This window comes from Bombus terrestris, chromosome 2 (assembly GCF_910591885.1).
Source record: "Bombus terrestris chromosome 2, iyBomTerr1.2, whole genome shotgun sequence".
In the NCBI taxonomy this organism is placed as follows: domain Eukaryota; kingdom Metazoa; phylum Arthropoda; class Insecta; order Hymenoptera; family Apidae; genus Bombus; species Bombus terrestris.
This window is the reverse complement of record NC_063270.1, coordinates 1,895,590-2,165,399: the sequence shown is the minus strand read 5'-3', so window position 1 is coordinate 2,165,399 and position 269,810 is coordinate 1,895,590. Positions and strand designations below refer to the sequence as shown.

At 32.6% G+C, this 269,810-nt stretch overlaps 29 protein-coding genes and 8 long non-coding RNA genes across 75 annotated transcripts; 14 read left to right on the top strand and 23 right to left on the bottom strand.

Annotated features, from left to right (window-relative positions):
* Positions 1-25,503: 25,503 nt before the first annotated feature.
* On the bottom strand, positions 25,504-28,561 carry LOC105666389 (odorant receptor Or2-like). The gene is made up of 6 exons (XM_048411039.1): positions 28,136-28,561; positions 27,444-27,850; positions 27,035-27,134; positions 26,863-26,964; positions 26,639-26,797; positions 25,504-26,577 (listed from the first exon to the last, which is right to left on the bottom strand). Exons 1-6 carry the CDS (start codon positions 28,445-28,447, stop codon positions 26,509-26,511), a joined length of 1,149 nt encoding a protein of 382 aa, XP_048266996.1. The 5' UTR covers positions 28,448-28,561; the 3' UTR covers positions 25,504-26,508.
* Positions 28,562-33,240: 4,679 nt separating this feature from the next.
* On the bottom strand, positions 33,241-42,168 carry LOC100642395 (protein trapped in endoderm-1). 5 transcript variants are annotated; one of them, XM_048410329.1, is made up of 7 exons: positions 41,659-42,168; positions 36,669-38,157; positions 36,372-36,420; positions 36,195-36,257; positions 35,836-36,041; positions 34,829-35,075; positions 33,241-34,049 (listed from the first exon to the last, which is right to left on the bottom strand). In XM_048410329.1, exons 5-7 carry the CDS (start codon positions 35,966-35,968, stop codon positions 33,401-33,403), a joined length of 1,029 nt encoding a protein of 342 aa, XP_048266286.1. In that variant the 5' UTR covers positions 35,969-36,041; positions 36,195-36,257; positions 36,372-36,420; positions 36,669-38,157; positions 41,659-42,168; the 3' UTR covers positions 33,241-33,400. The 5 variants fall into 5 exon arrangements, with proteins under 5 accessions (XP_048266286.1, XP_048266281.1, XP_048266270.1 ...); XM_048410324.1 differs by having other exon boundaries at positions 36,372-38,157; XM_048410313.1 differs by having other exon boundaries at positions 33,242-34,049; positions 36,195-36,422.
* Positions 42,169-45,292: 3,124 nt separating this feature from the next.
* LOC110119827 lies at positions 45,293-46,090 on the top strand. Of its 2 annotated transcripts, none has more exons than XR_002308325.2 (2): positions 45,293-45,541; positions 45,765-46,090. It is a non-coding gene; the product is annotated as an uncharacterized LOC110119827 (long non-coding RNA). The 2 variants fall into 2 exon arrangements; XR_007227715.1 differs by having other exon boundaries at positions 45,293-45,549.
* Positions 46,091-46,337: 247 nt separating this feature from the next.
* Positions 46,338-58,858, bottom strand: LOC100642555 (laminin subunit beta-1). Its single transcript, XM_012314789.3, has 13 exons — positions 58,538-58,858; positions 56,928-57,054; positions 55,627-55,674; positions 55,200-55,286; positions 54,394-54,619; positions 53,894-54,193; positions 52,380-52,942; positions 52,025-52,204; positions 51,553-51,878; positions 50,373-51,426; positions 49,659-50,166; positions 48,474-49,557; positions 46,338-48,377 (listed from the first exon to the last, which is right to left on the bottom strand). The coding sequence occupies exons 2-13, from the start codon at positions 56,989-56,991 to the stop codon at positions 47,406-47,408; spliced, it is 5,412 nt and encodes a 1,803-aa protein (XP_012170179.1). The 5' UTR covers positions 56,992-57,054; positions 58,538-58,858; the 3' UTR covers positions 46,338-47,405.
* A 237-nt stretch (positions 58,859-59,095) lies between these two features.
* On the top strand, positions 59,096-59,649 carry LOC105666337. The gene is made up of 2 exons (XR_001099218.3): positions 59,096-59,216; positions 59,390-59,649. It is a non-coding gene; the product is annotated as an uncharacterized LOC105666337 (long non-coding RNA).
* Positions 59,650-60,592: 943 nt separating this feature from the next.
* On the bottom strand, positions 60,593-62,082 carry LOC100642950. Its single transcript, XM_003393526.3, has 3 exons — positions 61,644-62,082; positions 61,006-61,239; positions 60,593-60,931 (listed from the first exon to the last, which is right to left on the bottom strand). Exons 1-3 carry the CDS (start codon positions 61,800-61,802, stop codon positions 60,743-60,745), a joined length of 582 nt encoding a protein of 193 aa, XP_003393574.2. The 5' UTR covers positions 61,803-62,082; the 3' UTR covers positions 60,593-60,742.
* Positions 62,083-62,297: 215 nt separating this feature from the next.
* LOC125387167 lies at positions 62,298-64,166 on the top strand. The gene is made up of 2 exons (XR_007227716.1): positions 62,298-62,536; positions 64,023-64,166. It is a non-coding gene; the product is annotated as an uncharacterized LOC125387167 (long non-coding RNA).
* Positions 62,595-77,433, bottom strand: LOC100643188 (glycine receptor subunit alpha-3). Of its 4 annotated transcripts, none has more exons than XM_020868322.2 (11): positions 77,416-77,433; positions 75,879-75,924; positions 75,628-75,790; positions 70,312-70,456; positions 69,950-70,032; positions 69,664-69,807; positions 69,403-69,485; positions 68,688-68,822; positions 68,326-68,426; positions 67,637-67,951; positions 62,595-66,693 (listed from the first exon to the last, which is right to left on the bottom strand). In XM_020868322.2, exons 1-11 carry the CDS (start codon positions 77,416-77,418, stop codon positions 66,508-66,510), a joined length of 1,404 nt encoding a protein of 467 aa, XP_020723981.2. In that variant the 5' UTR covers positions 77,419-77,433; the 3' UTR covers positions 62,595-66,507. The 4 variants fall into 4 exon arrangements, with proteins under 4 accessions (XP_020723981.2, XP_048270314.1, XP_003393576.1 ...); XM_048414357.1 differs by having other exon boundaries at positions 62,595-66,660; XM_003393528.4 differs by lacking the exons at positions 75,628-75,790; positions 75,879-75,924; positions 77,416-77,433 and adding an exon at positions 71,823-72,229.
* Positions 77,434-77,798: 365 nt separating this feature from the next.
* LOC110120282 lies at positions 77,799-78,412 on the top strand. Its single transcript, XR_002308917.2, has 2 exons — positions 77,799-77,844; positions 78,199-78,412. It is a non-coding gene; the product is annotated as an uncharacterized LOC110120282 (long non-coding RNA).
* Positions 78,413-89,390: 10,978 nt separating this feature from the next.
* Positions 89,391-108,893, bottom strand: LOC100643069. 4 transcript variants are annotated; one of them, XM_003393527.4, is made up of 11 exons: positions 108,763-108,893; positions 107,579-107,730; positions 107,353-107,511; positions 106,368-106,780; positions 105,811-106,288; positions 105,387-105,727; positions 105,113-105,321; positions 104,742-105,027; positions 104,522-104,661; positions 104,248-104,397; positions 89,391-103,134 (listed from the first exon to the last, which is right to left on the bottom strand). In XM_003393527.4, exons 2-11 carry the CDS (start codon positions 107,699-107,701, stop codon positions 100,022-100,024), a joined length of 5,412 nt encoding a protein of 1,803 aa, XP_003393575.2. In that variant the 5' UTR covers positions 107,702-107,730; positions 108,763-108,893; the 3' UTR covers positions 89,391-100,021. The 4 variants fall into 4 exon arrangements, with proteins under 4 accessions (XP_003393575.2, XP_012170262.2, XP_020723964.2 ...); XM_012314872.3 differs by having other exon boundaries at positions 105,113-105,318; XM_020868305.2 differs by lacking the exon at positions 108,763-108,893 and adding an exon at positions 108,598-108,724.
* LOC100643601 lies at positions 108,879-114,687 on the top strand. 9 transcript variants are annotated; one of them, XM_048410152.1, is made up of 13 exons: positions 109,094-109,369; positions 109,482-109,719; positions 109,808-109,881; positions 112,041-112,155; positions 112,239-112,342; positions 112,411-112,482; positions 112,542-112,642; positions 112,736-112,839; positions 113,145-113,386; positions 113,457-113,632; positions 113,764-113,902; positions 113,966-114,165; positions 114,228-114,687. In XM_048410152.1, exons 4-13 carry the CDS (start codon positions 112,065-112,067, stop codon positions 114,448-114,450), a joined length of 1,452 nt encoding a protein of 483 aa, XP_048266109.1. In that variant the 5' UTR covers positions 109,094-109,369; positions 109,482-109,719; positions 109,808-109,881; positions 112,041-112,064; the 3' UTR covers positions 114,451-114,687. The 9 variants fall into 9 exon arrangements, with proteins under 9 accessions (XP_020723972.2, XP_048266109.1, XP_048266114.1 ...); XM_048410157.1 differs by lacking the exon at positions 109,808-109,881 and having other exon boundaries at positions 109,482-109,638; XM_020868313.2 differs by lacking the exons at positions 109,094-109,369; positions 109,482-109,719; positions 109,808-109,881 and adding an exon at positions 108,879-109,015.
* Positions 109,959-111,056, bottom strand: LOC125385969. The gene is made up of 2 exons (XR_007225770.1): positions 110,793-111,056; positions 109,959-110,534 (listed from the first exon to the last, which is right to left on the bottom strand). It is a non-coding gene; the product is annotated as an uncharacterized LOC125385969 (long non-coding RNA).
* On the bottom strand, positions 114,550-116,101 carry LOC105666342 (60S ribosomal protein L18). The gene is made up of 4 exons (XM_012314832.2): positions 116,021-116,101; positions 115,796-115,882; positions 115,070-115,276; positions 114,550-114,956 (listed from the first exon to the last, which is right to left on the bottom strand). The coding sequence occupies exons 1-4, from the start codon at positions 116,021-116,023 to the stop codon at positions 114,687-114,689; spliced, it is 567 nt and encodes a 188-aa protein (XP_012170222.1). The 5' UTR covers positions 116,024-116,101; the 3' UTR covers positions 114,550-114,686.
* Positions 116,102-117,516: 1,415 nt separating this feature from the next.
* Positions 117,517-140,774, top strand: LOC100643842 (sphingosine kinase 2). 2 transcript variants are annotated; one of them, XM_012314881.3, is made up of 7 exons: positions 117,517-118,607; positions 130,552-130,903; positions 134,455-134,823; positions 135,673-135,923; positions 136,206-136,298; positions 136,919-137,058; positions 137,836-140,774. In XM_012314881.3, exons 1-7 carry the CDS (start codon positions 118,052-118,054, stop codon positions 138,022-138,024), a joined length of 1,950 nt encoding a protein of 649 aa, XP_012170271.2. In that variant the 5' UTR covers positions 117,517-118,051; the 3' UTR covers positions 138,025-140,774. The 2 variants fall into 2 exon arrangements, with proteins under 2 accessions (XP_012170271.2, XP_012170276.2); XM_012314886.3 differs by lacking the exon at positions 134,455-134,823.
* On the bottom strand, positions 135,746-136,277 carry LOC125385970. Its single transcript, XR_007225771.1, has 2 exons — positions 136,172-136,277; positions 135,746-136,079 (listed from the first exon to the last, which is right to left on the bottom strand). It is a non-coding gene; the product is annotated as an uncharacterized LOC125385970 (long non-coding RNA).
* On the bottom strand, positions 139,513-145,544 carry LOC100643724 (ankyrin repeat domain-containing protein 54). Its single transcript, XM_012314900.3, has 4 exons — positions 145,127-145,544; positions 144,745-144,817; positions 144,343-144,562; positions 139,513-144,260 (listed from the first exon to the last, which is right to left on the bottom strand). Exons 1-4 carry the CDS (start codon positions 145,406-145,408, stop codon positions 143,828-143,830), a joined length of 1,008 nt encoding a protein of 335 aa, XP_012170290.1. The 5' UTR covers positions 145,409-145,544; the 3' UTR covers positions 139,513-143,827.
* An 892-nt stretch (positions 145,545-146,436) lies between these two features.
* LOC100644203 (39S ribosomal protein L52, mitochondrial) lies at positions 146,437-147,344 on the top strand. 2 transcript variants are annotated; one of them, XM_003393535.4, is made up of 4 exons: positions 146,437-146,593; positions 146,781-146,850; positions 146,932-147,064; positions 147,140-147,344. In XM_003393535.4, exons 1-4 carry the CDS (start codon positions 146,545-146,547, stop codon positions 147,281-147,283), a joined length of 396 nt encoding a protein of 131 aa, XP_003393583.1. In that variant the 5' UTR covers positions 146,437-146,544; the 3' UTR covers positions 147,284-147,344. The 2 variants fall into 2 exon arrangements, with proteins under 2 accessions (XP_003393583.1, XP_048266161.1); XM_048410204.1 differs by having other exon boundaries at positions 146,469-146,625.
* Positions 147,341-148,500, bottom strand: LOC100643965 (39S ribosomal protein L13, mitochondrial). Its single transcript, XM_003393533.4, has 4 exons — positions 148,332-148,500; positions 148,034-148,157; positions 147,789-147,943; positions 147,341-147,698 (listed from the first exon to the last, which is right to left on the bottom strand). Exons 1-4 carry the CDS (start codon positions 148,353-148,355, stop codon positions 147,465-147,467), a joined length of 537 nt encoding a protein of 178 aa, XP_003393581.1. The 5' UTR covers positions 148,356-148,500; the 3' UTR covers positions 147,341-147,464.
* A 1,180-nt stretch (positions 148,501-149,680) lies between these two features.
* LOC100644321 (rho guanine nucleotide exchange factor 11) lies at positions 149,681-186,030 on the bottom strand. 5 transcript variants are annotated; one of them, XM_003393536.4, is made up of 27 exons: positions 185,536-186,028; positions 181,137-181,372; positions 179,989-180,038; positions 179,709-179,766; positions 175,053-175,291; positions 174,722-174,943; positions 173,846-174,094; positions 172,898-173,179; positions 172,735-172,824; positions 172,525-172,638; positions 172,338-172,436; positions 172,166-172,258; positions 171,900-172,093; positions 171,519-171,808; positions 171,228-171,404; positions 171,011-171,064; positions 164,471-164,606; positions 163,975-164,056; positions 163,697-163,749; positions 155,649-155,920; positions 153,982-155,277; positions 153,746-153,856; positions 153,465-153,641; positions 153,108-153,328; positions 152,668-152,818; positions 152,365-152,411; positions 149,681-152,270 (listed from the first exon to the last, which is right to left on the bottom strand). In XM_003393536.4, exons 2-27 carry the CDS (start codon positions 181,306-181,308, stop codon positions 152,172-152,174), a joined length of 5,028 nt encoding a protein of 1,675 aa, XP_003393584.1. In that variant the 5' UTR covers positions 181,309-181,372; positions 185,536-186,028; the 3' UTR covers positions 149,681-152,171. The 5 variants fall into 5 exon arrangements, 4 of the variants coding, with proteins under 4 accessions (XP_003393584.1, XP_012170319.1, XP_012170334.1 ...); XM_012314929.3 differs by having other exon boundaries at positions 155,649-155,908; XR_007225715.1 differs by having other exon boundaries at positions 152,091-152,270; positions 152,636-152,818; positions 185,536-186,030.
* On the bottom strand, positions 158,019-162,445 carry LOC125385966. Its single transcript, XR_007225766.1, has 3 exons — positions 161,736-162,445; positions 159,453-159,958; positions 158,019-158,336 (listed from the first exon to the last, which is right to left on the bottom strand). It is a non-coding gene; the product is annotated as an uncharacterized LOC125385966 (long non-coding RNA).
* LOC125385965 lies at positions 166,511-168,869 on the bottom strand. Its single transcript, XM_048410215.1, has 2 exons — positions 168,572-168,869; positions 166,511-168,016 (listed from the first exon to the last, which is right to left on the bottom strand). The coding sequence occupies exons 1-2, from the start codon at positions 168,732-168,734 to the stop codon at positions 167,634-167,636; spliced, it is 546 nt and encodes a 181-aa protein (XP_048266172.1). The 5' UTR covers positions 168,735-168,869; the 3' UTR covers positions 166,511-167,633.
* Positions 186,031-187,139: 1,109 nt separating the features above from the next.
* LOC100644431 (tectonic-1) lies at positions 187,140-190,909 on the bottom strand. Its single transcript, XM_048411035.1, has 8 exons — positions 190,496-190,909; positions 190,159-190,419; positions 189,907-190,082; positions 189,463-189,828; positions 189,139-189,372; positions 188,902-189,061; positions 188,613-188,809; positions 187,140-188,531 (listed from the first exon to the last, which is right to left on the bottom strand). Exons 1-8 carry the CDS (start codon positions 190,581-190,583, stop codon positions 187,446-187,448), a joined length of 2,568 nt encoding a protein of 855 aa, XP_048266992.1. The 5' UTR covers positions 190,584-190,909; the 3' UTR covers positions 187,140-187,445.
* A 338-nt stretch (positions 190,910-191,247) lies between these two features.
* LOC100644549 (trafficking protein particle complex subunit 13) lies at positions 191,248-195,242 on the top strand. The gene is made up of 10 exons (XM_003393538.4): positions 191,248-191,525; positions 191,673-191,841; positions 192,049-192,133; positions 192,236-192,363; positions 192,432-192,555; positions 192,631-192,727; positions 192,800-193,026; positions 193,089-193,189; positions 193,291-193,438; positions 194,262-195,242. Exons 1-10 carry the CDS (start codon positions 191,483-191,485, stop codon positions 194,352-194,354), a joined length of 1,215 nt encoding a protein of 404 aa, XP_003393586.1. The 5' UTR covers positions 191,248-191,482; the 3' UTR covers positions 194,355-195,242.
* Positions 194,495-196,480, bottom strand: LOC100644672 (GPN-loop GTPase 2). 2 transcript variants are annotated; one of them, XM_020868395.2, is made up of 8 exons: positions 196,341-196,480; positions 196,181-196,259; positions 195,947-196,054; positions 195,572-195,870; positions 195,288-195,493; positions 195,099-195,213; positions 194,824-195,019; positions 194,495-194,736 (listed from the first exon to the last, which is right to left on the bottom strand). In XM_020868395.2, the coding sequence occupies exons 4-8, from the start codon at positions 195,696-195,698 to the stop codon at positions 194,499-194,501; spliced, it is 882 nt and encodes a 293-aa protein (XP_020724054.2). In that variant the 5' UTR covers positions 195,699-195,870; positions 195,947-196,054; positions 196,181-196,259; positions 196,341-196,480; the 3' UTR covers positions 194,495-194,498. The 2 variants fall into 2 exon arrangements, with proteins under 2 accessions (XP_020724054.2, XP_003393587.2); XM_003393539.4 differs by having other exon boundaries at positions 195,578-195,870.
* On the bottom strand, positions 195,708-196,245 carry LOC105666392 (proteasome assembly chaperone 3). Its single transcript, XM_012315403.2, has 3 exons — positions 196,181-196,245; positions 195,947-196,054; positions 195,708-195,870 (listed from the first exon to the last, which is right to left on the bottom strand). The coding sequence occupies exons 1-3, from the start codon at positions 196,243-196,245 to the stop codon at positions 195,708-195,710; spliced, it is 336 nt and encodes a 111-aa protein (XP_012170793.1).
* Positions 196,481-196,499: 19 nt separating the features above from the next.
* On the top strand, positions 196,500-202,761 carry LOC100644794 (PAX3- and PAX7-binding protein 1). Of its 2 annotated transcripts, XM_048410124.1 has the most exons (17): positions 196,500-196,632; positions 196,944-197,147; positions 197,443-197,621; positions 198,159-198,318; positions 198,440-198,539; positions 198,638-198,795; positions 198,870-198,952; positions 199,021-199,220; positions 199,337-199,526; positions 200,477-200,600; positions 200,723-200,911; positions 201,055-201,254; positions 201,352-201,502; positions 201,581-201,776; positions 201,861-202,059; positions 202,162-202,280; positions 202,509-202,761. In XM_048410124.1, the coding sequence occupies exons 2-17, from the start codon at positions 196,961-196,963 to the stop codon at positions 202,558-202,560; spliced, it is 2,487 nt and encodes an 828-aa protein (XP_048266081.1). In that variant the 5' UTR covers positions 196,500-196,632; positions 196,944-196,960; the 3' UTR covers positions 202,561-202,761. The 2 variants fall into 2 exon arrangements, with proteins under 2 accessions (XP_048266081.1, XP_003393588.2); XM_003393540.4 differs by lacking the exon at positions 196,500-196,632 and having other exon boundaries at positions 196,716-197,147.
* A 426-nt stretch (positions 202,762-203,187) lies between these two features.
* LOC100644917 lies at positions 203,188-209,743 on the top strand. 2 transcript variants are annotated; one of them, XM_012315001.3, is made up of 22 exons: positions 203,192-203,474; positions 203,763-203,998; positions 204,144-204,389; positions 204,480-204,638; positions 204,711-204,853; positions 204,940-205,087; positions 205,158-205,342; positions 205,430-205,749; positions 205,832-206,007; positions 206,077-206,294; positions 206,380-206,596; positions 206,677-206,878; positions 206,968-207,184; positions 207,255-207,412; positions 207,482-207,624; positions 207,699-207,832; positions 207,926-208,052; positions 208,127-208,309; positions 208,379-208,708; positions 208,796-209,051; positions 209,165-209,444; positions 209,552-209,743. In XM_012315001.3, the coding sequence occupies exons 1-22, from the start codon at positions 203,462-203,464 to the stop codon at positions 209,721-209,723; spliced, it is 4,263 nt and encodes a 1,420-aa protein (XP_012170391.2). In that variant the 5' UTR covers positions 203,192-203,461; the 3' UTR covers positions 209,724-209,743. The 2 variants fall into 2 exon arrangements, with proteins under 2 accessions (XP_012170381.2, XP_012170391.2); XM_012314991.3 differs by lacking the exon at positions 209,552-209,743 and having other exon boundaries at positions 203,188-203,474; positions 209,132-209,300.
* A 407-nt stretch (positions 209,744-210,150) lies between these two features.
* Positions 210,151-213,323, bottom strand: LOC100650068 (DNA-dependent metalloprotease dvc-1). 2 transcript variants are annotated; one of them, XM_012315019.2, is made up of 6 exons: positions 213,234-213,323; positions 212,515-212,681; positions 212,257-212,417; positions 212,066-212,174; positions 211,860-211,979; positions 210,151-211,773 (listed from the first exon to the last, which is right to left on the bottom strand). In XM_012315019.2, the coding sequence occupies exons 2-6, from the start codon at positions 212,614-212,616 to the stop codon at positions 210,304-210,306; spliced, it is 1,962 nt and encodes a 653-aa protein (XP_012170409.1). In that variant the 5' UTR covers positions 212,617-212,681; positions 213,234-213,323; the 3' UTR covers positions 210,151-210,303. The 2 variants fall into 2 exon arrangements, with proteins under 2 accessions (XP_012170409.1, XP_003393551.1); XM_003393503.4 differs by lacking the exon at positions 213,234-213,323 and having other exon boundaries at positions 212,515-213,131.
* Positions 213,279-216,401, top strand: LOC100645041 (coatomer subunit delta). Its single transcript, XM_003393541.4, has 8 exons — positions 213,279-213,433; positions 213,615-213,654; positions 214,129-214,352; positions 214,468-214,856; positions 214,935-215,105; positions 215,184-215,497; positions 215,599-215,915; positions 216,020-216,401. Exons 1-8 carry the CDS (start codon positions 213,431-213,433, stop codon positions 216,107-216,109), a joined length of 1,548 nt encoding a protein of 515 aa, XP_003393589.1. The 5' UTR covers positions 213,279-213,430; the 3' UTR covers positions 216,110-216,401.
* Positions 216,402-217,005: 604 nt separating this feature from the next.
* On the bottom strand, positions 217,006-218,285 carry LOC100646134 (DNA-binding protein RFXANK). Its single transcript, XM_003393471.4, has 5 exons — positions 218,010-218,285; positions 217,789-217,921; positions 217,496-217,716; positions 217,274-217,421; positions 217,006-217,193 (listed from the first exon to the last, which is right to left on the bottom strand). Exons 1-5 carry the CDS (start codon positions 218,283-218,285, stop codon positions 217,126-217,128), a joined length of 846 nt encoding a protein of 281 aa, XP_003393519.1. The 3' UTR covers positions 217,006-217,125.
* Positions 218,261-221,325, top strand: LOC100646371 (probable arginine--tRNA ligase, mitochondrial). Of its 4 annotated transcripts, none has more exons than XM_048410137.1 (6): positions 218,261-218,351; positions 218,943-218,979; positions 219,334-220,489; positions 220,599-220,726; positions 220,819-221,042; positions 221,142-221,325. In XM_048410137.1, exons 2-6 carry the CDS (start codon positions 218,944-218,946, stop codon positions 221,290-221,292), a joined length of 1,695 nt encoding a protein of 564 aa, XP_048266094.1. In that variant the 5' UTR covers positions 218,261-218,351; position 218,943; the 3' UTR covers positions 221,293-221,325. The 4 variants fall into 4 exon arrangements, with proteins under 4 accessions (XP_048266094.1, XP_048266099.1, XP_012170429.1 ...); XM_048410142.1 differs by lacking the exon at positions 218,261-218,351 and having other exon boundaries at positions 218,588-218,979; positions 219,334-219,562; positions 219,809-220,489; XM_048410139.1 differs by lacking the exon at positions 218,261-218,351 and adding an exon at positions 218,604-218,646.
* Positions 221,326-221,425: 100 nt separating this feature from the next.
* On the bottom strand, positions 221,426-239,391 carry LOC100646251 (28S ribosomal protein S9, mitochondrial). 5 transcript variants are annotated; one of them, XM_048410103.1, is made up of 11 exons: positions 239,071-239,389; positions 238,821-238,947; positions 238,634-238,737; positions 238,227-238,400; positions 238,060-238,145; positions 237,961-237,964; positions 237,691-237,816; positions 237,573-237,615; positions 237,307-237,422; positions 222,725-222,887; positions 221,426-221,682 (listed from the first exon to the last, which is right to left on the bottom strand). In XM_048410103.1, the coding sequence occupies exons 1-11, from the start codon at positions 239,170-239,172 to the stop codon at positions 221,591-221,593; spliced, it is 1,137 nt and encodes a 378-aa protein (XP_048266060.1). In that variant the 5' UTR covers positions 239,173-239,389; the 3' UTR covers positions 221,426-221,590. The 5 variants fall into 5 exon arrangements, with proteins under 5 accessions (XP_048266060.1, XP_012170475.1, XP_048266064.1 ...); XM_012315085.3 differs by having other exon boundaries at positions 237,889-237,964; positions 239,071-239,387; XM_048410107.1 differs by lacking the exon at positions 237,691-237,816.
* LOC100646494 (transient receptor potential channel pyrexia) lies at positions 230,795-234,089 on the bottom strand. Its single transcript, XM_012315062.3, has one exon. The coding sequence runs from the start codon at positions 234,087-234,089 to the stop codon at positions 231,177-231,179; it is 2,913 nt and encodes a 970-aa protein (XP_012170452.2). The 3' UTR covers positions 230,795-231,176.
* LOC125385968 lies at positions 234,111-235,557 on the top strand. The gene is made up of 3 exons (XR_007225768.1): positions 234,111-234,286; positions 234,680-234,735; positions 235,079-235,557. It is a non-coding gene; the product is annotated as an uncharacterized LOC125385968 (long non-coding RNA).
* A 427-nt stretch (positions 239,392-239,818) lies between the features above and the next one.
* On the bottom strand, positions 239,819-243,364 carry LOC100646733 (angiopoietin-1 receptor). The gene is made up of 4 exons (XM_003393476.4): positions 242,786-243,364; positions 242,529-242,683; positions 240,717-242,455; positions 239,819-240,628 (listed from the first exon to the last, which is right to left on the bottom strand). The coding sequence occupies exons 1-4, from the start codon at positions 242,950-242,952 to the stop codon at positions 240,560-240,562; spliced, it is 2,130 nt and encodes a 709-aa protein (XP_003393524.1). The 5' UTR covers positions 242,953-243,364; the 3' UTR covers positions 239,819-240,559.
* An 801-nt stretch (positions 243,365-244,165) lies between these two features.
* On the bottom strand, positions 244,166-249,363 carry LOC100646855 (serine/threonine-protein kinase VRK1). Of its 2 annotated transcripts, XR_001099230.3 has the most exons (11): positions 249,073-249,363; positions 247,846-248,016; positions 247,562-247,687; positions 247,297-247,493; positions 246,976-247,219; positions 246,691-246,891; positions 246,282-246,505; positions 245,960-246,210; positions 245,768-245,901; positions 245,395-245,670; positions 244,166-245,324 (listed from the first exon to the last, which is right to left on the bottom strand). XR_001099230.3 is itself a non-coding variant. In XM_012315106.3 (10 exons), the coding sequence occupies exons 2-10, from the start codon at positions 248,009-248,011 to the stop codon at positions 245,603-245,605; spliced, it is 1,611 nt and encodes a 536-aa protein (XP_012170496.2). In that variant the 5' UTR covers positions 248,012-248,016; positions 249,073-249,363; the 3' UTR covers positions 244,166-245,602. The 2 variants fall into 2 exon arrangements, 1 of the variants encoding a protein (XP_012170496.2); XM_012315106.3 differs by having other exon boundaries at positions 244,166-245,670.
* Positions 249,364-250,220: 857 nt separating this feature from the next.
* LOC100646974 (RNA-binding protein 25) lies at positions 250,221-259,771 on the top strand. 2 transcript variants are annotated; one of them, XM_012315123.3, is made up of 12 exons: positions 250,221-250,428; positions 250,944-251,086; positions 251,986-252,310; positions 252,392-252,586; positions 252,667-252,782; positions 256,661-256,872; positions 256,964-257,582; positions 257,720-258,137; positions 258,211-258,432; positions 258,976-259,151; positions 259,218-259,364; positions 259,453-259,771. In XM_012315123.3, exons 2-12 carry the CDS (start codon positions 250,979-250,981, stop codon positions 259,543-259,545), a joined length of 2,631 nt encoding a protein of 876 aa, XP_012170513.1. In that variant the 5' UTR covers positions 250,221-250,428; positions 250,944-250,978; the 3' UTR covers positions 259,546-259,771. The 2 variants fall into 2 exon arrangements, with proteins under 2 accessions (XP_012170513.1, XP_003393526.1); XM_003393478.4 differs by having other exon boundaries at positions 251,956-252,310.
* The last annotated feature ends 10,039 nt before the right edge of the window (positions 259,772-269,810 follow it).

The following is a 269,810-nucleotide window of genomic DNA, read 5'->3' as shown; positions in this document are numbered from 1 at the left end:
CCAACGATCCGCTTGAAGGTATCCTGCGGAGATGCAAGGAAAGGATTCGTTGAAAAGGGAAAATTATTGATACAAAGATGCAAGATACAAGGAAAAAGTTATTTTACATAGAAAAATTTGAAGAGTAATTTGAATAATAGTCAAACAAATACAGGTAATTTTGAATGAATTCTTTACGGAAGGGGAATGAGACAGAAATTGAAACGTTGAAGACGAGATATTGGCACAAGAGGTAAGGGAAGATAGTGATAAGAGTGGTAAAATTAATAAGGAGAAGAAGTGGGAGGTACGAAAGTGAAATATGGGACCACCGTGAAAGACGGATAAAAGAAAAAGCAGCATAAATAAGAGATGATATTCAAAAGATAGAACACTGTAGAAAATTAAAAAATATGACAATGACAGAGAAATTATGGAGAGGTGAATATTTTTTTACACTAACAATGGAACAAGAAGATAATTAATGAAATAACAATTGTAGAAGGGTAGAAAATACAAATATATAAGAAATAAAAATTTAAAGAACGATAAGACAACTTCTAACTTTGTCAAACTAATTAATTACGAGAAAATTTTCAAAAGCTTAGAAAGACCAGTAAAACGCAAAGGAAAGAGAAGGAAAGGAAGTCTAGATGAAGTGTAGGTGTACGGGAAAACCGAGAGCGAAAGGTACGAAGTGACTGAAAAAGAGAACGAAGAAGAACGAAGAGAGAAGGAGAGTACGGAAAGAAGGGGAGGAAAGAGAGAGGCAGAGCAAAAGTATGGTCTGTATAGCATAGAATTTATTGCAGGGACCGGGTTGGATCTCGTTGAGGAGCAACACAGAGAAAAGGATACTCGTACCAGAGCGCATAATTTATGCTCTCATTATGCGACAACCAAGATTCATTACGGCCAACAAGCATTGTCGCGCCAATTCGGAGATCGATCGTGGCTCGGTAAGTAAATGCACGAACGATGATCGGACACTGGTATTATTTTGCGTAAAGCAATCTGATAGTACAAATCGAAAAAAAACGAACCAAGAATATTATGTCCTTGGAAATAGAAAACCGATGAAACGTATCAAAATTCCAACATTTCCCGGAGAGTTAACAGTATAGTAAAAGTAACAAAACTATTAAAATTGTATTTGCAAGACGTGAAACAAAAATTAGAGTAATCAAGAAATTAGTAGAAATGCGAAAGCGAATATTGAATTAATCGATCGATAGCAATTGGTTATTAGATTAATATAAAAAAGAAGACAAAGATGCTTAATTTGTCCGGATTATATCAAAATTGTTAAAAGTGGACCATGTGTATCGAAGTGTATAAAACGTTGAACTCGAGTGAACTTGCGGCGAAAGAAAAAGGACCTCCGTACCACCGAACCGCAATTATCGCCTTTCTTTGGATTATCCATCGGCCTTGAAACGTACACTGCGCTCTTTATAGAAGTGTACATTAGCAATTTACTTGGCCGTTGAAGCGCGGTTAATAAATTATAACTTTACGAGTAATATTTTGGAGTCGAAATATTCATCTGCATAAATTTTTTCTCATTCTCGTGTAATGTGCATGTCAGCACTGGCAATCAGCAAGCTTTTACATTTACAGCATTAGCCCCCACTTGCTCCTCTATAAAAAGAAACTTTTGTCAATCGTAACTTACGTTCTTATAATCGAAGAAAAATTTGTGCAAGGTTAAAGTTGCGACAAATGGATTTTCTCACTTACGACTGCACTTAATCCTTTGTAAAATCGAAATAAACTTAAACTGCCTCGGCCGCCGTTATCTAAAAAAACGAAGCTATGCAATATGCACTGAATCAAGAGATCCCCGATATGTTCCAGCAATGATTAAATGATTTTTCTAAGTTGCTTTTGTCCATTTTCGCGTAATGATATCTCAGAGATGCGTACAATGCAGCGGACGACCTATCGGAACCACGATTTTCACTTATCCTTGCATTCCACCGGCACGCGTATCTGATTTATCTGCGTCTGCTCAGTGTCCCCGTTGGCCACGGAAAGAGATATTCAATTTATCCACGACCGAATCGCGAGAAGTATTCAATTATCGACTCTGAACGATCACCGTGTGTTCAACGTTTTATCTCGATGCCCGTGTGCGACCTCGGAAACGGGTCTGACGTCAGTTCGATATTGTTCCCGGTCCTCATATTCGTAAATCGATCTCGCGAAAAATACGCGGGTTACCTCCATTTAATCCGAAAGAGAAACGATTGGATTTGCGAATTTAACTTTTGTCGTCGCTGTTCAAGGATCATGTATCCAGGCATCTGCTTTCGTTTCGTTCGATATCGTAAATGATCGTCCCGCTAGTCGGCGCTAATTATTGTTAATCCTCTGATGATGACTTCTTACAGGTTTACCATTACCAATGTGTTGTCCTGATTGTGATAATTTGATCAAAAATTATTCACGGGAAATTATTTGTTTAATAGGCTGCAGTTATGATGGGAATGTATAAGATTCGTTTTCGCAAAGAGAAACAGTTTCGAGAATTGAGCTTGCCGCAAAAATCTAACGACAGAAAATATTTCACCCATTGAAAACCTATAATACATTTACAGATTAGCAAGGATATTGAGGTGGTATGTCGCGATAGGTGCAGAAGGAATACTCCGATGTTCAACAAAAAGTTTATTACTTTTAACAATCAACGAGACAACAATTCGTACGATTCACACTTATGATTAACCATCGAGAGTTTATAATCGCGTATCTCGGCTTGTGTTTGCTTCACTATGATACTGAACCTTTCGCTCTTCGCGACTTGAGGCAGAATCACTCTTTGTTCGAAACCAAACGGATTCTTTCCTTAGTTGCCCTTCGATATCCCTACTACACACGCGTTTATTAGATGTACCTCGGCGGTTGCCGCGCGTGCATTCTTCCAAACATTCGGCGGAAGAACCATAGGAATATCGGTGGCAAATTAGGCGCGTCGACCTTACGCTTTGAAGATATAGCACTGTGTGTCGCGAAGCCGTTGGAAAGTTCCGTGCTCGTGTGCCGCCACAATATTAAAAAAGAAACGTTCAAAGTAAATAATTTAGCAGGATAAAAGTGAGAATGATAAATATTAAATGATGACCGGCATCAACAGCGAGTCGAGGCACTAAAACGTAGACATTGATTGAGCAATTATTAATCGAACAACGTGCCAGGGGGAGGTATTAATAATAAAATATTGTTGCGCGCACATTTCATAATATTCCAAACGAGTTTCTGCTTTCAAGATGATTATCGTAATCGTAATCATCTACAGAATGACCGAGCGACGAAGAGGGGAAGAGGGTGGTGTTGAATCGCGGAGTCGTTCATATATGTACGTATTCAAGACAGAAGGTAACCTCGCGCGTTTGATAGCTGCCGATAGCAAAGCCATCCGAGACGATTAATCTCCTTCGTCTTTATCCATCTCGCGATCCCGTATATCTCATCTTTCTATCGAAAGAAGGTTAATTTTCTCTCCTTGTTTCTGTCGAGATTCCCACTTATCGTCTTAACCTTTAACCTCCTCTTTAATTCTTCCTGTATCGATGCTTTAGCTTTGTTTTTCCCTCGTTTCTCACTCGTTACATCCATCGTGCCAAAAAATTGTGGAAAATATCTGCAGACGATTATCCAGGTTTTAAAATATTTCGTTTAGGGTGAAAGAAAGTATAATTGAAACTGAGAGTTCATTGATAAACTCAAAATGATCTTTCTAATTGGTCGAGGATTGAATAATTTTGGTGCTTAGAATGTTATTTTATCCATACGTCAACGTTGTTACGTATTATTGTGTTATTATATTTTATGAACATATCGTTATATCGAACGGTTCATTCGTAGCAATTATATTAACTTCAAAACTTTACTACGAACGTTGTGTCATAAAATCAAAGAAAACCCGCAGTATTAACAAGTTTCGCGAACACCTTCAACGCGTAGTCTTAACGCGCGAAGTTCGTTTATTCTGTATTCTTGAGTTTCCTTTTACATATTATTACCTCGACATAGACACGTTCACCGGTCTTTCTCCTGCCCTTTCCAACAACCTTGTCCTGCAAGAATGTAATCGGTCCCAAGGATGCGGCGGAACCGAAGAGGAAGAGGTCGATTGGTTAAAGGGGTTAAGAAAGATAGAATTAATTGCTCACCGAGTAATATCTCAAAGAAATACACATGATGACGAGGGACAAATAAAAATCACCAAGCTCGTTTATCCAGAGTCATTTAATTAGAGACTCGAGAAATATTAATTCAATCTCGTTCGCCGTCCTTTAATCGATGCTTTAATATCCGCTCTATAATGACTAAGCCTTTCAACGCACCTGGAGCAAATTATTTAATTCTGGAAGTCTGCATATACGTGACATTACACGCGCTCTTTTCTATCGTAATCTATGTTAAAATATGTCTCGTAAAGTTTGTTCGATTGAGTTCCATTTTTATAGAAAATGTTTTTACTAAAAATTGCAATTTATAAGATATTCTTGGATATCCGAATGGTTTACGACTCAAAATATATAGTGTCATATCGCAGATCAAACCGATGCAGTGGAAGTTATTTGGCAACTTGAGATCTATAAAGGACGATGTATCAGAAATCATCAGCTATTTAGAGGACTACACGCGAAAAGAATCGATATCTTATCGCGAAATGAGATTTACGGCTGTGATTCGTTGGTTTCGGAGCACCTTTTACGCGAATTAGTAAAATTAGTGAATTAACAATGCAAATTGAACGGCTACTGTAATCGATGTGTCATTTTTAAAAATAGTATTAGGATAAAAGTTGACGTTCGTAGCATTCCTGATATATTTCGTAATAATTTTTAAATTTTTCAAAACGTATCCACCTATGATCAAAATTATAGTGTGACATTCTGTAGAAAGTAAAAATGATTCTCTCAATAAGCTCCTGCTTAAAGAGAAACAATTAATATGATAATTTAACACATTACTAATTTATCACGAGAATAATAATTAGCAATTTAGAGAATAAAATACTTGTTTACATGATAAATTAATGTATGCATGTAGAAAGTATCAGAAGCTTGGAATTTGGCAAAAACCATTTGGCAAAAAAAAAAATTTCATCAAAATTTATATTATATTTGCACGTTTGAAATTCAACGATCATCAAATGATTTCAGCAGTTAAAATCAATTAATACACGCTTTTCAAATTCGCTTCAAATTCGCTTCCACTCCTATTACTGCAATTATTGCAATACTAACCAGAGCATTGTAGACAGACAAAAATAGCTATGACACAATTAAGAGTCCTTAATCAGGTAATAAATTCCAAAGAACCCAATAAACACTGACGAGATGAAAAGAAAAACCCATTGCTCATAAAATTTCTTCGGCTATTTTCAAGACAAACCATCGTCTACGACTTTTTGCAATTTCTTCCACTTTTAAAATGATACTGTTGTCACGTAAAATAAAAAGCAGGGGGCTCGAACGAAAAGAAAAAATTAAGGTAACAAAAAAAAACAAGAGAATTTATTTCCTGTATTCTGAATTTACACTGACTGCGATTTTGTTCTGAGCTCCAGCCGTGACTTTTCAAGACTGAAGCTCTTACAATTTGACTTTCGGTAACATCTGTTTCTTCTTTGTTTGTCATCCCTCAATATCCCCACTACCCTGTAGGCGTACGTGACCGTTGTCACACTTTTAGGACATTCGGTGGAAGGACCGTTAGGATACAGATGACTCATTAGGCACTTCGGCGATATACATTGTCGCCAAGGCCGCCACATCTCTATCTCCATCATCGGTCCATCGAATTTGAAGTATGCCGGTCGTGACACTGTCCTAAATCGATGTTTTAACGCTGGAACATCAATGTCGAGAATCGGAAAAAGAAGGGTATGCTTATTCCCCGTGTTACGTTTGGTCACTCTACATAAATCGGAATCCATCCCACGGTCTAGACGGCCACTAGCTGTGCAAATATAATTAGTCGGTCCGCGATAATTCTAAGAAACTATCATAAAACTAAGCATTTTTATTTTTCAGGGCCCTTAAATTAATTGTTACAAAGCATCTACGAATCGAGGCGTTCCTTGGGGTTATTATTCAATCAGGTAAAAGATGGAATGGTCAGATTTTTCCCATGTTCAACGGTCATTTCTACCCGCAAGCGACTAACATCCATTAGTAATTTTCCTTTGTGACAACATCATCGCCGAATTTCACTGATTTTCAATCCATTGATCAGGCAATATCTTGACTGGTTCTCCATCCTTAGATCAGTCACCATCTATTGATTGGTTTTCCGTTCATTGATCAGTCATGAGTTTAACTTACTATTTACACTTCGCTGAGAATACATCTACACGCACCACGCATAACTACTTATATTTAGAAAGTTGTTGGAATAAAGTGCATGTATTAATTTGTTAACCAAGTGTTATCATCAGCCTTATTAATCAGTGTTATTAACCACCTTTATTATGCGAACCGAAATAGAGGATCGACCGACTCGTGGCATCGATTATCAAATCGTAACGGTAATTTGCGATTCTCGTTGGCGCGTTTCTTCGTGATCGCGTCCCTCCCAAACGGTCAAACATCCCGAATAAAGAAAGAAATTTGCTTTACTGTAGTATCGTGGACAAAAGGCCTAAGATATCGGCCGAACCGTAAATAATGTCGCGAGAACCGCGGCATCGTCGGGTACATCAATGTGTCGTCGGTCCTTTCAAGTGGATAGTTTCGTGGAAAGGGCCTGCGTGACTCTGGCCATGGGCGTTTTCGGGACACGTGTCCGATAGGGCGGGAAAAGACAAAAGAGACGCTAAAGGCAGTGTTAGTTGAGACGCCGGCGAGAACAAATGCAAAAGGCGTACAGTGTGAGTTGAGAAGCGAGAGCGTGCGAGTGCAGAAGCCGAAGACTAGAGTTGTAGAGTTGTAGAGTTGCTAGCGTTGTAGAGAGATCGAGTTGTTAGAGTTATAGAGTTGCGAGAGTGATTTGAGTGGAATAAGACTTTTGTGTTTTAGTTCAAGTTGAACATTTATCGTTCTCTGTCCAATTAATCTCTGTTATTTTTATTTATCTTAAATAAATAGTATTAGGAGAATTTTACAAATCTAAATTATCCTAATCCTATCCTTTTTCCGATACTACATTACCTTTTTTCACTAACAATGTCCACACAAGGTAAATTGTGTATTGCAAGATATTGGTACTTGGTTTTTTAATCCCCATAATAGTCGATCTCCTTCTTTTTCTAACTTGTGACGTAGTCAGAGTCAAAACGAAAGGTCAATGCGTGCACGACTGTGAAACTGTTTCAAGCGCTACGATACCAACAATGTTCTGCTTCATTTTGTTTCGCTAATTACAGGAAAAAAATTGTTTATCTCGCAAAAGTCCGGGTCATTATTGACATTTTCTTTATTTTTTGAAACTTTTGTATTTCATATTATAGTTAAGAGAGCATTATAGTTGGGCTAGTTTGTTTAAAAACATGATTTGAGAAATTCTAAGAGCTTTTTGATTGAAGGGGCCGCTGCAAATCTTTCAATTACCCTGCATTTCGATTAAACGATCCAATTCATCACGACACTGATCAACATCCATAGAGCAGATGTTACAAATACAACAAACTTTGAAATCAGAATCTAACCCAAACAAATTCTATCCAACTCCACGTCCACGGAAGACTATCCTCATTCCCTTGTGGAACAATTTAATGGAAATGATCTCGTCAACCATGCTGATTGCAGCAACGACAACCCGCGGAAAAGACGAGAACCGAAGGGGTGGAAGGTGCAAACCGCCGAGTTCGTCCAAGGGGAGCTCTATCGCGGAAACTATCGGTCGTCGTTGGACGATGCCTGTAATCTACGGCCGTAACAACTTGCTCTCGGAAGAGACGGGGGAAGAGGGAAGGGAGCAAAAAACCGGCAGAAAATGAAATACGGATTACAGTGGTTGGCCGAGCCACGATAATGACGGGTAATGACGACCTCGGCCAGTACCCTCGCTACCACGCCGCTGTCCGGATCAGATTTGCCATTTTTTCGCGCCCGCCCCCGCTCTCAACTTTATCTCTCTCCCTGTCTCTCTCTCTTGCGTGCCATTCTGTCATCGACGGATAAGCAATTTTCGTACAGGGTTACCACCCCTTGTCGTCGATGAGTCTCGATCCACCGATATAAGGTTACCATTTGTCCTCGTCGTCGATTTAATGCACATTTTCGCGCTGAATTACCCGTCGCTTAGCGATCCTACTCGATTCTCTCTTTCTCGGCTGTTCAGCTTGCTTGTTGGGTTACGTGTAAGATTTTCGTATAAGGGTTTCCTTTTTATCTCGTTTCTCTTTCCTTTTTTCTTTCCTTTTTGAGAGAGAGAGAGAGAGGGAGACAGACAGACAGAGATTATTTTGAAATATGTCCAGATTGGGGTTAGGTTAGGTTGGGGTTAGGTTAGGTTGGATAAATTGGGAGATTTAATTACTTTGGATTTGCGTTTCGCTAGTACTATGGTATAATGATAGAAATAATAGAGAACAAATTTGATTTGATGTAGCGATCGAAATGACACAAATTGTTTAACAAAGTCGATGGAAAGCTTGAGGAAGCGCATCGAATAGCTGTGATTGTATATTTTCTATTAACAAGAAAAACACGCTTAAGTTAGGTTTCTTATTTATCGCGAGACGCCCACCACGCTACAAAATACAACGCAAATAAGAATGTAGCATTTCAAACAATTAAACTTTTAACTTACTTCATATTTTTATACGTATTTTTATATGGAATAGTAGATTTTCTTGTTGCACGAACGCAATTCACATCCTGATGAATTCAATGATCATAGTTAAACAGGGCCAATGAAGGCCATGTAACATGGATAAAGATAAAGAGAAAGTAATAATATTTCTTTAGATGTTGAAATCATTTTGAGCGATTGAATTTATTTGAATAATGAATATAGCGAATATACGGATACAAAATAGAAAAAGTGTTAATTTTGAAATTTCTGAAACTTTCATTGCAAGGAACAATAAGAATTTTAACTTGGTCTATCAATATTTTTCCATAGTCATGAAAAATAGTGAAAAGGAATCTGTCGCGTAATGATAAAAAATTATGTTTAAGACAATTTTCGAACAATATTAAAACCAAATAAATCGTCGCTCGTCCAACATTCTCTCGAACTGGTTCTATGCTCTTGCTCTATCGTAACATCACGATCGAGAGACGATTCAGAGAAATTTCTACTAGAAGTGAAAAAAAGCGTTCGATCGGAGATTCTGTCGGTAGTGGCGCGAACGGTCGAGCGACGGGGCCACGACGTGCGAATGCGAACATAAATCCAAATTAGCGGCAACATAACGCAACCATGCGCTTCTATCGGTATTACGATTCAGAGGGGAAGAAGCTCCTCTATCTATCTGGAAGCCGGTGTTCGCGCGAATGACAGTAAATCGTATCGCGATATCGGAACGCTTGATCGCTCTGACTAGTTTCGCGGATGCCACCCTGCTGCTCTTTAAACTACCGTGAAAACCGCCTTGATACCGCCGTGATCTCCTCGTGTTCCGCCGATTTCTGATTCTTCCTGGTTTGCCAGGCCCAGATATATTAGACTTCGCTCGTCGTTGATCGGACGAGTCGAGTATACTTCTGGCGAAGATGTCAATATATCTATTTGATAAGACTGCGTCAATGAAAATTTGTACAAGTTTGCTTTTGTTTTTTTCGTTTTATTTATGAGATACAATTTGAATATGATTCTCTAAGAGGTCGTAAAATTGAACGTGCATCAAGTACGTGTTTCCAATGAAATCACCTATTCCCCTTTCACTTTCTTTTCCTCTCTTATTAACACAGCCGTGTTGCTTTTACCCTATGTGACGTTGAGTCAGCAATGCTGATTCCTGTATATATTAATTACAAGTATACATAAGTATACCAGATAGCCCACCCGAGACATCTAACTGACCTACAGCGAACTGGATGGAATTGCGATTCTTTGTATCTTACCAACAGTCGAGGACTTCGAAGGAATTATTTACCTCGTCGATGATTCTATTAAAACATTGATTACATACGGAATTTACCTGACATTATATCATTCATTAAGGACAGGATAAACGTTACATTAAATGGGACTTCGTGTATCACGTTCTGATATACCGACTTCGAAAAAGATCAGTGTTTCCAGCGCCCCCTACAGCGTATAACATCGCAACGATTATGATCACGTAGTGCTCCGTTTATTTATATAAAACTTTACTCACTGTTTGATTAAATAAACTTCTGCTCGTTGAATTCATTTATGTGAACGTGAACTACTATTATATGAACGAGGAATATTAAGAACATAAGTATTTGTCGTACGACGGGTTCAAATAAATGGAATGCTGCAGTATATTAAATATAGATTTCAGACGTTATTAAATGATATAACCTAAATAAGTGAATTAATAATCCAACTAAAACGACACTTTAACATAACCTTAGATTTATATATCTAATAGTTAATTGTTGAACAACGTTGTATGTTTAGAATTAAGCTAAGAAAGTGTATAAATCGCTGTAAAACATTATGGTGAATTGTAAAAGTTAAATATCTTATAAAAGAATTTCGAAAAACTTGTAATTATTAAAAATTAGAATATTATATAAACTTCTTTCCGTTTGGAATGGGTGATTATTCTTAACCACTGGTCATATTTGGCTGTATAGTATAATCATTTTTGTCACAAGTGGCATTTAATGTAAATTAATACTTTTTTAAACTAATTCTAAATAAAAAAACAAGTATCACAGAAGTGTGAATTTAATTTTAGCTTATAAAAAATATAGAAATTATAAGAATAATTATTGTAACAAATTGGTGAAGACTTCAATTTACAATAAAAATTATTAATTAAATTTGATTGTGTTATAATGGAAAAACTTTTCATGACCTTGTCGACGGTATGACAACATCTGATACATATCTGATGCTGATACATACTGACAAAAATGTATATAAAGAACATCAGACTCGCGCGCGAGATTATATAGAATTGAAGCTTTGTACAGTGCTAATCGAAAAAGAAATGTAGCGTTAATATAAAAGACTTATACCACTAATTTAAAACAATTTTATTGCTAACCCTTTGAGTGCTGACTACTCGCGGCCTATGTCGTCCGTACGGACGGCGCGCGTCTAGCGCTGACGAGCGCTGTGGACGGAATACTTTTTCGTTAGACTGAACTCTGTTGATTGACTATTTAAAGCACAAATCGTAATAAGTTATAGTAATTCTTTTGCACGAGATTAAATGATTCAAGAGCGTTATTTTTTAGTTATTTTTAATTATTTATTATAAACATTGAAATTTACAGTTAACTAGAATTTGGGTAATAAACTAGAAAACAATAAACTAGAAAACTAAATTTAGTAAATATAACACAAGTTAATAATTTAGTTGTGTGTGAAAAATTCAGTGCTCGAGAAAACTAAAAAAACCAGATGTAGAGTTTTCTTACAAGTGGTGACCACTTGAACAATAACGAGGCACTATTGGCATTTGTTTACTGCCGTAAGGAATGCATTTATATTTATTTCACACAAACGTAATAGTATTACTTCTGCGTAGGTGTTGGGAAAAATTGAAAAACCCGTACATGCGTCCTTAGTCCATGCCGGGCACTTACAGAAAACGCATATATATGTCTTTAGTCCACACCGATAGCTTTCGCCAGACACCTATATGCGCCCACAGCACTCAAAGGGTTAATTTACAATAATATATCATTAACTAAAAATAATTACGCTGTTAATGTGTGACAATTATGCCCTTAATTTAAAACAATTAACAATTAATAGCGTAATAATAAACAACCGTAATAATACGATCAATCCGTAACAATTAAATTAATGAGTTATTTTATTTTGTGTAATATTAACTGAACCTTTGAAATCCTTCTTGAAATGTTATTTTATTTGAACTTGGTTTTAGATACAATACTTAATTTTTCATTTATATAAAAAAAATTAATATATATATAATTTATAATATAATATAATTTATAATATAATATAATATAATTTCATATTCATTCATATAAAATCAGTGCTAATGCAAAGTGTAACTGTTGACTGACTATGGATGGAATTAAACTCTTCTGTGTCTGCTCAGAGCCAAGGAATCAAACCGTGTTCAGGGATTTAAGAAACAAAATGCAATCAGATCAAAGGCAACAAGATGTAGTCGTCCAATACTGCATGTTACGATTGGTAAAACCTATGATTTAGTTGCTTTAGTGATGAATTCAATGTCCAAATATGATTATTTGAACTGAGTAAGAGATTAACTCCCACAAGTTCTACCATATTCGTGCATACTTCAGTCTACTTCAGTCTGCGTACTAATAATATTCAATATACTTTTATTCGACGGTATTTGCAGAAATATCTCTGCGCCTTTCACGTATAAACCTGACAGAGTCATTTTTAAATTTTATTTTTGTCTTAATGAATGCCAACTTATCGTAATTTATAGTACTCTCCGGTTTCGAAAATTTATAAAATTATCTGAGAATCAAATATAATTTAATTGAATTATGTTTGGATTGAATTATCTTTAACAACTTCCCACGTGCTGTATCTTTAACAAATTAGGTATTAAATTACAATTAATAATAAGATATGATGTTGCGTATGAAGGACACATATTTTACGAATAAATAACACTAACTTGCACACTTATTTTGCTAATAACTTGTACTCTTGTGCGCATGTAAATAAAATCATTGTAAATTCGAGCAATCGCGGGGAGACGTGGTCGCGAGAAAACGCGTCAACGGGAGTCGTAAACTCCTGTTACGATTGTAATAATCGACACCACGAATAGTTCGATCCCCTTATTTCGGTTAGGATAATAGTGGTGGTTGTTGTAGTATAACACTGTGATTCACAGGGTTATAAAAATGTATATTTCCAACACTTTGTACAATCACACAAATTAGTAACGCCGTTGATTAAGATACAGGTGATGAAGAAAAGGATTATTCGTAGATGAGAGAATCCGTGTATATGTTGACTGTTCGTTGGTTATGAGAACCGGTAATGTTGACCCTCCTGATGGCGTAGAAGTAGTAGAAGAAGTAGGAGCAGTCGGAGCAGTAGGAACAGTATGAGCCGTAGAAACTGTGAGAGCCGTAGGAACTGTGAGAGCCATAGGAACTCTCGGACCTGTGAGCACTGTGTGAGCTGTAGGAACTCTCGGACCTGTAGACACTTTAAGAGCTGTAGGGTCTCTGAAGATCGTTCTGGTGCGATTACGGAGGAAAACTCGGTATGGATGTGCCCTTTGAACAAAGAACGCGGATTCGTTGCTTACATTTTTAGTTAGGAAAGTGAGGGCAATGATCCGCGATGCCGATTAGTTATGACCAATGTTGGGAATGAAGATAGGAGAAAGAAGCCTCCTACCAACGTGGTACATGGGCGACATTGTTTATAGGGAAACCCATTTAAAAATCCCATTGTTTATGGGATTTTCCGTTAGACAAATCTCCGCTTTTTGCGTTAGGCCACTACTCGCTTTCTCCGTAATTCTTAAGAGCGCCTAATAAACCCAAGGACCTTTCTAAGAACCAGCCGAAAACACTTCTATGATTAGAAAGTATTTTCGGGCAAACAGATTGACTTAAACCATATGTGCGAACAATGCAATTAGGAGTTCAAGTTTATGGTGGCTCCTTGGGGCTATTGAGGGTTCGAGGGACGGCACGTAGACCGTTGGCTGTCAAGCCGCGCGGGATGGACGTAACAATCATGTTAAAATCAAATATTACAAATATACAACGGTGGATTACAAACCTTCTCAGTACCTTTAGACCTTCACTAATAAATTTAAGTTCTCACTATTTTTTTACTACCACGTAATTTTACAGTATCTGCTCCTAATAACATAAGTAGCGATTACTGGTAAACCATGAACCATAATAGAAACACAAACATTCTACGTAATCTATCCAATTCATTCTCCCCAATTATGCATTACTTTTAAAGCAAACAAAACTTAATATAACGTAAAATGGATATTTTATCGATAAACGTCTTCGTGCTGGGACCTAATAATTGGTATCGTTCTCCAAATTAGTAGCTTGGAATACTGTTGTAAATATTATTATAAATTAAATTTTAATATCAGAAATATGTTATCTACTACTTGTAAAAAAATCCACACATCAGTATTTCTGAGCATGTATTGTTATTCAAAAAATGATAACAGCCTAAGAAATACAAAGTCAAATATAGATCATCCAGAATCTTCTTCGGAATCTTTTGGTGATCTAGAATGCATAGCATGCCAGTGCCGAGTCCGGAGGCATCGGCGCTCGAAGCACCGCGTCGTACGCGATGTTCCGCAGCAACGGACCCAACACAGAACCCTGCGATACTCCACGGTACACCGCTCTCTCAGTCATCCCGCCGCCCCGAGTGATGTAGACGATGCTCCGGTCTAGGAACAACGCCCAAACCACACCCGACAGGTACGCGGGTATCCAATGAAATTCGAGGGCCCGGCATATCCTGTCCCAGGGGATGCTGTTGAAGGCGTTGACCACTTCCAGCGGCACGGCCAACGTCACGCAACCACGGCGCTCGGCCCCCTCGACCAGAGAGCGGACACGGGCGACAGCGTCGGCCATAGACCGTCCCCTCCGGAAGTTAAACTGGCTGTCGTGCAGTCCGGAATCATTCCGGGACAAATGCGACTCGAGGCGGGCCGCCACCACTTTCTCTAGTAGCTTGCCGGCCTCGTCCAAAAGGCTGAAAGGTGGAAGGCGAGTCCGGAGAGCGTCTCGGCATCAGCAGCAGGATCATTCGTCCCTCCTTTCACAAAACGAGGAATTCGTCCCGAGACAGGCATCTGTCGAACAAACGTATTAATCTCTGGACCAAGGTTTTACAGGCGGGCCGGGATTCCGTCGGGACCCGGGGCTTTACGCGCTCCAATCCTCCCGACAGTCTCGGCCAATTTTTCCTTAGTGTCCAAACTCCAACTTCCCGCGGTGTCAGATGTCTCTTCCTTCGGCGGTTGAGACTCCTACTCCTGCTCATCGGCAAACCTGCCATCTTCCTCGTTTGCCGCTCCCGGGAACACAGTACTGACAACCTCCTCTAGGAACCGAGGGTCCATGCTCTCTGTTGCGGGAGGTGCCCATGGGCGGAGTCTGTTCAATACTATCTTGTAAGGGCGCCACCAGGGATCGGAGTCGAGGCTGACCAGAAACTCGTCCCAAGCCCGCCTCTTCGCCTCCTTGATGGCTCGTTGCAGGGGTCTCCGCGCTTCGCGGTAGGCCTTGTACAGACGAGCTACCGTAGCTTCGTCCACCCGCCGCTAACGGCGGGTTCTGGTGTACCGGCGCCGAGCGCGGATACACGCCTCGAGGACACGAGCGATCTCCTCGGACCACCAGTACACCACACGAGCGCGGAGCGGGTCTGCGGGCCGCGGCATACACGAATCGCAGATCGCGTACATGTCGCACCTCAGCCGGATCGCTCCCGCCTCCGCGTCTTCGTCGGTCCGGGACCAGGACCCAGGAGGTGTATAGGAGGGCTATAGCGGTCCCCGCCCACCGCGGGAATCTTCTTCTCCTTCCCGGTGGGCCGATGGGCCCGCGCACACTGAATGAACGGTCGCCCATGGCACCCCCAACCGCCACCTCCATCAAGATGTAGAAGTGGTCCGAGAGGGTCTCTTCCGGGGACATGTCCCAACTGGAAACACGGCGGTATGCGGCAGGGTTTGTCCACGTGAGGTCCACTGTGGACTCGCTCCGCCGCCACGCACGTGCTGGACGAACCCCGGTTCATAAGCCAGAGGTCGGGTGCGGCCGCCCAGTCCTACACGTCGCGCCCCCTTCCGTTCGTCTTGAGAGTGCCTCACGCTGTTGTGTGAGCGTTGAAATCTCAGAGCACCAGTGAGGGACAGGCGCCCAAACGCCTTGCGCAAGCCGCGAGTCCGTCCAGGAAGAAGGCGTATTCCGTCCGGCTGATGTTGAGCGACACGTAGACGGCCACCACGGCCAGCCGGCCTTATTTGACGGCCACGAAGCCCTGTCCCCGCTCGATCACCGAGCAAGAGGGGTTTCGCGCGATTCCGTTCCAGAATATGGCGACCAAGCCTATCAGATCTCTGGCGCACCGTGACGCGTCGAGAATGCTGGTGCCGGTAACCCCGGAGTCCTCAAGATGGCGGCAGGCAGAACGTGCACGTCGCTCCGTAGTCTATAACCGATAAAACCGGGTTAATTAAAGAATTCGGGCGAAAAAAGTACACGGAAGTGAAGTTCTAGTGCTCAAGAACGAATGAGAATATAAAGAATAGTGGAGCTCGCTGAAATAAAAGCGAGAAAAGCGAAAGAAAGTACTGTGTATGAAAAGTGAGGTTAGGGACAGAGTGGCAGTCATCTTGTATCGCGCGACCGAAGCGCCACCGCGCGGGCAACTTGGGAAACCAAGAGAGTGACAGAGAACGCCGCCAGACGGGAAACTTGAAGTGAATTTGAATTGTGAAGTGCAATGCGGGCAAAAGCGGCCATCTTGTGCCGCAATTACGGCGCCGGTTGCTTTCACAAAGCAATACGCCGCGGTAGACTCAGTGTCTGTGCGCGATTCGAATTATTATAGAGAAGTGCGGGCGAAAGCCCGCTCCGTCAAGCTCGCGAATTAAAACAATACGCCGCTGGACTTAGTGCGGGAGTGTTTGTGTAAATAAGCCACCAAACTTAGATTCTGCGCGGAAGAAAGCAATACCCCGCTGGAGAATGCCGGCAGGCGGATCGCCGCTGACAGGCAAAATGACGTCACGAGGACAGACCACACCCACCACAAAGGCAAGGGTGGTCCTGCAGCCTCTCAAGGCACAGAAGTCAGAAGGCTCACTGCAGGGTAAGAGCCCAGAGATGAAGAAGGGGAAAAGGGAGGAGGAGGAGAGAGACAACGAGAAAGAACCCAAGGACGAAACAAGATCGGCACCTGACACAACTCGGCCGATACCCGATATAAGAGTACAAGCCGGGGACGTCGAAAAGAAGATTTTAACCTTCTGCCTTGACCCCAGCAAAAAGGTTAACAAGGAGCAGACCGCGACTATCATGCGGTATTTTAAGGACATGAGAGGAATAGTAGAGGAGCTCCTACTCCACAATAGATACCTGACCGGGAAACTGGAGCAGTGTACAGGCTCGGTCAAGGGCACACAGATACTAAGTGCAGTGAACAAGTCACTGCAAGTCAGCAAGCGTCTGGAAAAAGCCGTAAAGAAAACCGCGAGGGCCGAACAGGAGCAGTCCACGTACGCGGAAAAAGTACGAGTGACCAACACCAGGATCGGACAAATGGCGGTGAAGCCGCCGAGAAATGTTGTTATAATACGCCCCGAGGACAAAGAGGGAGAGATAAAAACCAGCGAAAACGCGAAGGAAGCGGTCTTCACGCTGGTAAACCCGCGCAAGAAGGGTATACAAGTTACCGCAGTAAGGAAGATCGGCGGTAACGGCCTAGTCGTGGAGACAGCGAACCGGGAGGGCATAAAGGCCTTCACGGAGAACGCAAAACTGAAGCAGGCTGGCCAAAAAACCAGCACCCCACAGAGGAGACTCCCTTGGATGATTCTCTACGACGTCCCGAGGGAAATCCCGGAAAAGGAAATATCGGCCTGTATGAGGAAACAAAACCAGGATAGGCTCAACAAAGAAGACATCGCAGCCATCAAGTTCTGCTTCAGGACGGGTCGCAAGGACGCCGAAGAGACCAACTGGATACTGGAAGTACCCCTCCCCTCCAAATAAGAGGAAAGCTCCTAACAGGGAAAGTATTTATGGCATGGCACGCATGCAAGGTGAGGGACTTCGTAACAGTTAGTCGCTGCTACAAATGTCAAGGCTATGGGCACGTGGCAAAATATTGCCGCGTTAACTACGAAATCTGGGCGCACTGCGCAGAGAGTGGGCACAGCACAAAAGAGTGCACAAACAAAAGTGGACACGTCAGCTACGTAAACTGCAGGAAGGCAGGGAAGAAGGGCGATCACGCAGCCTTCAGCGTGAACTGCCCGATGCACACGAAAGCCTTGGAGGCTCTAGTATCAAGAACGCAATATGAGTAACGCGCGATACAGCGACAGAAGAGGACATGGGAGGAAAAGGGAAATAAGTCCAATTTTCAACGAAGAAAGGCAAGAATTCCGGAATGCATTGGGAGAGCTCCATCTGCGCTAGCCGCAGTGGCCAGTGGGAGTTCGTAACAAAGGACGTATACCCCCACTTCCGCCAGTTCACAAGGAAAGTACTCCAAATGAAGGAACAGAAGAGAAGGAGCGCCCTACGAGAGATGGGAGGTGCACCGCAGCCAGGACTACCGCCAGAAAGAAGATCGACGCAACTAGAGGGGTAGACAGGCCGGCCTCCAAGACGAAGTCCAAGGCTGGCCCAGCGAGTGCCCGAACAACGAAGGGAAGAAGAAGAAGAAAATAACGCAGAAGGACCCACCACAATAGCGACACCCGAAAGGGAGGAGGTAATCAACAACAACAGCAAAGGAAACAGTAGCAGCAATAGCAATAGTGACAACCACAACAAAAACAACAACGAAGAAGAAGACGGAGACACCCAATAGAAGAGGAGAAGGAAGGACCCAAGACAGGACAATACACAAAAGTACTGGGAACGGAAATGAAAACTAGGAAAGAGAGGACAAGAAAACCAGTACGTCAAATGAGTGCCGTGACGGTGCAGGGACAATCGGCTGCAAAGCCAACCTGCTGGGACCGCGCTATATGTTGGCAGCTCCGCCTCCTCGTGGCCCCCGCTGGTAACGGAGCTGTGCGATGCATGCATCGCGCGGCGCCGGCTAAGCGAGTTGCCGCCCGAAAGGGTAGGTTCAACTTGTCCAATGACCCGAAAGAAGAGGGCAGGGTTTTTCCAAGTTGCGCGTCGACCACCTACGCGCGCCGTTCCCCGGGCATTGGACGTTAGAAAGTACGATATAATTAACATCTGATTGCGAAGCCAGTATGAGTGCTATACTCCAGGAATGGCGTGGTCGGCCCAAATGGTCGAGCCCTAACCGCTCAAACTACCTGCCGGTGATCCCATACGGTTCGACGCGGGCAGTCCCAGGTTCGTGCACACCGGACACTGATACTCGCGCCGATCAGTCGCAGGCGCGATGTCCTTCCGCCCCGCACCGATAGCAGCGCTCAGATCGGTCGACCTTCGACGTGTAGTTCTTGCGCACGTGTCCCGACTCCATACACCTGAAGCATTGGAGTCGGCGCGCTGAGAGAGAGAAAACCCTCGCCGCTGACCAACCTATATTAATCTTGCCTCCTAGTCGGGCGTCCTCTCTTCCGTTGATTTCCCTGGCCGCTGTCAGCGGGCAGCGTAGCCACATCGACCCAAGGCACCGAGGAGCGGATCGTATGACTCTCACGTTGACCTCGTCGGCGCGGCAACCCTCAGCCTCGGCAACGGCGGCCGCCACCTCCTCCGAGGTAATAGTATTGTCTTTTGGTAACGGGTGCTTTCCTCGGATATAATTCCACACAGTACCCGGGCCCCCTAGGACCATAGGGATTGAGATTACGCCCAAACATCGCACAAGGCACCCAGTACCTTGCTCCCTGGATTAGCTAAGCCTGCAGGGGCTGTCGCTCGTCTCAGGTCGAACGGGGCACATTCTAAGCCCTCCCGTCTCACCAGGACGGTTCCGGAACAGGTGGGACGCTGCTCACCCGCCGAAGGCCATTCGATGAAGCCATCACCTTAAATCGGCCCTCTTGCCAGCATCTTGGCCATCAACCACTGCCACCACGAGTCCATACCCATTAATTGGCCGAGCAGAGGGGTCGCTACTCCCTCCGGGCTGTAACTCGACCGCCCGTGGTACCAACCTTATCGTTGGTGGGACTATCGTATGGATGTACGGCTACGTCACTGCCGGCCGGCGACCTACTAACCGAGCTCGGCAGTTCCAGATGGGACTCACGTAAGCGTGGGCCTCAAGGTACTTTTGTACCCGGAAACTTATCCCGACGGTTCCATCCTTGGCATCAGGATCGTGGGTGCGCTACTACTCAAGGCCACGTAGAGAGAGTCTAACCGTAATTAAACGCCTTACACCCCCGGCGACCTTCCCTGCGGAGTACATAGGGACTCACGTAAGCGGGACGCTTGTCCCGACGGTCCCCCTGGCTTCGGAAACGTGGGTGTGCCAGCCCCCATAGGCTCACATAAGCGAGCCCTCCCTGCGGGAACCGGACCCAGGACAGATTGTCGCAGCCAGCGCAGACTGAATAACTGCGGTAACCAATCCACCTGCACAAAACGTCGGAGCAAGCGATCCTTTGGCCACCGCCATTAACGTGTTGAGCGAACAGATGACGCAAATGCAAGCACAAATAAACGTGCTGAACATCAATAACCGTCCACGATCACGATCACGATCACGCTTGCGTTCAAGATATCGCCGCCGTTCGAGTTCGACTCGCCGGGGCATGACGAACTGTGATTCTACCACGCAATGTTCCGAGAAGGAGCGAGGAATTGTCGCTCCCCATGCATTCCCCAAGTCGGGAAACGGGACCAGCCGTCTATAAACGCGGCAAACGACGACGGCTTAGTATCCCGCCGCATTTTCGTGACAGACTGGAACTCGAGATTCTTCTATCTAGTAGATACCAGCGCCGATATTTGCGTATATCCGCGCAACAAAGTACACGGATCCGCGAACAGAAGCGAGTACGAACTGTTCGCGGCCAACGGGATACGGATCGCAACATACGGCACTATTGCGATTAATCTAAACCTGTCCCTACGACGAGCCTTTAAATGGTATTTTATTGTAGCTGACATCTAAACTCCCATCATCGGCATGGTTTTTTTTGAGCTATTATGGGTTGCTCATGGACCCGCGAAACAAAAGACACCTGAACACGACAACCCAATTGTCAACAATGGAATACGCTGCCATAGCCAATGAACTATTGGTAAAAACCATTATGGGCGAATCAGCATACCACCAACTTTTAGCGGAATTTCCGGACCTAACCCGTCCACCGACTTTCGGAAGAGAGAAGACTCGACACGGTGTGGTACACCACATCGAAACCACATCCGGCCCTCCCCTCTACAGCAAACCCCGCCCCCTCGCATTTGATCGACTTAAAAAGGTTAAGTCGGAGTTTGAACTGATGATCGAGCAAAGCATGATGCGACCATCGAAAAGCCCGTGGACATCACCCCTGCACATTACCGAAGAAGAACAGAAACCTACAACCATGTGGCGACTATCGTGCTTGAACGCTCACACAGTACTCGACACATCGAAGACTTCGCACACCACCTACACGGTAAGAACACCTTTTCCAAAATCGATCTTGTTCGCGCATATCATCAAATACCGATAGCACCCGAAGACATCGAGAAAACAGCGATAAAGACACCTTTCGGACTTCTCAGCAGCAAACATGATGTTTGGACTTCGAAACGCCGCACAAACGTGTCAGCGATTTGTCAACGAAATCACATGTGGTCTCGATTTTGTCTACGCGTACATTGATGACTTTCACATCGCAAACATTTGCTAATATTGTTCAACCGTCTCAACGATTACGGCATAGAACGGAATGATGCTAGCGCATCCGATACAAGGTGCATTGACTCGACGGTAATAATTATTAATTTCATTATGCATCAACGTCTAACACGCTATTAGACAGCACCAAAGGAAGGTTATTACGCTCAATATTCGTGTAGCAAGACTCTTGAAAATGTGAGGTTACATATGTGCATGAAGCTACCTCTTCGAGGTCTCATACAGCAGGGCACTCACAACAAAAAAAAAAAAACGATAAGTAGAACAAAAAACCAAATGTTAATATGATCGCTTAGAACATTTATCGATCTGTGTTTCTTTGACAATTTCAATTTCCTCCCGAGGATATTACTTACTGATAAGGCAATATTTAATAAATGTGTAATAACAAATATGCGTAACGAACATTTCTGGGCACGTGAAACCCATACGCATTAAGAGAAGGTCCATGCACGATTCTACTAACGCAGTGCAGGAACACTTGACCTTGCTGTTTCAAAACAGGTGGAATCTCTGCTTTGGCCTGCTCGGTCCCCAGATTTAAATCCCTTCGACTTTTACTTCTGAGGACACATGAAGACACAAAAGGTGCCAAAGGTACGGTCACACGCAGAAATATTGCAATCATAATTTCCGCTGCGTTAAATGTGCAGATACACACCCCACTGATCAGTGCACTAAATCACCAGAAACCCCTGCGAAGTGCATCCACTGTCAAGGAGACCATCCTGCGAACTACAAAGGTTGCTCAGCCTACAAAACCTTGTACACAAATAAGTATCCTAAACCCAGAGCCAAAGAGATAACCAACCAAGTACCCAGTCCTCAAAAATTCATTACTACTTCAATCTCCTATACCCAAGCAGTCCAAGAAAATTAAAATAATCCGAAAATCCGTAGGGACCATCCTCAAAATAGTATTCCCAGTCCACAAAACACGGGCAACTTCTCTAGACTCGAAAAATTAATCGAAAAACAATCAGAACAAATTAATAACTTACTATCATTATTAACACTTATCATGGATAAATTAATACGCCCCGACGCAAAATGAAATCAAGATGCATAGCTCTTTGGAATGCCAACGGTCTAGCTCAACACAAATTCGAACTAGAACTCTTAAAATAACAGCAAATCGACGTAATGCTCATATCTCAAACTCACTTCAAAAATTATCTGAAAATAAACAGTTATAACTTCTACCATACCCAACATCCCAGTGGAAAGGCTCACGGCGGCATCGGAATTATTATCATAGCCAGCATTAAGCATTATCCAAGCTAAAAACGTAGCAATAGGAGACTGCCATGGTACAATCACCACTTCAGCAATATATTGTCGTCCTAGACACTCCATTTCTAAAGAAGACTTTAATAACTTCCTTGATGATCTGGGCAATAGATTCATAACTGGAGAAGACTATAACGCCAATGGAGCAGCTTATCATAGTAAAAGGCAAGATCTCTTGAATAGCATAAACACCAACAATCTCAACTACCTCACCACATATGAACCCACTTACTGGCCCACTGACACTAACAAAATACCTGATTTACTTGCCTTCTTTATAACTAAAAATATCTCGTCAAGATATGTCTAAAGCAACTCCTCGGCGGAACTCTCTTCAAACCATTCCCGCGTTATAGCAACAATTAGCTCAACAATTATCGAAAATCCACCTAATGGCTTTATTCATAACCAACTCACCAACTGGCAGCTCTTTAGAAGAGTCTTTAATCACTCAACATCAGCCTTAATTTCCTTAAAAATAAATGAAGATATCGAAACAGCCACGGAATACTTAAACACGAGCATAATAAACACTATCCGCTCCTCCACACCTACTAAGGCTTCTATCAGCAAACATGAATATCCCCATCACATATTAAAAAAAATCGCAACAAACACAAACTAAACAACGCAACTAGGAAGTTAACCAAAATCATCAAAAACTATAAAAATGACTGTATTCAAAAATATCTCGCCAATTTGTCCCCCACAGCTGACTCCAACTACTCACTATGGAAGGCTTCCAGGAAACTCACGCGTCCCCTGCAAATAATCCCTCCAATCCGCCATCCGCCAGGTGGATGGGCTCGTAGGCCTATAGAAAAAGCCAACCTGTTTGCCATCCATCTATCTAACGTATTTAAACCTCACTCCTCCAAAATTGCCGCGGAAATAACGGAATACCTGCACTTTTCCTTCCAAATGTCTCCTCCTATTGAACTCTTCACTTCTGTAGAAGTTATAGAATTAATCCATCCCCTAAATCCCAGGAAAACATCGGGGCATGACCAAATATGTAATAAAGCAATCAAGGAACTTCCCATAAAAGGGATTGCACTCATCACATCAATTTTTAACGCAATTCTTCGCCTTGAATACTATCCTAAGTCCTGGAAAATATCACTGATTACTCTCATCCCTAAACCCGGTAAACCAATACACGAAACTAGCTCCTATCGCCCAATTAGTCTTCTACTTACTTTGTCAAAACTATTCGAGAAGATGCTAACGAATCGACTCCTTCCACTCCTAGAGGATTTGAAAACACTCTCAGATCATCAATTCGGTTTTCGGAAGCAACATTCTACGATAGAGCATATCCATCGCATAACACATAATATTAGCCAAAACTTAGAAAAGAAAAAATATTGCTCAGCGGTATTCCTAGACATTCAATAGGCATTGGACAAAGTATAGCATGAAGGGCTTCTATACAAACTTAAGAAAATCCTACCACACGCCTACTACTCCATCCTAAGGTCCTACCTAACCAATAGACAGTTCATGGTTAAATACTTAGACGCCACAACCACAACATTTCCAATAGAAGCTGGCATACCCCAAGGTAGTGTCCTCGGACCCCTGCTGTTCTCTATGTACACTGCCGATTTACCAATATCAACAGATATAACTATAGCGACATTTGCTGACGACACAGCGCTATTAGCTTCCCACGCAGACCCGATAATTGCATCATCCACTCTCCAGCGATGTCTCGACTCTATGGGAAAGTGGTTTCATAAATGGGGCTACAAAATTAACGAAAACAAATCCACACATGTAACCTTCATGCTGCGAAAACAAACCTACCCTCAGGTGACCATTAACAATATAACAATTCCTAACAAGGATTCAGTCAGATACCTGGGCATGACTCTGGACAGGAGATCAACATGGAAACAACACATCATAGATAAATTGAAGCAACTCAAGGATAAACTTAAAAAATTGTACTGGCTCACTAACCGACGTTCCAACCTAAGCACGTAGAACAAAATTACATTCTATAAGACCGTAATAAAACCTATCTGGACCTACGGAATCCAACTATGAGGAATAGCAAGTAATTCCAACATTGAAATACTTCAACGCTTCCAATCAAAAACGCTAAGATCCCCAATAAATGCACCCTGGTATGTTACCAACAAAGTAATACATCGCGACCTCAAGATACCCACAGTCAAAGAAGAAATAACAAAATGTAGCAATAGATATATCAAAAGAGTCAACAAACATCGAAACCCCCTAATTATTAAATTACTTAATACGTCGGACCAGATCCGCAGGCTAAGAAAACACTATCCGTTAGACCTAAGCACTAGATTCAACTAGATATTTCTAGTAACTAATATTTACTTATTTATAACTATAACCATAACATGGTTAATTATTTATAATAAGTTAATAAACTTATTAACTTATTAAGTTAATAAGTCACGTCAAGTCATGTCACTGCGCCACGCCAGAGAAACTTACTCAAAATTCTCAATGCGAGAATTGATTGTAAAATACTTGTAAATAAAAAAAAAAAAAGAAACATGAAGACACAATACGACAAAATTTTAAAAGAAGAGTCAGGCTCTGTTTACAAGAAAACGGAGAACATATCGAACATCTATTGTATTTTATTGTATTTTTTGTGGACACTCGCTGCCGCGATAATCACGGTGCGTGTGTAATCTTACTGAAGACACTCGCGGGCGGAACAATTGCAGTTTACGTCTTGCAGGGGTATTTTGGCTGACTTTGAATTGTCAATAACTAAAAGACAAAGCCGAAAAGGCAATTTTTTTATTTTTGATTTCCGTCTTATTTTAGATTCAAAAATCACCCCTTAAATTTCCTGACACCTATACCCGAACACTCTATATGTGGTTTAGACCACATGGTTTTGTGTTTTATGCGTTTAGACCCTCACTACTAAAATTCCAGTAAAATTAGAAAATGATAGTGCAAACGGGCATTCGTACAGCGTTCGGCGAAAAAATAAGCGAATTATTTCATGGTACATTCTTGCACCTTACACATGTTTAGTTAAGTTTAAATGACAGTTTCGATCACAGCCGTTTCCTTTAAATGACAGTTTTGTTCGTCGCAAAGGCATAACCGCACTTTCATTTTATCAAATTTCTCTAGAGTTGCAGAATAGCGAACATTCGCCCGGTTGATCTAATATCTAAAAGTCTAAGACTAAACACACCATTATCATAATGCAAATGAAATATCACACACTCAATTAAGATACATGTTTGAAATTATTCTATAAATGTCTAGTTACGGCGCATAATATATATTTGTTGAATTCGAGCATTGAGTATCGACTCTACAGACAACTGAATCTAGAAGAAAGCTTAATTCCAAAAGACAACGAGCCCGAACATCGTGGTAACATAATCATGTTTGTATAAAATAAAAGAAGAAACCTCCATTGCTGCAGTAAATTGGCCATCCGAATCTTCGTACGTCACATAACTTCTTCATATATGTATATTGTTTATACGAAAGACAAATTTTCACGAAGATTCTGATAGATACAATTTGCGATTACTTCTATGGATATCTTTCGTAATATATTTTCCTCCATAGAGCTTAAAGTGGAGATGGATCTCCGACCATAATACGCAGTGCGTTAAAGTACGATAAAGATGTGTATAGATACTAGAAAAGATAAGAAAATAATTAGTACCTAATCATGAATGCAAGAATACAACAAACGTACCTTCGCGTAATGAGACAGCGAAAGTTGCGGTACAATACCGCTAATCCCGATAGTTTCAAGTTTTTGAGATCTCAAAATAATGCGCAATACTTTCCTTTGCACGCTGATATCTCTGTTATACCAAGCCGTGCCGTAAACGCTTGTAGCAGTTCTCTCACTCTACGATAATGAAATTCAACGTTTCACACTGTTAATTGAAATATGCACTGTGATTATTTCATTACCATACGCATCATCCCATCGGCTGGCCAAGCGTACATGAAAAGTTCCACGCTGGCACTGAACACTACGGTAGCGTATAGTGTCTTCAAAATTAACGGTTGATTCTATATAAAATTTCGAAGCCATCAGTTATATATTCAACTATCGTACTTAAAGTGAGAAACGTTTACTTACTGCGATTAAGTTTAAGCTACCAAAAATCACTGCGGTAGTAGTTGTTGCGATTGTCGCCAGAACTAGATACTTGATAGATAGGCGGATTTCTTTCGTATACCTAAATATGTATATCGAAGTTGTCCAAATTATGCATTATTACACACAATATTTTCAATTAACACAAAAAATGTGCTACTGACAAAAAGTAAATAATGGTCAAATAATTTGGTCTTAATAATTACAAAGTACACGAAAATCAATTAACTCGAATTGAAGATCAAGTTACTTGCCCAAATTCGAGAAACTTGATTAATCTAAACGGGGCTTTATAGATATAATTGAATGATTGTTCTAACGCGTAACAGACGCATCGTATAGTATTATATTCGGCAGTCATTTCAACATAAAATAGCTTGTAATATTATACCTTAAAAGATCAATATGTTTCTGTATGCAGACATTGAACTCACTGTTGGTCTTCGCGTTGCGTAATTGAATTCCTAAAAGCTCGAACCTGGCAGTTGCGTATCGTAAAAGAAGAGCAACTTGAGTATCGATGCCCATACCTGACGATGCTTGGAAACCAACCAACGATTGATGAAAGAAAATTAGACTATTATACGGTTGGTGCTTCACTGAAAACGGATATATCGCATGCGTGGGAAACGTTTGAGACGAGTATAATGGGCCACATATGACGAAAGCCGTGGTTATGAAAGACCATAGTATGTAAATGCAATGGAAATATTTATATTTATGCACGTATCGCTCCAGGACCATTCTTTCCGTTTTTGTGGCATGCTTGCAGAAATTTTCCATATCGAAGTACAACATCTGAAATTATTTTACCGACAACGCTTAATTAAAATATTTTAATCGGTCCTCTATTTATTATTATTATATATCATTATATATTATTAGGAATTACGATTACACGATTACATTTCTCTTACTTCGATTTGAAAGTTGGAAACCAATAATTGCTACGAATAAATAATAAAATAGAATGATATGGCGATATGCGAGTAAAATAAAATTCAAAGAATATAAATACACAGGAATGTCATACTCAAACAGCTACGGAAAATAAAATATTTTATTTGTGCTTTATCCGAGAAAGAATAATCGACTTACTTGAAAACGTCTCTGCTGCAAACGGCATATTATCATTTTGATTACCACTTGGGCAACAGCCGAGGCAAGACTCACTGTTTTTCCAAGAATAATAGGACTTTTGTAGTACTCGTAAATCGCGGCCAACAATGGTAAAAATAACGCCACAGAACTAGCAAACGCCGTACACCATAATGCATTAAATAACAGAAGCCGATTTTTAGTTGCTAAAGGAGAAGGCGGCCAGGAACACGTCAAAGCGACGCTGAGTTTCGTGAATAAAATCGCCCTCTCTAACTGTGCAACTCGTTTTCCCATCTTGTTTTTACGTCGACTACGTGTATATTAAAAAGACGTTAGTACGATACGTTAGGTGTTCTATTCTAGCTCTATCGTCTAGGTATTCTATTATTTTTCACGTTGAGACTAGTAATTCACGAAGGGTAAGAATGTAATGCGAACGGTACTTTGCAATCAAAGTACATACACACATACACAAATAGGTACTTGTACCATAAAAGCTTGCTGTATTTTTTAATACTTTGATTAATGATCGAATATGATTTCGATCGATACTTGCAAAATATAAAGTATTATCGGTTGATGATGTTCAATGTTACTATCGGTTTAGAATGATACCGTACTTTTCTTCGTATTCCATCAAACGGGACATTAATAATGCGCGATAAATAACTCGCAGCTTGTATACCATGTAATCAAGATTCGTCGATGGGTGTAATTATTTTACTGCTTCGTAAAAATACAACGTGTACTTCGAATATGTAGAATCAACGAAATAATAACTGTTTCTTAGACGATGCCTATTTCCAGTTATCAAAGAGAAGCTACAGACAAGTATGCATGGAAAGTGTTCTGCATTGTACTACAAACCATACGAGTTAAGTGATAGATATGTAACGATAGCTAGTAGTAATGAAAGAGTTTAATGTCTTGTAGACTTACATCTTGGTAGGAGTTTGCTTGGATATAGATTGTAAAAAGATCCCGAAAAGTCTATGATTAGTACAGATTCAAATAACACTGATAAACAAATTTGAATATTTTTCCGATTTTGTAACCTTTGATACACGATTCTTCTAAATATTTGTGAGTCAAATACAGATTTTTTCAAATTGCAAATTTTCAAGTTTGAAAATGTTTTGTGCTTTTACTGTAGCTCCTATTCGATTGCTATTGAAACGAAAAAATGTTGTGGGCTTTGTGGAATAAAATGGTATACATTAGAAAAATTTGTGTTCCAAATGATATTAGAAAGTGCAATCATGTTTTGTTTCTAATATTAAAGCCAAATAGTTTGACAAAATATGCGGTGACGGCGACAGTGATACTCAATGTTGGCGACTAACAATCGCATACGTATAAAGCGGTTCCGTCGTGCCGAGCGGAAGACAAAGCATATAGTATCACTAACTGAAAAGTGAAAATCGTTTTATTGCAACGTATTCTACTCATCACGAAGAACAAAAGTATTAAACCAACCATAGGTCGTAAATAGGTCGTACCTCGTTTTCTGGAAGAAAATGCTACAGTTTTAATAATTTTCAAACTGGCTTTATTCACAATGTATTTACATTTATATTTACATTTAATAAGAAAGTAGCATGCTATTTACAAAGCAACAAGAAATCATAGATTCGTGAAATCAAGAATATCAGAATATGAGAATAATGAGAGATCTCTGAGTTCACAAGATATTCCGTGATAATGCAATTTTCAGCGGCTAAGTTAACAACTAGGTGATCAGGAATTAGTGTTGTATACAAAAAACTGTGCATTCAACGAAAATTTTGCCGTTGAGTGCTACATAAGTTGCAATGGATTCTGCACTTTTTATAACGTGTATTATTTACGGATGAAAGTTTACGGACGAAATGCCTAGATTTGAACTTAAAGAAATTTACATGCAATGATGGATTTAACCACGAATGATTCGCCATAAACGTATGGGCAGGAATTATTGGATATTATATTATTGGCTGTATCTTTTTACTTACATCAATTACAAGTGCAATATATTTGTGACTTTTACTCTCATATTTAACTGAATTATGCGAAATTATACCACGCCAGAGTTGTCATTTCATCCATTTTATGCACTCTGGTATACGCCTTCATCTCACTATAGCCGATCGGTACGACAATTTTTAAACAAAATGTTTGGATAAGACTCAAACCTGCTCCTCACATGCGGACTCCTGGATCATGAGATTTGACAGCAATGGATTTTTTTTTTCTTTTAGAGAAAAATTTATTTATTTAACTTTATAAAGTTTATAGATCCAGTAAACAAGTTACATACGTTAAATGATTACTTCAGTTGATTGAATGTTGTTTTTACTGAACAAAATGAATACGTAATCTTACAAAGGAACTTGGCGAAATGACAAAGGAAAGGAAGATATGGGATATACAATGGCAGATCTTTCTTTTTCTTTTTTTCTTTTTTTTTCGTGGAAGAAACTTCATAGGCGTCCCGCGCCCTTCGAGAAGAGAGCGTCGGGTAGTGCCAGATTCGTACCGGTTAAAACCTCCACGGCGGCTGTACTTGGCGCATGGCGGAAAGGGCCCTAGAAACGCTCATTAGCATGTCATCACGAGCACCCTCCGCGCTGAGTTCACCTCGAGTTATGCGAACCTAGCTACCGGCACGATGCGCGGCCGCCGTGCAAGACCTCCTGGTTCCCCGACCAGGCGATTTGACGGCACCGTGGCGCCGAAGGAGCCGGCACCTAAGACCCACCTGACGACGAAGCCGTCCGAGCTCACCTGGAAGTGGCGTATCCATGATACAATGGCGGATCTAGGGCGATAATATCTACGTGCAAATAAATCTACGTTCTGACTGCAAAATATAAACGCATTGTGAATAAAGCCATTTAAAAATTGTTAAAACTTTAACATTCTTTTCCGTGATAAATAGAATATATTGCAATAAAAAAAATGCTGACCTTGAAAATCATGCTCAAAATCATTTTTGCACGAACCTTTTTTACCAATTTCTATCAATCCAGAGGTGTAGAATTACGCTACGATGGTTTTTACATTTCATTTCTACATAACCTGTATAAGAATCGGTTATTGAGTTTTGAACTGAGAGTGTGATATTAAAGATTGCTTATAATTGAGAATTTATATCTTAGATGGGTAAATGAAAGGTTAGGTAGGTACGTGAAAGGCATATGGGTAAAATGTGGTTAAAGTGGGTCTCCATACGCAGCAACCTCCACGTGGTGAGACCTGGGCAATCGATATTATTTGATGTTTAATTACTATTTTCATCACAGGTGATGCAATTTTAAATTATATAGCAAGTGATACGATCTGATTGGCTGCGAGCGCGATTACGTTTTTATCCAACTTTAATTCTAATCACCAGAAATGGAATTGAACATCTAAGGTTTTGTACTCCGTCGGTGGTTGAATCTCATCCTGCGCTCAATCGGTAATGTTGGAAATGACACAAAATAGTAGAGTAGGATAAAAAGATTTATTAGGTAATACATCTATGCTATATCTAGTTTTTCGTGTAGACATTATCTAAAAATAATAAATCATTATCGATAGATAAAATGAATTGAACACTTGAATTTTAAAATGAATTAAAATGAATGGAATTATACAAAGTTTTATTATTAAACTTTAAAATCGAACAAGAAGTAGAGAAAATATTATAATATTGAAATTTCTATATTACTTAATGTGTATGTATAAAATTTATTGGTTTTCGCTTTATTTCATAGATCAGACTTTAGAGAAATTGTTATAACTAGAAAATACGACACGTAATGTATTTCATTCTAAATAATATTATTATTTATCATAACTTATTTCCTATAATATATTTACACAGAATATTAGTGTAAGATTTTATGCTTTGTACATGTGCTTCTCAGTATCGCGTACACAGAAATCTTGTAAATGAAAAAATTATAATTTAACGTTACTACGCTAATTAGTTTCACAACAATTAATCTAGCAAATATAATACTTGTATCATGTTTTTCAATCTTTATATTACTTTTGTTATTATATAATATATATAAGCATATATTATATAATATATTATATATTATATTATATATTATATAATATATATAAGCATAAAGAAGCAATATTAATATTAATGTACAGTTTCAATTGTTTGCAATATGAAGTCAAGTTACAAAAATCATTATTTAAATTTATCCTAATAAATGCCCAAAGATCTAAAACTAGCTGAATTATTTGTAATAATTACGTACACTTATTGCTCCTCGCAAGGATTTGTTTATCCGCATTCCTCAAAAGATTATAGATTAATCGAGAAAAGTTTCACTATGGATAATTAAAACATAAAGTTCTTTTTTAATAAAATATACAACTTTGGTCAAAGTATTTATTCTACTACTCTTACTGTCTACTCTAAAATTTTTAAACATCTTCCACTTGTTTCGCTTCTATCATTAACCATTTTAGATAATTTAGATGTCATATGAAAATACCTTTAGAATATTTTTATTACGCAAATTTCGAATAACTTTCAATATACCTATGTCGTGATATTTATTAACCCTTTGAGTACTGTGGGCGCATATAGGTGTATGGTGAAAGCTATCGGTGTGGACTAAGGACATATATATATGCGCTTTCTGTAAGTGCCCGGCATGGGCTAAGGACGCATGTATGGGTTTTTCAATTTTTCCCAACACCTACGCAGAAGTAATACTATTACGTTTGTGTGAAATAAATATAAATGCATTCCTTACGGCAGTAAACAAATGCCAATAGTGCCTCGTTATTGTTCAACTGGTCACCACTTGTAAGAAAACTCTACATCTGGTTTTTTTAGTTTTCTCGAGCACTGAATTTTTCACACACAACTAAATTATTAACTTGTGTTATATTTACTAAATTTAGTTTTCTAGTTTATTGTTTTCTAGTTTATTACCCAAATTCTAGTTAACTGTAAATTTCAATGTTTATAATAAATAATTAAAAATAACTAAAAAATAACGCTCTTGAATCATTTAATCTCGTGCAAAAGAATTACTATAACTTATTACGATTTGCGCTTTGAATAGTCAATCAACACAGTTCAGTCTAACGAAAAAATATTCCGTCCACAGCGATCGTCAGCGCTGGACGCGCGCCGTCCGTACGGACGACATAGGCCGCGAGTATTCAGCACTCAAAGGGTTAATACCCAAGTAGATAAAAAAAAGTCTTTCAAACAACAATAAACCGTCGATTGGAATATAAAGTTATTGAATTTTAAGTGGCTTGAGGTGACGATACTTTACTCGAATGCGAATGCGTCGGTTTCGGTCCAGTGGTCGGTAGTTTGCTAGAAACTGGACACAAAACTTGCTTATAGGCCTCTCTGTACAGCTTGTTAGTGCCAGCATAGATGAAAGGATTAATTACAGAGGAGGCCCACGCAAGTACAGAACCTATCACATGAAAAACCGGGACTTTTATTTTGTCATCGATCACATTGACCAGCATCAATGGCATGAAACACAAAAGGAAACACAAAAATATGGTCAACATCAATCTGGTCACTCTGGAATCCTCTCTTCGTTGAAATCCTCCAGTTTTCCTCCTGGAGACTCCAGTATGAGCCTCAAGATTCTTTCTGCTCTTTCTTACACGCCAATAAATGCAAAGATAAGATACGCTTATTACCACGCAAGGCACGACAAATCCTAGAACGAACAAGAATTTCTTTGGACTCGCACCATTCTTCTTTAGAATCGTACAGGAAAATGTAGATGGTTCTAAGCCGAGTGTCCCCCAAAAACCGAGTAATGGCGGCAAAAGTAGGGAGAAACTCAGCGTCCAAATGGCGATCAGCATTAGAATGATCCGTTGCGTAGTGTATAATTGAGCGTATATCTCTGATCTCGAGATTAGTATATACCTGAAATTTATCGATTAATCAGTTTTATATTTAGGGTTCCTTACCCAATAATGTATTATTTATTTATTTGAGCTATTGCGATTGTTACTAGAAGCGGATTTATTCTAACACTTTGGCAATATACTAAAGTCCCTTATATTTATAGAAAAAAGAATATCGATGTTAATGCAGTTAATGTCTGTTCATAATTTGGCGGTCTAAAAATCACAGTGATGTAAGTGATAATTTTGATTTTCATTTCATTTTTCATCTCAATTCTTAAGAGTATCGTTCCTTTAGTTTCATAATTACTTACGAATTTAGAACTTTATTTTCTACTTCTACTTTATTTCATACGTTTCCATGCTTTAGAAGAAATATGATGAATTTTATATTATAGTAGATGCGAAACATTATTTTGCAAAAAATATCAGCAAACAGACTTGTGAGTCTTTAAAACATTTTTTCAACCTACAGTTGTAATTTTTTAATAAGGGTATCGATGTAAATTCAATGAGGCTGATAATTTAATACAATATCAGGAGCAGCTGTTGGTATTGGATTTATCATGCGTACATTTGATCCTATTCGGATGAGCAATAAACGATTAAGTTTCATAGAAGTATGCTGACTTTGTAAAATCAATAGTATAATTCGTCAGCATATCTCAAAATAAACTGAACCAAACACTTTGTCGAGACCAGGTGTCTCGTTATACGCTAAAGTATTAGAAACAATAGAATAATTCTTAATATGCTCTAAGTCTATAACGAATATGATTAAAGCTATTTTATACAAACCGATTGATCGTAATCGCCACCATACTGAGCAGAGACACTGCTACATTCCCATAAAAGAAGAGCGGAAATATTTTGCATAGGGTTTCACCCAGTACCCACGCCTCGTTTAAATATCTGCTCGCAGTTAATGGTAAATTTACGGCAGAGAAAATCAAGTCTGAAATACTAAGACTTATCACGAATGCGGTCGTGGCATGCCGTCTCAGTCTTGTATATTTTAACAGTGCTATCACCGTTACCAAATTACCTGAAATGTAAGAAAATGTTTAAGAAATGTAAAAAGAGTAAAGTGGAAGCTTTAAGTATTCATTTTTAAGAATTTCATTCGGAGATTAATGATTAATTATTCGAATTTTAGTGCAACGCTATGTCATTCTCAAACACGTGAATAGTATTGTGTTTAAAAGGATATACAGAGAAATTAACAACGAATTTCTGAAAGTATTTCTTCAAAACAATTCTCGTGATTGCAACTGAAACATTGCCATCATAAAGAGAGCGCAGAAGCAAGTGAACAATTGAAAAAGGAGATATTAATCGGTCTAATTCCTGACACTCTCTGGCATAAATTAGAGGCGTTAATAAGTCTTAAACCGAGAAATGCCACCCATGGGTCAACGAGAACTTAACCATAGAATTTAAACGTCCAATTAAGGGTTTATCCATTATGAACTTACATCTGTAGGCTATTTTCTTCGTATACTATAACAAATATCTCTGGAACTTCTTCCAACAATAGAATCTCTAAAATAAATTTTTCAAACTTTTACGAACGTTATGATCAAATTTACTCTTTGCTCTGAGTCGTATTTCGTAAACTTATGAATGACTTAATTTTCTGTATCTTCCATATTTGATTAATTAATTTTGTAATTTCGTTGCAGCTTTTCTATTTATAGTTTGTGACAAAGGGTAATGTGTACGCAATTACGATAAGGTAATTTTTAAAGAACCTCATTCATAATCACACATATTACAAGCGTAAAGTTGAAGAAACTGGATTTTACCCGCAACTCCGACGATGCTAAAAATTATCGCACAAATCGCAGCTGCGATAGTAACTGATCGTGGAAAATGCTTGAGGCTCTCATCTCCGGATACGAAATCGAAAATTGTGCCGTTTGTTAGAGAATCGTCCATTTTGTATCGTGTTCATATGCTCCTTCGTTGTGACATGTTTTCGATAAGTAAAATGCAAGACGGAATGAACACGCTTTAAAAAAAGGAAATGATGTCATTAAAGAACACTTGCGCTTAATAATGGCAAGATATTTACAATATATTCTGACCGTTGTATAAGACGTATATGTATATATAAAATTCTAAGTAATTGTTTAGTTTTGAGTTAAGTATATATCGTACTTACGTGTCGGTATCAATATTAGTCATCGTATCTTCACGTAAAATCACAAGGTCCCGATTCTCTTCTCTTTAAAATTCATAATCCAATTATATACTTCGAAATTTTTTTACGAGATTCCATTTACGTGGTACTCAATATTTTCAGCATCGCTGCATAAAAATATGTAAAACAAATATTTACCAGTCAAGAATTTTCCAATGGTTTCCATTGACTCCATAAAAAGTACCTCCTCTAAAACAGAAGCAACCACGTACGGTGATTAAATTTATTATCGATAATTAATAGAAAATTTCCATTTATTAATCAAGATCAATAGCAAGAAATTTTTGATCGAATCATTTTCAAGCGAATAGCACTTTTCATAACTCCAAAACTTTCCTTCGTTACAACGTCAATCCTTTCCTTATCTTTATACACGAATGAAAAAGAACCATACGGTATGAGAAAACGAATTAGTTTCATTTATTTAAAACATACTAGCGTTACGTTTCCACGAACAAGATTCCTTTATCCAGCAATTCGGAAACGGAAAACGAAATCTGAAAATCCAACGATCCGATTAGCCACAACATCTCTTATTATTCGAACGACACACAAGTGCCACTCTCGATTTGCATATGCATTCGACGATACAGTCGTTGCTCCGACGACCCTCGACAGTGTCTGGAACGATAAAACGCACGAGGGTTCCTTATCCGAGGCAAACCATTCAAATATGATTCTCTCTACGCGTTTCGTCTTCTTTTTGCTCGTTAGTTAGCAGCTTCGTTAACTCGTTCTATTCGTATCGTTCGTCGATTTTCTTGCCATCTCTGTGGCGACGTCAAAAAAACGGGACGAGAGAATCCTTTAGACGTTGACCTCGAGGAAAGAATTTCCTCTTATAGCCCTTTCGTCTCTCAGGCGGGATTTCAAGTTGTTGCGACAGCCGCCTTCTACTCCGAACTATCAGAGTCCGATGAACTTCGACCTTGTCTTATTGAAAATAATTGATTTTCGCCGCTTTCTCGGAAATACTGTCGACGCGTTTCCTCTGATACGATACGTTCGTATTCGTTGATAATCACTTTCTTCTTGGTCTTGAGAAACGCTTTCGTAATCTCGAAAAGCAGTCGGTGAACGTATTGAAAATCTTGGATCGTTCTTAATTTTCAATTTGTCCTGATAGTCTTACAAATTCAGAATTAAGTATTTTTAAATGAATTAATATCGTAATAGCGACTTGCCGATTCCTTCCTTCAACAACAACATCGCTTTCACGATTCTAGCTTGATTAAGCAAATCCAATCGTGATTGAAAAGATAATCGCTCAAAGATAGCTATTTTAGAATATTTTCAGCCATCTATGTAGTTTGAATTACTCATTCCTTCCTTCCCTTTTTATATCAAATCACTATCGATAACGCTTTACAAAGGGTCGCATTCAGTTCAAATGCCTGTTGTTCAGTAACACACTATTTCACTATTCCATCATTCACTACCAAAACAGCTTCAATGTACGCGATAACGCGTTATCCTAATTCTATAACCTTCATTTGCTCGACCAATCGTAACTCGACTATTTATATCATCTTCGTCAATTGTTCACAAAAAGTAAAAAGAACTGTCGTTTAGAATTAACAAAAAGGGAAACTATTTGTCATATATAGTATCGATACTATTTTATGAAATTCTAAGGCACACTTTGTCCATAAAAACAACCTTGTACAATTATAATTTACTGCAATTTTCCGGCAGTTCTTCGAGACAAGAACACTTGTTGAGTCTTGTAGTCTGGCTGGCACAACGAACATTCGTCGACTGACCAACTTGGTCGACGTATTACTCCCCTTTTACACGAGGAATACACGAGGTCTCCTTATCTGCCACTTCTTTCACTTAACTCTCTCGCTTCCTCCGCCGCTGCCTTTTTTCAGCTGTTTCGTATTCCGCTCTCTGAACCCTTGCCTCTTTCACTCGAGCACCACTGCCGCCAAGGAATCATAATTAATTAATCTCTCTTTGGAGATCATTGTTAAGTACAAGCATCGTTCAAGTACAATCGAGCAAAATGATACTACTCCTCGAGCTATGCCGGCCGTCGCGTCGTGTCGTGAGAATTCTCGGATCCTTATTCTGTACCTTTCAAACGATTTCTCTTTTATAGCAACAGAATTCTTCCGATTTGCATATCCCACATTCTATTACTTTTTATTACGATAGTAAAGCTTCGCATACTTTATTATTAGACAGCGAATCCGTATGCAAATTCATATTCTCATTAACACATCTAAAAGCTAGAACAAATTTGTTTCACCTACTAAATATTATAACGAGTGTTATATTGAATATTTTATATATTTCTGTGTATTATGTACATTCTATGCTATCTACGAATTCTCCATAGATGCATAAAAGTCCGCTATCTATTTGTTATTCATTCTCTCCGTTTACTTTTTTCTTTTTAGGGGGGGGGGGGTTGAGGAGGAATTATATGTGAAATTTAAAGATATGCTTATAATGGATCAGAACTAAATTTAATATAAATAATGAATATTTAAATTATAAAATATAGGAACTTTTCAATTTTCTCATTAGCTATAATAAACACTGTTATTTCTATGCTAATGAAACAAAGCATTCAATTTGATCTTCATCATATACAATGTGAAGGTAAAAATTGTGAATGAACATACTATATTATGCAGAGGTAGAAAAATTACTACCTACGAGTAGACATTTCACGTGTTCTATCTAATCTGCTAAAATCGCTTCCTTAGGAGTCTGCGTAGATTGCGTAGGCTTAATAGTCTACTAAAATTAGCATATTGTCTGATAGAAAATAATAACTTCGAAATCAAATTTGCATAGAATTTAAGACATTCGTAAGATCCTATTTATATAATATAATATGATCGATACGAAATTCCGGACATTCTTCCTTTCTATAAAATTTTTATTTTACAAGAATTTTTTTCGTGTATAGATAAATATATAATGTTAAAAACATTAGAACAACAAACGTCATAGTAAAATTTCATGTTCCAATTTATTTCTTTTCTGTTGCCATCGCCGATGCACGAAAACATGACACGATGACTACATTATTATGTAATTAATAAAAAATAATGTAAAATTACAAAGTGAATCATTTAAATGTTTCGACTGTTCGTGTTGAAGGAAAACAAGAATATTTTAGCTGTATAAAATAAATGTGGATCTTTTTTTAAAAATCAATACTACGTACGAACATTACGTAAAAAGATAATACGTAAATAGCTAAAAAGGGAATGATATTCATAAATTTAGAGAAGTTTCTTTATAAAAAAAAAAAAAACTTTAACGTCACGAGGGTAGATAACAGCGATATGAATTTCTCTCTTTTACTTGATGAATATATGCTGGTGAAATCAATTTCTTTAATTTTGCTCTGCTATCCATTCTACATTCATCTTCTTTAGTATTATCTACACCTCATGATTGAAATTTCATATATGATTTAAACCACATCTTCCTTTACTTTGCAGTACTTCCGCTTTGAATAGCAGCAAAACTCTGAACACTCAACACATACACTCCTCGCCAAAAAGATAGCCCAGGTGTACTATCTTTAATTTCTCAATGACGCGTGTAAAGTTTTTCGTCTGTAACGTATAATATTAAAACATTATGAGCTCAGAATATGCGGTTCGTTGAAAATAATTAAAAATATTATGAGATTTAGTGTGTAACAAAAAAAAAATCGTTTTACTTTAAGAACGAAATGATAGCACATGTACAGTAAGAAAATAATAATCAACATAAATTGTAACTAACGATAATTACTTATCAAACATATATACTTATTTAATAATGGGTACATCCCCCTTTATTTTCTATTACTTTTATTGTACGATTTGGTATCGATTTATATAGTTTCTGGATATAATTTTGACTTAATTACTTACAATTGCATTTTTTAATTCTTATACGTGTTGATACTACTTTCCATTCGCGTATACGCCGTGAATAAGTTCTGCCTAGCAATTTTCAATAATATTAAGGTCCAGGGAACGTGCAGGCCACGGCAAAATAGATATATTATTTTCATTAAAATATGATTGGACCAATCTTGATGTGTATACAGATACATTATCTTGTTGAAAGATGTAATCAGGTCCAGAAATGCGTTCTGCATGATTATTTACTTGTTCTTTGATTAAATTTATGTATCGGACACTATTCATTCTCTCATTGATGAACTTGATACTTGTCTTGCCGAAATAAGGGATGCCGGTCCAAACGATCACGCTGCGTGCTCCCATTTGTCGTCGAATTGCTGATATTGTTCCTTTTCTTACATCATGAAAATAATATTGGAACTCATCAGGACCATTCAAGTTGAATTTTTTTCGTCTGAAAATAGTACCCTTCTCTGTTTCTTTTTCCAATGCACTCTTTCTTTTGCAAAGCGTAAACGTTCTACTTTGTGTTTCGTTGTTAACGAAGGTTTCTTTTTCAATTTTAGCCTCTTAATATTTTTGCAGGATAATAGAACTCGACGAACACTTGAAACACTGGCACTAACACTAGATTTTTCCATTATTTGTTTCGTTGTTAACTGCGAGTTGGAAGCTACACCCAAAATTGCTCGCTTATCACGATCGGATAACGATGACGGCCGACCAGTACTTTCCTTTTTACCATAATCTTCAACATTTTTAAAGAAATGCGTATCACTTTACTACTTCTTCTCATTACTTTCGATATTTTTGCTACTGATAACTGTTGCTGTTTTAGTTCAAGAATTTACTTTCTTCGGACTCGTTTAATTTTTCCGCGTCCCATACTTACAAATTTATACAATATTGTACTGTAATCTTTACTCGTTGATAGATCGTGGAGTACTGAGCAATTTCTAAACATATTAACAAAGTGTGCTATCAATGCGACCTTAGTATGGAACAGTTTTTCTTTATTGTGTACAAACTTCTACGACACTGTGACTTATTCCCAGCAAGCCGCATATTCTAAGCTCATAATGTTTTGATATTATACGTTACAGATGAAAAACTTTACACGCGTCATTGAGAAATTAAAGATAACATCTGGGCTATCTTTTTGGCGAGGGGGTAAGAAATCCAGTTTAGAAAAGGTAAACTGTGAAAAAATGAGACATGAAAATTATCTCCAGCATCTACAACGTACATTCAGATCAAACAATATTTAAATAAATTGTTTCCTATTCGTTTATTTATACGAATAAATGATAAAAAATTATTTAGATTTAAGAAATGTTTTACGTCTCTCAAATGAAAAATTGCTATATAAATGTAAATTAAAAATTGTATGTAGTGAAAAGTAATTATTTTTTTTTATAAAAATATTTTTTATGTTGCCAATGAATATACTACTTTTTACAAATAGTCTAAAGAAAACTATTACGTAAATTACGATTCTCAACATAACAAATATTGCGACAATATATTTATAAATCTTCGGCATTTACCTCAAATCAGAATCACCAATTCTTCAATAGCATTTTCCTCGATTACAATCCGTCCTTCGATAACCACAAAACGAAAGTGCACGTTTAATTTTTCGAAATTAAGATCTTTCTACTATATCTAATACTACTTTAATTGAATAATTAAATAATAATTAATTACTACTTAAACTAAATCCTACTTCAATTAATCGAAACACAACTGCATTCTTTTTCACATAGAACTACGAGTCACGTCACATTCACATTTCTCTTTCTCCATGAATCAATTTACTTCAACGTAAAGGAAGAAACATGTAACATAATTGCAATGACAAAAATCGGAAGGGAATTATTTCTTTGAATTATTAAAGTCTTGCTTTTTAACTGTTATTAATGCGTTGAAAGTTTCACCCTTCAAACGACTCGTCTGAAAACACGATCTCTAACGTTCCAAGCTTTACGGTTGGTTCGTTCCTCGCGGCACGCGTTTCACATACTGACGGTTGTTCCTTATAGTGAGATCGGACTGATGGTGAAAATAGTCGAGGGATCGGTGGTCGAGACACGATTGGCACGCGCTGGAATTAACGTGGTCAACCGACTGCAAGAGGGTGGCGATGAATGGCAACGTTTGCACATTTTTCCTCCTGCACGGGCCATTAATTCTTCCATTAATTTAGTGTATCGATTGAACATTATTGGCGCAAAGTATCGAGTAATAACTTATTTATATTGTTATCAGCCGATTATCCGATGAAAATGTAATAACTCAATTGGAAAACAAGTAATATACTTGATATTTGAAGAACGAATCGTATAAAAATCATTGAACTTTCGATGGAGATTAATTAATTGATTCTTCATTGGATACTCAATAGTCGGAAAATTAAGTTACTTCAATTTGTTTAAACTTTTCCAAACTTATTCTCAATCGAGAATTATTTTAAATATTCAATTAATATATTGTTGCACTACTCGATCATTTTGTTTGAGTCTTTAAACAGTAATCAGTTGTTAGGATTCAATTAATATATGGAGCATGAACTACACCCATACACAGACGAAATATGAAATATTTTAATAATATTCTGATTATTATTTACATACTACGATAAAAAATAATCGTATAATTTTTACTAGAGTTAGGACAATGCAGTATTATTATATTATTATTTTATCGTACCTTTTTATTCACAGCATGAGTCCCATCAAGCGTAGTAAAGGTAATTATGCGTCGACTTTCTCATGAAAAATTTCAGTGCAACTTAACTCCCCATTGATGTTAAAAGATAGCTCTATAAGGACGACTTACTAGCCCGGAGGCCAGCTGTTGGCGGACTCGGTACAAAGCCAGAGCTTAACAATCGAAAGGAACGGTCCAACAAACAAAACTTACTCTCCGCGTCCCTTTCAACCCCTCGATAAGTTTCACCTGGTCCTCTACCCTGTGATTAAAAGTGAACTTGGAAAATTCTCGTTGGCCTGTCGATCCTAAATCTGAGAACCGTTAATTCGCAAAAACTAAGAGAAATACATATTTGTTGTTTTTATCCCAACTTTTATTATTACCTTTTTTTTTGTTTCTACATTTGTTAATCTACATAGAAAATCTAATTAAACCAATGTGTAGCAAAAATACAATTTAGTCTCAAAACGATGTAAAAAATAATATTAGGACTGATTAACAGCGCATCAAATTTTAAAATTGCTCTTCCATAACAAACGGAAGATTTGGCTTGTCGCATTTAAAGTATAAAAGCTTGAAGAAAGTATAATATAAATCGTTAACATCAAATTCTATAGAATTTATTTCCGAACCTTAAAGCTAGACACGTGTCTCATATCTTTTTGTTATAGAATATTCTACTAATTCCACTAATTCTTCTTTTTATTTCTTTCGTCTTCCTAAACATCTATACATTCTAATGCAATGCTTTTCTTCCATTCCTTTGTCAGGAAAATTCCATATGAATTCGTTCTTTTCTCCAAAGTAACACGAAAATACCAGAAAATCGCCTCACCTTCCAAACCGAAGCTGTTTTGCATAACCAACCCCGATTGGACCGGTTCACGTAACCTGCCTAGTAAAGGAATGCACCGTGAGAAGAACAGTATTCTTATAGCCGTTTTCAGGACAACGAAGGCTAAACTTTTAAACTTAGGGCGAAAGGTTCGTGTAATCAGACTGTGCATACAATGGACATTTTACCTAAACCTTCGCTATCGTTACGACAATATTTTATCTTTGAGAAGAAAACGAATTCATCTCGTTATTCTTCCTTTCGTCCTTTCGGAAATAATTTTCAATTTACATAGCATGTTGTTTTATTATTACAGGAAGGTTTTTGCGTCTATAAACTAGCTAGATTTTACATCATTGGCAAATATTCTTGGGAATAAAATTGAAATTGTGTAACTAATTCGAAAGGATTTTTTCGCTGAAAATATCTCTTAGGACAAATTATATATCGTAAATATGTGTCTGAACCATAGAAAATTTTTCAATTGCATTTATTATCGATTTTTATCGATTTATTATTTATTTCTTATCGATTTTTTGGTTGTGTTCCAAATATTTGAGGCAAATGTATAGATAATGCTAGTGTAAAAACGCCGGAATTCCGTCGTCTATATTTATTACCGATAAGCTATCTACGATAAAGCATCCAAAAGCAGGCTCGTCTTATATGCATTCACACTTTCACACTGATTAATTTTTTTCTACTCAATTAACAGTGGTGCTTTTAAGCTTTAATATTGAAATTTTACTATTTTACTTGAACACACGCTATAATATAATATTCGAATCATACACTACGAGTAAATTTAATAAACAATTATTTGAAAAAATGATAAATTTCGTCTATAATTCGTGTTAAACCGGTACAGTTCCATTATTTTTATAATTTCCGTGTCCATTTAGCGCTTTTCAATTATTCGATAAAATATAGATATAAATATCGATAATATAAATACGATAAAAATATTAGGTCGTCCCATAAGTTCGTTCCGTTTTTCGAGCCGTTATATATGTTAAGATCGTTTACATACCTTTCAGTTTCATGAAAAAATGTAATCCCTCTCTCGTTCTACAACTTCTTCCCATTTTTCAAGCGCATTGGTCCCTTATCGCCGTATGTTTATAAATCGACGCATGAAATGTATACACAAAAGTTGGCACGAACTTATGGGATGACCTAATATTAGGACGAAACAGAATAAAATAATCAACAGCGAAAATGGCCACGTTAATATTTACAATGGTTTCCATATATACTTATAAGAAAGTTATTTTACTGTCTACGAAGTATAATTAACGATTTCTTTACGGCAACCGATTGTAACTTTATACTTTACATCCTGACCGGAAAGACTAAGAATCTGACCGTACATAATGCTTACTAATATATATGCATTTGCAGATAGTCATAATCTTCGTCCAATAAAAGTAATCGGTTTTATAAGTTTCACGAGGCATCAATGATAAAGGTCGTGAAATGTACATTGAAAAACTCTTTGTTAATGATGAATCACCATTAGACTGAGATACTTTCCTCTATATCACGAATCAAGCTTACACATTTTCATCAATTTCCATTAAACGATTTTCACATGCGTACGTAAATGATCATTTTTTTAAATATATATACTTGCTTGAAGTTGTTTACAATTTCAAAATTCTGTTTCTAACAGTAATGTCGGACAACCACTGGTGCGCGTTCTGAATGAACTCATTATGCATAGTACCACGAGCCCATACACCATTTCAATTCAACAGTGCTGTCTATTCACGAAATACTACAGCGTCTGAAGTCGATTCTAAAAGCCAAAAGGCTTAAGCACGAATAGGTGCGCCGAAATAATGAATAAAAGGATTCATCTGCAAGAAGAGAAGTCTTCGACGGTAGATATGTAAATGCTTTTTAAAACATAACCAATTTTTTCATCGTCATAAAAGTTTTATCTTGACGCGTGCGTTCTTTATATTTGGTTTCTGACGAAATGGCAATAATTTCAGATATATATTTATAATTCTTAATTCGTTTATTTAATTGTTTCTAAGCTTCTAAAAAATAAAAAGAATAGTAAAATCATGTGCAAACTGATTAAATGAGAACCTCTGTTAGATTCGACACGAATTGAGGAAGTTCAAATGCAGACAGACGGGACACGATGTCAAGATTTTTGACAGAGGCACTAAACAGCGGGGTGCACGTGTAGATCGAAACCAGACTCCGCGATAATAAACTACAAATACTATTTTTATAAAGAAGTCGTTACACATGTATCAACCGAACTGAAATATGCTGGGAACTTTCCTGACAACCTATCCTAATTTTCTCTTATAGAAAGAACTAATAATGCTTCGCTTTAATATGCTGTATGATTAATAATATGCTTACGACATAGAGTAAATTCAAATAATACAGAACATAACAGGTACATACTTTAACACGGGATCTTTATTTAAAATAAAATCCTAACCACGAAAATATTTTATCACCGCGGTTCCACGTTTCCGACAAGTCCTTCCGTCTTTTAACAGCGACACAGTCATACGTTAAGGAAATATCATTATCACGTCGAAATCCACGATGTTTCGTGTTATCGTGCTATCGTCAGATAAGATTTTCTTTGTGTTTTTTCTCACAAATTCAAAATAACTTTAAATATAACTTTTTAATAAATGAAATTAAAAATTGCGTTTTTTCAATATTATTTATTTCTTTAACCTGTATTTCTCTCTCGTTGTACAAACGTAGCTGTTCATTAAATACAATTAAAAATCGTTTGGTTCGTTTAAAGCTTTGCTTCATTTCTCGCCCGAACAAAAACTGATATGCAATAATGGCCGTTACTGACAATATCAATAGTTCGGTTGTTACTCTAAAACATAGATTTATAAATAACTATAATGTTTTTTTTATCGAGGAATTCTCTTTTATAACTTCCTCGACGCGTATTATTCGTACATTTCAAATCTCGTGGCTTCAACGTAACCATAACATAACACATTTATTTATTATTTCAAATCTCGTGGCCATAACATAACACATTTATACAACTGCCTAATATTCTACAATAATTTATCGAAATATTCATTAAAAATATGTAATCAATGAAAAAATGCAGTTTTGCGAAAAGGCGTAATAATATATTTACAAACTATTGATAAAAATTTTATCTATCTATTGCACCCGTGTCTTATTACAAATGCAATGTATATAACAAATACAACATATTTTATATAAGTACAAATCTTATCTTGAGATGTATAGAACAATAACATTTATTGTGAATCAGGAATCGATATTGATACTTTAATTTGTATTATATATTAACTAGCTCAATCTTTTTCTCGAATAGTAGACGGTTTATGCGGTGTTCGGTTCATTTTAAAATGTTTAGTCCATGATAATAAATGCAATGAAAAAATTCGATTTTCGTTTATTTGAAAAACGATTTAAAGGATTCTCTATTATTAAATTTTCGAAAAGTTACGTACGAATGCGTGTATAAAATACGTAATATGTCTACGAATGAATGGCCCCTTCGTTTACCGCTATGGCACTGGAAAAATTATTTCCTTCGTTTCTTTAGAATCAATATACTTTATTATAGAATCCGAATAACTCTTAGAAAAGTAAGTCTCGGTTTAAGATTTCACGATCCTCTCTTTAAAGTGACCTATATATATATTTCTTTATATTCACATTGATTCGGTCATAGTAATGTATACTACTTCTTTACGTTTTAATTACAGTCACTCAAGGAGTACAATGCTTGTACCGTTGGGCTTTTTGTTCGATTTCCGCCAAATATTTCTCCATCTCTCCATTTAAAGAATCAACCTCCGCCATCAAATCGGATAGCATTCTTTCGTTATCTCTGTAAACACTCTCCATACCGTCCAAGTCCTTCAATTTCGTCGATGTATCGGCTGTCAACTCGGAGGCTTTTTGTAAGAGCTTCTTTGCCCTCAATATATTCCCTTTGCTCTTGTTTGCCCTCGAATTCAATGCTTCGTCTGCTTTTCTGTATTCCATAGCGAGTTCCTTCGTCTTAGCATCTACCTTTTGCGCTTCATCAGCTACTTTCCGCGCCTCGACTCTGATTTCTTCATTCAAAACAAAATCGTTTCTGACCGATTGCGTTTGTAATTGTTTCAAGCGAGCGTCCAAAGAGTCGACCGTCTGAGTGGTGCTGTTTGCCTGCATCTGAGCTCCCCTGGTCACCTCGGCTATCTCTTCCAAGTCATTTTCGAATCTCCTGACATCGCGTTCAGCTTGATCGATCGCTGCTTGAGCTCGATCTTGAGCCCTCTGAGCATCACTCAATAAAATTACCACTTTGTTGGCTAGATTTTGTTTCGCGATTGCTTCCTCTTTTGCTCTGTCAGCATCGTTCTTTAACTTTTCGGCCAACTGAAGGTCATCCCTAGTATCCGCGAGGATTTTCTCGGAATCGGTCAAGGAACCGACGATACTCTTAATACGATCGGCTAATATTTTGATCTCGTCGGGCTTTAGTTTGATGTTTTTAGCCAATACTTCGTTGGCCAAGTCTCTGACCATAGCTGGTGTGGGCTGGTCTTCCTCCAAGATGTTACGGACTCGCTTGTTTATGTCAGCGAGATCTTTGCTCAAGGTATCGGTTAAATTACGAGCTCTTAAGGCGTAGTTGAAGGCATCTTGAGCATTCGATCTGGCTGCTGTTGCATCGCGTTTCACTTGAACCATCTGAACAAACAAAATTTGGATCAACATAGAAAACTTCGAAATAAAAGGTTTTAGCAAATTTATGAAATGAAATTGAAAAAATATGTCAGAACTTACATTACGAAGTAACTGTTCAGCCTCGTCCTTGTGGTTCTTGATCTCAGCAGCCTGTTTCTTAGCTACGTCCAGAGCTTGATTAGCCTTGGTCACAGCACCCGCATCGCAAGATAGTCCACCACAGAAACCACAGCCAGCGCCACCACAGACGCTGCTGCAATCCGTCACGTTATCTCCACACATTTCGAGATTTAATCCTGGCATAATTCCATCAAAGTTCTTCAATTCCTCATTTATTTTATTCAATGACTCCTGGTTTCTCTCCTGTGCCTCTATCACGAAAGCACGATTCTTAGCTAACAAGCTCTCAGTATGCTTGCGGAATCTTTCAGCGTCGGCTAGAACATTGCTAGTGTCATTGGCCATTTTTTCCGCTTGTCTAGACTGTTCCGCCATTTGCTGAGTAACGTTAAGAGCGCCTAGAACATTCTCTTCCTGCAATCTAGTCGCATTTTCTTTGAGATCAGCAGCAGCTTGGTGCAAGTTGTTCGTTCTATTCTTCAAATTTTTAAGAGCAGCATCCCCTAGATTTACTCTTTGACTGACATTCTCCAAAAGATTGTTCACTTCTTCTAATTTCTTGGTGGATTCTAATTTCTTATTATTTAAATCTATAGCCAAGTCATTTAATTCGTCCAAATCTTGACTTCTAATGGAAGCGTTACTGATCAATGCTTGAACTTGATCCAGAGATTCGACCATGTCGTCGAATTCTTGACTGTAGACACCGGTCGTTCCAACCTTTTGAATTCTCGATGCCTCTTCGATCACAAGATTCGTCTTGTTTCTCAAACCAGTCAGCGTCAAGTCCCAATTGTCGAAACACTCTCCGCAAGGGTTGCATTGAGGCGCATTTCCATAGTAGCCACGATCGCACTGATCACATTTTTCGCCACCGATTCCCTTGTGACAGACGCACATTCCTGTTTCTCTGTCGCACTGCTGACTAGCAGAACCGGTTAAATCGCAATCACACGGATAACATTCGACATTAGGGTTTCCCCAGTAGTTGGTTTGGCACTCGTTACAACGTCTTCCTCCGAAGCCTGGTCTGCACTCGCAAGTACCGTCGTACGGGTTACATCTATCGACAAAAATAGTAAAAGGTACATTTTAAAAATCGAGGCATTTTAGGCAGATTTGTTTGAAAATATTTAAATATTTAATAAAAATTGGCATACGGACCTGTCGGAAACGCTCCCAACCGCGTCACATTCGCAAGGATCGCAACCTTGGCCACTGGCGATTCTCCAATGATTCTCTTCACAAGAATCGCAGAGTAAACCGATAACGTGAGGCAAGCATGAACACTGTCCAGTTCGGTGGTCACAAGGACCAGCGTTTCTATCTGTACCCAAAACGTCGCACATGCAATCCTCGCAATCCTGTTCCAGAGCATTTCCGTAAAATCCTGCCTTACAAATCTGACAATTGGCTCCATCAGTGTTGTAGAGACATTGAAGACAACGTCCAGTTTCAGGATCGCAATTTCCGGGTCGACGTAAGTCCGTGTTATTGTTGCAATTACACGACTCACAGCTACCACCGGGAACTTCAGGATTACCGAAATAGTTCTCGGCGCAGCTTTCACAACGCGGACCGGTGTATCCATCGAAACATTCGCAAATCACGTCGTGAGTCACCGGGTCTAGCGAACAACTCTCGGCGTACGAATGTCCAGAGTCTATGGTTCCTGTAAATTTGTGAAAAATTGGCGAATGAATAACGCTTTAGTAAATAAAAATTATGCATGTGGGATCTATACAAAATAACCGACAAGATACCATGAAAATTTTATATCCATATATAGTATATATATATATATATAGTATATACAGATATAAGTATACAGTATAAATATATATATATATATTTCATTACTAATCTAATTCAACTTACCCGGACAAGGGCACGCTCTACATGGAATATCCACACCGATCCTAGGATCACCGTAATACGTCTCGATGCATCTATCGCAATTGTGTCCGGTCGTGTAGTCCCGACAATTTATACAGGCGCCAGTTTTGGAATCACAACTTTCAGCATGACCATTACACTCGCACCGTTGACAATGAGGGAAATTCCAGAAGCCAGGCTCGCATTGACCGCAAGTTCTACCATAAGTATTTGGTCGACACTTGCATCGACCTGTTTCAATGTCGCAAAAATTATCCAGCGCCCCTACACCGTCGCAATCACAGGGAATGCAACCCTCCGGACTAAATCCGTAAGTACCAGGCGCGCAACGATCGCAACGCCTGCCAACAACATTTTGTTTACAAGGACACGTGCCTCCGTAATTTTCACACAGCAAACTGTGCGATCCAGTCGGATTACACTCGCAAGAATGTGCTCCGTCATAAACGTAGTAACCGATACTATTTTGATACTTCTTGCAAACTTCTGGGATATTATTCGTTATGGCGTTAAAATCGTTATAGAAATCACTACAATGATATATTTCGTATTCCTGCCGACGAAGTTCGCCAACTACAGGCGTTTTAAAGAAAGGAATGGAGTCTATTTTCGGTCTCAGAACGATAGAGTCGACCAAAATGGACGCGGACGGTGTATCCATGTGATTATTGAATTTACGGAATTGTAACAGAATATTGTATCGTTTCCCTGCTTCCAAACAAACGGATGGTTGTACAACGACGCTTCTCGATCTTAAAGGAAGTTGCGCGTATAGTTGATCGTACTCGGGTCTCCATTCGGCACAAGGACCATTCGGATCCACTGGACTTTCTCTCTCGATGATTATTTGAACGTTCTCCCAAGATCCAGCCTGAACTGGTTCATATCGTACGATGATATCGTACCACAAACTTTTACGTATATCGTCGATCGTGAAATTCAACACTGAACCTTCGAGCGCTCTCATAAAACCAGTTCCGGTCCACGTACTATTTCTTCCGTCACGATAGGGCTCTCTTATCACCACTTGGCAATTCTAAAATAGATTGCATTACAAACAAAGTTATAGAAATATTCGCAAAAAGAAATTGTGTTTTATATTTCGGTAATCTATAAGTTGACCTTTTAATTATTTTTAACCAGAAAAAAATTGAATAGTTACATCGCTGGCTCTGGATAATTCACCCTCGTAAATGAGAAAGTCTAACGATCCAGTGTAGTAGCTTTGTTCAGGTTGGTTACAAGTTCTGCCGCTGACGTGAGGTCTACAGCGGCACTGGCCAGTGACTACGTCGCAAGAATTCTCGTAGGAACCACCAGGATCGCAATCGCAAGGCTTGCAACCGTCTGGATCTTCCGAAAGTCCCCAATATTCTGGGAGACATTGGTTACAATCGCGAGCAGTAACGTAACGCTTGCAAGTACACTCGCCAGTCACCATATTACATCCACGATTGTCGATGGTACCCAGGATGTTGCAGGTGCAAGCTAAACAGAACAATTTATTTTCACTTCTTTTTTTAATTTTGGAAATTTATATCACCTACTGCTTGAAAAATCTGGAGAAAAATTTAACCAGACGTATCCTAAATTGTGAAAGAAAAATCCGTGCTGAACCGTTTACGAATCAATACCTTGACATCCCTCGGGATTTTCAGGATCGAAGTTCCAGAAACCATTTTTACAACGATCGCAACGACGACCTTCGACATTTGCTTTACAGTTACAGCGGCCAGATTCGCCTCCGGTGAGAGGATTGGTTATCGAATCGCATATACCGTCGTCCAAGGAACCACCTAGGTCGCAGTCACAAGCTACGAACAGATAAAAAAAAACAAAGTTTAAAATTCCACCTGTCATGAAGTACGCTATGAAGAGAAATTCGGAGTATCTTTAAATTTCCCATAGATGTATAAAAATCTGAAGTCTTCTAATGGAACAGAATCTACCAAAGATGTGATTGATAGTAGTAATAGATAAGCAACTTACGCAAACATGCTTCAGGATGAGTAATATCTTTGGTCACGTCGTGATAGAAGAATGGTTTGCAGAGTTCGCAGTTCTTTCCCATAGTATTGTGTTGACAGTCATCGCAAACACCGCCAGATACTCTTCCAGAATTTTCATAAACAGCTTCGTCGAAATGGCAAGAGTTCGTGTGATTGTTACAAATACAAGGTCTACAAGCGTTCGTTTGCTTTCCAACAGCTGGTTTCCACGGAAGATCATTGTAGAAGTCTTGACATTTTTCGCAATTCAATCCCGTAGTATTATGAGTACACTCGCATCTGCCGTGCACCATGTTTTCCTCATCAGGGACTCCAGGAAGCGGAAGGCATCTAGACGCGTGACCGTAACAGGAACAAGATCCGCGAATCACTATGTTTTGAATGGCATAGTAATATTTCTCTCGAATCTCTGCGCGGTCGTCGAGAAGATCGTCTCCTAGAGTGTGCAATCTAGTCATATTTATGCGAAGGTTCGTTATTTTCAGTTGGTTCTGCACTTCCTTGGAGTAGGGGTTGTCTATCTCCAAATTCTGAGGCAATACTCTGGAAACAATGAAAAATTTATTCAATTGTTATTCGGATAAGTAATTGTGTTTAACACTTAGCCAACCGCGCGCGCCACAGCGAGCTATACGTTACTCACCGCGCTTGGACAAGCCAACCTATACGCTGTTCACCGCGCATTTTTCCAAGTATCGAGGACTAATGTTCACTACTTAAAAAACAAAGAAGTCTAAAAATTATTTAAGCGGTCAATTATATTTTGTGGTAATGATCTTATTTAAAGATTTCACATATTGTTTATACAAAACGTGAAATCAAAAGTATATATTAAAAGTATAAAAGATATAGGTAAAATTAAAAACATTAAAGATGATTAAAGATAAATAACACAACTTGAACATGAAATTAAAAATTCATAATGCATTTTAATATTTTTTTACAATGTGGTATCGTTCGATTGTAACTTTATTTATTCACAATTGATAATGTAACTTTCTAATTAATTTTAATACCATTAAATTGGTGTATTTTATCATATACTGTATTTTATAAAAGCAGAAAAAGTGGCGCAATTAATTGGAAACAATTCCAGGTAAGCAATAACTGATAATAACAAAAAAGAAGAAAACGCGTTGCAAAAGTCAAAAAGGGAGATCTCTCCGTTCGGTCACGCAGCGATGTATTTTACAGAGGGGAGATTTCCCTATTCAGTTGGCTAAGTGTTAATCCATTGAGAACCAAATTATTTATCATAATTTAAAAAATGTAAATTTTTATCTGTCACACTTTCTTTATACAACAACGATTCTTAATTATTTTCCATCAAAATAATCATATACATAAAATCATATCTCGAATTACAAGACACGTACTCTGTAAATTAATCACTGAAAGATGTAATCACTAGAAATGTCAGTTACATGCAACGTATCTAAACGCAGCGTTGTGCTATTAAAGTTAAATGATCCCTGGTTATCGTTATTTACATACCTAAAGATAACATCACCTCCAGACGATGGCGCCACAGCGGAATACCTCGTCTCGCAGATAACATCCGTCAGTCTCTGAGGTTGTTCCGTAGACACTCCAGGAAAGTACTTTTCGCAATTGTGCGCGAAGTATCGATACACTTGCCACGTTTTACCAAAATCGGACGATCGTTCAATCAACATCTTCGCTGGTCTAAACGTTTTGAAACGGATGATGCTGTGGGTGAAATGGAACTCAGCTTCCAGATCGAAGCGTATCGTTACGTTCTCCACGCCATTTTCCGCTTGCCACCAATTTTTACTGTTGGATTAAACGAGTAAAATTACGACGCCATTGTGTAAGAATGATATAAATATAATTAATAGCACCAAAGTAAAAATTTTATTTTTCTTATTCGAGATAAGTGTTTGAATAGAAGTGATGAAAGATATTTTTGTAAAAAAAAAAAAAAAAAAGGAAGAATTGAAAAACATAAACGTATAATTTAATGGATTACTTACTCGGTAACTACATTTTCGATGTTATGTTGCTTGTTGGGCGACGATGCGTCGCAAAAAAAGCACTTCTTCCGCTCCTTTAAATGCGAAACGATGCAGTACCTTTCAGGTTTTGTAAGACCGCAAGTAGATGATGCGGCCAATCGATTTTTTCGACCGATTAATAAATTTCCTGTAGAGGGGTAACACGAGCTCTGCTCGCAGGGGTGCTTCCTCTTTATTTGTGCGCCTAAAGAGAACATAATCGAATTTTAACAAATTTCTTCACGAAAGGAGAATCGAGTTAGCTATTATTTTAGTAATTTATCTCCATCCCCTTCAGCCAGTTCAAGTATCCTTACATCGTCAATTGGTAATTACGTTAATCAACTGTTTGTTATTTACACTGGGTTAACGAGATTCCCAGATACCAGAAGTTAGTGATCAAAAATATAGTGTCCAGATATAATTGCCTCAACCAAATTAAGAAGATACAAGGAAAGAAATGTAGCATTACTCGCTGATCTTTTTGACCTTCTGCTTCGAAAGATGAAACGTGAATGTAAGTCATCGACTTGCATAAGACAGGGAAGATCTATGTTATATCATTCGAACGATGTAGCAAAAATTATTTTAATCAACAAGAAGTACTGTCGATATTAATCATGTACACCTGTGATAGTTTAATCATAGAACATGTCATTCCATGTAGACAATAGATTAAGCAACGTTATCATTATAACGATAATAGAGCAGCTCTATCATGCTGGTTTTAATTGTCTGTAAACAATGAGTAACGTGAGTTTTTGAAACCAGCGAGAACGGACTACCTCTTGGACTGTGAATGATCTGCCTTGGCCAATAATGGCGATCTTCGCTCACCTCCGTAGGTGACATATCTCCTCTCTGGATTGATCCTATAACACCCCGCTTTTATCTCCAATGCTCACTGCTATCTAATTCTACGTATTTTTGCAAAAAATTTCTTAACGGTTGTTCCAAACTTTATTTTGATATAAATTCTTTGAAATGAAACCTTTATTTTAGTGTATATTTTGGAGATCCAAAATATTTCCTATATATTATGTCCTGTATATATGTATATAAAAACTATGTATGTATTGTAATTTATATGAGAAATGCTGATGTTCTCAAATTGAAATGAAATATTGATCATTGAGTTGCATTCACAGTTTGCCGATTCTTTTTATCGTTTTTTTGTTATTTTAAAGTAATCGAAAAGATATTGAAGCTCACCTCTGGCTGGAATAACCCTTTCCCTGCCATATAGAGGCTCTGCGATATCTGAAAGCGGAAATGATCCGGTTAAAAAACTATTTTGTAGACTTTAATATCTCTGTACATGTTTTATCATTCGTCGTTTAAACCGATAAACAGACTATCTTACATAAAATAATCAACATGAATTCCTTTAGTACTAAAAATTTCTTCGAAAATACGGGAAATCTTTTAACACTTTTCTTTTAAATCTACAAATCTAAAGAATACTGTTCACTTTTTGAAGACACTGGACATGGATAATAAATATAGGATGAAAATTAATAACTATGATTTTTCGGAGAAAAGTTTAAACGAAGATAGAATTATTCAGTTATCACGTAGAGTTCTACTACCGGTTGAAGCTATCGCAAGTAACAACCGGATGTTTATGATGTAGCTTCTCTAGAGACCGTTAAAAATGAATGAAAATTCTCCAAAACTCATAAATAATTATATTTTATTGATTTTAAATTTCTGATAACTCTATTATATTATATTATTCGCTAATAAGAATTCTAACTTTCTCTAAATTCTTACGTTATCGTGCATAAATATTTCAATATAATTTGCATAGAATATTTCATCGTAAAATTATTTTGTTCCATAACAGTTATAATTTTTAAAAAAATAAAATGCTACTAGATATCTTCCCATATTTTCTTAAAATATTTAAATTGTAAATGTTGGGATAAAATGGAAGATTTAAACGAGCAAATGCTTTGCAAGAACATTTTTTAAGGATCTATTGATGCCTTATGATCTTATTACTTGAGATTTCTGGAGCGCTTAGATTTTGGAGACTGAAATAAACTTGAGAAATTCAGAAGAAAGGCAGGTCGAGGGGTCGAATCGCTATCTAATCGTGTGGATAAAGTGTCTTCCAGGCCACATTAAGAATAATAACCGGATAGCACGTTAAAATCAAGACGAATTTCAACTATACTGTTTTAACCTAATTTTTTTTTCTTCTTGTTCAACCAGAAGCACATATCGACAGTTGAAATATTCAAAGTAAATTTTAGGAAGCTTCAATTTTCTTTAATCAATCTTTATGAAAGAAAACTTCGTAATTTTACAAATATATCAAGTTGACACCGGGAAATTTTTATTCCAATTTTTTCGAAATAATTATTATCTTATAATCTGATTCTATCTTACAAAATTTTATTAAAGTCATGTATACAAATAATATAATGCTCGATAAGTATAAATGCGAAAAAATTAATGATAACTGCGGCTGATAACTTGAATTAAACGTATTAATAAATAATACTTACCCGACACAATAGTTATTGCAAGTAATAGTATTGCAAAAATTGCCTGAGAAAATGCTCGAGCCATTTTTGCTCCTCCCCCCTATCGTTTAAATTTCTTGAACAGAATTTAAGCCATCGGCATTATATTCTGGAAACAAAAAACATTTGCTTTTTACAAATAAAATTTATTTCGTCTTTGAACAACAACGACATAATGATACTAAAAGCGAACATAGCTGAAATTTTTCTTTGAACGTTCGATGAATAACCAAACTTATCTCAAGGTAAGGCCATTCCAGAAAGATTTGAAATCTTGGAATTCTTATTTTCTTGGAATTCTATAGAGAAAATTTCCTTTGAACGCTCTAGATTTTACAATGTGTTTCTGTCAGTCATAAGTCTTTTCAGTATCTAATATTTACTATTTTTTTTGAACAAGTAATGAATCACCACGGTTGTAGATACCCAGTAAAATTTTAGTTTCAATGTGTATTTTGTGTTATAAGAGCTTCCCAAAAAACTGGAATTCAAATTTCGTCAGTTTTATATCAATAATATTAGTTGCTTTCACATAAATTTATAAACCTAGTAAACAAACATAAAGCTCGTATATTAAACAATTTGAGCAATAAATAATTGCAGGATTTATCTACAATGTATTAAGAATCACGATGTTTGCCATACATATTTCGAATCGTCAATGATGCACTTTCGATACAGAGAATCACATTAGCTATTGCTACATTTTTATAAACGATAATATATATAAAACTTTTTAGTCTTTCGATTATATAATATTGCCGTATAAAAAGAATTATTACTAATGAACTCCAGTTTTGTAAATGTTTATCGCGCATAGTTCAATGACCAAACGCTTTCGTAGATCTGGAACGTCTGATAAGTTGTTAATGTTCACGTTCAACGAATATCTTTTTTTTTTTAATGTTTCAGATTCGAATATTTTAAGTAATGTAATTAAGATCGTCCTAATTCATTATTTTCTCGCATATAAAAAAGTATCCTATATTCAAGACAACTTTATATTGAATGTAATAATCACAAATATTGTCTTTGTTATATTATATTCAAAATATACTACCTCTAATATACTGTACTTTATTTTATTCCAACTTCCTTATTCCGAAAAGTTTTACACATTTCCATATAAATAATTATTTCTTATCAAACCTATATCTTAAATTTAAAATTACAAAACTTTCAATCTGCAATTCTAAAATTTGAAGAAAACTTCTAAATCAATTTACACTTTACATATCAACAATTTTTGGTCATTCGATATTTCTATTCCGAAATGGTACCTATTGTTAGACGTCAAATTCCTTCATGCAATTATTCAGAAGGTCAATGTCAACAACTAATATTTGCACAATTTGTAAACCGCGTCTAATTAAAATCACACGTACGCATTCACATACATATATGCACATAAGCTTTCTTCCGTATCGGTCAGATTTTTAATACATCATTACTCGACAAAAAAAAGCAGTAAGCCGTTATTTCTAAAATGATGAAGCTTACAGACAAGTAAACGATCCTGATACGGTGGAGAGCGAAGCAGCGTCGAATGAGGAAATGAGAATAGCAAGAACAAACTGCGAGAAACGTCTTACCTAACTCGGTGTATCGTGTATCTCCCTGGAGAGAGTGTCTCGTGTTGTGAACTGGCAGACGCCTCGATAGATCCGCGACGAAAATCGAACGACACAAGTAAACTGATTGAAAAGCCAATGATCCAGAGTGCACTCGATCCCCGCGATACACCGTTCCGATCAATGAGATGAGGAATGGACGAGAGACAAAGTCGTTGTGAACGCCTCTGGTGACGCGTCTCTCTCACGGTGTTTCTCGGTTAAGGAGAGCCTCCGACAGTGGCCAGTGCCGTACGTAGAATGAGGTTCCTTCTTTGCCGGCTCGTGACGAGGGTGCTGACACAGGCTGAGGGGCAAAGCGAAATTTCTTAGAACGATACCGGAGTAGGGGAACGAATGCGGGGGCGTCTATCAAGGAAAGGTTTACTTAGGGATTAACCGCTTGCAATAATTTTATCTGCAAACGAGGAGACTCCTTTTGTTTCTCTTTGTTTATTTGATAGATTAAAGGATCCTAAACGAGATTAAACGAAAAGTTGAATTGAGAAAGATGGACGTAGTGATTCACCGGTTATTATAGTTGGCTTAGACTTAGTGATAAGTCAAAACAGTTGTGTATTTATTAGTTTCGAGGATTCCATTCGTGGGAATTGATGTATTAAGTTTTTAATTAGAGATCTGAGAAATTGTTTTGTGAAAGGTATTTAAAAATTCTTTAAAAATTTGTATACTTACATTTGTGTATATTTTAGATATTTTATATGTATATTTATTTTATATTATACCTTGAAAATATTAAAATTAATAGAATCTTTAACAATAAAGCAATATAATCTTTAAAATACCATAATTACTGTAAATTATCAATTTCAGACTACGTACATATGTATATTGAACAAGCTTCTGGTAAACTATTGTGTTCCGGTTAGCCCATCATGCACTAAGAGAAACAGCTTAATTTATGGCACCCTCAAATGTCTTCTCTTTTTCTTCTTAAAATCGAGGGTGACAAAAGTTAGACAATCGCTCCAAGCTTCAAGGCTTTTTTACATATATATACATACATATATGTATGCATGTTAAAAGGTGGAGGTGAGTTATTGTTATTTTAAGATTGAAAAACTAGATTGTCTCTGTGTAACAAAAATTATATTCGGGCATTAGTAATATGTAAAAAGTTATCATGTAACAATGCAAAATTATTACTGATATAGTAGTATATGTACATACATAAAAGGTACATAATACATAAAAGATTGCTGTCCTGTGATATTCACAAGGCGTTGTGTCGCGCTGCGGTGTCCATTACATCAACCAGTTGGCTACAGTTCACATGTGCAGCACACTTGTATTCGGTTTCCTTTATTTCTTTTCGCTTCGGTTTATAGCTGGCACACCAAACTATTTAGACTGACTGACTGACCAGTATCTCGGTTGTTGGCTATAATCGGAGGTCTTTTCTACAAAAACTACTTAGTGCAATCGTTTGAGAAAGTCCCCTCCTTCTTTTGAATTTAGATAGAATTACAAATATCTACGATTCTTATAACATTAAAATTAATTAAAATATTATACAAGTAGTATTGATAAATCTTTGGTATTTGCTGTCCATGGTTATATAATCTTGTAATTTAAAATTGTTTAAAATTGTATCTTTTTAATCTGCTATATTTTGAAATATCGACTAATTTTGTTTTAAGTTCAAAATGGAACAAGAGTACAATGACCTTTATAACAGAAGTGCAGTAATGAAGTAGAACTCGTACACGCGAAATGTGACAAACGAATGTGATCATCGAAAAGGAAGGAAGAGTAGTGTGGGTTGTTTTATCACTATAACGTATCCCGGTTATGATAGTAACGTACGATTGTCTCCCCGTTCTTGCCTTTTCTCTTTTACATGTCTTTCCTATTTTTTTCTTTTTTTTTTTTTTTTTTAACTAACACACCGACACAGAATCAACGACTAATAAATCACCTATACATTCGATAATTAATTTTTAAAAGAATTCTCTGAAATATTTATAATTGATATAGCAATTCTTTGAAAACTGTTCAAACGTACAAATGACATTCTTAAATAAAATTATTATTTTAATTGGCACCAAAACAAATGTAACATCTTTATTTCGTAAAATGAAAATTAAATTTTGTTTGTGTTATACATTTTTTTAATAATCATACAGAATATAACAATAACATTAATGTATAAAAAATATAATTTTATTACAACTGTTCGAATTCATTAGTAGATTCATTAGCAGATTCATTAGCAGATTCATTAATAGATACATCAAGTAGTAGATCTACATAGGCATTTGCTATCAAATCTTCATGTTTTATATCTAATTTAGACATTAAGTCCTGAGCAATCTTCTCACCAGTTTCTATATCCTGTTCATCAGTCAAGACTACCTAAAATAATGACACTACTATATTATTTTACAGGTGAAAATGTGTAATGATCCATTCCTTGTGGTTCTACGAACCTCTAATTCCAAAAAAGTTCCTAAACCTTCAACATCATCAATATGTACACGAGTTTGACCAATCATATACAATTTTCTAGTCTTTTTTACAATGCCTAGACAACCATTTGATGCACTTAAAATATTTGCAATACAATTACAAGCAGATTTGTTTAGGGTTACTTTTTCATAATCGGAAAGCTTTGGACCAAACTTAGTAGATCTTTTGTAGTAAATTAATTCTCCTGACTCATCCTATGTGAGAAAAATACTTATCTTATTACATAATTAGGTGATTGTTAAGATCAATAGTAATAGTTATTCTCTCATATTTTACTGTGTCATTGAAAGCATGGTCATTGCTTTTTGACTGGTTTTATCTCTTGCATCAGGTTCTAATATATATTTCTATCGAATTGATAATTACTGTTATATGAAGAGGAGAGGAAATAGAAACAGGAATTAAAAAATGTATAACTATTTATTCTTTGAAATCTTGTATAATAAACACTGTTATTTATATGTATATAGATTTTATATATAGTAACATATATGTGTATATATATATATATATATATATATATATATATATATATATATATACATATATAAAAATAAGAAAGTAACAATCCTATATAAAAACGTAATTAATTTCTTACTTGGAATTTTCGTAATTTTAATCTTCCTTCCCTGACTTTAAAAAAAGTATCATGTTGTTTCATGACTTTCATGATACCGCTGTGCTTTGTTAATTGTAAAACTCGAAAGATCTTATGGTCTGGATCATCAATTTTTGCTTTTATTTCGATATTACGCATTGTTAATGATTTATAATAATAATAATTATTGTATTTTGATATAAATCACTCACGAATACTGCTTTTGTGTACTACTTTTGTAATCGATACTTAAACTACCATAGATGAAGCATAAGATAGATCTATCATTCAACAGCTCAACACGTACATTGCGTCACATGATTCAAAGCTAGGCAAACTGTTACCATTTTCATATCACTTCCAACATTACCGATCTAACGCAGAGTAAGTTTAATTTATCACAGAAAAGATATCTTTTAATATAAATGACATAAAATGATATTTATTCATTTTACCAATTTCAGTGGTTGGATATATACATATATATGATTATCTATATAAATATAATTATATATATAATATACATAATATATATATATAATTTGTTAAATGTAAATTTGTCACATGGTCGGTGTTTTGGTTTCCATGATATCAAATTATACAAGATGCTAGATCTATGCAGTACATCGTCTATGATTAAAACCTAACCAATATTTCTCTACCAGCATAAACTTAGCTAAACAATTTGAAGATTTGAATTAAGACGAGATAAAATATGAATTTAAGTTTGAAAATTTAAAAATTTGAGTGGGAGTTTGTAATCAACGTATTAATCTTCTCCTTCTGACTTCTAAACATTTAATCCGAAATAGAATAAATGAATCGCATCGCTGTAAATGGAATAAACTAAACTAAATGAACTAATTAACAAAATCAACACATACCAAATTAAGGTAAAAGTAAAATATTAAAAGAAAATAGAAAAGTAAAGATCAACAACCACAAAATTGATACAGTTATCATTATCAATTTAATATGTAATAGGCGACGTTATTCTTATATTAAATATTATGTAATATACAATGGTGTGCTTGAAAATGATTTTGCTCTAAAGGAGACGTAATGTTAAAGCAATCTTTTACATTTGCTAATAGATCTTATTGTTTCTTTCTTTCCGCTTAAATCAGCGGACGAACTCCTTTTAAATTCAATAATTATATGTATTATAGGTATTAGTTTAAAGTTTTATATTTTTCGTGCCTTTAAAAAACTAGCAAATAATTAATAGCATAATATATATAGATTGCTTGGATCTCTATATTCTACAATAGATCGTTTGAAGTTTTGGTTAAAATTTTATTTCATTCAAAGTGCGAAAACAATCGTATTAACGTCCTTAATTTTTTATCGAAAGTATGCAATCGTTAAAATAAATATCGTATCGAGAAAACTAAAACATCGATTTTAATCGATCGTGGGGAGTATTCAAAACGATATCATATATCGTTTCTATCAATTAATTTTTTAATGAAATGAAATGGTAGTAATATTAAATTAAAAATGGTAGAAATTACCACAGCGTATATTGTTTTCTCTTAAATATAGAACAGGGATGTCTATTTGCTCGTCACCTTTTAACTCTTTGAGGTGGTCGTATTTTAGCGAGAGATAAAAGAGCGGAAAAAATGCATTCTCAAAATCCTTGAAAACATAGAAGACTGATCCTCAACAGCAACGCAATTTTTAATATTTAGGACATCCTTCAATGTATTTTAAACATAGAATAAATAACGAACTTTTGTTCGAATTAAAATATAATAACGACAATCCGATAATCGCAAAGAAATTTAAAAATTAATAAAACAAATATATTTTAATAAAAATTGATTCGTAAATTTTTTCGTAATTTGAATTATGAGATTTTTTATTTTTATATTTATATTTTTCCGAATTTGTTACGCGTTATAAGTTTAAATAAAGGAATGCATCTTGAATGTTTCTCAATCTATTGATTTTTACAGTATTACACATACTATCAATCATAAGTTCGATACCACCTCTTAAGGAATTAGTTTACAGAAATTTAACAATTCACGCGCAGATCTATCTGTTACTTAAAGAGGAAAAATTGTTCCTACTACTATTAAAACGACCACTTTTAACTGTGTAATTCCTAATCTACATACACTTCAAACGTACCTAACTTTGAATTCTAGTGCAATATTATTATGTTTCTCATTGCTCAAAATAATAATTAAATCGAATCAAACTATACTGCATATGTATACTGCATGCAGGTAAATGACAATTACTTGTGATTTGTAAATATAGCTGTTTACTTACTATCCTTCAAATTGTAATACTGAAAAAGATAGTGTTAATTCTAAATTACCAATATGTATAATTAACTTATATTTAGGTTAATTTTATATTTTCCAGGGCCCCCTCCGCAACGCATTTGGTACGACTATCGTGCGGTTTTAGTCGATAAGTCCGACATTACCACGCGGTCCATGAGGATTTCCCCGCGTAAAAAAAAAGTTGATTTTATAGTTGTGTGTGCAACTAAAACAAGAACTTTAAGAAAAATCACGAAATGTCTAAAATATTATGTAATATAATATACACTTTAGAAAATATAACAACTTTTATGATAATAGGTAAAGGTGGTAATCGGAAATAGAACTTATGATCCATAGTATAGATAAACAGTAAAAAATTCAAATATAGAGCTGCATAAAGTTTACGACAGTCAGAAATGAATTTGGGCACCCCTTGTACGAAAGACCAAAAAGAGAAAATCAGTATGACACATTTACGAGTAAGCGCCATCATATTTCGGCCGGATTCGTAAATATAGTATTGTACCAGTTTTCTCAAACGAAACAAGTGTTCTGCTACGTCTATTTGCTGTACAAGTGCGTTCAACGCATAGCGTTAATTAAAAGTCTTCGAACCAGAATTATGTAAAAACCTGTAAATACTGGAGATTTGAATTAGATTAAATGACGTACTAGAAATCCACAATTCTACAATTTTTCGATATTTATGCATAACTGATTCGAATCTTTCTATTCGAAACGTTTAATTTAAATCCATTTTACGTTACGTCTCATTCAATGTTTCCCGTATTTTTGTGAGCGTTTTTAGCACTGCATTCTCTTTTCTTTCTTCTTCTTCTGTTTAATATCGTGACTACATTATACATATATATATATTATATATATTTATATTTATATTATATATAAATATAAATATAAATATATATATATTATATTGTATATCTAGATTATTTATGTATATAGATATGTATCTATAAATGTAGACTCTATATATATATATATATATATAATCTACATTTTTTTATTCATTCGTGCCGCCGCGATAAAATTTCGCTAAGAAAGATTTAGAGTTTAGAATTTTATTCTAGAACAATTTTGATATTTTTTCATCGAAGTTTCTGGAACGACATGTGTTTCACTTAAATTCCATATTTTGCAATTACTTTGATATCGTAGCACTGTGACGTACGCGGTAAACATGTTACAAATAATCTCGGAAGCAAAAATTTCAAAAATTACAACGAGACGATCAAGCTTTCTCGGAACAAGGATACTCATTACAGAAACGTTTTAGCTGTAAAGATGTGAGAATAATCTTGAGTAATATCTTCTCGTATTTGATAATCATTGTTAAGAAACGGAAAGACAGCGAGCAGAATGTAACGATCTTGTTACAACACCTGTCCACTGTTAATTTACCAGTTAGTTTAATTAGATTTACGTTAACAATTGTACAGTTATCAATTATCAACAATTAATTCAGCGACATTTATCACCAATGAGTAAGTTCTTACAACAAAACACGTATTATCTTTTAACAATAGTATAGTTATAAATTTAAAACAACTTAATAGTAGGCTCTCGAATATTTTAATATGCTTTCTCAATATTTCACTTTTTGTAATCTAATGTGAAACGATCGTGAAATTATTGAACAGGTCAAACGGTGCATTCAAACAGTTCCATATTCCACTTATCACGAACGAATATATATGCAAATTCTTCGATACAGTCATACAGCTTTTAATATTCACTCAGACGCATCGATCACCGTTAACTACTGTTTCATGTATCTTTTTTCCCTTTTTTTTCCTTTCGTTCGCTCGTAATGAAAAGGATAAAACAGCGTATTAATCGATGCCTTTAGAAGAATACAATTAACGATCGCTTATTTTCTCCTATCACTTTTCTGTCGTTATTTTGTTCTCATTTTCCTTTGAGTTACGATTCGATAAATGAACGCACAGTTTATATTTGTAATCAATGGATTTTATTATACGAAGTATATATCACGTGTATTCATTAAGTAGAGTGGGTTGAAAATAACGGTGCAATGGAGAAGAAAGTCAATTTTTGTCCACAAAGAAAGAGTTAAGTTTGATACATTTTACTTCCATTCAAACATAAACTCTATAAAATTATATATACAAGAGCTCAACAATTTTTCCGATTTTTAGATTTTTCAAAATACTTTGAGCAACGTTCCTTTTTTATAAGAAGAGAACGCTTTTGTTTATTTCTTCTACACGTTCTTCTTCATTGTACCAAGATTCTTCCATCTACTCTATGCAACTTGAAACCCTCGATCTCTACCACTGTTCTATCAATTAGAGCAACGACCTGAACAAAAACAAGATTATCAATGAAGATTCACTTTCAGAATCGACTTTCGATCTGTAACACTTTCTCAATCAAAACATTGTATTCAACCGTATCCTTGAAGAATATAGCTACGATCAGGATTCGTTTCAGCATCTTCTCCCAGCATCGTCTCTTCCTTTTCGTCTGATATCTCGTTTCTCAACATCGACGTTTCCGTTCCTATTTGTTCGAGCTCGTTGCAATCGGTTTCCACGGATAGCTTAAATGTACTCGGCGAACATTATCCAGTAAGTTACATTTAATACGGCGAATAAGAAAGGGAAGAAGACACGCGAGACTCGATCGATGTTGAGGGCACGCATTCGCGCCCTTTGGGCAGGTGTAGGGCCTGGCGGTGGACCGGTTGTCGATTTCTGTGATCGGCCGGATAACAATATTGCGTTCTCCTGCGTGATAACGATCGCAACTTGAACTGCCGCTGTGCAGACAACGCTTCTGTGCCTCGGAGCCGCGGAGAGATGAACGCGTGGTCGATAACGCGGTGAAATAATTTTCGTACCTTCTATCGAAGAACCTTCTAATTTCTTTCTCTTCTTTCTCTTCTTCACCGCGCCGATAGATTTTGGGCCAAGTTAACTTCGATATACTTGTAAACTCCCTGGAGTTCAAGGATGATAGGGACTTTCTCTGTTTCACGGACAGCACGACTTTCTTCGTTTTGCGAACAGACATTTTGAGAGACGCTCATTTCCCAAACGGACGGGCAAAGAGCAACATCAGAGATAGACAAGACCATAGAAGAAAGAGTAATTACTTAAATCATTGAAGATTGACGGAAAAAGATCGGTAGCTCAGGACGTTGAAAATCGATTCTCGATTTTCAGACTTCAGAATCGATCACCTGAATTACCACGTGATTGACGATCTTACGTACTTCTTTTTCAAAGTTGCAGATGTTAACATAAAATTGCTCAAATGTCTCTTTCGTAAAAGTACGATCAAGTAAAAAATATCATTACGTCTACATTTTATGATTCTTAAAGAAGATGACCGTGTTTTAGCTACCGATTTGAATCAAAGTTTATTTAATTTCAAAGTTTTTGCAAAGTAACAAGCTTCTTCGAATAATTGTAAAACTACTTACGTTAGAATTATCTTTAAAAATATCCGGCAACTATCTGTTTGGGATGTTATTTAAGACACGATAAAAAGGTATCAACATTCGTCGTAAAAGACGATGCGAAGGACGTAAAACGTTATAAATTTGGATAAATCAACTTTCTTTAAGCCAATCATATTTTCTACGCAATTTTCAGAAACGAACTTTTATCGTCCTTCTCCGAGGCACAGAAGCTGTCTGAGTCATTTAGATGTTCATCCAGGCGTTACCTTAGTAGCGATGTCGAAAATTTTATCAAGCTTTGCGGCATCGGTGCCGCTGGAAGATGGCGGCTGAGGCGGAGACGCCGGTTTCGGAGGCGTATCCGAGTCGCCGAGGACGATGTTGACCAAACAATACTCCATCAACGCCATGAACACGAAGACCGTGCAAACCGACATGAACGCATCCACGGCCTTTAGGTACGAAACAGGAGGCAAAGAAGCTTGACTCTTCGCGTGTTGCGTCGAAAGGGTCAGCAAGGAAGTTACACCTAGCGTTACCCTGGCTGGCGCCGCTTCCGGTTTTATCCAAAAGGAAACCCACTACACAAGATATAAGTAACTGATTTCGAAATAAAGGTAACGTTATAAATGTTACAAAATTAATAGGAAAAGTATTAAAATGAATGGCTGATAAATTGTCTTCGTAAGAGTTAGAAGTTAAATGAAGTATGATTAAGATCGGATCAAAAGTTTGAAATATGAAGAAAGAGATTATATCTCTAAGAAAAAGATCGATTAGTCTATATTTAAATACGACAAAGTAAGATTGCAGGATTGTAGAAATGGAATAAAAATCAGATTAATCATTACAGAAAAAATATCTAGGATGTTAGCAATTTTAAAAGCATAGTGTGTTCTATGATAACAGAAAAATAAGACATCTTTTATTATCCGTATTTCAACCTCGGACTTACCGACATGATAACAATTAGACAGGTAGGAACGTAAGTATGAAACAAGTAATAGCCAAGTCTACGTTTCAAGACGAACACTACCTCGAGGCAAGTGAAGTTACCTGAACATTAAAAAGTTTCAATTAATTCTATTAATTCATGTACGCTCGACTCTGAACCTTTCTTAACTTAATAACGCGAAGACACGTCAGACATCAACATTTATCCACGAACAACACCATTCACGCGAAAGTCACTTTCAAGCGAAACTGATTCTTGGTTGACGTTCCTCTTCGATTTCGATTTAAAACAGTTAATTAGGAAGAAAAAGAGCGTTCTTTCTTCCATGGCTAAAAACGACGTCGACGCGGAGCGTCACTTACCAGTAGAGTAGACTTGCGTGCAATCGGCCGTGTAATTCTTAACCAGTTGCAGCTGTGGCAGCTCAATGTTTTCATCGACGACGAGTGGCACGTCAGGATCCCATTGGAAGATCATTTCATCCGTCGTGTGCGATACTGTTGACCGAGTTGTTTTGTCCTTGTGAAATGACACGGCATTCACTCCGTAAAATTAAAGGAATATTCATGCAGGTCTACGGTACCGTTCCGAAATGAAACACGATTGTCCGATCTCCTTTGACTCAACTCGATTGTCGCTAATATTGGACCTCTTTCGAGGACTTTTTTACACTATATCAGCGACACCGCATTTTCTATCGATATCTATCGATCGTTTTCCATCTTTGATACTTCAAAGACGTGACTATGTTTCAAGGAATCGTTGGGAATTGGATGGAAAATTGGAACGCAGATAAAAATGTATTATCGAAAAGTGGAGATAAAGTAGACTGTGTGATAATAATAGAAGGAAATCGTAAAAATTCCTGAAAATTGTGCATGGAAGAAACTGTAATGAATTAAATGGTAAGATTAGAGCGTAGATGATGCAGATGAATCGTTGTGAAGTGGGGATAAAATAAAGTGTATGGTAACGATGGAAGATATATGAGGAAGTTGCGCTAACATTCTATTTTACTACAGATAAAATATAAAGTGAAGGATTTAGAAGTTGATATAGAGGGAAAGCGTCACTCACAGCTTTCCATTTGTAATTTACACTCTTGCGTATCGTGAGGATAGATCAGGAAGTTCATGGCACAGGATAACTTCAGCGTTAATCTGAAACATCGTACAAAATTTTGTTTCTTTAACGAAGAAAAAGGAGAGACAGAGGTGAGAAATAAAAGCTTTCTAATCAGGAGCTAAAACAAACTATACTACTTATTACTACCACTGTAAAAGTAGAATAAAAATGATCGACAATAGTATTGAGAATTTTGGAGCTTTCTTTTCTTACTTCACCATGTATAAAATAGTCTTGTCTTTGTACAACCATAAGTAATGATTCGGTATAGTCATCGTTTGAAAAGTCACCGATTTGGCATTCTTGAAGAACGAATCCGGTCGCCACATATTCTTCAACCAATCGACTTCCAGCAATCTTGAACGATACATTTGATAATTTTTCAGGTATATTTATAAAACAAAAAGAAATAGTATAAAGAATACCATGCCTAAAAATATTTTCCTTTAATTGGAATTTTCGACTAAGAAAACAACATTTTTTAAATTAAATCACATACCTGTATTCAGATGTCATATTTTCTGGCAACCGTAGTCTGTTATCTTTCCAAGTTTGAGCGAAGAATATATCAGCTGCGTAGGTCTGCAAAAGTAAATCACAAAAATCGACATATCAAAGTTTAATATCAATTACCCATTAAAGCTTAAGTACTCTAATTTCTTTTGTGAAACAGAATATAACAGAATTTATGATTAAAGTAAACATTTCGAAATCATTTCAGCGATGTAAAAATTAACACGGAAGTTAGGAGAATCTCTTTGAACTTGAGGTCATATCCACGTTAAGGCCATAAGCAGTTTAAGAACGATGTAATGGCTAGTGAATTTAAAAAAGCCTTTTAATTTAAAAATTCCACCTTACCATTGAATTTTCATCTATGGAATCAAGACCCATAACAGTAACATGGAAATAAACGATAGTCGCCTGTCCATCTTTCTTTGGCGGTCGCATTTTATCGTACAGTTTAGGATCCTCCGGCAGCAGATCGAAGAACTCCAAACTCCTCCTGAAATTTCGGGTTGCAATTTCAAACAAGTTCAGACATTTTGTTAATCGAACCATATAATCTATGTATAAATTTCCACATAAATATTTTGTGTTAATAATAATCCATAAATCAGAATTATTATCATATCTTGTTAGCACCAAAATTTTATAACGAAACAAAATCTTAAACGATTAAAACATAGAGGTAATTTGCGCAAAATTTTTCTCAGATTCACTTCCAGAAATTTGTTTCACTCTAGCGTTTCACTCTTTTCTAACTTGCAGTTTTCTACCGTCGCGAGAGAAAAATGAGATTTCACTGTATGTTTCAATGTTTCTTAACACACTGTGTACGAAACACACGAAGCAAAAAATTACGACTGAAATTCATAAAAGCTCAGAACTGCTTCTCCACACTCTCTCGCGTTCGTTTATTTTGCATCGTTGACCATCTTTTTACTGTTTTTAACACGTTGCTTTGCCACACTTAATATCATACACATATTTGCACAACTACTTGGAATTATCGTAGGTATTATCAAATTGTTTTGACATGAGCAACAGTTTTATTACACGATACACACTGCGCTTTATCGACTTCACTGCAATTTTCTTTAATACTTTAAACTTTTACTTCCGAATTTCTTCGAAAGTATTTCAAATTCTTCATGGTGATTTCGTCGAGTTTGGAATCCTCTGCTTGCGGTGTTCTGAAGATTTCATATACCAACTAAATATAATATTTTATTCAAATTTGAGAAAACGTTTAGATGCATGCATTAATCATTTTTACGTACGTATTATTGCTGTTTTTTCATTGGAAAATGAATAATTGAAAACATGATATAACTAAAGGGAAATTCATTAGAAGTAATCAAAAAATATCTATATGTTACAATTTCCTGAATATTATTCTGAATATGAAAAAATTGATATTTTGGTAGTAAACAAAAAGTATTACAATTTTGTTCCAGATTGTCTATCCAATGAAACCGTTTTAGAAGTAAAATTTTACTCAAGGAAATAACAAAAAATTCTACTTAAAAAACCAACAAACTCTAAGACAAAAAATATAACTACAAAAACAACGGTATTCGATATAGTTATTGCAATATCTTTGCATCAGAGAATCCTACATTCGTGGGGAACATTTCTTACCGACAATTATTTTTTATGAATAAATTACTCGTAAAACAAGAAAATTCTACAATTAAGTCCCTTCAACGAGATATGTCGTTAAGATGTTGGAATTCCCGAGAATGTTGGTACGAAGATATAAACCGAAGGAGAGGACTGGCCTTGCGGAAGAGCTTAAGATGGCCGGCAATGTCGATTGAAAAGAGGAAGAGGAAGAGGAAGAGGCCATCTACGGAGAAGAATCTTACTGAGCGTCTGCGGTGCGTCCGAGCAGGAGAAGAAGCACGATCGAGGAAAGGATTGCGGAAACCATGCTGCCTCCATGCGTCTCGTCCATCGACATTCTTCGTCGATCAGCTCTCAACGCATCTTCCTCGTGGCAGAAGCGGAACGAACCAACAGCGAAGCGGAGAACAGCGAAAAAGCGTTCCGGACAGGGAAGACGACAGACGAACGACGAGGAAGAAGGCGAGACGGAAGAGAAAGGAGAAAAGAACGTTGTTTGCGGCAGCCCTTGGCTAGAAGATAAGGCGGTTCTCAGTTGGTGACAGTGACTGCGATTCCTTTGCTTCTTTCTTCTCTCTTCCCCCGACCGCTATTCCCCGAATCGCGAGGACGTACAACCGTCGACTGACTTCTTCAAACGACTTTGCCGAAGCTGCAGAATCCTCATCGTTGCTTCGTAGAGAGGCAGAGGTGGAGGTGGATGCTCGATGGTAGCGCGGTGGTGGTAGCGATGGAGGTGGTGGACCAGCAAGTACCACCGGAGGTACATCCCAATATACCTCGCCGCCACCCCGCCGTTTCTTCCTCTTAACTCGATACAGAGGGATGAAGAAAGGAGAAAGAAGGGGTAACTCTCTCTCGCGAGCTTGGTGACGTGTACAGAAAACGAAGACAGGGGTTGGAAAGGGTTGAGAAAGAGAGAGTACCGCGCGAGGACCGACGTGTTGAAAGAAGTGGTGGTAATCCCCGGTGGGTCCCTAAAGCGTTACGAGATGGTTCCAACGACACGAATTTACCCCAATGCGGCATGTCCGTGACATCCTCCGCTTTAGATAGGTGCCGTAATCGGGCACAACTCGCAACACACTCCACCGCCGCATGCTAATTGCCACGATGAATACTACGAGGTAAGAATAACGCATCGATGAATAAGGGACCATGCGGAATTCGCATATGTTTCGTTCACCCGCGTCGCGTCGTTACATCATGATGTCATTACGTATTTTTCTTCTCAGCAGACTTGTTTCCTGGAATTTTAAAGCGCACTTGGGATTTAATGTTGTTTACAGAAATTATTAAGCCGTTGATAGAATAGCATAAATTAATTTCTCATGCTCACTTTCTATTCTATTCTATTCTCTGTTCACAAGAACATCATACTTAAAAGCAACACGACAGAGGTGTCAGTGGAACGGTTAAATTGTTTTTCATTGCCGGAGATTCATTAGCAGAATTCATTCCGCACGATGAAAGCGTGTCTATTCGCTAGGTTTAGAATACTCCACGGAGAAGCGCGTAACGAGTGGCGAAGAACAGAATATGAAGGGACAGCTTTCTTTGATGTGGTTGCAACCTAAGGACGTGTACAAGCCAAAACCACCTTTCGTTTTCTTACGTTTTCTGATAAGATCTCTAAGAAGAAGAAAGGAAGAAGACGTTTAATGTAATTAACGAAAAATAATTTTTATTTGATATTTTGAAATTTCATATACAAAATATTAACGAAACTAACCAAATATATTAGAAATATTATAAAAGTATCGAGATACTCAATCTTCGAATTTCAAAGAAGATTTAACTACGACACATATTTTTCTTTAAAATAAAAAAGTAATTACAGACTTCGTTCAAAGGCCAGGATCGTGAATTTTGCTTGATGCATACATGCATCCTTAATTTCAAAGTAATTAGAAAATGACAGATTTCCATAATTGATACTTCAAACACTCCAAAACAACTGCTACGCGATCATCAAAAAATCAAAGATCTGATAATCGACGAAACGAACCCAATGAAAAATTGAAAGACCAATCGAAATTACGATGAAAACAGGAAGAAGAAGAGAAGACTGGAGAGGAAACGCGTCACCGTTGACGAGAGGAAGAGAAAGCAGAAGAATCGAGGTGGAAAGGAAAGGAATGGGTCCTGCAATCTCTCCTCTCGCTCTCGCCACCCTTCTTAAGGGTGACTCTCAGAGACGTTAACTACCGTGCTATTTGAAGACATTGTCGTCGACCAACGGGACATGCCGCTCGATATATCGATCCTCGAAAATTGTGCCGCGAATAGAATGCTACGTGTTCGCGTCGCTCGTGCATCGTGAAGTGGCCGCTCTTCGAGAAGATATATAGACACGCATGAGCACTCTCGCGCGCGCACACGTACATATGTTCACTCACTTTCCCGAAATTATGTATACAATCCCGTCTATAGTCACCGGACACTTACGAACTTTAAATATAAACTTCCCTAAATCAGACTTATCATATAGAATATTCGAAGTATAATATATTTTCTATAATACACAGGCTTAATGAGTTTAATAATTGAGGGATTCAGATGGAAAATAATACAACTGAGGAAATCCGTAGTTTAAGAAAATGCTAAAATTCAACTTTGGAAGGAAGTTAAATAATTAACTTGCTAAAAAGTATTACAGACTTATGGACACTAACATATATATCATATATATAAGTGCGTGGTCTTTTCGACACCTGCTGTGGAATATATTTTCATAACGATGTCTCTATTGGTCGTTAACAATGGGATTTAGAAATTTATTGGAAGCCTGAAGTATTAACAATAGAGTATTACCTTTTAGGATCCTCTTATGTAAAAGATAAAATAGGAAGCGGGAAATATTAAGTGACGAGAAAGAGATAGGCGATAGAGGAGATAGAGCCACCTGCGGTATATCTCAGTATAGAAATGCACTTCTCTGCAGGGGTGGCTCGACATCAAAAGTGGCCCCGATCGTTATCAATGATTCCCAGAAACTTTGCATTGTTATCAATAGCCTAAAGCACGCTCGTCGTTGTCCTTATCCCGAAGTCATCACTTTATGTTCACCTTTTTAAGAACAAGGTCGTTATTTTTCCTACACAACATTCAAAAAGTGCATCTATTCTGCCTTTTATATGAAACGTTTGAAATATAATAGTTTTAAAATAAGGGAGGAGGGAGATATTATTTCTATCGAAAGACTGTTACTTAAAGTAGAGAATTTAATATGCATATTGGAAATAATTGGAACCACCGATATAAAATACACTTATTCATCAACGATACATCTCCGTATTTCCGGAAATGTTTTTCATTCGAAGTATTAAATCGTTCTTGTTTCTCGGCTTATAGTCAAATAACCATTACATATAACTATTCTCATTAAACAAATGATGAGGATAATCAAGATCAATGTTCTACCTTAAAATGACACTTCTTTACCACGTGACACGCGAGGGAGAAGCTGTGTTCGCCCTCATTAGTATATACCACCACAATTAACGACATAAGTTTCCTCAGAAATTTTAATACTCTTCGTCTACTTGGAATCGTAATTCATGTTACGATAATGTTTACGAAAATTCCTGCCGATCGAATTTTCTTGATTTACGTATACATACATTTAATAGGGTAATGTGTAACGTGCATCTTTAAAAATTAATTATTTAATTTTGGTGTAATAAAGCGTTATACGTGTTTTCAACAACGTACGAAGAATTGTTCGTATTTCTTTGTGTATAAAACTTTTCTTTCATTTTAGGAATACGAAATAGCTAAAAAGATAAAGGAAGAAAGAAATTTTACGAGGGGCTGCAAATCATAAGATCATTGATCTTTTTATAAATGCCTTGAAATTATTAATTAAAGATTACAAACAGATTGTGAACATCCAAAATTAAACGCTTTAAGAGAAATTTGATCAAAGAATGTGTATAAAACATGAAATCGCGAAGAAATGTAGAAATTTAGTATCGTCGTATAATTAATGAATAATACTTAGTCAGGGCGAGTATATTTACTTCTACCTTGACCTCGTGACATTACCTTGAAAATGATAAGAACGAATTCCTTTTCCCTTCACTGATTCTAAGTCGTAGTATCGACCAGCCTCTTTGAAAGACGCGTTTCCACAATGCCTTTCTAATTGTTGAGTGCTGTATGCGATATGGCAACACATTGGCGCAGACGTTGCTACGTCTGGATTCCTCTAAGAATGAAAATTATCAAGAAAAATAAAAAATTCAATGTTGCTTCTACATTTGGGTAGTATGATAAATATCTCTTGAAATCGGTACCATTGTCTTTAAAGATGAGTTTGCATTCTTCCTCCAAAGAGAAACGCTGAAATTGATTTGATTATCATTTGATGATGTGATATTGATTATAAGATTTGCTTTAGTCGTGTCTTTTATATTCGAAAATTAAAAAATATTCGGCCATTAGAGTTAGCAGCCTCAAAAAAATAAATTTTATTTGTTGGAAATATTTTGCTTTGTTTCCGGTTGTGTGGTAGTGTTTCATTAACATTTAACATTGAGGGCCAACGATAAAACAAGGTTTTATTTGTAATCTTTTCCAATCATCTCATTTATGATAAAAAGGTGGTTGTACAATGTAGAAATAGTAAATTCTAAAGTGAATTTCACAGAATAATGTTAATAACATCATCGTTTTTTTTTTTTTTTTTACTTTTCATTCTATGGTGTTGAAGTGGTCACCACTTCTATGAAAACTCCACATCTGGTTTTTTTGGCTTCGTTTTTTTTAGTTATAAGGTAACACTGCTAACGTGCGGATCTGGACCAGCTCAAATTGTATTTCTACTTATTATTACACTTCTCTATTAAATTATATATATGTATTTTGTACCTTACACTTTATCCACGCGTTTTCTCTCTTTATACATCCAATAACCTCAACATATGGTATTGATAAGTATGATTTATATATGATTGGTAAAGAGCAATGAAATACACCGCACTTTCGAATTCCCCATAAATGTATAATCATCCTAATTACTGATTAAAAAATATAAATAACCAATTAAATAGCAACCAGATGTACAAGTATTCCCAAAGAGATACTTTCTTTTTGTATATCTTGGAAAACTTCCTTATTTCGCTAGAATAAAACCGATATTGATCGATATTGTTAGGTTCACGGCAATACGATGACAAACATACATGACACATGCCAAAATCAGATATATATTTCGATGCGTCTGGTGACGTCATTTTTCGTAGTACTGACGTCGATACTGCAGCTGGCTGTCGTTAGAAAGGAAAGAGCCGAGAAATGGATTGCTGAAGGAGCGATTCGAGTGGTTCACGGCATTCTGCTATTCCCAGTGGTGTTGCAGGCCCAATGACCTGATTGTCGAGGTAAAAAGAAGCTGCTCTCGATGGTTCGTTACCACGAACCGCCCCTCTCCGTCCCCCGACAGCAGGATCATGTCTGCGGCATTTCCACCAGTGAAAAGTGTCTCGCCGTCTATTGCCACCACTTTCAGATTCATTTTTTCTATTCCTTCGAGACCGTTCCATTCGTGTAACTCGCTCGCCACTTCTAACAAATTGAGTCGACGAGCATGAATTGGAAATCTTGCACGATACTCGATGATACATGATTAAGGCAGCTTGGACGATTGATTAAAGGATATGTGTAACGTTTCAGAAGCACACGATACAGCTTTCTTCGGTAGGTGATTTTGTATCATTGGAAAATACAATGGAATAGTTTGTAAAGTATTATCCTTAAATTTCAGTTTATGAGTATGATAAAATTTTAAGAGTGGGTGTAATCTTAGTTCTGATTTTCGGGAAAATTTCTTACCATGGAAAAGAGAAACGTTATCCGACGCAAATTATTCTTGAAATCTGAATTCTCTTAGCTAAGAAGTATTATGAGGACTGTTGTTGAAGTAATTACTTCAAGAAAAAGTTTACACTTTTTCTTTTGTATATCCGTGACCTGGAGATCGCTGTTACAAAGAGAATAGAATTTAGTGAAACAAAAAATTCGAAATAAGCAGAGGTCCATATTATTGTGCCCTTGAATATAAATTTTATTTTGGCTTACAAGGTCTAGAAACAAAAGAGCTATAAATAGATTTCTGTTGCTGTTTCTTGTAGCCTTCAGTCAGAGCTACAAGGTTACCTTTTTGGTAATGTCCTTTTTGCTATAAATATATGCTATTGTAGCTTCTTTTATTGTATTGTAACACTGTAAGAGTGGGGATCTGGATCAGCATACACTATATCTGTACGTATATCTATACCTATACTTATACTTATACCTATACTTATTTCAATATATTTTTCTATTACAAATTCATCCACTCGTTCCTCTATCAGTCAACCTCAACAAGTATTATCTCAAACTTTCAAGCTCATTCTCATATACGAGCTATTAGGAAGCAACATTGATCAACTTCGTTAATTGTAAAGTATAAAAATGTCATATTTCTATGGTTGAATGCCTTCTTTGAGCAGAATTGAGAATTGAATATTAATCGTGTATTTATATAATGAAACTAAAAATCTATTTTAATATTCCAAAGATAGCAACTTTGTCGTTTCTTCGGCATGCTGTTAAACACTTTTTCTTTTGGCGAAGGTTTCCCGATAAGAGGAAGCGATTATCGGAACAAGATCATCCTATTATCGAATTTAAAGATCTATATTTGACTCGCTCGAGGATGAACGCGGGGATGAACGTTTAAAAAATCGAACTCGTCTCAAGTGGTCGAGGTGTTGCCAGCTTCTCTTCGATCACCAACGGCGAAGCATTTACGTCAAAGACTGTATGACGTCACCCAATGAGCTAGAATGTCAGTTAAAAACGTTAAATGTTTAATATTTTTTTTTTTTCTGCAAATAAAAGTCATTTGCCTTCAAAGAAAAGAAAAATCGGTGTTGAAATGTTTTGCGTTCTAAAACCTTTCCTTTACAGAGAAAACATAGAGCTGCCCTTTTCTGTTGGTCGTTTTCAATCTTACTACAAAGCTGTCTACGAAGAAGTTCGCATCAAGGGAACGTTGAATAATATCTTCCAAATATCAAGATGTAGAGAAAATTTTAAGATTACACGTACTATATTCCCTCGAATGATTAAAAGTATAAGTGCCCTAATTATTTTCACAATTAGACATTTTTCATTTTATAGTGGCAAATGACAATACTTATCAAAGTAAACATAAATTTCATTCTACCACAGTTTTCCTATTTTCATTTATATTGAAAGTTATACCTTGCATCTCCTTATAGAAATATATTTTCTATAAAATTTTATAAATTAGACATTATCTGTCTTCTAAACGTAGAATGACAGGTTCTTACAACGTAATTGTATGAAAAAAGCGCCTGTAAAACCAATGATATCTATCGATTATTAAAATCAACAGACAACGTTTGTCATTGACGTCGATGGTTGAGTGCTGACTACGTTTCGTCGTGATATCACACTTTGAGAAATACCTGCTCATAAGACATTGTAACTGTGACACGTACCACTAATTATAAAACTCATAGAACGAGAGCATCGTAATATCTCCGAAAATATAAAGTTTGTCTTCGCCTATAAATAGACAACTAGTACTTAGTGGATTAAGCATCGTGTTTTCAGCTATCCGATCAATAGATCTCTTATGTAATTCATTCTGTTTTCACGATCGTACCATTTTTCTCTTTTAATTATGCACTGCTCAAGTATATCAACTGCGTTGTAATTAATAAATCAAGTATCATTGGAGTCTCTTTAATTGTCAGTCTTTGAATTAACAAGGGTCAATTTCGTAATATTTCCCTGAAATATTAAGGCGTGATCTTCTCATTCTACGGTCGAAGCTCGATCTTGAGGAAAGTAATGAATACATATCCTAACGTGCCACGAACGCGAAATCGCTTCTGTCAGTCGACAGCATAAAATAAATATGTATATACTTCTTCGTGTAAGACGTACGTTTTCGTAATACATTTATACAACTTCATTTCATTTTTATATCAAAAGTGATATCTCAAAATCAGCCAAATGTTTAGAGATTACACGATGCCGATGAACGAAACAACGAGCATTATTATATCGGAAAGAGCTTTATCCTTTTAATCAATTAAAGTTTGATCGAATTGGTGAACAATAATCCAGATGAATATTTATAGATGAATGGACAAATCATTACAAGGTAAACACTAATAGCAGCGCCTCGTTCGTGTTCCGTTGGATCTAACAACAATACTACGGACGCAGCTCATACCGAAATCAAGCCTCGAGTTTGAAAATTGAACGATCATTGATGTAACAACGATCGATCGACGTTACGATATTTAACGAAGCAAATATTATCGATGAACGTTGACACACAGCATGGTCAAAGAAGATTAGAGAGAATGGGTTGGAAGATCCTGCGGTCGAGTGTAAGTACACGATGACACACGTCGTGCCATCGGTAGTGTTTTTGCGATGTCAGCTGAGGTACTCTTGGCCAAGGCACATCGAGAAGTACGGTCGGATGTGGAGGGACACCGGTCGGGCTTAGCTTGCCGTTGGAGAAGCGTTTCGAGGCAGCTGGAGACGATGCACGATAAGCACGCCCGTTCCTCTTTCTTCTGACCTCACGCCGTTTTTCATCCCCCTCCGTCACCCCGCCGAGCCGAAACTCTACCCCACCGACCGCCTGTCTATTATTTTCGACCGATTGCCAATTGTCGTGCAACTGCCGACGTAGCTGCTCCTGCTGGAGAATTCTGGTTCGCCGGAGAAAGGTAACAGGACTCCTGGAACTATCGTTGCCACTCGATCCTCCAATTTTCGCTTTTCGTCGCTCAATCTTCTACCTTCTTTCTTCTCTCTCTCTCTCTCTCTCTCTCTCTCTTTGATTTCATTCAGTGACGTACCTGAAGTGGATTTTAGAAGAGATAGATCTATACAGTGGCTATAAAAAGTATCTTTTCACCATCATATTTTTTATATATTTTAGCATTTACATACTAATTGATTAAACCGTCTACCAAATTTCATATCGATAGTACTCTTATGACTACGAAAATTTATGCATTACGAAAGTATACAAAACTCGATAAAAAAATAATGCTTCACGAAATCAACGTATATGTAAATACTTTTTGTAGCTACTGCATTTTTAAGAGAATAGGTCTTTCGATGATGGTGTATGGGTACAATTATTAGGCGTGTGATAGAGATAACGTTATGAGATTGCATGGTTGATACGAAGTATCGTAATCGCTTTGTTTCGTTCTATGTGTAATATGTTGAATATTCTGTTGATCTGTTCCCTATGGATTGCTTTGCGACTATATCTCTATCTTTATACAGAACATGCCTTCTTTGCCAAAATTAAGGTACTATAAGTCATTGGTGACACTGAAATACAAGACTGATCGTGGTAATTTACTAGAGAATTATGGCATACCAATTATCGGAACTACTTAAAGGAAGGCATTTCGGAGAAAAGCAATAATTGATCGACGATCGAATTAATAATCGGCGGTGGCCGATGACGCGCAAGATCACCCCGTTTTCTCGAGATTTCGAGGTCGATCACGTCCTCGTCCCAGAAACCCAGGGATGAGGATGCACTCTCCGTTTATCCCACGGAAAATGGCATACTCGGCTACTTGAATTAATTATTTCGGTGCGTCAAACATTTGACATTTTTCTAAGTGCTTACGCTTGTGAGCTTACATAATCAACAGAAACAATCTCGTAATAGTGATTCAACTTTTTCTATCATAATCTGTCTGTGCTTAAATCTTTCGAATTTGTTGGTTATGCTATTATTTTTCATTTATTTTATTTCCCGTTTAAGCACATCAAAATATATTTTCGTCAAATTTATATTTCAGAATGAAATAGTAAGTATCCTATCAATCATGCAACACGATAAAAATGATAAAAATTGAGATCACGCGTTAAATTTTTTTAACCATTTTTTATTACCTGTAACCATGTTCTCGGGTGTCTTCGCGATATAAACTTCCTGAAAAGACGTGTTTCAAAAATGGAAAGTTCGTGCTTATCGTAAGTTCTATAAAGAAAGAAGAAATGCTTGATAATAGTAAATGCTTTAATACATACTTATCTTAAATAAAGTATTCGTATCTGAAATTGAACGAGAGCACTTAGTGTAAAGACCTGGAAATAGTGACACGAAATAAACAGACAATAAAGTCCAAGCACGCGACAACCCTGTTCAGCCTTGAGGTTTTATAAAACACAATTTGCGCGCAATACAATCAGATCATCCGACAAATTTATCGTGGAATTTCGGTAATATTAACATCCAGAAAAAATAACAGAAATAAAAAGAATCTACACTTGCTTCTTTTCTGTCTTCATTTTTAAATATTTTTAACGCGATTCGATTCAGACTCGATCTTCCGAATGTGCTTGTACAATTAGGAAAAAGATCGATGAATTCGTAAAAATTGTCCTCGTACAAATAATCTCACGTGTTTGATTAAGCAGCCAACTGCTCTCTGAAACGAAATTACGAATGTTTGTCCGTGACATCCATTCTTCTTCCACTATTTCTATCTCATTGTAACGAACTATCTCAGTTCGCTATACCGAAAGATAAATATTTCCACGAACATCGAGTGTGATTGTGTCTTACGCAATTGTACCATTAAAAAAGTGTACGTGACCCTTCCAGATTTGAAAAACCTGATCAACATCGATACATCGAGGGAATATCGTTCAAAAATTCCAGCATAATTGCGAGTGTTTATATATTTATAGGAAATTTAAAGATAAAAAAATACACACAATATACAAAAATGTATAAAATATTCAAAGTAAAATATTCGTTATGATATAATAACTTTTTTATAATATTACTTTCCATTTCTTTAGTTACGTTCGTGTATTATATAAACATCTGCCCTCTAATAGGTAGATAAATGAAATTATCCTCGCGTATAATGGACTCAGTATGAAATTTATACCGAAAAGCAAACAAAAAGATAACAGTACAATAGGTTACTATACGTATGATAATCTGATGGTCCGATTTACTGAACAAATCTCAGGTGAAGATTCATGTCTGGAAGAATCGATAGACAAATTATAACTTGCATCGACGGTGCTAACAAACATTTATCTTATCATACAAAGAAATGCGTATATTGTATTCTTAAATGTGTAAAACCAAAAAATTGACCGTCCAAGCGAAGATCCCCGTTTTCTTCTTGACTTTATCTTTGTACTCTGCAAGCGTATTGCTATTATTAATTTGGTAACTCGCGTGTATTGAACGCTTCCTCCAAACATCGGCATTCGTACCACCAAAAGACATGGAAATGCACGTCGGTTTTAAACGACTGAAAATCTTAATTTTTGCTTCAAGCATTTAAAGACGTTGATTTACAAGGGGAGGCAATTCGTCGATTGGTAGTACAAAAGTTAAAAGCATACAGTGAATCTATTGAATTTCATACATACACGTATCTGCTTGAGATTCAATCCTTGTGACTTACGACACACTGAATCGAAGTATTCGCTTAATAAACTTACTTCAGCATGGCGCAGCGTTATAAATGATCGTTAGCATTACGTTTGTGGAAACACAGAAATATCGATTACCTCGTGATATACAGTATGGACCGAATGTATAATGGAATAAGAAAGAAGGAATGTTTTTGATAAAATCTATCGAATACGGTAATATTTTAGGAAAATTATCTGCCCAAATCGTAAGCTAAGTTGAATTTGTGTTAAATTTCAAAGTTTCAAAATCAATTTTATAAACGGTACTATTATCGACAGGAAGATTTCCTTTCGTTTTTCACGAGAGACGCAATCTTATCCTTTGAACTCTATTGCCGTTTCTCAGTCCATTCTGTATAGCTTTTCTGAAACTTCCAATAAATTTCTGCTAAACAAAAAACATTTTTCGATCGTTGGCACTTTTTAGAGGTAACAGTAAAGAAATGCGGAATGGAATCAGGCCAAGAAACGCAGACCATTTTCTTTGCGACCTCTCGAAATGCATCCGTCGATAAAAATTAAATGCGAAAATCGCTAAAAAAGAAAGGTGAACGGAACATGTATCAAATTTCGAAGAAATCATTGGTGGACATGCTACGGCAAAATAGATGTTCATCATTCTCTTGATCGGATAAAAGCCACGCTGCAAGCGAAGTCGAGAAGCATTCGAGAATTTCAAATTCGTTGCTTCATGCGCTTATATGCCACTAAGAAATGTCGGACAACATTCGAACAAATGGATAAGTTAGAACAAAAACGTTGAACAGAATGCGTGGAATATTCAAACGCGTTCCGTTTTGTCTCGCTAAAACGTCAATGCTTAAAACTTTCGTTCGTTAACACAAGTCGCAAAAATCCTCGCGATCTTACGTAAAAGTTTTATAAAAATAATTATTGTCCTCGTAAGTTTTAATTTCTCGTGTCTAATTAGCGAAGATCTGCCGGAATTTCTGCTTGATGCGTCCAATTAAAGAAGCAAAAAGAAGAATATCGACTCGAAAGCTACAGAATCTGAGAATCTCGCGTAATAGGTCAATCGCAGAAAGCCTATGAATGGGAACTTATATGAGAAACGGCTACACTTACTTATATAACTCTCTTAAAGCTCTCTGTTAGATTAACACGTTCAGTATCCAAGATTTAACTTGATTGAAACTAGCCCTTGCGTCGGAAATATGGGTCGTTCAGAAGACACGTTGGTCAATTGCATAAATCGAAAAGCGATGGTATTACAAATATGCATCGTTTGTTTCTCGGGAATTAAATGTTAAGCGCGTACTTGTGTAACGATATTGAGAAAATAACAAAAAATAGAGTTAATTAATTAATTTGGTTTCTCAGATTCATATATTACCTGAAATTTCATACATTCTTGTATATGACGTATATTATGACTTATTGTTAACGAATTATGAACGTGTTAATCGTTAGTGAACTGCGGATATTTATGCATTTATCAGAAATACGAGTGATGCAAAAATGTACAAGAACAAATGCAAATTCTAAACAAATCAAAAGTACGATGCATATTGTTGCATTTAAAAAATAGAACATTATTTCATTCGAGTTGGAATTGTTTGTCTGTATCTGTAAAGACATGAATCTGCATAAAGATCCGCGGCCTAATCGTTAGCTGTTGGCTGTAGATTTCGATCGGCCGATCTCTTGACATAACGTTCATGCGACCCGGATTAATATGCAACGCATCGCTCTGCATATACGATATTAGACAATATAATTTAATGACCATCATTGTGTGACTTGCTAATGTGCATCGCGTATCGGAGCTTGCGAACTCGCTTATGATCCCTATAAAAATGAATCTCTCAACGACATGAGACGACGTTTTAGAAAGTAAAAGGTAGAAAAATATATTGCATACGCCGCTTTACCCGTTTCTCTGTGATCTCGTGCCGCGAGCAGATGTGTCCTTGGAAAGCTTTCATTCTGCGTCCTCTGTATTCTTCTATTCTTCACCTCTGACACTTCGTTCACCCACCGCGGATACACGCTGAGCTTTGTAGAAACTTACGGTAAAAGGGGAATGCGAATTTTTTAACAGTCTCTACGAAGCTTTCTACGTTCTCTTATCGTGTGTTTCTCATCACATCGTTCAATCCGTCGAGTTTTCAACGTTTCACACGACGCTTTTTCGCGTTACACTGGCTCTGAAATATCGATGGACCCCTTTCGCTTATGCACCGCTTCCGGAGATTCTATTTTCTATTTGTACTTTACAGTTTACGCTAACACTAGCGATCGAACATTCTTCGATTATACTTTATTCTTTAACGATGCTAATTTATACTGAAACCAGATAAATACAAGAAAAGCGGTAGATAGAAGTGGATTATTATTCGTGTATAATAAAAATAACTGTAGATTGCTAAATAGAAATCGTGCCCTTTTGGTATATAATTTTGCCAGCATTGCTCCTTAGTTTGTCGAATTTGGAAGTATAAAGTTGTATAAAATGCTTTGATCTTGGTACAGTATCCTGGGATAAGACACCAGTGCTGATAGATTGTTCTAATATAAAATATGTTATCGCTTATTATTACACAGTAGACAGCAAACGGAAACGAAAATCTGCAACTTTCGATTCAACTAGCCGCATCAACGATAAAAGTTATTTACCAAAAGGATACAATTTACAGCAAGATCGTATAATTTGCCTACGATAATCCAGATATTAATGCAAGAAATGAAACTATTCTTTCTCTAGATCACACTTTTCTATAACCAATGAGAAAAATCAAAACGAAGAGTACGGGGTCCATCGCGCTGCAACACGGTAATAAATTCTTTCCAACAGACAGAGCACCACTTTCATTTTACGCGACTACGACACATTCGAATAAGAAACCTCGCTTATTAAATAAACTCCTTCCACTGTTGCTTCTTCGCAAAACTTCTCCTTGGTCCTTTTCTCTCTACCTTTCGAACCATTCCAAAACTTGAATCTTTTCGTTAAACGTCACGCTTGCAGTAAAAGCAACACTGGAAGGATCATCGTGGCTGATCAACTTCGTGCTACATTGCTTTCTCGAGTCCGGAAGATGCAGATCGCGAGCACGATTCCTGAATAATTTGTTCCTTTACTGTTATATCTTTTCTTTTTTGCGCGAATCCGAAAAGAAGCGGCCACCGAATCGTTTCGTTGTCGAATAATCGACCGAAACACCGAAAGAGGACGAGAGATTCGCTTTCGCTATCACACTGCAGCGTTCGATCTTGTCGTTCTTTCAGAACCAAGGAAACCTTGTTAAACCCTTGCGTCCTGTCAGAACGAATTCTGAAAACGTTATGCAATGATTCTTTCCGTTTTTCTCGTTTTTCTTTTTTTGCCGTTTCTTCTTTTTATTCGACTATTTTTTCTCTATCTTTCAGACGTGCTGCACATTTACAAACGCGCTCTCAATTTGGATTTTTACACGACTTTTACAGGTGAATCGATGTAAAAAAAAGGGAATGGTTTCAAAAGAATCGAAGGAAATCGATAGATAGAGAAAGATACACGGCTCTTTCGTTTCCGGCCGTTCGCACGATACAGCATTCTCCGCATTCTTTCGCATAAAAGCAACTCAATCATTCGTGTATAAACTGATCTCGTCTGTACAAATGTGTGATTACACTCTGTTTTCTTAGTTTCTTATCTTTTTTTGTTATTTTTTCGTTTTTTCCCACTGTTCAACAATTTTTCTCGGTGTTTTTTCTTTTCTTTTTTCCTTTTTTATAAAATGTCGCGGTTTCCTTTACTTTTTTTTTTTCTTACTTCCTCTTTTAAATATTCGTACTAAAAATTGGTCATCGAACGATACGAGAGGCAGTCATCGGATCTTCTCTTCTTCTCCATACAAAATCCTCAAATGTAACAAGAAAATCGAAAAAATTGAAAAGCAGTTGAAAGTTAAAGCGAGACAGAAATTTGTATAAACATTCATGAGGTTACTATCGATCCTCAAAATGATCGGACAAAGAAACGAGAGGAACCTGTTTGTAATAGAAAAAAATGTGCCATGACTGCAACTCGTATAGTGGCATGAAACTAAAAGATTTGAACGATAACCGTAACACGTCCCAATACCCTCTCATTTGGCGCGTATAAAGGTTAAAATTGTTATCAATAAAAGAAGAAATGCATTGATTAAAAGATCAAAGAACATTTTTCAAGCTCCATAATAAGCAGCAAATCTCGTTATATATGTATAGTGATAACAATCGAATCTCGCGCTTACGCTTAAAGAGTATAAAATGCAATTGTATCCTTTTTTTTTTTTTGTTTGTTTTACCACTGGAAGTAGAATATTTTTTTTCTTTTTTTGTTTACATTCGTCATTCGGTGGTTACCAAAAGCTACGTAATATACGAAGATACGATTAAAAACGGTCGATTATCATGCGTAATTACCCTTATGATATAAAACTTTCAAAAAAGGAAAGAAAAGAAAGATTCAGCGATTTTATATCACCTCGCATATTTTTTTTTTTTTTTGCTTTTTCTTCTTTTTTCTCTTAGTGTTCTAGAACAGCATGTGCCATTCAAGAACGAACAAAAATAACGCTGTTCGCTCCTATGCCACTGAATTTTGTACAATCTTATATGACGCATTGACCGAAGCGTTTTATGGCCGGAAAGAAGAAACAAATTTATTCGACCCCGTTTATCACTTTCCTTTCGGCTTCTAAGCATATCTAACATCGTACGAAAATAGAATACTTCACGCGTTGTAAAATTGATATCGTGTCTCGTGTAAGCAGACTTTTTTCTTCTACGCCTGGGATTCTCGAACTATCATAATTCCCAGCACGGTTGCAGAATATTTTTACAGAAAATTGTTCACCACCGAAACTATTTTCATAGGAAATTTTGTCATCGCAATTTTCAGCGTTTATTTATTTCAGTATCACTCTGAGTTTTATATGGCTGTAATACTGAGTTTTTTTTTAGAAACAAATGAAGTGATCTTAGAATGCCTTTTTATACGAATGTAACGAAGGATCGCAGATATTTGAATTATTATAAAGAAGAATAATAACTCGCGATAGTTTGGGAAACTCCGTTCCAAGTCTTTCGCATAGTGCTCATCTTTTTCTTTAACCCACTCGATACTATATAATAATTATTTATTATATAAAATAAAATTAGCCTGAAGGAAATATTCATCGAAACAGAAAGCATACGCGTCAATGTAATGGATACATTTTTTAATTATCATGGTCTGTTCTTTACCAATAAAATTCTATAGTCAATTCCATTTCAATCGCTGGAGAATCGATCGAATTAACAGATCTATCAGATCAGTCAAAAGTTCGTACAAGATACGTACCTATGTAAAACCTCGTGGAATATTTTCACGATAATCGCTCGAACCTTTCCCGGTATCGTTGATCATAAACGAGTACTTCTGTTCCAATCTAACGGTACCAGTCAACGAATTAATCCATTAAGGAGATAGAAAGATACGGAAAACCCAATTTTAATGAGAAAGCGATCAACGTATATAAATAAGTAAATATCTAAACCCTAGTTGCATCTTATCTAAGTGTTAAAAATTATCCTCGAAACAATTTCCTCGAAGTTTCTTCTTTCCAAGCGAACGCCTCGGTCGACTCGCGTTTTCTCTATAGTCCCTCCAAGAAGGTTCGAAGTAAAAAGAAATTTGGTTACCGCGCGAGTGTCGCGGGCAGATTTTTTGGGAGAGGGAGGAGAAAGCTGACAGAAATGGCACAGCGGTATACTTCCTTTTGTTGTTTCTTTAGTTATCCTTTGCCTTTTTATCTCCGCAAGTCCCCGGTTTGTTTGAGCAGAAAATCGGAATTACTTGCAGTGGCACAGAGCCAGTAACGATTCTTGTACGATTTATCTGAGACAGCGCAACCATTTCGGTAACAGGGCTGCGCATCTCAAATAATCTCAAATGGATCCGCTACTGTCACCAGGAAAGACCATCATGTTTTCAGCACCATAGGAAGGTGTTGGCGAACCCCTTGCATCCAGGGAAGCTCTGCTTGCCGAACTAAAGCTACTCGAACTTAGGTCCTCGTAACTGGCAACCGATTGGCTACCACCTGCAACAGATAAAACCAATTTTTCTTTTTCACGTCTTCATATCGATTGATTTTACGGCCATACATTTGCTCATTTATACGTTTGGCCTAAACATTCATTTTTATCATTCTAAGATATTTAGAAACACCGACCACCGGCGACTACCGTAACAATCAACGTGTTAAAGAACGTTGGAGTTGTATCTCGTACATAATGGAAGATCTCAATTTGTTAAACAGGAAACAATAAGAAAATTCGTAATTATCATTTTATTAAAATCAATTTTCTGAGATCTATTTTCGTAATCGTAGTTCTATCGTTTATTCGTTAGTGGATTTTTACTTACTAGAATTCAAATTTTATCTCAAGTAATATCACGATTAACGTGTATTTTGTACATACTTGCTTTAGATAACTAATCGACACACACACACACACAGTGTGTGTTTACATTCAAAATTGAATTACGGATTCTCGAATTTCTTCTTATCAACGGTGACACAAAAATCAGGAAAGACAAAATTGTAGTATGCTGAAAAGCTGATAGCTTCCCAAAATGAAGCAGACTAAGCCTGAGTGTGACGCTAATATTTTTATTTCTGTCGATTCTTCTGTGCTCTCCCCTATTATAAATCTAATAATATTGAATTGCTCCTTTTCGTAAATAAAGATTCTGCGTATCAGTTTATCTTTGTTATACTTCTCTTTTTGTTCACAATTATCTTTAAAAACAATTACATACATACATATATGCATGTGTATGGTGCACTTTACATTACAATAAATCTTTTCCCCGGGCATTCGAATCTCAACCTCAACTATTTGGCTGTCAACAACGAATGAAAACGATAATGTCGCATTTTTCGCTTTTTCCTCGTTCCTTCTTTTTTACATTCCCACATACGATCCGTGTATTCTCGTAAGATGAAACTGACCGTTAGATTCAGTTAGGTAAAAATATACAATAAAATCGCTAGACGCATTAAATACGCAATAGATACAATTCAATCATATAATTTCTCTTTAGCGTGAACATTCGTCTAAATCGCTATTGATCGTCTAATGGATCGTAGGATATTTAGAACAGGTTGAAACATTAATCACTGTTATCACGATTAATTCCAAAACTACCAGAATGATCGAAATTAGCAATACGTATTCTTTCTATAGAAATTTTGTAAATTCATTAGCGCGCCTCTTTGTTTTCTCTTTGACACAAATTTTATATTTTAGTCTTAGGTAGTTCTGCTGTTGATATCTATCGTTTATTGTGCTCTGTAATATAGCAATCTATCGAAATGGGATATCATTTTACGAGGAAGAGCAGATTTACATGTGACTTAATGCAAACTAGTTTCTAGCATGTTTCGCGTCTTATTTTATTCTTATCTTAAATTTTCATAAATATTTGCGCAGTGATCAATGTCCTGTCCTATGTCGCAGAAAAATTTTTCTTTAAGATTCCTCTATCGACAAAGTAAATACGTTCGTGACAGAAATTTACAAATTTTCTACGAACATTGGGCATTAACTTTAAATTATTACACAACGTTCGAATCTCTTATTGTTAGTCGTATGTCATTCGCAAAACATAGGTTTCTCAATCACATAAAACTCGCTTAATAAGTCTAATTCGAAAGTTATAATGGAAATAATATCCGAATACACGTAATCCAGTAATTATCTAAAGATTATCTAAAGATTCATCACACGTGATCGTAATGCAAGAACCACACAGTATCTACGCGGATGCTGGCTTTTCTCGCGAAAGGTTATTAAACTAAGTACTTCGTCGAAGCTGCTTAATCTTCTAACGACCGGAGAATAATTACGACGTGTCGTGTTTCGGACCTCTTAAAATGATAAATTAATAGTACCATTTGTTTCTGATTTGTTCTCTGATTGGCAGTTGTTGCAGAGTATCACCTGGTATGACTTTCTGTTTTTAACCCATAGAATCGGCAAAACAATGACGAAAATCGATAGCACATTAACACAAACACGATATTACAATCCGTACGTACACATACATCGAGTATAATAATTACATTCTTCATTGTTCGTATGATAAAGAAAGCTACGCATAAAACGCATTTCGCTAAAACAATTGCTAAATAATTATATTTTCTCGTTATATTGTTATGTATTTATAAATCGTTAATTATTACTCTAAGTAATTGGTAAATGTTATTATCAACGCATTGACTGCCGAATAGTTACATTTTGTACTTTTTCGCTTTATTAAAAACTAAGATTCTGCGATCTGTTCACGATTCGTTTAATACAACCGTCCCTCGATTCACGCGGAGTATCCGTTCAATGTGCATTCGTCTTCACGTAAATCCAAAATCGCGTAAATAAGGTCTATCAGTACAAAAGAAAAAATATATACACGTATGATGACTAGCACAACGTAACGAACTTTTATTCGTATCTCATACAGCACTAACCCGTTTCAACAGAATAAGTTACACTTGTTACCTTTAAACTTCTAGGAAAATATATTTTCTGGCCGCGTAAATTGCGCTATAATCTTTCGCGTAAAAAGAAAGACTCGCGTAAATTAAGGGACGGTTGTGCTTTATATTGTACCATTGAATAATTATCGAAGGTTTTCCCAATATGACTGTTTATTTCACCTAAAAGCTGTAATTAATCTCAACATGGCCAATAACAATCAATGATGATTATAAGGTCAGTGACAACTATAGACCTTCATAGCAGCCAATGTGTTGATCACGCATAGATCTATATAACGTATAAAATACACAATCCTCGAAGCTATCTACGGTCCACGCGACTCTTACCGGCGTTTAGAGGATTAAATCGCCGAAATAAATACACTACTATCATTTTTCTTCGTCGGAAGAAATATGGGATGAAAGTGAGTGGCTGAGGTAGCGAAAATAAAGAAGAGAGAGAGAGAGAGAGAGAGAAAAGAGAGAGGGAGAGAAAGAGAGAGATACGTGTGTTATACTATAATATGAAGAAAAGGAAGTTGCAAAAAAATTCACAATTTGGTGTTAACTTGTGATCTTTTTTTCTCTCGAAAAATTAATTCTTTTGCTCGAAGCAGAGTCGTGTGTCTGCTATACACTTTATGCAAAAAAAAGAAGAGTTACGCGTTCTACCAAGAAATACAACGTTCCGTATTTTGTTAGATACTATGTGTATAATTCGTCGGATTTTTCTTTTTCGTATCAAGTTGTGAGTATTTATAATAAATTCGACGCATTCACTCAAATAGTTTCGTATCTTTTTGCGGAAATCGAAGGAGGGATAGAAGATCCAAGGATTTGCAGACAATTGGTACCTAAGTTTATTCGATAAAGGGACGAATACGCTTTCGCTTGAATTATACGTGTAACTTTGCATTCTAACGAAACCTCTATAATACAAAATAAAAGTATTCTGGTGGTATGCACCAACATTGAAATCTCTGCGTTTTTTAATACCAACGAATGCCCTCGATGACACTGCATTTGCTACGTCGAGAGAAGCACAAACTCTTTTAGTTATCGAACGGTAAATCCATCTAATACTTCACAATACAGAATCATTATTCTCGTTTTATGAGAAAAATGACATTTATGGCTCGCCTTTGATTATTTTAAAAGGTTCAACTACGAACTACGTACCTAGAAATTTAAATTACTAATAAAACAACTTTTGAAATATTATCACGTGCGTCGCATGAATTTATATATTACTAAAATATTCCTAATAGATATTAGGTTGACTTTTGATTGAAAAATAAATTTTAATATTAGTTATTTCATAACTAGCAACCAGCTACGTTTACTGTATTAGTCGCTATAAAGAAATGCAAAACGAAACATTCAAACTACAGATATCTTCTTCGATAAACATGAAAACAAATAAAACGAAAAATATTCTACCTTCGATATACAATAAAAATCTATCACCAAGTTAGTAAATTATATTATATATTCATTGAGTAATTTATATTGAACACATAAAACGCGTCTAAAGACAAAATTCTTCCTAATATCAGCCAAGGTTATTTATTTTTATATTATTCACAGAATAATAGAATTAATTTTTTATAATTATATATACCTATGGCAGATGTAATATTTATATTCTGGTATTTAATACTTCATTATAAGATTAATATTTTTTTATACATTATATTTCTATAGAATCGCGATAATTTTATAAATATATTGATTATGAAGAAAATACTAGGATGCACATATCCACAAGATTAATCCACAAAAATGATTGTTAGCATAAAAAGTTAAAAATGTAACAAAAAACATCACATAAATTAAATGAAGGAAACCTGCTCACATCAAGAAATATCAAAATTTGTATGACTACATCTCTATATTCAAAGAGCATTATTACTTGATTAAATATTGATGTAATAACAAAATATAACACTCAAAAGATTATACTTTAACAAAGACCTCAAACGCTATACATATAACAAAACATTAACACTTTCATGATAAGTATGATTGACTTTTAAATTAATATATGAATATGAGTCAAGAATATCAGAAACAAAGAGTAGTATAATGTATCAATGCTGATTAGTACAAATCGCTTGTTAAAAACTAATTTTTATTTTTTTTTAATACCATGTTTGTTATTGGCAGTCAACGTTATGATTTTGTAAGTGAAGATCATAGATTTAGAAGAAACTCGCGATTTTATTATATGTCTATAATTACTGCATTTAGTAATATAAATGAATAAAAAACAGACAGTAAAAAGTAATATATGTTGAAGTAATTCTCACTTCTAGGAAAACTCTACATCTTTCTTTTGTATACCCGTTACCTGAACACCGCCGCTACGAAGGAAATAGAATTTAGTGAAGCAAAAAGAAAAGGGAACGTCAATATTATTGTGCCCTTGAATGTAAATGTTGTTTGAGTTACAGCGTCCAGAAATAAAGAGCTATAAATAGATTAATATTGCTGTCTCTTGTAACTTTCAGTTAGAGTTACACACCAAGGTTAATCCTTTTGTAAATGTTGACCACATGAATTCGAACAAATATAAAAGAAGCAAGAAAAATGTTAACAAAAACAACTCATCGCGCCAAGAATAGCGTACACGTGATAAATAATTACTATAAGTAAGTTACTGCTAATGATTGCCCCAACTCGAATTAATAAATACATACCATCATTTTTACATACTACACTCGTGAAGAAAACTTCTTGCTTCAGTAAAGGAATTAAAGAAATCGTCGTTGAAATTCTAATAAAAATAAACTTGAAGAACGATATCATCGTTAAAATCATTGCACCTACTTTTCGACATTTTTGTTCGTTGTTTCTTTATGAAAAAAAAAAGAACAGGGGATAATATGATGAAATATCGTTTCCCTCGACGTAGCAGCGAATAGATACAGTGAATCACGAAACATAATCACAGCATTTACGAGGACGAAAGTGATGATTAGAAGCTTTGTACTAAATCTCACGGCTAAATCCTCGAAAAGAGACCTTGTTCGTTCCACCGAAAAGATCTCATCGTTTTCCATTTGTACTAGCAACAAACTCTAACGAGTTAGAAGTTATATATATATATATATATATATTTATATGTATTTATATCTATATAAACGAACAATCGATTTGTTGCTCGACACATGATTCTCTATTAAACACGAGAGTGGTTTCAACCGATCGGTGATCAAAATGTTCAACAAAAGGCAAAAGAACACAAAAGGAAGGAAGAAAGAAGAGATATCAGAGATTTTGGCCAAGCCCCTTCAAAGAAAACATATAAATAAAACATGTTTACTTGTAGAAAAAAAAAAAACAGGAAAACGTACAGAAAAGAATTGAACTAAGTAATAGAGTCGAAGATCTTGGTCAAAGACTTCCCGATTTTCTTTGATCGTTGGTACAATCAGAAAGCGGTAATTCTGCATGAAAAAAATAAGCCAAGAAGATAAACTAAAATTTTGCTCCAACTCTAAAACAATCATATATTTTGATTGTATGATACCTTTAATTTCTTCGGAATACACAATGAATTTAATATTGCTCCATAGATAAAAATCAAGCGAAGGTTAACTCAGATATACCAGGCAAATATTTTAAGTCGATTTTCTCGGAAACAAAGTCCCTTCTTCGCGTAGAATCAACCCTTTGCCGATTATACCATCAACTACGAAATACCTTATATGAAATGAGAACCTCTTCTCCGTGAAAGTATTAAATAGAACGTAGAAATAATAACGACATTTCTCGATTCGCGTAATACAACTGTACAGTGCTATTGTGTATTTGTTAAAATTGTTCTAAGATACCTATTTTCACTAAGGATCCGCGATACTAACATCTTCTCCGTGAAACTAAACGAACAATTCTGCGGCATAAGGTGTATTATTCGCGAAATTGCATGTCATTTGGATTATTAAAGTGCTGAAAATAGAACTATAGTCCCCACACTACTAACGTTTCCGCTTATGCAACTAATCGATTACAACCCATCTTTGGCTCTTCAGGAATTCTTTCTCCTTTTTTTCCAAAGTTACCTAGCAACACCTAATTCGCGGTTACGGGTTTAAAGAGGGTAGTTATCTGTGATGAAACGTGTCAAAAATATATATATGCTATTTTGTCGTTCGTGTGATCTAACACCTACGCAGAAATTGTATCGAAAACATATCGAGGCGAGAGATTGTAGCAAGAACCTCGAATATTTACAATTTCAAAAAGTTTCTGAAGCCACTGATATCTACCACACGATAAACGTAGTAATCTCGAGAATTGAATCAATGGGATGAATTTATCTGTTGCGTCCTTAGTGAACGGAAACTATTAAGATATTAAATATTATAAATTCGAAAGCTTTTGAAGATAACTAAGAACGTGCGTACGTAACCAGGTACGACAAATGAAAAGATTATCTAGCATACTGGAACCGAGATTCTAAATCGATATGACATACATACAGAATCCCGTTTCCGTTTTCAAACTCTTGCTCGTATACAATGCAAGAATTATTACGCTCGTACTTTACGCACATCGATATTACATGACAAACCCTTGCTGGTATACAACGCAAGAATTATTACTCTCGTACTTTACGCACATCCATATTACACAACAAACTCTTGTTCGTATACGATGCAAGAATTATTACGCTCGTACTTTACGCACATCGATATTACACGACAAACATCCAATCATTATATGAATTATGAATTTATACCATCGATGATCTTTACAATAAAATATGCAGTGAATGTTCGCTTGTTTCGCACGATTTGTATCACAAATCAATTAAAATCCTTTGGATTGAAAAGCAAATTTTTTTTGCAAAATAGTCGAATTTTTATACGTAGATACGCATATATGTATAACGCAATGTAATACAATTTTGGTATACTATATATAACACTTATTTTATACGTTTCATTCTACCGATACCGTTTCTAAACTAAGCGTTATCAACGAATTTTTTTCATTGAGAAAAAAAAGTTTCCACGAATATCAACCAAAGACCATTTCCTCCTACGGATATACGACGGTCGATATAATAATCGACAAAAACGAAGAACAACGATTTTTCAGCTAATTTTATCCAAGTCTGAACACCACTTAGCGAAACTCGATCTTTTACTATATTAGAAATTGATATCTCACTTAGCAATATACAGGGCTGTTGCATAAACAAATCGTCAAAATTCCCGGAGAACTTGGAACAGCCAGAGGGAAGTTTTCATTCGTTAAACGCGATTAATCGGTTCGAACAAATTTCCTCTGGATCCGTAAAAATATATTACGGATGGCTTTCATGGAAAGCATGTCTCGACGGCGGATATAAAAAATAGAGACGAGCGCGACGATCTCGATCGGACACATTTTTGTATGCAGGCGAATGCGAGTAGCTTAGTGCTAAACCGAAACGTGTATTATAACGAATCTGTGAAAAGCCACACTGATCGAATTCCACTTTTTGTTAATTTATATAATTTCACTACATAAATTCATGATTAATGTTCAATTCTTAAATTCATTTATCACAAGAAGATGACACAAATAATAGTAAACTTTAAGGCAAATCTAAGAAACAGTATTTATAATATCACTTTTCTATATTTTTCAACTTACAGAGTTGATCAATGCGGCTTCTTCTAAACCACTCATATGTATACAATCTTGCTCGTGCTATTAGTTCTCAATATCTTTTTTTTTTCTTTTTCTCTTTTCCTCTTTATTTTTCCTAAATAATAGATTTTTGATAGCAAAATAGGAAATGACAACGTTTAACCAATTTTTATACGCAATACACCGATGATAATGAATTTATATTCATTATCGTATGAATGCAATTAAATTCAATTTTAAAATTCAATTTTAGAATGAGAATTTCCACTTTTCCGTCCTTGTAACTACAGTAGCTCGCAATAATATTTGAACACTTATGGAAACTTTTTTGTGAATATATTGTATGTTTTATAAAAAAACATTTTGAAATTTTATTAACATTGCAATGAGACACGATTATTACGGTCATTAACAAGACGCAATAATTAGTGAGAATATCTTTAGTACTAAATGTATGTTTAAAACCATGATTCATACTGCATAGTAATTTTTTACTAAGTGTTATGTTTGTAATAAATGTCTTGTTACTTTTATATATAGCTTTGGATTGATTTGGTTTTCAAATGTTGCAAATGCAATCACGATACTGGTGTCACTACAATGATAGTGAAATTTTAAAAAGTTTCGTATATCGCACATAATATATTCATAAAAATACTACTGTACATTCTTTGCGTTAGGGCTGCACGTACTTATTACGTAAAAACTATATCAGATTAAAGAAATTTGTTCATTATATTGCCAATAAAAAGTAGTAAAATTTTGATCTTCTCTATTCTCTTTCTCCAGAAAGTTTCATATCATTTATAAATAAAGATTCTTGGAACTAATAACGTGAAAATCCTTTAATAGTACTAATCGAAACGCAAGGCAGTCGCCGTATTAAAGAAGTATTTAAAGTGCTTAAATTATCGGTGAATGGCTACGAATCGATTCGTCCGTTTCATCTGAATTTCCTCGACCGTAATAAAAAGCTAGAACACTTCTCGTATGCACCACACGGACAACGTACAACGCATTCTCGTTCGACTCGACGTCGATGTAAGGCAGTCGGAACAGAAATCGCTATATGTGTTTCATTTTTTTTTCTCTTTTTTTCTCGTTTTGATTTTCCTTTAGATATCTATGTGTACGTATATATATATATATTTATATATACAGGGTGCATCACAATATGTGGAACCCACTGCAGGAGTGAACAGGGGGCACAAAAACAATGAAAAAAGTTCACATATGAACATGAGTCCGATCTGGCTTTCTTTCGAACTTATAGCTACTAACATTTCAATAATCCACAACTGTTCAATGAAATGACTATCTTCGTCGTGTCAAAGAATTTCGCAATTTTTCAAAAATTCCACGTGTACGTCGAATAATACAGATCGAGGATGGCCATTGAGTATGGACCATCTTCTATGAAGACAGGCAGTTATGGATTTAAAACGAAAAATGGCTATAAATTTGAAACAAGGTCAGATAAAACATACGTTGATACGAACCTTTCTCGTTGTTTTTATGCCTTCTGCCCACTCTTGAAGTAGGTCCCATATGATATACTTTGTATATAGAAGTTTTTTTTTTTTCTTATTTTAACACTTAACCAACCGAATAGGGAGATCTCCCCTCTGTGAAGAACATCGTTGCGTGATCGAACGGAGAGATCTTCCTTTTTGACTTTAGCAACGTGTTTTCTTCCTTTTTTTTTTTTTTTTTTGTTATTATCAGTTATTGTTTACCTGGAATTGTTTCCAATTAATTGCGCCACTTTTTCTACTTTATAAAGTACGGTAAATAATAAAATACACCAATTTAGTGGTATTAAAATTAATTAACAAGTTACACTATCAATTATAAATAAATAAAGTTACAATCAAACGATACCAAACTGCAACAAAATATTAAAATGCATTATAAATTTTTAATTTCACCCTCAACTCGTGTTATCTTCAATGTTTTTAATTTTACCTATATTTTTTTATACTTTTAATATATACTTTTAATTCAATATTTTGTATAAACAATATGTGAAATAAATAAAATCGTTATCGCGAAATATAATTAACGATTTAAATAACTTTTGGACTTTTTTGTTTTTTAAGTAGTGAATATTAGTCCTTGATATTTGGAAAAATGCGCGATGGACAGCGTATAGATTGGCTTATCCGAACGCGGTGAAAACGTATAGCTCGCTGCGGCGCGCGCGGTTGGCTGAGTGTTAAGTGTGTATCGTGTATGTGTATGTGTGTGCGTGCGCGCGCGCGCGCGCGCTCACGTGTGTGTGTGTATTGTTTCCAATTGTTTATTTGTTCCACAAATTCAACTCGAATATTAATGGACGTAAATCCAATGATTACAGCCTTGCCCTTGTTATTATCATAGGAAATTTCATCGAGTGCCTCTAGAACGTTCTTTCATGTTGATTCTTTTCTAACGCGGTTACTAAATCAACATATATATACTACTGCTATTTCTATTTGTTCGATAATTCCTCTTTTTTTTTTTAGAAAATATTTTCAAAAATACCAAATCTGACAAGATGCCAGACGCTTGTCGTTCCATGAAAAGGGAGCTACAGCTTGCTCCACTCGTGAAATGTGATTATATAACACGTGCTTCCTAAGATAATTGTTCTTCGATAAAACGAGCATGCTAACTTGATTAGAATGAAAATCGGAAACGCGAATTGTTCCCGGTTTATACTCCTGCTAATCAATCCCAGTTACTTGCATCAGGAGTATGTAAAGGGCAAGGCTGGCCCTAGGTACATCCATGCAATCCTCTACTCATCTGCGTTTTTTTTTCTTCGACCTATTGCCTTTCTTGGACGTGGCGCAAACCGAGGTATTCGTCGCGCTCCTTTCAGCCGTCTCACAACCCGAATACTCTCCTTCGACGTTTGTGAGCACCACGTTTGGGTTCAATTCGTCCGAAGAAGTCGAACGTTCAGGCACGATCTCCTGCTCCGAATCGCTCCTCTTCTCTGGCTCGGTATCTCTTTCAGGTTCCGAGGAATCTTCTTTCGTAAACGTTGCACCTACCAACGGTCCACCGACATTCCACTTGTTTGAATCGTTTGGAACTTTTTCATCGATCTGGCTTACAGCTTCTAATTTGGAAACTTTCTCGGATGAGATGCTTTCACTTGCAGATGAGTTTGTCTCGTGCTCATTTTTAGTTTCCGACAAATTGGTCGGTAGATCCAGCTTTTTGTGAATTTTCTGTTCACCAATTTTCTTTCTCGTAGATTCGCTTTCTGTGGTGGAAACAGGTTTTTTTTTAACGATGGAACTCCCAGAGCCTTCTGTTGCATGTACAGATGATTCTTCCACGATTGTTTCCTTATCAGCTTCTTTCAATTGATTCGCCATCGTTAAGGATGGATCAGTCAAAGATTCCTCTTTTCGACAAATATTCCTTTCTTCATTACTCGCGTCTTCCGCTATTGGATCGAGGTTAGATTCCTTCTTTGTCTCATTCTCGGCAGAGAAAGTATTTTTCTTCTTGACGATAGAGCTCCAGGAAATTTCCTCTTCAGGATATAATTCCAAGTTACCCTCTCGAACTTTGTCTACCATCTGAGAACTCGAACTCTTTTTGTCTAAATTCTTTCTCAACGAAGATTCGTGTATCTTCTTCTTCAAAGACTCTATTTTCTCCAAGATAGGCGTGCACGACGAGACTTCGATAGGATTGAACGATTCAGTTTTCAACTTATCATCCTCGACTTTATCTTCTCCTCGCGTTTCTGACTCAGCCACGGGAGAACCACTTTTCTTCTTTACTACAGCGCTCCAGGAAAATTCAGGCAACGGCTCTTGCGAGCTTGATTCCTTCGAAACATCTTCGACAGGTTTTACAGGCTCGATGGAAGCTTCGGAAATTTGTACGTTGCTTTCGTTGGTGGCTTTCTTACTTTTCCGATACCTCTTCATACGAGTCCCACAGACCTCGGGTCCAGCGAGGATCTTACATTCAGAAACGGATGTAGTATCGATTAGTACTTTCATCTCAGCTTTCTGCATCGCGTCGATGTCGATTATCTCGATTCCTGCTTGCGATCGTTTGGATGCGACGTTTGAAGGAGATGTTTTAGCAGAACGAACCTTAGCTTTTCTTAGTGGACTAACATTTTCAGTAGTCGGGATATCTTTCGCGTTATCAGATTCTTCCAATTCCTCTTTTCTCTCTGTACTCTTATTCTTCCAACTATCAACCGGTTTAAAGATTACAGTCACATCAGCATCCGATGTGTCGCTTTCGATCACCACGATATCCTTTGTCTTCTTGGCATTCTTAGATGCCAACGCTGATTCTGCTGTAATCTCCTGAGATCCCTTCGTACTTCTTTCACACGCATCCTTAGCTCTTTCAGATGGTACATCATAGACGTCCGAATGGTGTATGTGTTCCATATCGTCGTCAGACGATGAAGGTTTACTCCTTGTCGTGGTCGATTCAATATCGCTAGCTTTACTAATTTCAAACTTCGGATCATCTTTGCAAATTTTGTCAGACGTTTCTACTAGTTCAGAAGCATGTATGTACTCTATATCGTCATCAGATATCGTATTCTTGCTGTTCTTTCTCTGCATAACAGGCGAAGAACCTGCGCAACTTATCACGTCCACGCATTTATCGCTGTCGATGCATTCAGCCTGCTGTAATTGAGCGATCTCGCAGCTTTGGATATGTTCAATGTCTTCGTCGGACTGAATCGAAGCACCATGTTTATTGCAACAAGGTGTATCGACGATGTGATATTCACTGGAACTGAAATCCGAGTCCGATGTCGATGATTTATATTTATCGGTTTCTTTAGTTAATACATCCGCACTTATAGTCGGCTTGAAATCTTCCTTCTTACCGGTTTCTTCGATCACAACATCCATTTCTATGATCGGCTCTACCTGCTTCATCGAACTTTTGCTTTCCACAAGAAATTCAACTTTTTCTTTGTAATTTTGAGCCGTGGAAGACTTTGATTTGTTTTTACATTTCCCAATTACAGTTTCTTTCGAATACTCTCTGCTTTTACTTTCAGAATTTTTACTGTCCGTATCTTCGATCACGCTTTTTTCGCATCCTTCCTTCTGGCTGCAATTATTACTAGAATCGTCGCAAGTAATGTCTTCAATAATGATACTATCTCCGTGTTCTTTTAGAATATACTTCTTAGTCCCGGTTCGTTTACTAGAGCATGCAGAGGACCCGATCTTCTCCGACTTCTTCGCAACCTTTTCAAACTCGCAAATTTTTTTACTCTCAGTTTTACAATGCACCGACGTATTCTTTTTTTCATGAGCTACCTTATTTTCCATCAAAACTACATTATCCTCATCATAGTTGACTACGTACTGTGCCTCGGATACGTTCCTCTCGTGAGCCCCTCTGTCTTCCCTTTTATCAATTTTCCTGCACCAAGCAGCTTCCTTTGCCTGGGTCATAGGACTGCTGGGGATTTCACCCTGTTCTACGCACAAACTCAAGCTGGTCGGTACATCGCGGAAGGCTTCTTCTTTCTCGAAATCGATAGTAGAGTTCCCAGGGTTCGTAATGGAAGCGATCTCGACGCACAACGCTTTTCTCTCCTTTACCTCATAGATGTTCTCATCCGGCACGCTGTCGATCGCAGGCTCGCCAGCTGAGCGCATTTCCGCGCAGATCTCGGTGAGATCGCGCAGAGTTTGACTCTCCGGCTCGAAATCGCCGAGAGAAGCCGGACCTTCTTCGGCGCACACGCTCCTAGGTGGTTCCGGCACGTGGCTCTCCTCCGCGAAATCGAACTCCTGACTGGAGTTAATGTCCTCCTCATCGGCCGATACAGTAATCACGGTGCCCAGAGGGTTGACGACTTTAGTTACCGGTTGACCCACCCTCTCAAATACCGATCGCCTCCCTAGTAACAGAAAAAGCCGTTGGCAGGTATCAATATCGAGTCACAATATCTCCCTTGTTTGTTTTTCTGTTTGGCCTTTTTTATGAGATGCATCGCCTGAGATATAATAAGGTATTACTGTTCTCGATACGGTTCGGCAATGGAGAGAGATTTTAAGTGACATCATCGAATACTAATTCAAATGTTGCATCATGAGGAAATACAGAGTTACGAGAACGGGGTACGTGAAAGATAAAGAGAGAAAGAGAGAAAATAAAAGAGTAATTAATCTTGACTTCTAATGTAAAGCTGATATATATACTCGATCCGAGTCGTCACACTGCACACCACAAAAACACAAACTTCACGTCACAATATACGTGTCGAGATCAAATGATACATTATAAAGAGAACAAGTTAGAACAGTTGCTTTCAACCTATGTAATTTCTTTCGTGTTCAGGAAAAGATTCTTATAGGATTAGTAACTGTAACTGCCCGCAGCTATTCGCAACTGTTTACCTCGACTTAAAGGGTAGACGTTGATAAAATGTATCGTTGTTAGTGATTAGATGTAGTATCGATAAAGGGGAGGGGGGGGAAACGGAGATACCTGCCTCTGGCCAGTTCTGTATCCACACAAACTTACAATCTAACAATCATCCGTCACCAAATGCAGAAAGCACGAGTATCGTATCAATATTTAAAAATACGTGCTTGGAAAAATTATCAAATACTCCCACAAATTCAAATTACAAGTTTCTAGAATAAAGTAAAACGTGATCTATATTTTGCGTTTTACAATTTTTCCCATCAAGACGTAATTGAAATCAGTGATGATCGTTTAAACAGATAAAATTAATTTAGTCGCGTTGGAATTAACTTTACTGCATTTAGCAGGAAGATCTTCACGATTGCAAGAACCGTAAATTCAAGAATCTATTAAAATCGCGTATTTGAGGCACTCAGAAATATAAGTTTCCAAATATCCAAATCATATAAAATGCTTTCGTTCTTCTTACTAATCAAAACAATGTATGGAAATTTTACGAAATATCGGCAATTGGGATATATCAGGATTCGTGATCTTCTACTTCAAAACAAAGCATCACAAGTTCCATGTAATGATTACTTACCTGGAGCACGGTGTGGTGCGATCGATGTCTCTAGCATAGCTTCGGCCAAATCTTCCCTCAATTGATTTTCACCACTGCCAACACCAGCATTTTCACTATCTAAGGGATCACCATACGCTTCCATAAATCTTGGAGACTGCTCATAACTGCCTAAACAATAAAAGGAATCCACATGAACGTGCAGTACAAATATTAAATGAATTGAATACAAATTTAATCTTAACAACAAAAATAAATATGCTAATATAATATTTAATAAATAATATAAACTTACTTCCTGATCCATCAATGACCACAGGTACCAATGATCTGGATGCAGCATGCGGCATATTGACTGGATTTGATCTCGCAGGACGAGATCCACCGGTTACTCCAATTTCAATAGCCTCTGCTTCGACAAGATTCACAGTAGCTCTACATTAATAAAATTTTATTGTAATGATGTTATAATCTTAAAAACAATGTTACATATGTTACATCTCTAGAAAACTGACCCACTAGTTGCATTATAGGTTTTAAAAACAAACTGAGGTCCCATCCAAAGTCGCCTATGTGGACCAGCGTGTGTTACAATTTCTACTTGACTTAACCAACGATCCTCCGCTAAATCGCCATCTTGAATGTCTTTTGGTATAATATTGACATTTAGTAAAGGGCTAGACGTTGGCAAAGGTGGTACAATCTCTAAAGAATTCGGAGATCTCAGAAGAGGCCATTGACCTTTGGCTTCGACCTCTAATTCTATCATCGTATCGTCACATACTTTTTCTTTTGGTATACCTAAAATGTGTCATTAAATAGTACTTATATATTATAATAAATATATATTGACATTAATCCTGACTTAAATTAATATTTTATTCACCTGCAGCTGGTTTGGGTTCTAAATCATATTGTATCATATTTCCGTGACATGCCATAATAAACAAAGAATCAACTGCTCTCTTCATAACTTTTGCAGTAGATTCCCTTTGCGCATACATCCAAGCTCTCGGAGGTGCAAAACAAGCACATATTTTTAATGGTAATGTTCCACTATCGTCCGAGTGCAGTCGTTGTCGTTGCTGTGGCCTGCTATATAATATACGATAAATAAATTTACCCAATAATAGTAAATTCCGTAGATAATTAATAATTACCTTTGTTGAACTTGACTGTTTATGTGATTTAATGAAGATGGTTGTCGTATCTGTGCCAGAGGATGTAGTACAGTTGGATGAGGGTACGGAGGGAGTCTTGGGTTAGAATATGGATACACTGATAAAGGCAACTCTGTATGAGATACGGGAGAATGAGATCTGGTGCCGTCGTCCATTAAACCTGCACTTCTATGAAATCTTGAAAGTCTATTTACAACATGAGGTGTGGAATGAGTTCGTATTCCTACTGGTCCACCATATGGTGCAACAGGAAACACATGAGTAGTGCCCCGCACAGTTGATATCGCAGCCCATCGAGTATCACTCGAAAAAGCCATATCCTATTATAATAAAACACGAATCTTTAAAATACATAAAGTCTTAAAAGCACAGACATTAAAATTTGATTTAAAGAGATATGTACCTGCACTTTCGCAGTAGTATCTCCACGATGTAGAATATACAAATGATGTACTGCTGCCAAAGTGGGGCCACCTGGATGTGGCTGAATTCTAAATACATGAAAATCATGCCCCCTTTTGTCAGCGGTCATTAGCAATGCACCACTTAAATCAAAAGTCATAGCAACGATTGCATCACTATGGGCAGTAAAATGAGCAACGACAGTCTCTATATTCGCATCGTCTAATTCTTTCTCCTCTTTTGCTGCTTGGAGATCTAATATCGTAATCACTCCTGGTTGAGTTACATCACTGCTGGTATTATTAATGACTACTGGTGATACTGAATTGCCAGTTAAACTGGATGCAACTGTTTCTCCTAAACCACGCAATCCTTTTCCTAAAGATTTTGCCGCATATAGAACAGTTGCTGTATAACTTTGAACTCCTTCACTTTCGCAACCACCGCTACTTCTTTTTGCTGGTAGTAACTTTTTTTCGCTAAAAATATTTTCTATTATAACAAAACGTAATTTACTTTAAATAACTGCTAAGATTTTATAATCGTGGGTATTTTTACCTGTAAGCAAGCCATCTTGTGCCTAAAGTAACAGGATTTGGATTTGGACCAGGACTGGCATAGCAAGTAGTAACTGTTAATACATCTTCCAATGTTCGAGCATCGAATACCGCGATCTTTTCTAAAAATGTTACTACTATGGATCGTTTATTTACCAAAATGTCACAAACAGGATTTTTAAATTTTATGCTTTTAGCTTGTTCCCCAGTTTTTAATGAAATGAAACTAATGTTGCAAAATTGTGGTCCAGGTCCAGCTGAATCACATATTGCTACCATTGGCCGTTTCAATTCAAACAAATCAACATGTTCATCATCAGTCTTTGGATTTGGTAAAATTCTCAGAGTACGAACAACACCTTGTCGCCATGATAACACTTCAGTTCCTTCTCCAGTTGCTGCTATTAACCATACCTATATTAAATAATATTTGTTACTTTGACTTTACAATATCACTTTTAAAAAAACATTATAATATAAGATACAACATTATATTCTATAATAATTATGAGTTTTCTAAACAAAGTTTAAAGCATAAATGCTCAACTTAAATATATGAATTCTTTTATATCATCAAACTTCAAATATCATATTATTATCTCTGCAAACTACATGTACCTTGTTATTTTGATAATGAATGTGCTTGTTTACATATTATGCCTCCTAAATAAAATAAGATTCAAGTCATTCATAAACACAGACACAGTTTTAAAACTACTACACAAGAACAGTGTTCTATAATTAGAAACTTGATAAATCTATAAAGACCCTTCATGCTCAGTATCTAATATGTACACTTAACTTAAATCATATTTCAATTGATACATATTCATATATGTTCTTTGAAGGATATTTCCTACTTTAAGACTGTCTAAATTGCATATAACTTTTAAAAAACACCAAAGACATTGCAAAAAATTATTTTAACACGCAATCTTTTGCACAAGTAATGTAAATACTTAAAGGACAAGTGAACAAGATCAAACCTGAACTCCAGTTGTATAGCCAAGTACCAATAATAAAGGTGGTGTATTAGAGCCTTCATTGTAGTCTGGATACAGGGTAGGATCATTAATGTCTGCATACTCAAACCTTGCCCATGATATAGACTCTTTGTTCTCAGAATTTGGTGTGCCAGTATAAGCCTATATTTAAACAATGTAATATATATCTTAATAGAAGATCATCAACAGAATATTTTAATGTACCAACCTGTGGAACAATATCATTAATTATTCCTGCAACACTATCTATAATTGAACGATCAACTATTGGCTGAGGTGATACAACTTGTACTCCTTTATGCACACCACGCCTTGGAGAGTCTGCAGACATTTTTTCTTTCCCAAACTGAATATTTTTACCTAACAATAAATACATATAAAGCAATATTAACTACAAGAATAATTACATAATCATTTATAATATTTAATATCGTTAATATCGTTATGGATGAATATATGGAAACAATATTGTACATTTATTTTTATTATATTTATTATTATAAAAATATAATGATCAAATAATTTTTAATAATTTCCACAAACAATAAATGAACTGTAATCTTAATAAACTCAATATTTTGTGTTGTTAAATCTTCTCATTAAAAATTTATTTAAAGTTAACAAAAATCACTATATAACAAGGTCGTATTTCAATTATAAATATCTCTAAAGAAACATAATTTAAATTTATGATACATTACGTACATTGTGTTAATATAAAACAGAAAAACTTGTAAATTTAAAGACCAAAATATCACATTATATAAACCTAAAACAGGTATTTAAATTAAAAAGTATAGTAATGTGCAAAAAATATAGATTAAGAATCTGTATACATTACGTATTCATAATTTATTTGCATAAATATCAAATATATGCAACACACATTTCTATTAATAATAATATGAGATATAACAGATAAAAATTAAGCGAAACGACGAAATAAATAATTAATCAAAGATATTGTTATTTGTATAAGGAATTTACGAAATATAATATCTGTATATTTGATAATATAAAAATGAGTAACAAAAAAGTAGTGGAAGAATCTATTTTACTTATTAAAGAATATTACACAATCCAACTACAGCTGTTCGTCGTGTACACTCAGGGACGATTAGTAAAAAAGAAACACAAATGTCGAAAGACGATGAAACGAAAACTTTCATGATCTCTGTTGCAATAATACAAATATATTAAATTTGAATAAAATAAATGAACACTAACATTAAAATAACGACCCTGACATTTCGTAGAACAAAGGGGTAGAATGAAGTTTCTCACAACAAAGCTATCTCTCCTTTCCCGACCGTCGTTATTATTTGTCTTACAAGCAAATTTTTTCCGTTTCGATCGTTTTTGGATTAACAGCAAATAGAATCTCCGATTTACCTCGCCATAAAATTGTATTTTCATACTGGGAAGCTCGCCATCTCTGAGACGACCTTCTACTGCGTCATTCTGTAAGTGACTGACACAACACAACCAGAAAACGATAGTGATGTCACCCCGCCCGCGAAACGTTAATCTTTTTGTTCGAAATATTCAAGCGCGTCGATGGTGTTCCTTATTGCAAGAGATCGTCAGATCCGCTCTCCGCTTTGACGCGCCGACGAGGTTTTCCCGAAAAGTCGTTCGTTAAAAGGTATCACGTATCATAACTACTGTAATGGTCAGATTCGTTGAAAATACGAAAACAATAATCAGCTGATTCAGATAAGGAAATGGTAGGAAAGGAGGGGAGAATAAGAGAAAAGCGAACTCTAATACTCGTATCTAAAATACATCTAGATGGCGTAATCGATGTTCAAATTTCATTTTATCTGTATTGTTAACGGTAAATGTGTATGCAAAGTATGTAAATGGATGATTGCGTGTTAATCATATCTTTTGTTTTAATGGAAAAACTATTTAAACTAAAACTACATAGCTCTACATTGATTATAAACAACAGAATTTTTCATAACATCTTTGTCAATCCTAGAATGCAAGAAAAAATGTAAGTTATGAAGATTAACTTAAGAATGTTGAAAATATTAAAAAGACTATTCTAATAAATAAATTAAATATACATTAATGTAAAACGTAAATAATTTTATTTATTATTATAGTGGTAACACTGCACAAGTTTGTATTGTACAACCTGAAATGTTATGCTGCTAAAATATCTGAATATCATAAAATGAAATTATCATCTTTATCACGTTTTATTATTATGTCTTAAAGTGCTGATTAAATATTTAATATAACACAACAAAATGCCATGATGTTAGTGAGGAATATAATATAAAGTTATATATTTTGTGTAACATAAGCTACCATTGAAAGAAATTATGAATATATATATATGTATGTATATTATATCAATCGATGCATTATTTTCTACGTGGAGACTGATGCATTCATTAGTGTTTTATCATAAAAATTACTTTACAAGAGCGGTGTTTTTATAAAATTCCATCACTTGATGCTAACGCCACCTAGGAGTACAATACTATTTAAATTGAATCGGTATGTCCACAATATACATACATAATAATTCATAACAGTTTTTATTTAAGGAGTTACAATAACAAATTTAAACTTCATATTTAATCAAGCCTATAATTTTCAAAAAATGAATAAAAATAATTTTTTATATACATTTTATTTTATTCTATATTATTGTATTCTTAAGAGATATCGCTAATTTTGACTGAGCTGTTGAAGTAATTACTTCAAGAAAAACTCTACACCTCTTCTTTTGTATATCCGTGACCTGGAGATCGTTGTTATGAAGAGAATACAATATAGAAATAAGGAGAGGTCCATATTATTGTGCCCTTGAATATAAATTTTGTTTTGGTTTATAAGGTCTAGAAACAGAAGAGCTATAAGTAGATTTCTGTTGCTGTTTCTTGTAGCCTTCAGCTAGAGCTACAAGGTTAACATTTGGTAATGTCCTTTTTGCTATAAATATATGCTATCATAGCTTCTTCTATTGTATTGTAACACTGTAAGAGTGAGGATCTGGATCAGCATACACTATACCTGTACTTATACCTATACTTATTTCAATATATTTTCTATTATAAATTCATCCACTCGTTCCTCTATCAGACAACCTCAACATGAGCAATTTTAGCGTGTCTATATTGCGTGTTACTTCATAATTATGTCATTATCTAGCAAACAGAAGTAAAACTTATAGACACGAACATTTTACATGCTATATAATTATATGACAAAACGTAAATTTAAGAGGGAGAAAGATATAAATGTATACAATTTTTAGTGGAACATATTTCATTTTTTCACTGATTATGTAGATGAATTTGGGAAGCAAAAATTTCAGATACGTATTCTCTTTTTTCAAAAATTATTAAACGTAAAAGTTATAAGCAATTAAAAATTAAACAATCCGAACGTTTCGGATCACGTACCGAATATACCCGAAGAACATCGTAACGTCACAAGTGTGCAACGGCGCTACACAACTCGCTTTGTTAATTCGCTATACAACACCGCACTGGCGCGCGTACACATCAGAGCATGGTCGAATACGTATACGATCATGCAGAAAGGCATACTCGTGACATCACAAGGATAGATGGCAATCAAGAAACGCACATTTCAACGCCGCTCAATTATCAGCAAAGTTTTAATTTATTTACTTTGATTCTTGATTTATTAAGTAAATATATGTAACGAAAACATGACCTAATAGTTTTTAATAATTCAAAGTTTTGTTTTCAGTAGTATTTTTAACCAAAAAGACTGCAATAACCGGAATTAAAATATACATTTCCTAAAATAAAATATAAAATCAAATAGAGAAAGTTTTTTCCACAAGAAAATTTCTTCACGAAAAGTAAAGGAAAGTGAATTTCTATCATAAAATAATACGGAAGTAATATATTACACGCGGTCTCGCTATCCATCATTCAAATAGAAAAGAAAGAAATAGCTTTCCTGCTGTCTCATAATCGATTTAATATGTGCAATGATTAAATTTATATCTTTTGACAGGAGCTTCATAATGTAGTAGGTTTATCGTGCAACTATTCATGCAGCTCGATAAATCGTGCTACCTTATGAACCATAGTACCGATACACGCAGTTATAATTGTAAAATTTAGAGCAACATTAATATTTCATGTCGGTAGGAAAACGTAGGAAATTCTTGCGGTATTATCCTTAGGCTACTAGTGTACTGTAATTATCTGTGCGTGTATTTGTGCAGCGAGAAGCCAACTTAATCGGTAGAGTTTGCGTGTTCTCCATGTCACCGATGTCCCCGTGCAATAAATCGGAAGGGAATGGTCCTCCTCCGAGATATTCCGTTATTACAGTTCCTGCCTGCACTTCATTCGAGACAGATCAAAGGAATAGTAACTTAAATCCAGTGTTATTAAAAAACAAAATATCTTGATTTTAAAAAAGTTTAAAGTTACTTCAAACATGATGCGACGAAAAAGGGTACCTTGCTCTTTACCCGCGTTCTTCCGATTATTGCAAATTATAATTAATTTTTAAATTCCATTCCGTTTATGTACTTTAGTGAAATGATTTAAAATCTTCGATCATTAAATAGATTACTATTAGATATTAGATAGACTAGATAAGACTATTAAATGTTAAATAGATTATTATTAGAGTTTGAGAACTCAAAAATTATTAATTTTTTATAGGGTGGTTTAAGGACTGCACGAAAGATGGCTAAAAAGACAACACCGGCGGCATTACAAACTGAAATTTCTAATAACGAGGAATGGGAGAAGCTCCTTACAAAACCAGGGTTAATAGGAATGTATAAGTCACCTATTTAAAACTGAGCTTGAATAGAAACTTAAAAAATGTTACGTGTAAAGTTTTTAATAACCTTTCAGTGGTCGACATATATTCAGAATGGAGTGGACCCTGCACAGGGATGGTAAGCACTCTTAAAAAAATCAAAATGGAAATTGGAGGAGATACGTTGAGCTACGCCATGGTAATTTTATAATCGTAAAGAATTATAGATGTTAAGTATATAATTACTGTGTATTACTATAAATATAGGCAATGTGCGATTATATTACGAACTTAGAACGTTTTCAAGGGAAAAGTGAACCAACATGGATGTTCATACACGTAAGTTTAATATATAATTAAGATAAATTTTAAAGCTACAATGAATGCAATCCTACTAGAATGGTCGGATGGTAAATCTTATATTTGGTGCTGACTGCCCACAATTATTAAAAGTATTAACAATGGAATTGCAACGAGTACAAAATAACGAGGAACACGAGTATGTAAAATACATAATTTTTAATAAAACAAGTAGCCATTAAAAATTAGCATTGTTTAAATAAAAGTTATTAAAATAAACGTACACGTGTAGGTTTTCTTTAGATGTATCGGAAAGAAGTCCAGAAGAAATGAAACGATTAAAAATTATCGAAGAAACTAGAATAGCTAAAGAAACAGCAAAGAAGGCTCGAAAAGGTTTCGCAAGATCTCTCGTAAAAAAGATACAGATATATTACTATAACGATTACCCTGCACGCACACACAAACAGATCATTATTTCTTTATTTTCAATTTTATATAAAGAAAATTTGTTTATTGTCCTGGAGCCACATAATGCACGCTTTATTTTTTAATTGGTTATTATATATATATATATATATATATATATATATATATATATATATATATATATATATATATATATATATAATACTACAATGAAATGTCTAATTTTCACTATTTGTAATAATAAATTTTCGTGTAATTTCTATTTAATATAGAAGCGGAAGGTATAGCACGATATGAAGCCGAAATGTTGTATCTGACTACTTCACTAAGCAAAGAAACTTGCCTTTTACTTTTTCCGTGGGTTTTTAAGGATGAAGAATGTCATAAAAGAGATAAAAGATCTAGCCCTCCGTACATAGAATTGGTTGAAGAAATACTAATAGGAAATTACACTGTCGAACAAGAAATACGAAAACGACTCGATGAAGATATTCTATCTACGATGTTTAATGAAGTAATATATTTAATATGTCACTAACAAAAATTATTCAAAAGCAGACTTTCCAAATTAAACAATTTTACAGTCTAATTACGTATTATCATCAAATGCTAAACAACTACTTCTAGATGGGAAATGTATGTTTATGCGATTAAAAGTTAGCGAAACAAAACCAGAAATTGATGTTCATAAATACTTGTTAAATCTTTTATTTGGAGAACCGAAATTACCCAATACGGAAACAATTCTTAATGAAGAATGGTACGTAAATACGTAGAACATATAATATTTAAAATTATATATCTTTCATAATAATACAATTTGTGGTAGGACAATTCTAAAATTAACTTTCACGTTAATCCAAATTTAAGCAACTTCCTCCTTTTCTTTAGTTACGCTGGTCGACATCGCCCTGCGTATATAACAAGCGAAAATGAAATTTTTCCAATCGTATGGACACCACCAAATTGTCGAAATAAGGCAATTGTTTTTCGTACTATTTTTCCAACATATACCAATACTACATATCACGTAAGTTTTAAATTTTAATATGTCTAAAATAAATATTATATGTCACATATTATAATTTTAAAGTATGAAGATAAAACTACGAAGGTACCTATAGTAGTATTCAAATATGACTACATGAGAAAGAATGAGCTGAAAATGGTTTTACAAGAATTTGAAGACGAAGTAGTTAACTTTGGCATTTTTGAATCTGATAAGCCACTAGAAGCAAAACTTATAGCAAAGAATATTACGGAATTTGAATTGAATACAAAAGAAAGAACAGGGTAAATATTAAGAAAAATTTGAAATTTATAATTAAAAATGAAAATGTAATGTTGATTTTCAGATACGAGATATTTGTATGTGTTATAAAAAAAGTAGAATGTGAAGCGTTTTTAGGATTTGCAGGTATTGGACCTTATCATGTAAGTGAAAATCTGGAAAAGGGCATAGAGGAATCAAAACAATACTTCCCAGATGTTACTGCTTCCGAAGAAACACAATCAGACGACGAAGAAAAACCGGAAGAGTTAATAGAAAATACGGAAGAAAACAAAAATGGAACATGAAATATTACTTACAGGTGTATCTAAATTTGCATCTTATTTGAAATTATAATTTCAATTGTACGTTTCATAAAAAGTGAAGGAATTAATAATATATAAAAATATTGTTATGAAGCCAACATTTATTTTCCAGCCACCTAAACTTGCTATATGAAAGAATGTAGAAATAGACAAACTGTCTAAATATTGCAAGTCAATGTAAGGTTATGGTACAATAAACGATGGCAAATAAACAAAATTTATTTTTTATAACCACAGCTACGCCTACGTCCTCTTGCCCTCTCAAATTTTCGACCCTTTGAGCGTACTAATGGTTTTGTATGAGAGTGTGGTACACCAGGTGCAGGTCCAAAGTGTTTCACTGCTTCACGAGCTTTACGACGACCTTGCATTAAAACTGTTCGTTCTCCAATAGGTGTACGTAATGCCAATTGATCAAAAGTGATCAATTCACCTCCAGCTTTTAATATACGTGCTCTAGCTCTTTCCGTAACACGTAGAGCACAAACCTATAAAAAATTATGAAATTATACATTAATAATTTTTTCAAGCAAATACAAAATAACATATTTTATTTATACAAACTCAAAATTAAATTCTGATAATTATTTCTATTGCTTACTGTAAGTTTAGGAATTTCAAAAATCCTAGCATCATCTGTCACTGTACCAACGATTACTGCAATAGCATTTTCTCGTCCAGGTTTCTTCATAAACCTGACAATACGTGCAAGAGATATGGGAGGACGGTGTATTTTACTCATAAAAAGTCTCTTAAGAACAATTTTATTAAACTTAGAATTTGTACGTCTTGCCAGAAAACGGTAAAGCTATAACAAAAATAAAACCATATACTTCTATATTATTATTGTATAAAAAGATACTTTGATAAAAAATCACAATAATGTTTTACCAGTTTCATTACAAAATTATAAAAAAAAAACAATACAAACTTTGCATTAAAACGCAATAATATATAATTTCTTAATAAGAAATATGAACTTTTATAAACTTTCTGAGTAGCATTGTGTCAGCTAATATAATCGTCTTTTATATAAAGAAAAAAGACGGAATAGGAAAGTTGACTAAATTTTTCTAGCGAACGTTCAAATTGGATCAGACTATAATAGTACTGACACAGAGTGCGGTTCGCAAAAGAAATTTATCTGTTTCAAAACTCACGTGTTTATGACAACAATATAATATTAGATCAGTTGTAATACACAATTAACTTTCAATACAAGTTACAAGAGTGGCGTTAGTTTGTAAATAAAATACAGAATACAACTGGTACAAAATTAAAGGTAATAAAAAATATATATATTTAGAAATGCATGTAAAACACTTACTTTGACGAGAAGTCGTAAGTAGACATCTTGTGATTTAGGTTCTGTGCGCCGAACCTTCCTATCGTGTTTATGATTTATATCAATACCCTGTAAAAAAAATAATTTCGGTTAACTTTCTTTAACATTTTTCAAATTTAACAAAGAACTTTATTTATATCGATTAACACAGATAAATCAAAATTCTATTGATTTTATAAATATAACAATGCCACTGCACCACCCTACCATTTTGATACACCGGAAAAGAAACAGACGAGCTTATAGACAAATCGGATAGACACGTGTAAACGGATGTCCAAGGGGGCGCTGTTAGAGAATGCAAAATTGACACGATGAATACTAACTATGTAAAAACTATGAAGTGAACAACTTAATGTATAAATTTATATTAATTTTTCATCCAAATGAAAGTAGAAATAAACTTAAAAATAAACAAATTTATTCATCTTTACATAAATCTAGATTAGTAATTTTGATGCGTATATAAATGTATCACTAAATCAGAATTGCCAAGATAAAGAAAAAAAATTATTTAATATAAATTTTAGAAATTACTATATACAATCGTTAAAAATATATATATAACTTTTTTTAAAACATAAACTTTTACATGAAGAGATAAAACAATCATTTTTTAAATATTTAATTTAAGCTACGTACAATATTCAGTAATGTGCTTAGTATATTATACATACATATGTTTGGATACGGTTTAAATTAATGTAAATTAGATTTTTATTGTTTTTTTAATTTATTTTTTGAAGAAATTAATTTATAATTTTCACTCGATATTATTTATATAGAAATAAATTAATTTCTAAAAGGAAATGTATTTGTTTCATTTGATAAAAGCAGTAAATAAGATGGAAACAAGTTCTATACATTTTCAATTTGATTAACTATAAATACATTTATATATATATATGTACAACTAGAACAATTTTTTTACATATAGTACAATATATGTATTCAATATATGTCGGAGAAGAAAATAAACTGAAATTAAAACTGAAATATTTACTTAGTGTTATCAAAGAAAAATATGATTATATTGCACGTGTAGAATAACAAAAGTGGAGAAAATATGTATATAAAAACAGTCTTAATTCTACAGATTAGATAAATCTATAATTTATAAAGACAATTTATAAAGAAAACGAACTATTTTTTGAAGCTTTACTCAAAAATCACAAGTATAGTTTGTAGAACCGATATAGTAAAGTCATAAATTAAAATACTAAATGTCAACAATCGATTGATATAGCCCTACTCTGAGCCGGTATTTGGAAATTTTATGTAATATATATATTATAATAAAACTTTTTGATTGAATATATATATATATATATATTCTGTAAAAATACCAGGTTATGTACATCTAAAATGAATTATTATATAAACTTTTTTTAAGTATACTACAAAACAAGAAACAATTCTTACATTGTACGGTCCTGAACAGGGCCCTGGTTCCTTATCTACCCTAATAGGTTTCAAATTTCTATTTTGATTGCTGGAACATGTAAATTTAACGTTTAGTAGAGTTTACGATTATTTTTATGACTTCGTCAATTCGTTTTTACCAACTGTACAAAACCTCGCCGTCATATTAAATATACATATGTAGTTTCCTTGCACAGGAAACATGTTGGTGAATTGCAATTTACCAACACAAGGTAGCGCTGGGGTGCTCCTGCAATCGGTCCGTCAAGTTTCAAGTTTTACATAAACAGTATATGCCGTGACTTCGGTGTGTTCGAAGCAGTTTGATGTTCGAATGCGCGCAAGTACAGAAGAAGCCGAGATAATGGTGAGATAATTTCTTTTAATCGAAATGCAGAGTAGTACATTCTTTTGATTAATCGTACATGGTTCGGAAAAAAACTTGACTATGTTATGTGGTCGTGATTTAAATACCGTCCTTCCGTAAAATGGATTCTTTAATAAGAGATAATGTTATGAGTGTATTACTCGGGAAACTGCACGTGCTTCATTAAATTCGCAACACAACAGTTCAAGTAATTAAATGATGAAAAAATGTCTGAGAGAATGAAAGAATCTAGCAAGAGAAATTAACTCGTTAAGTGAATTGGAAACTCTTACTTAAATGGAATGGTACAAAGCAACAATTCTTTACCGTGGCAATAAAGGAAACTTTATCAAGATAGGAAAGAGATGTCTGTTTATCACGTGCCTTAATTACCACGATAATGATCTTCTTATGGTATGATTATCAATGTGATTGGCGTATCTTACTGAATGACAGACAATCATCAGTGTGTCATGGAGGACGGTGGTCAAGTGCATTCTAACACTCTTCTTGAGGAAACATTTTATGTTACGTCGAAGAAAAACACTTACTACAAGGTGAGACTAACAGAAAAGGGTCTCAGCTTAGAGAAAGACAATAATGGTGCGACGAAGGTTGAAACGATCGTTCTAAACGACATAATAGGGTGCAGATGTATGCGTTCGAAACGCAAAAGCGCGGGAAGCTGTGTTTGTGGACCAGGTACCTCGAGATCTCAATTTAAGCTGGTCGAGTCTGTGGAAGCATATCAATCCTACGATGAGTTTGACACTTCGGCCTATCTTTATATTTATGCGTACACGCTGAAGAAGGCACGTATGAAAGGTATCAAGAGACGAGAAAGGACCACGATTACGCTACGATTCCGCAGCTTTGACAAATACGAAGATAATCTACGAGAGGCCAGCAGGTGGCGATTAGCTATAAAATGTCTCATTGTTGGCTTGCCTGTGCCTAAAAGTTTTATGAGCCCCAGTCACGAGAATCTGGAATCGTTGATTAGCGGTGAGTTCAATCTCTTTTTCGTTTTCTTTTTCTTCTTCATCGTACCAAGACATTCACATAGCAATAATTCGATAAATTATGTTTCTTTTCCCACCCTTCCAACGAAAACGTTTAAGGTAGGATCATGTTAGATAATCAATGCTAGAAATTACGAAATAATAAAACGTGAAAAATCTTCATTAAAATTCCTTCTACATATTTACGCTAATGAACTTACCCATTATGGATGAATCTAGGTATTAATGATTGAATGTTAATTTCAATAACATGATTGTATCTTATAGAGATGAAAATAGTTAATAAATCAGGAATGGCATTATATCATGGGATGAAAGGTAATTTAATATAAAATATCGTTTATTAATGGTAATTAACATTTGTAAATATAATCAACTATTTCGCAAATATAGTTTAAATTATAGTAGGTACATTGTTATATATATGATCATCTCAAATGCTTTCTATTATATATCTAATATATGCAGGCCAAACGCCAATGTTTCTTTTCTTGAGTAGGTCTAGATTCTAGATAATGTGTATTAGAATAACTGTACTTTCATTTGCAGCAAATGCTTTTTCTTCTGCACATCATTTTTAACATTTATTTTTTTTTCCTTTTTAAATAAATTATTGTTTATTGTTTATAGAAATATATTCGTTTGAATAATGATAGTTAAATTTTTTAATAATCGATTACATAGAATTCTACTTAATGTTCCAGTAAAGCGATATCGAAACGGAGGAAGTTGTATGTTGTCGTTATATGAGTACATTTTTACAATGATTAATATATCAATTTCAACAAAAATGAATGAAGTGAAATTCCACAAAAATGATTGTATGAATAAAAGAATCCCAGATACGAAGTTAGATTATACGCACGTCATTCTACGCATAATCTCCTTAATTATATCTAAAGGAATATTAAATTACACATACACACACATACACACACAAAATAATTTACAAATTTTTAATGCGCACGGTATTAGTCATTTGCAATATTATACGAACGAATTTCCACGTACATTCATTTCAAATAAACGATACAATAATTTTCTATATCTCGATTCATAACTATTGCAACTTATTTAATTTCTAAATTTGAAAAAATTTATTCATTTAAAATTTATTCATAAAATTAAACATTGGAAGAGATTTAGATTCATATCGCCTTTAATTACTTCGTTCATTTAAAATACATTTATTCACCACATTTATAAATATTGCAATCATATGGAAATCAAAGATTCATACGCACACATATTTTTCAATGTTTGCTTTTATTTATGAATCGTAGGTACGTTCGTTCCAATATTTTTTGTACTTACATTTTCTCTGGAAACATAAAAGATGCGCTAGAACTATTAAATACATTACTAAAAAAATGTTTGCATCAAAGACGACTTTTTTGCTTTAATTGGATTTAAAACAATTTAAATGTGTAAACTCCAAAGTTTTAAATCAGTATCTTGAAAGAAACACTTATGTACTGTAAAATTCAGTACAGATCAATGCTTAGAAAAGATACTGTGTTATTTCGTGGAAATAAAATGTTCTAGTTACTTTAAGCAATATACTTTAAAGCTTTTTAAATATTTTATTTAAAGTTGCAACGACTACCATATGGTCATCTTTAAAGTTGTATTTACATATTATTAGAATAAATATGTCTTATCTTATTAGTGTTAGAACACCAACAATTGAACATTTTTACAGATTTCGTGTTTCTCCACTTTCTGCTTCAAACTTTCGGAATATGTACCATGCTCTTTTTAAATTTCCGAAATATCGTACAGTTTCACCTTCTTAAATATCTGTTCCATTTTTTCTCCTTAACCTTGTTTTACACAATAGAACATCTGCAATTGGGCAAAAAAATCATTATTCGCCGTCTCTGAATCGTAATCATAATTCTTGCAGAATTTATGTTTCTTCTCGTCCTACTTCAAACTTTTCGAATATTGTTACCCTTCTGTATTTTCGAAATGTCTGCCAACATATTTCCATCAAAAGTTTTTCAATCTCCTTTAATGCGTCATGCTTACCTCTGGCTATTAAAAGTTTTCTGGACGTTAGGAATCGACAGAGCGAGGATTGTATTTCCGCATTTTATTCTTAAATAATATTTATCTTGACTGAAATATTATATTTTGTCATCCCATAAGTTATATATGCGTGTCGCTAAAATGCGTAAATCTCGGAATTATGGAAGTTCTAATCGAATCTGATTATGCCCATTTATAAATTAAAGGCAATAAATCGCGTCTATATTGGAAATTTATTATTAAAATTTCGAAATAGGAGAATTAAGCATTATCGTATTTCTTAAAAATAAAAATTTATATTTATCGTCGCAATGCACTTTTTGTACCATATTCTTTTCATCTCTTAAAAAGTAATTTTCAAATTATGATTTTCCATATTTTTGGTATAGACTAAAAATAATGATATGATAATAATAGGACTTGTTGATTTACTAATTACTCGTATGCTGTAATTACTACACTTCCCGTATACATGCTTGTCATTCAAGAACATTGCTAGTCATTGCATTTATTTGCAAGACAGTATAACAACATAGTAATAATAAGCGTGAATGATGTTTTTCAGGAACAGAACTTTAAACGAAGTAATATTGAATAAAGTCATTATGACTTCCCCGAAACTGAACTATCTTAGTTTGAGAACTAAACGAAGTTCAGCCTCGCATTTTTCCTCGTTTAATTCATCTTTGCTGTATGTTTCCACATAATTCTATGTATATATTGAATACATTATCCTTTTTGTATATTATTATACAGTAACGATAACTCAGTTATAGATATACATTTTTAGAATTCGTATTACTTGCTTGAATAAATAAGAAACTAGCTATTGCCAGCCTTCGGACACTTAAATTATTTCTCTTTTTGCTTTTCAATCGATTTTGTTCATACGTCAATCAGAATTGACGTATGAACTGTACTGTAAATCAGTACTGAAACGTACTGTAAATCAGAATTCTGAGAATTTGAATTAATCATGTTTTTCAGCTGCTGAAAATATTATGTGTTTAGTTTTGCAGAAAGCTAAATTATAACTTTAGTTTCTTTGTGGAGAATGATATATCATAATACCGAGAATGATACATTAATTAAATATCATTTTATTAAAATTGCAGTGGTCTGGCATACGTCATTGTAAATTAATAATTAACAACGTTACATAATTAAATCTTATACATCAACAAAATATTCCTATCATAATGCTTATGAAATCGCTTATGTCACAGATAATGTAACACGTTTCTCATAGTCGATATTCAAAACAATGATACTACTTATCTTGTAAACAGTATATGATCGTTTTATGATTATCCATTGAGTGTTGAAAATTCCAAATGTGAAAAATATGTTAGAAATGAAAAACTCATGTGTTCGTTAAATTTTCAAAAAGTCAATAAAATTTGTAATCATAATTTATTTTCGAAAAAGTTTTAATCTTTTGTCTTCATCCTTTTTCAATATTATTTTATTACTAATTTTACTACTAATTGAAAATCACTACATAAATACACAATACGTTGTTGAAATGTTATTCGATAAAAGTTATTCATTAGGTTCAAGTACCCCGTTTTTTATCAACTTTCACGTTCATAAATATTTTGTTCATTGAAAATTGATATCAGATTCCCTTGCTTGATAACTCGGCAGAGCTTCGTGAAATATTTTAATCTACCGTAATCGAATGTGATTCACTTTGAATTTTCACTTCACTGTGTGTATACAACGCATATGTTTCCACTTGAGAAGAAAAAGACGTACAAAGACACCTTTTTTATAGCACAGTCCGCATTGAAATTTAGTTGCACAAATTAAAGCGGTTCAGTATAATGTATGGAACACAAGAGAGTAGTCTTTTCACCACATATGTATGCAGTCTACCTTTTTAACAAGAGTTTCGAATAAATTATACTTTGTAATGATAAAATACACGATGATAGTAAATAATGAATATTCAGAATAGTAATAGTCAATAGTATCTAGTATTTCGATGTTTTATGAAATGTTATTTTGAATAATAATTAGTATTTACTGATAATTGCAGTACTGTTGCTATTGTTCGTTATTGGCTCGTTATTACAAACATTGCGTTGTGCCCTCATGCATAAAATGTTAATTTTCAATTGTATAACGCAATAAAAAGATCGTGTAATTATGTCTGGTATGATGCAATTCTGTAATAAGGATACATTTTTATGAACTCGAGGGGGAATTGAGTTTCCACGGAAAAATTCAAATGTAATTATTTAAATTTTGTTTATTATTTAATATTATTTTAAAGAAATATATGTAATATGTTACGAAATTATACGTTCAATAAAATTAGATATAAAATAGAAATTTATTAACCCACTACGAGATTATTACTATTTGGACATTCAAAGGTAACTGATTCCAAGATTTTGCTGCATCAATGCCAAGACTTTGTCTCTTTAATAACACCAACAACCTGTAGAATAGTGAGAATTGTGTGACTAATGAATCGGTTTCTTTATCGTCAGAAATATTTGATGATAATATTTTTGTATCTTTATCCTACTCGATGAAAAAGTTATCTTAGTAAGGAATTAGTTTAATTAAAATAAAGATGGTTTAATACATTAATAGCAGCAATATTTTTGATTTATATTCTGTTTATTTTGAATTCGCGTAGACAAATTGTATACTATAAGAAAATTAGGAGCTATAGGAAAAAGGATTAGAGATAAATACTTGCTATTAATCTTTCCGATTTTCAACAACAATAATAGCAAATAGTAATTAAATAACATACAATATTGTAAATTGTAAATTATATAAATAATTTTAGTACTAATATTGCTGTGAATAGTACTATCAGTGGTGTTAGTCTCAATGCTATTAATATACCAATACTATTGATAGTTTGATCAAATATTATTTATAATAGATACATGTATTGATTTTTTTTATTTGCAATTGTCTGTATCAGTATTATAATTTGTGATATAGCATACTTTTCTGTTGCATTATATGATTCTTCATTGTAAAGATTTTTTATTTATTTAAAGTCCTGTATTTAATTACTATTGATTATAATTCCTTAATTTGATATCTAGAAATTAATAATTGTAATAAGAAAAGTTGGTTAATGTCAATAATAATACTATCATAATTATAACAAGATCTAATATTTTAATGATAATATAAAACTGTTTATTTATAAACCTATGGTTAGTAAATTTTCAAGTCAAATTATATAGAATTAAAAATAAGGTTTAATTGGTATTTTTAATCACTGATATAAGCATAGATCAACATATATCTTTGATTAAAAAGTGATATCTATCAAAACTAATATCTCCAACATTAGCAAAGTTCATAAAAAAGAAAAGTCTTCCTTTTTTATAGTAAAATTACAAATCGTTTTATAATTTTCTTTTTACGTCATTTTGCGCAAAAACAGTACATAATAGCAATGCTAATTTAAGCATTACATGACGCATTAAACTTTAATACGATAAAAATGTTATCTATTTGACACTGATATTATCAATAGAGGAAAAGTTTTAATAAACTATGGAAATTTATTCGCATCGATATACATGTATTTTAGTTAAAAAAACAAATTAGCAAATCTAGAGAAGACAGACTTTTGCAGTAATCAAAATGTTATTGTGTGTTAGTAATATTTCATTTTATCGTTATTATGTTTACAAAAATGTATAATAACCAGAATCTTCTTTCTTTCTTTAATTATGATTATGAAATAATTCGTATTTTCGAATCGTGAATTTTTTAAACTAATATTTGCGAAGTAAAAAGAAAAACGAATTTTATTGCATAAAAAATATTTACGTCGGCCTCGCTGTTTATTACGATTAGATGCATAAGTATTAAAATGCCATCGTTGCTAAAAGTTTATCGCATTTATGTCCAAGACAAGAAAATTATCGCGCCAGTCGGACTCGGTCGAAGTTCGATATTTAGAATGATATACCGATAGCTTATTCCTTCTCAGACTGAATATTTTTTATTTTTCAATGTTTGTAAACATATGCACATGCTTGATGTATTGATGTTTGAATCTATTCATATTCATATTTAATATTATAAAATAGTGTAAAATATATATAGTGTAATATAAGTAAAAAGACTAAACTAAATCGCATAAAGTAAACAACCAAAAAACCAGCATATTTTTTTTATAGATGAATTATGATACTTGTACGACGCACAATAATGAAACAATTCACCGACTTGTAGATTCTGACCGAATGAGTGAAAAAGGTTAATTTTCATTGCAGCCTATTCACATCGTGTTTTTCCGTCTCTTTTCTCAAATAATACCCATGTATTTATTTGATATAGGGTGAATTTTCATGTTAATATCTTATTGAATATTCCGTCAGCGGTTAATTTGTAAACAAAAACGTTTAATGCTGCTTATGTAAGTACTACATACTACATACATACATATGTGTATATATTTATATATTGTTCGATGTTGCCTGTTACAAAGTATGTACATATCAAGTTGTAATCAATACAAAATCTCTGCTTGTCAATGGTTCACTGTATTGATACTATAATGTATATAGCATTACTATCTGCACTAATGAAATTTTTTCATTACAATATCTTTCAAAGTCTACTCGTTGATAGTATAATATTATGCATAATACAATGTTATACCATTATAGTTTTTTATTCATATCAGTAAAATTGTTATAAATTTTTTGGCACGGAAACTATTTGTCGATAATATACAATAACGTATCTCCTAGTTTTTATCGCAATTTATCTTTAGTGATGAAATTTTCACATATTTTTAAATGGCTGTTTCATACAGAATGACCAAATTTAGTATGTTTTAATTTGATAATTTAATAAAATCGAATTCCATTCGAAAAATAATAAAACAAATATACACATTTTTTTCATCTCTCGCGAAATCAATAATTGAGGCAATGTTTCAAATATCATGTTTTCTGGAACATCCTGTTTTCATTCAGACAGTTTCGCTTTATATCAAACTGCAGGTTAATTTATATTTTATTGTTGACGCAAAGGCAATCGATATTGGTTAAGAGGAAGAGATTTATCCTGCATGATAATGTTTGACCATTAGTTCCAACGTGCGTTTCCGTTAGAATAATGTTTTATCATGGGACATGCTTGAAACTCTCGAAAGGAGGTAACTTTAATGGAGCTCTGAGAATAGAAAAGAAGATTAAACTAGAGGAAATACATATCATGAAAAACGTTTTTTTCTCAAGTTTTGATCTTATTTTCTTCTTCTCTTTGCTTTTTCTTCGAAAGGATACAGTTGCGAGGATTAATTTCTCCGCTTTTTATCAGTCTGTTGTTCAATAAAACACAAGGCCTCGTACTAAATACATTGAACTATTGCTGTGCATTCCGTTTACGTCACTCCTTGATTTATTGTGCATTGACGAAAATAACCGTCCATCTACTCTGCTCTTCTTTTGACACGGTCCTTTGAGATCGATGTATTTCAATAATTCACACTAATTTTTGAAGATAGTCTCGAATATACAGATCACAGTGGCTGATATGTAGGTAACTACATATCGTACATATCTTTTATTCTAGTCGATATCATATAATTTATTTCAAGTTATATATTTATTTCAAGTCATATTAGTATATTTATAAAACTTTTATGTTTGATAAAGTATCGTTTATATTATTCAATAATATATGGTGAATGGATGAATGGTGTGTTTATTTTATATTGGTTTATTGGATTAGATATATTAAATAATAAATTGGTCGATGCTACACGCTGACCACATGTTATTTCACATTCCAAAGTGTGCTATTCACCTGCATCGATACATACTAATCCCTAACATCAACATACTGTTGAGCATATTCAGTATTAATTCAGTATGTCTAGCTTGTTTTAGCGTATAATGTTAACATAAATTATTTATCTTGTATTAAGTAATATATTAAGAGTAAAATCATTACCATTTTTTCACGTTCCATATTTTTGTTGTAGCTTTTATAATGCTTTTAAAAACTTTTGTCCATATGACATAATATTATAAAATACGTTGGCAAAATTTATACGGAGTTCTGCTATTACACATCTAATATTATTTATTTTGTTATTAAGCAATATTTAGTAATATATTACACAATATTATTCACTGCACAATACATACCGTTTTGAATTCGTTAAGGATACGCTTCGCTTGATAATGCTTTCTAAAATTTCTTTGGAAACTTACACTTGCCACGTACCGTCCAACCCTAAAAATGCTCATCCTCACAAATATATAAATATATTACACACTCGCGTATAACTTGAGTATTGTGGTACATCCGTGCATTCAGAGGGTTCTAATTTCTAAACGCAACAGAGGCATGCTTTCCTCGTCAAATATTCTCTCGTGCGTCCTTGCAACGTTGGGACACAAATGATTACCAGAGTGGAGCTAGAATATTTATTCGTGTGTGATTTTCAGCTTTTTTAGAAGTCTTTAAAGTGACGTCGATTTCACGCGAACTACAGACTTTCGAGTCCTGGAGGTGCTTTAAAGTAATAACTTTAATTAAAATGCTGTTGTGAGTCAAGCATATTTAAAACGCGGATGATACTTATATCTTACAAAAATATTGGAATACTTAGTATAGAAACTTTTTATCAATAGCATCGTAAGATTCGTTTCTAATTCTACCCATACAATTACGAGCCATGTTTTACAGTACTAATGAAATTTCAAACTGTTTTTTTATAATATGTTGATAGCTTCTATAAGTAGATACAGTAAACATATATAGTATAGTCTATCATATTTCTATAAGTAGGTATTCAAATACTCTCGTGAAACAATGTGTTATTTGAAATGCCAACAATAAAAAAAGCGGTAAAAAAATAAAACATAAATCGGTAAATAGTCGAAGTCTGTAGATCCAAACACGTAACAACGATGAACAATCCCTTCTTTCTCCATCTATTCGAGATATGATGCGAAAATACGAATAGCATTAGGAATCGGAAATAATACATTCACAGCTTAAACCTGACCACCGGTTTGAATAGTTGGTGATCGGGATACGCTAAAAGTTTCATAACGACTGGCTGATTCCGTCAATTCTCAAATTGTTCTCTTGACAAGTTTGTTTACAGTGCGCGTTTGAATGGCCACGTATTACTTACGTGGTCATCCGTTATATAACATTCGGCCATATGGATAGATGCTTTATTTATGAGTTTATCAGTGATATCGACGTGAAACAAATGTGGCAAACCGTGCGTACATAAGACGCAAGACAAAAGAACAATTGGGTCGTGTATATGTCGCGTCTTCGCGTCGCCAGAAGTGTTTCGACATTTTTCTCAAGCAACGGACCATGTGGCTACCAGCCAAATTAATTCAAAATGACCCACATAAAATTGCTGATTGCATCTCGTTACAGGGATCGATCGTTGTTCGTTGTTTGCGGTTATCGAATATTCAGTTGCCCGGACCAAAGCTTTTCGGTTTGTTGCTCCTCGAATCGGAGCCGATTCTGCGATGAAATTGGATAAGGGCGAAATTCATTTGCATTTTTGGTCAGGAATCGTTTCACGATACCTGTTGTCTTTGATAATATATTTTTTTGCACTTATGTATCTATGCATGTATATATACGTATATTGTACGTATAGGTACAGCATATGGTGTAGATCAGTATGCGAAAGATGGCTGGTGGTACGAGAATAATCCGTGCAAAATACATATGTACTTTATTGTCGTCGGCCTTGAATTTCAATTAGCAGAAAAAGCGATTTTTATAAAGCGATGCTAACATTTTTTGACTTCGACTTTGATTGAAAATTGTTTTCAGTTTCTAGTAAAAATTATCGCAAATGGTTTTAATAAATTCTTATCTTCCTATTAAAAATCTTAAACAAGCCAAATTAGCCATAAATACACTTTGGAAACTAAATCGCGCATGTCATATTTTTCGCAAGATAATTTTGCAAAGTTTAGCATAAAATGGTGAGGAGATTAAGTAACAGAGTCATGCACGACGATTATGTTATTATACCCTTTTTATCCGCTATGTTGAATACAATTTTTGTCAAATTATATAAATGAAGCTATGAGGAATGACATAAGATAATATACGATTAATTCACTCCAAAAGTTTTCTCTCGACTCTCAGACCTTTTATAGTTGGTGTTACTTTATCTGTACTTTCACTAGTTGTGTTTAACGATCCATAACTCCTAGCTTTACGTAAATACAAGCAGAGCCTGTTTAAATTACCGCTTAGACAGAAAATAGTAACGTTCGTAAGTTTGGTAACCTATTTCCTCCATTTTTCTGCCGGAGATCTAGGCAACACATTTTTCAGAAGATGGGCTTTTTCGTTCTATAAATTCGATTGAACACAGCTTCTTTACGTTGTTAGGTTTTATATAAATAAACCCAACCATCGGTATAAAATCTGTTTTGCAAAGTCGTACCAAATATTTATTTGACTATACCACACATAATTTTTAAAAATTTGTTGCCATGTACTTTCATAAAATCAGTTACTCACATTTATATAAATACTTAGTAGTAAGCTTATTCCAATGATAGTCCATACATCTCGATTAATTAAGAAATGCTCAATTATTATCGCAGTAATCAATTCCCTTGTTTTTTTTATCGTATTTCAATCTCAACTAATTGCGAGCAAAGAAATCCTTCATGCAATTCAGAATTATTAAATAGGAAATATAATTTTATAAAAATACATAAATTATAAGCAAATTAACCAATAATCGCATATAATTAATAGAAAATTGTATCGCAAATGTTTTACGTAAAAATAAACAGCATGCTTCGTGACAAAATAAAAACTAGGTATACATTAAAATACATTTGTAAGAAATTATTCAAGATAATCGAACACGACTGAACTGCAGAGAAATCTCTGCAAAGGGGTTTGCTGCGGTGACGTCTGCAGGGGCGTCTTCCAAAGATTAAAACACGCTCGTTGCGTTACACGTCACGTAATCATCCAGGGTTTTCTCGCTTCGTAGAAATTTTCTTTGCCGTCGATTAACTTCTCCTTATTATACGAGATTATTTGGCCGAAGATTTCTCATAAAATTTTCAAAGATATTCTGATTTTCAAAGATACCTCAAGATTAACAAAATACAATCAAATTCGAGTCTGAAAGATATATAAATTCTAGTCTTCTACTGTAAGATTGAGAAAAAATATTTTAGATTTTAAAATTAACGGAAAAGTTTCAGTAAACATAAACTCAAGTAAGACCACAAAGAACCAAAAAGAAAGTAAAGCCAATTTCAAGTATAGCATGAATTACTCGCGTGACTTCGAAACTGAAATGATTGTCAAGAAAACGGTCAGTATTGCAGCACTCAGGAATTACAATGACGCGCATAATGTGCCTACGGTTTCATAAGAAATCACCCATAAATATAAATACACATAACACAAGTAAACGTGATTGTATCTTAATACATTACCAACTAAACAAATCAAATACTGAAGAAATATTTTTAGAAAAATGAATACAAAATGTATGACATAATATAAACTCCCAAGAAAATAATAATCTATCGAACTTTTTAACGAAAGAAAATTTCCTTAATATATAAAGAATTGTTTCTCCTAAAGTAGCAGTCTCCACTTTCATTAGATTCGTTCATTTTTCATTAAAAAAATCATTTTAGTTTTTTCAAGTAACGGAAACGTACCACGGTTAAGAATAAAGTTATAACTTAATTAATTATGAAACTAAAGTTAAATGATAGTTTTAATAGTTGAAACATAACTAAATCCTAATTTTCAAAATCATCGCTTACATTACTATGATCTTCAACCTGCCATATGACGCTGCAGCGTACAAATGGAAAAAGAACAGGAGAAAGGAAGCAAAAACTCCTTTGAATTGATTGCAGCGTGTCCAGGTGAGCAACGAAAGATTCTGGTGTTGCTGAATCCAAAGTCAGGACCAGGAAGAGGTCGAGAAACGTTCCAGAAAAGGATCCATCCGATTCTATCGGAAGCTGAGAGGCCTTATGATGTTCACATCACCAAGTGTCCCAATTACGCACGCGAGTTCGTGCGTACGAGGGACATCTATCAATGGAGCGGACTGCTGATGGTCGGAGGCGACGGTATCGTGTTCGAAGTAGTAAATGGGCTTTTTCAAAGGCCCGATTGGGAGAAAGCTCTGAAGGAATTATCCCTTGGTGTGATACCCTGTGGTTCCGGTAATGGTCTGGCGAAATCCATCGCGTACGCTAAACAGTAAGTCTCTTTTAGGATCATCCGGGTTCGTGATTTATTTTATGTGTCTAGCTCGGTCGTTCCGAGGAAGTCGTTATTTCCGCCCGCAACCGGTTCGTTCAGTTCATATGTATGCTCGTAGAAAGACGTTTTTGCAATTTCGGCAGACAATGGATTTGTTTTAATAATGATTTTACTAAAATCTTCGAGAAAATTCTTCTCGCTCGTGCATACCTTGTATTTATGTATTATAGAATTTCTGTACTGTTTAATTAAGTTCAAATATATTAAATTTAGTATCATGAAAATGAAATATAAAACCTGATAAAAAGATGTTTTATTGGCAAATAAGAATATTCTTTTTGTAACCACTATATTTTGTAGCCATCTTTTTGTATTATATAACGTACTGCAATTGTACAATATTCTTGCCTCGTTCTTTTAATTTTCTGTGGAAAAATTTTATAATCTTATTACCGTGCTTCAAACATGTTGTTGGACATTAGAATGATAGTTATATGTATGTTACAAGAATGAAATTATTTTAAAAAGCACTTGAAATAAACATCGAATGATTTGATAAATAAATTGTTATAAAATATCGAAGATCGCATAGAGAAAACAGATACAGGCGCCATTTAAAGAAGATATTAGTAAGCGAGTGCATCAATCTACACCATATTGGTTCATTGTATCGAATATTGTTGCAGAGCAAAGGGTTAATTATACACATGTGAGCGACATAACATCGCTTAACAGGCATCACTGTTATCAATTTATTCTGTGAATTAGCATGAATTTCGTGACAAGCAAGTTGCAATCTTAGAACATAGGCATTGTTACAAACACATAATCTGTATCATTTATTTTAATTTTCCTTGGCTTTTAAGCAGAATTTTAGGACAGATAAACAGGATAAAAAATATTTTAATCGAATCAAACTAATTTTTTTAAATATCCGAAACGAAAATTTATATGCAGTAATCTATTTATCCTTTCATTAATACATACATAAGATGAAATATTCAAGGTCCACTGGCCTAAATTTATGATACGATGATTAACTCGGTGCATTGCAAATTTTCTGATCAATGAATTTGTAATTTTTCAGCAGCTATGACTACTCTACAACGATATGCACGTGATAAAATTTCGTGTTTTTAAGGATCGGATGATAACTCGGATGAGCACCGTAAACTAACGATAAATCGACCTAATTTTCGTTTAGCCATTAAAGCGTCGAGAACTACACGTGCCCCTGCATTTTTCGTCAAATTCAATTGCTTTCATTATCTTTCATTTAGCTTTACCTCTCATTCATATTTCCTACGTCATAACAAATTTCTAATATCTATCCTACATCATATTCATAAAATGAATCATGAAACTATAAAACTGCTATGATATTATATTTATTAGATAAAAAATTGCGACAAATTATAAAACTGCAATAGTTTTAAACTCTTATTTATTTTTAATTTCCTTCAAGTAAACTTATAATGTAATAACATTGTAATATAACGATTGCATATATATTTGTTCTTTGAAGTATTATCGAGTAGATAGTATCGAAAGAAGTATACTATTATTTCTTATGAAATAGCTGACGTATATTAGATTAATCAGCATCAAGCTAACAAGAAATTTGCACATTTCTTGATATCCGTGGGTTTCATACTTATTTAAAGAATCACGCGGATTTTTCCGCTTGTTAACTGCTCACCTGCTACCGTCAATAGTCGTAAAAAATTCGTTGAAATGTTGTACAACCAGACGATATATACGATAACGAGATATAAATATGTTTTAGAAAAAAAATATTCATATACTTTTGTGTTGTTATCGTTTATCGTTATCGTTACTGTTATTAAAGACGCGTAAGCCACTTGTTGAATATCCGTGCAATAGAAAGTATAAAAAAAAGTATTACACAATCAGTAACATTCTACGCTATAGTATGTATATTGAATCTTCATGTTTGAAAGCAATATTGTTCTAATAATTTAAAAGCGGTCGTTTGTTCATTATATTTTCACTAATATCTTTGAAATTAAGAAACCAATACTTTAATTTCATGAATGTTTAAAAAAAAGTAAGTTGCACATTATAAGATAATAATTATTTACATTAACTTATCATTGTAATGAGAGAACTACATATGTAGTTAGTATCGGTCATCGGGTGACGTTACGTATCTTATGTAACTCAAGAGAACACTATCATATCGATGTAAAACTAAAGCGTTTTTTACTCCCGCACGTTTAATACTAATATGTTTTAACGTTTCAATGTGTTTCACCATCCTTGAAGTATATTTTCCGTATTGTAATTATGATCATATCAAGCAACAACCGAGATAAAAAATACCAACAACAACAATATTCGCGGTACATGGTACAGACAATGAAAGAAATTGGCACGATCGAAGAGATATTTAACGTAGAATATCTTTCGAACTACATATGTAGCTTGTTGATGAGGTTGTGCACAAGTCGATATCTGGTACGTGAGTCTTCAATTTTTGTTCGAACTTCATTCTTAAATCGTAACGAGAGGTAATGCATTGTAAATGACCTTGTTTCATTTCATTCGATATCGGTCTTTACGAACACGTTTTTGGTTTCTCACAACACTTCGTTTTATAAAACATACGCCATTCTATGAGTCATTTAAAACTACTATTCGTTTTGTAAAATTTGTGTTGATTATCTAGAAAAATTATAGACTTTGCGGTTTAATTATTGGACATTTCTTTTACTATAAACGGCCCCCATCCACACGCATACACACACAGACATATGTAAAATTTGTAAAATGTATGTGAAAGAGAATTAAATATTACAAAGCTCCAATTGAGATTATTCTGCGTTTCCTGTTTTAAGCACATAGCTTAGTATCGATTTTACATTGAGAAATAGAGGCAATTGGATGAAACGCGACGATAACGACAAAAAGTAGTTATTTAATACGCGTTTAGCGAAAAGAAAAAAATTGTAAAGGAAATTTCATTGTTACAAAATTATAGTAATTATGATATAAGGACGGAAGAAAGATTCAATTTTCTTGATGCAGCATTAAATAAACTAGATAGTCGATCATTATTCTCTTGTGGTCATTCGTAATATTATCGATTCTTATAATAGTTACAAAACACAAACAGTTCCAAATTTCACATTTCATTTTCGAACACAGAAAATTAAAAAACCGAATAATCACATTAATAAGAATAAAATTAACCCTATCGTTCTCTTTAGCATTTAAATATATCATCCGAAATAGATGTTATATCTTTCAATAAATATTAGTAAAATAGAGGAAATATTTGGTGTCTGTATTCAATATAATTTTACTAGCTTTTATGTACTTCGTGCTTTTTATGAGATAAAGTACCCTAAAAAAGAAAACATTTGTAACGATACAAACGAATAGAGGAAGCGAGGAGAATAGCAGAGTTAATGGAAATCGTGCTATAATTAAATAATTACAATTATTTTATTTAAGAAAAGTCGTCATTTGCTTTAAAAATAATAATAATAATGCGCATTTACCAATAGTAACGGATTCTATTTCAGGGAGCCGTACGATTATAATCCTCTTCTCGTCAGCGCACTGTCCGTGGTGAAGTTTAAAAAGGCTCAGATGGACCTGGTACGCGTTGAAACAAGGAATCAGATTCTATTTTCGTTCTTATCGGTCGGCTGGGGTTTACTCGCCGACATTGACATTGAGAGTGAACGTCTCCGTGCAATAGGCGGTCAGAGATTCACCATATGGACTATCGCCCGGCTGATAGGTTTGAGGACATACAAAGGAAAAGTATCTTATTTAGCTTGCGATAAAGTACCGTCCGTGGAGAATTTGGGTAATGGCAAGGCCTACAATGAGTACGCACAGGAAACGCAGATATCGCATTCAAGGAGCTGTGGCGATGATTTAGATCGGTACGTTGTTGCCTTATGACGTATTACCTCTATTATTTAGAAAATGAAACAAGCATGAGTTACAAGCCAAATGAAACAAGCATCATATTCGACAAGATAATCCTTTGACAGAATTCTAAGGTCAAATGGGAAAGATGGAGTGAAAATTTTCGTTTATTAGATAACAGACTAGTACGAATACAAACTTCAATTATCTGTTCTTTGAAGTAACGATACTCATGTGCAAACGTCTTACTTTCTCGCAAATTATTATATCGATTAACGTATTATAAAAGTCGTAAGAAATATGTAAATACACTTGTCAAGTTTACGTAAGTTTATAGAAACTGAAATGATACTTTGCATATGGATGTCTCGAGTTTACGTAACATTCTGAATACATACATACACATGCATTGTAATTATCATACGAGATACGGTCTCTATTAATTTTCTATTGACTATGAAATAAGAATCTTATTATCACGAAAAAACACTTACGTAGAATGTCCGTAAAATAACGCAAAATGTCAAACGAGAGATATTTTTTTATTCAGTATCTGGAGTATTGGAGAGATTCTATCTGAATTTAAAATGACATATGATATAATTCGTTGAAAGTTTCATCTGCTTTGTGAATTTATTCTTAATAAATCCAATAAAAATAACACCGAAAACAATCGTTTAAAGTCCCAACATCAGGAACTCGTAAAAATTTGATTTATGGTTTGCATTTATCAGCATACAAGTTCAATTCTCAAATTAAAATATTTTGTAAATTGACGTTTGAAATGTATATTCTTGAAAAATGTTTAAATAAAAGTAATAAAATATGAGTTTTTCTTAGATATTATTCTATCATATGTTTAGATACAGCAAAATCAGTGAATCGAAAAGCTTCCATGATGCAATCGATGGAGATCCTGCTATTTTTGATGGATCGTTTGATAGCTGTGATGATAACGAAATAATAAGCGATAATATCACTCTGGAAACAGAAGCTGAGAGAAGACAGAGGCTAGACAGCTTCTACTCTGCGACATCCGCAAAGTCAACTTATTTTAGCACGGGATCAATTTCTAGTTACCATAGCATCGATGATCCCAATAATGAAGATATTGGTAAGCTTTTAATTCATACATTAATAATTTTCATATCTTGACGAAACGTTTTTCTTATTGTATGCTGTTACTCGCATATCATATTTTTACTTTATCTACTTTAAGATGCTTGCTTGTAAACGTTTTATGTATTATTACATATTATGTTCTTAGAAACTAAAAGCAGATAAAAAAAATTGGTCTAATTTCTTGATTAGTTTAGTACATTACAAGCATTTGAATTAATTTAAAATTGCTGTACTCTGTACCTCTTCCTAAAATAATAATATGTCTATAATTAAGATCCAGAGAACAGTAGTCAAGTTATGTATGGTCCATCCTCAAGGCTGCCTGCTCTAACTTCAGAAGTATCAAATTCTTGGACGCAAATTGAAGGTAATATCTTCAATAGTTTCTATAATAACAAATAATAATTTTTATTATTTTTAATAATTTCCTTCTAAGGTAATAAAAAGTACCGTTAAAATAGAAAGTAATATTTAAAGTTTATTACCTAATGCATATGAAATCAGACGATAAGTTACAATTTATGCGAGGCAAATGTATGCTGGTTTAGCCCTTAATAATCTGCATGCATCTTACGTTACGTTTCTTTACACATTATGTAATTCACAGTTTTATCTGCCGCAATGCTAAACTTGATAATGCTGGTATACTTGCTTCCCGTTGAAAAACGGCGCCGGGAACAGCATCGTAAGGACAAACATTGCTGCAAATAGTATTACTAACCATAACCCATATTTGTACATAGTGTACACAGTTAGCTTGTGAGTAAAGCTATGAAAATGCGTCCAATATAAGTAGAACTGGAATATACTAAGAAAATGTGCAATGAAATGTACCAACGTTATTATCCCATTTACACAATAGTATTCTAGACTTAAGTGCCTAATTTAAATGATGTTATAATAGGATATTTTAATTTGAATGATATTTTCAATATAAATTAATGAATATATTATTTAATGAATTTGTTTGTGTGCTTGAAATTTCAGGAGAATTCGTTATGGTTCACGCGGCATATCAGTCTCATTTGGGCCAGGATTATTTCTTTGCACCTCGTGCCAAATTGGCGGACGGTGTTATTTGGCTTATGATAATAAAAGCCGGAATTACTCGAGCTAATTTACTCCAGGTAAATAGTTCGATTAAAAACAATATCTCTGGCTTATCTAATTCTAATTCATTGCCAGCGGAAATGTTTTTGAAAGCGGAACGCTTATTAAGTCCTTATTTATTGATAAAGTAATTTAACCCTTTATGATCTATTCGTTGTTTTAAGTAATACAATGAACTTCCATTTCTCGATTTATCTTGGGTATATACCCATATATATAAATTATAAAGAACATTATCATAAAAACATATTTGAGTTATGTTGTCAAAAGATCTGCACATGTGAATTCCATCATCTGAATTTCACAATTTATACACATAGCTCAATGGCGGCTGGTGCAAGAATGAGAATGCTTCTGCGATTCAAATAGATTTACAAATTTTTCGGTGACATAGCTCAACTGTGATTTAAAACAGGCTTTAAAAATATACGAGCTTGATAGATAAATGAAAAGTAAACAAGATTATTCTTGCATATCAAACACGTGCTTAGACTGTTTTAACAATTTATCAAGTTATTATTAACCAACAAATCTAAACAACTTTATTGAAACACATCTTGAAACAATTCGTACATTGCTAAAACTTTGATCACAAAGAACTAACCAATTTTACTATAAGAAATCTAAATTAACATATGAAAAATTTTAACCATTCTAACATAAGTAAGAAAATGCAACTTTTTTATAGGGTATTATGATGTAATTATGATAGAATTAAAATGAAATTAGAAGCAGATTTAACATATTATAAATACGATATCAACATATTAAGAATTATTTACTATGTCTGTTAGTTCCTGTTGGGATTAAATAATGGTACCCATGTAACACGGTCTGGCGTCGACATGATACCGGTAAAGGCGTTTCGAATAGAACCAGAAGAAGGAGCGAACGGTTACATTACGGTGGATGGAGAAAAAGTAGATTATGGACCTTTGCAAGCCGAGATATTCCCATCTTTAGCGTCGGTAATGTCTCCTTGATACAAATTAGCATTACACTTCGTACAGAGTTAGCAATGGAAATCAAATTGTACAATCCTAAAATCTTAAGTTCAATAAGATATATGTTATGGTAGCATGGCCTGGTGACAATACTGTATTAATATATTCCAGTTCGCAATACGTAAATACGATTTAGCTCACAGAATTGCGATAAATGTACATCCTAAACTATGATATTAAATCGTTTCATCAGATGTATACGAGTACATATGTATAAATTAGCGATATTAATGTAGCCATAATTTGTATAGACTCAACTTGTTATTTCCTAGAGGTTTATCGTTTGTACGACATAATCCGATGCTGTTATTTGAAACTTTACAGACGTGTTTTACGCATCAAAATTAAATACATTGAAAATACTAATTAGATTAAAACTTTTTTTATTTTAATTAATTTTTTTATCTCGAGATAATTTTATATCAGTAGTTTTAACTGTAATAAAAATTAAAGTATTCCTCATGCATTTTTAAGTACATTCCTAATTGCATTTCATAAATAAAATTCGATTGAATTTGCACCCAAAGGAAATAAAAATTTCAAAAATTCATATAATTTCTCTCCTACAACGCATTCAGTTTCCAAAAAAAGTCATTTAAAGATTAACAGCTATTTAACATTCCTTTGTATAACTGTAAAAATTGTATAGCTTAATTCTCTTTAGAACCTTTCCATTTATAAATATTATAAATATCTTATACGTAAGTTTTTTAATTGTTTAAAATGTATAAAACGTCTGGAAATTTTCGGAAGCGGTTGATGAACCATACCATATAACACCGTTTAATAGTGCTTACTAACTAGTTATCTATAATTTTATTAATTAGCCTAAATCCTAACTTTTTGGACTATTTCCTATGCGATATATAATAGTATAACTTCAAAATATTTCATGAATTTTAAGCTAGTTTTCCTAATCCTCGATTTACACAACGAATTGGTCATGAAAGTTAGATATAAATCGAAATCAATATTATAACAGTATAATGATAAGTTGAGTAATTCGATGATTAGATGTATCTTCCTCTTCGTTATTTACCAAAGTATTATTAAAATTCATCAAGGATTAACGATAATTTCCTCCGTTCAATACCTTCTGGTTGTTCTTTCAGTAATGTAAATAAGAACATGTATTGTATTTCTTAAACGATTGTATAGCATATAATACGTTATAGTTTCCATTGTAAGCATAAAAGAATTAATTTCGATCTTCTCGGTCGAATTTGTAAAGATTCTAATTCTAATTCTAAAGATTCTAATTTTTTAAGCTTGTATGCATTTTATCGACCAGGTTGTTATTATCACGCGGTCTAAATGCTGGCATACAGTATTGATTTAATCGCGATAGTTCTCAAATCTTGTACATTTAGACGCATGTTAGACTAAAGAAAGAACATGTCAATCTTTCGATACAACGCACAGATACCGTCTTTTGACCTTACGCTTACGAAATATTTTTTCGAGACATTATTAGCCGCTATAAGAACGACATAAAAACATATCATGATAATTAACAGATAATACGCGGCGCGTTAAAGATGTAATATCTGATTCATAAAAGTGCACAATTTAAAAAGAAAAGAAGAACTAATATCGAGGGGACACTAGAGAGGTGTCTGATACTGTTATATAGTTGCGCTTTAATATCGAAACGAGGAACTTTCATTTATTATAGAAAAATTTCATCGATGTTCTCTTAGTTGCTAAAAGCATTTTTATAGGGATAATCGATATAACGTTTAACAAATATTGCGATGATTATAATTTGTATAAATTGTATTATTTTATACGTGTAAATTTGTGCCAAGTGATGCGTAAAGATAATTAAGAAGTATATAGATGATTTTCTTTTTCTCTATATTATTTCGTTTAAGGTTTTATTATTCTATCTTTAGTTTTGTGCCAAATCTTGTGTTTGTGTTTGTGTCATAAATGCCAAGGATCGTCATGTACATTCGCATATATTTCGAGAGGTTAAAACTTTTCACAAAATAAAGAAACCAATTATATATATTTATTATTTTATTTATTGATACATACTGTGCAGTACAAACGGGTTTGTAAATTGTTAATGTTTTCCCAAAAATCAAAGGAACACAAGAATTTTATTCACAAAAGGCACAAAACAAAAGAACAGTAAATAATATTGACATAGTCCCACTTGTGCTATTTTCAGACAATCAATTTCATTTTATAGCACAGTCAACAAGAAGAAATCAAAATTATAATCTTATAAATTATGTACAAAATATATTGCAAATTCAGTATGGATAAGATTTCAATGGTACACTTGTAATAGAAAATTAATGATCCTTTATAATTGCAGATATGTTTACAATTGCTAGGAAGAGTTCTAGTTGATCCTTTCTAGTCACATAACACATTTGTATGCTCCTTGATGTTATCATTTTGGTATCAATTTAAGTATATATAAAATTTTTCCGAGAAATGAATTTACTTCAATTAAGACACATTTTTTTAAATGTATGCACCAATATAGTAATGAGCTAAGAAACTATCGTAAATACTGAAGAATGCTTAGAACCTCTAAGGATCGATAATCAAAGTTTTGAGGTTAACTATAATGATTAAACAATTATTTTATAAAAATGTTTTTTGTAGAAATGTGACTAATAAGGGTTTTTAACTTAAAGCATAAGGCTGTAAATGACATTTTTGTTCGATATTTGTCCCAAAATTTTCAACAAATGTAATTGTGTTACACATGATCTTTTTCTAAGTTGTTTCATTTTTATTAGTTCCCTTCAATTTATATTATACCATTAAAAATAGGACAAATAGTCATCTCGTTATAAAAAAATAAAGAAGTGCTAAATTTTTGCATATTCTTAGAAAAACGCTACATTACTGCTCAAAGGAAAAAAATTTGTCATCGATAAGATCAATATTGTAATGTATATTGATTTTTGTTATTCCGCTATTTTTCAGCGGAACGATCGTTAATGTTTTTGAGAATAATGAAAGTTATTTAGTATGATAGCAAATATATATGATAATAAATTTCTTTACATAAAACCTCTATCATCCCGTGGTTTGCTTAAAACTATTGTAGTTAATGAATATTATTTCTGTACCTAAAAATTGCATATTTATAGTTGCCAGTGTGTAACATATTAGAGTAACATATTAGAGTATACCAATATAAATGTGAGTCATCCTGAATCATATTTATAATTTGATGAGTATACGAAAGTTGCGAGTTATAAAAAGACATTACTATCTATATTTTACGATGATAGCACAAAAATTAATTACAAATTATTTATAATTTACAAAAACATTAATACACTTATAAAATTATGTACATAAAAAAGAAACTCTAGTTTATTACTTATTTATTTCAATATTGATACAAGGAAAATTACCACAAAATTTCTTTTAATCTGATTAATCAAACCAAGCTTCTTTCAATCTGATATAACTATAATTTTTCCAATGTCATATATATTTTTATTTGCATACAGCTACGACATAACCAGAAAAAATTAACTAAAAGGAACTAATATATATCAGAATATAAGGAAAACTGTTTTCTTTAATACAGTTGATTGTATTAACTTATACACAGAGAAAATTAGAGTTTCCCTGTATACATAAATTCGTATGAAACAAGGTACTTCTTTTTTTATTTATAGATCTGCCATAAGTACTGCTAATAGGGAAATCACTTATTTACAGTTCATATATAAAGTAATTACACATAAGTTACTTATAAGTTTATATATGGATAGAGAACACAAAACACGATCTTTCACGATTGTCAGTTCTAGTCTTACAAAAGTATCGCAACCATAAATTGTATTTCCATCATAGCAAAACTCGTATCATGATATATATAGAACTTAGCTTTCAATAATACACTAGAAAAATCACTCTAATTCAGGCATCATACATCATACTTGAAAAATTACACCAATTTTTACTATAATCTTAATATTGTATAAGAATAAAAAGTACTGTAAGATTCAAAAAGAATTTCATTTAGTTAATATCATTCAATGTTATGTAAATGAATAATTTGCAAGAAGTTATACAAAACCTTAATTATGTTCAATGTTAAAGATTAAATATTTCACTCTTTTTTTAGTTGGAAATATCAATGTAAAAGATATATATTTACAAGGTAAATGCTAACAACTTGAATTTGACATAATTTGTTCATATGTTCACACATTTATATAATTCTCATAGTTAGTGTTGAGGCTGCAAACAGAGTGAAAGAATATATACAATAATGCGACAACTACAATATTTAACAAAATTCATACACTGTTGTAGCACACAATATTTCATATGAGAATCGAAATATTTTGAAAATGTTTATTAGAAATGCACTTTAAGATTCTTTCTATTTGGAATTTTTTATAAAAGTGAATGGGGATATATGTTTACAACCATACTTTATTTGTTAGCTTATGTATTTATCTAAAATTTAAAAAATGTCACATATGCTAAAATAGTAATGAAAGTACAAAGTATGTATATACTACAATATATCTTGCAGCCTACTTTTATATCTTTATTGTTTTGTATTGTTTGAAAACCTAAAAAGGGGGACATAAAGTTCAATATCAATGAGATATTTAATAACTGAAAAGATATATATAAAAAATACTAATATGAAAAGAAATTATTGGAAAGCAAAATAATATACATGTAAATATGTATATTATGTAAAATAAATATATCAAAAATAAAACAAAATCCTTTTTTCAAAATTTATAGAGATAAATTTACACAAGCAATCTTACTCTATCAATATCTATAAATTGTTTAAATTTCAGCTTTCATTTTTGCACTCCATTTGCAGCATTATAAACTTAAAAAAGTTAATGTAACACATCATTTTTTAATTGTCTTGAAGAAAAACTATTTACATATTATATGCATAACAACTTATCAAAATCAAATCATATTAATTTTTTAAATTAATAACCCTATGGTTATTTAGCAATTATTATTTAAACCAACTAGTTGAGTAAAGAAAAAGAAAATACAAACTTTCATATTAGTGTACAGTTAATATATAATATATAATAATGAATTGAAATTTATGATGAATATGAAATTTATGAGGATTATGGTTTGTATCAAATACATACTTGATTTAATAATGTGATATCCTACGATTTATTTTTTTGTACTGTATAGAATCCGCATTAAGTTTTGTAAATACAATAAATCCAAAACAATAGTAATTTAAAAAAACATGTAAATACAGCACACAAAAATAACACTCCAAGGCCAAGATGAAATTTATAAAATGCGTTTCATAAAATACTTATAGCTAATTATTGAAACTCGATTTGTTTTGTAGCCCATAGAAACATACAGAATCAAGTCAGAATAATAAGCGAGCAAAATACAGTTTGACTATAAGGAAATGTAAATATTTCTTTTTATCGTCAATGAGTCAAAGTCGAAATAATGCAGAACGCAGAGATATCAACAATACCACAAGCATACATAAATAGAGCTACCCAATGTAATAATTACATACTTCTTAATCAGCGATACTTTGCTTTATTAACATTTGCACAGCTTTCCAAATTATAGCTCTACTCTGTTCTACTGTATATCAAAACTTTACCATTATATTGCATACTTATATAAATTAGAAAAAAAAATTTCAGTGTGTAAATTAATTGATTAAAATGAACTCATTACGAGCAAACTAAATTTAACGCATACTGTTAATCACTTTTTTAGTTTTACATCAATTTATTTGTAAAACTATTAGTTTGGTAAAGTGAATAAGTGATTACTGTGTTATAGATAGAGCATTTAAATTAGCCAACAAATCTTTCACATCATCCTGAACTTGATCCGACGTGTTTGATAAAGATAAACGTGAACACAAGTTACTCAAGGTTTCCATATTTTTGTGAGTATCTTTATACTTTTGTAAATATGCCAACAACATACTAATTATGCTTTGCACTTCCTCTTTGACCTTCAACATATCCTTCCCCTTACAATTTTGCAATAACTTCAATTTTGTTTGTGCTAAGTGTAGTGGATTATAACCATATTGATCTAAGCATAAGGGATCCGTTCCAGCATTTAAAAGAAGTGTAACTACAGATATTTTGCTTGTCACCGCTGCTAAATGTAATGGTGTATTACCTACAGAATCACGAAGATTGGGATCTGCACCATGTTCCAATAACAAACGAACCATTTCTGTATAACCCCTGTAATAGTATATAATATTACTACTATGAAATATTTATTAAAAATTGGTAATTTAGTGTTGGTTATGCGGGTCAAGTTTACCTGCAAGAGGCAAGATGAAGAGGAGTTCTTCCTTGTTTATCACCACTGTTAGGTGAAATATTAGAATCTAAAAGAATTCTCATCACCATGGTGTTGTTTGTAGCTGCTGCAATTCTCATTCTATGTTGAATAATACGAGTGTAATCATCAACCAGAGAAACAAACTGACGATTTCTACGTTTTTCATTAACCAATTTTATTTTGCCACAATAAACACGTTCTAAAAAGAAGAATGTAGAACATTATTAGAAAAAGATAATTATGTTGTTGAAATATATATAAGGTAATCATTAATGTTTTCTTGTTATATATATTTTATTAATTATTACTGCACAAAAATCTGTATTTCTGTAATTTGAATTGAAGGTACCATAATTAAAAAAGATTTAAACAGTAACTTACGTTTTACTAAAAATGCTCTAGCTGTTGGTGAATCAGTAGAACCATTCTTGTAAGGAAACTTAACCGCTACAATCTGCAACAAATTATTTTTGATGACATACTTTATACGTTATATTGTGATTACTTTTCAAAATTTGTACGATATTTTCTTAATAAGAAAAATAAGTAGTTATATTAATCACCTCTATATTATAAGTAATGTAATTGTTCACTATAATTTATTATAACATAAATTAATAATTTCACGTGCTAACAATAATTACATTATAAATAACGAAAAAGTATTAAACGCGTTCATATTAATAAGAGGAGAAACAATCAAAGATGATCACCAAAATATACAAGTATGTAAAAATATTTTATATTAAAAAACAATACTTACTTTAGGGCATGCATCAATACGCGGTCTTGAACTACTTGCTGGTGTAGAATTTTGAACACCATCGTGCGTATTTGATAAGCAAACAGACCAATTTGGATTAAATTTAGTGTGAAAAGTGCTGGGTTTAATTTCTTGTATTTCATTCTGATTATTATTGCAGGTTATTATTGCAGGAGCTGAACTGGCATTACTAATTTCTTCCATTGTCATATCTTCACTTTGAGCGATCGAACTATCGTCTGAATTGTTACTTGTTTCGATTCCTGAATCCACAGATGTCATTTCGCATTTAAATATTCAGTAACGTATTAGATATGAAACACTTCTCTTTCTAAACCCAAATTATACTACGTATATATTCTCATACCAGAGGACAAGGACTCAGGACTATGTCTATAAGACAATAACAACAGTTCTGAAATTAGTCACTTAGGTTTACACCATATTGCCAACTTTATAATTCGTTTTAGTCTACCACAAAGTGAAATCAGAAGATTCTTCGATAGTGTTGAGGACGCTTTCCCAACAGTAGGGGAATTTGGCACGGTTGCAGCCTGTGAAGTGCTGAAGCACTCTGCTCGTATTGCAACTTCAAACAATTCGACATTTAAATGAAAAAATATATAACAGTAAAGATTAACTCGAACAATAATTTTTTTTTAAATTAATTATATCTAAAACTAAGTATTTATAATAGATTGACTACTTTAACAAGATTTACGCTTCAATGAAATTTATTTAGACACTGAGCTCAGCGTAACGGTCCTAACGATCTAACGATTCTAACGTTTCTCTATTTTTTGGGTCACAGAGTGACCCATTTATTCGCTTGGATTTACATAAGAATCTACGATTAATTTGTTATCCAATAAGATAAATTCTTACTAACTAATGCTAATACACATTATTTTGATTTGAATTTACAACATTAGAAAGCTAGCGATTTATGTCTTGTTGACAATGTTCTTTCCCATGATAACGAAAATACATACGAAATTTGAGAGTAATCACAGTTGTTACTAATAAATAATTTTAAAATTTAATCGATAAATTTGTTAAATAACTTTTGTTCGTTGCATCAGCTAGGCCGCTGTACAGTTAAATTCGCGACATTAGAATTTACCCTATATCACACAAAGTATTCACACTAAAGGGAGCCACCAGTTGACAACAATAAAAAGTTATGTATAAAAGATTTTATTTTTAATATACATATAAAATAAATAGGTACAGAAAAAATATCAAAAAATATCAATAAATTATATTTTTATATATTTCCTTTATTATGTAAAATGTAAACATTAAATGTAGTCTATCTCATTAATACATATTCTATGGTTTATGTACTTAGTATCACCAGAGGTATCACTTAAATGAACTGTATTATAAATATTCCTTAAAAATATTGTTGAAATAAAATGTCATTATCTACGGCAAAAACAATACTTCGAACAAGCTACTCGATGCGTTAGTGTGAAATAATTTTTTAGTTTCTATGAGTAATTATTTAAGATAGTTATTTAAAATAATTACAATAGATGAAATAATTATTCTACCAAAACCATATATATTCCATCACAATTGTTAAACTTCTTTTACTATTTTTATACAATAACCAAAAAATTTGTTATCAACTATATTTTTGTTTTTTTAGATTTTACTGTTGCTATCAATAAATTTCATACATCTTTCCCAATATATTTGGATCAGAAATGGAGGGCAGTGTAAGGATACATTTTATGTAAAATATAAACTTATATCTATATATATTAGTTGTGAAATGTCATATGATTTAATAATTACAGAAGAAATTTGACAAAAAATCCAAACACCACTGGTCCATTGGTTAATTTGTCTGATTATTCCTTTAAAGATAATAAACCTGTCCCATATGCTTCAAGACAGTTGAAGCGTATACAAAAGCATCAAGAGTATATGGTATTATTTCAAACATCATTTTCTTAATAAAATTTTCAATAAAATGGAGTAATAAATAAAATGCTTAATTTACAGAGAAAAATTATTAAACTAGTTGGAGAAATTGATTTTGCAGTTGAACGACATAATAGATTATTGAAAGAAAAGGAAGAACAAGAACAAAAAATTTTGGATAGTCAATTGAAACCTAAAGGTGTGTTGCCAATTATCAATCAATAATATTTTTTAATTCATTTCACAATTTGTAAATAAATGTAAAAAGTAAAATATGCAATATAAATTTTACTGCTTTATTTTTCAATATCTTTCCATTACTTTCATGTGACAATTTATCAAAATGAAGAAAACAAATTTTTTAAAATAGTATGATAATTTATTTTAAATCTATATATATATAACTTTATTTGAGCTGGTAATCACTAGGATATTTTATAAGTCGTGGAATTTTATCTCTTTCCTCTTGTGGAATATCATACAGTTTAACTGGAACAGATCTTAATTGTTTGATCTGATTGGTAACATTATCTAACATTTCTTTGGGTACATTATCATCAGGAAAAATGTGTAACCTCTGCATGGTATATCTTCTTTGCAGAGTTCCATCCATTGCTTTATAAACTGCTTTCTTAACAATCTATATGTTATAAATAAAAAAATATATATAATGTAATAATACAGTCAAATTTTTTAATATATTAGTAGTTTATGGAAATCTGTCAACTACCATAGTAGGATCTTTACTATGTAATTCCCATGCAAGAGTCCAAGTAGCTCCACCATGGAATCCAGTATGATGAAAATATACTCGCTTTTGCCACTCATCTCCACGCAATGCAATTTCTTTGCTATTTATTACTATTACGTGATCACCACATAGGTCTATATACAAATTAACATTTAGAATATCATTTATGCCAATCTTGCAATCTGTGCTATTATATGCATATGTATGTATTTCATTTGACTTACTCATAGGATGATATATAGGTTTGTATAATCCCATAAGGTATTTTTTTATCAAATGTGCACTTCTATATGGATTTTGCCAAGTTGCATCGAAAATGTGCCAAACACATGCAAAAGTACCCCAATGCTAGAAGTGAAATGAATAGATGATAAATTAATTAATTAGTGTGATATCAAAATGTAGTGACAGACATTTAAGGTGCACTTAACGAAACAATTTTTAAAGATTGTTTTTAAATTCATTAACCTACAAAATTTAAGAAGACATAAATAATGAAATGAAGTAAACAAAAAAGCTAACCTGTCCTTTGCGCAGAAGAGACATTCTGCAATTTGTATTCAAAATTTAGTTTTGAATGTACGAATAATAATATATATTTTTAGATTGTATTAAACATAGTATTTTTAGGGTTAAATTCTTATATCAAGTGTACGATCTTCTAACTAAAATTTTCCTAACGTTGGCAATACTTGGACTATAAAACACTATTACCATCTAACGGTGAATAGATGAAACTAATCGAGGTGGCAAAATCAGAAAATCCAAATTTTTCAGCTGCTGGGGAGAATTTTTTAACTTTTGAGGGCTGAAATGAAAGTATCAGAATCTAAGGAATCAATTAAGCAAGGTTAGTTGCAAACAAGTTTAAAAAATCGTGCAACCAAGAATTTTTAATTTTACTGCCTGTCGATAAAACGTGTAATAAAATCATGTGATTTATATCCTTCCAATTTAAAATTATTCTTTCGTTTGCAAGGTACCACTTCAAGGTCATTGTAATTAAGTTATTAAACTGATTTTTACGTATATTACAATATCGCATTATGCAAAATATATGTTGACATACAAACAAATTTTAATGAAACGTTTGAAACACTATCAAGATGACCTTCACAGGCATTTTTTTCATCACAATCAAATGCACAGCTCGAAAACATTTAAGTCCTCTTTTAGTCTTTGCCTTAATAATATTAGAAATAATTCAAATGTTCAATTTAAAATTAACGCTCTATATACTTAATAATACACGAAATATTTTTGTTCTTGTGCAACATTATAAGATAAGTTTTACATTTATTTACACATTTCAAATATCATTTTAGAATCAAATTATAAAAGTTATTAAAATAAATTTGAAGAGGAGTTTTTTGGTAAGGATAATGAAACTGTCTTTCCAATGTGTTGAATTTGTCTATTAACACAGGCAAAATATGAGATATAAATTATTGAAACTAATCTTCATATAATATTCAAGTGTAAAAAAGTTAAAGCAATAATAACAAATTAAATCTATTTAGATTCTGACTTTCTGATGCTTTTATCAATACCTTGTGATGTAAGTTTAAAATGTATAGAGTAATACATGACAAAAATTTAAAATTATAGTAAAATAAAAAATGCTAGAATTTGTTTCTACAGGTAAAGGAATGTAAAAGAATTGCAAGATAATTTACAATTTATAAGTATTTTAATGCAATAATAATATAATAATAATAATCAATAATATCAACTAATAATGTTATTAAATACTTTATACATATACATAATAATGTATTTATAATTATTCGCATTTTATCATTAAGGAATTATTAGTATTTAATAGTAGCAAAGATTTTATGTAAACAGGTAAGTCTTTTTTGCACGATCAGTCCTTTGTTACAAAAAGTAGTACATTTTGTCACTCCAACTGTGTTTTCTAATTCGAAAGTATCATTGATAAACCAATATTAGTATTAAACAGCAGTAAAATATTTTTTATAATATTTCACCTATGTATGATTCTATATATTTATTTATTATAAATTCATTTGAGAAAGTGTTTTACATTAGTTATAGTTTTTTCTTATCTTTGCATATTGATAATTTTGAAGTTACCAATCATGTTCAGGAGTCTACAAATAGTATAGAAATCTTTGTTTACTTTCTTATTTCTATTTCTAAATTCCATTATAATCAAAAGAGGAACTTGATTGTTCATTTAGGCAAGTATAGCACCAAGAGGTAAATATTATTTTCCAAAGCAAATGTTGTTAGTAAATAATATGGAAAAGTCAACAGGATAAATACAAATTCATAATTTTGTTCTCATGTTTATGCAGTTTTACATAATAATGAAAAGCATCATTATATATACATATATGCATACTGATTGTATAAATGACGTGGACATTAATTTTTCAATTTCGTGATTTTTCTTTAATAAGTAAATACTATTTTATAAATTAATCTTTACTAAAAGGAAGTTTTATTGTAAAGAAAGTAAAAGGATTTAATTTTTCTCTCTTACAAAGGATTCAGAATGTGTGATTCATGATGCCTAATGCATTACAAGTAGGTACATTTTACGTGAATTATTCATGTATTATTATGAATTATTACTTAAAATGATTTGGTTGTAAACAATTCTTTGAATTTTATTACAAGTTCATTATTAGTAACGTGTATTTAAAAATTCTTAAATAATTTTTGTAAACACACTTTTATGATTCTTTATGTTAGATTTTATGTCGAATTAAATGCTTGTGCTTTTCAAGTTATTAAGAAGAAGGTAAAAAGATCAGAAAAAACAAGGATTAAATAATTAAATAAAGTATCGACAAAAGAAATGAAATGATCTATAAACTAATACACTGTATTAATGTGATTTATAAATTTTAATAACTTAATTGGTTTTCTATCTTTTAAAAGTTAAATACATTTAACTATATATTAAGAATAAAGTTTTTAATAAATTTGTTGGTCAAAATTTAATTATTTTCAACATATCGTTATTGTAAACTATTAGTAAGAATATAGAATAGAATTATTCTTAGCATTATATGAAATTCAGCTATTTCCTTTTTGTTTTACTAACTTTAGTAACTTTTTGAATTGACTTTACATTGGTTTAAGTTATTGTAATTGTTGTAAAATTACTATAAATTATAAAAATAATACTTCAAGGCTGCGATAATTTTAATAATAATAATCATAGTCATGATAATAATAATAATAAACATTAGGATGCAAACACATTTGCCTTATGTTTTGTATTATAACAGAAATAATATGATATATTATGTTAATAATTACCATTAGGTGCTTTTCGTTTAATTGGTACAATTTAGAAATCAATCAGCAATTCCGCCTCTGGATGGAATATCCTGAACATTTGGTCACGAAATATAAGGAAAGTATGTAAAAGCGTGTTATTCAATGATAACTAGTTGAAAATCATTATTTTCCATTAATATATGCTTTGCATTTTTTTATATACTTTGAAATATCGACGCATCTTCTGATCATATATCTTTATATAAATGCAAATTATATTTCATGACTATTGAATTATTATAGTAACACAGTTGGTTCCAAATATGCCGTAGCAGATCACAAAAGGTAGTTTCTTGAAACGAACGACTAAGTTGCGCTAAACGTATACAACACATTTACGTAAATGTTTCTGTATAAAATGCACTAGTAATAAGTATTTCAAAGTAACTTCGAAAGAGTTGACTTGTTTCCTAAAAAGCATCTTAAGGAAAGATTTTCAGTATACAAATTGATGTATATAAAACAATATGTTATAGAAATTGATATCATTCAAGACATGATGTAACAACTTTTATACAATAAGTATTATTGGAGTACTATAACAGTGTAGATTTTAAAATAATTCACAGTAAAAGAATTCTTCAATAATCATATAAAGCTCCTACTTAAATTATTAACCTATGTATTTGTGTGTGTATAGTATAGAGAGAGAAAGAGAGAGAGAGAGAGATTAAACTTGAATTATAGCAATCTATATGGGATTCTCTTTTTGAACAGATTTCCTTCACCATATTATTTCAGAAATTTCGTCGTTATACTATTGGTAATAAAAAATTTATGTAATTTCCAGTCATTGATATAATATGACGCATGCGCGCCATGCTACTACGTCATGTAGATCCAGTTACATAAAATCTTTGGCAAAGGTATGATTAATCATTGACCCATGACTCTGTAAATATGTATCTAATATTATTGTATTCCATAAACAGCTACTCGCCATTTGTCATTTTTTACATAATTTTGATTTCTTCCAGTATGAGCATTTGGAAACGATCGTAAAATGCACCTGGTCGACATTATTTTGATACAATAATCATGCACGTTTCAACCAACACTATCCCCCATTACTATTGTTTCTGTTTCATGTTCTATGTGTTCTGATTCTTCATTTGTCTCAGATTCACCACGTGCATCCACAAATTCCTGTGAACAGGGTAATATTAAATTTGACATAAATAGTCTAAGGAGAAGTTAGAAACGGGATTAATTTACTAGTACGTTAAATTAAGATCCTTACATCACGAGTGGGATCGTCAATACTGCTATCTGCATTTAAAACTTCACCTAAAAACCCCCCCAAAAAGGAAAAAAATTAATATTCCGAGAATATCTTTATTCTAAGAAATGAGGTGCTTTGTAAGTATTATGATTCAAGCTATTGACTTTATAGCGGACAACCTACTTATGTACGTTGCAGTTTTTGTAATTAAAACAAGTAAAATTTAATTTTGTCAACCGTATGTAAGTATATGGTCGTCATTGTAGATCAACGAATATTATCAACCTACATTCTGAAAAATTGAAAAAGTAATGAACTAACTGGGTTTCGTTTGTGTTTGACTTGACACAGTGCATGTTTCTGAAAATTCACGACGTTGTATATCTGCATCAAGAGCATGAAGACGTTCTCTACTTCTGCGTAACTCTTTTCTCAACGTTTCACGTTCCTCTTCCCTTTCTTTTATAATTTCCTAGAATATATGAGAAAATACATTTTACTGAAAAAGCATTTTTTTTTTTAACTTTAAATATTAGGTTGTCCTACAAGCTTTTTTCGTTTTATAAGGAAGTAATAGATGCACGAAATTTTTTGTTTTATTTTATTTTACTCAATTATATATGGTCCATTTGGTTATAGAACAAAACATAAAATGTTGTTCTTTTATTACTTCTAACTATAATTTATTACTTCTTTATAAAACGAAAGGAATTTTTGGGACAATCTAATACACAGGTACATTGTCAAAAGTGGAGTATTACCAGTAATTGTGACAATTGAGAGGTCAAAGAGTGACACACTGGTTGTAAACTCGCAATTGATATCGCTGGTTGCTGAGGATGAAGGTGCAATCGTGGTGATGGACAGCCAGTCGCTTCGCAACTTGGTGGTGTTGCTAATGCCGATACCCCACGCGATGCAAGAACAGTTTCCGTTTCACTTACATTTAACGCTGAATTTAACATTCCTACTAATTGATTCGCTGCGAAAATAAAATAAAATATTACATATCTCTAGAAATATTGATAGGATTAATAGACTAACAATTTATTCGAGAAATTTCTGAGATATAATTTATATATGATGATAAAATAAATATTATTTATTAATAAAAATACCTTGACTAATAGCAGCGAGTATAAGCTCAGAAGGTTCTTTTTCCATGCTCGATGGCTCGGACGCCATGTCTGCTACGTGTTCGAAATCTTCTTTTGGAATATTTAATATATCTGCTACCAATAATTGTTTTTCGATTAAAGCTTGTTTAATAATCTCGTCCTTTCTTCTAAGACATTCTGAAAATTTAGAGAAAATAATCACGTCGTTTATGAAATATCTGTTATATCAACCGTTAAACTAACAAAAAAGATACATATCATATAATAAACAAATAACATACCTATTGGTGTAAGCACCGGTTCCGCAACATGTACAGGCGGTACTTCTACGTGAACTTCAAGCGGGTCAATTAACGATGCTTGTGTACAAGTAACTAATCGTAATGGTTCTCCTGTATCAAATTAAAAAAAATATCACACATTACGTAACAAGTATTCTATACAAGATAATCTTTAAAATTTTACTTCATAAAACAACAGAACAATATACTAGATCATTGTGTAAAAGATACAAAACCTGTTGTCGAAGGTTCAGACGAGTGTTGGTGTGGCTGTTGCTGTTTCGTTTGATCAGTCCTTGAAATCTCAGGCCCAGAAGTATTAGGCAGCTCTCCTTCTTGTTCCACGCTAGTATCTTGCGTAGATTCCTTTGTTTCTAGTTCATGTTCCTGTTCCTGATCCGTTTTATTAGGAATATTGTCATGTTCCATCGAAGAAGGATCTTCAATTGTAGGTCCAGGTTCTTCTGGCAGTGTAGTAGGCGGAGTAGGTCTTCTGCCTTGCTTATCACGAGCCTTGTACGCTTCAGCTGCCTCGGAGATGTGCTTAAACCATTGCTTTTGTTCCGCAGGCGAAGCTGCGACTAAATCATGGATTTGCGCACCGTTTTGCGATGTGTTGACCAGATAGAGAGAATTTTTGTCCACGGCGTTATTCCTGACGAGAACAGTGGATACCTTTACGATAGGACTCAATACAGAGTTCGCTTGGTTTGGGTTGATGAATTTTAGCAGGTACTTTTCGTCCTGTCGATGCAACAGGAGTATCGTGTCGTCGAGCAACACCACATGCAGATCGACCGGTTTCGCTCGATTTTGTTCAGTTCTACGCCATTGCAACGGACCTTCGTATATTAATTTACGTTTCGTAATGTCTAGATTCTTGAATTCCTGAACGGTCGGATGATCGAATTTATCGAATGCAGATCTATCAATTGTACGTTGGATTTCTGCCAACCTTTGATAATCTTCAGCCTCGCGTACGGCTTGGTTAACACAACTGAGAATTTCCTTGCTTCGATCGAGACTTCGCAAAACCGCGGCTCGTTCCTTTTCGTTACTCTCCGGCGTGAATTTCGCCAAATTCTCAAAGAGCAAAGGGTATTTGGTCAATCGAAGCATTCCCGTCAGGATATGATCTTTGAGCTGTAGCCTTCGACAAAGGGGATTAGCCTCGATCTCGTTCAGAAAGGAATTCAATTTTGGATCCTTGCGACGACGGTCTCGCAAGGCATCCAAGGCTACTTGCTGTTTCGCACAGTAGGTGGATGCGGCTCTCTCAAACGCCTCTCCGTTCTCGCCGTCGAACATCTCTAGGAGAAGATCCCCGACATCACCAACACACGGGTTTTCCTTCTTCTTGCGTTTCATCGTTTGATTGAAGCGCGAATGAATCGTTAACATTTCGTCTAAATTGGAAAATAGTAACTGTATTTGGTCTAAGGGAAGTACTTGAGATTCAAGGAGCGGCTTGTGGAAGACGTGTGACAACACTCTAAGCGCCCGCACGTGTGATCGCTCCGTGTGAAAGAGTTCTGAAAAGCAATAAACAGAAATTACGTTTTACAGAGAACTTTAACAGTAACTATTCCTTGTTTCAGAAGAAATATAGAATAATGTCTAATTTCTAAGATAAAACCTTTATAGCAAAGTACAAAATAATTTTTTAATAAAACTAATTCGTCTTACTAATCCTATTGTTTCACAATTATTTGTCCTACTTTTACGTATACTAACAACTTCTTTAATTATTAATTATTAATAATTACGAATTAAATACAGTATCACATCAGGAATAATTTAAGAGTTGCAGGGAAAAATAGTATCATCACAAAGGTTAAATAAAAAAAAAAATAGACAAACGGTCGTCTATGTATGTCACAATGAAATAGAAGGAGAAACAAACCATTGATAACTTCTTGTCGTTTTTTCTCCGCGTTACTGAGTCGCGCAAGTACATCCTCGGCAACGCCTTGACTCCAATCTGGTGGATCCGGTTCAACATCAACATCGCTGTCCCACGAGGTCGATATGTTTGTTGCAGAGGTTGCTGGGTGTACCTGTTCCAGACTGGTACTGGGACTGTCCAAACTTCTCGTCGACAGGCTACTGTTCGACGAACTGCCCGCTGAATTCCCAGGAAATGTCCCAGCTTGCTCGCAGTCACTGAAACCAGCCCTATAGTCAATCGTTAGCGAATGAAGCATTCTACTACGTTTAAACTGTACCGCTACCACAGCCATTTGAAACCTTTTCAATACCTATACGCAAATTCGCTGATGTCACTGCCAATTATGCTTCCCCGGATTTCCTCGGGAATTAGACTATCGTTAAATATATTTTACAACAAAGAGTGTTATATATATTTCTACTATAATATTTTCTTTTCTTCGTAATCTTTCTTTTTCTTAAATTGAATATTTGTTAATCGTATCTGACACGATTATTGACTCAATATAATGAAAGCAAGAAATACGCTTTTATCAATTTTGTATACTTATAGGTATGATAAGGTATTTTGCGATCAAATTTTCTATAAATCACAAATGTCGATCAATGAACTTTTCTCACAGTTTCACTAAATTTTCACTAATTCTGATAAATTGCCCAAGCGTCAAACTTCACTGCTTATCAAAGGAAATTTATACAACATCAAAATTGTACGTATTAATTTCCCCTTTTATTAATCTTTGACTTTAATTTCTTTCAAATTTCGATCTCCAATTACCTACATTGTCTAATCTCCGCTAATTTTTTATAAGAATATATTCATTTTTCAAGCAATAATATAAAAGTTGCAAACTTGTAGTTACAAATCAATCATTAGGGTGTCAAACAAACAACAAAGCGTTAGATAAAGAATTATACCTCTCGGACCTTGTACGACGTTCATTAACACCGTGTCTCTCGTGATTAGGGGCGTCGTTAGGAAGTTCTTGTAGCCGTTCTTCGATGTTCGAGCAGCCCGGTGAAATGTCGTTTGACTGATCAAAGGGAGATGACGGTTCCGTAGAGGATATCGGACTAGTTAAATTTTCGTTGCCGCGAGAATTAGGTCGAGGACGGACACGTCGAGAACCACGTTGTCTCATCTTTTATATCTCCTTAGCCCTAAAGGGCTTCCTCGATGGGGTAAAGCTGGCAGGCATGTGCTGCCTCTGCTGTAAACGCGATGATGTTACGTATGGACATTTTTGTGCGGGACTTCCCCAATGGAGGAATATTACGTTACATCCACGAATAATTCCACTGATTCTTTTCTTTCGTTTTCTTTTTTTTCTTTTTCTTTATTCAACAACGTGTACGATTTAAGATCTTAAGATTAGAATTATCAAAATGAGACTTTTTGTATACATCTATATATTTTTTTATCTTCATCCTACTAATTTAATTTTATTCATCTATGCGTAGGATATTTATCGTAGCGTATGAGAGGTCGGTAATTTAGAATTAATTGTAAGTGGCGATTAGATTGGATGAAATTTGGTGGTGCATGAAGATGAGACTGTTCAGTTCGTTAAGATACCTTTTTAATTTGTAGGTACTTCCCGTATTATAGCGATAAATATCAAACGTTTGAAATAACCCATAACTTTACTGACAAATAAATTTTGTAAGTGGATTGGTAGAAGCAAATTGTTATTTAGAAGATTTCACCAGCTTAAAGGTTACGCGTTCTTTCTACGACAAAAGTCGGTTGACAGAACATTGACATTTTGGCTAGATTGTCACATTTATTATACCTCTGCTTGCATACCCTTTCCACCGAGTTCCAAGACAACTACCAAAAAGCGAGGAGATCTTAAAGAAAATACTACCCCTTTAACGCTTCGGTAATTTAAAATTATATACATATTTAGTCACGATCGATATACGAAAATATAAATTTCATCAGGAAAGATAATTATTTTCATATTTTAAAAATAAAACAATTCAGATCTCAGTCGCTAAATAATTGATTGATGATGAATTGACTGAACGATTTTCACCGGATTTTGAGAGGTTTTTTATTTATTTGAAATAATCGAATAGCGAGGTTGATAAGATGTATCAAGTAAAAACGAGAACTTAATCGACATCGATCAAGCTAGGGCTTATCGAAGCCGCTCCTTCGTCACTTTAATCAACCCCGTATATATAGAAACGACATCGACTTGTGGCTGATACACTACCTTATGCATACAGTTGTACGTACTCATCAATGGTACGACTATTCTTCCGAAGTGTACAAAATTAACGTATATAGTTCTTTGTTTAGCGTTGATGCCTCCTTTAACAAACGTTTGAAATTTGTTATGAAATCTTTTGCAATCACGCGCAAGAAATCGAGCTTTTTTATCGACTCGACAAATTTTACCGAATTAATGATTTCTTACCTAGGAATTAAAATATATAATTTTTTACTGGACGAAATCATCGATCGATGTTTATCGACAATTCGAATAGTTTCCTTCAATTTGAAGATACCAATTAATTGGTATACCTGGCATAGTCTCAAAATTTAATCGAGACATCCAATAATGATGAATTATTGGTGGCGATTTCGATTACGAAAAAATTGACGCGTGTGCAGAATGGGCCAACGATAAAGAGGCTGCAAAAGAAGCTAAGCGTACGGCCGATGTATTGATTCGAAAGTATCGATTGCCTCAAAAATAAAGGACAAGACATCTATCCGTAGCCTGATATCGTTTTGGTTCTCGTTTACAACCGTGTACACGTATTACGGCCAGATCGATACAAAACGGATCGCTTTCTTTTTCCTCCCCATTTATGCGCATCGATCTTTTTAAAACCAGATGCATTAGCCGGCTAATTCATGCGAATCGTACTAATAGCCATGAGATATTAACGACTAAAGATGTATACGTGAGATAGAGGAAATAAATTCTCTATTGCATTGCATTTATCTATAACTCTTTGGAAGCATTAAGCTTTTCGTTTCTTCTTCTATTTATTTACTTGAATTAAAAATGATAAAAAAGATATAAAATTATATTAGAAGTTTCAGGAAATATCATTGACATTATAACGTTTTGTATTTAATTCAAGCCCATGATTGTTTTAAAAGAGAGAAGAAGAATGATTCTGAGAGAGATAAGGAAATTTGTCAATGCCATGAACATTTTCTAATTGTTGTCTATTGATTTTAATTGTGATGAACGTGACCCATATGCCGGACAGTTATTCCCAGAAACCTATCCCTCCATTATGCGAAACGCGTTCATACAAAGTTAATAATTTGCAATGAACTAATTGCCCCCAAATCGATTCTTTGCATCACTAAGCTAAGCACTGAATCGTTGAGAATTTTTTTTCTCCATTTTTTTTTCTCTTGATGGACGTAATCAAATGTTTCAATAAGTCGACGAGCAAAGAGAAAGACTAGGGTACGATAAAAAAAAAACAAAAGGTATCGTACCGTTGTTGGCGGAAGAGAAAGCTATAAAAGAGTAATTAACCATAATGTACGTCGCTGAAATTAGGATCTAACGTGCTCGTCTGCATGTTCTATCGAATAGTCATAAAGGGGACGCCTATTTCTAATTCAGGATTTAAACGATACTTACTTTTACTAATTATCTTTAAATATTATTTTACCAACAGATCGAACATTTTTCCTTCATTTAAAACTCTAATAAGAATAATAAACAATTTTTTACTAATGCCTATTCATTCACCAGATATTTGCATTAATTTCTATACTCACAACAATCCAACCAGGTTCCGATATTTATTGAATGACGTTCAAACACAGGCAACACTGACGGCCGTCCAAACGAAAATAAAGTCGAGATACAGTGAAATTCTTTGCAAGCACTCTCTCTCTTTTAAAAATTATGGGAAAAGAAATAAAGAGACTTTCATCTCTCTCATGAGAGAGGATTTATAACATTCCTACTCCCGACGTGTGCTTGCAAGGCGTTTTACGTCTCTCATGCTCGAATCATTAAATCACCAACGCATTAGCCGCAAACCTTGCTACACGTGTATTTTTACTAGAGACAACAAACGCGCGCGCCGTGGCTTGATTTTTATTAATGATGTCACGAAATTATTATCGCTCACGTTTTTCCAAAAATAAACGCACGACAATGACGAAGATACCGACACCGGTTATTTATTTATCGAAGCACGGACTCAAAGAGCCGCAATGTAGTTTCATGCTTCATCAAGTAAAAGTGAACTTTACAGTTGTTCCGTGAGGTCAATAATCTTTTTTTTTCAAAGAAAAAGAAAGAGAAAGGAGACAATAAAAAAAAGGAAGAAGAAAGAAAGAAAGACGGGAAAGAAGGAAGTAAAAATACACCAACGATTGTAAAATCCTCAAGAACATTAACAATCCGCGAGTACAATTCATTGCGAGATTAATCGCCGATTCATTGGATTTTAAACGCGAAGCAATAATTATTCTTCCGTTTCCTCATTGAGAATTGACATCGACTTAAGCTCTGGAGCATTACTGCACACGAGGGATGCGATGTCACTACCATGTCAAGCTGATGTGATTCGACCTACATTTCCAATAATGCGATACGAATGTATACCGCTGTAAATGACTAACAAAAATTACAACGATGCTGCAGATTTAAAACTGCTGTAACGCACGTCACAATTGTAGAATTGTAAAATAATAAAAAATTACAGACATTATCGGTATGCAGAATTTAAGCATTGAACATTCTTTGAATCGTTTATCGAAGAAATTTGCTCCTAAAGATGAATACTGATGAAAGGATGGATCTAGTTTCGTAACAAAGGAAATGTAAGCTTCGATAAAATTTTCAATGCAATTTTAAACAATTAGGTAAATAGCAAACAACGAATCATTCTTTTAATGTAAATGTTCAATTTTATTCATGCTATGAAGTAACTAAATTAATCGTAAGTACTCCAAAGTGCGTTATCATTGACGCAGCGTCACTAATGCGAGACTGTAATGACATGACTGTAATGCATCGCTCGTATGCACCTATTGTTCTTCGTAGACTGATAATAGATGAACAACTCGCTAAATACAATTTAACTGTTCAGATATGTTTCTAAAAAATAGAATGAAAAGGTTTGGATTCTGAATAAACGAGTTAGTTAGTTAGTTTTAATAGGATAAAATAGGTGAGTCCGATAAAGTACTAATAACATGGAAATTTTGGACAAGGAAAAAAATTGTAACTGGAACTATAAATGATTGTGAAATGTCGGTATGGTCGATCGATTCGTTTGTTTTTTTGCATTCTATTATAATATTCTACTTATTATAACAAGATATCTATTTTCTTTTTAATTTAAACGTTTTAATAAAGAATTCCTGAAATTTACGATTAAACAATTTATAACACCGTGTGTAGCGTGTAAGAGACAATGTTGTGTGTGGTTAAAACGAGTGACATCCATATGCGTAGTTTAGGAATAATTTCCACTTCCTTTAATTTTACTAATTTAAATACTTTTATCTCATGGCGCTAATGCTTTGTACAATTATAATTATTCTACTCCGTTCTTTCAATTTCACAGCAAATTTGGATTTGAACTTCGAAGCAAATTATATTTTTCAATTCAATTTTTATTTTATTAGGACGTAAATTCTAATAGAAGTATAGACTTGTACGATATTACTATATTATAGGATATCTTTATATAACAATTCTGTGTGAAAAATTTCAATATAAATTGTCTGAAGAAACAGCATTGAAGTCACCAAATAGAGACTCGACATTTTTATGATATCGTTAAAATTATCTGTCAAAAAAATTAAGAAAGCTTCTTTACTAAAATATTTTGCAATATCTGAACGACTTAAAGTGTAATTTATAACAAAAGTTAATCGTCAAATGAAATCGACCGATCCCCTGATCTTATTCGAGCATTAAAAAACGTAAAATAAAAGCTAACTTCGTCCACTACAACATTTTAACTCTGATTACTGTACATTTAAATAATGCCAACGTTTCACAATCATCGTCCGTTTATTTTCAAATTAATGAAAACCTACTCTCGTTCCCTCCAAAAGTCCAATTTCAGCCGTCGGTGCTTAACTACTATCGGCTAAAATTCCAACTGGATCGATCATAATATGCATCACAGCCTCGAACAATTATATAATCTAATGTACGAAGTTAAAAATTTGTCTGGCACAAAAAATGCGATCGTTCGATCAATTTACACGAAGAACAAATCGATCGATAGACACCCCAATGAGATTAATCCCGGTTCGCGGACAACACGAGCGATCGTCAGAGACGATCAAGTAGAAGTCGAGTCGACAGACAGAAGGAAATCGCGAAACGAGACCGTGGAACAACAATCGATGTTCGATGCGTTTCGGGAAAACGAAACGGGTGAACGCGTGGGTGTTTCGTACTGTCGAAGCGACGCAATAGCTACCCGCGGAATTGAACGTTTAACGTCAGACTGAAGGTCTTCTGACTGGCATGCATATACACCTTTGCCAGAGGAAGAGCAACGAGTCGAGTCTGCGCTGTTTGCACGTGGACGTGGATCTAGAGCGTCAAGAAGCGAGAAGTCGCCGGTTAAGAACCGGAGGACTCTGCCAAAAATCTATACACGGTGTGTCTGCAAAATTCCAGGCTCGAGTGAAAAGCCGGGAATAGACTTTCCAGCTGATCTTCGAACTACGGATCAAACATGCGTCTGACATATTCATCTTTTCCTTTTGTTCGTCCATAAAGTATAGTTTCGAAGACTATATTATATCCACAATTTCAACATATCCTAATTCATTAAATATCTAATAAAGTCCCTAATACCTCCCTTTATTTCCTGACATATTCATCTTTTCCTTTTGTTCGTCCATAAAGTCAGGAAATAAAGGGAGGTGTTAAGGACTTTATTAGATATTTAATGAATTAGGATATGTTGAAATTGTGGATATAATATAGTCTTCGAAACTATACTGTTAAAATAAGATAATCGAATGGCTTTTTATGTAATGAATATATGAAGGGGATGATGTAAAGGAATATATCTGACAAATAACATGTAGATTTTAGTTTTGGTAAGTCAGTCAGTTATAATATTACATAAAAATGAAACACTCAAAGATAGTAAGATAGAGGTAAACAAATCTTTATGATGTTCTTTCCCATTACTCCTTACATTTAAAATTGATTATTTTGGCATAGATTATTCTATCCGTCTGTGGTCAACATGTTATCAATGAAATATTCGAATAAAATATGGGAAACGTAAATGCGTTGCCTCTTGGGTAGTTTCCTTACTTGCTCAACTTTAAGATTTTACAGTTATACCTTATATTTATTAGGCTCCAGGTAAGCACGTGAAATACAAGACGACAAATGACGATGCCTCGAGGAATATCATCAAGCAATGCAATCTTTATATATATGCAATTTTATCGCTATTATGTTTTCACTAAGAAATTGAGCGAACTTGTATATTTCAGCTATCAGAGATCAATTGCACGAGAAGGTAGGAAGAATATAAAAATTAGATTAATCAAAGTAAAATGATGGAAGTTGTTTATATGTTATTCGATCAATTAATATTGTTGCCTCATAAATTTATAAACAGTTTCAATAAAATGAAATCGTATAGAGTAGACCCATATTTCTCAGTAAAGGCTTCTGATATGTACATCGGGGAACTCAAGCTATCAATGTGAAATCCAAATTCGTTTGGAAATAGTGCCGAACTTCGTAACGTTTCTATTTTGGCAATTATACAATTGCGTAATAAAGCAGCAGTGACAGTTTGACGGAGCAGTAGAAACTATTTGAGAAATAGTTTATTGTTTCGCATCGACAAGAGCGTGAGTATCTTGTTAAAATAAAATTTATGGAAAATCTGTGAAATATTAAATCTAATAAACTATCGAAATTCTACGAGTAAACTCAAATTTGTATAGTTAGGAAATTAGAGTTTTCACTCGTATTATCAATTATCATGCGTATATTAAATATATCGTCTACTCACTTTGTTTTGGAGAGATTTGGATCGCTGGTCTTCCTCTTTTCTCGTAACTGTCGCTACAACGAAAACAGTCACATGATACTCAGACATACATACCAACGATAAATACTAAATTAATTCGTTCGAAATGAAATCTCGTCTCATCGAAGTTTACGTAAAAATCAATTTAGCGAAACTCAAGCGATATTTCCGGTCTTGAAATTTTAATTCGTTCGACGAATCATCTGTTTATACGTTACACGGTAGAAAAATTTCGAAATAAAAGTTGTTGGAATTCTTACCTTGTGATGTATCCGCTCCTTGTAACTTTCAGACCTGTTTATGTTTGACGTCTTTGGCTTACTGGAAATATTTTGCTGCACCCTAAGTAATCGTAATTAATAAAGCGTAAATTAATATCTATAACAGAAATCAGCCGAAGGACTGCGATGAATAAAATGAAAACATATTGATAAAACTATGATACTAAATTAAAGCTCTTCGAAAATCACATGTTAGAAGAAATAACGCGGATCTTATAAATACAAAGTTATGAGATTGATGGGATAACTACGGGATGAAAACAATTCGAAAACAAATTTCTATAATACGCTTGTATCGTTGAACGGTTTAAAAAATTGTTATGACGAAATATGAATAAAAGAAACGCAAGGATTTGTTACAAGAATTCCTATAAGTTGCGCATGTCTTTTTATTATAGGGATCAATAGAACAGGGTTGAAGCAATTCAAAGAAAATGTTCTTTTTAGCGATCTCATGCAAGTATGAAATGCATACATTTCAGAAATATCTTCCCGCGAAGAAGGATTGTCCATACTATCGGCGTGATCGGAGGCCCCGCTGTAAGCGGAAATGCGTCCTCTTTCGCTACTACTACGCGTGTTTCCGGCTATGACGCCCCCGCGATGTTCTCCTAAAAACATGAAATAAACGAACGTATTCATTAATTATTTCAATATCTGTACTAGTCTAATACACTAATTTGGCTAATCGCCGATAAATATATTTTCAATTTTAATTTACTTATATTCGATCAACTTTGTTTTATATTATATAGATTACTTTTCCTATACATAATGTTTATAGCATATCAAAGACTCTTCTAGACTTTTCAGTATAATTCGAATATAGCGTTAGAAGAATCGATTGTAGTTTTCAATACGCGTTTATTGTATCTTCCGTTTTTGTTAAGGAATGAAAGAATTTAACAGGATAAAGAAATCGTAGTGTAACAGAATCGGTAACACAGTATAGTTAAATTATTTTGATTCGCATGAATGCACCATAAAAAAGGCCATCGCAGGTGTGTTACAAGCGAACCTATCGATTTTCGATACTGTACTTCTGTACGCTTACTTTTCTTTCTCGGATATACTGTTCTTTTAAAATGCATTAAATTTATAAACAGTGTTTTAAAAATACAAACGGATCTCTAAATACTCATTGTTATTATAGAAATTTCTCCAACTTGTAAAATTCACACAAATCTATCGTAATAGATGTATTAAGTATAAATTAAAAAAGAAAAAAAAGAAACGTAATTGAATTTAACGTGCATATTACTTGAAGAATCGATTAGAGGCAATCATGATAATTAGACAAGATCTCTGTTCCTCAATTCTTTTTTTTTTTTCACAAATTAGAGTATGTCTAATATAAAGATATGACTAATTTTGTCCAGAAATTCCACATAATAATACGAAAGTCTTCCTATCGCAGCGTTAATGGAAATGAAACGAATATTTCGATTTAACTCGTCTATTTGATGCCAGCAAGCATCAAATTAACACGGTCCATGATGTCTGGCATTTCTCCAACTATCCAGTCTTATGTGGAGGCTTATCAGGTAAGGAATGCGGTTCAGGGTAAAAGCAGATCATGAGAGCGTATGCGGAGAGGGTGGTTACATTTAATCTCCAGCTAAGCAAATACACAAATCAAAATCGATTTATCACGTCAATAAAATATCGTAAATCGATCAAAGGAACGTAATTCTAACGTAATTCTCTAACTGTAGACAACATACAATCAGCTACATTAAATAGATATTTTTAAGCTGATTGAATACACGAGTGTATAGTATTATATTCGTCTATGATCGCCGATTTAAAATTCTTCGTAGAAAATTTCGCATTCGTTCCGTTCAAAGAAAGCTAAGCAATTATTCGATAATAAGTAAATTATTTTGTTACAGCCGTGAGGTCTAGAAGGCTGTCACCCGCTAGATTAACATCCAACAATATGAATTTAACTAACGTTTGTTACAATTCCTTTCCTAAATTATCTGAAAGACCAAATGGATGATGATTAAGCATCGCTAACCCTGTGAAGTTTGAAGATCGAGGAAGGAGGTCAAATAATCCGAGTGAAATCGTAATATCATCAAAGACCACCGCTGTCAGCATTTCGCTGACTGGAAAAAAGTTAAATGGCTAAATAAATATCCAATGAAGGCTCGGTACCGCCTAAAAATAGCATCGTAAAAAAGTTGGTGTTCTTGAACCCCGTAAGCAGACAGATAGTTATAGATCAGCAGGGGTAGGTATGCTGAGGGGATGCAACGAAGGAAAAGCTTAAGTCTCGAGTATTTTTAGATAGGGCGATGTAGGCGCGTGTCGCAGAGGCCGGAAATCGTTTTGTGGGCCCCTCCTTCTCGTTTTCTTCTTCGTTGTTGTCGTTGCCGTCTGCGTTCGTACCGCACAAGATCTATCTTATTTTCTTTCCTTTCGTTCCAACGCATACTTGCCACATAGTTACAGCAAATGACAATCATCATTCAAATAAAGTCACTCAGTCAGAAATGAAAATTGGCAAATGAAACAATTTTTCATACCTTAGAAATCTTTAAAATCTGTTTTTGCATGCAAATTATTTAATTATTATATTAATAATATATCATATGTTGCCATTTGAACATGAGATAGGGAAAAGAAAGAAAATGTCTTTACCATACAGAATTAACCAATTTTGCAAAACCAATACTTAAATATATGACCTCTGTTCTGTACTCTGCATTTTATATACAAGTCACGGTTACACCTTGATATTTGCTTCGAACTATTTTAGATATTTCATCATAAAAATTATCAATGTATTGTATTTAATACAGGACCAAAACACTCGTATCTTCATATAAGCTTAAAATACTTTTCTGTAATATTCCAAAGTTCATCCTTAACTACGTGAATACTTATAATTTGCATCACAGTATGATCATGGTAATTATGTTTGTATATACTCAATACAGAACGATGAAATTTATATTAATGAATTCAAAGGTTGAAATGCTTCTTTACGAGGAAGAAATCCATGTTTTTCTTTAATGAAATCATGAAGAAGCATGTATAGATGCAAAAAATAAACAATCCGTCTACATGACTGCGTGCGATTTCCAGTACATTCTGGTCTAATTTTGTCTAGACACGTAGTATTTGTATAGCCGCAAGGTTCCCGTTCATGAGATATCTGCCGGAGAAAAGCCAAAGATGACGACAAAATCGCCGCCCATATCATCTTCAATATTGGTTTTATAGACGCAGTGAAAATTTATGAACGTATCTGACGAGCAACACGCGGCAAGAATTTCTACTGAGTAGCTTGTTAAAGCTTCGCAATTCCTGTTTTTAACTTCTACGACTCCACCGAAACGTTCCTACGCGTCAGAGAAACATTCCCTTCCGAAAGTTCACAACTTTCAATGTTACTAATAAAAATTTGATCGATCAGAGTTTACCATTAGCCGTACAGATCAAAACTTTTAGAACGTATCCAATTTTATGAAAATTTGCAAAGATCGATAAGTAACCAAACAAATTAAATCCCTTCAAAAATATCGCAAATCATATAGAAGTAGTTACAAGATTCGAAGAAATACTTCAAATTTGATTTTCGATTTTATATTGATCTTCTCAGTTGATTTCTGATTTTTCGTTTTTCACATTTATCCGATACATTTATTTGGCAGACGCGAAAGACAAAACGAGAACTGTTGAAACAAACCTGTCTCTTCCTCTACACCAGTAATTTCCTTCAAATCGGTGTCGTCAGGCTTGCTCGAAGAATCAGTCCCATCGTAGAATACACTATCGTTCACGTTTTCACAACACGTTGATACATTTAGACGATCCAAACCAACGATCAAAGCTGTTTCTATAATTTTGTTCGGTTCGCGTGTCTTTCTCACAGCGGCAAAAGTCTCCCAAACTTTACCGGCAAATGAGCCTTTGCTCATGTGTGGCACCACGGTTCTCTGCTTGATCGTTTTCAGCTTCGTTTTCTTTGCAACTTTGTCTTTGCTTACTTTTTCGCGCACCACTATCGAACCTATTCCGATTGATATATTTTTCTAACGTTTCTCGCGAATCCAAACATTCATTATAGAATCCATTTGAAATTCGAAGAATCTCCATTCGTGTTTAGTAGATACGTTATTATTTAATTAATTATTTCAAAAATTGATTCTGAGAACTGTGATTCCTTGCAATAGTTTATGAATCATAATGTGAAACGCAACATACGCTAAAAAGTTACAAGCTACAACTTCTCATAATCAAATATTAAATAGTGAACTTCTATATTGATAAATTCTATTCACATCGGTATAATTACTTTCTTTTCTTAAATTAATTTATCGCTACAATCTTTAACAATAGTATTCGCGTAAAAATACATATCAGCACAAACTTTACTGTTTCAGTAATCTTCGTATTTCCTCATGAACGTTCCGATAATGATATCGAAACGACGATAATGAAAACCAGAATGTTTAGTCACTAGCATCACGTAATTATCAAAAAGAAGAAAAAATACAATAAAACACGCCGCCTAGAGGAGGCTCTTCGATCCAAATGAATTATTAGATATTCACGCCATCTTTACCGTCACCCATCAGCTTCCGATTGAATCTGTTCCTGCATCTTCCCGAGGAAAGCCTGAAGCTAGCAAAGCCAGCGATCAGGGGCGAGGGGTTGGTGGTCGTTGGGTAAGGGTTGCAGTCCGGTTCCCCCTGCAAGGGATCGCGCAACTGTTGCACCTCGACCATGTGCACACCTCGATGTTTCACCACCGAGAAAATAATAATCGGGGTGGTTTCTCTACTTCTCGCGGCAACAACCGAGCTGACACTAATTTCCCTTGAAGCCGCTCTCGCTTCTTTTCCTCGGAGACTGCCGTTGGTTTCCGGTTAGACCCCACCAGGCCGCCCCCCCGCTCGTTTTACAACTACGTTCGCGCGTAAGTGTATTCACGAATGTACAGGGTGTGCGTGTGATTCTGATTTTCAAATCCCTCCGACCTAACCCTCGGGGAACATCAAGGACGATCTTCGCGTTCAAGATATTGATGTACTTAAAGTCTCTCTTAAAGGGTAACTCTCTCTTGCTCAACTTTTCTTCTGTTACCTCTTACAGCGCCCAGAGATACTACTTGCCAGACCCCAGCTTTGTTTTACTTGTTTACGTTGTTTGTTACGAGCGTAGAAACGTTAATGAGAAAAGTGATCGCTGTGGAATTCTTTGTGGCTTGTTGAGACCCTTTTTCGTTAATTTTATATACGTAGTCGTTGGTTTTATGAATGGATACTTTTGAGAAATTTGCGGATTCGTATTTAACAGAGAATAGATTGTGATAACATGTACAAGGTTCTCTAAATATTATAAAATTCTTGAAAATTAATATAAACAGTAAGAAAATAATAAGTGTTAACAAAATGATAATTGAACTGTTACAAGTGTAATTCGTTTAATTTATGCATGCAACTCAGAAAACTTACAACAGAAAGTTTTTGTAAGATAGTTATACGTATTATCTTTAAGCAAACAGCAAATTGTTTATACACCCTGTATATAAATACAAATCTATGTGGTTATGATTCTAGGCCTCTTTCCGCGGTTTCCTCTCTCCTTTGTCCTTCCTTCCTTCCTCTTTTCTTTTATAAATTCAGTAGAAAAGAGCGCAGAGCACAACCAACACAATTCGTTTTGCGAAACTTCCTTATCGGACAACGCGATTATTGTAACAACGAAACTTGATAAAAACCTACACTCCGTCTCAAACATATGAAATATCGATTATGTACTTCAACATTGACACTCTTCTCTTTAATCTTTTGTTTTAAACGATTGTACAAATATTAAAGAACACGAAAATATTGTTATTAATATGCATAACATTACGTAAAATAATTACTACTTTCGATAAAATCGTCACTAGAAACGTGGAATAATCCTTGATATTTTTATAGCGAATCGATGTATTTTTACAAAACTTGCATATATTCACGAAAACGTTTTATCAAGCCAACACACTATCAATTTAAAAGGCTGAGAAGAGGATGTCGATAAAGAACCATCGAGGGTCGTGACAAACAATTTTTAACGAATTTTTCAAGTGAGAATTTTTGCACAACTAACTTCGTTACACTTCGTTCACCATTGACGATATGCTTTAAATTATTTTTTAATGAAATAGAATGAGAGTTATCATTAATTTACAATAAATGTTAAGTGCTCCCGACGAGACAAACAATCCTAACAATGGCTGACGTGTGACCTACGTTCGTCAAGGAACGCCTCATTCGAAATGAAGACAGTAAACTACGAGATAACGGATAACATTAACAAAAAGGAAGAAAAATATATAGGCATCACACTTACATAGTTAAACAAGCATACGTAATTGCAAGTTGCAACGACAGTATGATGTACAACAAAACATTGTGAATTGATATAGATATTATCGTCATGGAAAATGTATGTTTAACGAAAAGTTGAATTTATTTGTACTTTGTCACTCTGAACAAAGTACGTATACTTGTATTTGGCAGCACAAAATTATTTATGGTGCATTGTGTGCGGTGCAAAATATAGATTTTGTTCTGAGAAATACACTAAAATTAATAGCATTTGGCAAGTTATCACGCTATGTAACGAATTAACTGATTAATATAGACATATTCTTATTTTATATATAATATGAAAAAAAAGATTTATTGTCGATTTTCTATGAATTAATAAATTTGACTATCATGAGATCTAAAAAATTTTAGTATATCATCATATATTTAAAAATAAAGCAATAAATATGTTATTGTATATCAGGAGATATAAAATATCAAAATTTATTTCCTTTGTTTGGAACAAAATATAGCTACGAAAACTTTGTAGACAACAAACAATAAATGATTAAACAATAAATCACAACGTTAACGCAACGGTGTATGTAGTTACAAATTCCATTGTTTTATACTATTACTGCAGTTAAAAGTATATTTTTCTAATATTATTTCATTTAATAGTTTAATGCAAGTAGCAAACTTACCATTTTCACCATCAGTCAATGTACCAGTATCTTCTTCGCTCCTTTTAATCTTGTCTGTAACAATAAAATATTCTATATTATAAAAATAAACTATTAAAAGACAAAGAAGCCTACAGAATTCACATTTGTACATTTTATTTACGATATACATAGAAGGGAAGCAGTACAACAAATATTTCTAAGTCATAGAGTGTAATGTAAAATTCGAATCATTTACCATGAAGCATGTGATTTTGAGGATGATGATGGTGTGATGATGGTGGTTTCCTTTCAGGCCTGATACGCTCCATCAATTTGCTTATACGATCATTGCCTCTTTCCTTTCTAACCAATGGTCCAGGACAATTTTCTTCTACTACTCGAACACATTGACGATGAACACTTAGAGAACAATCTGTAACAAAATGGAAAAGTTGCTTCGATTTTTAATTGTGTCGATATTCACACGTGATCTCAAATTTATATTTTCTAATTTTTAATTTAGTAATATCTATATAAATTTACACACCACTACATAAATATCCTTGAGGTCCAATTCCACCAATGATAAGTTGACAATGATTACAGTAAGTAATAGTAAAGTATTGATGAGCTACAAAATGATGTCCTCTGATTGTCATTTTTCTTGTTTTTCCTGTAAGCAGGCGGACTTTGAGATTTGACTTATCTTTTGCGACAAAAGTAGGTACTCGGTCAAGTGATACTGATCGAACTTGAAAAATTTTTGTTAATATTGTTGCCAAACCAGCTGCTGTTGTGAATTGTCGCAAATCTACGTGTTCTTTTTCAATATCTTCTCTGAAACATTATATAAATAATAATGTAACGCTATATGTCATGATATGTTAAGAATTAAAACTATGTATATTTTTTTTGTTAATGAACTTACAAATAAGGCTCCATTTTGGGTAAGAGGTATGTTTCTATGATTTTTGTTTCTCGCGCCTTATCAGATGCACTTTCATCCAACTGAGCGTCGCTTGGACCAAATAACGTACCTAATCCAGCAGTTCTCTTTTGTTGAAAGTCTGCAAGTTGCCCGTTTAGCTCGTCTTTTGCACGTGTACGAGCTTTCCAAAATATCTGCCAAGAATACAATATTTTATATAATCATATCCAGCAAACAATGAGTATATACTTTTGCATAACACATACTTTTCGTAGAATCTCTTCCTTATCAGATTCCTTTAAAAGAACGTCGTCTATTTCATGTGCTACATTTTCGTCTACATTATGCAGACGGAGAGGCTATATATAAAACAGTTTTGAATTAAATACGGTCCCTGTATATTCGAGAGAAAAAAGATATCTTTTTCAAATTACTTACTGCACCAGGTACTAAAAAACTAGAATGAATTTCATATGCCCACTTCCTCATTTCTTTTGCATTGCCTTCTTTGTACAGATCCGTTACTAAGTAGAACAACTAAAATAATATGAATAATTTAAAATGACTTTGAGTAATAAAATTCAATATTCGAAGACATTATCACTATATATCGCGTAATACTTACCAGACTGGAGGGATCACTATTTGACAGAACATAATTAATAAATACAGCAAGGTGTGCATGATGTCCCCATAATCGAGACAAAGATTTGAATGGTCCATGATCTTCTAACTGTCCCTACAACGACAATTAACATAGCAATTATCAACCCATATGAATGATTTCATTTAAAATTAAAAACAAAAAACTATGTATGAAATTTATAAAACTCACAACTTCTTGATCACTCATATCATCGTCTTCCATTGACATAATTGGCTGCTGTAATATTGGCAATCCAGGAATACCTTCATTTAATATTGTCTAAAGAAGGAAAAATACATGGGTAAGTTTCACAGATTATTTAAGGAACTCAGCTTTTTGATTAAAAACTTACATCATTAATAGTAGAACTGGAGGTATCATTTCCTGGACTAGCAACTGGATATGGTGGAGGTGGAGTTCCTGGAGGAGTGATATGAGGTAATTCATCTATATCAATGTCACTATGCCTTACATGCCTTGGAGGAGAAAGATCATTCATTGACTCTGATGCTATTAAACGTCTACTAGCTTCTGATGGAGAAATACTTGTTGTTCCCAATTGTTCTGGACTGGATTTCGTTCGTTGATGTTTATTAAGTGAATTTGAAGAACCCAAGTTTGCACCCTGTGAAAGCTATAAGAAATTAAATACTTATTTATTAAATAATAGATAATCGGAACATTATATCAGTAAATTAAATACAAGAATAAACTAGAATATTGAGTGATTCATTATGCAAAAATACTATAAAATTGTACTATATGCATTTCATACCACACACCATAAGAATTGCTAAACACTGCAATCACAGTAAATGAAATAAAACATATACTTAACAGACAATGTTTAAAGGTACATACTGCATAACCATACATTTTTCTTAGGTCACATAAAGTATATTTCATTACATATCACAAACATACTTAAAATACATTACTTAATAAAATATATTACTCAAGCAACACTTCAATGAACAAGCACAGCTTCTGAAATGTAATATTTGTCATAAGTTTTTGATGAAATTACACATAAGGTATTTGCAAAAGAAGCAAAACAAAGTATTATTATAACATAGGTACTTGATTATTATTTAACATAATTGTGATAGATGTATTAAATGATATGAAATTTAATAGGAATGATATTTATAAAATATATTTTGAAACATAAAAGTATAAATTATCCAATATATAAATATCTGTTAAAGGTATTCACATTGTGATTCTGTGGTGCTTCTCTTTACCATGCATACATTGATATAAATTATTTATTTAATGACTTAGCGATTAAACTACTTACAGAGTTAGGTATGCCATGACTGGTGGTTGAGGGCGTTAAATGAGTCAACAGATGACGCTCCAGCTCCAACTGGGCTACGTGGTGCGTATTTGTAGTAGGCGGAGGTCTGGGAGGCAATGGTGGCGGAGACAGGCTTTGCATGGACAAGGATTTACGAGATGGTAGAGGCGGTGGTACATCACCACTGCTACTACTTAAGGGTGAATAATAACCCGGGGAACACGAGGTGTTTGTTACCAACGAGCAAAGCTGTAAGACACAACAAAAGCTGGTTAGATAAAGTTAGCAAAAGCTTAAATACATCCCTATATGGCTGCATTTGAAAATTTCAATTGTAATACAAGCACACATTGTATAAAAGTTGTATTTATACAGCTCAAAAAGTATACGTATAAAAGCAGAATGTAGGCTTTGTTATTTCTTGTTGTTTATCATAATATACTGTAAGCTATTAATAAATATATCAAAGATTACCGAACTACTATAATAATCAATGATTAAACTTGTATTCATACTCTCATCATTATGCTTTCCATTCATAAAAATAAACATCTCAATAATATCATGCCGAGCAACTATTTAATACACTGAATAACATAAACTGGAACTGTCAAACACTGACATAAAAGCAAGACACAATAAAATATATAGGGACATAAGAAATGTTAATGAATGTAAGCGTTAAAACGAATTCACGTCTTTATGAATAAGATTATGAATAATAACATAATATTTATGATGTAATATATGTATGAACAATGAACAATTATAGTTTACTGGTATAAAATTAATGCAGGATATTAATGCAATAATTAGAAATTTTCAAAGTAACTTGAACGTATTATTAAAGCATACCATAAGATTAAAAAACCATACCTGTTCATTGGTTGTAATAGCAGCCAACTGGTCCTGAAGAGTGCGTACCCTCCTTTCGGCGCCCGCTAGTTCTGTTTGTCGTGCTACAACATTAACATTACTACTACCAGTACTAGCTTTCGCGAGTTCGCTGCGAAGCTTATCAACGTAACTTTGTTCTTTCTCCAACATAAGCTGGAATGTATGAACGCGCTGAGTTTCCAATTGCCGTTTTTTCTCATGCTAAAATATAAGAAAAACATTTGTATTATATTATACTTTTATTATATTAAAAAGCTATTGAATCCAATTTATAAATCCCTTCATAAATAAAGCAAAAGTATCGACTTACATCAACGGGTTGAGGTCCCGTAATACGTGCATTACACGGTGCACCGGTCGCTGGAGCAGTCGACGCCCTGAGTAAGGAAGTCGCCGGTTGCGAGGGTGATACCATCGTGGTACCGGCTGATAAACTAACTGGTCGCTGGTGTCCACCCGCCAAACCAACTTGCAGCCCTGTGGCCGTCGTTGTCGCACTATTCGTTGCAACTGGCTTCTGCTGTACCGTCAGTACCACCTGCGTCGAAGCTGCAACAAGGGTTCAAGGACGATGATTAGTCACCTTTCGCATACCTCCGCCGGTCCTTCCCCCGCGTTTGACCCTCCACCTTTCTTTTGAGAGTTGCTCGAACAGTCAGTACTTGTATTTTCTTTCACAACAATTTAGATTCCTCTCGACTACTAAATGTTTTCTATGGATAATCTGTGTACACTAAATACTACGTAATTAGGAAAATTTATCAATTGAAATCATCAGTAATATTGTATTATACTGATTTTAAGATTTTGATATGCCTTTATGTTTAATGCAAATTGCGTGTTTTTTTTTTTTTTTTTTTTAATTATTTGTATATATGTATGATCATACGATCGTTGATACGCAATATCTGATAAGTAATCTGAAAAATACAGGTCCTGTATACGATATTGCGACAAGCAGATGTTCATTAAGAAATCGTAATGTCATATAGCAAGCTTGTAAGCAAAGAATTGAAAGTAATCTTGGTCGTGGCTATAATTAAAATATTCTTCAATGAGTATATATATAGTTTGTAAACAGAATATAAAATTATAAAATTATATAAAATTATCCAAACAGAATATAAAAGAATTCCCAGATCTCTTATCAGACAAAAAAAAATCGTAATAGCGAATAAAAATGTAAACAAAATACATTTATCATGAATAGAATGTTTATATAAAACTAACTATAAATCTAGTCTCTGCTTACGCCGTCAATGACTCATTCTTACGCTCAGCTGAGACGTATGACGTCATTATATTTTTCTAATTCTGGAAATGCATATCCGTATCAGAAAATTAATTAACAAAACCGACATCAAAATCTCAAATTCGATATACAACTCCGCAACGACAGAATTGGATTTCGAAAACGCGAGTGTATCGTGATATCTCTTCCTCAAAGTTGTTGCCTAAATAAGCACTCCGAAAATATGCACAACTTGCCAAATATTTGCATTTTTATGGAATCAGAGAATATATATATTACTCGAGGAACCTGCAACTTTACACAGTTTGTAACGGATGCAATTTCGTGTTTCTCTGATACAAAGGAATCACAAATGATCGTACGAGAAATAAGTAAAATTCCAACGAACAATAATCCGTGTCCTAACGGTAAAATTACATAATTGCGAACATGAACGTAAACGTTTCAGAAGAAGCTGAAAATACCAGAGTATGCTTTCGCACGAGCTTTCTTCCAAGCTTGCCTGAGGTCATACGTGGTTCGCGTCTTCATATAGATACACAACGTCGACGAGAACAAACACGTTCAAACCGGTAAATCGATCTTTCAATGAAATTTTGGTATCAGCGATTCGAGAATGTACAGTTTCGCGGAGAGATATCACGCGCATCGAGAACCGTGTCGTCTGCAAAACTGCGTAAAACGATTGGCGATGACCGAGGCGATACGTGGAGCAGTAAAGACATTCGTACCGAGAAACTTGGCCCCAGGTACGTGTATTAATATGAATGACGAGATTCTTATGTTTACACGCGCGTATACGACTAATCCTCGATATATGACCAGATCTCGTCATTTGACTATATGCTATAACACCTCGGTAAACCCACTTTAATACTATAATTCGTTTTTGCAACGTAAAAATTTCGATAACTGGGGATTACTAGGAAATAGACCTACGGATGTTTTCCTATCGTAACGATGGAAATCTCCTACGTGTGTGTTTTGTTTTTCAGCAAAGTTTACTTTTTGTCTTTTATTACAAGGTATTGCTGTAGTTATTTTTAGTTTAAATTATTTTTCTAGACAATTTTTTATAGAAAACATTTCAAATTTTATGAATGAAGATACGTTTTGTTTACGATAAGGAAGTACATAATTTCCTTTTACACCTAATAATCAAATTTCTTAACCCAAGAACTTTAATCTATAAAATAAAAAAAAGTTTATGATACAAGATTTTCTTCTTAAAAGATTAGAATTTTCCTGAAACTTTATATAAACTTTATATCTGGTAAAATTAAGATGATATTTCTTTCCATTTTTCTGTATGATTGAGTACTTGAAACGTTATACAAATTAGCAGAATGATTTGGAAAATCCCGAAGGAAAGATTGACTCAGCTGTAAATGGCAGTGATTTAACGGTCAGTTAAGGATCTTCTCGTATTCTGCACATGAACGCCTTTCCTCATAAAACTATCTTTATTTATTTTCACAAGACAAAAGTTACTTCAACCAGTAAAACGTTCTAACACGGTTAATTCCCGTTAAAATACTCATACCAGTCTGTACCCTGTTTGTTCTCGGTAATTCTCATGCTGAACATCTGCAAGTTTTCTAATTTCCAAATCCAAATTATTTTACCGATACATCTTTAGAAGTGCGTTTATTACACGGAAAAACTTCGCCAACTTTGGTATACTGTTATGACTTGGTATGCAAATGAGATTTTTATTGTATTTGTTGAAAAATGTTTGTGTTGAATCGATTTTAAATATTCATGAGTCTAGCGAAATCTGAATACGTGTAAGAGTTGTTGCCTTATGAAATGATTAAGTAGGACAGTTAGCGTACTTTGGAAAGTTATTAAATTTGAATACACAACACCATCTCACATTCAAAAAGTGTTAGATTACGCGACATATTGCATCCGGTTTCAAAATCTTTTACATGTTACAAACTCTTTTACAACTCTCTAATTATTTATTTTACTTTTGAATTATTAGCTAGGAATAATGATTACAGAGTGAATACAAATATACAAATGAACACGACATAAAAGGAAAACTATTTGCTTTCTACACAAAGAAATGTATTTTATTTCAGTATCTCGAGGAACTAATCGCAACATGATAAAATAAGAGGGAATAACGCAACCTGAAACAACTCTCGTTTCATTTCGTTCACGCGTTATGCCTGAAACGTAATAGAATTTTGTAGGATTACAGCACAGTTAAAACTACGATGGAAAAGACACGTTTATAGTCATTGTGTTGTACCTGAATTGTTAGGAGGAGGAAGATAGACTCTATGAACCAACCGTCACCGCTATAAACTCGCATGCTTACATCACTGGAAACGTCGCCACAGAAGCTTCGTTGACGTCGGTATATCCAAGATAAAATCACCGACAATCATTCGTGATCTTTATAAATGTCTCTTTTCTCAAATACAACAAACAAACTTAACTCTTTTTTGTAGATTTTTTGTAATATATAAACGTTGGTCATGCATCACTGCACTTGGCATATCTCTCTAGATACTCGCTTTAATTTATAGGAAAGACAGAGACAGATTGCTCGTTGGAGTTTCGCATACTCAAACGTTGATTATCCTAACTACACGTAGAATGAACTTCCTTTCGCAAGCCTCCGCTTCCTTCTTTTTTTACGCAATGCCTGTGATACAGCTTTAAATTAAATTGCATTGCCCGCTCAAATCGATGAACTTTACGAATCAATTTCGATAAAAGCTTTCCAGACATGGAATATACCCTGACAGGTTTTGATCAAGCACCAGTTTGAGTATGGAAAAACAAAAAACATTGAAAAGCAATATGAGGTTTGACTCTATTTTTACTCGATTTCGCTTAATTGAACAGAATTTTGTGAGAGCTAGACTAAATGAATCGTAATATAATTCAATAAAATTAAATTGCAGTTTAATCTTGTTCAGAGAATCATTTATATCAATAAGATATCAATTATAGTTCTATTAGATATATAACGATTTATTCAATTTACATTTCTTTCTTTTAATATCTAATTAATATTCTAAATACAAGATGCTTTTATTATCTAAAAATAATTAACCATTTTACTCTTCTATCTCAATTTGTTACTTTGAAGATAATTCTTTTAAAACATAATATCTAAGTATTTTATCTATTTTTATAAAATACAGGTCAATGACCTGGCCTATACTAAGCTAGATTGAATTATGCGCACCCCTTGTGATGATCAACGACACATAAGAATACCTTAGAAAGTATGAACTACCCCATATGTGTTTATATTACAAGTTTACTAGACTGACTACGTAAAAATGCTCAATCGACGGGAAAATCCTATCATGGAGAAAAAATGTTCTTCCCCTTTGTATTCGTGAGTATATAAAGGAAAACTAGAATAGGAAATGATATTGCTATTAATAAAATATTAAGCGATCAAATTTTAATTATATTAAGCAATAAAAGATAATGAATATCATTTGGTACAAAACCGAGATCTTTCTAAATCTCTCTATAACGGAATTAATACTTTCCGCTATTGATAATGAAAAGTACTTTGAAATGTTTTAACATTTAGATAGTGTCCGATTCTATAATATGTCGGTCTCTTCACAGAGAAACATTTATTCCGTTTCGCTGCCAAATAACGTACCCACGTCTTGGAAATAAAAGAGAAAGAACAAAAAAGAGGTCGTAGAAAAGAAAGAAAGTATGTAAACTTACACTTTATGAGCTGTACAACATCCGTATGCGTGGACTGCATTACATTCACGCCGTTAACCTGGAAATACCAATCATGGTTATAAATAGTGAAAATATATCGCAGCAAATACACATTTTATAGACGCAAGTAATTTAAATTCACACATGGTATGCGTTTATTGATCGTTTAAATTTTCAAAAATAAATATTTTGATTCATAATTTACATTCGATCCATAATTTCAGTGGAAATATCTTAGTTAGTGTTACTTAGCGATAACGTAAATTCGAAATAGGCTCACCTTGATGATTTTGTCGCCCGCGTGAAGGCCAGCTCTCGCGGCTGCACCGCCTACAATATATCATTGTTTGCTTTTAACTCTTTTCTTTATCGAGACATTTAAGTATTAGAAAAATTTGCGAACAATTTAATAACCATTTTCTTAACCAAAATTACAGCTTAACTTTTATCACTTTTTACAATTTACGGACAATATTTAGAATAAAGGTTGAATAATTTTTTGATACAAATACAGATATGATGCAAAAATAATTTTGTATGTGAACCATTATAAATTTTGTGCATCGACACAGATTTTATATTATGTTATTTATAAATAAGTTGATAGTATTTCTTAAAAGATAAAATTTTTATCGTGAAAACATACATTACAATGTTGGTTTAAAGGTAGCCTAAATTGTCTTACATCCCATTAATTAAATAAATTAATTTTAGTGGTAAATGTGTTAAGTATCTGAACATAATGAAATGTCATCACTTTATATTACTCAGTAGTAGTAGCACTTGTACTATTAATACACTACTAACTTGTAACATCAGTATTGTATGAACTTACTGTTACAATTAAATAAATACAATTAATAAATTAAATGTAATTAAAAGAAGATGATAATACGTTGTTCTGAACAATAAAAACGACTACTTTTTTAAACAGTTTAGCTATTAATGTATACAAAATGCGTTAAGAAATACATAATGCATTACCAAAAACAGTAACATATACATTGAATATGTAAATATAAGATTCAACAAAATACCAGAAACATAATAACAAAATTAAGGACACTAAATTCGCTCTAATATTTAAACCAAATTAAACTTGCATAATTTATTAAAATTTTCGAAACAAAATATAATAAATAATATAAATTCAGTATATTATAATAATAGCTCCACTGGTTCATATCTTGCACATCATTATTTAAAATATTCACTAAAAATACTCGATATATTCTGCCAGTATAATTTCCACCATCTATTTCGATCAACATATGTAATATCATATCCCTAAACCCTTTTGTTAAAACCACCAGTGAAATCGATTCTGTCATGATTATTATAATCCAATGTATTAACATATTTCTAAACTGTTCTTTTTTAAAAACGAAAAACTGGCTATATGCAAATGTTAAAACTCCAACAACACACCTTCCTTCACAGATTGAACATAGACAGGGTTATCACCGGAGACTTTCATCCCGTATCCGGCCTCGTCCTTGTAGACGACGAGGGTGGCAACGGGTGCTGGTTCGACGGTCCCACCCCCGGCGGCGCCTCCGCCACCCCCGACGCTGCGTCGCAACGCCGCCGTTCCATTCATCCCTTCTTCGATCTCCGCCTGGCCTCCCCTCACCTCTGCCCCAGCTGCAGCACGACTGTATGACCTGCAACCAAAATGAAATAATATTAACAACTTTTCGAAAGTCGAATAATCGTCATTCGATAAACTATTGCTTTTTTTCAATTATTCTCTTTCTTTCTGCGACTCGAACAATTGCTACGAGAAAAATAAAGCTTCTGCGCGAAGAGCAGAAAAGTAGGGAGAAAATACAGTTGATGGGAAACATCGATTTCGTAGACCCTTTTAAACAGCAGAGGTAGGAATACGAGTTTTACCGTGTTTTTAACCCCTTAAGAGTTCACTTCATTTTAGCAAGATGCGACAATATTTTTTTTAGTTCGTTATATAAATGTTTATAGAAATGTAATAAAGAAGATTTTTTTGGAAAAAATGATAGTTTTGTATTAATAATAAGAGATTGTATATATATGCAATCCAGTTACATACGTAATATTACAGAAATAAAATGTTAAGTCACGACAAATGTAATATTACAGAGATGGATTTTAAATGAATAGAAATATTAATGTTGATATTGGTTTTAGAAGAATGATAAAGAGAATGTTGTATATGTTATAGTGATAATTAATATTCTATCCTTAGATATTGAATGGACGAAATTAAAATAACAAATAATAAGATTTACTATTACATAAGATTAATAAATATTGTAGATGGTCGACTATTTGAAGATTAAGATTTTTTGGAGAAAACAATAAAAGAAAACATAAGGAAACTTTCAGTGTTTAATAATTTAACATGTAAGAAAATTTTCTTTCCACCAGAATTTTTTCAAGTCCGAAAATCTGCTCTTTGAACTTAATTCTTTCTATGGAAGTTACGTAATCATTGGATCGTAATCTTTTCAATTGTAACATTATCTCAATGCAAAATCGATAAAATATGGAAATTATCTAATATATAAAGTTCTATAAATTTATTCTACTGATTCACAAACAAATTGAATAAAATCTATAAAATCGTCTAAAATACAATGACAAACAAATTTGTCGAATACAAAATATTTTGATATAATTAACAGATCATGATTTAAGAAGCGGGTATGTATCTGAAATAAAACAACTGTTATATTTTGAAGAGTAGTTGTTCCTTAACGAATGCAGGATATTTGATCATTTACGGCGTACGAAGCTAATAAATAATCATGTCCCCTTATCAACGGGATTATGTCTATCGTTGCTGTGTACTTTCACGAGCTTATAATCATATATATTTTACGTCCCTGTTTAATTATTATTATTACTGCGTCGTCCATCAATATCCCGAATTTATGTGTTGTACGATTTTCAATTGTTATATAATAAAACCTAAAGTAATGAAACAATTTAAAATTGAAAAAATGAATCGTTATTTAATTCTTTAGTAATATAAGATGCTTTTTAGAAATAACTAACGCGCTCAATAAAATCTTATTAAAAAAATACCTTTTCTGTTTATCTTATTTAAAAAAAAAACAATCAAAGAATTAAATTTCTACATAATATTTATTACATACAAAAGTATCGTATATAGAAGACGTGTCTTCTAAGAAGTACTCAACTTTTATAAGATTTATTCGTACTTTCAGCAGTAAAGACAATTAATTGTAAATAATAATTCTAGAAGATTTTAATAACTATGATAATTATATAGTTATGACTATAAAAATTTATCGAATTATTGGTGAAGCACGATTGGGAAGAGTTAACGATTCGCTTTGTGCACATCGTAATTCTTTAAAAGAGAACTTTTATATCGAGATGTTTATTACACTTGTATTCTTACAGATAGATCTCTAGAATCCAATACTTTATCCATTTTTTCTTTTTCAATAATAAATTGTTTTCCTATAGAAGATCGATAATCACATCAGGACATATTCGATGTTATTATATACTTGTTATTCTTGAAATAGCACAAGACTGGCCTACTAGATGCATATTTAACCCTTATCCGACTGAAATATTTTAAGAACACGTCCCACTGAAATTTGTCCAGTGAAGACAAATAAAATAAAACTGTATACGACATTTCAGTTTATATACGAGGGAATCGTATCGTTTCTTTTGACAGAAAATGCGTGTAATTAATTAACTTCTAATAAACAAATAACTCAATGGTACCACAAATACAGTTTTGAAGATTTAATGATTTGTCAGTTCTCATTAATAAGATCGTTGAGCATAAATTTTCATATTATGCTCCTTTATAGTTTGATCATTATAACTACTGAAGCTAGTTTAATAGAACGTAAACAATAGAATAATAATTGCTTCTTTGCTAACGAATAGATTTAGATTTTTTATACAAATAATTTGTTTATTGCTCCGGCAAATATTATTATCATGCTAAAAGTAAGCAAATTGATTTCATTAGCATGAAAATTATTTTATATTTGATTTCGTGAATTTTCTCGTTACATTTTCAGAAAAAAGCTTTTTATTCTTTGTTTTTGTTCCACGATATCGATCATTATGTAAAATAATAAAAAAATGTTTAAAGCACATCCGACTAAAAAGAAAAAAGGTTTTCTATAAATGCCTAAGTATGAAACGGTATAACATTACTGAAAATTAAATGATAATTAATTCTGTATAAGTGATATACCGTAATATAACATAGTGTTCAAAGAAGTTAATGCACTCGATGCCTAGTTTAAATTAAGGACGAGAACATTTCAACGCGATTTTATTCTTTTGCCCACAAATTCTTCTAAATATCTAATGGAACTTATGGTAATCTGTAAATAATTTTATACCTCATTAAAGAAAGTAACTGCAATTATTACAACTCGTAATTTAATTGAGTTAGTCGTAAATTATGTGACATTATACACCATAATTTACATTTTAAAAAATCAAATATCACGTTAATAAATAATAAGCTATGATAATAAAACAAGAACTCAGAATATAATATAGAACATTATATAGATTTTAAAAATAATATTTCAAAATAATTACAATGAGTTATACTTGTCGTAATGCGAGAAACGAAAATTACTTTTTTTGTAATAGTTAGGAATAGGAAATTACCATAAAATAATCATATAATTAAAATTACCATGAAAGATAAAAAACGAGGAATAAAAATCTTATAAATTACTTATTAAATTATATTATATCGTAGTACATCTTAAAAGTATTCGTCATAAATAGCAAATATAGTCATCGAAAATTTTCAATTTTTTATTTAAACTTGATGATACATCACATCAATTTATCGTAAGGTCGGTTTAGTAGTAACTTCGATATCATATTGGTAATTTACACACATGTTTTGTGCAAAACATGAATCGAATTCTCTTACGACGAATTTTGAACGAATCGTGCGCAGTAATGACATTCTGAACTTTTTTTTCTTGTTAACAATGTACTATCAAGATCACCAACTTATTAAATCACTTTTTCATAACGAACGATTATAATAAATATTTAATTTGTGATAAATTTTGTTGTTTTTTTGATACTTATAAAAATTTAATATAAGATATTTCTTTCTTAAATGTCGTCTATACATTATAAACGAAATATTACTCCTCAAAAAAGTGAAACATTTGCATAAAACGCAATATTAAAGATAGTATATAGATCATTATATTTAATTTAAGTAGAATAAACAGAAAATGCAGATTCCAAAATTTGCTATATATTTATTCCTGCCAAAAATCATGTTAAGAATAAAATAAACAAAGTTTCATAAAACATCAAATTAAACCGAAATATTTTTCTTCTAACAACGCACTATGATTAAATTTCATTACTAATGTTACTGCCATACTTAGTTTGCTTATTCTCGTCCCTGAACTGTAAGACTTTTTATGTTGAGGTATCGTAAACAATAGAATTACGCGGATAAGAATTATATTAAAGCAATGTTAAAAATCGAGGGTTTATTTCAGTAATACATCGCAACAGTCATTGATGATCGTTAAAGGGCCGTCAATTGGAAATTATACGATTCTAAGAAATTATAAAACAATGACAGCAACTAAAATTGAAAGAATATGTCAAAGAAAAGCTAAGAAACCATATATGACATCACGTTAATCGATATAACAGGTTAATAGGTCAGTCGGTTCTTATACTTTGTAAGCACAAGGAGCTATAGAAAAAGACAATCGAAAAAAGAGAAAATACACGAATATACGGTTTCAAGAATATCTCGTGAATAGGCGTACCGAAGATAGATCAAATACATACATACCTTTCATTTAATCTATTTTGTAGTGGAACGAATCTTGTACAAAACACTAGTGATGGAATAGAAGCGCAACAAAGCGAGATATCACTTCACCTTGGCACTATATTCCACAAGAATTATATCACAATTGTCATAACAAAAGAACACATATGAATATGGCTGGTGACGGGTAATTATTCTGCCTCTAGCACTTTCACGGCACATTTTGATATCTTTTGATAATACATGATAAGGGAACTATTTGGTAAAAAAAGAAAGAGCACTTCTGTACTAGTTGTACAAACATGCACGCACCATACGTGAATACGAAGGCACTGATTTTTTTATAAAATACACATTCGATAAAACGAAAATACACTACTAACAAGTGTCAGCCATCTTGTATTGGAGCGAAGCACAACCCAACGTCCCATAGTGCAACACGACAGCTGCAGGAGCTCGTACCATAGACATATAGCTCGTACCAAGTTTATAGCGGCAAGATTTTAGAGAAGAGACAAACCAAGTTTGATTGGCGAACGATTTAAACGGACGACTCTCATTGGTTAACGTTATATTAGTGAATTTTCTTTCATATTATGATGATTCTTTTGAAATGCGTTTGATGCAGTTTTTAACCAATCATTTAATATTATTCTAAAATATTACTGAATCATGGATATTGGATAATGTATCTGTAATAATATGCACATAGATAAAGATAAATGTTATTGAATCGTTGACTAAACTTTGCAGATTTCTTACCGGAAAATATTTATTAAAATATTTTTTCTCAATTGAAATAATGATCTCCAGCTTTTATTACCTTTTTTTATTTCCACAACAGAAAAATGCTTATTCCTTAAATGTGAAAAAATTATCAATTCAATTCTTCACTTCATGGTCATTTTTGAAGAGCTACACTTTCAAATCGTTGCATTAATTGAAACAGTTAGTTGTCCAAAGGCACACTAACTGAGAAGTAAGCAAGGTGAGAAAGAACTCACTCCGACTTTGATATAGTTTCAAAGGTGGTTTTAATAACATGCAATCCAGCATTATCAGGCTGCAAGATTACTTCTGACCGCTTTGACACCAGTAACAATAGAAAAACGTTTCTTCTTTCATTTTCTTTTCGTCAATTGGTGACTGTAAAGTGCAGTTTTGAATGTTTTATCAAGCATCAAATATTCATAATAAATTACACTTTTTCCATTCCACAGGAAACTACTTTATGATCGTGGATGTTGTATCTTGGAATATATGAAGTACATTTGCATCCAAATAACTTCGTTTGTAATAATGTATCCACTTTTCGTCTCATGTGATAATGCAACTCAAAAACTTTTCTTTTTGAAAAACGGAAATGGCTAATTTTCGAGAAATGGAAGAAAATCGGCGCGAAATATAAACTGCTATAGCCTATCAGTATTTACGAGTGATGTCATACATTTGAATACAAAACAGAAATGATTTTGATTCAGGAACAATAGATCCAGAAAAAAAATTTTTTAATTACATCGACGATAACAAAATATTAAGAATTAAAAAATATAAATATATGTATATTTTTTATTACTAGGGGAATGAAACAAGCTATTACAAAGCACTTTTCATTTATTTATTTTAAACACACATTGTTTCATGAGTAAAATAAATTAAATGTATCATAAAATAACAGTTTTAGTATTTTATACGATTTCTCCTTCTTTTATTTACAAATGTAAATTTACTTTTATTCTATCCCATGTGCACGATTTAAATTGTAATATGTGTCTTACTTTGATAAAACATACATTTTAATAACAAATTGGTGTAATCATTGAGATTTTGAAATCAATAAGATAAATTGTACAAAATCACACTTTTAATATTATAGTAAATAAATATGTATCCTAAGTACAAAAATGAAATATATACTTTAATAACTAAGATCAATAAAATAAATTGTGCAAAGCTACAGTCGATATTATACTGATTAAAAAGATACTTGACTTAATACAGGTTGAACTACTCAAAAAAGGGTAAAAAAAATCATATGGCAAAGTAATATCTAAGTTAGGTCCTCCTGCAAAGTAATACTTTGATGGCTTTGATATATCATGAAATGTAACGTAACTAATAATGTCTGTTTTAAGTATATCTGAACAGTTTTCATATAAACACTTAGACCAAGACATATTGAATTCTGCAGAAAATTTAATACCAATCCCTACTATAATGTAATTGTTTAATGTTTCAGATTTTTTTAAAGAAGAATATAAAATGTTTAAATGTACAGATGTTATTAGTCCTGAACAATATAAACGACCATTAACAACCTGTGCTACTATAACATTTTGTGGTATTCTATCCAGTAAAATTTGTGTCCAATCAGTGATATCATTACTGGAAAAATTACCTGTCTTTGCAACATAAATATTGTACTGATCTGTTTGTGTAACATTAAATAGAGAATCTTTCATTAAAAAATGCATAGTAAGATTTTGTAACTTTATACAGGACATTGTACTAAAATTGTTAGTCTGTATAAATACAGAGCACTTTAGCTTAATATCCTCTCCAAAGGTAAGAGTGTACCTGTCGATTTTATTACATTCGCCAGCTTTTGTAGCTATAGGTAATGTCAAAAAACTACTAGTTTTATTAAAACTGATGTATTTAGTTTCCACCTTATTAGTCTTATTTATTTTTAAAGTGCCAATAATTAATGGTCTTCCAATAATATAACCAGGATTACCACTCAGAAAGAAACTTTTCTCTTTATCTAATTCTGCCCATTCATAAGTTACTTCAAATTGTTGATAAAAATGTCGAGAAACATTACCTATGTTAAAATATACGTCAACATTATTAATTCCCATAGAGCCATTGTGAACAATCAAGTACTTTACGCCTGTTACAATGTTATAACACTTTCCATTGGAACATGATCCTAATACAGTATTATTGCTACAAGTTTTCCAATAATGTTTACAATAATAACTAGTTAAGGATAAACATACATTTTGGGGGCAAACCTGGAAATTATAAATTTAAATGTTATTAACTTTTTTATTGGATATATAACTTTTTAAAGATAGTTACTATCTTTTATATACCTGATCCAATACTTGAATATATGTTTCATTTAATAAATGAGGAGATACTATAACTGTAAAATTATTAAAAGCCATAGGAAATAAAAACTTATTTGTATTAATTAATTCAGTTTGCAAACACTGATCTTTCCAACCATGAAGATATTTTAAAGTTTTTTTAAAAGAACACAATGAAGTAAATCCAGATTGTAGTATTTCTAAATTTATAAAAAAGAGATATTGATAAAGAAATATTAATTTAATAAGATTTTAATATACTAATAAAAATAACGTTATATATAATATATACCAAAAGGTTGAATATAATTATTATACACTATCCACATAACACCATCATCTTGATAATGACTAAAAGTATTATATCCAGGTACATGTAATTGGTCTTCCCATTTCCACGTCGGTCTATTTAAATTTATTGCTTTCCTTAAATCTTTTTCGGTTTTTATATCCTATATAAAATAAAGTAAAATAAAAATTATAATTTTATAGCAAAATGTAATTTGACATGTATACATACTAATCTTACCAATTTATTGTTAATATCATAAGTAGGTGGAAGATTATCATATAAAATACAAAAGAGATTGTTTGCCAATTTTTCAAGTATAAATGGAGTATTATTTCGTTGTATAAAATTTCTATTATAACAATAACGTTTATCAAATAATTCTGGTTGATGACTTTCACAGTACGAAAACACAGTAAAATGGAAGCTGTTACAATCTTTGTCACAACAGCAATTAATGTCACAAGATGATATCTATTATATAAACAAACAATTTTAAATTAACTTAAAAAAATTACGTGTTTAATCCAAAATTGTATAAGGTATTAAGAAACAAAAATTTACTGTTAAATCACATTTGCATATATCAGAATACATTTTATATACACTTTGGTTTCTGAATTCATTATTGAACTGTATTTTATGAGACATCTCTGTTGTTGGTATTATTTGAATTTTTGGAGTTTGTGTTGGATACATAGAACTACTGATAATGTTATTAGTTGTGTTATAAATATTTTCAGCAGTAGTGCTTGAAGTTTCTTCTAAAATGTCCTTTTCTATTAGTTCATCACATTCTGTTTCATTTATACATGTAAATATTTCTTCAAGTTTCTTTGCATATATTGATTCATTTAATATAAGGTATAAAACCATTAACATAAATTTTGTTGTAAACATGTTGACTTTTGTTTCTATATGCTTTATAATTTAGGATATATTTATTGACAAATAAATTCCTATTCCATGTTCTTTAACTATACGATATATTGAAATAATGTACATTCATACATGACATCCATATTTTTCAAAATTTCGTGCAATTATATGCAATTCAATTTTGACTGTACCCATACTTTCTGTAAGTAACTCAAATCTATCCAAGGAATTAACTAAAACACTTGGTGATTTTAATTGTAAAGTTATCCCCAAAAACTTATCTCTTAGTCTATCTTTCCAATTACCTATATATCAGGAATAAAATAAACATGAAATATAACAAAGTGTTAATAAAATTTCATTAAAAAATATTCAACCTACCAATTGGTTTCCACGTATGACACTTTATTGAATGCAATCCGGGAGATAAAGGGATATTACAAACACCATATGACCCAAATAATACTCTTCCATGTGTATCTCTATGAAATATTTGTAACAAAAGTTTTGGTGAATTTTGAAGAGTTTGGGTTGTATAGTGTACATCTATGGGATGGTCCCAAACTGGCTTATTTGTATATAGATCACAACTTTCTTGAGTTTGTCCCTCTTCACAACCATCTACAATTTTCCATCCACTACCTATGAAAAAAATAAAATTATCAAATATATGATAATAAATAATAATAAACGTGTTATATGATAATGATTCCATTACCGGCGTGAAAACTCCACTTGCATAAAAGTCGTGTTTGTGTGAAATCTTTTGCTGACGAAATTCGACCAATTATATGCAATTCAGCCATTCCATAAGATCATTTCATTTTATTACATATTGTAATGAATTAATAAATTGGTATCATATGTGGCTTTAAACATACCACGCTTGTATGATGTAGTACACATGTTTTGTAACAAAAGTTTTGTTAGTATGTAATCATTGTTCGTTACCGTATTTCTGATCAATATATTCTTTTCTTTATCTCCAGAACATAAGGATTACGAATGAAAAATTGAAAATACTAGTTCAAATAACAAATTAACGAAATATATGTGATGCTATTATACATACACATATCTTATTTAAACAACTGAAAATAAATCAATGATCATTTAATCTTTGAATTACAAATGTATTATGATACATTTGTTGACACATTCAGGGTGCGGTGTGCGGTGCATCATATAAGTACGCCCTCTTGTCAAGTTTTAATTATATAGTGAATTATAAAATTTTCAATTTTATTTTTTTCAATGTTATACATGCTGTAACGTCCTATAATGTGAAATGTAGTATATTTAATATTTAAACATTTTATCGAATATTATAGATTGTATTCATTTTTATTACAGATATCTTTTATCATAAACGTCCTGTAAAATCGAAAGTATTGTATCGTTTTCTTTCATGTTTCTCTCAGATTTCTACAGTTATAATACTTATAATTATTTTTGAATTTACAATACAAAAATCAAGAAAATTAGCAGAATGCTTTAAAATACTATTTTTAAAGATAATCTAATGCTTTTTGTTAAACTATCGATTTGATAAATCGAATCGAATTGAATGTTATGTGTATTATGTATCACAGGCGTAGGTTATATGTATTTTCTAAGTGACATTTAGTGATAGCTCTATTTTCATTTCACATTAATAAAGATTTATTTTTGTAAACATCTCTATTATTTATCTTTCACAATCTAAATGGAAACTAAACCAAAAAGTGAACATCTACTAGAATTGAAAGGTAATAAAAACGATTTTGATGTCGTTTTAAATTAAAAGAAAACAAAAGATATTGTTTATTTTGATATATTGACTAAGGCTATCGTATAGCACTACGTATACTACATATAGCACTAATAATTGTATCTTTATTTTTTACCATTTTTAGTAATGAGATTAACACGACCTATGCTTGCAAGTCCAGTAGTTATTACTTGTGATTCAACAGATCTTCCTGGTAATACTTTAAATAATGAGCTTAAGAATGATTGTACTGCATTACAAGGAATGGAGACCCTTGCAGTAGGACAGTTTATGGTATTACCACAAAGTTTTGGGTATGTACATGATTAAAAATATAAATATCACAATTAAAATTTATTTTGAGCTTTTAAGCCACATAATTTGTAATTAATTATCTATACTTCATATATGAACAGTGATAATTATACAATGTAATGATATATGTATATAATTAGTTTACTTAAATATAATTTCACAAAAAATAATTTATGTTGAAATTTTATGTATGTATATTCTTTCAGTAACATTTATTTAGGTGAAATATTTTCAAGTTATCTTTGTGTACATAACGGCAGTAATCAGATCGTAAAGAATGTTACTGTTAAAGTAAGTTAATTGTACAAATAAATTAGTCAATATGATATAATAGCTGTATGTATGCTATGTGTCATATAAAACTTATAAATGATAATATATTTCATATTGTAGGCAGATTTACAAACAAGCACACAGAATATATCTCTTTGTGGTAATAGTGGAGAAATGAAAGATTTAGCACCTGACAGTACAGTTGATGAAGTTATACACCACGAAGTAAAAGAAATAGGCACACATATGTAAGAGGCTAGTCATTAAAATTGTAATATGTGTTGAATAAATAATTAATCAATGCATACTTTTCCAGATTAGTATGTGAAGTAACTTATACCCCAGGAAATTTAGGTAGCACTGCACAATCATTTAGAAAATATTTTAAATTTCAAGTGGTAAAACCATTAGATGTTAAAACAAAATTTTACAATGCAGAGGTAATATTATGGTAATAATTTTTTTATAATAACAATATTTAATTGATTAAAATGATATGTATAATCTTTTTGAAGTCAGATGAAGTATATCTGGAAGCACAAATACAGAATCTCACAGCTGGCCCAATTTGTTTAGAAAAGGTTTCGCTTGAATCATCTCATTTATTTAGTGGTGGGTTCACTTAAAATGATTGATTTAGATGATTATGAACCTGAATTTGTATGATAATTATTATATTTCTAGTATCAACGTTAAATACAAATGAAAAAGGAGAATCTATTTATGGATTAGTTAATATATTAGATACTGATTGTAGTAGACAATATTTATATTGTTTAAAACCACAATTGAGTTTATTGAAAGATCCAAAAATGATGCATAATGCAACAAACATTGGAAAGTTAGATATTGTTTGGAGAAGTAACTTGGGAGAAAGAGGAAGATTACAAACAAGTCAATTACAAAGAATGGTTTGTAATTTATCATTTCATTCGTAATTATATCATATTTGTAATCCTTTACCTAATTTTAGGCACCTGAATTTGGTGATATACGAGTTACAATGAAAAATATTCCTCTCACAGTTTACCTTGAACAATCAGTAAATTTTAATTGTCATATAATAAATACGTCGTAAGTATTTATATCATGTACATATATATGATACAGATAAGAAAAATAGTTCTAAATTCTAATCGTTGTACCGATTAAAATTTTTATTTCATTACCATTAGTGAAAGAAGCATGGATTTAATGTTAAGTTTGGAATCAAGTAACTCTATAGCATGGTGTGGAATATCTAATACAATGATAGGAACATTGAAACCTGGTATTTCGATAGATATTCCTTTATGTTTAATTCCCTTACGTAGTGGTATAATAGTAAGTATTTTTGTATAAACATTATAATGATGTTACGTTACGATGTGCGTTACGGAAAGTAGTACATTTCGTTTGTCTTATGAAGACTAGCACATTTCATCATTTCCATCAATAACTAGCATGTTTAACATTAATCACGATAAGGAGCACGATTTACAGTACACCACAAGCAATATCATATTTCGAACATTGCGGCGAAGAGTGGCAGGTTTTATTTGTTCTACGAAGATTCAAATGAAAAAGGTATGTAAATGAAAATTTTGAAACAGTATGTCTCAAAGTGGGATATTATAGAATATAGATTATAAAATGTATAAGATACTAAAGTTCAATTATTAAAAATTTATCAGCATTAATACTTAAAAGGTCTTATTCTAAGGGAATGTATTCAATGTTATAGTAATATTATTAATTAAATAAATTAGTTTGTTTATATTTGATTAAGTTCTACTTATTTTACTAAAGACATTTATTTCACTTAAAAGAACCGTTTACCTTTTTATTCTTGTAGTAGAATGTTAGACAACCTATACAAACAGTTAGACAAATATAATATTTTTAACAGCTACAAGTGGAACATGTTGTTTTCGCGACAACTACTGAAACTTGGTAGTTTTTATAGTGAAAAAACAATACGAGTTATTCTTTGTCGCTATAAATAAGAACATGTTATCTTTCGATTTAAAATTGAAACGCGCTGTTTTTCGTGGTCACAGAATCCAAAGAAAGTTGTCTTCGTAAGACAAATGGAACGTACTACTTTTCGTAACGCATGTCTATAAATATTTCAGCATATTATTTAATATTATTATGTATACTTTAGACAATTTCGGGATTAAAATTAACGGATACCTTTTTGAAGAGGGTATATGATTATGATGACTTGGCACAAATATTTGTTAGCCAAACAGACTAGTCAAAAGGTTAAGTAGTTAGTAAAATTACGTTCATTAACCTAATATATTTTACTAAATAAATAGATGTTTATTAATATATTAAGGAATACCAATATGGAAAGGAGAAAAATAAGAAGGACAATGATTTTTATAAAATAAATTCTTTAAAAATAAGCATCTATTGTAGACATTTTTTCAGTTTCACTCATCGCTCCTACAGCACAAGCAAGTAAAGTTTGAACATCTTGAGGTTCGTTACCGCCAAAAATATAACCATTAGCCTTATCCACTGCATTTTTTACTTGTAATAACAATGTTTGATTAGAAATATCTAATGGTATAAAGCTAACAAGACTATAATCTTCTATGAGTGATACAAATGCTGCATTTAATTTTTTGTATCTATAAATGTAAAATATTTCAAATTTTATACTTGGATTGATTCATAGAAATTTATTGAAAATAATAAAATTCAATAGAAAATCTTACTTTGATGTAAAAGGGCCTTCATCCAATTTATCTAGCAAATAGTTTAAATCCAATACTTCTGTATAAAAATCTATATTAAAATCTAGGCAGTGACTAAATTTTTTCATTTCATCAAATTTGGTCATCACATTAACATGAGGTAAACCCAATTTTAACATGGTTGTTGTGCAAAGAATTAAAGAAGATAAGTATTTACCTATAATAAAAAAAAGTTATATAATATCTTTTTTAATTACAAGTCTGTCAAATTTTGGTGTATTATATATGGAAATTACCAGCATCGCTGCAATGATGAGAATCAACAAGGTGTACACTGCATAATCTTACTAAATTTTGTCCTAATTTTTCGGCAATTACACTAACTGAATTGTGATGTGTATATAACTCAACCTATTAATAAACATGAATACAACATGTAATTATGCTTAATAGTGCAATATTTATGTATATATATAAACACAAACCTGCCCTGGGCAATCAAATATAAGATAATGATCTTTCAAATTTAGAACTTTTGTAATTAACCATTTTATATTAGCTTCTAAAAATTCCATACAGTACACCAGTGCTCCATTTGGACCAAGTCCATAATGTGACATTACTTCCTCATGTTTAATTAATTCAGATATATCTACTGTTGGTGTATATTGCATGTTTTCATTTGCAGGATCTGTAACATAATAGTATGTTCATTTAAATACACAAATGTAAGGTTTCAATTACTATTAATCATTAAAATATTATTAACTTTTACCAATATTAATAATAGCCACTTTTCTTCCAAGCTTCTCTAAAAATTTGGTCATAGCATAACAATATGTGGTTTTTCCACTCCCAGGTGGGCCAATAACTAATTGACCAAATATTAAACTCATACTTGGTTCTTACACTTTCATATCATTTATAGCTGCAACTATAGGTTTTAAAGTATCTGGTTCATAATCTTTTAAAGATATTGAAATTAATAATGGTTTATCTACATTAATTTGCTCTGCTATATATCGGGCAGCTGCCACAAGTTCAACATCATCTTTCCCAAACAATACTCTAAAATCAATGTTATCATTTACTGTTAAAATAATTTGTAACTATAGATACGTTACATAATGATAATATTACTTACTTGGTAGAATATATACTATTATTATACTGATTGAATGAAGATCCACGGCTTATGGCTATCAGTGATCCAAATTTTTTAAAATGTGTTATGATTAATAATATGCGGTTACTAAAAACAAATATAAATAGTTATCGATTTAAAAAAAGTATTCTTAAGCAGTTTAAATCTATAATTTTTATCTAAAACAAATGCAAATTATGAAAACAAAAATGAATATATTCTTTATTCTATTACCTATAAATCTTCAAAGCAATATCAGTATGATGACCGTGAGTAATTACACAAGAATGATTTATCATATTTGCTAGGTTATCTGTAATTTAAATTACAAGTATCGAAAAATTTATAAAATTTATAGTACTAATATAAACATAATTTAACGAATAAAACATACCTATATTATATTAAAAACATGTTAAATAATTTATATTAATTTCATACAAAATAATCGCTCAATTTACACTATATGTCTCTAGTACATTTTAAAATTATAGTAAGTGTTGTCTACACTGGTAATACTATAGTAATTTTCTTCAAGTTACATTATAATGTTATGATAACAAAAGCCTAATATGAAATAATAAGCTTGATATAAAAAGAATTAGAAATCATAAAATTTCAGAAGTAGTTAACGAGAGAAATGAAAATTTAATCTAAAAATTAAATGCACATGAAAATAAACAAAGGTAAGCCAATCAGTAACTCAAACAGGGAAATGCATTAAATTCATGTGTACAAAGTTTAGAAGCTTTACTTCGAGCCGATTCTACAACGATTCTTATTCAACGGATAATCCATATTACAATTTCATAAAGGTGTCCCGTTTTTTTATTAATGTTGCGTATTTATGAATTTAAAATACGTTATATGAAGTCGTAAATGCATATTTTACAAAATTTTTTGTTATATCAGCTTACATGATATGAAATTCTGAATTATTTTTTTAACATTAGTAATTTAAGAAGTTAACCTAAGGAGAGTATATATGTGTGAATAGTTTAAACAGACTGGTTGATGTTAAGGACAATGTCATTATTTAATAAACCGAAGAGAAACATCCGCCGTCGACATTTCAACGACGATGATGAAGATAATGAAAATAGGATGGAAGTGGAGGACACCCAGCCTGTAAAATCGAAAACAAAGAAGAAGGATAAACCAAAGCAGACGCTCCTCAGTTTTGGAGAGGAGCTGGAAGAAGGTAATTTTTTTTAAGTTTGTACACGCACGTACATATGTACAGATGCATTTATCATAAAATGAAAATGTGTTTCGAAATCTTTTGTTTACAATAATTTCAGCTAAAACAAGTCGCATACAGTATTAAAATTACGAATTTTGTTATATTTAATGTTGAGATCATAATAAAATGGAAAAAATTAATGCAATTTTAAAAACATCTCCATTAATTATATTTTATTCAGTCATTATAAAATTCTTTGGAGAGGTTCCAAATATTACATATAATAAAAATCTAATAATCTGTTATCTTACAGCGGATGATGGAGAAGTCTTTAAAGTGAAGAAATCATCTAGGAGCAAAAAATTGATGAAACAGCTAGATCACGAAAGGAGAAAAAAGAAAGGTGAAGAGAAAATGCAAATGGACTCTGAGCAACCACACATGTCCGTTAAAGTGGAAAAAGAATTAGAAATAAAGACAGATGATCTAGTAGTAAGCTATTTCTATGATGTTTATTATTATTAGAATTTCCCAGACGTAAAAAATTTTGTTATTCTTAAATCAAAATTTATTTCTTTATAATACTTCATATTTAGTATTCACTGAAAGTATAACAAAGATTGTCAATATGTGCAAATATAACTTTGTTAGAATTTACTTTTTATAAGCTGTGTTATTTTTGAAATGTGAAAATGTTTTAACATATTTTATGTGAAATGTGATTCTATTAACATTATAAATATACATTCATATAGTGCAATACAAATAAGTTCTAAATATATTAAGTATGTATGTATATACAATTATTAAAATATGAATGTGTACAATTAGTTAAATCTTTTTATAAGGAAGATTTTAATATTACATTTTAACAATGTTTAATAATTTTTTACTTTTCTAAAATACAAAAATACTTTGTAATCTTTCAATATAATATGTTACTAGCTATGTCTGTTCAATAATAACTATTAATCAATTAATTGATTAAATTATTATTTCTTCTATTAAGTTAAAATCTTTTATTACTAGGTGAAAATAAAAAATGCAGGACCTTTAATTCTGAATGGGCGAGCTGCATTGGCAGCTGGAAAGGATGATTATACATCTGATGAAGAGGAAGATGAACCACGTAGTCATAAATTTAGAAGAAATACAGATAAAGCTGACACAATGAAAATTCTTCTTGAAAGTATGTAATGTTTTTATTTGTATCTATAATGTTCAAAACTTTCATTATTTTGTATCTTTTATGTTTATTTTTTTAAATATTCTAACAATATTGTTTACAAATATTATTTTGTATCTATAAGGTGGTTGCATACCAGATGCTGCAATGATCCATGCAGCTAGGAAATGCAGACAAAAGGCAAGAGAGTTAGGAACTGATTATATTCCTATAGAAGAACAAAGGTAATATGTTTTGTAGCATAATTAACATGGTTTGATTAACTGCTATTAAATGTGGATCTATTTTGCGAAACATTTGATAACCATGTTAATTTTTTCAGCGATGATAAAGGTAAATCAAGACTTATTAGGGAAGAAGATCATGATAGAAGTGATGATGATGATTCACAAGACCGAATTGATATGACTGTTAACACTGAAGCACGTGATAAAGAGAAAAGGAGAGAAGCCTTCCTTGCTTCACAAGTACCACTAAAACGTTAGGTTTTGATTATTTATTATTCACGATTTTTTCTTAAATAGATAAGTGAATGCATTGTATGTATTTTTTAGTTTCTGATGATGAAAGTGAACATGAAAACGAAGAAGAAGAGTGGGAAGCTCAACAAATTAGGAAAGGAGTGACTGGTGCACAGGTAACATTTGTATGAAAAAATTGTGTAGCATGTACTATTACATTCATAATATAAATAAAAATATTTAGATTGCAGCAGCGCAACAAGACTCCATGATGCAACAACAATATTCAATAGGTATGAACGTAAATTCAATGATGGGAAGTGGAATATCTCTGGAAATGGTAATGATGCCAGCTCCACCACCTCCTCCAGTGATTCAACCCCCAGATCCTACAAAAATAGTACCAATCACTCCTCAAGAGGTTGTGAATAAAATGCGTGCAAGGTAACAATAACTAAATTAAAATTTTGATCTAATACAGTTTTGAAACTTTTAAAGTTTATAAAATATGGAAATAGTTTTTATTCCTATAAAATCAGAATGAAAAATATAATTCGTAGATTGGACAGTTTAAAAGAAGTGCATCGACGTCATCAATTAGATCAGGATCGTTTAGAGCAAGAGTTAGGACAAACTGTGAAAGAACTGGATGATGCTGAAATTCGTGCACCGCAGCTTGCGCAGCGCTTCAGATATTACCAAGAGTTGCGTGGGTATGTCACTGACTTGGTAGAGTGTCTTGATGAGAAGGTGGGTTTATACGCTGTCACGTTTTTTTATGAGCACTGGGGTTTTCCATGCAATTTTTGGCTGTATAATTACTCAGCCATATTAGAAATATATATATAATGCATTTTTCTTATTAAGTAAATTTCTTGATGAAAAATGTGCAATATAGTTTTCCTTTAGAATATTAGAATTTTTGTTTTTAAATATCTTATATTGCTAACATTTGTGTTTTGTATTTATTGGTTAAAATTATGATAATTGTTGCTGAGTATATAATTAATTAAAAAGCACTATATTCAAATACTAAAAGATGTAAAATATTCTTTTAGTTTATATATATATTTAAATAAATCACAAAATATTAAAAATATGTGTTACAAAGTAAAAGTTAAAGGATATTTTATGTATCTATTAATGAATTAGAATTTCTCTCTCTATTATTACATATTTTTTTGTATTATTTTGATATTTAACTATTATTAAATGTATTATTTTGTTTTATTTTGATATTTTTATACATATCATAAGATTCAGAAAAGAAGAAAAATGCATATTAAACTAAAAAATGGAATTTGCAAGAAAAAAGTGTAGCATATATGTAATGTATATTTGCATTGCCGGGGGTCTGTATCTTCTCTGTATAAAGAAATTATTTACTGTGTAGTAAAAATATTTTTAAGTATTTATAAGAATTGAAAAGATATATTAATATGTGTGGTAAGTAAATTGTGATATTAATTTCCAATTTTTTAAGCAAAAGATATCCAATGATTGTGGAATTAGAGATTAAGTTCCAGCAAATGTTAAAAACATATATTGTTTCACCTTTTATAAATTATTTAAAATAAATATTAAAACATATTTATTAAAATATTACTTCTATGATATGAATATTTTCTGGAACAAACACAATTCTCAATGTCATTGAGTTAATTTACTGTGTCAGTGTTAACATGTAACTTTTTTGTTAGTTGCCGCTGGTCATTGGATTGGAGCAGCGCTGGTTAAACCTTTATAATGAACGTGCAATAGAACTAATGGAAAGAAGACGACAAGATACAAGGGATCAAGCAGAAGAGATTACAACAGCTGCAAGTCAGTTATTTCAGTATTATATATAATTATCTGTGTCTGATAAAAAATATATAATGGAACATATAATGAAAAGTGTATTTTGATCAATATAATTTAGATATGAATTATTTTTTAAATTACAGGAGGACAACCTATACGAAGAGGGCCAGAAGTTGAAGCTCGTATCCGTCGAGCTACAGAGAGAGAAGGAAGAAGAGCTCGTCGAAGAAGAGCTAGAGAATTAGCTTCTACATTACCAAAACATATTGATGGAATGTCTAGCGATGACGAAGTTACTGAGCAGCAAAATCTCGCGTTTAAACAAACAAAAGGTTGTACTTTAACAAATTTAATTAAATTTAGTTTACAAAGAAGTAGAATTTATAATGTTTACTATTGTCTATCAAGTATGGATTAACACTATGTTCTAATTCTTATCTTTTATAAAATGTCTTCTTTCTATATTTATTTTCAGATGAAATTGATAGTGACAGTAAAGAAATATTTTCTGACGTCATGGACGAATATTGCACAATAAGAGGAATACTTTCAAAATTGGAATCTTGGAGAGAAACTGATAGAGATGCTTATATGGAAGCTTATGTATCTTTATGTATACCTAAAATTATTTCTCCGATTATTAGATTACTATTATTAACATGGAATCCTATTATGGTACGTGCATTATATCAAACTTTCATATATTTTAGGTACGAATGTAATAATAACAGAATAAAATACTAACTCTAAATCAAAATTTTTCTTCTTTTAGGAAAGTGCAGATATAGAAAGAACAAAATGGTATAACACTTTACTTTTATATGCATTAAATAATAAAGAAACAGAAGAGTCACTTAAAAGAGATCCAGATGTCAGATTAGTACCATTTACAATAGAAAAAATTGTTATACCTAAATTAACATGTAAGATTATTTTATTTAGTATAATTAAAATGCCAGTTAAGAACTTTGTAATAATTTACAAAAAATTTTTATTTACAGCTATAGTTGAAAGAATATGGGATCCAATGTCCACATCACAAACGTTACGACTTGTAGGCACAGTAAATCGTCTTATTAGGGAATATCCAAATTTAAATGATACAAGCAAGCCATTAGAAACATTATTTAATGCCATATTGGAGAAAATTAAATCAGCAGTTGAAAATGATGTTTTTATACCAATTTTTCCAAAACAGTTAGTATATAATATTCATCTTTATTTAAAGCTATTAATAATATTTTTGTAACAATGCTGATAATTTTTAATTCTATATTTTAGAGTCTTAGATACTAAACATCAATTTTTTCAAAGGCAGTTTGCAATGGCTGTGAAACTTTTAAGAAATTTATTGAGCTGGCAAGGTCTTCTTGGAGACACACAATTAAAAAATTTAGCTCTTGGTTCATTATTAAATAGATATCTTTTAGCGGGTTTAAGAGTATCTGTTCCAACTGATGCATTATTTAAAGCAAATATGGTATGTTCATACTGTTCATTTCAACATATCTCATATAACTTTTTAAACTTTTAAGTAAACGCTACTCAGAAAATATCTTTTTATAATACTATGTTTTTATAGGTAATGAGTACACTCCCTCGTGCGTGGTTGCAGGGTGAAACGATAGAACATCTCAAAATGTTTGCTACACTTATCCAGCAACTCAGTGAACAATTAGATCAAGCAAATCCAGCGCATAAGTAAGTATAAATTTTATAAGCTTTTTTATGTCAGAGTCGTAATAGTTTATTTTTTATAATATATAATTGCTATAAATGATTAAATAAGTAATCATAGATACTATATCTGATATTTTAGATTTTGTATATTGAGAATAGATTATTTTTGTATATAGAATATATTAATTTTATCAGTAAACTACAAACTTAAATTTTCGCGTATTTTAAATTAATTATTCACTTTTACAGCGAAGCCTGGGAATATTCGAAGTCCATCTTAAAAATAATCAAACCTTTATAATGTATTAATTATATATGCATTTCTTAATCATATTTTATGGTATTTTTATTTTATGATATTCATTAATAATGCCTATCTATAATTTTATACTCGTATTGAAAAGGTCTTGTATATGAAAAATTGCAGTACAATTAGATGTATAATATATAAAAGTGTAATTTTTTGTATAGAAATAAATTAAATAAGATTCTGATTATATAATATACTTTCCAATAGTAATTGTAAATAATGAAAATAGAAATATATTAAAATAAATATGTAAATATTAGGTTGTGTCTATTATAGTTTTCCTATTATAAGTAAAGAAAATATTCTTATAAATTTCTCATTTTATTTATTGTACTGTATAGTACATAAGCTAATATATATTTCTATATAATAGTGACAGTCCATAGTTATCTAAATATTTTTGTTTTCAGTAAAGTTTCTAATGTATAATCCTTTTAATATAACTTATTTTGTAAAAAAAATAAATTTTGATTTTTTTATTATATAAAAACATCATTTATTATATAAAACTGATATACCCATTCATATAAGTAATGTAAGTATGTTGTATCGTGCTTTTGTAACATTTGTTATTATGAGTAAGATTATACTATAATTAAAATCTATTGAGGAAATGTGAAATTTAAACATTATTTTGTTTTAAGTTATTGTTTGAAGTGATTATTTATATGATTAAGAAAAATTATGATGTATGATTTACACATCGCATAAAAGTATACAGAGAAAATGTAGTGGGCTGATTTATACGATTGAAGATAATTTAGACAGGAGATAAGTTTTATTCACATAGATAGTGAAGAAGTGTTCATGGGTCACAGAGATAGGGACAACAAGGGTCATCTCTTGACTTCTATGAACTCAGTTCATTTTTGTTAAGCTACTGTTGCACACCATGAGATTCACAGGTACAGAATAAACATTTTTAGTTATATATAACTCAAATTAAATAGTGCATAAGCCATATTACAAAATATTCATTGTTGTCATTTTATAAATAAGTAACTTTTACTTAAGTACACATATAATTAAATTTTTATAATCTTCATAATTATAACGTATTATGAATAATGTAATTCGTTGAATTTATTTAAACATTGAAAATAATTTAATATAGTTGAATATAGAATAATAAAATTAAATTACGTGGAGCAAAGATGTTTCAGCCATTATTAATCTAAAATATTTACTTACAGATATTAATTATGTGTTACAAATACTAATGCACAAATTAAAGGATATTATATTTTTATTTTTTCTTTTCTGTAACAATCATGTTACAAATGGTATATTTCAACCAGGAAAAGAGTATATATATTCGTACAATGCACTTTCAAGTTCTGGTGTTTTGTTACCATCTGGCGCATCATCTTCATGGGGTTTTAATGGAAAACTTAAAATTCAAGCAGAACAAAATGTTGCTACAATGCAGGTAAATTTTATAACTGATAAATAGCAAAATTTGAAAAATTGATTTCATATTTCTCTTTGCTTTTATAATATTATCTGCAACAATATAACAGTAAAATTAATAATCCATTTTATTAAAATCTTTTATATGTGATATTTACATACAGTTGGAATCATTGAAGATGACTATTTGGAATGGTAAAATTCAAGAACAAGGAAAAGATCAAGCTGTTTCAGAAGATGTGACTGATCTTTTAAAACCATTTCAAATTATATACAGAAATGGTCTTATTGAAAATTTTAGTACAGAAGCAATATCACCATGGTCTGTAAATATAAAAAGGAGTATAGTAGGAATTTTACAATTAGATCTGTCTAACTTAGAGAAGGAGACAGCATTTCATTCAACTGAAGTAAGTCATTACATTTAATAAGGATTTTTACACATTTTTTAAAGTATACTAGTTTTATATCTTTATTTTAACTAATATATTATATTATAGAAAAATCATTATGGTCAGTGCAATATTGAATATGTTGTCAATCCTGAAGAAGAAAATGAATGGATAATAAGAAAATTTTTTGATCCACGAGCTTGTATTGGACATCCTCATTATACGTGGTCAAATGTTCCTAACATGTTGTGTCCCAATGGAGATCAAGTATGTTATATGTACCTTTATTTATTTTACCAAATATCTTATTATTTTCTACTAAATTTCATATATGTATAGAACCCAATATTGAAGTCCAGTGAGAGATTATACAAAATTAAGACAAATGGATCTTTAAATGAGATTTTGTTTGTTAATGCTTCTGGAGGTATATATGTTCAATCTTTTCAAAGTTTTGGAGAAGCACATTTTCATTTTACAAGGTATGTTTAAGAAATGAAAATTATTTTATTCTAAGAAACTTGTTGTAATAAACAAAACTTTCATATTAATTTCTTGATATACACAGACAGATCTTTAAATTAATTTCGGTGAAAGACACAGTAGATAAGATACCCATTAAAGACTTATATTTTAAAGTTCTACAACATGAACTTCCAGAAGTTGATCTCACTCAAAGTAGAGGTACTCTTGACAAGAATACTGTTTTTAAATCTGTAAGTTATTGATTAAAAAAAATTTTTCGTTTATAACTGATATCTAATAATGCTATTACATATTTTATAGATAGGGACTTTATTAGATCGATTAAGTCTGAGACTTGAAAATCCTGGTTTAGATACAGAGGCTGATAATTTGCATAATACGACGATAACTGTATTGCTTTATTATCTTCAAATGCTGGATGTTGCTGATTTACGTAATGCATACACAAAAATCTCAGGAACAAGTTATAAAGAAGAAACAATACGGTGTTCAAAATTTTTAATAATTCTTTAAAGTTTTAGTAATTTATATAACATATAAAATATATTGTTATTTTTTTCATATTATTATAGAAATATGTTCCTTGAAGCACTTCCACAAGTTGGCACTAAAGAAGCTGCATTGTTTATATTAGAATTAATCCAAGATAGAAAAGTTTCGGATATGTCTGCAATTCAACTTCTCACTCAGTTGCCATTTCATATACGAAAACCTGACGTTCAATTATTAGTAAATTTACAAACGTTTTTAAATTTGCCAGAAAAAATTTCTGTTGAAGTCCAAAATACTGCTATTCTTACATATGGCACATTGATTTACAAAACCTGTTTATTGTACTGCCCATATGAGATGTTAGATGATTACGTACGTTTATATCTTGATAAATTTACAGGTACGTGATAAATATATATTAAATAAATCGCATATCTGTTTTAATTATTATTCTAGTATTATAATAAAACAATAATTCATAGAGACAAAGGAATATGAAAAAAAAATGATTTGGCTAGAAGGATTAGCAAATATACAGTTAGGAAGAGTAGTTGAATTCTTAGAACCTATTGCAAGTGGTAGCAATGCAGAATCACGTCATTTTCGTGTTCTTGCTGCATGGGCATCACTTTCAACTGCTCCTTTAAGACCCGATGTTGTAAGTAATTTCTGGTAATAATGTAAAATACTATTAAATATTACATTTTTATTTTATTTTAAACCACAGATATATCCTGTCTATTGGCCAATTTTAATAAATAGAACTGAACATTTAGAAATGAGGGTAGCGGCATTGACACTACTTATTGTTTCTAGTCCTACACCAAGCAGATTAATATCATTATATTGGTATATGCAAAGTGAACCCAGTCAACATTTATATAATTATTTTTATACTATTTTGAAGTCTATGGAACGTACCACCCATCCTTGTTATATTCATATGTATGTAAGACCATAATTCATACAATTCCTTTTTGGAATAATAAAATTCTGAAATACCTTTTTCATATATGATTTTAATGTGTAGAGGTGTGATCGCTGCACAATTTACACGAGTACTTCGTCCAACTACAAATTCATATTTAATTACTGGGAACTATTTATTTGACTATCAAGATACATATAGAAAATTTGGTGCTATGATACATGGTATTGTTATTGCTAATCCTTTAACAAACATACCTGAGGTTTTATATGTAACTGTAAATACCTATGGTAGTGGAGTTAGTATCAATCATGTATCTGTAAGTATTTGATTTAAAATTATTTAATTAATTACTGTAAGGTGACATGTTTTAATATTTTAAACATTATGTATATATAGTTATATATTAAAGCTGAAGGTCTTCTACATTCATTATCAGCACATCTAGATGGTCCAACACAAGTGAAGGATATATTAAAACAATTTAAGTTAGATGAAAAGCAAAATGGACCTGTACATTTAGAAGTAATTGCACGTATTCAGGAAAAAACAGTTTTATGCCTTCATCTCAATGAAACAAATATTATTAAAGGATTTAAATGTAAGTTTATAAATTATCTGTCCCGAAAATTTCGAACATAATTAAATATTTATTGCTTTTTATATTTATATCTTTATGTATTTTTTTAGATTTGTCTTCTTTACCTGATAATATATATCATATATATCAAAACATGGAGTTTCATGTTAATCAACAACGTATTAATATCCCATTAACAATGGAATCAGTGCAAGTTACAGATTTGGGAGCAAATGCTAGACTTGCAGTTATTGCAACATCGTTATTCTCTATGAGAGGGAATTTTACACATGTTTCAGTTGGTCGTAATAATCATGTTATACTACGGTATAATAGAATAATTTATAATTTCATTTGTTTGTTGCAATGTTTTACATTATACAATTGATATTTTCAGAACATCTATTCATAAATCAGAAATAATAGAAAATTATAATCCTTTAATTGATACATGGCATAGTGCAGAAAGGGCACATTCTATTCATGGATATCTTCCAATCAATATTACACTTGGATTTAAAGATCGTCCATTCATTTCATATAATACTCCTGGAGGTATGATATTAATAATATTTAGATATAGAATTTATTAAGGATTTTATTATTTATATTATACCTTTTTAGAACATCTTAAAATGGGCATTACAGCTCATGTTAGAACATCCACTAATATAAAAGGATTAAATATTAAATCAAAATTACGTCAAATTTGTCCTACTTGTCCTCAATTATATATAATTACAAAATCACCAACATATAAACCAAAGGTAGATACTAATTAAAAGTTTTATTTTCTATAAAAATATTATTCATTCAAATATTAATTAATCCTCTCTTACAGACAATAGATCTATTTCAATTTGAATTATCAGAGTTAGGAGGTCAAGTATATGTAAAACTTTTTGACTGTGAAAATGTAATATCACGAGAGAAATTAATTCAAGATGTGTTTTCTTCACATCGAGCTAATTATCCGTGAGTTAAATATTAATATATCTGTATATTCTTTGTTATAAACATTGTTAGGTAATAAATATCATTTATTGTGTTTATTCTGGATTGTTTTAGTATATGGCCATTTTTGGAGTTTGCTTTAACGGCTCTTCATTTCTTAGATTATTACACATATGTACCACCAAAAGGTAGCTGTGGTTTAGCTGCATATATTAGTACAATTGATGCGCAGCGTACTCAAGTTAGTATATTAAAATTTTTTATATTTTAACTGTGAACAAAATAATAAATTTTACATTGAACATGTTTTATTAGGTAAAATTTGAATATATTAAAGGTTCAAATCATCATATGTTGTCTTTAACACATCACAATATAGAATCATCACAAATTCTTCAACAGTGGAATGTAGCCGCACTTTATGAGATTACCAGCTGGATATCCGATACGATTAAAATTAAAGCGACTAAAGTTATACCAGGTCAAAAGATTTTGAAGGTAATTTATATGCAACATTATAATTAAAGGGAAATATAAAACAAGATAACAACATTTGTTACTATTTAGTTTTGTTTAGAAGCAGAAAAAGCAATACCTTGGGAATGGGATTTCCTAAGCACTAAGCCAAGTGATCCTGCTAGAATTGCATTAAATGCTGTTTGGGGATATTCTGATACAGCAAAAGGCAAATGTGATGGATCTTCAATTACATTAGATTTACTTGGCGAAATTAGTGAAAAGCAGCTACAAATTGCTAAAGAATCACAATGGCCTTATGAAGAATGTCGAGAACAATCTAAAAGGAAACGTTTTACTCCATTCTCTGATGCTTGCTATGAAGCTTCAAGAGAATTATCAACTTTGAGAAAATATCAAGTTGTTGCGCAACATGAAAATGTAATTTTAATAATTTAAATGCAATTTTAATAATTTATAATTTAAAATATTGTTTTAAATTAATCTTAATTATGTAATTATAATCAGATACCACAAAATTTAATGAGATTAGCTTGGAAATTTCGAGCTTTTTATGACCTAATTGGTGGGAACAGTAGTTCAGATCCTAATTCCAAAAAATTTATTGTGACAGCGACATTTCCGAAAGGATCAGATATTGGTGAATTATCGCTTAATAATGACAAAGTAGCAATTGAATATAATTATAATCTTATAGATTATTTTTTAACTCGAACTAGAATTCATAAATATATGGATCTATCAATATTGAAGACTTTTTTTGGTAAGCTATTCTTCTTCTTTCATGATTCACAATTGTTTAGAGAGATAGTTCATTGCAGAATTCATTCTATTTGATTACAGTACCTTACCTGTCTTAATCACTTCCAAATTTAGGCACGTGTGTCGTGACACCAGACTATATAAAATCAATTCACAACATCACTTATCCTTTTCACAATAAAGGTGAAGTTTTGTTGCTTGGCCAGTGTTATAGTGAAAATCCAAAATATGCATTGACGGCACGAAATGATTTATATGGTATTAATATCAATATATATGACGAAATAGATACAGTACGAGTTATACCTAATCAAACTGGAGGAACATTATACAATAATACAATATATATTCCATTGCCACAAAGCTTCATGTTTCATTCATTAGGTTCAAAAAGGTAATTAAAAGAACTATACTAAAAAAACAGTTATAACATTTTATACTATATTAAATACAATAAACACATATTTATATTATATTTAATAAGTTTTTATTATATTTCAGAGTAAGATTGGACAGCAATACTATTGATATTATAATTCCTAATCTCTATTTATATATGCATTGGACACAAGAACAAATTCTTCTGTTCTTTCCAACATATCTGTTAGAATTTACCTGTGGTATATGTGCATTAGGTACTCTTGACAGTAATAATTTATATGAGAAACTATAATTTTTATGAGAAATTAATATCTTATTTATAAAAAATTCATTTAATATAAAAAACTATTCAACGTGATTTAATATTTACTTTGTAATTTATGTTCGTACATCAACATACAAGACATTTTAAACATGATTAGAAATTGTTGTTTCTAATGAATATATGATTATAAGATAAGAAAATGTATTGTAAAAATTGTACAAAAGTTTAATATCGTTATTTACAAATATACTTCCTTTATATATTAACCTATAATTATTTTCATTGTAATTTATTTTTCTAATATATAAGAAAATTTAACATCAAAACGTAATCTATCAACTTATTAATTATTACGTCCTATTTACTGTAATGTACTTAAATTAAATTCGACTTTTATTGTATATTTTTCAAATAAAATAATTTAATTACTATTTTTAAATATGAAACAGTAAGATTTATAAAAAAAATGTTTATTAAATAATACAAAACGATAGAGTATACAAAATTGTAGGATTTAGATACATATAAAATGACATTCACATCACTCTATTTCCATACACTTATTAGTTAATGCAAATCATACTGAAATGTTATAGATTTATTGTATTCACGTATTTGTGAGACATACATCTAAATGCTGATTCATTTGAGATTCTATTATTAATTTCATACAAACAGGACAAGGATATTTATTCTGCTCAATTGATACTTCAAGAACTGCATTCGAAATTTCGCTGTTACTACAATGAATTGATGAAGATATGTCATCGTTAAAAACATTCCCAATACAATCTTCTAAATGATCATTTAACGAGACTCCAAAAGGAATGAATTCATTACATACTAAACAATTATGTGAAACAGTATTCATTACATTGTTTTTTTTAACTTTTGTATTCTGACTAGTATTTTTCGAATTTTCGGTAACTGAGAAACTGAATGAATCATCACTAGACGCACTACTAATAGAAATTATACTTTCGTTTATGCTTGTATTATCATCGTCTGTATCATCTAATTTAATAACTAAATTATCATCTGTTTCTAGAAGGCACTTATCAATATGCTCATTTATATCTATAAGATTAAAACTATTACTACAAATAGGACAATTTACTTTTCTAGAATTTTGTAACTGATCTAATTTTGGCTGTTTGCTTGAAAAAGTACTTGATTCATTTTTTCTTTTTTTAGCAGATGGCGAATTATTTGCTTTTATTTCTAAATTTGCAGAATTACCATTATTAGAATTTTTTATTGTAATTTGCTCTTTACTTTTGTCTACTTTTTCATTTCTTGAACTTAAACAAAAATCTATGTGTTTATTCATCTCATTTGGCACAAAATTATTGCATATTGGACATTTCACAAGTTTTGTTTGTACTTCATTTAATAATTTACTATTTTTAGCAATTGGTTTCTCCATTTCTACAGCATTAATTAATGAATTTATTGTTTTCCTTGGTGTAGTATTTTTATTTAAAGCCTGATTATAATTAACATTATATAATTTGTTCAATAAATTACTTTGGCCTATATTAGAGCCACCAACAACTCCAGAAGATGAAAATTTAGGTGTACTAGAAATTTTAGTAATACTGCTAGGACTACCATATTTTTGTGAATTACTTGAACAGTTTGGACCTCCTGTACCCCAACCATGAACATTGCTTGTACTATTTCCAAGTCTTTTAAATCCATTTAAAGAATTTTGATTATTTACAACTGATTTGATACTTTTTGGAATGGATACAATTTTTGATTCTGTGATAGGTGAAGTAGTTTTCATAAGCCAGTTGAACATAGTACTTGGTTGATTATAATTTTTAGGAGAAGGCTTTGTTTTCTCTTTACTCTTTGAAGATTTTATTTTAAAATTCTCTGGTTCTTTAATTTTAATGAATTGACCACCACAAGTTTGTTGATGTTCTTTCCACCAAAAATCAGTTGGACCTGGAGCACGATTCATAGCTCTGCGTACTGTTCCAAAGTATGGAGCTTTCTTTTGACAAGGACCATTACATCTCCACCAATGTTGTTGATATGATCTAACTTCATCATGAAAATTGTGATATATCTACATAAACAAATATTTTAAAAAATGAAAAAAATTGCTAAAATTATATAATAAATTATTATATTTATTTTATTACAGATACATACAGTTATTTTTGTACCAGCTGCTTTATTTATTCTATTCATATGTTTACAAAACTCTGGACCATGTCCATCTCTGTCACGATTATTGTTCGTGAGGAACAAGTACCCATGAATCATTTCATGCTGTAATACATATTCAAGGAAAGCTAATAAGTTTGGTTAGATTCTTTAATAATTAATCAAAGATAATTATACTACAAAACTCTTACTAGTAAGGTCTCAACTAGATCTTTCCTTGGTCTAAGTTTTAATAATGGTGCACTAAGTGAAATTATACATTGTCGATTTCGAGGATGAAAAGTACATATACCAGCACAACTGTAATGTATAAGAGTAAATATAATATATGGTATAATAAACACTTTATCTTATTTAGTATTCCTTGAATGAAATAAAGTACCTTGTCATTTTAGGACTCCATTTAACTTCCACAGGAAGCAAAACATTCCAGAAATAACGCTCATTAAATTGTACAAACAATGTATGAATATTAGGTGTTGGATCAATTAATTCCAAGGTTTGATCAATTAATGTTCTTGGTTTATAATCTTCCTTATCTTTCTAAATTTTACAAAATCATTATAATATAAAGTGTCACGTACAAAGTATATATCAATTATTAACGTTAAATGATAATATAATAGCAAAATACACTTACATTTTTTGGTAAGACTGCATTTTCTGTTAATCCAAAACAATTATCTTGTTGATGTAGTTTATATGCCAATTCAAGGTCGCGAGATTTTTGTGATTGTATCATAATTTACAAATGTTAATAAAGACAATACAGTATTAACTTAAAATATTTGGCTACACATACACAAGCTGGAAAATTTCATTTATTAACCTTAATTCATATCAACAGTATCCTTCGTTAGTTACGTATACGTGCAGTATTAAGTAGTTTCTCATTTTACTTTATTAATATAATAAACAATGTTATTGCAGCGTTCTACATTAACACAAGAGATAAGCGAATAATTCTGGTTCTCTCTGAATACTTATTTACAAAACGGTTGCCGATTACAATGACATTGATACATATCAAAATCAACGTTCTGTGCACATTTCATATATGCATATATACCGTATTTTTAATACCATATATCGTATTTCTATTGTTTGAAATAGGTTTGGGATAATACAAGTTTAAATTTTAGCTCAATATTATAATATGATAAATTATTGGTGCAGAAATTGTAATCAACATCTATATAATTTATTTGTGATTTAAAAGACAGCATATAATGTAACTGAAGTATGTTACGTTGGTATTTAAATTTGATATATCTATATATATATATCAAATTTAACATGTATCATTAAATATATATCATGTTATGTATTTACTTATATGATAAACATACTGTGACATACCAGAAAATTTCAAAACGATGTCAATTCTATAATATCGCCTAATTCATGGTACATTCATTTCATATCTTTCGTCATGCCACGCGTCAGAATACTACGCCCTCTGTTTGTAATCTCATATTTATTGTATATGGAAGATTGGCCTATGTAAAAATTGTGTTGGGTTAATCGTACAGCATATAACTAAATAATTCAGCAAAATGGTAAGCATTCGTTTATCATTAATTTGGAATCATTGACAATGTACGTAAATTGTAAAAAATATTTATGACAAGGCCGTGCGATACAAGTCGCCACAGATGTCAATCGCTGCTCGTGGTTCTAAACTAAACATGTAAAAAATTAAAATGTATTTCAACATTACATTATTTTGTATTATTTTAGGTACTTATTGCTGCAGCAGTCTGCACAAAAGCAGGCAAAAGTAAGTAATACTTATTTCCTCTGACCACACCTGTTTATGTATATATGTGTGTTCTGTAGATGTGTTGATATCAAACATTATTACCGTCTTAATTGTCGGGCAATCTTGATCTTATTTGTTTAATACATTCAACTGTTTATTTTGTTTTATATATACAGTTACTTTTCTAATTCTTTAATTGTAACATTTATAAATTTAGTATTGAATTAGTTATTTAATATTATTGTTATATATTATATAAATGAATAAACAGATATTTTTAAATAATGTAAATTTAATAATTTATGTTTAATTATTTTATATAAATTTTTAAATACTTATTAAATAACAATTTATAGTAAGTATGCTTAAAATATCGATATCTTATGACCTTAGGATAAAGTATGTGCTATATGATATGCTTCTTCTATATGAATGCATTTTTAAATATTACTTGTATTTAATGAAACAACTAATAATCTTTATGAATTTTAGCTATTATCTCTCGCCAATTTGTTGAAATGACAAAGGCCAGAATAGAAGGTTTGCTTGCTGCATTTCCAAAGTTAATGAGTTCTGGTAAACAACATACATTTGTAGAAACAGAATCTGTGAGATATGTTTATCAACCTTTGGAAAAAGTATATATGCTATTAATTACAACAAAAGCTAGTAATATATTAGAAGATTTAGAAACATTGAGGCTTTTTGCAAGAGTTGTAAGTATATTATAAATTTAAAATTGATACAAGTATCTATTACTTCAATTTTGTATATTTAATTGATTCTAATGTTTAATAATTTGGTTAATAAGTTTACATAATAAATTTACAGATTCCTGAGTATTGCAATTCAATGGATGAGCTTGAAATAGCTGAAAATGCATTCAATTTGATATTTGCATTTGATGAAATAGTTGCATTAGGATACAGAGAAAGTGTTAATTTAGCACAGATTAGAACATTTGTAGAAATGGATTCACACGAAGAAAAAGTTTATCAAGCTGTAAGAATGACTCAGGAAAGAGAGGCTAGAAATAAAATGCGTGAAAAAGCAAAGGAATTGCAAAGACAAAGAATGGAAGCAGTTAAAAAAAGTGGTGTTAAAAGTCCTGGATTTGGTAATTCTTATGGAAGCAGCGGTAACTTTACATCATCACTTAGTGCGAGAGATACTACCAATTTCGTACCAGAACCAGTTAGACCTTCATATACACCAACACAGTAAGAAATAGTGTAATGTAAATGTAATTTTATTAAGAACTATATTCTACAACATATCTTTATTTTATGTATATATAGAAAACCTGTTAATACTGGACCAGGAGCAATGAAATTAGGAGGGAAATCTCGTGATGTTGATTCTTTTGTAGATCAGTTAAAAGAAGAAGGAGAGAATGTTGTAACAACGCCTTTACCTACAACAGGAGCAAAATCAACATCACTTACACCACAGATAATAAATACTGAACCGTAAGATATTAATTAATTTAATTTATATACGTATATGTACTATCAATAAATTTTAAACAATTGCTTTTTTATGTTAAGAGTTCACCTGCGGCAAGAAGAACGTCTTAATGTAAGAATTGGTCGAGACGGTGGCTTACAACACTTTGAATTGCATGGTTTAGTTACGTTACATATTTCGGATGAGAAATGGGGTCGAATTCGCGTACAATTAGAAAACAGAGATTCAAGAGGAATTCAATTACAAACACATCCAAATGTAGATAAAGAATTATTCAGGACACGTGGTCAAATAGGTTTAAAAATTCCTACAAAACCGTTCCCATTGAATACTGATGTTGGAGTATTAAAATGGCGATTGCAAGCTCAAGATGAAACTGCACTACCTATTTCAAGTAGGAATAATTTGCTAAATAGAAATTATATATAGCTTTGGGTATATTCTTTATCCATTATTGTGAAATAAAGAAATAATCTTCTTTGTTACTTAAAACAGTTAATTGTTGGCCATCTGAAAACGGGGAAGGTGGATGTGACGTGAACATAGAATATGAATTAGAACAAGTTAATCTCGAATTAAATGATGTTCAGATAAACATTCCATTACCTATGGGATGCAATCCCATAGTACACGAATGTGATGGTCAATATACACACGAAGCACGAAGAAATATGCTTGTATGGTCTTTACCAGTGGTTGATGCAACGACAAAATCAGGTTCAATGGAATTCTCAACACCGTCGTCTACTCCTGCAGATTTCTTCCCCCTTCTTGTCTCATTCTCATCCAAGACATCATATGTCAATATAAAAGTACGCTCTCTTGTATTCATATTACGTATATAAATATACAACAAGGAATAAGATTTCAACATCCATATGTTCAAAAAAACTAAATAATTTTATATTTTTCGTAGGTAACCGAAGTTTTACTTGTAGAAGATGAAAGTCCGGTTAAATATTCAGTGGAAACAGTTTTCTTTACTGATAACTACGAAGTGGTATAAAAGTATCTATTAAAGAGTAAGATAATTGCTTGTGCTATGTACAAAAATACAGGACACTATCCATTGGAATTTTGAAGATAAAGATTTTCAGCTTATTTATATTCAGGTTACAATTTTATTGTCACATAAACTTTATTTTTATCAATGGATGCTTGAATGTATTTCCAGCAATTTACACACACTTCTGAAACGATTTGTTCAATTTAGTACATGTCTAACGTTGAACTATTGAAGAAAAGTGTATACAGATGTTTTGTAATTGGTAAATACAGAATACGAGAAGTTTTATGAATTACACTTATATCAATGTACAAGAATTATGTTATACTAAATAATTTTATTTAATTTTCGTATACATATATACACATACATGCATAGATGCACATATATACATACATGCATAGATACATGATAATACATTATAATTAATTACAAAGAAATAATACGAACATAATTGGTAGGTTTTTAACAAAACATTAATTTACTCTTATATTTGCATTCACCTATTGTTATTTTCTTTTAATATTATTATTAAGAGTATTTAACATTTTGATATTCTTCATTCTTGAAAATGCAAAAATATTTTCTTATTTTCAGGTCCAGTACTTTTATATACTTTTTTGCTAACTTTTTAATAAAAAATGACAATTTTTGTAGATAAAAAAAAAGAAGGGAATTAATGTAGTCAATAACTGCATGTAAATAGTTTTAAAAGAATTTTATTTAAATTAGACTTTTATAAATAAGAAAAAACTTATTTACCATTTAATTTACTTATTAAATATATATAAATAATCAACAAATTGTTCGTAAAAGAATATTTGTTTGCAGGAGAATATAAATTTCATTCATATGCTTTTTTTCAGGAGACATTTGCTATAAATAATTATATAGAATTAAAAATAAAAAATATTTATTAAAATATTCGGATGTAAATATCACTATGTAATTTGTACAATCTTTTAAAACCTATATAAATTTTACGATTATATTTACGTTATTTATATCGGATTACTTTATTGCAATATATTTGGTGATATGTTTACCACTTGTTGTATCAAATAATTTTCAATTACTGCTTTAGCTAAAAAAAAATTAAATTAAGCAATTTTTTAAATATTTCATATAGTGTATCCAAATATTAATTGTATGATTTTTGCTTACCAGTTAGTGAATTATTTAATACCGCCGCATGATAAGCACTTATATTATACATATTACGACGCGTTATATCCGCGCCTCTAGATAATAATTCGTAGCATACATGTGGATGATCTCCATTTGCTCCATATATCAAAGGTGTATTTCCTTCCTTTATTATTAAAAACAAAAAATCAACATTTTAAATTTTTATTTAGTAAAAAAATTACTATATGTAACATGTACCTCATCGCTTGCATTGGAATCTGCACCATGGTTTAACAACAATTTTACAAGATCATGATGTCCATAAGCAGCTGCTAAATGCAAAGGAGTCTCCCCATTGAGACCACGGTAGTTTTTGTTCGCACCAGCTTTAAGTAATTGTCTTGCACTGCCTAATTGTCCATATCTCGCAGCCCACATAAGACCAGTTAAACCCTTTTCATCAGGTGTATCAACAGTACCTTTATAACAATTTATTAACAATTATTAACTGCAATATGTATTACCATTTGTTTGTAAAAAAAATAACATACTTGGATGTATGTGTTCAGGTGTAAGTTCACCTTGGCCAGCTAATGTATGGAATGTAATATCGCTACCACCATAAAGTTGAGATATTTCTGTTTGTGTATTACCTCTTTGTAAATTAGTAAGTAACGTAGGAGGCTGGAAAAAATATTAGGTTAGGGAAATATTTATAATATGCCTTTTATTTAAACATTTGAAATAAGATATATATAGATATTATATATACCTTATATGGTTGGAAGGCACTGGTTCTTGTAGCATCTTGCCATGCTCCTGGAGCCCAATGCCATTTAGTTTCTATAGGTTCAGACTTACACCCAATATTTACATTTTCTGGCTTACAAATTAATGGTCTTGGTCTGATGCCAATTGTTGATTCTCCATCGCGCACAATACTTTTAGTTTCATTAGTAGGAGTATTACATTTTTGTTCTTTCTCTTCTTCATCATCTTCTTCTTCCTCTTCTTTTACAATTAGTTCAGAGTGAATTTGATTTTCCATACTTCTTTATTCCATACATATATTTACGTGTATTCCACACAGAGTTATATTAAATAATAAATAAATGTAAATAATAAAACAGTACACTGTTGTAAATTAAAAAATACTTTAATACAAATAAATTACGTTTACAAAATTTGATTTAATGCACTATCTATATAAATGATTTATTTAAACAACATAAATTAAATACATATGTCATACTAAAAATGAAAAGTTTATCTCCCGAATCTTTTGTATTTAAAAAGTATACATAAATGATTTATATATTTAGCTGATTATCGTAATTGAATGTCTATAAGCATTCATGAAAATGAATTTAGAAAATTTTTAGAAGATTCATAACAGACTTCGTAGAGAGGTTATAATTGCATTGTTGTTTGACATATACCATTATTTTTATAATTCTTATAATATATTGTATATCATGGATGTAAATACTTTGCAAAAATTTGAATTTAATTAAACAATACATAAATATTTTTGTGAAAAAAATAGAATAAGTAGAAATGTACATATGTCATAATAACGATACGGACAAGGTTTTCCATAGGATACTGTAAAGGAGTTTTCAAAACTTATATTTGTATTAATCTTAATAGATTTTACGCCTTACGGATTGAGAGATCTATTTTAGAATAATTTTTATTATTGCAGCATGAGCAACTTCATAAGGACTGCAATATTTAAAAAGGTATCATTTTAATGTTATTACCTTAGTTATGGTGTTTAATATCTTAAGAAGTGTAAAAATACATACAGTTTAAAATTGATTTAATTTTTATAACTCTGACTATGTTTTATATTTAAATATACTGTTTATTTTTACTTAAACAATTAATAACGTATATGTTACGTATATGGATGAAATAATTTTATTGTTAATGCGAGTTATTTAAATGTTGAATTAAACGTAACTAGCATTAACATTATATTTACTCATTATAAACTTTTATATCGTAAAGATCATATTTAAAAGTTTCCTACATATCTATAATACAATAAATTATTAAATTATATGTAATTATATAAATTCATTTTCTTTTAGATTATAAAACAACTACAAAATATAGACAATGCATGTCAATATAAGATTATGTCTAATTTGCATATCATATTTAATAAGGAGATTGATACTTATACCTTTGTACTTCCTTTAAAATCAAAAGATTATAATTTAACAAATAAAGTGAAAGATATTACAGATAATGATTTAAAGGGTGATTTTGATAATATTACAGTCCAAGATAATGCTATACACTTCAATGTGCTAAGAGATAAGTATATAAAGCAAATTTTAGAAAGCAATCTTTCTGGTGTTAGACCACCACTTGTGGATATTAATAAAAACATTATAGTAGAATTTAGTTCACCGAACATTGCCAAACCCTTTCACATAGGACATCTACGTTCTACAATTATAGGAAACTGCATTGCTAATTTAAATAGTTTCTTCCAAAATCAAGTTACAAAGATAAATTATTTAGGTGATTGGGGTACACAGTTTGGTTATGTTTATATAGGTATGAAAATGGCAAACATTGATAATATAGAGATGCAAACAGATCCCATTAAAACATTGTACACAGCTTATGTTAATGCTAATAAATTAGCTAAAGATGATCCAAGTATAAATGAGAGTGCTAAGGAAATATTTAGACAATTAGAATTAGAAGATAATGAAGTTTATAAAAATTGGGAATCAATCAAACAGTTTACTGTCTTAGAATTGGAAAGAACATACAAAAGAATAGGTGTAACATTTGATCGATATGATTGGGAATCTATGTATACAGCTAAAAAAATAAATAAGATAATTGATAAGATGGGAGAAATGCAGCTGTTAAAATTAGATAATGAAAATAGGAAAGTAATGCCTTTGAGCGAAGAAAAAAGTATTCCTATTATAAAAAGTGATGGTACAAGTTTATATATAAGTAGAGATATTGCTGCTGCTATTGATAGATTTGAAAGAAACAAATTTGATGCTATGTATTATATCGTAGAAAATGGTCAAACTGACCATTTTACTAATTTAATCCAAATTTTAAATAAAATGAATTTACCTTGGGTAGATAGATTAAAACATGTTAAGTTTGGAAGAGTACATGGTATGAGCACAAGACAAGGTACAGTGGTATTTTTAGAAGATATTTTGAACAAAGCAAAAGAAACTATGAAACAAAAACAATTGGATGCAAAGAGTAAGTTTATATTATCTATAGTCATATAGAATATAATATAAATATAATTCAATCAAAATATAATTGAGCAGTGGTAATGAAATATATCCACATTATTCAATTATTTTAGCAACTAAGATTCCATTGGATAAAATAGATGAGACTTCTGAAATTTTGGGTGTTTCTGGTGTAATTATTCAAGATTTAAAACAAAGTAGAATGAACAGTTATAAGTTTGATTGGAATTTAATGCTTGATGTAAGTTATTTAGATAAGTTAAGATCTTTTAAAGAATATTTCAAAGCTATTTAGTGATATATTGTTTAGTGAAATATATATTTTAATATCAGATGAAAGGTGATTCTGGAATAAAATTGCAATATGCTCATTGCCGTTTATGCAGTTTGGAAGAGTTATCTAGTGCTACATTAGTAACAGAGTGTGATTCAAGTCTTTTAAAAGAAGCAGAAGTTGATCAATTAATTTTACTAATTAGTCAATTTGATGAAGTTGTACTTAAATCTTATGAAGAATTAGAACCATGTGTATTAACAATTTATCTTTTCCATTTATGGTTAGTATAAATATATGAAATAGGTATATTAAAAATTTTAATACATTAATTTTATATAGTCTTCTCTATACATTTATTTTTTATATTTTTCTTCTCTAGTAAAGCTATCAATATAGCTTGGCGCAAATTGAGTGTAAAACACCAATCAAATGACTTAGGAAACCAAAGATTATTATTATTTCATATAGCAAGAATTACTCTTGCCCAAGGTATGAAATTACTCGGCTTAACACCTCTTGAAAAAATGTAAATGGAAAAATAAAACCTTTATACAAAATGAAAATGTTATATAATACAATTAATTTAATAAATTTAAACATCATGGTTATGCATGTGTATTATATAGTGTTTTTCAAAGGTTAAGGATAATATCTTTAAAAAAATTTTAGTTAATAATTTTATTGATGAATCATTTTTTGTCCCATTTTCTACAGAACATCCACTTTATATTAACATGCATTTTATCTCGAAATGTTTAATGGGTATTTTATAAAAATTCGTTCAAATTTAATACATAAATTTCAGTGTGCGGAAAATTAAAAGGAAAATTAACGCTTTTTCCACGTAAATTTTCTGCGAGCTCCTTCCTGACCCCACTTCTTCCTTTCACGCCTCCTCCAGTCATATGTTAGAAGGCCAGCTAACAGAAGTAATTTTTTAATAATTCTCTTGTATAAATAAATTGATAACTTGTAAAACTAAACAAAATTTTATTAAACCATGAAACAACTAAAAGTCTTGAGGATAAATTCAAATGACATTTCACTTATTAATCGATTCCATTATTATCGAAACATCCGATTAATTTTCAGTTACATGCTTTGAGTACACAGTAAATTGTAGTGAGTGTATTATCTGCAAAAATCTAATTTTAATTCAAGAATATTTTATTACGTGTCATTTATAGAGGATATAAAAAACGTATATTGTAGTAGGTATATAAAATTTTGTTAGTATGCTTTATAACATTGTAATTCTAAGGGTTGTCTGATATGCTTCTTGAAATGTACAATAGAACAGAAGAAATTTTTCAATTATAATAAATATTACATTTCATTATAGCACATAACTATTTAGGAATTTTACAAAACGATAATTTAACTATAAATTTTTGTATTCGTTTAAATAATCATAGCTGAATGAATTTAGTGACTGACTTCATTGTAATTATAAATTGTATGTAAAAATCATTGTTCTAATAGAGAACGTGCAGTTAATTGCACAGTAGTAAGATATTTCGTTGTAAAATACAACTTATATTTCTGAAAAATAAATTACAACTTTTTTTCTTTTCAATAGTTTAAAATAATTAAGTTCAAGTTGAAAGTTAATTCTTGCTAAGTGACTCGCTTTAATTTCTTTTTATTAGTTTAATTTCAGGGTGTTTTCAAATAAAATTGTATGCTATCAGAAAGAATATAAGTAATTTAATTTGCAACTAGAAAGTCAATCAATATTAATTAAATTTTTTATAATCCAATTTTTCTGAAATATTTTCATACATATTTTAGAAAATCAATGTATTATTGAATATATGCACTATTAAAATACATTCAGAAAGCTTAAAAAATTCACATTTTCCATGAAATCAATTAGTACTATTCCTACATAATATAATTTATATCTAGAAATTGAACAATTACCGTGATAAATAAGTAATTAGAAAATTGGGTTCTCCTTACCAAGTCTCATTTTTTCTCTCATTTCACTATTGACAAAGCTTTGAAGCCCCCATGCAATACCAAATCGAACAGCGCCAGCTTGTCCAGTAGGACCCCCACCAGAAATTGTTGCTTCAATATCAACTTTGTCAATCATTTCCGCAAAAATTAATGGAAATATGATCTGTAATTCAAAATAGATTCAATTAGGAATAATTTCTATTGCCTCTAAAATTAGTAAAACTTAAGCATTCGTTTGAGAATCATTAAAATTTATGTACCTCAGGGCATATCGTGGTTACTTTACTATATAACGTGCATAAATTGAAGATTTTTTATACCTATATAAAAAATTTCTGTTTTGCAAAAGTTTTGAACATTAAAAAATGCACTAGTCAATTCAATTACCTAGTCAATTCAAAATTTCTTACAGTGAAATGTGTCCGTTAGCAAAAGGTATTGATTCTTGGCAAGTTTCCTCTCCCTTTAAAATGTTGCGAACGTGATGTACTTTATACGTTTAACAAACACCGTACTTTGAATAACATACTTTGAATAACGTTGCTATATTTTCTCATTAACAAATACTTATCTATATTTTTATAATTACTATTGCTGTAAGTTTAATGTCTATATTTGATAAGTATTATAAATATGGAATATAAAAGAGTTTATCTAAAAGGTATAAAAAGAAGAATAGAAGTTAATACCATCAATCTTAATGTCTCATTGTTATTAAATATATTTCTCTTTCTACTTTCACTTTCACTTTCGGTTCTGTGCCCCCATATGTCACTCGTTATAATACTTAAACTTATGATATTTACATAGAAAGTTAGGTCGATCGATTTTGTCGGATTTCGATCGACGCATTAAACATCAAAATATGTTTTTGATCATTTGCAATCGTTCACATGCACATTACTAACTAACTACAGTTAAGGTGTGTCCACGGTTCCCAAAGATTAAACTACATTTTGGTAATTTCAATTCAATCAGTACCTAGCTGATATCAATTATTCTTTTCCTTTGTCAGATTTTTCACAACACTCTCCAGCATTTTATTAGTATCTAATAATTGCTCCTTCAGCAACATGATCGTGTCCTCGTAGGACTGTAGTTTGTTTGCCATATTCTCGATAACAAGTTGTAAATTTGAGTCAAAGCAGTCCTCGCTCTGCTGTCTCATCCTCATCACATGGTCGCTCAGATTAATATTATCATCGTTCATAAACGGTATATTTTTCTGTGCGATTTCATAAGCAGCCTTTAGAATGTCCTTCGGAAGCCTTTTCTCCAAAGGATTCAACGGTTTCACTACCAAAACCCTTTTTCTGTTTTCCACGTTAATCTTGTGATCGGACATCCACTTTCGAAAAGCGTATGGAATCGAACTATTATGTAACACCATCTCCGTAAACAGGATCAATTTTGTCTGCCGTACAAGCTTTGTGAGACCAGCATGATTCCTTAATCCTTGAATATCGTGAACAGCGATTCCAACCAACAAGTTCATTAGGATCACTGTGACAAACACGATGAATAGCGTGAAGAGGATCTGAGAGCATACCGACAATGGATGATAAATAACGAAAGGTCCCTCGGAGTTTCCTTCTAAACCTTCATCGATTTGCGTAATCAATCCCTCGAAGTCCAACTCTCCGGCCATCATCGCCAGCACTTTAATGAGTCCTGTGAAAGGGTTGCCAAAAGATGGTTCACCGACGAAAATTACGCAAAAGCTAATAGTGAACCCTATCAGTAATCCAGAGTAAGCGAGCAACAGCTTGGCAAATTCGAATTGTATGTGGGTAAACATCGCTACATACGTGCCAAAGGCTGGAAGTTGGCCAACCATCAACATTAAGTTTGTCCAGGCGCACAGTATCGCGAATGCTCCGACGTAATTTTGCCAATCGTATGTACGTCCTGTGTACACGAATGACGTAACAAAAACGCTAATTATAACGATGCCATCTAGCACGTTGTCAATATTGGAAAAGTACTGTTTCGCGGACGTGTACACCATGAAACCGAATATCTTCCTAGGAATAGAGATGCAAGTGAAGATTAATAAGAGATACCATTGGATCTCAATCACTGGTCGTCTGAACAGAAATCCAGAAATACGTTTGCTGCTGCAAATCTTAGAGCTATTTGCCTCGTCGTAGTTGTAACATTTGTAAGCTAGCGCCGTGAGCACGTAAGTCGTCATACAGATCACGGTCATGGCGTAAACTAGGATCCTGAGTAAATAAAATTTTCTTATCTTTTCCCATTTTAGATGTAAGAAAGCCATTACCAATGGGTGCGACAGTAAATCTTTACGACGTTCCTGGACAAACGTGTTTATGAAGCTGGTCTCGCATTGATTGCCACTGGGGAAGAGTAGATCGAAGTGTAGCCTCATTTCGAACTCCCTGTTATGAGGAACGGGTCTTCTGAGTGTTATCGAGGCATCTAATCTCTGTCGGAACACCTGAAGAGATTCTGGTATCTTCCTAAGTATAATGTTCAAGGCGGAAAGTCCGGCACTGGTGGTCGCACTAACATCTGCACCGGCCCAAATCAGTACATCGACACAGTGAGATTGTTCGTTCAGGGCCGCCACATGAAGAGGAGTGAAGCCAGTTTTGTCTGCGGCATTCACTAGGGCACCGTGTTTTAGTAGAAGTTCTACGAGCTTTGCAGAAGAATAAGTAGTCATCACAGCGAAATGTAGAGGAGTTCTATGAGCTCGGTCCACCGCATTGATGTTGGTACCAGGCGAATCTAGAAGTAATTCAACGCATTTTATCGACTGAATGAAACAAGCTACATGAAGCGGCGTCTCGCCCATGTGATTCTTTTCGACAACGCTTGCTCCTTGCTCCAACAATAACTTCACTATTTTTACAGCTCCTGCTCTGATAGCGCAATGTAAAACTGGTTCGACCGTCTCCTGATAAAGATACGTGCTCGGTTTTGCGCCGTTATCAAGAAGTATTCGTGCTACATCCGGCGAATTTCCGAGGACAGAGAAGTGAAGAGGCGTATAATGATTGATTGGATTCCTGTAATTGATATCAACGCCCCTCTTTATCAAATGCTCGATGCAAGCTACGTTACCGCTTAACGAAGCAGCTAGGATGGCGTTCATGCCCGTACAAGGCTCCACGTAATCGTGTCTCGCGCCTGATTGTTCCAATTTCGGTAGCAGATGCACTAAACCACGGTAACAAGACCACATGTACGCTATATTCCTCATTCGTTCTCCCGGCGGCATCGCCGGCAAAGTATTGCATTTTTCTAGCTCGAGTAGTATCTTCATTTCTGCAGTCGTAAAGATCGACCACATGATCGATCTAAGATCGTTACTGTTGATTTGCGCTTGTTTAAATACGTCGAGATTATCGTAAAAAAGAGATTCGTCAACTGGGGGAGGTGTACCGGCATCAATTTCCACGTGATCGTTCGTAGTTTCGATCAAAGGGATGTCATCGATCACGATTTTCTCCGAGCTACTCGACTGTCGATTTCTGACGGATCTAAAGGAAGCCAATCTAGTGGATAGGAGATCGTTTGATGGATCGTTCAAATTCGACAAAGAACAATGTATCGTTTTTCCTTCACCAGGTAATGGTAGCCTCAAAGTTTGTGTCGTTTTGTCTTTAGCAGTCTCGTTAACACTTGTCTTTGTCAAGATGTTTTTGTCATCATCGAAATTGAGACAAGAACGGCGATTTCTTAATCTGGTCAAAGAATAATGCCTGGTCCTTTTTTTGTGATTAGCCAGCGGCTTCATTTTTGACTGACTCGTTTTTTCAACATTTTCGTATGCTCCAGCGTCTCCTTCTATCGTTCTCCAGTAATCTTTTTCATCAACCGAGAGACGACAATCTTTTAAACTGGTTAACGAGTATCGCCGCAGTCTTTCCTCGCTAACCTTAATCGTTGCACGCTGCACGTTAATCTTCGGTATGTCGCTGGAGTTCTCGTACATCTGTTTATCGTCCATTATCCGTCGAAAAGGAATTTTTTTTTCGTCTGTAACCAGGATGATGAAGAAACTGCGACGTAACACAAGGCACACTCTACTATCGTGGATCACCTCGAAAGAACGTTCCAATCGTCATACCTCGGCCTCACTCTTTTCTTCGTTTATCACGTCACGTCCCAAAGTCATTTAGATCACTTTAAGAGAATGCTCTCGTCATTGCAGCACACGCGACTACCGGAGTCACTCGCCCGAGTGACTTATATTAGTCGACTCGTATGGATTCATTCTATATATAAGTTCAAAGGAAAAGATACGCTTCCGTTGGAGGAGCCAGTACTCCTTCGAATAGGGACCTTGAACTTAAAAACTAAATGAGATAGAGGTCACATCAACCCAAACTAACGTTGTGGCAAACAATTTTTAGTAAATGTTCTTTTCTTATTTATTTATTGTACACGTGAATTCTTCTGATTCCTTCTGCATAATGTAAGTTAATCATTCTATAATCCTTGGTAGAATAAAGATTTCTTCGAGAAAATTCTTTAGCACAAATTTAAAGCCCAAGTAATGTTTACATATGCATATTAGAATTTTATTTTATTTCATTATGATAATTATTTATTGTAGTTTTAAATTTAGAATTTATAATCATCTTTTTTACATAAAAACAAAGAATGAAACTTGGATTATGTAACAACAATGACCATTATTTGCGTCATATGCTGATTAATTTTTTTTTATGTTTTAACAACGAAGCCTGTATTTACATTGTATTAAGGTTATCATCTCGCAATAGAACAAGTAGCAATGATAACAAAAAAATGTGTTTTAAAGTTCAAGTATTATGAAAAAATGTTTCGTTGAAATATGTTAGTGGTAATTTGATATATCCTGGTTTTATCAATTTTTTTTTAAATATAATGCAATGTATATCTCAACAAATTTGTAGGAAATTTAAAAAAAAAGAGAGAATATTATTAAGTAATTCTTATTTTAATTCTTCTTTGCACTTCAATTATGAAAATCATTGGGTTTAATTTTGTATCTTTTTTCATGATTCTGTGTGTGTCTGTTTGAGTGTATTCCTCGTACTGTTCGAATACTTTTTATGGTTTTTTCTTCTCTCCATAGTTGTCTTTATTTCAACATAAGAATCCAACATTAACACGAAACAATCAGACAAAAAATCACTTATATTTCCTATTACAAATCCTCTGTTATCTCACTGCCTATTTTACAAAATTTTCCAACTTCGATGCTTTTTCATCCAATTTTACAACTTCCAGTTTTTCCATTTGCATTTGCTATACAGAATCATACACAAAAAAAATTCACTGTAACACTCTGTGGCAATAATTTATTAGACGATAATCCCACGATCTCATCTACGATCAGCAAAAAATTAAAATTCACCGATGATTTATTTGAATACTTTGGTAATTAATACGGAGAAAGCCAGTGCCACGCAACATTGGGTACCGCTCTCTAAAGCCAAAACACCAGACGCTACAAGAGATCGCGCGCATGTGAGTCTTTTCACAGATTCGCCGCTCTTTAAGATGTTCCCGTAAAGTCTAGATACATTTGTGGACGTGAAACTTAGTGTCCTTGTTCAATTCCACCGTGGTCAGTAATTATATTCTATCATTATATAGGCTGTATATATGTATACCAGTTGTTCAGATTCTGATTTTCTACGAATTGGAACCGGTTCCTCCAAGTAGTTCTTGAATATCCCGTGAATACCAATGACTAAATTTGAATGCGTCCAAAAAAGACAAGTTAAAGTAGATTTATAGCCTGCGGCGATTTAAAAAGAAAAGTATATATAATTTAATACGTGAATTATCTTGTGGGAAGAACGAAAGGCATCATGGAACTTGCTGTTCTCTCCTTGTATCGATCGATTAAGAGGAAAACCAATGTAACTCGAATAACTAAAACTGTTAGAGCAGTCGGTACCAGTTGGGTAACTTTTTTGCGTTACTGTATACTTTTATATGTAAATTTTGCCGTGTTGAAGCATATCGATCCAATTAGCGATAAATGGGGGGGGGGGGCTTCAGAATCGTGCTTCTTGCTATAGAAATAGATTCTTTCTTTAATTGGTGCGAAAATTCTAGATCAAATTTAAAGTTTATTAGGGATTATATCAGATCAAAGGAATAGATATCGAGAAAAACAATTAAAAAAGCTTTGTAAGAAGTAACAATTGAATCGCTGAAAGATTAATTGCCGGTCAGATTCCCAGAAACGGTTAAGTGTTTTTATAGGTGAAGACGTTAATGGTCATTTCAGAAAAGCACTTCTTTCGGACTATTGGTTAAACGAATACAGTTTTTTGTTACGATACAATCTTTTCTTTTTTTGTTTCGACAAGTTGAAAATTACTGTTAGGTATTGTTTCCAGTGATATTGTCAGGTAAATTAAAACACTTAATATGAGAACCTGAATTGACTGTCACTGTTACGTTGAAAACATCGATATTTTAAGAAACATCGGTAGAATATATTAGAAAGCATGACGAATGCTTACTAAATAAAAAATTCCATTAAAAAAAAGTCATTATGCGAGGTATGACACGATTAAAGGATCACAAAAATCGTCTTCTTGTAGAATACATAATGCAAACTGTAAATACACGTTAATTAATATATCGATTTGTATTCTCCGTTCGAAAATGTTTCTTGATGTCTGATGCTTGCACACCTTTCGAAACGTATTTAAGTTTATAGGAATATCGTTTCTCTAACGTATCCGCAAGTATATTGGGCAATAACGCGTTTCTTGAAATTGCAGAGTGGACAAAACTGGATCATAATATTTTGTCTTCAAGAATAAAAATATTTATTTATTTATTTTTGAGAGAAAATATAATATAATATTTTATGATATATAATAATTATATTTTATCAAATATAGTATAAATATTTTTTCTGGCATAATAGAAATATATTTAAAACACTTGTTAAATACATATATGTAGATTGAATAAAGCTAAAAATTGCAGTGTTCAATAATTAATTGTTACTTTCTAGGATAATGAATCATTACCACGACTGAATGCTATCGCGAATTCCAATCACTGTCATGTAATTATATTTACGGTTATAGTTGTAAACAGGTACATACATAGGTCGAATACATACATACAGAAAAGTATGATTCATATACCAAAAAAACTAAACTTCAACTTACAATTATAATTATCGTTGTCATAATGTTTATACAATCATTACACTGTGATTATTATTATATATAAAAAAAAATTAAAGTTAACATTGTTAGCAAAGTCTTTGAAATATCGAAGTTAATATTTAAACGAAGCTACTCTAAACTCGACGTACAATTAACTTTAAAAGATTTTACAAAAGATACGATATAATAAGTTTTTAAAGCTTCGATGCTCGTATCGTTGCATAAATTGTACCTTTTGAAAGATTTCATTATATAAATATTTATATTTTCTTTCTTATATATCTAGACATGAGTAATTTTCCAAACATTTATCGCACTAGTTACTTTGATGGAACTCTGTTTTCTTAATATTGTTGTCAAAAAAATATTTTTCTGTTTAAAAAAAGTATATATTTCAAAAAGTATATATTTCAGAATCACTTTATTTGGATGTTTTCATATAATAAGTAATAAATTAAGATTTAAAAAAAAAGTTAAAATATATATTATATGATCTTATTTACACAATTTTTTATACAATTAAGATATTTTAACAAGTATAAAATTAAATAGTATTAAAATACTTTGTTGTGTTCAGCTTATTCTGTTAGTTCTCTATCTGATTTCTACGTATTTTTATAGTTTTATTCATAATATGGACGGACTTTAATGCGTTGTAATACAATATTTTACAAATATTGGGTACAAACCCATACATCAAAATATAATCGTTATATTATTATTTAAATATTTCATCTCAAGCTTCTTTTTCAACTTTTATCACAAATTCGTGACACTCTTGACACGTAAAGGATTTAAAATCACCAATCATGAGAATTATAAAAATTCAGGAAAGAAAGGAAGAGAACAAATTTAGTATTTAAATTACAATGTTTCCACTCCATATATGACTCTTTATGAATTTTGCTTTAAAAATATGCAAAACATATGTTTAATCAACGATCCTCAATGTTGATTACACACGTTCGTTTTAATCATTTGGATTTTCCACTTTATATTCTCTCTCATTGCCAGAAGATTATGTTGCGTTTTATAAAATTTTAACGAGGACTCGATAGTCGATACACATTGATTCGAATATTAAAAGCACGTAATTGTCATCTTCTATAAGCGAATCTTCAAGATTGTGAAAAATATAGTATTATAAAATGGCCTGAGGATTACTCTTAAAATTCTAAGCGTACGTATGCACAATTCCTGCATTTCTAAGGTCGATTGGGTGATTTAAGCTTCCTCAGATTATTCACACGATATATCTTTGCTATTAAGATTCTAAGAATTCTCAGAGTAAAAACTTAATTATTCTCATCCTTTTCTTTGTTAACGATGCGCTTGTCATTCATTAATGCCATCATGACATCCTGAAGAAGTTGGTGGTTTTTATCACAGATCTTTTTCAATTCTGCCAAATCTCCTTTGACCGAGTAATCATCGACGGATACGTCTTCTTCCGGAGAACGTCGACGAAATGTCGAATATGGCTCGCTTTTTAAATACGTATATGCAGTAGCGTTGCTCTTCCTGCTGCACAATGTTCCAGACATATTTTTCCTATCCTTTACGACCTTGTGCGCAGCAGATAACAAATCACGAGGCAATCTACTCTCTCTCGGGTTCAGGGGACGAACGGTTAAAACTGCTCTCAAGGGTGAAGGTAGCAGCAGAGCTGTCCATCGTAAAAGTTTCGTTAGTCGTTTTGGTATCAGTCCGAGAAAAAGTGCCGTTTCGACATCGCAAATAAGCTTCGTCTGGCGAACGAGTTTTGCAAGTCCCGCCGTTTTCTGTAGTCCTTTTATATCGTGAACTGCGATGCCTACCAGTAGATTCATCAACACGATAGTAACGAACAGAAGAAACAACACGAATGACAACTGTGCGGAAACTTGGAGTAGAATCCAAGAGGTACCGCCTGAATCGATCGATTTCCCATCTTCTTCTCGAGGAAAGAACAGGTCCTCGAAATTTAACTCTCCAGTCATCATGACCAAAACTTTGATCAGACCAATGTGAGGGCTACTAAACGATTTCGAACGTGGAAAAATCACGCAGAAGCTTGCGGTGAAGCCTACTAAGAGACAAGCATACGCTAACAAAAGCTTGAATACTTGTGCTTGAACACTGGTAAACATCGCGACGTATGCTCCAAATATTGGCAATTGTCCTATCATTAGCATAAGGTTGCTCCAGCCGCAAAGCACGGCGAATGCACCTACGTGGCTTTGCCACGCATACGTTCTGCCCGTATAGATAAAAGAAGTGGCAAATACGCTCAGGATCACACACCATTCGACCATGTTTTCGGCCTGCGTGAAGAACTGGCGGACGGAGGGATACGTTGGAATGCTGGTCAATTTGCGAAATGCTTCGAGAATCGTGAGCACCATTAATGCATACCATTCCATTTCGAGTAAAGCTGGGTGCCTATAAAGAAACCCGTTGATACCAGTGGTATTTGCACATAATGGTGGCTGGGTGTTGTCTAATTGACCGTGCGACTCGTTGTAACAGTTATGCGCTAAAGCAGTCATTACCCATCCTGTGAGTATGAGAACGTAAAATAGATAGAAGACTAGCCTGCCCACGTAATATTTTCGGATCTTCTGCCATTTTAAATGGAGAAACGCCTGACAGAGCGGATGTTCTAGAATCTCTTTGTATCCTTCTTTCACGAATGTCCCGAGATATCTTATTTCGCCTTGTTGCTGATGCATCAGCAGAGGATGAAAGTCGAGACGAAGCTCCGCCTCTCCAGTGGCTGAACCATGCTGGTGAAGCGTTATCGAGGCATCTAATCTTTGTTTAAAGACGTTCAAAGAAGTCGGCGTTTTACGTAAGATAATGGATAATGCGCTAGTCCCACCTTTCGTTCTAGCGCTAAGATCCGCTCCATGCAGTATCAGGATATCCACACACTGAGACAATTCGTTCAGAGCAGCGATATGAAGCGGTGTATAACCGTATTTATCGGTTTTATTGATATTTGCTTTCCACATTATTAACAATTCCGTCACGTCATAAGCTAGCAACGATCTACCTAATGCGAGATGTAAAGGCGTTCTTCCGTCGCTATCTTCGATATTAGGATCACAGCCACCTTTCTTTAGCAATATTTCCACGCATTCCAAGGAATGAGATCGAGAAGCTATATGTAAAGCTGTCTGATCTCTATGATTCTTCAAGTGAACATTTGCACCTTTTTCTACCAACAGATCGACATTTTCCACACAACTAGATTCCGCTGCGAGATGTAGAGCAGTGTCACCTTTTTTAGTCATCACATCTAGCTCGCAACCTGCGTCTAGTAGTACTAACAAGCCAGCTGGATCTCCTCTGTCCGCTACGTGGTGTATAGCAGCGTACCCATTACAGTCTAAATTATTCAAGGTATGATTATTAGATGCCAGTAGCTTTAATACGTTGTAAGCGTTTGATCTGGCCGCAGTGTGTAACACGGTCTCCTCTCCGCAAGGAGATTCCTGACTGACGCCTAGCTGAAGGAAATATTGAGCTACTTTAAAAGCATTTCCAAAAGCAGCGTAATGAAAGGGTGTATGAGTCCGTCCCAGATGAATGTTGGCACCGTTAGTGAGCAAATATTGTACACTCTCTAAAGAGTTACTAAACGCGGATAAGTGTAACGGAGTTAGTCCTTGCCCTTGTTCCGAGTGGTTTAAATCCGCTCCGCACTTGTGCAATCCAGCAATCGCGTCTATTCGACCAAGAAAACTGGCGTGAAGTAGCAAAGCGTTTACTTCTTGTTGTTTATAGTATTTTACGAAATGCTCAGGATTCTTTAGATCCATTTTATTCTCCTCCAGATCGTCAAGGAGTTGCAATCGACCACCGATGTGTCTCATATGCTCCACTAATAGATTCTTGATTATATCTTTGTTTACCTGCAAGGTGCAATTTATTTCCTCTGTACAAGAGCTCTCGCTGGCACACATAGAATAGCAATGTGGCTCTTCGATAGGAGGCGGAGTTCCGTATTCCAAACTTTGATCGTCGGAGGACCAATTTGTCTCTACTTCTGTACGATGCGGGCTCTTCGACGCCAACCATCGTGTTAAGAGCAGAGAAGTCATGGTCGTACGCTTTGAACTATTCGGAATCGATACCGTTACGTCCTCCATATCGATGATCCTTTCTATTTGTACTTTCTTTTTCGCCGGTGGCGAGCTCGAGGTCTGCGAATGGTTCATCTCCATCCTTCTCGGTTAGCGCTTTACGCGATTACATCATCGATCTACAAAGAGCATTGTCGTGAGTAGTAAAAGGGTTCGCGAGGTATTAATTCATGAATGAAGTCGATGGGGATTCGTGAACGTGCATTGAGTAGAAAATTATGTGACGTCGCTTTGCTTAATCGATCGATCCTGTTGAATCTTATTCATCAGACGCATTTGTATGTTGAAAAATTATCATTTATACTTCGGATCGTCCAAGGATCCTTTAACAAAAGCTAAATTTTTTTTAATAAATGTGAACTTCGATTGGAGCGTTCGTGATACTTTTTTTTATCGTTAAAATTATTATTAAACTCTATACTTTTCATAGGTTTAACAATTTCCTATTATCGTTTAAGAGTCATCCTTTGATTTTACTAATAGTCAGCGTTTTATTAAAGTATTTTTCAATTTAAAGTAAAAAGAAATCGTTCTATTTCGTTTATAGTAAATTTCTGTATTCCCCGTGAATAACATTATATAAATGTTTGCGATCTATATTTTATTATTCTACAAACCCCATAAATCTCTATCTTATTATTCTATAAAAATATATTTAATAATATTCCTAGATATGCATTGCGGACTCAATTTAGTAACTATGGTGTTATGCAGCAAAAGTTAAAAGGTAATAATATCATGATTTCGAATACAATTTGTTTCAATTATGTTATTAAGACACTTATAGCGTTTAAAGTCGCTCAAAAATCTTACAAATGCGAACAAAGTAAGTGGAAAAATCATTAATTTTACAATTGATCGCAATCATTGTAGTGAAATTTATTTAGTTCTTAAACATTTTTCAAAGTTTTATTTCAATTTTACCATCAATAAAGTATAAGATGATCTTTTTGATGACGTCTGACTGTGTATCACGCGAGGCGCGAATGACAATTGGAAAATCGGGCACATAGACTGATGACTGCGAAGTGCCGTGCCGTTACCTTTAAACTGATATTATTTATTTACAGATCGAGTCCTTCAAGTATCGAAGACAAAAACATTCTCGACATACCGATTCAATTTTGAAAGCATGACAAAACTATACGGAATGACGTTTACACATGTGTATTTCGCGTTCTTAAATGATTAGAATCCAGGATGTAAGCTTTTAACTAAAGTAGAAAATATATACGTTTAACGGAACTACGCAACGAAGAAGGAATGTACGAATTACGTAAATTAAATACATCTAACGATAGCGAACAAAGAAAGCTCATTTTTCAAATACTAAGTGATACGTAACTAATTAAAATATAAGTTAATTTTATCAACAGTTTCTTCTAATAAAAATTTTGTAAGTTTCCTGAAAATACTAATTTTCGTAGAGTATTCTAAATTAAGTTGAACTAAAATTTTTAAGTCGTAGTTAAACATTTCTTTTAACTCAACGATTATTTTTTTGTTACTCTGAAACACGTTGATTATTCAATATCACAAAAACAAAAAACACTTGAAAAATGTTATTAAAGACAAAATTGCAATAACCGGATGTAACTTTATTTCGTCACATTACATTTATTATATGTCCAAAATCAAATCCTGCTTATACATACACAAGCTTTAAACATTTACACTTTTCATTATCAACTTTCATCGTTCGAGATTGAATTTGTATATTTTTAACAGATAATATTTAAAGTCCTTTTTCGTATTATCAGATACAATTATTTCAAAATTCATAGGATGGCTCTTTAAATTCGAAAAAAAATGTTCACTGACTTTCCATCACAAACGCGTTTCGATGTTCGATGCATGGTGCGAACTTTTAACAATTTTGTCTCTTTACCGATAGCTTAATAATATCAAAAAGAAAATCGATCACTGTTCTTCTCTCCGTTCTTCACTTCTCGATCGTATTCACGTGCGAATGCGATCAATTTCATCGAACGAACGACCGTACTACTCAATGTGACGGTGTTATTGTTACAACATCATAAGCCTGTCGTTCTATCTGACGACTCGATTGATACTGAACTCGAATCGAGCTTCTTGGACGCATTGTCTGTTCTGAGATCGCGGAGACCACGATAAATCGCATACATCAGAAATATCAGCAATTCGCGAGGCTTGGTTTCGTTTCCATTTATAGGGACTTTCTCATCTTTGTATCTTATGTTTATCCTATATTCATAAATTTTAATAATGAATATACCATAAAATTTGATCGACTGGTATTTATTTTTACTAGTTTTCGCAATACCTTGCACATATCTTTCTCGTTGCGATTGAAGAAAAGGAAAAGACACGTAACATTGCGGGAAACGGAAAATTTGAAATGTTAATTTTAGGTTTATCTATAGGTACGTTATATATATTCTTAGATCATTTTACATGTAAAATATACTTCTCTTTTCTAATCTTAGAAAGGAGATTAAAAAAGAAAATTTTGCTTATCTTTTCTTATTTTTCAATAAATTTTTTCAAATTGTTCTTTATAATGAAACGAATCTAAATATAAAGATTAAGAAGTAAATTAAGAAATCTCAAATAAACGATAATTATCATTAATAACTTTTTGGCCCAAATTTAGTTAAAATCTTAAAAACAAATCAGAGAAACATATATTATTTCAACGTCATCATTGGAAAGTTATTTGTCCTTGAAATAACTGTTTGATGAAATTCCATTATATAAATCACACACATATTCTTCATTTATATATTATAAATTTTAGTATAACTTTTAATAGTATAACTTTTAGTATAACTTTCAGATCAGACAAACTAATTTTAATATAACTAACTTTTATATATCTCTATATGTACAGTATAAAATAGTACTAACTACTATGCATAATTATCATTATTTTAGACAAAATTGTTTACATGTGCATTAAAAATTGATATGTTATAAATTGAAATTAATAAGTTTGATTAATATTCTGCAACATAATATGTACTTACCTCAATTATGTTGTATAACAGTATCAACTTATATTAATTATTTAGAACACTTACCTATTTTCATATAAAAAATATATATTATAATTTTCTTATCAATATTCGTTTTTTATGTATTGTAATTTTCTTATCAATATTTGTTTTTTGTGTATCGTAAAATGATTTTTCAATGAAGACGTAATTATTCATATGTAGAACACATACGAATATTATAAATAGTTACTTAAATTATTTTCACAGCGAATTATTATCACATTTCGCAAAATGAAATTATTCAAACTGTTTTTTGTACTTACCTGTTCACGACATTGCATATCATCAAAGTACGTGAGATCCTTTCCATTAATGGTGATTTTTCCAGATCCATTGCCTATTACTTTAACCTCCCCTCGTGCATCTTTTCTTGCACATTCTATAAAAGAGTCATGATTTTGAGTTTTGATATTAATAAACAATCTCCTTGCGAATAATTTTTCTAATTTCGAAAATAATATTTTAATATTCTTAAACCACACAATTACAATATTATGGAAATAATATTGATAGTTTATTTTATACTTACTGTCGATAAGAACAAAAGGCCTGTTATCATTATCATATTCAAGCTGTAAAAAAATAAAATGTATGTTTATTTTTAATGAGTAAAAAAAAATAGCTGATACAACAAAAAATATACATACTTGTGGAATTTTTATATCCTCATTAATATTTGGTAATTTTCTTCTATATTTCATGATAAAAGATTCTACATGCTTTGATACAGGATGATCAACTAATCTCTGCATGCTTTTTATAAAGTAATCATACTAAAACAAATTAATGAATTTAAGGTATTATGTTTACAAAATGAAGCTATAGAGCTATATATCATTTATTACTTGTTTGTCTAAAAGTCCTTCAAGCAATATCTTTTCTAAGCTCTTCTTCTGAAGCCATTCTGAATCACTTACATCTCTGAAATAATAGTAATAAAAAGAAAAAATATTACTTTATCTACGATCTAGAATGAGTTAGAAATATATATATAGTCAAAGTAATTGCACATTTACATTTTATGCTCTGGTCCTAATTGGATATTTCTTCCCAACAGCTGGCTCTCTGTTTCGTTTAAATGAATCATTGATTTTGCAATGTTCTACATGTAAAGATATTTGTTTAATAAAGAATAATGTGTTCATATGAAATGTACAGAGAAAGTGATTTAAAAAAAGCTTACATGAAGTATTTCATAATAATTAGGTTTAGTAGTGTAAAACAAAAAATGATGTGGTCTACCAGTTTCATCAAATTCTGCTTCCTTCCTATTCCCATACATATCTATAGGGTGAAGCATCATAGGTCGAGCTTCTCGGTCATATAAACCAGATGGAAATAAGTACCTTATTGCACTCTGTTAAAAGTAATAATAATTCTTATACAAATTCAAATTTTAGCATATAAAAGTAATTAAATTTAAAAAGATATCAATTCCTTGTATTATTCTTTTCTTATTTGCAATATATAATGTAATAGAATCTGATATATTAGATTCTTATTAGTTGAAGATACAAAAATACTCAATTTTAATAATATTGATAATTGATCAAGAGAGTATTAACTATAACAATAAGAAATATAATTTACATTAACATCTTCTTTTGTGAAGTTCTCGGGATCTATGCCCATTATATTAGCCAAATATCGTTTTCCAATATCATACTCAGCTATTTGTTTTTTCATAAATTCCTCTAAAAACAATAAATAATTATCATTTAATAGATTTGTTTTAAAATTTCCGAATTACTTGTACCATAATATGTTTATAACTTACTATAGTTTTCAGATCGTTTTAAGTATGCTCTCATAGCACTACTAATTTTTTTTTCAGTTAATTTTTCAGATTCGTCAGGAATAATCTGATCATTAATGTTTACACAATATGGTTTAGAGATAACGTCCTAAAATCATAAAACTTGTATTACTGTCTAGTTTTCTATTACTTTTAAGGTTATAAAAATTATTTGGTAATTAAACAATATTTATTGAAAGAATTAATTAACACTTTAATATTTTTAACTTACCGAGCATTGTGTAATATTTAATATACTTCCAATTGCACCAAAATTATTAATATTTATTACGTTTCGCAAATTTATGAAACGTGTGAACATCAACACAGCCATTTTTATCGATTAATAATTAAAATAGATTTCTGAAATAAATAATTATCATGTGCTCCAGGAAGATATGAATCTAATGACAATATCGTATGTCTTTTTATTTCACATTTTATGTATTATCATATACGATTATTTTTTGCCATACACTCTTGCTGAATAAATGTTCTGTATCTTTGGTAATATCAGGCCGATATTAAAAGTAAATATTAGTAACTAAATATGTATCAATACTACCTGATACAACATATGCATATGTATATGTATATTTCACACACATATATGATATTAAAATTATATCTTTTCTCAAATAATTTTTTAGTTTAAGGATAAAAGTTTATAATTGTAACATATATTTTTATTAAAAAATGTATTTTAAAGAAGAAATAGTAAATTATAGATTTTTATTTTTATTATTGTAATTCAATGGAGGAATAGAGAAATTATAATGTATTAATAATACATTGTACAAAATTATGTAAACATTATTTATCAAATATAATCGTGAAAGATAATATATAATGAAACAAATAATTATAAAATCATTTATAAAAATATTTTGAATTAAAAAGTAATTTAAAAAAGTTTTAATTTTAACATTAACTACAACATTTTCTCTGTGACATTAAATAAAAATTGAGACATTACACAATTTAAAATATACATATGTTCTTATATTTAAATACAAAGCAATAAATTTTATGCTTATTCAAGTTAATGTCAACTAATAAAGTCTTACAATGAACATTAATAGTAAGTACATTGTTTACAGGTATAAAAGTTAGGATCAGTGCTTTATTATTTATAGATATTTTATAATTTTTTAGATATAGGTAAATCGAATTATTAATGTGTAAAATTTGTATTCAGTGAGAAAATTATCAATTATATATATAAGAAAGGTTTTTACAATTGAAAATATGAAAATTTTTTCTTCAATAAAACTACGAGTGTTTTACAATAATATAAAATTTAAAGTATTATGCTGAGTTTTTTTTCAATTATTATGAAATTTAACATAAAACGGATCATCATTACCTATGAGTGTTTAAAGTTTAAAGTAGAAATACTTTATGTTATATTATATTTTAAGTAGAAATTTATTTTATGAAAATCGTACGTTTTCTCGATTTCACTTCAGTGGACGGAAAGGTATTAATAATACTTGTATAATACTCTGTTTTATAAGAAAAAAATACAGAAGTATAAAATAAAAATCTATAGTATAAAAAAAGTTTAAAAAAAAATATAAAATCTAGTATACACAAATTACATGCAACGGTAACTTTAGAATACATAAAAATAGATTTTTAAAGATATTTAACAAAATTGTTATATACAATACATAATGTCACATAAATGTATGAATATGAACACTTATTTATTAATGATATTAATTTAATTCTAGTTCTGGGATATATGGTTCAGTAATTGCAGTGACTGGACAAATGCTTAAGGTTTCCTGAAAATGCAAAATGGGATAGTCAGACTAAGAAATAGGAAATATTTTATTTCCATGCATTTAAAATAAAATGAAACATAATTCTTACCAATCTTATTAATTCTGCAAATGTTGGTCTTTCCTGACTTTCCATATTCCAGCAAGATAACATAACTTCGTGAAGTGGATCAGGAGTATCTGGTAGTTGTGGTAATCTAACTCCTCGCTCAATTGCTTCTTCCACTTCACTATCAAGTGAAAAATTAGAATATGGTGTACCACCCATACTAAGCATTTCCCACAAAAGCACACCAAAAGCCCAGACTACTGCTGGTTGGTGTTGTTTTCTATTACCAAGGCACTCAACAGACATCCATCGAGTATATTTTATATCTTCTAAAGCATATTTGGATATACCATGTCCCATTAGTTTAGGTATCCATTCATTTGAGAGACCTACACTACGTGCACAAAGATATTCATGTATAATTTTATAATTTTCAAGATGTTGCAAAGCAGATGCTATCATAGATCCTATAGGTAGAATATGTTCAACAGGAAATGTGTTCCCAGATCTGGCAGCTAATAGACAATTTTTTAACGTCTGAGGTGGTAATTCAAGTACAACGTGTAATGTATCATGAGTTTCACATGTTCCTATAAGATCTGCAAGATATTTCATAGGAGATGCTTTAATACAAACATCTAGTTCTCGTAACATATGTCTTTTGTCAGATACTTTTAATAATTTGTCAGCTATACTATGAACAGCTACACTACAAGATTTGTCATTTTTTTGAATAACACCTGTATGTACTGTCCCAAATCGCCCTCTACGTATTGTAGTGTCATTAATCGTCAATAAGTTTTGTGGTATAATCCATACCTTCTTTTTTAGTTCTTGATAATGATTTACCCTTTCAGGTACATCCTCTGGAATATATGCTAAATTGTCAACTTCGTACAATGGACCTTGCAATGTAAGTTCTTGTTGCTCTGGAAGTTTCCTTATCTGAAACTTTTCATGGCGTTGTCGCAATATTAAATAAAGTATTATTGAAGCTATAAGTAACGTTCCCAAAAGACCAATTGCAACACATAGTATGATAATTGTCAAATTTACATTGTTATTTCCATTTTCATTATAATTCGTCAGCTTGTTAATTAGATCTGAATAAGCATACTGCACTTGTCTTTGAAATTTAGAAACTACTGTTAAGCCTATTTGTGGCATTACTTGAGTATTTAATGGTGCATTATAATATGCGCCAATCATTTTTCCATCTCCTACTACAAATTTTGTATATTTGTAAAATTCTGAAGATTCAAATTCTCCAGTAGTATAATATCCTAGACTTTGCTGTATTGATGTTTCATAATTGTAATAAGTTACATTAGGACCTGATGGAGGTATTGTACCAGGTTGACAAACAAATACTTGGTAGGTACTAACAGGACCATATTCACTACTTCCCTCTGATAATAAAACAGTTATTGTGGTACTTGTTTGTTCTATTACTTTTGGCATTATTGGCTTATTAGGTGGTCCTATTAAAGTCCATCCCAAAATATATGTAGGTTCACTATCTGTTTGGGTGTTTGCAGCAGTGATTGATACATTATACTTTGTGCCTGGTTGTAAGCCTTGTAAAATGGTACTATTTGAAGCTCCACCTTGAATCTGACTTTCTACGGCTGGTACTAAATTTGAAGCAAATGTTTCAACAACCATTGCCTTTAAAGTATAAGATGTAATATTTCCATTTCTGATATTAGGTGGTTCCCATGTAATTTGCAAATTATTAAATCCACTGTGAATTATTTGTGCATTTCTTGGTGGACTAGGACCTCAATATATATGTTTTTAAGTTTATAAATATCAAAATAGAATGAAAGTACATAGTATTTTTTAAAAATATACCTGTTTGTCCAGTTGAATAAATACTCATTGCATCTTGACTACCACAATAATTGTTCTGATCAGCAATACAAAGAAAAGTACAAGAAGTAGATATACCTTTCCTACCGTACCTACTACCACAAAAACATTGTTGACCATTCATTAATCCTGCAAACCTATTAATTTTAATGTGAATTAATATTAAATTTTACTTTAAAAATATTAAATATTATAACATTTGTAATAAACGTTATAGTAATATTACGACAATAACTTACATATAATAACGTGAACGACATTCTTTGATACATTCTGTAGGTGCATTAGCATGATTTAATATTAAGGTTGGTAAATCGGGATCCAATGCGGAACTTCGAAAACAACCCTCATATTTTTGGCTTAGTATATGATCACAGAAATAGAAAAGTAGAAATAATCTTATCATTATATATTGTAATATTCTATAAATACAATTTCTATAATTCAATTTTTATTTATACTACTAATTGTAAGTACATTGCAGATATTAGTGTAACGTTCTTTCAAAATAGTTTAAATCTGAATCACTAAACGAATGGTGACATTATATTTAAAACGAAGAAATAAGGTTAACTTTGCACTGATCTTTATTCTTCGTAATTATTAAGATAAAACAATATAGTCTTTGGTATTTTATCATTTTTATTATTAGTGACAACTTTTAAGAATCTTTATACTGAGTGAGATATTAAAATTTACAAAATATTTCACGGGTGTGGTAGCATCTAAGTACGTATACTTATTTACTACCTATACCCATTACTATGATTATGATTAATGTTCATTCACTTGTGGCGCTAGTAATATTTAAAATTTAAAATGATATTGTAATAGCATACATATTAGATATTAGTTTTATATATCGTGTCATTTTTGTATTTAATATTTATTCTTTACAAAATCTTTGGACACCTTTTCTTTATTTCATTTTGATGCTTACAATAATTTTATACTTTGATCTTTTGAAGTAAAAAAACTGAGTATAATTTCATTAAAATATTTATAAATATTATATAGTGATAAAGTACAATAAATTTCCTTCCATTTAATGTAATCATGTCACATCAAAAAATAATTTTAATATCTTATTTTACTAATAATTATATTAATCATTAACTAATAAATATGTAACTATAAATAATTAAATAAATGATAATTAAATAAAGATAATTTAAAGATAATTAAATAAATTTATTTAAACAATATATTTTATATACTTCATTTTATATTTTTTCAAATACAATATATAATAATATATAAAATGTATGATAACATACACATATAATTAAATTCTATATCTGGTATATATGCATTATTTTTGCTATTTATTTATTATTCATTCATACTATTAGTAATCGTCCTTGCAATACAAATTCGCAAGTAAATTTTATTATATTCTTTTTATAATAATCTTGTTGACAATACTTTAAGAATCTTGTGCAGTGCTGTTAATAAATATATATGTATTGTTTGCTTAATATAATAAATGTTTAATCATATATTCTATAACTAAATTAGAATAATATTCATGAAAATAAAAAAAGCTCATGTCAGGTATCTTATATTAGTGAAATATAATAAATCAGAATATGATGAAATACTAGCATTATAAAAAAAGATTACAAATGCACATGTATTTATTTAATTACAACACACTTTTAAGTCTTTAACAACACTGCTTTTCTGGCACAGGTACATGTAACTTAAAAAAATACAAATTAGTTATTACAAATTTACTGTAAATAAATCGACGGTTCCATCTATACATGGCTCTTATGATATAAATATATACAAGTATCAATTGTATTTCATGTAACAATGTTATGTAAATATTAGATCTGAATCAATACAAATTTGATTAAGTTCTACTAAAAAATGACATAAGATAATATTACATGAGATATTGCAACATATTAGAAGCATAACTGTGTATTTTCTAGTTACATGTTGTACATATATAAAATCTAGAACCAAATAATATTAATTGTATTATTTATACTACACACGCATTCCTGTTGATATATTGTAACTATAATAACAAATATAAACTGTTATATTTTAATCATATGTAAGCATTTATTGGCTTAATACTGAGAATTAATAACAGTTTACAGTTGTATTATTTTTACCTACATTTCACTACTTTTAATTGTATTATTTCAAAGTATACTACAACTTCGTTTATATTATAGACAATATTTAGGGACTCTATGCTTGAATATATATTTTGATACTTCGAAGAAATCTTTTACGTAATTTTTGCTAATAAATTAATCTCTATATTTTTATGAGAATTAGGAGTAATTCATTTAGGACTGGCTTACAAAATCAAAGTATTAAATTACTTTAACAATGTCCGAATATAATAAAATAGTTCACTCATAGTCTCTTATAACTTACAAAATAATTATAGTAATAAAAAAGAAAAAAAGATTAAATATAATTTAAACATTAAAACTATACTTTATTTTAATAAACAACTTAATGAAATATTGACATTATCTATTCAGTATATCATGCTATTGACTCATTTTATAAAATAAACAAATAATTCTTAAAAGTTGATGAAACGTGTTTTCGACGCAACATTCAGATCATTTGTTTATTATGACATTAAATTGCATATTTTTTTATATGCAAAAGTAACGATTTCTCATTATTGTGCCTGTTAGCAAGTCTTCTTCGAATTGTATTGAAATTATATTCTTAAAGGAAGCAATGTAATTTTTTTTAAGTGTCCACTGAATTATTTATAATTATTTGTTCGAGATACAGTTACTAAAAAAAAAAATCTTATATTAATATACAGTTTGTTAAACAATAAATCATGATATATAAGCAGTCTTACAAAAGTTGGTGCTCTAAATACACCTGAGACATTCCTAATAAATGAAATTTTGTCCTTTAAACAGGAGTTTAATCAAGAGTATATTCTTACAAAATCTAAATGAATTAATAGGAAATAATACTTAATTCATTCATTATTTAGATAACTCGTTTGTGATTCCATTGTTCAAGGAATGAAAACGTATAATATTTAGTAAAGTTTGTTATACTCATGTTGAGGGACCTTTTTTTCTTTTGTTGCTTTGTATTTGTTTGTAAGATTTTTTATTTCCAAGTCCTAATAGATCATATATAATGAATTAAAAAACATAAATATATAAAATATAGATAACAGTAGAGTTATATAAATAAGAAAAGTTTGAAAAGTATCTTACGTTTTAATTGAGCCCCTCGGGACCGTGTCACACGTGGCGAAACCTTCGCTAAAGAAAGCGTTGTCAAGGAATTTTTCTTTTTTAATTGAACTATTTGTTCCATAGCTGGTGTCATCCACTTTGTTTTAAGATCTCTGTTTAAAAAAAAGAATTATTTTACACTGTTATTGTATATAATTTAAATATACTCACTCTAATGTTTTTGGTAAAGGTTTATGTCGAAATGCGCCTGATTGTTTCTCTTTCATTCTCTGAATTACGCTTAACATGGCATATGTAGGTAAGGATGGAGGAGGTGGAGATGGAGGTGGTGTAAGTGGTGAAGGTGGAGTTTGTAAACTAATTTTTGCGAGTTTATCAGGATGGAGCGCTAGCACTGCTTCCCAACAAAATTCTTTTCGTTCAACTGGATATTTAGGTTGTGTATTTCGAGTTATACGTATCTAAAAATAATAATGCATATTGTTTTATTATGAAATAAGATTTAATACTAATAAAGAATGTAAAAGTATACCTCGCCATTTACAGGCCTACAAGGTTTCCTTTCTCGTAAGTACGGTCGTTTGAAAGACATGGGATAAGAAATATTTTCATTAGATTCTCTTAAAGGGTGCAAACATGTAGGAACATCATTTTTTTGCCTAGAACCAGACTGAAATAAACTACGTAGATAGGAATAGTTAGGTTTAGTTTCAAATCCCAATTCAGTAATATATTTCATATACTCCATAATGGCAGCTGGTAAAAAATATTAATTATTAATATTTAATGTTAAAAATCTGTTAAATATATCAGTCATGAATATTTTTAAAGTAGCAATTTGTCTAATTAAAGTAGAATGGGTTTACATTATTTTTCATATTTGAGTAAAATTAAATTTAAAAATATTTGAAATATTGATATAAAAAAATACAATAACTTACCAGGTGGTTCTTTTTTATAAGGAAAACATTTATGCATAAATAATGATAAATTTGAAAGTAAAATTTCTTTTTGTGCATGGACTTCTTCTGGATCCATTGCTGATGTTACACTATTATCTTCTTTTTCCCAAGGTAATTTGCCACACAACCATTGTAGTATATTATACCCTAATGTTTCTAAATCTCCTCTTCTTGAGTGTGCTACAGTAATATCAATTTATAATAAACTAAAGTGTAATTATGTTGTAAAAAATGAAATACACATAACAAATTTATAAAACTCACTTCCATGATGTGCATCTCTTGATGTGAATTCTAATGTTCCTTCATGAGCTCTTCTTTCATCATGAACAAATGGCTTATGTACACCTGCACTTGTACGGAAACGATAAGCCAATCCATAATCAACCAAATAAGCTTGAAATTTTTTTGTTGTTATGTCTTCTGCACTTAAAGACAACAAAATATTTGATCCTTTAACATCTGCATGAGCATATCCTTGACTGTGAATATATTCAAGTGCATCTAACTATAAAAATGTGAAAAATAATAAAATTACAAAATTATTAACTAATTTCTAAATTTTCTATTTTTATAGTAAAGTACCATTTGAACAGCTAGCCTGTTAACAAGTTTGATTGGTAATTTTCTCCCATTTGATATAAACAATTTTCCAATATCAATGCCATATCTTGGAATTACTAAAAATCTATACTTTTGCCCTCGATATATGTGAGAACCAGATCCTTCATATGTTGGAACACCTATTCGTCTTTTTCCTTGTGATTTGCACCAGGTATCAACTAAAATTCATAATAATGAAGATATATATGAAACATATATATATGTTATATACAACTAAGTTACTTACTCATATGTTTACGAGCTGCTCTTATATAAAAATTCATTTCAACAAATAGTGGACCATTATTATGTGGTTCAATTTTTATCACATACTTTGCATCTTGTCCAATTGGAGCATTAATGTCATTTGATGCTGTAATGTAAAATTTTTAAGTTTAATATTAATAGCAACAAATAATGAAATAGTGAATACAACATTTAAGTAATTTATTAAAGTATGTTTCTGTTTGTTTGACCGCGGTTGGCACTAATTTTATTTCAATCAAACGGTATTCGAGTAAGGAATATTACCTAAGTATATATCACCAAATCCACCATATCCTATTGCATGTCCTAGTTTCCATTTGTTTTGAGTAATATCCGTTAATATTTCCCCAGCTGGCAATTGATCAGGTAATTTGCAACCTAATGCTGCTACTCTTTTAACAGATATCTCTTCACCTCGTCTTGGTGCCATTATCACTATATAATCAATATATAAAATTCAACATTTTATTAACTTGTACATTATACTATGATGGAAATATTAACTATTTATTAAGAATAAAAGATTGGACAATATTATAGTTTATTATAAATTCTATATAATTTCACAAGAAAATTCTTCTATACATAAAATTATAAAATAATCAATTAATATAGTCGCAAATAATTGCTTTTTATATGAATTAATATATTATATAAAAGAAATTATATTTTAACCTATATTTAAATTTTATATTTGTTATGAATACATTAATAAAAATGTTCAATATAAATAAGATATAAAAAATAAGTATAATCTGGTTGAATGCAATGAGTTTATATATAAATACATAATCCTTTTAATTATTTTTTGATTATGTATACACATTGTTAATTATACAAAAGAAAAGTTTATATCTATGTACTGAAACATATAAAATTATTATATATATATATATATATATAAACTGGATAGAAGATTTTAATACATGTTATGAAATTACAACATGAAAATCTTTAAACTTTTACACCAAAATAACAATACATTTTATTCAAATAAATATTTGAATATGTATAACCTATACTGTAAACAATTTCATTTTGTATTATAAATGTAATTAAATTTCTTATTTGTTCCTTTAATTAAATAAAATAATAATTTGATACATAGATATGCATTACTATATAATAATTTAATTTTATAATTCAATACTACAGTACAATAGGAGTGATGAAAAAAGTAGAAATGTGTTTTCTATATCTTTGTACAACAGTCGTCACTGATGCAGTAGAAAATGCATTATTTAAATGCTACCTAATAAGGTTTTTAATAAATACAAATTACGTAAATATTATCATAAAAATTGTCTTTGCTTTTTCTAGTACTTTTCCAAGAATTCATATATAATTCGCTACCTTGGTTTTCAAAATATTGTTTCCTATTTGTGTAAATTAAACAAAAAAATATAATTTTAAGGATTCCATGTTCAACTGTCAACTAAAATAATTAACTAATAAAAAGCATGAAATATTCTTTCATTTTAGCTTGTTTACCTTAGAAGAAGGATTAAAGGACATCGCACAAAATCTCTTTAATTGTTTGGCACATCGGAATCTTTAGTAATTTAAAGTATTTCTTTTTTGTGTTTTGAAACTCTGACTATCCTCCAAAAAGATTTCACCTAGCATAAGAATACACCACACTGCCATTTCATGAACTGAGGAGTTTAACGGAAACCGATCAACTGAAGAGGGCGTCCTTAAATTTATATCTTGACTAAGCATTTAAATAACGCTAATGTTGACAATAAAAAAACCCACTGTATTATTTTACTGTCCACTACATTGTCTATTATATTTCCAATATTTTAATCTAACATGATGAGTTATGATTGTTACATAATATATTCATTTTTATTAATAGCATCCGTTTTAATAATTGATTTACTATGTTATAGATAGTTCATTTTTAAAAATGTAATGCCAAGAGAAAAGAGAATTAATGAATTTTCTTACATACATATATTTTTTAATGTATTTTTTTCTAATGTAATAATATTATCATTGGTAGCATCTGGTAGCATCTACAAGCCTAGATGACCATTGAATATTAGAAATTTATATAAATTTTATTTACATAAATGAAAAATATCAAATGTATTTTAATTAATTTCCTTAATTAATTTTATATAAAAATGTTTATTTAAATATCTAGTAATGCTGCTCAATGATTTTGTAATTACTTTTTATATTTTCAGTATAAAAGTTATTAAGTAAATAATGAAAAGTACGATAAAAAAAAAGAATTACAACACAATTCTAAATATTTTGTAAATCTGTAAAATAATATTGTAAAGAATTATATGTAAAAATTATATAATTATAATACAATTTAATGTGTAAGTAAACCGGTTTTTCTGGCATTAATTTATTTAAACATAGATTTGTTTCATAACATTTTAATGGTGTCTCTCGTACAACAAAATATGATACTGAAAATGAAAATTGAAATTAAAATTAAAACTAAATGCTGCTCTACTGAGGAAATGATGTAATTGTATACAATTTAAAATATTTAATATTAATTTATTTTGTTTTAATATACTCTATCAAAAATTTAATAAATTACAGAGTAGAAGTCGTAAGTTGCTGCATATGTAGCTTGGTTCTTTTACGATGAGTCTTCGAACTCATGGGAAATGTAACATCAACCATAGCCTTCTAGAAGCAATCAGCGCATGAAGCCGTAATGGACGAAAAGAAGTAATTACTAGCTGACGGATTGTGAAAGTGGAAGTTTCAGTTCGTGTGTTTATTATAATATTCCTTTAGCTTTAAAGTCCTATTAAAATGACGTAAATATTTGTTAAATAATGGTTGATGCTTTATTTCTATTTTCAAATATATTATGTAAGTACAGTATTGGTTCTTTGTTGAGATCATTTTAATGGTTAGAATACCAAAGCATCCATTAGAGTCTTCTCTGATATCTATAACTATTACTATGAAAAACATGTTTTCACACAACAAACTTACATATGGAGTAATGTTTATATGTCTATGCATAGTTCAAATATTTGTTTTGTAATATTGATTACTAGAGTATTAAATTCATACTTGTATTTTATTATATCTCAAGAAAATGTGCTTAAGAAGATTGTTATGTATCAAAGGTTATTTAATGTCAATTTTTTAAATATTTCAAGTACAATATGATTAAAATATGCTTTTGTAATTACATAATACAACTTACAGACATTAAATTTCATTTATTTGCAATCATCAAATTTTTATTTTTAAAATTTAATAATTGTAAGTATGGATTATAATAATATATATATCAGTATTAATAAAAGTTCTATGTTGAAATAAAACTATATCTTTTATATAGTACTTCCACTAAATAACTGTATTACATATTTTAGTGAGAACACTGCCATAGTATTATTTAAAATAAGAAATGTCTTACCCTGGTCAGCCCCCAATGGGAATACCAGGCATGCCACCAATGCCTTACATGGTTGGTGCACCTCCACCAATTATTGGTGGTGTAATGCCTATGGCACATGTAAGTAAATATAAAATTAAATATTCTAAAATTTGGGCATGTTTGTTTTGTATGTTGTTGGTAAATTTATGATCTCCTGTTAACAATCGTTTGCACTTGCTGTTAATAAAATTTTCAATGGTTTCAGTAAAGAAACTAATTATTTTATTAACTAAAACTCTAATACAAAGTAATATAACTTAATATAATTTCTTTGTTAGATTAATCTCCTAATATTTTAACGTGTCATTTTTCTTATTCATTTTAAATAATAACGATTATATATTAAATAATTAAAATAATAATTAAAAATTGATATATTGTTTAATTTGTAATAATGTAATTACCTTATATAACCTATTTGTTTTTTAAATAAAAGATAAAAAGTAATATATTCGAGTGCCAGAAATGTTAAAAGAAAAATAATAAGCATCTTTAGTTACTATAAAAGAAAACTCAAAAGCATGTAATGTTTGATTTTATTAATGCTGTGTAAATAAATTAACATGTTAAGTAATAAAAATTCACAAAAATAGCCTTATATTTTTAAACATCACTAATTATATCATAATTAAACATTTTTCTATATGTTAATGCAGTTGTTTTGTATAATGTATTAACATCCTGTATTTAAATTACACTATGAATGGAATGCATATTACTTAACAATTTATGCTATAGGATTATTGTACAAGACATTTTCTAAAAGTTATGTTTTCTGGCACAAATTTTTATCTTAAGTTCTTTTTATTTGATATATGCATGTCTTACCTTTATAATAAAATATAATACAAGGAAAAAGATTAACATACTATTAGGGGGAGGGGAGATTCTGGACTGCATGAGTAGAGATGTGCATTATTAAGAATACTACCATTTATAAAACATAGATGATTCCAACACCCGTATCTGCGATGCAGACCTCAGCTCCAGCTGTTCGGTATGCACGTAACCAAAATCGTCATGACAATAATCGTCGTCGTGAAAGAGAATCTGGTCCGCCAGTGACCGTATTTATTGGTAACATTATGGAAAGAGCACCTGATGTAATGATTCGACATATTTTGGGTGCATGTGGTCATGTGCTTTCATGGAAGAGAGTTCAGGCATTTGGATTTTGCGAATATGCAGGTCCTGATGCAGGTCTTAGAGCAGTTAGATTACTTCATGACATGGAAATAGGTACAAAGAAGCTTGTTGTCAAAGTTGATGCAAAAGCTAAAGTCGTTTTGGATCAGTTTAAAGGTAAATTTAAAATACTTGCAGTATTTACATACATACATATTAATTATTTATTTTGATTTGTTATTTCTTTATGTATAATAGCAGAAAGAAGGAAAAAATTAAGAGGAGGCCAATCACCTCTACAAGATGAAACATCAATTGAAGGGACAGAAGGAGAAGAAGGTGAAGATTACATGGATGAGGGTATGAGAGTAGTGGATGCAGATGCACTAGCACGTATTAATCAAATTATAGCTGAACATGCCGCTGATTTAGAAATGGCTCAAGCTGCTCCTGGTAGTGTACTAATTCTATTCATAGTAATGTATTGAATTAAATTGGAGAACTAACAAATATTTTTTAATTATATGTTATAGAAGAACATCAAATAAAAATGGTTGCTAAATCTTTGAACCTGGATGATGCAGAAATAGAAGAAAGTAAAAGAGACTTGATTACACGAGAAATTGGAAAATTCAGGGAGGTTATGAAGGTAATTATTTTCATAATTATTTTAGAAATCTTGTTATGTCATTCCTACTTTTCTGCCCTTCTTTTTGGTCGGATATGATATACCAAGATATTAGAAGGTATTATGAATTGTGGTCTAATAGGACTGGGTAAAAACTTTGCAAAAGTTTAGGTATAAGAATGCTAACAATTATTGTAAAATTGTTAGTGTCGATTATGTGAATTTTTTACGAAGCATTATAAACATTATTCTATAATATATTGTGATCTTCTCTAAAAAGAATTATTTTATGTGAAAAACTATATTAACTAATTTAAATTATTTTAATGGGCAATAGTGTTTGTTACACATTCTTCTGTATATATGATAGGGAGCATATTTAATTTCTTAAATTTTTTGCTAGAAGGAATCATATCTTTTAAAGCAAAATTTTAACTGCAATATATTATATTACTATAGAGCTTTTATTTTTTCTGCATTTAATATGTAAGTGTTATAGAGATAATATTTATCTGTTTCTGATTTGTGTAAATGATTAAGAATATGTTTGTAATACTTTGTAGTATTTATTCTATTACCTTAAAAAACATGATATTCTCTTTCGTTTTTCAAATAAAAAATGAAATGAATCACTTTACAAATAGGAAAAAATGGAATATACTAACTTCTTTCAAAACTATATATTTAATTAAAAAAATCTGTTTTTAAATTATAGTTGTGAAGAGTTTGTACTAAGTTTAACAAGTTTATAATACTTTTTGATTATATCAATGACTAGTGAATTCATGAATTGTGTTTAATTCATTTTTAAATGGTTATATTGTTACTAAATTACAATTTGTATGTGACAAATATTTAGATGTTTCTATGCTTTAAATACTATAATGAAATGCATTGTAAATATGTATTATAAACGTTTATACACGTTTTATGCATTTGATTATATCTATGTTTCATGTTAGACAATTATTGATCGAACTCGCAACATATTTATATAGAAAATTAAATGCATTTGGGCAGGCAAAAGAGGATTACAAGTGTATAGTTGTAAACTTTAGCTTTTAAGTATATTGTGATAAAGTGCGTGTGTGCTATGTTAGCTCTAAAAAATTGGAGCCGTGACTCGTTGCTATAATTATAATAACAGGCAGCGTGCGTCGCACACAGCAAACGCACACGCCTAGGAATGCTGTGTGTGGGGACCACTCTTTCACTCACTCATTGGCTCTGAAGGGAGTCAATCACAGCACATCCCTCGTATTTTCGCAGGCAGCTGCAGCCTCGTCGGTAAGTCAGAGTATATCCAACCAACAAAACATGAAAAAACAAGAAATGTGCAATATTAAGACGGGAGAATCTCGTAACTCTACAACATGCTGACATCATGTAGCCAATAAATCTGTTTCTATTGAAACTCCATTTTCTTAATTCATCGCATATAATTCTGCATTATATTAATAGCATTAATGCTATTGTATTTTGAATACAAGTTATTCCATATAATCAAATTTCTTTACCTATTTCTATAGTTATTGTGCTAAACTGCTGACACCAATATTGTTATAAAAATGCAATGTATTTTTATATAACATGATGTTTAGTTTTAAAGAAATGACATTACAAAATCAATTCTTATAGTTCTAAAAAATGAAGAACTTGTGTAATGGTATTATAGAATGCAAGATAATAAAGCATAAAGAGTTGGAAGGCTTTAGTAATAATATTTTAAAGTAAATACAACATTATTATTATATAGTTGCAATTGTAATAAAAAGGTTTTCTATAACACAGATGATTCTCTCATTAATTGATTCAATGGAAGTGCTGTCAATCACTATGAGGATTATATATTCTTTGAGTCAATTAGCAAAAGAATTACTTTATATGAGGTTGACATGAATAAGTTTAAAAAATAATACTAAACTAATAATTATAAATTACTATATTCTTAAAAAATTTGATTATTCAATTTTTCATTGAGTGAGACTATAAAATTAATTAAGATTGTTGTATTATTTGTTTTTTATAAAAGATAATTATAATTTATTTTTATATTTGTATTAATGTCTAGCAGTTTAGTACAGATATATAGAAGATCAGCAAAGTGCCATTCCATTTGTTTTTACACATTGTTTAGGATCGGTAAAAAATGTTATACATTAAGCAAAGAAATTTGACGCTGACATATTTTATAATATATTCTTAGATAGATTATTAATAGGATCGAGACTTTCTGAATCCTACACACAATGAAATGATTTTGTCTTCACAATGGCGACTGTTCAGTTGTTGTCTTTATTTTGTGTAAACAGCTTCTGTCAGCGTCTCGATCAGACATGTAGTACCTAGGTGCGTCCTCCATTCTCCGGTACCACCACACTGACTGACCAAGTCAACTTCACACCGTGAGTAAACTCCACAACCATGAGCCAACACAACCATTCGGTTCTTGTAGTTTTGTTAGTGAACTGCCCATCTGAATACCTATGACCACTGATATTTCATGTTTCAACAGTCTGTTTTTTTCCTCATATGTGCATCTACTTTTATGCACTCAGTTACTCTATCCTTATTAGATTAAAATACTATGGGTTATTGTATGGATATTTAATTTTGAAAACTAAGAGAAAGCAGTTCATAATTTTGAATGTTTTTTCTTATATAGCATAATCCATTGATAGCTTTATATAGGGTTTATTAACAATGTCATAAGCAGGAAGGAATAAGCAGCGTTAGGTTTCATAATTTTTTGTCACTAAAAAGTAATATTCATTAGAGTCTATGATTTAGGACTCTCCAAGCAGTAACCCATTATTGTTATTATTATATCAAGTAAGGATGAACCATATTAATTTATTTCTAAGACGTTACGTTGATAATACGGGACGATAAGGGTGGGCAAACTATTGTGCATTTGATATCCAACAGTTTGCTGCATCAACTGCATAGCCAGAAGAAAACAAAGTTGACAGACGTGTGACAGTTTCTTGGCAAAAATGAAAGGTGTTTTGGTGGAATCCCTTCTTCGTGATGACTCCGCTTCTGATTGGTATAATACTTTCTAATAATTATTGAATATTGACAAGAAATCTAAATATCACCCCTTTCGACTCTTAGACTTACATAGCTTTAGACACTATTGATTTACAGGCACATTTGCAATGTTGTAAGTACATTGGGTGGCCTCTACAATGCGTCTGTTAGCATTAAGGTATTCTTAATTTAAGTACAGCTTAAGAAATTTCTTATGCTTGTTTCCAAAATTTATACCTGCACTTAGGTAATTGATATGTAAACAAGATTTCGTGTAAGATGCTGCTGAGCGAGCATACTCCAGAGGAGTGAGTATACTATATTGAGATGAACAGAATTATGATACTTGATATGTGATTAATTTTTGTACAACTAGTAATCGTTCAACATTGCAATCTTTGTAATGTTAGAGATACTAAAATTAAAGTAAAATTTGTATACAAAATGTAAATGTTAAAAAGATATACAAAATGTTAAAAATATTTTTTAAAAGAACTATCATAACGAATTAAGACTTCTTTTTGAAGTATTTATTTCAAGTAATCATTTTGTTGATATAAAGATTCGTATAATATTATTTTTTAAATAATATCGATTGTTTGTGCAAATATTTTGTATGTATCAGGGCATCTATATTTTGAATTCAAGAAAAGAAATGATAATACTGCACTGTTATAGTGTAGTGATATTTTACCACTTTTATATTCATTAACTAACTTTACACTTACAGTAACCTTTTTCTACCCTTTAATTTTTATAACTGAGGAGGATATACGATTGCTAGTTTTTGCGTTTTATTATCACAGCCTGATAAGTTTGCTTTGAATATTTGGTCTCACCTATTTTTTTATTTTTGTTTTTTATAGAAGCAGGAGGAGGAGAAGGCTCAAGTTAAGCGGAAGAAAGAAGCTGTTGAGAAAGAAGAACGGGAGAAACGTGAAAAAGAGCGACGAGACAGGCGTGATGGCAGTAACACTAAAGACGATCAAGACGGCGATCCTGGTAGTCCCACGTCTCATAAAGGTCGCAGTAGTAGTACTGGAAGTAGTAGAAGAGACAAAAGGCGGTCTAAATCTAGGTATTAACGTTTAACAATTTCCGGAAAGTGTTTAAAAATTCATTAATTTACAGTATAAAATTTATTGTAAATATTTTCTATCTTTCTTAAGATCTAAAGAACGAGAGAGGGATCGTCAGAGAAGCGACAGAGATCGTGATAGAGATAGAGATCGAGAAAGAGATAGAGAAAGAGAACGAGAAAGAGATCGTGACCGCGAAAGAGAGCGTGAAAGAGAACGTGAAAGAGATAGGGAAAGGGAAAGGGACAGGGAACGAGAAAGAGAACGTGAAAGAGAAGAAGCAAGGAAAACTGAAAGAGAAATTATGCGTGAAAGGGAGGAAGAGGAAGAGGCGAAGGAGAGGAAAAAGAACGAAAGAAGAGCGAGAGAAAAAGAAGCAGCTTATCAAGAGCGTTTGAGAGCATGGGAGACACGGGAACGTCGCAAACAAAAAGAATATGAGAAAGAAGCGGAGAAACGCAGAGCAAAACGGGAAGCGAGAGAAAGGGAAGCAAAACGCTTGAAAGAATTTCTTGAAGACTATGATGATGAAAGAGACGACGCTAAATATTACAAAGGTAAAGAACTTTCACGTCGTCTAGAAGAGAGAGCACTGGAAGCAGAAGCCGATTCGCGGGATCGTTGTGCCGAGCGTCAAGAGCTTCAACGCCTTCGCGATAAACTTTATGCTGACGCTTCTCATCCAGATCCAGCGGCTGAGTTTGAAAGGGTAAAATGTTCCTAAATAATGTGATATTTTGGTTTATAACTAATTACAATATTGATTTTTATTAAGATATGTAATATGCATTTATCTTTCGTTGTATGTAGACTACTTCTTCTACATGAAGATATTGCTTATTTCAGTTAAAAGCTGAACGGGAGGAACAGTATAAGCCTAAACCGGTTATCACGATAATAGACGAAGAGGATGAAAAAGTGGTGAAAAAGGAAAAAGAAGTTATGCCGCCCATAGAAACTGAACCAATTGAAAGTGATAGTGACGAATGTGTGCAATTTGATGATGTTTCTCAGTCAGAGGCACCATCTAGAACACCACCGCGGCATCACCACCATCATCGAAGACATCATCGTCATCATCAGAATCATCATCATGATGGCGAAGAAACTGAAGAAGTTATAGAAACAGATAGAGAAAGTGTAAAGGGTACAAAGTCATCACCTTCTAATCAAACAGTAACAACACCAGTTCAGTCCATTCCACCCACATTAGATGAAGATTCGCGTATGTCTCTCGTTAGCGAACCAGAAAAAACTGGTAGTAGTGAGTAAACGATGTGATTTATTTAACTTATATAAACACTCCATTTGTGTGTCACATTTTATTTTTATTACAGGTAACTTTGTGCCATTCGCCATGGGAAGCGGAGGCAATCGTGGTGGTGATCATGGTATCGGTAATAAAACTCCTGCTAGTCCAAGCACGGCTATTAATGTTAGTACGCAACAAACGAATCAGAATAAAAAGAAAGGTCGGATCGATGTTAAAGACGTATTTAATAATGATGATGATGATGATGCTGCTAATAACGCAAAGAAGCGTAAACTAGTTCCTTTAGGTAATTAAAAAGTATAAATATATTTTTTGTTTAGATAATGTAGGATCTTACAACAATTAGTTTATTTAAAATGGATTAAACAGGTGTTGGTTAAACAGGAAACGATGGTTGTTTAATGTGAACTAAATACAATAACGTGCTATAATTAAGACAACAAACAATTAATTTGCAACCCTCGTCACCACGGTTCCAACGCTTTCTCTCACGCGGACTACATTCTCTCGCCAACTCAATTCGCACTCTTTGACTTCTCGATTCACATTCTCTGACTTCTCAACTAACACTGACTGTTAATTCGTCTTTCTCCCTTAGCATCCCTTTGTCTTTTCTCTTAGCCCCACCACGCACGTGTCCCGCAACCGCTCGTGGCTAGAGTCACGCAGGCCTTTTCCGCGTAACTATTCGATTGAAGGACCGACGATACATTGACCTGTCGGCACTTAGATTTTCTCGCGACATTGTTTATGGTTCGCCCGATATCTCTTAGGCCTCTCGTCCACGATACTACAATAATATACGATTTTTATATGAATTCTATTCTAGACTATGGTGAGGAGAAAAAGAAAAAATCTAATGAAGAAGCTCCTAAAGCCGGAAAAGAAGAAAGTACAAAAAGCCAAGAAGAGAAAAGAAAGCACATAAAATCCCTTATTGACAAAATACCTACAGATAAAAACGCTTTGTTTGGTTATCAACTTGATTGGGCAGTAATAGATAATGTAAGATATATATTATGAATGAATATTTATGAATTAATTTTTCATCAATTTTTGTTATTTTTATAGACATTAATGGAAAAGAGGATAAGGCCGTGGATTAATAAAAAGATAATTGAATACATTGGAGAACCTGAACCTACATTGGTAGATTTTATTTGTAGCAAAGTAATGGCCGGCAGCTCGCCTCAGGGCATACTTGATGATGTACAGATGGTAAATAATTTTTATTTTATTATTATTTATTATTTATTATTTATATAATATTTTTGTTATTGATTGTATAATATCATATATGTTGTAGGTATTGGATGAAGAAGCAGAAGTTTTTGTAGTCAAAATGTGGAGGTTATTAATTTACGAAGTGGAAGCAAAAAAAATGGGCTTAGTTAAATAAATGAAATACCAATTCAAAAAAGTACTAATCGACTTAAAAATTTATACTACACATCAAATTCCTTTGGTTAAAAATTGTACTATTTAGGTTATGTACCTCAATATATACTTATATATAATTTGTAGGATCTTTCGCTAGACGAAAAACACAATGTTGCTCGATTGATAGGTAAACTAAATGTGTAGCAATTGAAATGTTAAATACAAATTGTAATTACGATTTATAATATTTGAGTTGTGTCTTTCCAAATTTGTTTATTCGTAGTTTTAAAGGGAGTTATAACATGTTTATAAATGATAGATTTTTTACATTTTTCAAGAAGATTGACGGATTTAATTTTAATGATTATATAATTTGATCATTTACAAATAATTTTTTCAAAATTTGTACATAGATACAGTAAAAACAACTGATTGTTATCATATGTATAATGTTCAAAGTTGGATAATCTAGGGATCGATTTTCAGACTTAGAATCGATCGATTATAAATCGATTTTCGCTACGCCATGCCGCTGAAAGTTAACTTACGTATCGTCATGAACGAAAACGCGAAAGGGGAGAAAATAGAGAGTATAGAATCTATAAGAAGACCAGAAGACGAAGTATGCTATATTTTCTCCCCGAAATATCAAGCAAAAAACTACCACCAGCAGTTATTCAATTCGCCAACAGTGAAGAAGGCCGTAAACAGTCTAATCAAGGTAGGCCAGTATAGAAACGTCAAATTCACGATAGATGACAAGACGGCAGCGTTATATATCGATACGGATTTAAACTTTGTATTCCGAGACATTTTCCTAGAGGAAGTAGAAATTACCCCCACAAGGAAAATAAAGACGGAAACCGAGAAGTCCAGTCTGGATATGGAAAAACTTCTAGAGACTCTCCAAACATGAGATAAACGTGAAATAGAAGAAATAAATTTTAGCATAAAACAATTTGATGGAACCCAAGAAGTCACAGACTGGATATCAAAGTATGAAGAGGAATGCAGAAAATATAAAATCAAAGGTGATGAGGAGAAAGTCAGAGGTTTAAAAAAGTATTTAGAGAAAACAGCAGCAAAATGATACGAAACAAATCTGCTAAAAGCTGAAGGATACAATTGGGAAGACTGGAAAGACGCATTTCTCAAAACTTTTAACAATAAAGGCTGGTCTGCAATACAATACGCTTACAACTTTAAATACCTTTCAGGATCGTTCATTGAATATGCCTTAGAGAAAGAACGATTAATGTTGGAAGTAAAGAGGAAAATGGCTGAAGACGTGAGGATACATTTGATTGTCATTGAATTACCTATCGACATCCAAGATAAAATCGAGAGAGAAAGCGTACAATCAACAACCTAATGGGAATTTTGAGACAATACGAAGATCAGAGAAAAAGGAAAGAAACACAAGGAAAAGAGGTAAACCTGGACAGAAATGCAAATCCACCATCCAGGAAACGACCGTGCACGATCTGTGAAGCACTGAACTTCTCGAGCCGATTCCACCCAATAGAATTATGCAGAAATAGGAACAGAAACACTCAGAAGAAACCCAAACAGGTAAATTCATTAGAACTATTTACATTAGAAAATGAAGAAGCAAGAATATCAGATAAGAATGAAAAAATCTAAAATGCCCGGAGAAGTACGAACCACTGATAAAACTGCGAGTTAAAATCAATGATCAAAAAGAGGTTGAAGGTGTTTACGACACTGCAGCCAATGCAAGCTTTGTTAATCAAAAGATTATTGATCAAATAAAAGCAGACATAACAGAAGATAAGGGTATGTTTAAAACTAAAATTAAGAATAAATAAAATAGAAAAAGAAATAGACGTTTATATAGTATGCAATGCTAACTTCACATATGACCTTATGCTAGGGGTAGACGCCATAAGGAAGTTCAAATTAAAACAAGATGAGAATTTGAGAGTCACTCAAAAAGTAAGTGACAAAGAAGAAGAGATAATATTTAATAGGAAAGAAGAAAGAAAGAATAATCAGAAGAGAAGAGAAATAAACATTACCGAAGGTATGGAGACAGACAAATTTATAGACAACCTTGGACACTTGAATAACTCACAAAAGAAAGAGGTATTTCAACTTATAGAGAAATACAAAGAAGTATTTGCCAAACACAAATTCCATGTGGGAACGAGAAAATTACAAGAGGCCTCCATAAAGATAACCGAAAACAGGTACATATCAAAAAAACCATACAGGTGTTCCATTCCAGATCAGAAAGAAATTACAAAATTATTAGAACACGATCTCATAGAGGAATCAAGTTCACCATTTGCAGCACCAGTGACACTGGTTTTTAAAAAAGAGTCGAGTCGGAGAGATAGACTGTGTATTGATTTCCGGGAGATAAACAAAATTGTAGTTCCGGAATCACAACCATTTCCAAGAATAGAAGACATCATAGTGAAAGCGGGAAATTGCCATTTCTTCTCAACGTTTGACATTAATTCAGCGTTCTGGTCAATTCCAATAAAAAAAGAGGACCGAGAGAAGACGGCCTTCATAACACAAAATGGGCACTGGCAATGGAAATGCTTATCGTTTGGACTAAAAATCTCTCCGTTATTTTCCAACGAGTGCTTGCAAATATTCTTAGAAGGAATGGCCTAACAGAATTCTGCACAAACTATATTGACGATATTCTAGTTTTCTCAGAAACATTCGACCAGCGTATCAAACATAAAGAGCAGTTATAATGAAGGTTATAAAACAAGAAGGTTTCCGATTAAAACTGATCAAATGTAAGCTAGCAGAAAAGTCAGTAAAACATCTGGGTCACATCATCGAAAAAGACGGTGTGAGACCGGGGAGAGATAACTTCAAAGCGATACGAGAATTTGAACGTCCAAGAAACAAGAAAAACGTGAGACAACTATTAGGGAAAATTAATTTTTATTACAAATTTATAGAAGACGCGTGCAAACTCTTGTGCGTGCAAACCACTCCACAATTTATTGAGGAAAAATGTAGAATTCATTTGGAACGAAGAATGTGAAAAATCATTTCAAAAGATTAAAGAATACATTGTACAAGCCCGATCCTTTCAATATACGACCAAAATAAAGAGGTATTCATTTATACCGATGCAATGGAAACGGTTTAGGAGCTGTCTTAAAGCAACCTCGAGACAACGGGATGTTACATGCGGTTGCGTACTTTTCAAGAAAATTAAAACCAACAGAGGCAAAGAAAAAGGCAATCCACCTCGAATGTCTGGCTATTAAAGAGGCGATTCAGTACTGGCAACATTGGTTAACCGGTAGATATTTCACTGTTCTTTCAGACCATAAATCGTTAGAGTCAATGAGAATCAAAGCAAGAACTGATTAAACTTTAGGAGACCTAATGCACTACCTATCGCAGTATGATTTCAAGATCATCTACTCGCCGGGAAAAGACAACGTAGAAGCAGATGCACTATCCAGGAACCCCGTCTTAAAAAGTTTTGAAAATGAAGAAGACGTTCTGAAAGTGGTAAATATTATTACAAAGAAGGATATAATCCAAGATCAAAAAGAGAACGAAGAAAACATTAAAAATACAAAAAACCTCACAAAAAAATCGGAGATATTTTTCAAAAATATTAAAGGGCGTCAACGTATATTTATTTCACGAAATTTTGGCAAACACATCACAAAAAAGGTTCATGAATTCTTCGGTCATATTGGAAGGAACCATATACTAAAGAAAATCCGACCTTTCTACTACTTCAAAAATATGGATCAGATAGTCGACAAATTCTGCAAACAATGCGAAATCTGCATTAAGAATAAAAGCAGAACAAGAAGACCGATTGGATTTATATTGAAACTAGAACCAGCTAAGAACCCGTTTGGAATAATGTCATTCGATGCAGTCGGAGGTTTTTCTAATAACAACTCATCGAAGAAATTCATGCACATTTTCATTTTTCAAGGGCCGTTTTTATGTCCACATCAAAGACACAACGCTCAGACGATATAACAAAACTTATAGATTCGACGGGAGAAACCGACTCTATAAAAATGATCTTTGCAGACCGATATTCAGTACTGACATTCAAAGAAATCCAAGAATACGCAAGGAAAAAGAACATCAAACTAATTTTCACCTCAACAGACTGTCCATCCTGGAACGGAAACACTAGTAAACAGGATCCGATGCAAAATTAATTCTAACAAAAAAAAGAAAAACTGGACAAAAATCGCAAAAGAAAGTGTGGAAGAGCACAATAACACCAAACACAGTGTCACAGGATTTGCTTCGAATTACTTATTGTACGGGAAAAGAATTGAGATCGCTCCTAAAGGAATAATTGAGAACAAGACAGACTTAGAAAGAAATAGGGAAGAAGCATTTAAGAACTCAATGAGAAACTTCAAAATTAATAAACAAAAATATGATAAGAAAAGAAGAGAGCATAAATTTAAAATTAGCGATATGGTCTTCACTCACAATGGGAATAAATTAAATAGAAATAAGTTGGAGAAATCCGGAAAGGGCCCTTCAAAATTCCGAAAAGGATCTCAAATTCTATGTACGAAGTGGATAACGGTAATAGTAAAGCTGGAGGGAATGTCTTCCATGCGAGTAAACTAGTCCCCTATGAAAAAAACAATTAGCGAAGCAATTGTCAACACAAGGAGGGGAGGTGTAAACTTCCTAAGAGTTCAAACGCGGATAAACAAAAGAACTTTCTCTGTTAACGGACAATATGACCTTATTTATCGTTACGGATAACCGATTTGCCAAACCGATTGGCCCTTCAAAATTCCGAGAAGGATCTCAAATTCTATGTACGAAGTGGATAACGGTAATAGTAAAGCTGGAGGGAATGTCTTCCATGCGAGTAAACTAGTCCCCTATGAAAAAAACAATTAGCGAAGCAATTGTCAACACAAGGAGGGGAGGTGTAAACTTTCTAAGAGTTCAAACGCGGATAAACAAAAGAACTTTCTCTGTTAACGGACAATATGACCTTATTTATCGTTACGGATAACCGATTTGCCAAACAGTCAGTACACAGACGGACGGTTAGAGAAGAAGAAGGATTTCGAGCATTAAAAATAGACACGATCATAAGAAGGAAATTTTTATTGAGAGTATTGAAGATTGACAGAGGAAGAGTGGTAGTTTAGGACGTGGAAAATCGATTTATAATATTCAAATTTGGATAATTTTTGGATCAATTTTCAGACTTAGAATTGATCCCTAGTTTATCCGAATTTGAACATTATATATGTGTACATATATAATATATATTATTATATATTATTATTATTACTACTATTATTACTATTATCATCATCATCATCATCATTATCATTATATATTACACGCGCGCGTGCGTCATACACACGTAAGTTTTCTGTTCATGTTTTTTTGGTTTGTGTCGGAATAGTTTGACGTTAAACTAGTTACTAAAAAATGAATAGTGATAGCTTCTACCGAACAAGGATTATGATATTTAAAACAATAGTTTTTACTGTAATATAAATGAAGGAAAGTTATAAATTTGTATTGAAATTATTAATACGAGGTGATATGTATGAAATACATTTTTTTGAAGGAGGTAAGTAGCAGTAAGAAATATTTAAGAAAACTGAAAAATTATTACGATAAGATTCAAATATATTAAACTATTATTGTATTAATTAAATAATAAACGTATCTGTGCTTTTTATCTCTTTTACATTATGTTGTAGTTTCATTAATTTTCTTAATCTAATTAAAAAGCTAAAATCCAATAATTTTTTAATCCCAATTTATTATGTTCTATTGTATTATGTTAATGTTAATTCATCGTATTTCAATTTTTTAATGTGAATAATCGTTAATAAATTCTAAGACATCGATTTACGTAAATTTTAATTTTATATTTGTTAGAATAACAGCTTTTAAAAAAGTTTCCTAGAATAACATTATATAATTTGGAATAACACTACTAATTGCTGAAGATTTCGGGCGCCTAAAAATATAGATAAAGTTTCTAACTTTACTTAGAACGCATTATTTTTACGTTTTATACCTCTTCTATTCAGCTCTATCTGTGCAAAGGTCCCGAGTTACACGTATTAGATTTAATGGATCAGCCTACAAAATTTGCATCGTTTAAGATATTTTCTATTAAATGCATTAAATTTGAATAAAATCTGTAATTCCAACTAGAAGATTTCATGTTTGCGGTTGTCAAAAATAAGAAATGTATAACAAATGATTTAAAAAATCAAGGAAGATTGCCAGATCGAATTAAAAGCAAGAAAAGAAAACGGTAGGTTTCATAAAAAAAGAAAACTGGTAGGAACAATTACGAATTCTATTTTGTAGGCACTGAAGGCGAGTGCGTGAAATCTGTAGTAGAAAGTCGGCGAGACGGGTGTCCCGGCTGCGTAGTACCACTTCTCATATTATTTGTCGTTAAGTGCATGAAAGCTTTTTTCGAGGGCTTAATACAAGCTCTCGGTTAATAGCGGAGCATTATTGTGTTCACGGGAACCTGAGTACGGCTTAGCTTAGAGTCGCTCTCTCGCTCTCCTCTCTTCTCTTTTCCTCTTTTCTCTTCTCTTCGGTACTATACGAAAAACGCAGCAGCCCAACCTTTTATGGATTCTTTGTCGCGACGCGATTATGTACCAGTCAGTCTTCTCGTCACCACCTCTTTTTCCTGCCTTTTTCTTATGTATTTATACACACGAGCCTCAGTGAAATACACGCGTGTTTCCTTTTAAAGCGGCCTCGACGCAGTCTTACTGATGCACGACTGGCTGTGACCAATTTTTTCCCGTCGCCGAGGGACAATGCTTTTGTGCACGAAATGCATTCTGAATACGATAAGAATAATGTGAATTGATGATTTGAAAGACAGACAATTGACAATCGCATTATATCTGCTGGATAAATGATATAAATACGTTACCACGATTGAATTTTTTAAGAGTTTTATTTAAATGTCGTTTCTTTGTTATTATTTGATATTTTTATACTACCAATTTTAATATCGTTAATTTTTAGCAGTTTTGCCAATTTTCTTCATTATTTATCGAACAATCAAAACTTATTCGAACATTTTGAATTTCATCGGATTCAAAATAATACTGTTGTACAAATACAGTTTCATTTCTGTTGTAATTGAAGTATTTGACTTCAATAAATATTAGATTTAATATTTTAATTTTACTTTGGAGCATAAAGTTTAAGCATTTTATATATTATATATACATTCTAGATCTCGAGGAAGATTTGTATTAATAATTCGTCTCTTCATATTTTCTAGTGTGTTGTAATATCTGGGTAAACAGCGTGCAGAGGAGAGGGATAGGAAAACGAGCAGAGCAAGCTCTCGGTTTACCACGGCCAATTCAATGACTATGGTATACTGTACAGAGCACATTACCTGCAACAATTGCATTATACGCTAGACTATTGTGTTGGTACCACATCCACATTAGATTTGAAGACGCTCCGGTTTAATGAATTTTGCTGGTGATTTTGGAAGAGCTCCTAGTTAAATATTTACAGATCTGTCGGGTAATTTTACGGCACGATGATAATTCCCATTATATAGTATAGAAACTCTGAAGAAGAAATTAATTCTTACTCTTAACACTAATATTTATAACGCAATAACGACGTTGAGTAACAAGATGGAACTCAAATAACGAACGAAAATAATTTGTGAATTAACCAGCTGAAAAGGGTGTAAATATTATTTGAAACAGTTCATCGTAATATGAAAGAAATTGTTTGGCTCAACCATCAAAACAGAAATCAAGCGGCCTCGTACACGCCACGTTAACCTCACGTTTCAGGAAGATACAAACGAGGAAGAGAAATTCCCTTAAGAGATTCCATTCAGGAAGACAGGAAATTATGTCTGTCGAAATTAATCGTCAGCGCGTTAACACGTAGTCGAGAAGGATAAGGCGCGCGAAACGCAGGAGTGCGAGGTGAAAAGCGTCGAAGAAGGACGAAGCAAAGTGAAACACAGGAGGCAGAAGGATACGCTTAGCATTTTACAGACGAAACGTGCTCGCCAGACCGACGATCGACAAGCAAAAAGCGAAGAGGAGGTCGCGGGTGCGAGTGTTAAGGTAAGCGGGGATGGAAGCGATGGATTCACACAGGGATGGTGAAAGGACTCAAGGAATCGTCGCACGTACCTGCCAGAAGAAGATGAAACGGTAACGAGTGTAGTTCACGGTAACTAAATATTCGCAGGATCGTATCGGGGCCAACGACGAAAAAGGGGAGTTGAATGCTCGCTTTCGTCGCGTCACGGCGCCATTCGACGTCGCCATGCTGTGTATGTATGCAATCGTCGTCGTCGCTCGTGAAGACAATTTATTCTCACGGTTTCGCGCGCAATTTGCCACGGGCACGTGTAACGAGGATAACGAGAATCATCGAATGAAAAGCCAACGTCGTGGCTGCAAATTGCGTTTCACGCGACATTTGCTATAACGCCTGCCGCGAATATTTCTAGCGGGCCCGCGGCCCTCGTGGCATCGCTCCCGACCGTTCGATCTTCTTCGACACCGAGGCAATCGACTATTCGGTAAGAGATATTCGATACGCTGTTTAACTCGTCGCCTTCGCGATCCTGTTGCTTCTCTTACGCGTCAACTTCGTTTCTCATATTATCGCGAATTATTTGAAGAATCGTTTCGAAGAATCGCTAAATGTTCATGTTTAAATCGTTTAAACGTTAGTCGGGGAATCGCACGTATTAGATATTGCGTTAGATTTTTACGACACGACATAAATAGTAACTCGTAAAATCTTTAATCTGTTTGAATAACGCAATTAAATTTGTAATTAGCTTTTAATTAAATTTTTTTAATCGATCATCATCATTTGCGCTGTACTGTAGAGGAACAATTAGCTCGAACATTCCCAACAGCAGAAGGTTATTTTACTCGGTATTCTTAGCAAAGTAAAGCGCGGTTGGTTAAAAAAAGGGAACGAGGGAACGATTAATGCTCGCGCCAAGTTTTTATTGCGGGAATTCAATTTCCAAAATAAACATTTGCAAAGAGAACAACTGTTGACAAGTCCATTCTCGTGCGAATTTCAACATTTACGGTGAATGTCCCTCGACATTTTGCCTCATATATTTCCACGTCCACCGTTTTCATCGGTAACGATCGATACCGGCTATTTTTCCTGCTATTCCAGTCAACTGCACTACACAACGTGTGAAAAATGAATTAAAGCTCCGAGCTAGCAGTTTCCTTTTCTGGCAAAGAGAGAAGGAAGAAGAAAGAAGAAAGAAAGACAGCAGAAACCATTATGGAAACCAAAGATAGAGGCATGCTGGCGATCCGGTTCACGTTGCAAAAGCTAGCATGTCGCGCAAAACCGTAAAAGAAAGTGGCTACGACAAGACTATTCAAATATTTGAAGTTCCTCTTGCCGAGGAAGAGCCTTATGATGAAATTACCGCGTCCGACTCTAAATATAAAAACGCTCGTAAAGGAAGTACACGCGTGCTCGCGAGCCAAGAGGAAATGAAAAGTACCGCGTGGCTGGGTGTTTCGTTATAATTTGGGGCGATATTCTTGATAACGAAACTCGTGAATTAATCAAAAAGATAACGGTCTAACTTATAGAAACGGAGAAAGAAGGAATATCGATGCTTGAGCTTTCGATCGTTGTTAAACATGAAGCATACGTGGTTTTATTGGCAGTAAAAATTGAAGATAAAAAGACTTTCCGTATTTACGATCATATAGAAGGATGCGTGTGTGGTGCGTGGATCGTTGACGTAAGATACCTTACATTAACTCTTTAGAGACTGCTGATGCAACTAGCGGAGGTGTTGGGAAAAATATTAGGTAATTCGTGAAATAATTTTTTTACATCATTTTCAATGGTTTCATTTTAATATTCAGTTGTGGTTGCTATCGCTTTGTAAAATGTTGGCACTCTTTAGAAAATAATACGATCCTAGTAACCACTTTTGGAACTATTGATTTCGGTTAACAGCCTTTCGTGTGTGCGCGAAAGCGCTTTAGTAATTCGTGTATCGTTTTACATTTGATTAGCGTGTAAAAGCCGTGTAATTTTCTTAATTAGAAAATATTATATAGATCAACTTGCACTTATTGCCGTAAATCTATGTTGCATGTTCGATATTTCAGTTACATTTAATTCACGAGTCTAATTAATACAAATTACAAAGTGGCCAATTATTCTTTGAAGCCATTTTTTTACGATAAGACAAGTATTATTTCAACGCAACTTCTATGTTCACGAAATTATTACAATATT

Bases quoted from the DNA above. Each gene is read 5' to 3' on its own strand.
- LOC105666389 (XM_048411039.1), bottom strand. From the start codon at position 28,447: ATGGGAAAACGAGTTGCACAGTTAGAGAGGGCGATTTTATTCACGAAA. The intron at 27,135-27,443 runs GTATAATATTAC...ATACATATTTAG, and splicing joins AAACATATTGATCTTTTAAG to GTATACGAAAGAAATCCGCC. The intron at 26,798-26,862 runs GTAATGAAATAA...TCATTATCGTAG, and splicing joins CCGATGGGATGATGCGTATG to AGTGAGAGAACTGCTACAAG.
- LOC100642395 (XM_048410324.1), bottom strand. From the start codon at position 35,968: ATGGACGATTCTCTAACAAACGGCACAATTTTCGATTTCGTATCCGGA. The intron at 35,076-35,835 runs GTAAAATCCAGT...CTTACATTTCAG, and splicing joins TAGCATCGTCGGAGTTGCGG to GTAATTTGGTAACGGTGATA. The intron at 34,050-34,828 runs GTTTGTATAAAA...GATAAATTTCAG, and splicing joins GTGGCGATTACGATCAATCG to GTATATACTAATCTCGAGAT.
- LOC100642555 (XM_012314789.3), bottom strand. From the start codon at position 56,991: ATGGCTCGAGCATTTTCTCAGGCAATTTTTGCAATACTATTACTTGCA. The intron at 51,879-52,024 runs GTATTGATTCGT...TGTTCTGTTTAG, and splicing joins AAATCCCGAGGGATGTCAAG to CTTGCACCTGCAACATCCTG. The intron at 50,167-50,372 runs GTAAGTTGAATT...ACAAATTTACAG, and splicing joins TAGAGCGTGCCCTTGTCCGG to GAACCATAGACTCTGGACAT.
- LOC100642950 (XM_003393526.3), bottom strand. From the start codon at position 61,802: ATGCGTAATATCGAAATAAAAGCAAAAATTGATGATCCAGACCATAAG. The intron at 61,240-61,643 runs GTAAGAAATTAA...TTTCTCACATAG, and splicing joins TAAAATTACGAAAATTCCAA to GATGAGTCAGGAGAATTAAT. The intron at 60,932-61,005 runs GTTCGTAGAACC...TCATTATTTTAG, and splicing joins GAACTTTTTTGGAATTAGAG to GTAGTCTTGACTGATGAACA.
- LOC100643188 (XM_020868322.2), bottom strand. The intron at 69,486-69,663 runs GTAAGAAAAGAA...ACGATGTTTCAG, and splicing joins ACTATTTTATACATGGTGAA to ATTAACGCTGAAGTTATCCT. The intron at 66,694-67,636 runs GTAACGCCTGGA...GTTATCACGCAG, and splicing joins TTTTCGACATCGCTACTAAG to GAGAACGCAATATTGTTATC.
- LOC100643069 (XM_003393527.4), bottom strand. From the start codon at position 107,701: ATGTCTGCAGACTCTCCAAGGCGTGGTGTGCATAAAGGAGTACAAGTT. The intron at 106,289-106,367 runs GTAAAAATACCC...AAATATTTTTAG, and splicing joins ACAAGATGGCTTGCTTACAG to CGAAAAAAAGTTACTACCAG. The intron at 104,662-104,741 runs GTCAGTTTTCTA...TTATTAATGTAG, and splicing joins ACCTATAATGCAACTAGTGG to AGCTACTGTGAATCTTGTCG.
- LOC100643601 (XM_020868309.2), top strand. The intron at 112,643-112,735 runs GTATGTAAAATA...GTACACGTGTAG, and splicing joins CAAAATAACGAGGAACACGA to GTTTTCTTTAGATGTATCGG. The intron at 114,166-114,227 runs GTAAATATTAAG...GTTGATTTTCAG, and splicing joins AATACAAAAGAAAGAACAGG to ATACGAGATATTTGTATGTG.
- LOC105666342 (XM_012314832.2), bottom strand. The intron at 115,277-115,795 runs GTAAGTGTTTTA...TTTTTGTTATAG, and splicing joins ACTTACGACTTCTCGTCAAA to CTTTACCGTTTTCTGGCAAG. The intron at 114,957-115,069 runs GTAAGCAATAGA...AATTTTTTATAG, and splicing joins TTGAAATTCCTAAACTTACA to GTTTGTGCTCTACGTGTTAC.
- LOC100643842 (XM_012314881.3), top strand. From the start codon at position 118,052: ATGACAGACAATCATCAGTGTGTCATGGAGGACGGTGGTCAAGTGCAT. The intron at 118,608-130,551 runs GTGAGTTCAATC...AATTGATTGCAG, and splicing joins TCTGGAATCGTTGATTAGCG to CGTGTCCAGGTGAGCAACGA. The intron at 134,824-135,672 runs GTACGTTGTTGC...TCATATGTTTAG, and splicing joins TGTGGCGATGATTTAGATCG to ATACAGCAAAATCAGTGAAT.
- LOC100643724 (XM_012314900.3), bottom strand. From the start codon at position 145,408: ATGACATCTGTGGATTCAGGAATCGAAACAAGTAACAATTCAGACGAT. The intron at 144,818-145,126 runs GTAAGTATTGTT...AATTTGTTGCAG, and splicing joins GTATTGATGCATGCCCTAAA to ATTGTAGCGGTTAAGTTTCC. The intron at 144,563-144,744 runs GTAAGTTACTGT...TCTTCTTTTTAG, and splicing joins TAGAGCATTTTTAGTAAAAC to AACGTGTTTATTGTGGCAAA.
- LOC100644203 (XM_003393535.4), top strand. From the start codon at position 146,545: ATGTCATTATCTACGGCAAAAACAATACTTCGAACAAGCTACTCGATG. The intron at 146,851-146,931 runs GTAAGGATACAT...TAATAATTACAG, and splicing joins GATCAGAAATGGAGGGCAGT to AAGAAATTTGACAAAAAATC. The intron at 147,065-147,139 runs GTATTATTTCAA...CTTAATTTACAG, and splicing joins AAAAGCATCAAGAGTATATG to AGAAAAATTATTAAACTAGT.
- LOC100643965 (XM_003393533.4), bottom strand. From the start codon at position 148,355: ATGTCTCTTCTGCGCAAAGGACAG. The intron at 147,944-148,033 runs GTAAGTCAAATG...ATTTGTATATAG, and splicing joins ACCTATATATCATCCTATGA to ACCTATGTGGTGATCACGTA. The intron at 147,699-147,788 runs GTAGTTGACAGA...TATAACATATAG, and splicing joins ATAGTAAAGATCCTACTATG to ATTGTTAAGAAAGCAGTTTA.
- LOC125385965 (XM_048410215.1), bottom strand. From the start codon at position 168,734: ATGGTCGAGGTGCAACAGTTGCGCGATCCCTTGCAGGGGGAACCGGAC. The intron at 168,017-168,571 runs GTAAAGATGGCG...CAATCGGAATAG, and splicing joins TCGGAAGCTGATGGGTGACG to GTTCGATAGTGGTGCGCGAA.
- LOC100644321 (XM_003393536.4), bottom strand. From the start codon at position 181,308: ATGAATGGAACGGCGGCGTTGCGACGCAGCGTCGGGGGTGGCGGAGGC. The intron at 171,809-171,899 runs GTAAGTTCATTA...ATAATGTTTCAG, and splicing joins CCCAAAATGGAGCCTTATTT to AGAAGATATTGAAAAAGAAC. The intron at 152,271-152,364 runs GTAAGGATCTTA...CCCTGTTCACAG, and splicing joins TTGACGATCCCACTCGTGAT to GAATTTGTGGATGCACGTGG.
- LOC100644431 (XM_048411035.1), bottom strand. From the start codon at position 190,583: ATGGCTGAATTGCATATAATTGGTCGAATTTCGTCAGCAAAAGATTTC. The intron at 190,420-190,495 runs GTAATGGAATCA...TTTTTTTCATAG, and splicing joins CAAGTGGAGTTTTCACGCCG to GTAGTGGATGGAAAATTGTA. The intron at 190,083-190,158 runs GTAGGTTGAATA...CCTGATATATAG, and splicing joins TCATACGTGGAAACCAATTG to GTAATTGGAAAGATAGACTA.
- LOC100644549 (XM_003393538.4), top strand. From the start codon at position 191,483: ATGGAAACTAAACCAAAAAGTGAACATCTACTAGAATTGAAAG. The intron at 191,526-191,672 runs GTAATAAAAACG...TACCATTTTTAG, and splicing joins ACATCTACTAGAATTGAAAG to TAATGAGATTAACACGACCT. The intron at 192,134-192,235 runs GTAAGTTAATTG...TTCATATTGTAG, and splicing joins TAAAGAATGTTACTGTTAAA to GCAGATTTACAAACAAGCAC.
- LOC100644672 (XM_020868395.2), bottom strand. From the start codon at position 195,698: ATGAGTTTAATATTTGGTCAATTAGTTATTGGCCCACCTGGGAGTGGA. The intron at 195,214-195,287 runs GTTTGTGTTTAT...GTTTATTAATAG, and splicing joins TATTTGATTGCCCAGGGCAG to GTTGAGTTATATACACATCA. The intron at 194,737-194,823 runs GTAAGATTTTCT...TTACATTTATAG, and splicing joins GAAGGCCCTTTTACATCAAA to ATACAAAAAATTAAATGCAG.
- LOC105666392 (XM_012315403.2), bottom strand. From the start codon at position 196,245: ATGATAAATCATTCTTGTGTAATTACTCACGGTCATCATACTGATATT. The intron at 196,055-196,180 runs GTAATAGAATAA...ATTTGTTTTTAG, and splicing joins ATTGCTTTGAAGATTTATAG to TAACCGCATATTATTAATCA. The intron at 195,871-195,946 runs GTAAGTAATATT...CATTGATTTTAG, and splicing joins AATAGTATATATTCTACCAA to AGTATTGTTTGGGAAAGATG.
- LOC100644794 (XM_048410124.1), top strand. From the start codon at position 196,961: ATGTTAAGGACAATGTCATTATTTAATAAACCGAAGAGAAACATCCGC. The intron at 198,540-198,637 runs GTAATATGTTTT...TAATTTTTTCAG, and splicing joins ATTCCTATAGAAGAACAAAG to CGATGATAAAGGTAAATCAA. The intron at 202,281-202,508 runs GTAAGTATAAAT...TCACTTTTACAG, and splicing joins CAAGCAAATCCAGCGCATAA to CGAAGCCTGGGAATATTCGA.
- LOC100644917 (XM_012315001.3), top strand. The intron at 203,999-204,143 runs GTAAATTTTATA...ATTTACATACAG, and splicing joins AAAATGTTGCTACAATGCAG to TTGGAATCATTGAAGATGAC. The intron at 207,413-207,481 runs GTATGATATTAA...ATACCTTTTTAG, and splicing joins TTCATATAATACTCCTGGAG to AACATCTTAAAATGGGCATT.
- LOC100650068 (XM_012315019.2), bottom strand. From the start codon at position 212,616: ATGATACAATCACAAAAATCTCGCGACCTTGAATTGGCATATAAACTA. The intron at 211,980-212,065 runs GTAAGAGTTTTG...TATGTATTACAG, and splicing joins ATCTAGTTGAGACCTTACTA to CATGAAATGATTCATGGGTA. The intron at 211,774-211,859 runs GTATGTATCTGT...TTGTTTATGTAG, and splicing joins CAGCTGGTACAAAAATAACT to ATATATCACAATTTTCATGA.
- LOC100645041 (XM_003393541.4), top strand. The intron at 213,655-214,128 runs GTAAGTAATACT...TATGAATTTTAG, and splicing joins CTGCACAAAAGCAGGCAAAA to CTATTATCTCTCGCCAATTT. The intron at 215,916-216,019 runs GTACGCTCTCTT...TATTTTTCGTAG, and splicing joins CATCATATGTCAATATAAAA to GTAACCGAAGTTTTACTTGT.
- LOC100646134 (XM_003393471.4), bottom strand. From the start codon at position 218,285: ATGGAAAATCAAATTCACTCTGAACTAATTGTAAAAGAAGAGGAAGAA. The intron at 217,922-218,009 runs GTATATATAATA...TATTTTTTCCAG, and splicing joins GTGCCTTCCAACCATATAAG to CCTCCTACGTTACTTACTAA. The intron at 217,194-217,273 runs GTAAGCAAAAAT...ATTTTTTTTTAG, and splicing joins ATTAAATAATTCACTAACTG to CTAAAGCAGTAATTGAAAAT.
- LOC100646371 (XM_048410137.1), top strand. From the start codon at position 218,944: ATGAGCAACTTCATAAGGACTGCAATATTTAAAAAG. The intron at 218,980-219,333 runs GTATCATTTTAA...ATTTTCTTTTAG, and splicing joins GGACTGCAATATTTAAAAAG to ATTATAAAACAACTACAAAA. The intron at 221,043-221,141 runs GTTAGTATAAAT...TTTCTTCTCTAG, and splicing joins ATTTATCTTTTCCATTTATG to TAAAGCTATCAATATAGCTT.
- LOC100646251 (XM_048410096.1), bottom strand. From the start codon at position 226,700: ATGGACGATAAACAGATGTACGAGAACTCCAGCGACATACCGAAGATT.
- LOC100646494 (XM_012315062.3), bottom strand. From the start codon at position 234,089: ATGGAGATGAACCATTCGCAGACCTCGAGCTCGCCACCGGCGAAAAAG.
- LOC100646733 (XM_003393476.4), bottom strand. From the start codon at position 242,952: ATGATAAGATTATTTCTACTTTTCTATTTCTGTGATCATATACTAAGC. The intron at 242,684-242,785 runs GTAAGTTATTGT...TAAAATTAATAG, and splicing joins TGTCGTTCACGTTATTATAT to GTTTGCAGGATTAATGAATG. The intron at 242,456-242,528 runs GTATATTTTTAA...ATATATATTGAG, and splicing joins TTATTCAACTGGACAAACAG to GTCCTAGTCCACCAAGAAAT.
- LOC100646855 (XM_012315106.3), bottom strand. From the start codon at position 248,011: ATGGCACCAAGACGAGGTGAAGAGATATCTGTTAAAAGAGTAGCAGCA. The intron at 247,494-247,561 runs GTAAGTAACTTA...TATGAATTTTAG, and splicing joins AGCAGCTCGTAAACATATGA to TTGATACCTGGTGCAAATCA. The intron at 246,211-246,281 runs GTATACTTTTAC...TATTATTTTTAG, and splicing joins GTAGGCCTGTAAATGGCGAG to ATACGTATAACTCGAAATAC.
- LOC100646974 (XM_003393478.4), top strand. From the start codon at position 250,979: ATGTCTTACCCTGGTCAGCCCCCAATGGGAATACCAGGCATGCCACCA. The intron at 257,583-257,719 runs GTAAAATGTTCC...TGCTTATTTCAG, and splicing joins CAGCGGCTGAGTTTGAAAGG to TTAAAAGCTGAACGGGAGGA. The intron at 258,138-258,210 runs GTGAGTAAACGA...TTTTTATTACAG, and splicing joins ACCAGAAAAAACTGGTAGTA to GTAACTTTGTGCCATTCGCC.